General features: G+C 46.0%; 9 protein-coding genes and 18 non-coding genes across 38 annotated transcripts in view; 9 read left to right on the forward strand and 18 right to left on the reverse strand.

Annotated features, from left to right (window-relative positions):
- Window positions 1-15,293: 15,293 nt before the first annotated feature.
- Window positions 15,294-44,565, forward strand: COL6A2 (collagen type VI alpha 2 chain). Of its 2 annotated transcripts, none has more exons than XM_068138202.1 (28): window positions 15,294-15,538; window positions 20,221-20,355; window positions 21,232-21,830; window positions 22,379-22,399; window positions 23,096-23,161; window positions 23,712-23,765; window positions 23,877-23,921; window positions 24,095-24,121; window positions 24,393-24,419; window positions 24,521-24,565; window positions 26,137-26,190; window positions 26,570-26,632; window positions 26,891-26,953; window positions 27,825-27,914; window positions 29,271-29,333; window positions 29,623-29,685; window positions 29,825-29,887; window positions 30,380-30,442; window positions 30,853-30,903; window positions 31,271-31,306; window positions 31,661-31,723; window positions 31,933-31,995; window positions 32,279-32,314; window positions 32,571-32,616; window positions 33,163-33,315; window positions 33,531-33,983; window positions 34,300-34,338; window positions 37,060-38,526. In XM_068138202.1, the coding sequence occupies exons 2-28, from the start codon at window positions 20,250-20,252 to the stop codon at window positions 37,353-37,355; spliced, it is 2,748 nt and encodes a 915-aa protein (XP_067994303.1). In that variant the 5' UTR covers window positions 15,294-15,538; window positions 20,221-20,249; the 3' UTR covers window positions 37,356-38,526. The 2 variants fall into 2 exon arrangements, with proteins under 2 accessions (XP_067994303.1, XP_067994302.1); XM_068138201.1 differs by lacking the exon at window positions 37,060-38,526 and adding an exon at window positions 43,050-44,565 and having other exon boundaries at window positions 15,303-15,538.
- Window positions 44,566-45,617: 1,052 nt separating this feature from the next.
- FTCD (formimidoyltransferase cyclodeaminase) lies at window positions 45,618-55,489 on the reverse strand. 2 transcript variants are annotated; one of them, XM_068138204.1, is made up of 17 exons: window positions 55,344-55,489; window positions 54,356-54,539; window positions 53,878-54,006; window positions 53,599-53,687; window positions 53,181-53,360; window positions 52,955-53,092; window positions 52,514-52,645; window positions 51,863-51,924; window positions 51,036-51,165; window positions 50,759-50,920; window positions 50,482-50,525; window positions 50,263-50,401; window positions 49,759-49,854; window positions 47,765-49,565; window positions 46,819-47,051; window positions 46,114-46,171; window positions 45,618-45,968 (listed from the first exon to the last, which is right to left on the reverse strand). In XM_068138204.1, the coding sequence occupies exons 1-14, from the start codon at window positions 55,395-55,397 to the stop codon at window positions 49,479-49,481; spliced, it is 1,626 nt and encodes a 541-aa protein (XP_067994305.1). In that variant the 5' UTR covers window positions 55,398-55,489; the 3' UTR covers window positions 45,618-45,968; window positions 46,114-46,171; window positions 46,819-47,051; window positions 47,765-49,478. The 2 variants fall into 2 exon arrangements, with proteins under 2 accessions (XP_067994305.1, XP_067994304.1); XM_068138203.1 differs by lacking the exon at window positions 46,114-46,171.
- A 372-nt stretch (window positions 55,490-55,861) lies between these two features.
- Window positions 55,862-55,943, reverse strand: TRNAS-CGA (transfer RNA serine (anticodon CGA)). Its single transcript has one exon. It is a non-coding gene; the product is annotated as a tRNA-Ser (tRNA).
- A 775-nt stretch (window positions 55,944-56,718) lies between these two features.
- TRNAP-AGG (transfer RNA proline (anticodon AGG)) lies at window positions 56,719-56,790 on the reverse strand. Its single transcript has one exon. It is a non-coding gene; the product is annotated as a tRNA-Pro (tRNA).
- A 4,892-nt stretch (window positions 56,791-61,682) lies between these two features.
- Window positions 61,683-61,754, reverse strand: TRNAP-UGG (transfer RNA proline (anticodon UGG)). Its single transcript has one exon. It is a non-coding gene; the product is annotated as a tRNA-Pro (tRNA).
- A 495-nt stretch (window positions 61,755-62,249) lies between these two features.
- Window positions 62,250-62,321, forward strand: TRNAP-AGG (transfer RNA proline (anticodon AGG)). The gene has a single exon. It is a non-coding gene; the product is annotated as a tRNA-Pro (tRNA).
- Window positions 62,322-62,963: 642 nt separating this feature from the next.
- TRNAA-UGC (transfer RNA alanine (anticodon UGC)) lies at window positions 62,964-63,035 on the reverse strand. Its single transcript has one exon. It is a non-coding gene; the product is annotated as a tRNA-Ala (tRNA).
- Window positions 63,036-63,754: 719 nt separating this feature from the next.
- Window positions 63,755-63,826, reverse strand: TRNAP-CGG (transfer RNA proline (anticodon CGG)). Its single transcript has one exon. It is a non-coding gene; the product is annotated as a tRNA-Pro (tRNA).
- Window positions 63,827-68,528: 4,702 nt separating this feature from the next.
- LOC137441537 (feather beta keratin-like) lies at window positions 68,529-69,539 on the reverse strand. Its single transcript, XM_068139203.1, has 2 exons — window positions 69,247-69,539; window positions 68,529-68,565 (listed from the first exon to the last, which is right to left on the reverse strand). The coding sequence occupies exons 1-2, from the start codon at window positions 69,537-69,539 to the stop codon at window positions 68,529-68,531; spliced, it is 330 nt and encodes a 109-aa protein (XP_067995304.1).
- A 7,929-nt stretch (window positions 69,540-77,468) lies between these two features.
- Window positions 77,469-77,550, reverse strand: TRNAS-GCU (transfer RNA serine (anticodon GCU)). Its single transcript has one exon. It is a non-coding gene; the product is annotated as a tRNA-Ser (tRNA).
- Window positions 77,551-78,179: 629 nt separating this feature from the next.
- On the reverse strand, window positions 78,180-78,253 carry TRNAT-AGU (transfer RNA threonine (anticodon AGU)). The gene has a single exon. It is a non-coding gene; the product is annotated as a tRNA-Thr (tRNA).
- A 2,796-nt stretch (window positions 78,254-81,049) lies between these two features.
- Window positions 81,050-81,121, reverse strand: TRNAP-AGG (transfer RNA proline (anticodon AGG)). Its single transcript has one exon. It is a non-coding gene; the product is annotated as a tRNA-Pro (tRNA).
- Window positions 81,122-82,199: 1,078 nt separating this feature from the next.
- On the reverse strand, window positions 82,200-82,271 carry TRNAA-UGC (transfer RNA alanine (anticodon UGC)). The gene has a single exon. It is a non-coding gene; the product is annotated as a tRNA-Ala (tRNA).
- Window positions 82,272-82,535: 264 nt separating this feature from the next.
- On the reverse strand, window positions 82,536-82,607 carry TRNAP-AGG (transfer RNA proline (anticodon AGG)). The gene has a single exon. It is a non-coding gene; the product is annotated as a tRNA-Pro (tRNA).
- Window positions 82,608-82,866: 259 nt separating this feature from the next.
- TRNAA-CGC (transfer RNA alanine (anticodon CGC)) lies at window positions 82,867-82,938 on the forward strand. The gene has a single exon. It is a non-coding gene; the product is annotated as a tRNA-Ala (tRNA).
- Window positions 82,939-83,433: 495 nt separating this feature from the next.
- Window positions 83,434-83,515, reverse strand: TRNAS-UGA (transfer RNA serine (anticodon UGA)). Its single transcript has one exon. It is a non-coding gene; the product is annotated as a tRNA-Ser (tRNA).
- Window positions 83,516-83,954: 439 nt separating this feature from the next.
- On the forward strand, window positions 83,955-84,026 carry TRNAA-UGC (transfer RNA alanine (anticodon UGC)). The gene has a single exon. It is a non-coding gene; the product is annotated as a tRNA-Ala (tRNA).
- A 1,537-nt stretch (window positions 84,027-85,563) lies between these two features.
- Window positions 85,564-85,645, reverse strand: TRNAS-GCU (transfer RNA serine (anticodon GCU)). The gene has a single exon. It is a non-coding gene; the product is annotated as a tRNA-Ser (tRNA).
- A 223-nt stretch (window positions 85,646-85,868) lies between these two features.
- On the forward strand, window positions 85,869-85,941 carry TRNAM-CAU (transfer RNA methionine (anticodon CAU)). Its single transcript has one exon. It is a non-coding gene; the product is annotated as a tRNA-Met (tRNA).
- Window positions 85,942-86,172: 231 nt separating this feature from the next.
- On the reverse strand, window positions 86,173-86,245 carry TRNAM-CAU (transfer RNA methionine (anticodon CAU)). The gene has a single exon. It is a non-coding gene; the product is annotated as a tRNA-Met (tRNA).
- Window positions 86,246-86,340: 95 nt separating this feature from the next.
- TRNAS-GCU (transfer RNA serine (anticodon GCU)) lies at window positions 86,341-86,422 on the forward strand. The gene has a single exon. It is a non-coding gene; the product is annotated as a tRNA-Ser (tRNA).
- A 524-nt stretch (window positions 86,423-86,946) lies between these two features.
- On the reverse strand, window positions 86,947-113,299 carry MCM3AP (minichromosome maintenance complex component 3 associated protein). Of its 2 annotated transcripts, none has more exons than XM_068138206.1 (28): window positions 112,471-113,299; window positions 112,161-112,384; window positions 111,431-111,509; window positions 109,261-109,408; window positions 108,041-108,225; window positions 106,971-107,110; window positions 106,242-106,439; window positions 105,762-106,030; window positions 104,503-104,665; window positions 103,794-103,954; window positions 102,385-102,629; window positions 101,284-101,471; window positions 100,234-100,334; window positions 99,475-99,606; window positions 98,819-98,932; window positions 98,174-98,326; window positions 97,139-97,336; window positions 96,763-96,831; window positions 96,001-96,132; window positions 95,480-95,633; window positions 94,765-95,023; window positions 94,135-94,232; window positions 92,193-92,583; window positions 91,792-92,049; window positions 90,978-91,107; window positions 89,519-89,725; window positions 88,703-88,853; window positions 86,947-88,230 (listed from the first exon to the last, which is right to left on the reverse strand). In XM_068138206.1, the coding sequence occupies exons 1-28, from the start codon at window positions 113,267-113,269 to the stop codon at window positions 88,072-88,074; spliced, it is 5,505 nt and encodes a 1,834-aa protein (XP_067994307.1). In that variant the 5' UTR covers window positions 113,270-113,299; the 3' UTR covers window positions 86,947-88,071. The 2 variants fall into 2 exon arrangements, with proteins under 2 accessions (XP_067994307.1, XP_067994306.1); XM_068138205.1 differs by having other exon boundaries at window positions 101,284-101,474.
- A 53-nt stretch (window positions 113,300-113,352) lies between these two features.
- YBEY (ybeY metalloendoribonuclease) lies at window positions 113,353-115,158 on the forward strand. Its single transcript, XM_068138210.1, has 3 exons — window positions 113,353-113,723; window positions 114,828-114,896; window positions 115,072-115,158. Exons 1-3 carry the CDS (start codon window positions 113,385-113,387, stop codon window positions 115,156-115,158), a joined length of 495 nt encoding a protein of 164 aa, XP_067994311.1. The 5' UTR covers window positions 113,353-113,384.
- Window positions 115,159-115,194: 36 nt separating this feature from the next.
- Window positions 115,195-129,139, forward strand: POFUT2 (protein O-fucosyltransferase 2). Of its 2 annotated transcripts, XM_068138209.1 has the most exons (10): window positions 115,195-115,387; window positions 115,916-116,166; window positions 116,800-116,944; window positions 117,260-117,370; window positions 119,890-119,956; window positions 123,176-123,301; window positions 123,876-124,056; window positions 124,867-124,990; window positions 125,249-125,433; window positions 127,684-129,139. In XM_068138209.1, exons 1-9 carry the CDS (start codon window positions 115,221-115,223, stop codon window positions 125,400-125,402), a joined length of 1,326 nt encoding a protein of 441 aa, XP_067994310.1. In that variant the 5' UTR covers window positions 115,195-115,220; the 3' UTR covers window positions 125,403-125,433; window positions 127,684-129,139. The 2 variants fall into 2 exon arrangements, with proteins under 2 accessions (XP_067994310.1, XP_067994308.1); XM_068138207.1 differs by having other exon boundaries at window positions 125,249-129,139.
- Window positions 129,140-133,405: 4,266 nt separating this feature from the next.
- Window positions 133,406-208,025, reverse strand: ADARB1 (adenosine deaminase RNA specific B1). 6 transcript variants are annotated; one of them, XM_068138214.1, is made up of 11 exons: window positions 207,840-208,025; window positions 184,541-184,577; window positions 174,722-174,796; window positions 166,632-167,563; window positions 158,398-158,512; window positions 155,565-155,733; window positions 154,936-155,096; window positions 154,184-154,352; window positions 147,622-147,803; window positions 140,190-140,368; window positions 133,406-139,547 (listed from the first exon to the last, which is right to left on the reverse strand). In XM_068138214.1, exons 3-11 carry the CDS (start codon window positions 174,747-174,749, stop codon window positions 139,371-139,373), a joined length of 2,112 nt encoding a protein of 703 aa, XP_067994315.1. In that variant the 5' UTR covers window positions 174,750-174,796; window positions 184,541-184,577; window positions 207,840-208,025; the 3' UTR covers window positions 133,406-139,370. The 6 variants fall into 6 exon arrangements, with proteins under 6 accessions (XP_067994315.1, XP_067994316.1, XP_067994313.1 ...); XM_068138215.1 differs by lacking the exon at window positions 207,840-208,025 and adding an exon at window positions 207,398-207,467; XM_068138212.1 differs by lacking the exon at window positions 207,840-208,025 and adding an exon at window positions 197,104-197,213.
- An 18,619-nt stretch (window positions 208,026-226,644) lies between these two features.
- Window positions 226,645-274,159, reverse strand: SLX9 (SLX9 ribosome biogenesis factor). 2 transcript variants are annotated; one of them, XM_068138218.1, is made up of 6 exons: window positions 273,973-274,159; window positions 272,212-272,320; window positions 237,934-238,002; window positions 233,376-233,529; window positions 229,722-229,790; window positions 226,645-227,292 (listed from the first exon to the last, which is right to left on the reverse strand). In XM_068138218.1, exons 1-6 carry the CDS (start codon window positions 274,099-274,101, stop codon window positions 227,166-227,168), a joined length of 657 nt encoding a protein of 218 aa, XP_067994319.1. In that variant the 5' UTR covers window positions 274,102-274,159; the 3' UTR covers window positions 226,645-227,165. The 2 variants fall into 2 exon arrangements, with proteins under 2 accessions (XP_067994319.1, XP_067994320.1); XM_068138219.1 differs by lacking the exon at window positions 273,973-274,159 and adding an exon at window positions 272,750-272,856.
- Window positions 274,160-277,631: 3,472 nt separating this feature from the next.
- ITGB2 (integrin subunit beta 2) overlaps window positions 277,632-282,495 on the forward strand; it is a 13,151-nt gene continuing 8,287 nt past the window's right edge. The window contains exons 1-2 of one of the 2 annotated variants that reach the window (XM_068138221.1): window positions 277,632-277,760; window positions 278,973-279,023. The gene's annotated coding sequence lies outside the window, so the exon portion shown is untranslated. The remainder of the gene's footprint in view (window positions 277,761-278,972; window positions 279,024-282,495) is intronic. The other variant, XM_068138220.1, reaches the window with a different exon arrangement.

Consider the following 282,495-nt stretch of genomic DNA (forward strand, 5'->3'; position numbering starts at 1 on the left):
CTAAGGGAGGTGTAAAATGAAATACCAAAGAAAACTTACATGCGTCATAGATCAACTGGGACAGGCATCAGCAGCTACCTACCCCAGCCCCATTCAGCATCTCCGGTAGGAGAGCAAAGCCCCCTATCTTACCAAACCTTATCTTTCAAGCTTCCATCCTGGAAGAGTCTGGTCTGCCTTGGGATGATCAGGATCATCCCTGCTAGTGCTTAATGTTTTTCTTCAGATGAGGACGCTCCCTTTGGCTGCCAGGCTGAAAATTGCTAGGAGTAGGTAGTTTTGTTGTTAATGGCACTGATGCTCCTTCCAGCTTTCCAGAAAAAAAAAGATTTTTCTTGTGTTAGGTCTGGAAGATTATCTTCTACTGGCATCTTAACCCCAGATACTGCTGCATTCCAGAAAGAGATTTCTGCAGTGTCACAAATAGATCTCTGCAGTCAGACTGAAACAAAGCAGACATCAGATGCCCTAGCTCCACATTGCATGACCTTGTACTGCGTTCAAGGCATATCCCTCTGTTGCTGGCTAGCCTGGCAGTAGAAATTCCTTGTCCATAGAGGTCAGACAGCAGTTTCAAGACATGTCTTGCAATAGATACTGCAAGTAAGCAAGGAGTCTGCAACTCCCTTTGCCTCTGCTGCTACTGCCCCAGTCCTGGCCTGGGACAGCTGATGGGGAGAGGCTATGGAAGAACACACTGCAGACAGTGTCTGCGGGGGTCTGGGGAACGCTGGTTTGAAATCTGGCTCTTCTACATGGCACAAAGCTGGTGTAGTGTGATCCTAACCATCATAAACACAAGAATCATAGAGCTGTAAAGGCTGGAAGAGACTTTTGAGATCACCATGTCTGTCTGCTCAGCTAGAGCTCACAATCTTGCCATTACTGCTAAGCTACAACCAGTGAACCACATCCCTCAGCACCACATCCACACATTTTAAAATACTTCCAGACATGGTGACTCCACCACTTCCCTGAGCAGCCTGTTCCTGTGCTTGATAACCATTTTGGTGAAGATTTTTTTCCTAACACCCAACTTGAACCTCCCTTAGCACAACCCGAGGCTGTTTTCTCTTGTCCTGGCACTTGGTTTTGCTAAAGTTTTTCTCTGTCTCTTTTACTTCTGCCCCAACAACCAAATGATATACCTCTCAGCTAGCATTTTTCGTGGCTTTAAAGAAAGCAAACAGGGCAGAAATAAGTGTAGAAGGTCAGCACCTAGATCCCAGTTTTCATTGATCCAAAAGCACAGACAAAAGGCATATCTGTCAGACCCTGACTGGTGCTTCTTTCCTGGCTCAGTTCTAGAAAGCAGTTCAAACCTTCAGAAACATGACTGTTAGCTTAAAGGGCTTGCCTGCCGCTTCTGAAATCCCTGCAAATCTCTCTCTCTTGCCCTAAAAGAACCCAATCCTTGAGAGTCACAAAACATTTGCTGCTCCATCTGGGTCGTGCTTGTTTCTACATAAATAGGACATTCAGCCCATGGAGCATTTCTGAGGCCTCTGGATTTCTGATAGTACCTCTGGTGATAAAACTATCCCTGCATATAAAATTGTCTTGGATCACATGAGAGCTAAACACAGTTACAGACAGTATTTTCCACAGGACCTGAAGTACTTGAGATTTCAGAGGCAGCTTGTAAAATCAGCTTGTAGCTTTTCTAGGGCAAGGCTGCCCGGATAAAGCTGGGGCCACAAGGAGCAGACTGCAATTTTTTTCTGGCTGGGAGAGCCTAGACTCGCATGGAAGCACTGGGCACAAACTTAACAAGATGCAGCTGAGGGCAGCTGGATGAGTCCCATCTGGAGCTCTGTAGTTCCTTTGAAAAGTATGTCAAAAAGGGTCTGGCATGTGGGGGAAATGAGAACATGTGGCAGATTATTGCACTCAAGACCAGGCATCCCAACAGCAGCTTGGGATGCAACCTGAAAGCCGTCCCTGGAGCATAATCAGATCCTGCTGAAAGTGTCAGTTATACCTTGCAAAGCAAGGCTGGAACAGAGCAGTCTTGCATACATTTGCCCTTGCAGCACCTCTGTATCTCACAGGTCCCACTCCATGGGAAGACCAATGCTGAGTGTGGGAAGACCAATGCCGAGTGTTGGAAGACCCTGTACTCCCCAAGGGGCAGGAGGAGGGCTGGATGCAAAGATGACAATATTGTTCTGAGGCAGCTTGCTCTTTGAGCTTTGGTCAAGGGTCTCAGGGTCCCTGTAGTCTCCAGTTTCAGCTGATGTGTCATCATCTAGCCCACACTGTCCTCTTTGCTATGCAAGCTGGAAATCTTGCTGGCTTGTTTGCAAGTGGGTGGGAGCTGGGAATTCAGTGCTATCAAACCCAAACTGTGTGGCTTCACTCTTGATAGTCACCAGGGAATTCGGGATTTCCTGCAAATTTAGGTCGCTTGGGTTCACATTGTTGTATGCTTTATGCAGGGCCTGGGAAGCCCCTCGTGCATATGGCAAGAGATGGACAGGAAATATTCTGCTGATAGATGCTTCACAGCTGAATGGTGAGTCAACTGTGGTGTCCTTTATGCAGAATACAGGCACTGCCTCATGGGAAGAAAAGAAGTGGTGCCCACCTGAACACACCTGACCGCTGTGAAGGTGGTCAGACATTGAAACTGGTTGCCCAGAGATGTCGTCATCTCTGTCTATAGAAACACTCAAAATCCAACTGAATGGTGTCCTAGGCAGCCTGCTCTGGCTGACACTACTTGAACCAGGGCCTGGGCTGGATTATCTGCAGAGGTGCCTGCCAGCCTCAACCAATCAGCTGTGATTCTGCTCGTCCCTGTTTCACTGGAAGCAACAAAAGTTTCTCTCTGTGTCCCTGCAGAATCCTGGGCTAATGAGGGTTTCTGAGGAAAGCATTCTGCAATCCCAAGGCATTACATGAGACAGATAAAAATTAAAGAGGGATCTTCTCTCTTTAGTTCATCACCTTGTCTCAGAAGGTACTCAGAAAGCATGGGGCAAGGCTTTTCAATTCTGAAATGCCTCCTGACTTCTTATTTCAAGGTAATCCTGATGGATTTGAGACCATTCTTGCTTCAGACCACCCAGATCTGGGTTTCCGGAGCTGGCCACCCTACTCCTTACTAGCTTCCAGTGTCTTTGTGTTTCTGGTCACCAAGCTCTAGCTAGTGGAGGAGTAGAAGGGGGTAGCTGCCTGGTTTTTGTCTGAGTGAAAGAGCAGCAGCCGGCAGAAAGTACAGTATCTTGTACTAATCTTGCTGCTTAGTCATACTGCAGTAACTGTACTTGTACTTGGCAGCTGGTCTTACCCCGTTCCCTGGAAATGTTTCCATTTATGGCTGGGGGTTTTATTTCCCCTTGCCTCCTATCATCACATAGATGGAAAGTCTCCAGAAGGGGAGGCCATAGGTTTACAACAAGAGAAACCAGTTGTGTGCATTCGTACCTTGCATTCCAAGTCCCTCTCACAGAAGCACAGCACCCAGGGTGCTCAGAGGGATCCATTAGGCATCACTGTGGCCAGAAGTGCATGCTGTGCCTATCTGGTGGCAGAAGCACAGATGTCACTGTGCTTGTCAATATTTTCCTTGCCTGGGGCTGAGATACGATGTGAAGGAGAAAAGTTGCAGCTATTTGACCTGGTTGTCCCTGCTTGCACCAGATAAGGGGTGACCACGTGAGCAGGTGGTGCTGGAGACCCTCGGGGCTGTGCCCCTTTTTTTCCCAGAGCTGTAGCTCCTGAATGCTCTTTGCTGGTCCACAGAAAGAAAGGATCAAGTTAGAGAGGCACAGCATGTGGGATCCAGGTTCCCTCCATGTGTTACAGATGTGCAGGCTTACACTGCACTGTGCTTCAGCAAGCCTATGGATAAAAGCATTCTTGGCTTATGAAGAGCTGTAGGGCAGATAAAGCAGATTTGTGGCCTGAGCTAGAAAAGGGATGTGCCTGCTGCAAGCTTATTGCCGTGACTGGAGCTGGAGCCTCTGGGGGAATGGCACTAGGATGCTGCACCCCCATTTTGTTCTCACATCTTGTCTGGCTTGCTGCTTCCTCGTCTCCTGCTCACATGACTAATACAGAGGTGTGGGCTGAGAAAAATTGAGGGGGGAAAAAAAGGAAAAAAATCCCTCATCCAGGGCACTAGACTGGAAAAACAGCTCATCTTTTTGGCCAAGGCCAGATTTCAGCAAGGCAATGAAAAGCCTGTGCTTTTTGCTCCCACTCAATGTACTTTTGTGGAAATAAAGCACTATACCTCAGTGAAACTTGGGCTGTGAGCCAGAGGTGGCTGCAGGTGGAGTGGGGCTTCCCTACTGTCCTCCAGAAAGGCAGAAAGGCTTCAAAGACTGGAGCACTGATCTGGCAGCCACCACTTCATCAGGTTACAGGCAACCTCTTCAAGCCTGAATTGTTTCCTTTCAAATGCTTGGTTGGATTCTGGTGTTCTGTAGAAATGTCATTTCTGGAGAAACTTTCTGAATACAAAGCATTGTTTCTTCTGGCCAAAAAAGAAGAAAGCCTCATCTTTGTCAGAGCCAAGTTCTCTACAGTCAAAGCATTGAGCTCTGATGAACAGAGAGCCACCATGGGAAGACAGGCTGCATTGTTATTGCCCAGACTTTCTGATGAAAGCCTTTTTACAGCTCCTGGCTCTCTGGCAGGTATTATGACAAGGCGTCAAGAACAGAAGATAAGAGCCATTTAAAACCATCAGGTCATGGCACAGCATCCCTCACCCCATCTCTGGATATGTGGAGAGCATGTGCATTAGCCCTTTCTCAAGAGCTTGAATCTTACCTTTCGGGGTAGGGAAAGGAATGGGAGAAAAGGTCAGAGTTGTGTTACTCCATAGCATTCTCTCCAGACCTAGGATGGGTCCTGTTCCAAGTCTCTGCCCTGGTGGACTAGATTTGGGCCCTTCACTATGTGCAGGATCCAGACACACTACCCCAGGGTCTGTAGTGAGGCTTGCTGAGTGCGAGATGACAGGAAACATCATGTGCTGCTTCACTGGGAGGGTGCGCAGGGCTCACCTGCTGGGACAGGATGAAAAGTCCAACTGATTACCTTAGGGGTTGCAAGGAGCTGCTAATAGGAACACTAGTGGGGTTTCCTGGTTGGGAGTCTGCACTGAAGCGGATGGATAGCTGGGGAGTGACCCTCCAAATGGGAATCCCAACACTTGGGACAGGAAAATGGGGAGATATTCCTGAAGTGGCTATGGTGGTACTGGGATATTGGAGCCTCTGGGATGAAGCTGATAGCTCATAAGAGTAGGCTGCTGGAATCCACAGTGTTCTATGCAGGGGAGAAAGACGTTGGAAAGGACTAGTGGAGGGATATGTGGAGCAGTGGATTAATCCTTCTGTTCCTGAATACCCCGATGGAGGGAGAGTAAATGGAGCTTTCAATAGATGAACATTCAAGCAGCTGCCAGGTTCTGAGATGTCTGTTCTGCATAGGCAAGGGATGGAGGTGCTATCACGACGTAAAACCTGTATCCTGCTCCGTAGGGACAAGGAGTGGAGATTGTCATGAATGTGTGTTTAAACTTGTAACCTTCTGAATTTTCTGTGCTTTGTAGGGTAAGAAGAGCTGTTCATTATCCTGTCCATCCAAATTGCCTGGAAGGAAAGGTAGAGTTTGTGGCATATGTGTGTGTGCTAAGGCCATGACCTTAAAAGACTTTGTAACAAAAGCATATTCAGTGGCAGCTCTTAAACATGTGTTCCCCTGACACGTGGACTTTGGGCCACATAAATGTAGCTTGAGTTCTGGAAACATGCTTTCCCTGAAAGCAGGACTTTAAGTCAGCATGATGTTATTGAAACTCGAACTGGGGCTGCTCATGGATATCAGTAGCTCAGGGGTAACAAACCTAGACTGCAGTTTTACTGGCATTTCTGGTTCAGGTCCTCTCTGGTCTGCTCTCTAATGCTCAGCTCCAGCTCCTTGTTCGTGCTGCAGGCAGACAGGAAAACCCAAACAAGTTTCTTTAGGTAGCTACAGAATCTACAGATGAGGCTGCAGAGGAGCAAATGTAAACCTGGCACCTCCTGTACTCCTATACCTTTTCTCAAAGCTTTCAAGAACAAAGCCCTGGACCAGAGCTTGCTGTTTACTCACAGAGAAGAAACGTGACAGAGGCTTTGCCAAAGTCAACTACTGGCTGCTGTCTCCTGTTGCCGGATGCTGCCAGCCCCCAGCCCTCCCCCAAGGAGAAGTCTGTTCACCACTAGTCAAGCTGTGGTCTTTCAATGAGATCCATGTGTTCATGATGAGAGGTCTGGAGAACTTAATTGCCCCTGGTTTGGGGTTTTCTATCAGGCACTCCTACAACCTTCAATTATCTGGATTGCCCAAAAAGGATGTAGGAGGCTGATTTCCCCACAGGGTTTCCAGAACCTCCTGCAAGTTCTTCCTGCCCCATTTTCCTTTTCCATCACCCATCACTGTTTCTTACTGTGCTTGTCCTTGTGCCTCGCCAAGGGTGGGCTATGCTAGAACATATCTTGATTATAGACACATCTTTCATCTTTTTGCGTCTGACAGAGATGTGCTGAGCAGACACGATGTTGGCTCTGCCTTTGTGAGGCAGCTAGGTGTGCACACATGAGTGGGTTGGTTGTCAGGATGCTCAGTTTGCCTGTTCTCATGCACAGGGTTCAGCTGTTAAGCCTTCTCCCATGAGCAAACTGGGAGCCTTTCCACATTCACTGCCACCATTTTAGGACAGGCACAAACAGCTTCCTTTGTGGCTTCAGGGCAGGGCACATTTTTAATGCAGTTATACTAGCTATGCTGCTGTATGAAGAGGCACTCAAGTAAGAAACATCAACCTTTTCAGGACCTTTTAGACTGCCAGAGAAGTGCAAGGGAAATCTCAGTGTAATATGAAAAGATGGTTTCTGCGCCCAAGAAGAGAATCATAGAAGAAATACATAAAGCAGGATTTCTTTATCGTTTCTGCTTCCCTGTATGCTTTTATCTTTGTAGATGGAAGCTGTCAGAATCTGGATGGATGAGGGACAGAAGGGAGGGCAAAGAACTGTATACAAAAACAGTGAGTGGATGTCTGCACTTTCACCTCCCCACTGTCAATTTTGTTTATCACATGCTGAAGCTGGAAAATCTCAAACCTCTTTGGACTGGAGATAAGCATTCAAGTTCCACTGGCAGGCTTAGTATAAACATAAGATTTATTTGTGTTGGAGGTTGGGCTCACAATAATGCTCAAATAAAAAGAAGTTCAGTTGCCATGGCAAAAGGATATGTCACACACCTGGCAAAAATATTTTAACTTCCTTGTGAGCCTGATCTCTTGGTGAGTCTGATCTCTTTAAGGGACTGTCAAAGGAGAATCCAAGGAAAGATGGAATACTGCTCTTCTTCTGTGCCTCTGTATTGCTCACTTCCTCTGCCGAATACTTGCTTGCTTTGGTTCAGAGGAGTTCCAGTTAATAATGCAGCACATTTTTTGGTTCAGGCAATTTTGGGGGGGTTGTTTGAAACCTACTCAGATAAGAATCTTGTTCATTATCTGATTATATTACATTTCCTACATCATTAAACTCCTGTTCAAATTTTTATGATACTTGGTGCAAATAACCATTCCCTTTGTTAATAGGAGCAGATTTGCCTGCCAGGAGAGGGGAATTTTATTGTGATGTTGTATTTGGCCAGGAGGAAAGTTTATTACTCAACTATACATTTCTTGAGCATCAGTCTATCTATAGCTACAAACGAAACAAGGACCTCTAATGTTTTGTGTTGGAGCAAAAATTCAAACATATGTGTAAGGGAAAAGGGGATGTTAAGTTTTGTGCCAAAAACACACAAGAAATGTTCTGCTATACGTGACCCAGGGAGCTGCACAGCGTTCTCTGGATTCACATCAAATACGTGTAAAGCAGCAGCCATCAGGCAGTGGAACAGCTCTGCAACAGGAGGAACAGCAGCTGGGTGTCTGCCCACCACGCTCAGGGATGTCCGGCGAGAGGGGCTGTTCCCTGAAGCCTCTACCCTGGCAAGCAAGTCCCAGGAGGGCTCAGCACAGAAAATCAGTCCATGGAGGACTGGAGGCTGGGCTTTTTTTCATGACTTGGTGGCTGAGGTGGGCACGGATTTCAGAGGTCTCCAGTTCAGAGGCACATCTGTATGTCTGTGGTATATGCTGAATTGAATTAGCTGCAAAATTTGTGTTCTGTATTCTATTGTGCAAATCATTATGACTGCAAATTTGCTCAATGTTTTGCTATTTATTTTTAATTTAACCTGTGACAAACTGGGCCTGTATTCAGGTCATGAAAAGGGTCATAATAGAATCCCTTGCTCCAGGACTGAACTCATCCTCCAGAGAGTTTGGGGGGCGTTATCACTAGTGAGCAGCTAGATACAGTTCTAAAATAAATCTGTGCAGTGCCTTTTGCCCACCAATCCACTGATCCATGCAAGCAGCAATCAGATCATAGAATCATTAAGAACTAGAAAAGATCATCCAAGATCATCAAATCCAACCATTAACCATGCAAGCAGCAATCAGATCATAGAATCATTAAGAACTGGAAAAGATCATCCAAGATCATCAAGTCCAACCATTAACCCAAAACTGCCAAGTCCACTACTAAACTATATCCCTAAGCACCACATCTACACATTTTTTTGAACACTTCCAAAGGCACTGATTCTACCACTTCCCTAGGCAGCCTTGTTTGCCTCATTGCTGCCTGTATCCGAAAGATCCTCTGATTTGGGTATTTTCCTTTAATGTCTCTGAGATACAAATTTAAATTTTACTATGAAGTTAGGAAGAGACTACAGAGAAAGTTTTTTAGCAGCTTTGTGCTTCTGGGAGCCAAGGCAAACCTCTTTCAGGCAGCATTGCAGGTACTACAACCAGTACACCAGCATGATGCTGTTGTGGCAAACATTACCTGCTGACTTCAGTATTAACCTGAGCTCGCATTTGTGAGGACCCTTGTGAGGACAGCCAAGTTAATTTCTCAGGACTTCCCACCTCCTGGAGTTTTGTGGGGATTAGGGCTTTTCAAGAAGCTAAACTTAATGCTGTTATTTGGTGAATATCTTTGACTACAAGTTATAACCTTGTAGCCACAGATTTTACTTTTGGATCTGAATCACAGGTCCCTAAAGCCAGTAAGGAGTCTTGCATTGGCTTCGAGGGTAGTTGGGGTTTTTTTCATGTTTTCTTTTTAGTTCCATTTTGATGGTCCAGTGGAAATGGGAATTACCAAAGATTCAACTCCATACAAGAGCTGACATTGGAAGCATTTAAGACCTGAAGGCAGGAGAACAGTGTGGTTACAGAGACAAAATTGAGATTAAAGACAAGATTCACATTTCAAATTAATCAGTTCAGTTGCAGAGCCCTAAGGTGTCCCTACCAGGCCATCAGACTCCTGAGGGAAGTCACTCCAACCAGGGCCGACCTCTTCCCAGCTCAGCAGCCCACACTGCCATACCCTTTCCCCATTCAGAGGAAAGGCTTTTTTTTTTTCCTTCCCCTTTTCATCCCCCTCTTTTCCCAGGATAAGGCATTAATTAATTCCTTTCCTTTCTATTTATACCCATTAGTCATTGCAAAAGTGTCCCCCAGCAGATTTATGGTTCAATATAATGAATATGTCTTGAGGGAATATTATTCATACAGTTAGCTGAAATCTAACAGAGAAAGTCTATATTTTATTTGTAACCTTAGCCAGAGTAGTCCTTTCATGGGAAGGCAGTACCTCCCAGCTCCAGCAGTGAAAATAAAAGTAAATGTTTAGATAGAAGTTCATCAGCAGAAGGAGGAAACTGAAATCCCTTTCTTAGGTCTGTACATGGTGTTGAGGACCGTGGGTGGGGCGGGATGTGACTAAGTTGAAAAATGCACATTTTTTTTGAACCATCACTGGTAAGAGTCTGAGGAGGAGAATGAGGTTTCCTCTATAAACTATGTGGGGTTTTTTTTCTCTTAATTTCATGGAAACACTACTGCAAGTTTTTCCTTCTTGTTTCTCTGGTGACACGAAAATAAAACAAATGCAGCTGGGTCATTCTGCTCTCACTGTATTTCACCACGAAGCCCCAAAGAAACAAAATGTGCCTTAACTCTTTCCCTACCTTAGCCTATTAGGCTAAAAATGGTTTGAAATCTCCACAAAGATAGCTGGGGATTATCCAGCATGTACTGCAGATCACGGAGGCATCAGCTGCCTCTTTGAGGTCCTGCCTTGCCAAAGAGCTTGGAATGAAATTGCTTCACCATGCAAAGGCTCTTCCCAATGAGTCAGCAAGTTTTGGAACTCAACCATCTTAACTGGCTGCATTGAAAAAATGTGCTGCAAGAGATGAAAGCATCAGAAAGCAAGGATTGTGAAACTGGTAAAAGGAGAAGCATTCTGGGAGAAAGGGTTTCTGTTTGTCCTTTTTCCACTCTTTCTGCCCTCTGTCCACCCATTCTTTAATTGCTAGGGTCACATATGATCTTGTATTCCTTCTACCTGGCACCTGTGGGAGACCCTCAGGCAACCTCACTCTGGGTCTCCTTCACACTGCACAGTGTAGGAAAAAAACAGCATTTCAAATGCCCAAGTTGTTTTTTTTATACACTGTGCAGTGTGGAGGAGACCCAGAAATGGTCAGCTGGAAGCTTTGTCCCTACTGGCAGGCAGCAGCTCCAGAAGTGATGAGCCATTAGGACACTGTAGAAAAGCTAACTCTAGACACCAAGCCTGAGCTGAGCAATTGAAGGTAAAATATTAACAAGTCCCTAAGTATAGTCTCAATTTCAAAAGGGTAAACTTCAAGAACCCAAATAAATTGTGCAGCAAGGGCAGCTTGGCACAGAATCTCTAGAACACCCTTGGCATTTTTTAAGCCAGTATACTCAAACCACTCTTGGAAAGGGAGATCTTGAGCAGAAGGGATATAAAACTTGCAGCAATGATCTGAATCCACACCAGTGAGGTCTAAATGAATGCTTCAGGAGCATTGCTAGAAATTATGGGGAACCAGGCTTATGTCTGGCTGCAGGAGCAAAGCCTTGGAGGGGAGTAACATGCAGCTGGGAGAGCCTGAAGCATGCCATTCTCTCAAGTGGTCTCTCATGAGGAAATCTTTGCTGTGCAGAGCAGAACCAAAATGGGACCATGATCCACTAAGAAAAGCAAGCTGCATCAAGACAATGCCCCACTGGCTCCCATCAGCTTCTCTGGTGCCCGTGCAGTGTGGGACCAGCTGGGAGACGGGGGACTACCACCTCCATTTCTGTCTGCTCACTTTCCCATCACTGTATCTAAACAAGACAGTCTCTGACATGTCAACATCCTCTAAGGATCTTGAGCTCCAAAGACACAGTTTATGACACAACGTCATAGATAGGTGCCTGTCTCTGGTAAGGCTTCAAAAATGCTTCCCAAGGTTGAGAAATACTTTGGGCTGTTTAAAATAAAGTTCTAGAAACCCCAAACAGCACTTTCTGGTGTGTTAGCCAACAACAGTGTATGAGCATGCAAGTGCTGCGTGCAAAAGTGGGGCACTAAGTAAGTAAGAACTGCAGTGGCATAGGGGACTTAAAAGATAACACCACAATATTAAAATAGAAAAAAGTTTGCAAAGCCTCAGATTGCTCTAGTGTGTTTGTGATGACTCTCTAAACATCCTGCAGCAGTTGGCTTTAATGGCCTAAATACCAGGAAATGCTGCTAAATCATGCTATCAAATGAACCTTTTTTTTTCCCCTTGAGAAAGACTCCACTTTGCGTCTCATTTTGCCACATTTTCTTCTTTTCTTTCTTTAATAGCCATCTTCTACTGAGCACTGGGGAGAAAGAGCAAGACCTAGAGATGTGTCCTGAGGGAGTTGACCCTGCACCCAGTGTCTACACGAATCATAAAATCATAGAATGGCTCAGGTTGGAAGAGACCTTAGAGATCATCTACTCCAACCTACCTGCCGTGGGCAGGGACTCCTCTCAACTAGATTCAGCTGCTCAAGGCCTCTCAAAGCACAGGTGATGTTCTAGTAGGTGTCTGCTACAGACCATTTGATGGAGAAGAGGAGGTGGATGAAGTTTTATTTAGGCACTTGGAGGAATCTTTACAGCCACAGACCTGGGTACTTATGAGTGGATTTAACCACCTCACTATCTGCTGGAAGAGTAGTGGGGTGGCTGGGCATGACCACTGCAAGAGGATTCAGGAATTGTTTGAAGGTAATTCCCTGGTGGAAGTTATGAATGAACTGACTAGGGGAGATGCTTTTCTTGGACTTGCTACTCAAACACAGGGAAGAACTGACTGAAAGCAAGAATGTTGGAGGCAGCCTTATCTGCAGGGAGTACAAGACTGTGGCACTTAAGGTGGCAGGAGAAGTCTGCAAGGTAAATGGCAGAATTCCAGCCCTGAACCTCAGGGGAGCATGAGTCTGCCTGTTGTGAGGGAGAAATACAAATGTGTTGCATGAATTGAGTTAAGGAGCAAGGTTTTCAGAAAATGGCAACTACAGAAGTTGTAGCGTGAAATCCCTCTTCCCATTTGCCACCTGTGAAAATGCTGAGATTCTCAACTGTGTGCTTACAAATATTTGAAAATCAGCATTCATTGTTTTCACTAAGCACTTAACAATCCTGACCTCATTTTTGGTTCTCTTCACATATTCAGGAAGCAAGACCCTTGGAGACCACTGCATAATCTCAAAAATCACATGAAGGGTGGATGCAGTTGCAGATGTAAAGAATCTACAGTAGCTGGTTTCCAGAGAAACACAGTAGGCCCATAAAGCTGTTTCAAATAGATCTATGTGATTTAAAAACAGGAGATTGCATTCTGCTGAGGGCTACAACTCAGATGGGGGGGGGGGGAGGGGAAGTAAAAGGACCAGCTACATAGTTTAGAGAGTAACAACTAAATACACCATAAATCACATCTAAGTCTGTAAGGGAGTGTAAATTAAATAGTAGTCATCCATGCCTTACTGACTTCCTTACTTCAAACTCCATATATAGTCATAGAAGAGGGAATAAAATCAAGCTCTTTTTTTTTTCCCCTTCTTTCTTTCTACTCTTCACCTCAGTCCATCCCTTCTCTTATCCTTTTAAATGTGATGGAACACTAAATATCTGGTCAGTGTGTAGTGTGTTCTGTGAGCAGCAATAGTAGTATGCATGTCAGATACGTAGGGGGTGAGCAGCTAATCCACATCCATGCACATTCTCAGTAAAAATCTTTCCATTGGATTTTCATTTCCACTGAAAGGAGAAAAACACAATTCATTAGAAAGAGGAGCAAAAGGACAGAGAGGGCTCCCATGAGTGAAAGGGAGTGACAGACCTCCATGTGTAGCCAGCACCATGTATAAAAGAGGATCACTGCACACAGAAAAAAAAATGTCTTGCCAATCTTGTGTCCCCTTACAAAGAAGAAAAAAATGAAAGGAAAAAAAAGATGTGTGGTGGGTTAACACCTTAAAGGTGTTAACCCACCACAAGATGTTAGATAAAATTCTGGCACTGTCATAAAGTTCCTACCCCACATCCATTTTCCTCTAAACCTTCCTGTGTTCTCATACTATTGACAGGAACAAAAACTCAATTGCAGAGAACTGTCCCAGATCTTTAATGCTATCAGTTATACTGATGTACTGTCCAGTTGTTTGTCATAAGGCATCATCCTGGACAAACAGATTCTACAGGGGTATATTCACCTAGAAATGTGGACTAGAAGCAACATTGTTGGGTACACACGGACACAAGAGAGCTAAGGCACAGCAGCAAAGTAGTCAAAAGGAAAAAAAAAAAAAAAAAGTAAACAAGCAGGCTCAGTTTGGATGAGGCTCTGAGCAACCTGATCAGCTAGTTGAAGATTTCCCTGTTCACTGCAGGAAGGTTGGACATGATAATCTTTAAACATCCCTTCCAACCCAAATAATTCCATGATTATATGAAAAGAAATGGCTTGGTATGTGGTGTATACTCTGGGTTATTAGAAGGAGAATGCTTTTCTTAGATACCTTGTCTAAGTGTCTGATAAATCACGGTTGTCAGAAGCTGGGCCCCTCCTCTTCACTAAAGATGCTCCAGAGGAAAAGCAACTATCTCATTTATAGCTGCAGGAGTACCCCTGGCAAGGGATGTTCCCACAAAACCCCTCTTTGTTCTTCCAAGGAATAGTTGAGAAAGTTCTTGTTTCTCAAGTATGTTTATTCTTCAGTGTTCCCTTGCCACAGGACAAGTCCTGCTTCTGGGCTTTGAGGTGAATGAGGAAACAGGCACATAAAATTCTAGTTTATGGCTGTGGCTCCTATGGGTGCTGCTTGAGTATCAATCACAGAATCATTTACACCAGAAAAGACCTTTAAGAAGACTCCTGAAGATGCTGACAGAGAATGTACTCCAGAAATGTCCCCTTTTAAGCAGTAGGAGCTACACAGAATTAGGTTTATTATTTTCACCTGGTACTTCAGATGTTTTCCATAAACACAAACAGCCTGAGCAACATTCCCGTAGATCAAGATTGGTGGGTTAGCAGCTCATTCTGAGATCTCCTGAGATGAATCCTTTGCTTTTGTTACTATTTGGGAGTCAGTAGAGTGAAATAAGAATGCAATTGGGTTTCCTCATTGCAATTATCTTGTCTGGCAGCTGTGGCCTGATTCTGTTCCCTTCACACTCCCCATTTAAACAAAAGCTTGGAGACAGAAAGTCATAGCTCAAGGCATAACAAGCCATGCTCCTGAAAGACATTGCTGTTCCCCCTGCTTTATTAGGACATTTGCCCTCATTTTTTTTTCATTTAGCAGAGCTAAAAACTATCTGTGAATTAAAAAATTATAAGTAAACACACCTCTCCCCCCCAACAACTATGCAAAAACCAAACCCCCCAACAAATAAAAAATACCCCAGAAATTATTCAAAAGAGGTAGTATTCAGACTTGATTGACTCTGAGCAAAACTTGGATATTTGAATAGGCTAAGAAGCCAGTTGGTTTTTTTTTTTTTTTCAAATGTTCTTGTTTCATTTGTTCCACTCAGGGCACATTGCTAAGATGGGATGAGGAGGAGGACAGCAGGGGAAAGAAAAAGGAACGCTATTTGATGGTATAAATATGTGGGGCAGCAATGCCAACCACGAAAAGGGGCCTCTCATCATGGAAAAGGGAAACTTCTTTCAGCTTGTTTGAAACAAAAATGCCTTCAGCTCCAAAGACGAGAACCTCGCCCATCCCTGGGAGGGGTGCGGTGGGAGGAAACGTCCCGAGGTGTCAGTAGACCCACAGTGACTCTCCGTGGACATGCTGAGCTACTACAGATGAGACTCAGCCTGATTTTGAAGGAGGAGGAACAGAGAGGAGCAGGTCCAGCCTGAGAAGGAGCAGAAGGACGGTGTAGAAGATATCTCTGCTGCTTCCTCCCCGCCCAGCTCGAGCACCCACAGCCCGGAGCTCACTCCCCAGCCGAGGATGCAAGAGGCTTCCTGATACCAGCCAAGCCGCTTTTCCCTTACATTTCAGAGGCTTTTTAGAGGAAATTTGGATGACCTCGTTTTCCAGGTAGGCAGAGTTTCCTTCTACTCTACAGCGGTTGGGGAATTGTTTCCTGTCGGTTCCCCAGGCAGGAATTCGGGAGCCAGGCTCTGACCTCTCGAATCAGCTGCTCCTTTCAGGCACATTGTCTTTAGACTGGACCAGAAGGGGTACTTTTGCTTTGCTCTTAGCTTTGGGGAGTTTTTCCAGGAGAATTTTCCAGGTGTTGGTATTATGAGCTACGGACTCTCAACTGCTGGGACCAGGGGTCTAGAAAATCCCTTGTGGGGGGACCTGTTGAACTAAATTCTTCCTTGAGGCAGCTGAGCCGAGTTCAGCAGCCAGAATGAAGGGTTGGTCACAGAGGTAGCGCCGTGCCTGCTGCTGGGCTGCAGAACTACTGATCTGCTATATCAAGTCCTCTTTGATTTTTGGAATTTCAGAAGACATTAATTAGGCTAACTTGTTGTTATGGTTTAAAGTTTAAAATGTGGTTTTATGTTCATTTAACATTTAGCTCAAACTTCAAAAATTAGCTCTGTCCCAGCTGAAGCCAAGACATCTAGCATTCATATCCCTCAAGTTTCATCAGCACAAGGCACCTCCTTTTTTAAGTTATTTTACAGTGGTAGAGGGGTATAACAGCCCTTTCAGAAATGCCATTGTGCTTGCCTCCTTGGACCAGTTATGCTATTTGGTGGTAGGGGTCAGCACAGATGTTGTAAATGGAGGTTTCTGGGTGTTGGAGCTACCACTTTGAGGGCTGTAGCATCCTCCTTGGGTCAGGCACTTCTCCCTCCAGCACTTCTGTGGCCTAGGCTTACCCCAGGCTAAAGTACAGCATGGTTGCAATAGGAAAGGTGGAGAAGAGCTGCCAGCAGCTCTCAGGAAACCTCCCTGGGTGGTGTACCCAGGGGCTCAACATCCAGGTGTGTTTGGGTGGCAAGTGTGACAAACACTGTAATTCCTTCTGTATGCAGTATGCAAATCATTCACACAAAGGTGAGAACGTGGAGGTGCGTTTGTAAGAGTTTTGGTTCCAAGTGGGACGTTGTTTCATTCTGATTTTATTTAGCAAACATTTGAGTAGAGTCAAATATTGCCTGCACAAGTGTGTGGCACTACATACACCACCTGTTGGGCAGGGCCATGGAAAAAAAGTTGGGACTGGGTCCATGTCAGAGCAGCAGGGCAGTTTCAGACCTTATTCTGCATGTGACACAGCTAACGTAATTCTCCTTTCTTGAGAGTAATGCAGGTTTTGTGGCTTTGAATAAGCTCCTTGCAAGCAGAGTTAGGGAATGACTCTCTCGGCTATAACAGAGGTTGTGATATTGGAGTGGGGACACACCAGAAGGAACTTCAGAAACATCAGCGTGGGGGATAAGAGAGACAATGGCTCTGCCTGGCCAGGGACCTGAGGTGATCTTTCTAGTGCATTAAAATCTGATCTATCTGAAAATCAGGTGTGAGAGTGCAAACAAGCCAGCTGTAATTAGCACATTTGAAGGAGCTCCAAGTCATTTGTTTGTCATTTACATTTGGTTCAGCTGCTTAAGGCAGGAAGAGGTACCTAGCATCAGAAAGCTCAGATCCTCCTGCAAGATCACAATTTTTGCAGGCCTCTCTGTAGATAATGTCACATACTTTTGCAGTTATATAGGTAACAGCCAGGTCACCTGAGATCTGAGTGAGGGAGCAGCAGAGAGGATGCTGCATTTCTCTGCTGAGCACCCAAGGCAATTAGTAGGAGCACAGACCCTAACACAGGGAGGATGATGCAAAGCAGTGCCCTCAAAATCTGTTCAGGGGACCCAAAAACATGGCTAAAGATTCCTACTGTTTGTTTTTTTCTCTGTGTGCTTCTCATGGGGAAATAATGCATCACTCAAAATGCAAATGCTGGAACTAGAAAAATCCAAGAGAAACCCTATTAAGGCCTTGCTCTTCTGTAATATCATGGTCCTGCTCTTGCAGAGATAGAAAGGTCAAAGAGCAACAGGATGGCCCAGACTCAAGTGTACAAACTTAATCAGTCAGCTCCGAATTTACTCTTTCCATTAGTTTTTTGACTGTCAGCATTCAAAAATTTTCTTCAACATCCAGAAAATGCAGCAGTCTGAAACACATTGTTTTGCTGAGGAAGTCTGAGACTTCCATTTCAGTGTTTTGCAGCAGGAGGTGGAGCTTTAAGGAATGTTATGATATTTGTGAGAGAATCATAACAGCTATTAGGGCTCTGAGGATGATAAATTAAGCATTGTCACACTCCCTAGCCTTGGAGACCACTTAGGTTGTGAGAGGGGTCTCCAGCAGCCTCTCCACCATGTGTCCAGTCACTGTTAACAGCAGGTAGAATTCTTGTACAGCTGGAAGCTAACACAGCTCAAGGTGCAGAGGTCCCCTCTGAAGGAGAGAAAATGCTTGTGACAAAGTGGAATAGAGGAGATTATGTGCAGCAGAACCACAGAGAAGTGGTGTGTGTCTAGTGTTCTCATCTGTCACATTTTAGCCTTGTCTGCATGTACAGGCAAAAGCCATGGTGCCTCACTGACCTGGTCCAAAGCCTCAAGGCCTGTGGGCAGGGGCAGTACTGTGCTAGAGCTGGTTGCCCCTGCAGTTTAGCTGCTTCTTGTAGCTCTGCCTGGAAAGCAGCCCTTCTGCACAGTGCCTTTCCCACCCACACACACATGGCAGGAGGGAGGGAGATGGTTAAACTCAGGACACAGTGATCTGTGAGTCAGACACTTGGCCAAAGCCAAGTACTCCCAGCCTCTCCAAAAGCTGATGTCTCCAGCTTTCTCAGCTGTCATGAAAGACTAGCTCTAAAATGGTGCTCTCTGAAGGCACAAAGCTGTTGTGTCCTACAAGGGACTAGGATGCCCTACAGCTCTGCTTTGTGGAAGGCAAGGTGAGGGGAGCCTGTAATAAGACTAGAGGGAGAAATTCTTGATCAGAACTAAAATGCACCTAAATGGCATTAAAGTATTTTATCCTTGTGATACCTCTGCTGTTCTCTGCACTGCAATGAACAGTTGAGCTGTGTTGACCTAGGTAGAGACTTCACAAGGCCACAGTCAGGTGTTTGCAAGCAGCTGTGCAGCCTTTCTGAGCTGGAGTGGGCAGAAAAGGACCCATAAGTTACTTGGTAGGGATGTTTGGGTGCTGAGCTGGAGGCATATGAGAAGCTCTCAATGTCAGAGGGCTTTGCTGAGCCATGTCCATGGAGCACCTCAGGCTGGTATTCCCAAAGCTTTTAGATCTGCTGCCTGATCCACCCAAGAGATCCCTAAAGAGCAGGAGGGTTTCTCCTTCCTCTGCATGAGCACTGGCCCTTGCATTCTGTCTAGCACAGGCACAAACCTTAGCAAGGAGGAAGGCTGTCACTGCTGTATGGATATTAGTAGCACTGATATGAACCAGCCTAGAGAAGTTAGCAGGATTCTTTGATGTGCTGCAGCTTGCAGTATAAACTGGAACAGGACATGTCCCACCTAGGGAGTAGTTGGTCACTATGTGGAGAGAGGTCTCAAGAGAGACACAGTGAGAGCTGAGCTGCCTGTTTGCTTCAGGTAATGCTGTTTCTCACAGAAGTGAAGCAGCACCTCAGATGCATTATTAGTTTGCCATCTTCCTGCACTGCCAATGAACCAAATGCACTCTTGGTGTCCACCCAAGTCTTGACTTTTCCAAGAGTTACCTCCAAAAAAGCCTTTCTGGACTGGGGTCAGGCCTTCTTTTCATAAGAGCTCAGGCATGCCACTTTTTGGCTTGTGTTGAGTTGACCACCAAGCAGAACAGCATCTATACTGCTACCACTTCTACAACACTTGTTCTGTGTGCTGTCAAGAGGCCATGCTGATTAGTGCTATTTTCCTCTAGACATAAAGGTGGCCATTGCCTTTTCCTCCATGTTCTTTGCTGTTGACATGTTGCTCGGGTTTTGTCTGTGAATATCCTTCCAAATCCTGGGTTCCTCTGAACACACATACATTCTCAAGAACTTTTCAGGCTAGTTCTCTAACTCTTCTGCTACTTAAGCTATCACAACCCTGCACAAAACATATTCCCATGTGCAACTGGACCTCAGATGCCCAGTGACAGGTCAAATGGTGAAGATGTATATTTCTTCAAGTGCTTGTTTATTTGTCTCTTCACTCTTTGGGCTGTGCAGGCCACAAAAAAAAACAAAAAAGCAGTTAAAAGCAGGAGAATTTGTACCCTTTTAGTATACAGAGGCATCACCACACCCATATGATGTGTTGGAGGTGGAAAGGACCTGCTACACACCTTTACTGGTTGTCTGGCCAAGAAAAGAGGAGCACAGATGTTTACATCTGTGTGGCTCAGGAGGAATGGAGTCAATGCAGGCATGGGGCTACCAGACACATCTGGAGAGAAACCATGCAATCAGAAGATTCTAATGCACTGCCAGTAGTTATGCCACCTGAGCCCTCCCTTCAGACTGACAGAGAAGCTAAAGCAGTTTTAAGTCATTCACCTGTACCACAACAAAGGATATACGTGAATTGCTTAGCTTTCAAGTCAATATAAAATCTCATTAGTGGCCCCATGATGTGTCACAGTGATGGAGAGGTCTTGTTTTTCACAGATAGGGTTTACAAGGAGCATTAACTGACTTTTTATCTTCCCAGAAGAGCTAGGAGGTTGTATCTTGTGCTTAACATGTAACTTGTGGTTTCCCACAGGCACCTAAATATCCAGAAAAACTGCTGAGATGTTCCGAGAAGTGTTTCTTTCCACTCTCCTTTGTGTGACTCTAGTTCCTCTCCATGCTCAGTTTGATGGGGATCCTGGAGATGTCAGTCCTACCTCCTGTGCAGGTAATTTGGGTATCTGTCTCCTTTATAGGCAGCAGTTTCACTGAAACCAATGGCCATACTCAGTTTATAGGGTCTGCTCACAAGGAAGCGACAATGGAACGTTGCACTCCTCCTGCGCCTTCGTGCTCCTGGGCAGCGTCCTGGGGGCAGTGAGCAATGTGTAGGGAATGCCATCCTCCACCAAAGCTCCCATCTTTAGGTTTACATTGTCGTGCAGAGAGGTAGAGACAGAAGAGCTGGAGACTGCCAGTGGTGGCTTCTCCCAGCTAATGCAGTAATAAATAGAAAGCCCAGCTTTGTATCAGATGTCAGATAATAGTCTGCCTTGAATCGGACGGTTTCAGTGGCTCCCAGTTGCAATGCAGAGAAGGTGATTTATGTGCCCAGCCTCACTTTTACAAAAAATGGTGAGAATTTGCAAGACTGTTTTGGTACTGAGGAGATCTTAGGATTTTGGAGTCTGACCCAAACACAGATGTTGCTGCTAGAGATAGGTGGACCCTGTGCTTTTTCCAATATCACACTCTTCACAGAAAGATTCTTCACTCTTTTTGAAAATGTTTATAAAGCACAGAGAAACCATCAGCCTGGCAGAAATTCAGTGCAGGAGAGCAAAAGTCACACACCTTTAAACCTGGCACTTAGTCCTCCATTTCCCAATCTCCTCCAATGCAGGTGGAAATAAGTCCTGATTAGTAAGAGCTGTAACAGCCCTGCAGGGAGCTGAACCTGGAGCCTTGCACTGTGGTTTGCTCTCTTCACAACTCTGTGTGCTGTCTATATATGCTTCTTGGTCCAAGTTTCTAAGAGACAGTGAGAGGTGTGCAGTGGCACATGCAATGTTCTGAAATGGTCTGAATAATTGTCTCCATGCAGAAAAAAGGAATTGCCCCATCAATGTGTACTTCATCATTGACACCTCGGAGAGTGTTGCTCTGCAGACTGTGCCTATCCAGAGCCTCGTGGATCAAATAAAGCGGTTCATCCCTGTGTTCATTGACAAACTGGAGAGTGAGCTCTACCAGAACCAAGTCTACATCACTTGGCAGTTTGGTGGACTTCATTATTCTGATGTGGTGGAAATTTACAGCCCTTTAACAAGCAGCAAAGACATATACCTCCCCAGGCTGTCAGCTATTAACTACCTTGGCCGGGGCACCTTCACAGACTGCGCTATCTCAAACATGACAGAGCAGATCCAGACCCAGATGGCCTCGGGTGTGAACTTTGCAATAGTCATCACCGATGGCCATGTCACTGGCAGCCCTTGTGGGGGAATGAAGGTGCAGGCTGAGAGGGCACGAGACATGGGGATCAAGCTCTTTGCGGTGGCCCCCAGTGACAACGTCTACGAACAGGGGCTGCGGGAGATCGCCAACCTGCCCCATGAGCTGTACCGCAACAACTATGCCATCACCCAGAAAGACACCCTGGACATCGATGTCAACACTATCGATAGGATAATCCAAGCTATGGTATGGAGGTGCAGGGAGTATAATGGGAGGGACAAGGAAAGCAGCATTGGATCAAGGGGATGCTTTTCTGAGTGACCCCACAGTGGGCTTTGGCAGGATCCCTGAGAGCACTTTTCACTAGGGAAAACCTCCATACTCTTTCTCTGCCTCTTTTATGTCCTTTAGCACTTGTGGGCCAAAAAAAGTGTTGAGCATCTGTGATTTCCCTGGTTGAATGCTTAACCAGGACTCTCTAGTTCATGCCTCTGTTCCCTGGCACGTCTAGGTGGGCTAACCACCCTAGTCCTGGCACTTGCTGAAGGCCAGACCCATATTCCATTCTGCTTTCCATCTAGGGGAGTGTGGAAGAGTGCATCATTGAGACATACTCACTATCAGCAGGGACTTTGAGGCACAATATATGATACACTGTTAGTCAGGGATTCTGCTGAGAACACTTTTTTAAGCATGGGACCTTTACCACCTTCTCCCCCTTACAGTGTGGTTTTTGGTTGGTGACCACCTTAACTGATTCTGTTTATCTCTTTTTTTTTTTTTCTCCTTTGCAGAAACATGAAGCCTATGCAGAGGTGAGTGAGCAGCATCTCTGTGCCATTGCCACATGACACTTTTCAATTGCCTCTCCTATAGAAGACCAGCTCCTACTTGGAAGTAGCAGAATGAATTTTGCAGTGAGCTGCACAGGATGGGTCTCTGCCCACCTATGGATCAATACAGGGCTTGGGGACTTGTCCCCTTACCCAGTGGTTAAAATGGTCTGTTGGACTCTTCACGCTCTGCCTCCTCCTCACCTGCAATGTATTCAAGTAATTTCATGCCCTTGGAGGCATGTTTTGCAGGTGCTACACAAGCTGAAGCTCCTGCCCTACTGGTATCACCTGGGCAGAGTTTGACATACACAGGGCAGAGTGTGCAGAGCGATGCTCCCAAGGGCGTGCACATGCCCTGACAGCCCCAGCAGTGCAAACCCACATTACCTTGTCTGATGCTTAGCAGATTTATTCTTTCCATTTGGGCCCAGAGCCAGGCCATAATTAATGTGCTTATGGCAACTTTCTGCTTTTAATTTACAGGCAGCACATTTTTGTGTGTTTGTCACTGCCTCAACTCTGACCCAGCTGGAGCTATAGTGTGGTCAAGGGGAGAGGTACATGGAGAGCCATGGTGCAGAGCTGAGCTTTGGGTGCATACTGGCTCAGCACATGAAGCAGACAGCATGCTGCAGCACAATGGTTACACCTCCTGTTTAATTTGTTTTATTTCAGTGCTACAAGATGAGCTGCCTGGAGATTGCAGGTCCACCTGGTCCCAAGGGATACCGAGGCCAAAAGGTAAGCCACCCTAACCTGTGAGAATAATACCTGTGCCTGCCACAGACAGGATGCCCTACATCCCGCCTTCACAGGTACAGCACCTGCATGGCAAAAAACTCCCCAGCATCTGACTTGGCCCTGGGAGACTGCCACGCTCCAATGAATGGAGCACACAGCCAGCACACCACTGTCTCAGGTCCATGGCCAAGGCTGATGTATTGACAGCAGTGTAGAGGAGCATCCACATATTGGCCATATCAACCACAGATGGCCAACCACACCTCAGAACCTGAGGACAACAGGAGTGAGGCAGCAGTTGTCTCCTCCTACCTTCAAAAGCAGAGCTCTCATGTGTGCAAGGTGTCTTACTCTCCTGCCCTCAGCTCTGTGTGCCCCCATCACCACACAGCCCCTCCCAGCCTTCTCCAGAAGCTCCTACTCAGCCAGCATGCTGCCTGAAGCTCTCTAGTAGCAGCTGCAGTGAACCTGGTGCTCCAGAAATTGCCATTTTATTACAGTCAGCACCAAGTCCTTCCTTACATTATTGTGTTATTTTTCCTTTCCTTAGGGTGCAAAGGGAAACATGGGAGAGCCAGGCTCCCCTGGGCTGAAAGGACGACAGGTGAGTTTTTGGAAAGCTATCTCTATTGCAGCCAGCAGTGCTGCCCCTGTGTGAACAGGGGCTACATCTCTGTCACACTCCAGCTAACTCTCCCTGTCTTCTTCCTTTAAGGGTGACCCAGGTATTGAAGGTCCGATCGGATACCCTGGTCCCAAGGTAAGAATCCTATAGCTGGTGAGGGAGCTCTTTGCATTCATTGAGTTTTGGTAAAGCTCTGCTACTTCTCGTTTGCCTGTTTCCCACCCAAGACCTTAGGCACAGATCAGCTGCCTCCACTCCTGCTGGTTTCCAGGCATTTACAGTGTTCATCTTCTTCTCTTTTTGTCTAGGGTGTCCCAGGGCTGAAAGGAGAGAAGGTGAGAAAGAAGAGACCAGATGGCATGTCTGGGCACTTGGGGAGTGTGGGAGGGGCACCTCTCTGTTGAAAAGATGGAGAGTTTAGCTGTAATGGGGAAAATAATAACCCTATTAATACATAATTGTGGACATGAGGAGGGGTTTTCAGGAGCATCCCAAAACCTGTCTTCATGCATTGCTCAAGATCTTTTGAAGTGTTGATGTTATTACTGAGGGAAATGCAGAGGGATGCAGGCAGATTGGCTGACTCTTTTCCTCTTCTTTCTGCAGGGCGAGATTGGATCTGATGGACGGAGGGTATAGAAGGACATTTCCTAACTCGTGGTTTGTCCCAGCTGCCACACCTTGAGTGCTCATTAACAGATCACTGATCCCTCTTTTTTTATTCTTGATCTCAGGGTGCCCCTGGTTTGGCTGGCAGGAATGGCACTGATGGACAGAAGGTAACACCACTTGGGACCACCCTGTAATGTGGCTACTGCTGTTCCATTTCTTTACCCACCCTTGTCTCCACATGTTTTGTTTCTCCCATCCCACACACTAGCTTTGTGTTCTGACTGAGGGTTTTATGAAGTTATTTGCATATTGTTCTGCATTTGAGCTTGTTGGAGATGAGTTAATTCAAGTCACAGAAGTTCTAAGCCTTCATCAGCATCATTCATAGAGCTGTTCCAGGAATTTCATGGGGCCAGACAATACCTGCAGCCTAGAAAGCTTTCTGAGGTGGCTTTGCTGACATTTCATGGAAAAGCAGCAAACACTTCCTGCTATAGGCTAAAGTTAGATGAAGTCCTTGAGCTAGGGAATGTTATTAAGACCTGCCTGGAGTTGTTTGTGGTTGTACTTGAATGAATTGGCTAGGCAGACTCCTGATAGTCATGACAAAGGACTTGCCCTTGTGCTTACTTAACTTTTCCATCAGGATTCTCAGAATTACTGAGTAGAAATGGAAACATCGATGTAGCTTCATTGATTCTTGCTGCTTTTGCTTTCTGGCAGGTGTCAGGTACAGGCTTGAGACATGTGGACGTGGTACTTTGGGTCATGGTTTAACGGCCGTGGCAGTCTTGAGCTGATGATTGGACTTGATGATCTTACAGGTGTTTTCCAACCAAAATATTCGGTGATTCTGTGATCAGCAGGCTGTCTGCAGGAGTAAGATGTGTAACTGAGGTTGCTCTTCCTGTAGGACATTGTCATCTGGGTGTCTTTATCACATTTGAGAGTCACTGACCCCTACAGGACATGTATGCAGAAAACTTTGCAGAAATTTGATTTTCAAGGCAGTTTGCCAGAGTATCTGAAATTTCATCTCTAAGTTACTGCTTGTTCTTAATGTTAAAGCCCTAAAGCCAGGTTCAAGTACCTGGCAACAAAATCCCTGAAATCCTCTGTACACTCTACCATGAGTGTTGAGGGCTACAGCCTCCCTTGGGTCTCCATGCCATGCAGGTACACTGCAGTGGCACAGCCTAATTTGAGATGATTTTGGCTGGCTTTGTCCACTGGATTTGTTCTGCACTTTCTTGTATACCCAGCCAATTACATCTGTAAGGTAATACCAATCCTCCTTCCCACTCCTCAAATTCCTGATGAAGTTCTAAAACACTGAAGTCATGCAGACACCTCTGCCAGGGTGAGCTAAGTGCTGCTGGCAAAGCTGTTTTTGGACAGAAAGCAAAGTGAATCTGAGCTGCTCTCACATGAGATGCATGGTGGAGGACCAGCACAACAATGAACATGAGGGACCAACAAATCCAGCCTCAGGCATGTGCCTGTCATCCAGGAAATATGGGCAGGATGAGTATGCTTGAATTCCTACCAATGTCCATGCTACTACTTGGGGCTTTTAGACTACTTTCTCTTCTCCATCTGTCTCTGCACACTTGCTGTTTATTCTCTAGCTAACAACAGGTACGGTCAGCAGAGGATGTTAAAAATTGGTAACTCTTAACAGGAGAAGTTGTATTATCCCTTCAGACACCTACAGCTTCTGTGTCGTCTTATTTTGCAGGGCAGGCTGGGGAGGATTGGACCACCAGGATGCAAGGGAGACCCTGGTGACAAGGTAGGAATGCTTTATTCTTTCATTCAACACATCAGTTGTGTAGCAGCTTGATGAGTTGCACATGTAGAAAGATGGCCAACTGGAAGTTACCAACCCATTTTCCAACCAATTGCATGATCTGATCCCAGGCCTGGGATCTCCAAAATGAGGACCAGTCTGAATTTTTTGTGCCACTTTGCTACGGGCAAGTAAGCTGAGATCCCCCAGTGACGCTCCACGTCACATAGAGAGGAGGAGTTCTTGCTTTCATCAATGCAAGCAGCAAGCAAAAAATATTTTTGTTTCTAGAGCAACTTCCTAAGCCAGTTGGTTTATACTTCAGGGAAACTGTATATTGTTGCCACTGCAAAATGAATGGCTTTGTCTCTTCCCTCTGTAGGGCCCTGATGGCTATCCAGGAGATGCAGGAGACCAAGGTGAAAGAGGAGATGAAGGCATAAAGGTACAAGGGCTCTGAACAGTGACCGTAGTGTGGGCAAGGGCCACCAGTGGGGACAACTAAATAGCATTGCCTGCATTTGCTCTGAAATCCTTTGGTACTTACGGAATCCATAGGCTCTGGGATCTGGATCCCATCATGTTACACAAGAGCCAAACGAAGAGCCTTGCTGACCCTGCTCCTTGAGCTCCTCATGGTGCACAGCAGCAGTGCACAGAAACATGCTGACAGGCAATAATCATTGCTTTCTGGCTGTTTCAGGGAGATCCTGGCCGGCCTGGTCGCAGCGGACCCCCTGGACCTCCAGGAGAAAAAGGAAGCCCGGTAGGTTCATGCAGCCTTCAGCTAAGTTCTGCTCTATGTGGCTTGGAGTTGGAGAGGTATCAACTGCTTGTTGTGGGGCAACAGCAGCACAAAGATGACCACTTGCCAAAGTTAGCCCATTGGCATGGAGAGAGCACAAGCCCCTGGGTGGTTGAGTGAACTCTCTCGTTGTATGGTGAGCACACCAGTACAGTGGGAAATGTCATGTGGGCAACAGGAGAGAGGACAGCATGTTCTTGCAGCTGCCCAGAGCAAAATGAGAATAAGTCTTGAGTGTTTGTCCAGGGCATAGAAAAGCAGGCAGAACAGTTTTAGGAGGATTTACCTTTCTAGCTGATCCATTGCACGGCATCTTTCCTTCTCTTCCCATCTTCCCCTGAGTAGAAAGGCTTTGTTTTGCCATGGTTTCTCTTGCCACAGTCTCATGACTTCCTTGGTGTGGCAGTGCCAGTGTTTGCAGGCTGGTTTTATTCATGTGAGTAAAGTTTAGCAACTATTTGATCAGAGATCTAATGGAGGCTGCACCCTCTGCCCTTGAGGGTATAACCAAGGGGTTGGTATGCTGATGGCCATTTACTTCAGACATAGTGAAGGAAGCTGAAACAGGCATCCAGCTTTAGACAGGGCTTGACAGATGCTGTAAGACGATCCTTGGCACAGATTGATGGAGAAAAGGTGGCACAGCATCATAATGCTCCAAGGCTGGAGCCTTTTGTCCTTGATGTGTAGGCATGTTGAGTGTGTGGAAGCTTAAGTTGTGTGCTCATTCACACATCTGCCCAGGGGTGGACTGCTTGACATAAGACAAGGGGATTGTGTGTGTGCAGCTTAATCTCACTTCAGTGAACTGTGTTTCCTTTTCTTCTCCAAGGGACTTCCAGGCAATCCTGGAGCTCAAGGGCCTGCTGGAACTAAGGGAATAAAAGGTGAAGCAGGATCTCCTGGACCTAAAGGGGAACCTGTAAGTGTCTGAGTTGCTCTCTGGACAATTAGTACACCATGGAAATCTAATGCAGTTTCATAGATGAGCTCTGAGAGTCTGCCCCATTTAGGCTGCCAGCCCTGATTTCTCCATCCCACAAGATGTGTATGTGTTGATCTCCTTGTCTTTTCCATGATGCTAAGCCTAATGTTAACAATTTCACCTCAGAGAAACATCCTGTATTCCCATATAACCACAAATGCCTCTGTGGATGCCCAGGGACTCTTTGGCTGTACTCTAGCAAGTTTCCCAAACTTCCAGCTTCTCAAAGGAGCTCACAGAGTGCAGAGCTGCTTATGCTAAATCTCCTTGAAAAGAGTAGTATCAAACTGTAGCCATGTCATGTCATTAATAGTGCCATATAGACCCAAGCTAATGTGATAGAGGACTGCAAAATTTGTGGACTAAGTTAGTGTGGTGGTGAGAGAAAGTTCCCCCTCCCTCACAAAGAAACCACAGCTAGCTCAGTCGGAGAAGCAAAGGATATGCTATAATTACAAGCAGGATGAAATGCAAATCTATATATACACAATATATACAGTATTTACAATATATACAGAAATACACAGCAAAGAAAGTAATACAGAACAAAACTCCCTCCTCCAGACAGAGGAGGGTTCCCCCTCTTTCCCCCCAGTCCCCTTTTTTTCCCAAAAAGGGCTAGAGAGAGAGAAAGGGTAATTAATGAAGATTAAATTTTGTTAGGCTTCAAAAGTGCATGCAGGGATTAGTTTCCTTATCTCAAGGTCGACTCCGGCTAGTTGCTCAGAAGCAGACAGGCTGGAAAGGCAGAACAGACTGGAACAGAGACTCAAACTGAACTAAAACTTAACGTTGCATTCTACCAATCTACCAATGAAATTCATTTAGAATATCTGAATGTTTTCAAAATATTCAGCCAGAGTGTTCCAGCAAATGTCCCTTTCTTAAAGGCACAGCCTAAAACGGTCACAGTTAGAGAGGACATTCCCTGGAAAAATCCAGCAGTATGACGTCCAGCACCAAGTCCCCAGAACCCAAGTGCCTTGTGTCCTTGTGTGAGATCTGCTGGAGGGAGCAACACCAGATACTCTGGTAGTAAAACAGAGCCTTTATCCCTAAGGGAAAGAACCACAAGTGTTTGTGGTCACTGTGGTGACCATCATCCTGAAAGAACAGTCTGACTTTAACTTCCCCCAAGTACTGCTAGCATGGGTACCCTTGCTTCCCATGCTTGCTAAGGGGGCAAGGAGATGTCTCTTCAGACAGGAGGGAGAACACAGGGCAGTCAGGTGTCACTGTTCAGGTATCATCCATCTTCACATCTGATTTATGTGACTCTCTGTGCCTGTCAAGGGTCGACGTGGAGATCCAGGGACGAAAGGCAGCAAAGGCACTCCTGGGATCAAGGGAGAAAGGGTGAGTAAAGCAACTACCCAGACCTTTGCAGATGAGCCCAAGATGCTTAGGACTGGTGTGTGCAATGCATTACTTCCCATCTATGAACTGTTCCACAACAGAGAGCGGAACTGCAGATCCCAGTGGATCCTATGCACTGTTCCTGGTGCCCTGACACTGTTTCAAGCCAAAAAAACCCACAAGATTTGAGAATGCAATCATCATGCCTCCTTGCTTCAAGGAGCACTGCTGTACACTCAAACAGTACTGGAGACATCCTTGACCAGGAATATCTTTACCCTCCTCACAGGGAGATCCTGGTCCAGAGGGTCCTCGAGGCCTGCCTGGTGAGGTTGGAAGCAAAGGAGCAAGGGTAAGCCCAGAGCAGGGGTGGCAGCCAGGAGGGAGGGAAAGCATTGCTGCTGTCTGGGGCAGCTCACCTGTTTTTCCTGCTCATGCACACCTGCCTGTACCTGCCTCTGTACAATCTTACATCTTGCTTTGCTTTGCAGGGAGACCAAGGACTGCCAGGACCCCGTGGCCCTTCAGGTGCTGTGGGAGAGCCAGGCAATATAGTAAGTCATCCTGGGGCATCTCTGTGGTTTTGTCCTCCCTCTGTAGTAAGAGGTTTCCCTACTGACATAATCTGGCTGAACTGTTCTTTCCAAGGGAAGGGAAGCCTGCCCAATCTTTTCTCAGGGAAGCTCAAAAATTACCCCTGAGGCCCCTTCATGGGGCAATGAGAACATGAAGGATTCAGGAATCCCTGCTTCTCCATCACTCCCAATCCCAATGTTCCTGTGACAGTATAAACAGGGCCATGGGAGAAGGAAATGTGTCACCCTTTTGTCCTGAGTCTGTGGTTAGTCCAGCACTCCACTGTGGAGGTAATGCCATGATGTCCACATGGCTCCATGAGATGCAGGAACCAGAGTGTCAAATCAGTTATTGTCACAATAACCTTGTCAGGAGTGGAGATGCTCTTGCAGCATCATCTCAAGAGCTGATTTCCCCAGCATGGTCTCTTGTGTGGCCAGGGAGCCTCACCTGTTTCCTTCACTCTGCAGGGATCACGTGGAGACCCTGGTGACTTAGGTCCAAGAGGTGATGCTGGACCACCAGGACCAAAGGTAAAGTACTTGAATGTGACTCTGCATGTGAAAGGTATTTTGATTAGGTGTTTTTATTACTCTTTTTTAAAAAGGCAACTCCCACTGCAGAAATGTGTGCCTTGGAGACAGGGTGGCTCAAACCCACGCTTCCCTATGGGGCTGAGGTGCAGGTCTTGCTAAGGCAGCTCTGTTTGCATCCCTCACCCTGCACAGACACAAGGGTGTCCTTGCCATGAGGTATCCCCAAGACTCTACAAAGGCTCAGCTTGCACAGCTGTTCCAAATATTTCAGGGCTAGCTGCAGAAGTCACAGCTCCTGGTGATGTTTTACCTCAAGAGGAAATGAAAACAGCTCTGGCTCATGCTGACATTGCCAGGTCAGAAAGACTGGATTTTGTTTCTAATGGGTCTTTCTTTTTCCACCCAAGGGTGACAGAGGCAGACCTGGCTTTAGCTACCCTGGACCCAGAGGACCACAGGTATGCATGGCTCATCCAGTGCTGGTCTGGTATACGTGCCATGAGGAAGCCTGTTTTGATGGAAGTGGCTGTTGAAGATGAGCAGCTTGGAGGAAGAAAGTGAATCCCACAAAGGTGGCCAGGGGGTTGAACACCAGGACTAAACCTGTGCTGAACTGTTTCCATCAGCCTGGTGGCAGAGGTGCTGGGGATACAGGCCTCGATGGTAGTGATGAGGAGGTAGCTGTGCCTAGCACCCCAACCATCAGCCTGAAGCTACCCCTGCTGTTCAGCTTTGTGTCCCCCACTGCGGACTTGGGATATATGCATGCATGGTGGGTGGCCAGTACCAGTCAGGTGCTGATCTCTCCTTCCTGTCCTTTTGCAGGGTGACAAGGGTGAGAAGGGGCCACCAGGACCCAAGGTGAGCATGTTTCTCTGTCGCCTGTTTTTTGTATCAACTAAACACCGGGTAGCTGTCGCCCAACCCTCTGGCTGCATGACCAAGGAACCTGTCCTGCCAGCAACTGCCCTGGGGTATTTCCTGCAGAGCTGGAGTGTATGTCCCAAGCCCATCTCCCTTTGAAGCCATCTGAAATATGCTTTGCAAAACTTCTTAATTCTTAATTAATGCTACAGAATCACCTTCTATTTGCTCTGTGCTGAGCTGTTGGTTTAGGAGGTGCTCTCCCAGGCCAGACAAGCATCTGGTTTTGCCTCTGCCTGAGAACATCCAGACGTACTCCATGCTGGATCTGTTTCTCCTTCCTTTGAACAGGGAGTAAGAGGTGAGCTTGGACCAAAAGGAGCACAAGGAACCAAAGGAGTGAAGGGGGAACCGGTAAGCAAACTTCCCACAGTGTTAGCCTCTCCCTCCCACACCTCTGTTATGTGTGCTGGGGATGGCACTGTCTGTTCTCCTGCCTGTTCCTGGGCTCAGCTGTGACAGGGCAGTGTCTGATGAGAGGATCAGAAGGAGCTTTAAACACCAGCAGTTACATCACCAGCCTTGGCAGAGAAATGTTTGACTATTCCTGATTTCTTCCCTAGGGTGATCCTGGCCCAGGAGGAGAGCCTGGACCCCGTGGTCCAACTGGTGAAGCAGGACCCGAGGTACAGCACCATACCTTTGTGCCTGAGCATCTGCTCCCTCCTCTCTTCCTCATTTCTCCTCAAGGCTCTAAAGCCCAGCAAACCCCAGCAGTTCTCCCAGCAGTAGGACTTGCTGGAGGGAACAGCAACTGCCAGACATGTCTGCTAGCTCCCTGCAAGGGTTTTCCATCCTTCCTGTGGCAGACCACTACAAAAGCCATGGTTTTGATGGCTGTGACATCATGGGGAAACCTGTGCCTCAAATGGGAAAGCTGAGCCTGAAATCCTTGTCCTCTCCTTACAGGGGAGCTCTGGCCCACCAGGAGATCCTGGCTTGACTGTAAGTAGCCCTTCCCTGCAGCCCCCAGTGCTTCTCCTTCCTCTTCCAAAACATGCCTTTGGCATGCACAGCCTGAGAACAAAACAGGGTATCAAGTCCTGCCACTGCCCAACAAATGTGGCCTGTGGCTTCCCATGGAAAAGGGGCTGGGGCTGGCTGGGTGGGAAGTGAAAGGGAAAAGGGAGCCTTTCCATTAGAGGGGATGGATGCTACATAAAGGGAAGGAGATACTCACCCTGCATCCCTTCACTGACAGGACTGTGACGTGATGACCTACGTGCGAGAGACATGTGGCTGTTGTGGTGAGCACACCTTCCAGTGGCTGTTCCCTTGTCCTGGGAAGAGGAGATGGAGTGGGAAAGGAAGTCACCAGAGGCTGCCTTCTCCTTCAGGAGCAACCTTGAGGGAGGTCTGGCACTGAGCCACCAGCATGGTGGGCTCTTAGCCACTCTGCACCCTGCAGAGGAGACACTATGGAAAGTCACCCTGCTCATTGTGATCCCAGCCTACTGCTGGTGGCACTGCAGGAGCAGCCCGGCTTACCTCCCAGAATTTAGCTCTATCATCACAGGAGCAGTGACCTGTCATATAGAATTGCATAGGCCAGGTGATAGGATAGAGTCTATTACACAGCAAGATTCAAAAGGTTTCTTTCAATGTACATTGATAGAAAGATGTATGGAAAATCCTTCCTAGCCTGTGGGCTGCACTCCGAACACTGCAGCTCTGGGTGCTTGGTGTGATGCTAATTGTATTCATCTTCTCATAGATGGTCCCTTCTGCCCTGGTGGCTCTTGTTCCCACCATCAGTAACCTTTGTGTTTTCCTTCTCCTCTTCCTCTCCCCAGACTGTGAGAAACGCTGTGGTGCCCTGGACATCATGTTTGTCATAGACAGCTCGGAGAGTATTGGCTACACCAACTTCACCCTGGAGAAAAATTTTGTGGTCAATGTGGTCAGCCGGCTGGGCTCTATTGCCAAGGACCCCAAGTCACAGACAGGTCTGGACTTTGTGGGGACAGACTGACCAAAGCACAGGGGAAAAGAAAAGGATCTCTGCATCTTCCATGTTTGTCTGTAGCTGCCCTGAGCTGCCCTCCATCTGCCCAGCACTTTTGCAGCAGGCCTGTTGGGCAGCTCTTTGCTGATAGGAAAGTTTGCTGACTTTCTCCACTTTTCACTGAGGACATAAAGTAACATGATGCTTTATTGGCAGGTGCCCGTGTTGGAGTGGTGCAGTACAGTCATGAGGGGACCTTCGAAGCCATTAAGCTTGATGATGAGCGTATTGATTCACTGTCAAGCTTCAAGGAAGCAGTGAAGCGCCTGGAGTGGATTGCTGGAGGCACCTGGACACCTTCTGCCCTTCAGTTTGCCTATAACAAGCTCATCAAGGAAAGCAGGAGAGAAAAAGCCCAAGTGTTTGCTGTGGTGATCACAGATGGGCGGTACGACCCCCGGGATGATGACAAGAACCTAGGTGCTCTTTGTGGCAGAGATGTTGTTGTCAACACCATTGGAATTGGAGACATGTTTGATCAGCCAGAGCAGAGTGAGACCCTGGTCTCCATTGCTTGCAATGAACCCCAGCGAGTCCAGAAGATGAGGCTCTTCTCAGACCTGGTGGCAGAGGAATTCATTGACAAGATGGAGGATGTGCTCTGCCCAGGTGTGTACCTGTCCTTGTACTGCTTATGGAAACTGGAGTTTTCTAGCCCAGGGTTTGGGAGTGTGTTGCAACAACTGCAGTGACTGCATGCCAGTGGGATGGCCAATAGCTCAGATGCTGGGTCATTCATGGTAGGAGCTGACCTTTACATAGCCCTCAATGAACAGTCTTTCCTCAGAATTGGGACAGCCCTTTGGGGCAGTCCTTTGGCAGCCTTTCCCCCTCTAAGAGACCTAACCCTGCCACCCTGACTGAGCAAGCCGTGAAGGGAGGTATCAGCACATTACTTAGTTTTCCTTGTTTCTTTTCCTTCTAGATCCACAGATTGTCTGCCCTGAGCTGCCCTGTCAGACAGGTAAACATTCAAGTAGCTTCATGTCATCTGCACAAAGTGAGCTGTCCAGGGTGAGAGTGCACAAGGCTCAGGAGTGGGAGGGGGATGTGCAACCCTGTTCATTCCCTTTGGATGGCAAGGGTTTGGGGAACAGTGCTATTTCATATGAGGAGGGGCTCCAGCTCTTTCTGTCTCTCTGAGTTATCTGCACAGGTAGGTATGAGTGCACTGTGCTAGTGCACCGGCACCATGTCCCTGGGAACCACCAAGGTTTGGCCTCCAAACTTTGCAATTAATTTCTCACTTGTTCCATGTCTCTATTGTACATCAAGTCAAATCCCTCTTGCTAAACTGTCCCACCGGTGTGACCTTTGAAATGCAGAGCCCAACTTGCAGCACTGGGCAGGATACTCCTTGTGAGTGATGAGGACAGAGCAGGAGCTAGGGACCATTTGGAAAATGACACCACAGTGGACTCAAAGCTTTGGCTTTTCTAACGCTGGCTGGTTTTGATTAACATTTAACTCAAGGTACTGGATTAAAGGAAAAAGGTGGTAAGAATCCTGTGGTATAAAGGAGATGGCTGCTGTTCACTGCAGGTAGCTTCACTTTGTCACATTTTACTTGTTAAGGGGCAGATCTGCAGCCTGAATTCCTGGAAATCCTGTCTGTCAGAGGCTCCGTTCCTGTTTAAATACAGCAAGTGCACTGTTTGCTGATATAAACAAAGCTTATAGGGGACAAAATTTCGCTAGTTCTTGCAACTTCTATCTCTGCTCTTGTGAAAGTTTTTGTAAAAGTGCCCAGCTTCAGCTCAGTGTTATACTGAACCTCAACCTTCATTTTCAAAGAAGTTCCTTCATTCCCATATAAGGCAAAGGAGAACTGGTCCCAGGATGCTCAGAAACCTGAAGATAGAAAAGCTTTAATTATTCCCATCTGAACTCTCTCCCAGGAGTATTTTGAATGGTTACCCTGGCCATGCAGAGAGCACAATGCCCAACTGTGGTGCTGAGCTACCAGTGTAGGCTCCTCTGCAGTGTCCTCTGAAGAACTTTGTCCTGCAGATCTGTGCATGAGAAGGTACCTTCCCCATGGCAAACTGGTGACTGCTCAGATGTCTTCAAAGGTTTTGGTCTTTGCAGCCTCCCTGTTTTGGAGAATTGCAGGAGAAGGGCTGACCCAAGCAGTGGCACATTCCTGTTCTCCTAATCTTGGGCCATCAAAGGTCTCCAAAGCAAGGTGAAGTTGGTGGTCCTTTCCTTGTACTGCACTTGAGTATTTCTGTTCCTGATGCAAAGTGAGAACAGTTCACTGGTAGTCCTGGGGACCAGAACAGAAATGGCTTGAGGAGGTGTTCCCCCTTTGGCAACTGCCTCAAGCCATGCTGTAGGTGGGTCAGATCAAGTGCAGACACTACACTTTTGCTCCAGAGGACATGGTAGCTGGAGTAACATAGCTAGGTGTGTGTGGTCTTCCTGTGTGAGTGCCAATATATCCATCTCATCATAGGCAAAAGCAGTCCTGGTGTGCTAGGCCCAATAGGTAAAGTGATACTCGGGGATTCAGAGACCTTTGGGAAAAACACCTTCCACTCATCACATTGCATTGCTATCATCATGTAGAAGGATTAGCAATGGTTACATTTGCATAGTGGCAAGGGAATCTGTTGGATGGGATGTGACATAATGTGATACGGTATAGGACAGAGCCTGGGGCTTATCTGCTCAGTGCTGTGGTTCTCCAAGAACACATCGAGAGTTGGTGCAAACTCTTTGGATGGAGATGGTCTCTTGCAAAGTATGAGTGAGCTTTGTGCTCATCCAAGGTGTGTGTCCAGTTGTAGACCAGAGAGGTTCAAGCTAGGGAGGCAACAACACTGAGCCCTGTTTTTGGCCTCATGGCTGACAGTAGCAGGTCCAGCCTTGGTACTGTCAGTAGAGTACAGAGAGGCACAGGTATTGCATACACCCTGGCCTCCTCCCTGCTGCCTTGCAGAGCCAGGCACGCCACCACATCAGGTTCACATCTGCAGCTGAAGCCCTGCTGCCTCAGTGCTTTGCCTAAGAAAATCCAGGTTCTCCTCTTTCCAGGGCACACCTTTGTCTCCCTGTCATTACCCATTGATTGCTGCAGTGATAATGGATTGCTAGACTGTTAAATTGGTTGAACGCTGTGCAAATCTGAACTGACCAATGGCTTCGATAGAAACTGCATGATGCTCTGTGGGGCTCTTTCTAACCCATGCAAAAGGCTTTGCTTTGAGCTTTGGGATGTTATTTGAATTTAAGTTTAGCACAGCTAGGTAGAGATGAAGGTTTGTGGGGCCCTGACTAGCCTAGGTGCTGCACAGAAGCATTGCATACTACAGGGCTGTGACGATCCAAAGCTCAGTTTATGTGATGTTTGTCCCTTAGATGTCTTTCTGGCTGTACAGCATCACGTGTACAGTTTGCACATAGCACAGTTCAAAGCTACCTCATGACTGAATCCCATATGCAGAAAGAAGCTGGACCCTGTGACCTTCTTCCTAAATGCTGCTCTTTCTCCATTGTACCTGGGAGGGAAGTAGGTAGTTAAGGTTTCATGTCACTTTCTGAGATCTCTTGGTGGATATGTGATTGATTTGGGCTTGAATCCCATGGTTCATCAGACGTAAAAGTGCCAGAAAGATTTAAAACTTTCAGAGACACAGTCATTGCTAGCCAGCCCTGAAAATATTCTTTTGACGCTCACTTGCAGATGACAGGAACCCTGGGAACGTAAACCCACTTATTTTCCGCCCCATGGAAGAGGGAGTCAACATAGATTTCCCCAGCACCATACATTCGATCGCCCAGTTCCTAAACTCCACGCGGGAAACCCAGGACCCCAGCATGTACACTCAGCTGGTGGCCACTTTGGCCTTTACCGCCGAAAAAGCCAAGTTTGCCACTGGAAATGAGCGGCAAGAGTGGATGGACTTGTTCATTGACACCTTCAAAATGGTGCACAGTGAGATTGTGGGGGACCCAGAAACTGTGATAGGGCTTTGCTGACTTCTCTGTTAGAGATCATGTGAAACAGGTGGAGGCAGAGGTTGAGTGGAGGTGGTAATCATCTTTCCTTGAGTGCCTGTTGGGCAGAGGGGACGGGTACATGGGTAGATGCTTTTAGGTTAGGAGAAAAACAGGCAGTGAGATGGATTGGTTGTGTTCAGCCAGGGTTGGGACACACGGGTCAGTTCTCTCCAGGCTTGGCTGGCTGGCTGATCACCATGGCAGCTGTCTCCAGCACTGCTAAGAGATGCTCTTGCTTTGCCCAGTGCTCTTCTACAGAGTTGCTGCATTGCCTCAGTCTTTGAGCCAGACAGGCTGCTCCCCTCCAGCCCTCTTACATTCCTACCCTTTTCCATCAGGCTAGCATGCCCCAGGCCTCAGCTACACAACAGTGCCAGGCTTGACCAAGGAGACAGCCAGCACCTGCATGGCTAATGGCCAGAGTGAGCCCCTGCAGAGAGCCTAGCAGTGCACTTTCCCATGACTTCCTGCGTATGCAGTTGCTTGCTGCTTCCGAAGCACCTTCCGCATCCTTTCTCTGGGTTACTTTGAGGGCTTTCTTTGGGTCCTGCAAACCATTTTTGGCAAGTCGGACAAAGCAAGGTGCATCTCCTTGCACCACAGTGTCTCTGTACAACCATGCAATGGGCAACTGGGGTTGTTGAAGGGAAGGAACAAGCAGTACAGGAGAGAGGGCATTCCTGGCTTTCTATCAAGGGCAACAAAACCTGGGCACTGCTTCTCTCAGAAGCTATATGAGCTTCCTCTGCTTTCTTCACTGCTTATACGTTTGTGTTTCTTCTCTTTTAGTAACACATACCTGTTCATATCCAAGAGACAGAGGTTATGTAGATCCAGACAGTCCAAAGCAAGAATCCATGACTGTGCAGTCAAACCTCTGTGCCATATTACATCAGCTATTTAAAAACAAGTATTTAAAATGCTGCATATAGGCCATACTTGGTGCTGCTTTGGTTCAGAGAGATGACAGACCCACCAGAGGCTGTGTGTGTGTGTTTAGATGAAGAGCGATACTTCCATGAGCTCGGTTGCCCCTGGTTTTCACCAAATGTCAGGCAAGTGACTGTCATTCCTGTCTCCAGAAGAGCTGGAGAATAATCTCAAATTGTAAGAGTAGAAAATGGCATTTCATGTGCAGACACAAGCAGAAGGAGTTACTGCCAGCAAGCAAATTTTGCAGCCTCTCTAAATGACATGGTATTACTGCAATAAAGTGTACTGAGCAGATGTCACGTTTACTGGGCAGAAGGGAGCTGCATGGCTTCAAAAGCACAGTTGGGCTGTGGCATTCCCAGGTGTGCAAAGTGGAGCCAGTTGCCAAGTTCAGGCATGGGAGCTGAAATGACAAACTTGGCCACTCTGAACTTATTGCAGTATTTTATTCCTACTCTTCTTCAACATCTGGGGCTTGCCAGTCTAGGCTAGAAGCTATTCAGTGACAGGTGCGCAGGGGAGATATTTGTGTTGCTCTGTGCATAAGGAGATCAGACATACTGCACAAGAATAATCTTTCTTCCCAAGGTTTTGGCAATTTTTGCTCAACTCAACAGGAACAGACAACTCTGCTCTTGGCATATGGTAGAGGGGAAAGAGTTCAGGGAGTTTCGTGTGGTGTGTTCTGCATTTTAGGTGAAGGCAAAAGGATCAGCCTGTATCTGAGTCCACGTACTAACGTCTGGTCATAATCCATATATTCCAGATAGTCTGTACAAAGACAAACTCCAAATACTGTTTCAATTTTTACTCCAAAATTACTGTGTGACTTAGCCTGCTGAGATCCATGTAAGAGGACTAAGATCAGAGTAGTAAAACTTTTCCAGCCATGATGCTAGAGGGCAAACCCCCAAAAAAACACTGATTTGAGAAGAACACCTCAGGATTGGGACATCTTGCTGAACAAGACAAGAATCAGGCAAGACTTCAGCCAAATGAATGTTTATTTTGTCTCATCACACAGTGACCACTTATTTCATTCCCTTTGGAACTTCATGAGGCTCAGTGAGGCCAAGCACAAGGTGCTGCAGCCAGTTTAGGGCAATCTTCAGTATCAATACATGATAGGGGTTGAAAGCAGCCCTGTGGAGAAGGATTTGGGGGTACTGGTGGGTGAAGAGCTGGATGTGAGCTGGCAATGTGTGCTCACAGCCCAGAAGGCAATCTTATCCTGGTCTGTATCAAAAGCAGCATGACCAGCAGGTTGAGGGATTCCGTTACTCTGATGGTGAGACCCCACCTGCAGTGCTGTATCCAGCTCTGGATTCCTCAGCACAGCAAATACATGAACCTGCTGGAGCGGGTCCAGAGGAGGCCACAAAAATAATCAAAGGGCTGGAACATCTCTGCTACCAGGACAGGCTCAGATAGTTAGGGATGTTTAGCCTGGAGAAGAGAAGGCTGCAGGGACACCTTATTGCAACCTTTCAGTACATAAAGGAGCCTGTAAGAAAGATGGGTACAATCTTTTTCACAGGGCCTGTTGTGACAGAACAAGGGGTGATGGTTTCAAACTAAAAGAGGAGAGATTTAGACTATGTTGGGGAAGATACTATACTTTTACAAGACTAGATACAAGGAAGAGATTTTTTTTATGGTGAGGGTGATGAAATACTAGCACAGGTTGCCCAGAAAGGTGGTGAATGGTGCCCTGAGCAAACTAGTTAAATATGGTCCTGCTGACTGCTTGGGGTTGGACTAGATGACCTTTAAAGATCACTTCCAACCCAAACTATTTTATGATTGTGTGATTTCATAGTAATATAGTACAACACCGGAACAAAGCTAGGGAAGGAACAGTCCACACCTTCCCTAAGACATGGGAGGAGCTGTGAAAGCAGGAAGCCCCAGAAAGGGTTGGGAGGTCAGTCTCCATCTCACCATTGATTTAATCTCCACTGTCAACACTGTGAAAACAATAGGGGAAATTTACCCAGGTTTTAAAAGAAGCAGGAACATGATGTGAATGGGTGGGGTTATTCTGCACACATAGGTAAAGAGAAGGGTTGTCAATGGCAGGAAAGTCAATGGCATCTCTGCTTTCTGTGCTGCCTCTGTTAGATGTTCTCAGCTGTGTCCTTGCATATGGGATGCAGTAACCTACAGCATTCATGCCTTGCTGTAAGCTGTGTGAGAAAGACCAGAGCAACAATTAAAAGCATAACATAAAGATTTTAGGTGGCCTTATCCATAGTGGTGCCTCCAAGGACTTCTCTCCCAGTTAAGGATGAGAATCTTGTTTCTTGGTGCTGGAAGTGGTGCTTGTGTTCTCAGCCTCTCTCTGCAACAGATGCATGACAACAGAACAAGCCCAAGGTTTTGCTGCACTACTCATATCTGTGTTGTGTTCCCATGGGATAACTCGTATGCAAAGGTAACTTAACAAACTACTCAAAGGCAGCTTTATCCAGCCATGAGGGTAGAGCAGCAAGAGGAGTCTTGGGGGAGTGTTCCTGCAGTGCCTGGATTGCTAGCTGTGTGTTATGCTCTCACTGAAGCTCCACGGAATCATGCTGTTCTCAGCTGCTGTCTGCTTAACTAGAAGCTCTAACAGTTTGCTTCTAGTAATATAGGTGAGTGGATCTTGCTTGTCACCACAAGAAACATTATTAGGTGTAAACAAGCAATAAGAGAGACAGCCTAGTAAGACTTCTTCAACATGATATGCAGCCCTCTCTCCCAGATGCTCACTTCTGCAGACCCCACTTAGACTTCAGACCGTGTGGTTGCTAGGGCTATGTCTTCCTGCCTTTCCACCTTCACAACTGCACACAGCAGGTGATGACCAGGCACAAAGGTGCTGCCAAGACAAAGTATTCTTGTGACTGCAGTACCTGCATACCGGGAACTGCAGCTTCACTGTACCTTTAGACAACATTTCTCAAGAAAGGTTGGGCAAGGTGAGTACATACTATTGTTGTTTTAAAAGAGAGGAGTTTCACTGTTGACTTTTCAAATATGTTATTCAAAAGCGCATGGGGGAAGAAGTATCACTTGAAGACTGGTTTCTACTGCAGTCACAACTGGCCTGGCAAAAGCTATTGCTCACAGCAAGACAATGTACAGTAAGCACAATGCAAGGCATGCCATCATTATATATATGTTTTGCAGTGTGGGCTAAGGAGAAATGCCAGTCTACAAGGTCAGGGAATGTGATACAAAAACAACCACAGTTTACAATGTCAAACAAGTTAGGGTAAATAACAAGTACCATCAGGAGTTCCTGCAACAGGTTTGACTGTTTTATCATGGATGAAAGTAGTGCCAAATAGTCTGCAAGCTCAATGATATGCACCTTAGAGCTTCTGCTACACTTGGGTATTGGATGCTGTCTCTTCAAGAGTGCACGTAGCATGTATCTACTTCACTTAAAATACAACTTAGCCATTTGCTGTATGTTGACTACCAGTGTACAAATGTAATAGTGATATGTCTGTTGCTCAGCCCATACAAATAATAATGCTAGTTCAGCACCCTGCCATGCTGAATCCATGTATAGCAGTGTTCAGCACTGAGGAAGCACTCTGCCAAGCTGGATTTGCTCATAGTATGGAAATTCAATCTAATGAGATGCTCCTAGCCCAAAAGTTATCCCTAGATGCAAGAAGTGGATGCTCAAGCTATGCTCTAGCATCTCCTATTCTTTGCCAGTCACACAACACAAAATAACACTGGCTCCAGGAACTCACCCTTTTGAGACTAAGTCTTAGAGCCACGGAACTGCTTGACAGTGATACAGCCATTGCCCTGCTGCCAACTCAAGTGCCCAGTCACAGCAGGTACATCACAGATCAATACTGCTGCTGCAGCTGTTTCTAATGGGTGCTTTCAGCAGAGAAGGAAACTCAAATGAAGAAAACAGTGCAGAAATTGAAGTGTTTCATGGAGAAACAATGCACAGAGAGGAAGACCAAATGCAATACACATAACCACTGGAAAGGGATGAAATAATACCCTCTAACTAAAGAGAGTATTATACCCTCTGTCTCTAAAGATTGCTATTTCCTTCTCCTTTTTCTTTTATGAGCTCATTCACTGGCCAGGTGCCTGCTTTGTGGACAGGTGCTGCCCTGAGTGACTGAAGAAAAATGTCCTCCTGTGGTTCACTCACATATCAGTCCATCATATATTACCAAAGCTGCTTTACTAATCACAGGTGCATCAACAAGGATAGTCTTGTTTTCCAACCATATGATCCAATCTTTATAAACTTCAGGAATTAGTGATTGCTGGTTAAACTAAACCAAGTGAAAGGTATGAAAACAGCTCTCATCCTACAAACCTTTATGAAGACTTACTCTGAAAGTAAAGCACCCTCTAGAAATGAAAGGTTTGCAGATGCTGCCTGACATTAATCTCTGGATATTCCTCTTACAGGTAAGAACTGTGCTAAGAAGGTGGATATAATTCTGGAGTTGAAAGCCACAGTCCTATCTAATCCTGTGGAGGTCCTAGAACTAACGTTCATTAAGACCTGGTGTCCAGGAGCTGAGAGTGTTAGAAGCAAAATTCTTAGAGTACCAGCTGCAAAGCTAGGCTTTAGTAGTAGAGTGGAACTGGTTATTCTTTAGACAATGATGCACAAAGGCCACTCCAGCCCAGCCTGCCTGAGGCAAGCACCGAGCTTATCCTGTAGCCTTTCTTAAACCCCCAACTCTTGTCGTCTTCTTCCTCCTGCAGAACTTGCAGTTGCCCAGTGCACACAGCGCCCTGTTGACATTGTCTTCTTGCTTGATGGCTCTGAAAGGATTGGAGAGCAGAATTTCCACAGGGCCCACCACTTTGTGGAGGAGGTGGCCCGACAGCTTACTCTGGCCAGGAGCAACACTGACAACATGAACGCACGGATCGCGTTGCTACAGTATGGCAGTGAGAGAGACCAGGATGTGGTCTTCCCACTGACCTACAACATGACAGAGATCTCCAACGCCCTGGCTCAGATCAAGTACCTGGACTCGTCCTCCAACATCGGGTCAGCCATCATACATGCCATCAACAACATCGTGCTCAGTCCTGGAGTTGGGCAGCGACTCGCTCGGCGCAATGCTGAGCTCTCCTTCGTCTTCATCACTGATGGCATCACAGGAAACAAGAACCTTGAGGAGGCCATCAACTCCATGAAGAAGCAAGATGTGATGCCCACAGTAGTGGCTCTAGGGAGTGATGTAGACATGGATGTCCTGCTGAAGCTTGGCTTTGGGGACCGGGCAGCCATCTTCCGGGAGAAGGACTATGACAGCCTCTCCCAGCCCAGCTTCTTTGACAGGTTCATTAGGTGGATATGTTAAATGAATGCAGTGCACATTGCCTCCTCTCACCAGTATACACACCCCTGTTATTACCTGGTCCATTTTCTTCCTTCTCTGTGGTTGCTAGCAACGTTGAAATGTCCCAGAACAGCTGCCCTCTGAGTCCTCTTCTCTAGCCATGATGAAAACTTGTGTATCTTACATTTATGGTGCTAATTAAAACCAAAGCAAGACTCAGAGCCATAAAATGTACTTCTGTAAAGCTTTATGAACACCAGCCTATGCTTTGCACATGTACTGTAACTCCAGGAGGCCTTGTCACAGAAGCAAGAACCTTTTCCAGTGGGGTAGGACAAATAATCTCTAGTTTTCAAAAGCTCTCAACTGCCCTCAGTGTCCGGGGAGGAGTTTTATGGTTATGACATTCTCCATTCTTTTAGCAATGCCTTTTCCAGATTATCTCATCTTTTTTGTTCTCTCATTACTTCTACTCTGAGGGAATCGAGTGAGTTTATGACATTTCACATGATGTTTGTGATCAAGGGTCACAAGCGCCTTGCTTTCCCTATGCATAGCCCTTGGGAGCTTGTTTCGCTTTCCCAGAGGAACAGTGGAATGGTGGGAGGTTTTGCTGCTTTCAACAGTTGTTTGCCAGTGCTCCTCTAGGGGCTCTCTATCCTAAATTTCACAGATCGTGTTGAAGATCATTTTTCTCTAGCTGTGGCTCACGTGCTGCCTTCATCAGCCCAAAATCCTGGCTGAGAGGGGCAGGATGCCTCCCACCAGCTTACAAAATATCGGGCAGCTGCTGGAGCTGCTTCTCTGTCATCCTAATGTACTCAAACGGTGCCTTCTTCCCACTGGTATCTGCTGAAAAATGCCCAGATTTGAACTTGAATTGTGCTGTCTGCAAAAATAAATACTCTTGTCACCCTGCCCCACAAAAAGGTCTCTTTATTCTGTACTTTGTATGGGGGTTTGATTATTTTCAATGAGCAGCTGATTCTCCTGGTGCTAAGCTGCAACATGCTGGTAAGTTTGTGTTCTGCCTCTGTCTCTCACTCCAGGGTCCACTATACTGTGGTCCCTCAGTGTGACACAAACCATGTCTTTATCTTCACCTGCTCATGGGTGGAAAGAGCAAGGATCCTTTGAGGGGCCATGTCTTTTCCCACCAGGAAGTGGCATTGCACCTGAGTTAGTCTTTACATAGCCTGCCTTCTCCCTGTCTTGCGTCCAGGACTTGTCTGTCTCAAGCCAGGAGAGTGGGGTAGGGGAACACTCTGAGGACAGAGGCCTTTCTGTAACCACATCCATGATGATGGAGGTGGGATGAGAAAGAGAGGCTAGTCAGGGCTTGGGTCATGCATATGGGACCCTAGGCCCATGGTACAGAGGAACTGGCAACACAGGTGCAGGGAAGGGCGCAGTGGTGGGGAAGCTGTGGCCATGTGTGCTAGGGTGTCACTGCCATGTTTTCCCTTATTTGGAAATGAAAGGTGTAGAGAGCCTTCAAGGGTCACTGGACAAAACTCAACCACACCCAGAAGAGAGACAGAGCAGTGGAATCCCACAGCCCCAGCACCCACCCCTGTCCAGCCCACAGTGCAACAACACTGAACAAGTAAATATGGGTGAGAAGGGTTGCACCAACTCCTTTGGACATTTGTTCTGCCACAGGGAGATGCCCATCTTTGTGCCATGGGGTCCAGCAGCCAGTCAGAGTAGTTAGCAGCAAAGCCTTCTTGACGGATAACAAAAATAAAACAGGAGCAAAGGCAGCCCTGTGTTAAAATTGTTGTGGGTAAAGCAATTCCAGGCAAGCATGCAGCAGTCCCAGAAACATGGCTCAAGGCCTTTTTCATGTTATTAGCCTGGAGTGAAGGATGGCAATGCCTATACTGCAGCAAGGGGAAAGTTGCAGGATTCCCCCAACAGCCCTTGTGCTACAACTGGGAAAGCTCATGCAAAAATCTAAGAACTTCCAGAGGTGATGGGATCCACATTAGCATCTGACTTTATTGCACAGAGAAAAAGACATGAACAGCAGACAGCAAATCAGCACATGATGCTCCCCCTGCTCAGGGATGCCTGCCAGTGGGCTCTCCCAAAAGACAGAGGATGGAGCTGGTGCCTGTCATCTCACAGTGATTCTAGGTCACAGAACTAACAAGCTTAAAATTAGAAAAAGCACTTAGCACGAAAAACACCATTCTCAGGGAAGGAAAGGGGGGAAGGTAACAAAGAGGTAGAGCCCATGGAACACAGCTTTGTATTTCATCACTGTTGTGAAGGTAGGACGATGTCTTCTTCAGTCAGAGTCAGAACTGCTGCTTGAGCTGCTGGAGTGCTGCAGGAGATAAAAATTACCTTAGAACAGCACAGAAACAACCCTCTTTCATACCATTTCTGACAGTTAACAATCCTGTGGTATCTGTTCCTGGTGCCCAGCTAGGTCTAGGTTGAGTGTGCAGCAGTGGTGGCTGCGGACTCACCTTTCCCCAAGTGTTTTCGCACATCATCAAGAACTGTGCCCTCAGGTCTCCATGCTGACTGGATTGCAAGCAGGTAATTAGTTAATGCCAAGGCCCCAGGAACCACAGAATCATAGAATCATTAAGGTTGGAAAAGTCCTCCAATCGTGAACCCAACACAACCATACCCACTGAACTATGTCCCAAAATGCCATGTCTACACCTTGAACACCTCTAAGGACTCCATTTAGCTTTGGGGAAGGAGGGGATATGGTGATGGTGATGTGTGTTTGGAGGGTTGTTTTGTTTTGTTTTTTTATTTTGGGGGGATTTTTTGTTATTGATGTAGTTTTTTTAAGAGGGAACAGAACTCCTCCTTCACTGTGGAACACTGAGTTGATGTCCCTTACAGAGATAGAACTGACTTTGAGGTGAGCAGGACAAGGTCCTGGGATTTAATTCACCATGTTGTGCACCCTAAGGTCTGTCACTGTTCTGAATAGCCTCAAGGTATTTAATGGATTGCATTTAAAAGTCTCACTTGAAGTGACTCATGTTTCCCTATTGATTAGCCAAATAGGAGTTCCAATATCTAAAAATAGTCATTGAGGTGCAAACTTGTAGAGAGGAGGCTCAGCTGCCCAGGCTGGGTGCTCTAGTATGCATGAGGGGATCCAAAGGACCACAACAGTGATTTGTAAGGGTCCATTGCCACCTCACCCTTACCTTGTCTCCATGCTTCTTGGAGCCACACTTCTTGTGCTTCTTATGGTGCTTCTGATTGCAGTCATGTTTTCCTGGGTGTCCCTGATGGGGGTGCCCATGGGGATGCTGCCCTGGTGGGCAGGGGCCAGGAGGGTTTTTATGGTGGGGATCTGGTGGAATGCTGGGACCATGGTGTCCTGGAGGAGCAGGTGGGCAAACTGCTAGGTGTGGTTCTGGCTTCTTTCCAGACATGTCTAGGAAGAAGGAAGGTTCTGTTAGTGATGAGAGCCAGGATCTCCCCAGACAAACAAGGCAGGGAGTTGGTGTACTCATGCACCCCAAGGACCCCTCCCAGTCTACCTGCTCCTCAGATATGCTGTCCCTCCTCATTTTGTTACACAAGTTATGCCTCTGCATGCCCATGGCAATTGTACTGGATATCTCTCCAAGTCCTGATGGCTGTGTGGTACTCACAGTCCTGCCCAGCCCTATGGCCTCTCACCTTTGTTGTTCTGCATCCTGCTTGACCCTCAAGCTTCAAAGGAAGGACAGGCACCATAAGTGGCTCCCTTGTGGCACCTCTTGTCATCGTCAACCTGCCAGCAGCCAGGACCCAACTTCACTGCCCCAGGCACAGAGACTGCCTCCTTCACCAGGAATGCCATCTCCTCAAAGGCTCCAACAGCTACCCCATACCTTTAGGTGACAGTGCTGACCCCAGGAGCAGCTGTTCCAACTTCTGTGAATTCCCATAGCCCAGGCACATTATTCCCATCATTGCTGGAAATAATCAACTGACTGGATGAGCCTGGGTATGCAGGCTGCATCCTTGTGGAGCACAAGGGGACACCATGTCTTGGTGCAGTGCAATCCATGGGGATGGTGCCCACACTCCCACAGTTCCCAAGCTCCAAAGCCGCCCTGGATCCCACTAGGCACTGCTGCCTTAGGAGCCACTTTCACTCACCAAACCTGCAGGAAGGGTCCCAGAAGAGACAACACTGTCGATGCCCTCTGAAAGCACCACTGTCTCTGGCACAGCTCTCCCAGGGTGGCAGACACCTACTAAATAACAGAGCCCTGCCCAAGAAAGAGGGGGGGGTCAGGGGGTACAGAGAGAAGAGGTGACTGCTCAAGGGTGGAACCAGCTACACCACTCCCTGCACCACAGCTGTCACCATGGACACATGAGAAATGTCAACACACCACTCCCAGTCAGCACAAAGGTCACACAGGGCCAATAAAAATAGGAGGACAGAGCAGTAGTTCCACTCCCAGAGCCAAATGATGGGATGAGTCAGAGAGTTGTGATCAATGGGACAGAGTCTAGTTGGAGGCCTGTATCTAGTGGAGTCCCTCAGGGTCAGTACTGGGGCCAGTACTATTCATATATTCATCAACTACCTGGATAAGCACCGTCAGCAAGTTTGCTAATGGCACCAACCCAAAGGTTGTGCTGCCATGCAGGGAGACTCAGGCTGGAGAGCCGAGCAGAGAGAAGTCTAATGAAATTCAATAAGGGCAAGTGTAGAGTCTTGCACCTGGGAAAGAACATCCTATGGACCAGCATAGGTTGGGGACCAAGCTGTTGAAGAGCAGTGAAAGGCGAGAAGGACCTGGGGGTCATAGTGGATGTAAGGTTGACCATGAGCCAGCAGTGTGCTCTTGTGGCCAAGAAGGCTGATGCCATTCTGGGGTATATTAGAAGGGCTGTGGTTAGTAGGTCAAGAGAGGTTCTCCTCCCCCTCTACTCTGCCCTGGTGAGGCTGCATCTGAAATATTGTGTCCAGTTCTGGGCCTCTCAGTTCAAGAAGTTCCACATAAACATCTGGTATAGGCGATCCTGCTCTGGCAGAGAGGTTGGACTAGATGACCTTTTGAGGTCCCTTCCAGTTCCTAATGTTCTGTGATCTTGAATCCTGGCTCAGTGCTCATAGCATGGGTGCAGTGTTGGGGAATAAGCTTTCACAGGATGGGTATCACCTTCCCTCAAGCACCACTGTGGGAGAGTGAGGCTCAGGGTCCAGGTGATGACACCCTGTGACACTGCTCAGGGTGCTGCTGTCATATATGGGTGGAGGAGGTAATATCTGCTTATCACAGTCAGAAAGCAGGGCTGGTTGACTCGAGGCTTAGGTCTTCCTCTCAGAAGATCTGAGGAGGTGGCAGATCTCTTCCTGTCCCATCCCCCTCATCCTGCTAATAGTCTTGATGCTGCCCCACATGTGGGAGTGCTCCCTTCCTGGGCCAGTGGACAATGCAGTGGGCTGGTTTCATCATGCACCATCAAAAGAGACCTCACAGAAAGGCAGTGTACCAGGTCTTGTCCCATGTCTACAGAGAGGAAGGTGTCTAAAGTGATATGCTGGACATGAAAAGACACAGGGGTGTGCAGAATGGTCATCTCCTCCAGGGTCATTCCCTCTAGTGGGAGCTCTGTGGCTCCAGACACTGCAGTGCAGACAACACCTTCTGCTCCAGGGATGGACACTGGGGTCCAAGCCCTAGAGAGCAAAATTCACCCTTGGCCATGGAAAGGTCAGCAGGGGACATAAAACTGGGGTCTGCCTGAGCAGAGCAGCTCTCCTGAGATGGGTACCAAAGGAGCTCAGGCAACAGACAAGCATAGTTCCCAGCTGTATTTACTGCTGCAGAGCCTCAAGCCCCTCCTCAAGCCCCTCTCAGGCCCCCCGCTTATCCAGCAGTGCCAACACAAGTGTCGAGCCTTGCTTCGCCTCCTCCAGCAGCCCAGAGATCTTCTGTGACATCTGCACAGAGAGAAAAGATGCATCACTCTCCACTTGGCAGGGCAGAAGAGTCACCTCCCATTCACCCCATATATCCAGATGGTGGCAAAAGGAGGGTGTACCTGGGCATAAGGAGTCCCAGAGGCTTCATCTCCACCTCTGTCTCATCTCATCCTTACCACCAGGGCCAGGCACATGCACAACCCCTGCTTACCGCAAGCTTGAACTTCTCATCTGTTATGTCTTTGAGGTTGATCATTACATTGAAGTAAGCTCCAAACACAGCTGTTTCCAGCATTTTGGCTCCCACCTAGGAAAAGAAGCTTGCAAGAAGCTCTTCTGCTGAACCAGAGCACCATATGGTCCTGCAGTAGGGCAAGCCCTTGTGCTTCAGGACTCCCACCCTATTTGACCCAGCAGCACACAACACTTTCCAGGCCAGTATTTTCAGGATATAGCTCCAGTAGTGGGAACCATTCATGGCCTTGCCACACAGATGGGAAGACTCAGGCATACAGCTAGTTTAAGTCAACTCTCTTAAAAGGGTTGCAAGCTGCCAATAATTTAATAGACTAGCATCACTGGCCAGTCTGGGAATCACAGCTGAAGAGATGCATCCCAGAGGTCAGGACATAATCCAGCACCTTACAGGGAAAAACAGTAAGCCCAGCAGCCTCCAAAGACCCACTGAAGGCAATACATGAGCCCAGGGCTGTACCTGGATGTCAGATTTGCAGGCCAGGTTGCAGTGACGTGCCAGGTCCTTCAGAGCAGGCCAGAGCCCACTCACCTTCTCTGCCAGGGCACAGGGAACCTTCACAGCTATCTTCAGCCCCTGTTGCATGGCAACTGTGCGTCTGGGAGGAGGAAGAACCTTGGTGTGAATGCTGGGTGGTCTTGCTCCCCCAGTTTGTAAGTCTCCAACAACCCGCCTCACCTCTCCCGCTCTTCAGGGGTGCCTTTTGGCAACTTCATAGCTTCCTGCCGGCAAAGAAAAGCAGATTTGTTATTGTTTACTCCAAGGGGCCAGGACAGATTTGATACCTCCCATACTCTTGCAAACTTTTTAGGTGATGATGTCACTTCCCTTGGCCCTGGCTTGGACCAAGATCACAGCCCTGCTCCTAAGAACACCAGGGCACAGCAATAGCCCCCTTCCCAGTTGGAAAGCACCCCACTTCCCCACAGGATATCTGTCACCTGTGGGACCTCACCATGTAACTGCTGAAGGCACGGGAGTCAGCATCCACCATTGCCACCAGCTCATCCATAGCCTGGTGGAACGGAGGGATCAGCTTCCTCATGATGGGGTCCAGCTCCTCAAACTGCCGCTTCCCATAGCTCATCAGTCCCACCATGCTGCCCAGCGCTGCTCCCTGTGAGAGTACCAGGGTATATTCTCCATCAGGGCAGAGCACCCACCACTACCACTGTGCCGGTTCCTCTTGGAGGCTCAGCACACCCTGAGGACCCCCAGCATGGAGCACATACCAGGGCAGCTGCAGCTGCAGACACAGAGCCTCCTCCCGGCGCTGCAGATCTGCCACCAACTGCTCGCACAAAGGCACCCAACGGCTTGGACACCAGCCCCTCATCCACCTCTCCTGCCTGCACCAGGTACCTGTGGCACAGTAGTCCTGTGCTTCTACACATGCCAAGCACAAGGAGTACCCTGTCCCTTTTCACCCAACATTGTACTCTACAACAGGTTTTTGTCCACACCTTGGCTCTGCAGGTGGCTAGCCCAAAAAAACCCGAGAGAGTGTCAAGGAGAAGACAAGGAGCCCAGCAGAGACAGACAGACATCCAGGGAGCACATCCTGGTGGTATGGGGGTTCGTTCTGCACTAGAAAGGCTGAACTTGTGCAAACAGTATTTGATGGGATAGAAATAAGCCTGCAGCCACATGGAGGATGGGACAACAAAGACTTCAAGAGCATGTCCTGATTTCATAGATGGATTCCCTTTCTTCCCACACCATAGACATGCATTTTGCACCAAGCACTGCAGCACAGCATCTCTCCTTGGAGGGTAGTATGTGAGCTGAAGGCAGTGAAATTTGGGCTGGGTGTGAAGTGGATCATGTACAGACTCAACTTTGGACACAAAGCCTGCTCCTGCTGCCTAAGTGGCCCACAGTCCCCTCACCCCATTTTCGCAACCATCAGCATTTTGAAGCAGGAACCACACCATGCCAGCACAACACCCAGCACAGATGTTCTGGGTGCAGATGCCACCTCTAAAACAAGCTGAGTGCAAGACAAGCAGCAGGACCCTCCTGTCTAGGCAGCGATGGGCACCAGGACTGGGGTCCTTACTCGATGATGCGTTCTTGGGGGTGAAATGGAGACAAGGAATCCAGGCCCAGCCGGCTGACCACCTGCAAGGAGCAGCACCGCTGCATCAGCTCTGTCACAATAAGCACTGCTGCATCCTCATTCTTTGCTCTTAATTGACCATGGGTGATTCAGTCCTAGGACAGATTATCTGGGCCAACACCCAGGGAAAGGACAGCCAACGTCACCAATTCATTCCATCCCAGACGTGGCAGTGGCATGGAACCACCTACAAATGACTAGAAAGTGCCCTGATAAATAATTAGCTTGCTCTTATCTAGCATGTTCCCCATAGGGTAGAAAAGTCCCTCCCCCCTGCAAGCTGAAAAGCAGAGCCTATCTCATTTCCAGCTTATGCTGGTCCTAGGGCCATAACAACACACACTGCCCTTGAGCTGTCAGGAAGGACATCTCCTTCCCCTCCTGGCCTCCATATTGGCAAGCTTAGCAGCTGTTGCCAGCATTCTGTCTTCACAGGATAAGTTTTCTGCTCCCTCACTATCTCAGAGTCCTCAGAACAATAAATCATCTTTGTTGTTGATTTCTGCTCAGTGCCACTTTGGGAGGCTGGGAAGGTGAGAGTTCTCTCTCATGATCCCACCCTTGTCCTGGTACTGGGTGGTGCCATGTTACCAGCCTAATCTTCTGTTCCTCCTCCAGAATGAAAAGTTTTTCCTTCTTTATGTAAAATTCAGCCGCATCCAGTATGGCCTTCTTGGGGACAAGTCCCACCAGCTGGGATCCCACCACAGGGAGGTTCAGTGCCTGTGAAGAACATCAGAAACATGACTGTCCCGAGAGCTACCTGCCCTGCCATTGCTACTACCCCAGCCTGATGCTTCACATCCTTTCCCAGGACCTGGGGAGCTCATGGAAAAGCTTTCAGTGGAGGAGCTGGGAGCTAGCAGCAAGTTGCTGAGTTCTAGGGGTTTCGTGCCATCCAGCACTCTGACCTTGGCTGAGCTAAGTGTGAGATAAAGTAGAGTATGACCTGGGGATCAGGATCAAAACTTGTAGAAGAGACACCCTCTGCAAAGCTGAAACAAGCATTGCATGCTGTCCCATGCCACCCACCTCTGCGTCTCGGCAAACTTCCTCATAGACAGCGTGAAGCGGAGTGGTCTCAAAGTCCAGCAGGTTTGTTGAAACTTGGGCTATATTCTCTTCCTCCAAATACCAGCCAATGCCCTGCACCTTCTTCAAGCGCCCAGGCTGTCAAGAACCACCACAGTCAAGGCATGGCCCAGGAGATGACGGGGCAAGCAGGTCTCCTCCCAGTATGGCACTGGCATGGGGCTACCTGGTCAGCACCACGACCCTGTTCACGGAGGTTGAGGGCAATGCGATGAGCCAGCTCCTTGGTGCACAGCAGGTTGATGTTGTATGCAATAAGGAAGGTCCGGGCACCTGTCACTGTGGCCCCCCACCGGGGGACAAATGTTGGAGGCCCAAAATCAGGAGCCCACTCTGGTTTTGCAAGCTAGGAAGGAGACAGAAGAGTGCATGGGCTGGCACTACTGAGCAGCATGAGACACTGTCCCAGAGACACCATCTCCCTCTCCAGCTATCATCTGCCACTACCACTTCCATGTTCAGCAGCACCCAAAGCCTTTCATCAGCTCCTCTTGCTGCAAAGGAACTATGTCAGCCCTTGGCATGCTCCCTGAAGCTGGGGAGGTGTAGTTCAGCTCTGCCCAGCCAGGTGCTGCCAGGCTCACCTTCTCAGGAAGTGCCTCATACTCCCCAGTGCGGATGGCTGGAAGAGCTTTCCTGCTTTCCTTCCGTGCTGCCTCTCCATACAGGTAAACTGCAAGACAGAGCCAGTGGTGAGCACCACTGGGCAGGGCCTGGTGGCACATCATCTAGCAGGGTCTGGTTTTGCCCACTGGGGAGCAAAACCCATTTGATTAAGCTTTTGCAAAAGGCAGGCACATTCTCCACAGTCAAAAGCATACAAAGTAGAATGGTACAGGCAGAGGGTCCTGATGCTCACTCACCAGGCACCCCTAGCTCTGCTGCCAAGCGCTGTCCAAACACGTTGGCACAAGTGACACACTCCTCCATGCTGACATTCATCACTGGCACAAAGGGGCAGACATCCAGAGCCCCCATGCGAGGGTGTTCACCTGGTGGCAGGGAAGATATGAGATGGGGGCTTGGGAAAGCAAGCAGACAAGGAGGGAGGACAGCCCTTTTCAAGCCTCTTACAGACTGGGTGCTGTGATCTTGAGCAAAGCTGAGTCAGAAGCAGTAATTTCTACCCCAGCTGAGGGCCAGGAGGTATTCAGCCTCTCTGGATCAGGAGGGTGAACAAGAGCTTTGCACAGTCCTACCACCATCCATCCCAGCAATGCTGTTTGGCTACAAGCAGCTGATTTTAGCTCCAACCATGCAAGGTGCACCCAAAGCTAACCACCCACCAGAGTCAAGGGATATTCCACACCAGATCAGCTCCTGCACCACTCCCAAGCTCACCCGTGTGCCGGCTCATGTCAATCAGCTGCCCAGCCACTCGCGCCGCACTCAGTGCCCCTTCAATGACAGCCTCAGGGGACCCCACAAAGGTGTACACAGTGCGGTTGGTGGAGGCACCAGCATCCACGTCCAGCAACACACAGCCTGGTGTCCGAGAGATGGCCTGCCCTACCGCATCGATCACCTACCAGGCAATGGAGAGGGGTGAGATCGCTCAGCCAGCCAGACTCCCACCACAGCCCCAGCTTTGCAAGGTGGTGGACAACTTTTATCAGCTCTCCTACTTCCTGCTGGGGTTGGAGATGATCCTGTGATCACTGGGGATGCAGTCCTGTGCCACAAAGGATGCAGAATACAAAGGTGCAAGCATCCAACTCATACTTCAGGGAGTTAGGGACACCTCTGCCTCCCAGTGAGCCCCAAACCCACTGCAGAGTAAAGGAGACATGTCCAGCTGCTGCTGCACATCAGAGAGCACCACCACAAATTAATGTTTCTGAAGATACTGTTCCCTGCCAGTTTCAAGATACATATGGCTCTATGGAGTCTGTTCCCTGAGGGAAGCAGTGGTTTTACTGCAATTTTGACTTTGCTGAATTTTTCTGTCCCTGGCAGGGCCAAAGTTCAACCTGGGGCTGATGTCCAGCACAGATCTCATTAACTTGGATGGAATGTTTTGTCACAATTACAAAAAATGTTTCTTTAAGGGGGTATGCCAGCCCACCCCAAGCTCATGCACTCCAGCATCCTGCAGGCAGTAGGGAAAAGGGGGTCTGAGACCTAGCTTCTCATAAAGATGCCAAAGGGAGCAGGGTCTGCCTTTGGGCATTTTTTGCATTATCCAGGCAGGGAAAGGTGTACAGCACTTCAAAGGAGACAAGGCAGAGTCTGGCAGTAGGTGCTGCTTGCATGGCCGCTCCATCAGGAAAGCCCACCCATTTGCACCCTGATATCACCCACCACCTAGCCCCTCTGCACAGTCCCTCACCTCCTTGTTATTTCCCTCTGAGAAGTTGGGTACGCACTCCACCAGCTTGGCCATGGTCCCAGGATCGGCCTGCACCCCACGCTGCCACACTCAGCTCCTCACACCCTGTGCGTTTGCTTGTCTGTTCCCGTCCCAGCACCCAGTCTGTTGCCTTTTCCATGAGCCAAGGTTTCTCATTAACTGCATCGATCTATGGACAGGAGTCAGAAAGGGTCCTGGATAAACAATGTGGTACTGACCCTTCTACATCTGGAGCAGCTCCAGGCACAAGGGCACTGCCTATTTGCCAGGGCCAGCCTTCCACACTAATTGCCCACCAGGGCCCATTAATTTCTAGGAGAAGGAAAATTATCTGCTGTGCCCAGCACCACGCTGTGGCTACTGGATGGGACAGTCTGCTCCTGCCCAAGGCACCAGCACTCTGCAATAGTAGAGACAGCTGCTTCCAGATCCCCCCAGGATGGGCACACTCCAGAAAGCCAGGCATGGACACCTGGGCAGCAGCAGGTAAAATCTCTCGCTGTGAGCAGGATTCGAACCTGCGCAGGGAAACCCTATTGGATTTCGAGTCCAATGCCTTCACCCCTCGGCCATCACAGCCCCACACTCAGCAGCCCCTAGGTCCCTTTTGGACACACCGTTTTCCTGGGAAGCAAGGAAGTCTCAGGTAGTTGGCACATCTCCACACACACTCTCAGTCCCACTCTGCTCCTGAGGGACTGGCAGCAAGCCCTGTCCTCAGAAAGCAGCACTCAGTGCCCCTGTGCAACAGTGTCTCCTCCAGCAGCCCAGTGCCCAGCACAAGGTGGGGTGCTTGGGCAGCTGTGCACCCTGGCTCATTCATATAGGGATATAATTCCCAACCCCACACCTTGCAGTGCCCAAGCAGGGCAAGGAAAGGACTGTGGGCACTTCTTCATAGCCTTTGGGTGCTGGGAGTCAGCCCCAGACCAGCGACACCCACAGGAAGTCCCAGAGCTTTTCTACAGGATTTCGAGGGCTCTGGCAGCAGCACACCCAGCAGGAAGGGGCTCTGGAGAGATAAAAGGACACACAGATGCTGGGGGTTAAACTCAGTGCCTCTTACATGCAAAAGCAAGCACTCTTCCACTGAGATACATCCTCCTGAAAACACCTCTGACCTGGCTTTCTTGCCACTCCCAGAAAAATCCTTGTTACTGCCTCAAGTCCTCTGAAGCTGCTGACTGAAGGGGTTGTTGGGTTTGTACGCACTAGGTGTCCTTGAATGAATCTGGGTTGGTAAGAGGGTGTGAACAGGGAGAATGACTATGGACCAGAACGGGAACATTTTTCTGCATGCAGCTCCTGGGCAGAGCTGCCCACTGAGGACTTGATGGCAGCATGCCCAAAAGTAGGGCTCGTCCGGGAGTTGAACCCGGGACCTCTCGCACCCTAAGCGAGAATCATACCCCTAGACCAACGAGCCACAGTGCACAACTGTCCGTGCACCCCCATAGTCTGCCGGGCACTGTGCTGCTGGGGGGCACTGCTGCACAGCAACCAGGGAGCACTGCGTGTTACTTCTTGGCAATGAGCACTGTCACCAGCTCCGGTAGAGCAGAATGTGCCCGAGGGTCTCTGATGGGATGCACTGGACACCTTCAACACTATGCTGCTTCCCACAAAAAGCATGAGCTGGGAAGGAGACAGAGCTGCACAGGCAGCTTGCAATGCCCCAGCCTCAGGCTGTGGTGGCCCCAGAGCAGGAGGGGCACAGGCTCCAGGAACATTTTCCAGGTTTTGCAGAAATGGAAGGAAACAACCTCGAGGGGAGCTGGCTAAGGAGCTGTGGACCATTTTGCCAAGTTGCCAAGCATTTCCCCATCAGCACCCTGTGCCACATTTCCAGGGGCCTGGCAGAGGTGATGGCCTGAGAGAAAGACTTTGGTCTAGGGGTATGATTCATGCTTAGGTTGCTATATTGTCCCAGATCTGATTCCTTAACAAGCCCTCCTTTTGGGCACCCACAGAATCACAGAAATACTGAGGTTGGAAATGACCCTCAGGATCACCAAGTCCAACTGATAACTCTACAAAGTTCACCCCAAAACCATATGCCCAAGCACCACATCCAAACGACCTTTAAACACATCCAGGCTTGGTGACTGAACCACCTCTCTGGGCAGCCCATTCCAATGCCTGACCAGTCTTTCTGTAAAAAACTTCTTTCTAATGTCCAGTCTAATCCTACCCAGTTGTAGCTTGACGCTATCCCTCTTGTTCTATCACTAATCACCTGTGAGAAGAGACCAACACCAGCCTCTCTACAACGTCCTTTCAGGTAGTTGCACAGAGCAATGAGGTCTCCCCTCAGCCTCCTTTTCTCCAAACTAAACTGCCCCAGCTCCCACAGTCATTCCTCATAAGACTTATTTTTCACGCCCCTCACCAGATTTGTTGCCCTCCTCTGCACTCACTCCAGCATCTCCACATCTCTCCTGTATTGAGGTGCCCAAAACTGGACACAATATTTGAGGTGTGGCCTCACCAGAGCGGAGTACAAGGGGAAAATCACCTCCCTACTCCTGCTGGACACAGCATTTCTGATACAAGCCAGGATGCCATTGGCTTTCCTGGCCACCTAGGCACACTGCTTGCACATATTCAGTTGCTTGTTGATTAGAACCCCCAGATCCCTTTCTACCAGATAGCTTTCCAGCCACACTTCCCCAAGCCTGTAGCACTGCTTGGTGGTGTTGTGACCTAAGTGCAGGACCTGGCATTTGGCCTTGTTGAAGTTCATCCCATTAACATTGGCCCATCAATCCAATCTATCCAAGTCCCTCTGTAGAGCCTCCCTACCCTGTCACAGAACAACACTGCCACCTAACTTGGTGTCATCTGCAAACTTACTGATGGCACACTTCATCAAGGTCATCAATAAAGATGTTAAACAGAAGCAGCCCCAAAAATGAACCCTGAGGAGCACCACTTGTGACTGGCCACCAGCTGGATTTAACTCCAGTGACCACCACTCTTTGCACCCTTTCACCCAGCCAGTGCTTTATCCAGCAGAGCCTGTGCTCATCCATGTCATGAGCAGACAGTTTGTCCACCAGAATTCTGTGGGAAACAGTGTCAAAGGCTTTTCAAAAGTCTAGGTAGATGATACTCACAGCCGTTCCCTCCTCCAACAATCAGGACATCCTGTCATAAAAGGAGATAAGGTTGGTCAGGCAGGACCTGCCCTTCATTAACCCATGCTGACTGGGCCTGATCTTCTGGTTGTTCTCTATATGTCACAGGCTGGACACCTTCCCTGCAGACTCATTTTTCAGCACACAGGGACAGCCTGCACCTGTGCCTTTAAGACTTCCCTCTTGAAGTATGTCCAGCCTTCCTGGACTCCTACATCTTTCAGGGTGGCCTCCCAAAGGACTCTTGTCAATGAGTCTCCTGAACAGGCCAAAGCTTGCCCTATGGAAGTTTAAGGTGGCAGTTTTACTAACCCCTCTCCTTGTTTCCCCAAGGACAGAGAACTCAATCATCTCATGATTGCTGAGCCCTAGACACTCTCCAACCTTTACTCCCCCTACAAGTTCTTCCCCGTCCACAAGAAGCAGGCCAGAAGGGCACCTTCCCTGGTTGGATCCCTCCCCAGTTGCGTCAGGAAGTTATCCTCCACACACTCCAGGAACCTCCAGGACTGTTTTCTCCCTGTTGTATTGTATTCCCAGGAGACATCTGGGAAGTTGAAGTCTCCCACAAAAACAAGGGGAAGCAATTGTGAAACCTCCTCTCAACTGCTTATAAAAAAATTTCATCTACCTCTTCATCCTGGTGGTCTATAACAGATTCCCACCACAATATCACTCTTGCTGGCCTTAGCCCTGATTCTTACCCATAAGGGCTCAACCCTATCATCACCTTCATTAATTTGCATGGTTTTATATGTTTCCCTAACTTCACCATCTCTTTTTCCTTGCCTACCCCTTCTGAAAAGTTGGTACCCATCTATTGCAGCACTCCAGTCATGGGAGTCATCCCACCAGGTTTCTGTGATGGCTGCTACATGATAGTTTCCCTGCAGCACAATGGTCTCCAGCTCCTCCTGTTTCTCACCCATGCTGCATGCATTGGTGTATAAACATTTCAGAGAGGGAGCTGAATACACAATTTTCAACCTTGAGGTGGAGTAGACCTTCTAGTTATCTAAGATGCCAGCACACTGCTCCACAAGCGTTGGGCTCCTACACCCGAGTTCTCAGTGGCAAGGCCAGCTTTGTCCCTGTCCCCCTTTAAAACTAGTTTAAAGCCTTGTCAATGAGTCCAGGCAACTTATGTGCAAGGATTCTTGTCCTCTCAGGGGACAGATGAACTCCATCTGTGGCCAGTAGACCCGGTGCCAAGAAAACTTCCCCATGGTCAAAAACCCCAAAGTTCTGTTGGCAGCAACAACCTCTAAGCCATGTGTTAATCACCTGGATTTTTTTTCTTTCCTTCAGTATTACTTCCTGTCACTAGAGGGCTTGAGAACACCACTTGTGCTCCTGAGCCCTCAAGTAATTTCCCCAAAGCCCTGAAGTCTTTTTTATTTGCTTTTGTGCTCCTATACATTGACTCATCACTCCAAATCTGCATAACCAGCAGTGGGTAATAGCCTAATGGCTGCACCAGGTCAGAGAGTCTCTCAGAAATGTCCCTAACCTGTGCCCCAGGCAGGCAGCAGACCTCCTTGTGGAATGGAACTGGCCTGCAGATCAGGCCCTCAGTTCCCTGGGGAAGGGAATTCCCTACTACTACCACCACCTTTCTTTTTTTTTTTCTTGTTTGCATTAGTCCTAAATCATGTGCTTGGATGACAAGTCCTGGGTAGTTGCGTGCATGAACATTCATCTCTGTCCTCATTTGTCTGGCCCTCTGTTTCAAGAGCCCCATACCTGTTGTCTGTGCACAGCTAGGAAGACTGGGGGGACTGAGAGGGGACTCACCTGCCTCTCCAGAGAGGGACCTACCTCCATTCCTCACCATCCCTTAGGTTTCTTCCTTTTTCCAGGTGAGAAAAGGGCATGGGATCCCCTGCTTCTTGTGTCACCCACACCTGCTGACCCTCTCCCAGGGATGTCAGAGTCCAACTCCACAATTCCATCTCCTTTTCATATCCCCTTATAGTCCTTAGCCCTGCAACTCCTTCTTTCAGCTCAGCCTGTTCACATATAATACATATGTTATATCTGTAACCCTCCATTGTAAGTGCCAGGCTCCAGCACTCACCACAGCCAGGGACCCGGACACCTACACATCTTCTCAGAACCTCTGTCTGGGTACTACCAGTTCTACCAGCAACAGCCCTCAGCCTGGTTGTAACCATGGCTGGATTTCCATCACTAACTGACTTCACAGGCTGCTGAGATACACCCAGATGACTTACCTTGCTTGTTCAATGACCTCGGTCAGTGTACAGAGGTCACAGACCCCAACAAGCTGTGAACAGTCACAGCACCCTCTGGGACATCCACAAGCGCTGTTTGATCACCCTGTGCTGTGTGTCCCAGAGACTTCTTATCACCTGATCAACAATGGGTAGTACCGGCTCTGCCCACATGGGTGGGTGGTGGGCGGTGCTGATCTCTGCAGCAGATGGCCATCTGGTGTGTTAATGCCTCGTTTAGATTTACCGGGAGGTGCTGGTTCCACCCACTCTAGCTCAGCAGCCAGCCCCCAAACTGCCAGCCCCAAGCATAGTAAAGCTGTTTTGCCAGGCTTCAAAAAGTCCTAAAAAAAGCTTTTCAATGGCTTTTTTGGCTACAGATTCCCTACCCAGCACAGCCTTACCTGCAATGAAGCTGATCTCTGCAGCAAATCACCCATCACCCTGCTCCCACCCATCTGCTCCCTGCAGCACTGACATTCACCCCAAAAGAGATATTGATCTCAGTGGGGGAGGGAGATAAATTCCACTCAAACCTGTAGCACCAGAACGGGGAGGGAAAGAACCATGGACACTGGTCTGTATCCTGCAGGCTCCAGGAATCAGTCCCAGGCAACAAGTCACAGTGCTTTCCTAGGGCACTGTCAAAGAGGGGGTTCTGGGGATGCAAAAGCTCATGGAGATGCTGGGTTTGAATCCCAGACCCTATTTTGTCCCAAAGGCCCTGACCTCAAAAACCCTCTCTGAGCACACAGTCTTTTCTGCAGTGTCCAGCACTGCCTCCAACTGCCTCCCCGGCCCACACAGTGCGGCGCACCTCACTGCCAGCTTTTGGGGTTCATCCTGCCTATGGGAAAGTGTTTAAGCAGGATGGGGCACCAATGACTCTGCAACCAGGCTCCACTGCTCTCCCATACACTGCACAAGAAAGTGCATAGCCAAAATCAGGGCTCGTCCGGGATTTGAACCCGGGACCTCTCGCACCCAAAGCGAGAATCATACCCCTAGACCAACGAGCCATCACACTGTAGAGTTCTGCAGCCATGACCTCTGAACCTCACGCACTTTTGGGGAGTCAGGGAGGGAGCAGAGAGGTCCATCTTACTGTGACCAGTCCATTGAGCCAGCAACTGGAGGTGCCATGGGGTTCAGTGCCCATCATCTCCAACACTCACCATCTCTGGGGGTTTTCCCAAGACCACAGATGTCACCTCACCAATGCCCTGTCCCTACAGGGGCTCAGACTGGCAGTGGGTGCCCAAAAGCAGGGCTCATCCAGGACTCTGATGTGAGATCACTTAGCAACCTAAGCATGAATCATACCCCTAGACCAAAGAAGCAGAGCACACAGATGGGACCCATCCCCAGTCCTGTACCCCACAGCTCCATGGGGCTGGTGACAGTGCTCATTGCCAAGAAGTAACACGCAGTGCTCCCTGGTTGCTGTGCAGCAGTGCCCCCCAGCAGCACAGTGCCCGGCAGACTATGGGGGTGCACGGACAGTTGTGCACTGTGGCTCGTTGGTCTAGGGGTATGATTCTCGCTTAGGGTGCGAGAGGTCCCGGGTTCAACTCCCGGACGAGCCCTACTTTTGGGCATGCTGCCATCAAGTCCTCAGTGGGTATCTCTGCTCAGGAGCTGCATGCAGAAAAATGTTCCCGTTCTGGTCCATAGTCATTCTCCCTGATCACACCCTCTTACCAACCCAGGTTCATTCAAGGACACCCAGTGCCCCCCAGCAGCCCAGTTCCTGGCAGACAGTGGGGCTGCCCATGCACCTGTGCACCATGGCTTATTGGTCTAGGGAGTATGATTCTTGCTCAGGGTGTGAGAGGCCCCGTGTTCAACTTCTGGATGAGCCCTACTTTTGGGAACCCACTACCAGGCACAGCCCTTGCTGCTTGGCACAGGGGGCCCAGGCAGCCTCATTAGTTTGGCCATGTCTTCACTGCTGGGACATTCTCTCCAGTGTCAGGAGTAAGGTGCTGCTCGTTGCCCCCTGGTCAAAAAGGCACAGCTCAGCCATGGCTAGGACTTGTCCCTTCCTACATGTCGGAAAGGAGTCATCAGGGGAGTGGAACATGGCAGAGTGATGCCATATACCCTCTGGGCAGTGCTACCTAGGGTTGTGGTGCAAGGTGAGGGCATGAGGGAATCTCCTTTGCAGGCATAAAAGTCGAGTTTATCACCACTGCCCCGTGGAAAAGATGGGTTTAGGAGGCAAAAGCTGGAGATGCTGGGGATTGAACCCAGGGCCTCTTACATGCAAAGCAAGCGCTCTACCACTGAGCTACATCCCCCTGTCTGTGGAAGATGTACAGGTAAGATATACTGCCTCTGTCATCTCAGTGATGGTCTAGAGCTTCCTAAAATTAGTGTCAGATGAAAGAGAACCAATGTGGCCACAGTACAGGGTCCAGTTTGCAGACACATAGGGATGCCAGGCCTGACCCTTAAGGCTCCACCATATCTGGAACATCAGGGATGCTGTCCACAAAGAAGACGTTGTTGCAAAGGGAGGGCTCATCCATGAGTTGAACCTTGGTCCTCTCACATTGGAAACAAGAATTATAACCCCAGACCAAAGAGCTGGGGTGCTGCACTCCAATGCACCCTAGCCCCTCTGCCCTCCACATTTTAGGGTTTAGGGGTGTAGCTGAGGCTGTAGTTTTCCCCCAGCAAACTCTCAGCTTAAGGGTGCTGGGAAGCAGCCCCTGGGCAGTCATGTGCACAGGCAGCCCAGGGCTTTTCTAGAGTTCTGGGGTGCTCCATCAGCCACACAGCCAGTAGGGAGGTAGATCTGGGCAGGCAAAAAAAGGTAGAGATGGTGGATGGGTTGAATCCAGGAATTCTCGCATACAAAGCAAGTAGCCCCTGCTGTACTACATTATATCCCCCTGGACCTTGCTACCAACCTCGTGAGGGGACCCACCCATCCAGGATGCAGCATCAACCCCACTCTGCACCAGGCACCACAAAACCCCACGTTGCCACCAGTGAAGGTGAATGCCCAAAATCAGGGCTCGTCCGGGAGTTGAACCCGGGACCTCTCGCACCCGAAGCGAGAATCATACCCCTAGACCAACGAGCCAGGACAGACCAAAGTTGCCTTCCCTTGGCCCCTGTGCTCCACCCACCTGTGGTGCTGAGTGCAGGGTGATGATTCTTCAGTGTTCCCATCTCCTATTACCACCCCAACAATATCCCTCTCCTTCTCCCCACAGGTGCCAGTGTTGCTTTAGAACAAGGGGCAGAAGCTGCAAACACCGCATTACCAGACATTTCCCCGGCTGTTCTTTTTTTCCTCACCTTCAGGAGCTTCCAACCATGGCAGTTGTCAGGGTGCTGGTACTATGGGGCTCCAGGACTATGAGGATGGCTGTGGAGCAGGATGGGGAATTTTTTTCTGGACATAGTTCCTGAGGATTGGGCTGCCTATAGCTGTGATGAAGTGGGAAGCTGAGCTGCTGAGGGACCCCAGCTGGTGGTGACCTCCCTCCATGACAGACAGCTACAGTGGGTGCAAGGTGAAGACCTGATTTTCAGACAGTCCTCCCACAGTGAGACTCCAATGCTAATTATATTGCATTGCAGGCTGTGCTAGAGTAAAGGTTCCCTCCTTGGGGCACATCCAAACCCTGTGAGCTGACCCAGGGGAACATGGATGACTCAGCCATAGGCAGGGCAGACAAATCTCGCTCCTCTCCACTGCCTTGCAAGGAGTGGGCAGGGGGAGCACTGAACACACCCTTGTGATTTCCGGGTCACACAACCCCCGTGGTTGTCTGACTTCTTCAGCTCCATGCATTCAGTGCTAACAGCTGCCTTATGCAGCAACAGCCAGATGAGCCCTTTCCTCTCTGGGAAATATGCAGACATCTAATTCTCATCAAACGTGATTTGACAGCCTTGGAATATTTAACTGAGCAATTCTTGAGTGTCAAAGAAAACTCCACAAATATTTTGTTCCCAAGACCTCTTAAACCGTTGGGATTTGAGATCAGCTTTCATTGTGCTTATCTCTGTCTCTCCCCAAGGGCTGCCCTCCCTGAAGCAAGAAACTCAGAGGACAAGGGGGTGTATAGAAGCCAGGAGCAGTGTCTGGCGATGATTTTGTCTCAGGGGTGCTGGCAGAGCCAGCAGGATTGCAGACTTGCTAGGGTGCAATCCTTGTGAGCCCCACTCTCATAGGTAGGAGTAGGAGAACCAGCCAAGATGCCAGGGATTTTCAATTTGCATGTTTCTTCCCCCATGACTCACATATGTGGATAGCCTGTTATTTTCCTGCTTTATGGGATTTCCAGCCCTGGGGAAGAACCTGGGCTCTTGACAGAGCCATAGCCTGTCTGGCTCCCCAGGCTGGTGCAAGGCCCTTTCATGGCAGTGAGGTCACAGAAAGATTCAGTGTCAAACCCCTGCAGTTAGTCTGTAGGTGTCTAGGGTGGGATGTCCTCTCAGTGGTGCATTCCCCTCCTTCTTATTCCTTCTTAGCCCAGTAACTACTTTCTCTCTGCTTCCTAAAGCCATCTCTCCTGTTCACAAGGGCAGGTGTCCTCTCTGCTTTGATGGTGGGAAGTTGCATTGCAGAGCTTTGGTGGACAAGAGAGGAGACTTTTGTTGACATGCCTGCAGGCTCCCAGCTCCAGGGACCCTGTCTCTTTACCCAGCTGCACGTCCCCAAGCATTCTGGCCATGAGTGCTTACGCCAGCAAGGAGGGATGAGGGATGTTGCCTGCTGAGGCCAGCTCATCCTCCTGGTGTTGTCCTCAGCTTGGCACCCAAATGTTGGGCTGGGACATACCTTTTGCAATCCAGCAAAGGCACAAGTGGTGAATATGTCTCTTCATCCTGTCCCACTTCTGTGCGTCACTCAGATGTTTGTCTTCTCACCTTTACATGCAGAGGAGCCAGAGAGATGTGCTGGGATCTTGTTAGCCCAGCCATCATTCAGCCACCATCAGGATGTCGCTCCAACCCTGTCACTAGCCTCCTGTTCATTAGGGCTTTCACTCCTAATTGTCCCACTTGTTTGCTACTCACACAAGTGCTCCCTTTTCCATGAGAACCCTCTATGCTTCTCTGTTTTTTCCAACGTAAGCCATGACTTCATTCCTTCTCCCCAGCTCCCCCATTGCCAGTGGGGCAAAGAACCCATTAGCATACAAAATGCTCACTGGTTGCTTCTATCAGCTTCTCCAAAAAGGCAAATGCAGACAAACCTGAACAAGACCATTTGCCACATGCGGTGGTGCAGGTTAGGGTTTTCCCATGGTTATAGGCACCCCAAAGAGGAGGTCGATGCCCCCATGGATGTTACCCTGCAATGGGGAACTATCACCCACCACAATTCATGCACTGTCATTTCTGCTGGTGCAGTTGACTTCACCAAAGCAAAGGACAGAAGAAAGAAAATGAAGGTAAATAGAGATCTATAGGAAGCAAAGAGTGCTGCAGCAGGAAGATGTTGAGTGACAACAAGAAGGTTAATCCAAGAACATGAGCAGTTGAGGGAAAATAGGAGGCAAACAGCAGACATGAAACTCCACATAAGCAGGCATGGACAAGGGGTTGCTTTTGGGCTAAGCTCCAGGCTTTTCTGAGAGAAGTTTCTGCCACTGCACTTAGAAGATGGAAGTAGGCAATGCTGGGACCAAATCCCAGAATCCGGCTATTTCCCTCCATGTGCATCCTTTCATCCACTAAGCATTATTTATCATCTCAGTCTTGGTATGTAGTTCCCTGTTTTGAACTAGGGCCTTTGGCTGCATTGTCTTTGCAGGAATCTATATTTTTAAGGCTTGATCAGCAGGTCTGTGAGGTCCTGCCTTGGGCAAGAGCTGGCTGGGGGGAATATGTGGGAGTTAATGCAGGACAGCTTTTGAGCTGGGAGCCAAGATGGCATGACTCCCAGCTGAGAGTCACAGCACCCATGGGAGACGGAGTGCCAGATCCAAGACAGAGAGACCTGCAGGGCACTGAAGTCCTCCCTTCCCCAATTCTGTTTGCACTAAGGCACCACAATTAACAAGTCAAATCAAGGACTTGTGTGGGTTTTAATCTCCTTTGAGACACTGGATCTTCAGAAAAATAGCCTGTAGAATGTCACTGGTGGAGTAATCCTGTGAAAAGCCACATAAAAACTGTCATTATTCTTTCCCCTGCTCCATTCAGGACTGTCCTAGACAGCAGACTGGTGGAAGACAGTTGCACAAGCCCCAGATGCCTACTGCTTTCTAACAAAGTTTTTGCTGGAAATCCAATGGTTTTCCCCATTGTAGTGTTCAGAGTTTTGCATCCCATCTTTGCAAATAATTTCTGGAGCTGGGATAAATACATATGAGCAGTTCTTGGAAGAGGAATGAGAAATCACACCTGGTGCTTGGACTGCTGAGCAATTCCCAGATAAATTTTCTCCACATTAAGAGCATTCCTGTGAATATCTCTTGAGCAATCAGCTGAACTTGGTCATAGTCTTTTGAAAATCCACATGCTTTCAAGCTTAGCTTACTCATTCCTTATAAACTCTCATAAGCTTTATGCAAAATATCAAACTACCAAAGAGAAGAAATATTTAAACAATACCCATGGAAGATTCTTATTCTCCCTTCCATTAGCTGAAGAGGTATTGCTTGATGATATATGGCATCTTGGAAAGAGGCTTTACTCAATGCCTGACATCTTTTTCCAGAGACACCTGCATCTTTTCCCTCTAAAACAAGTATTTTCCAATTCTCTAATGTGTTCAAATGAAGTCTTGGGCCCAGACTTTGCAAAGAGCTCAGTATGGAACTCACTGTGCTGTGACTGGGGCCAGCGATGGGGTTATTCTTGGCCTCAAACTTACCAGCTCACAAGCATGGGACCTCCAGGTCTTCTGCTCAGCATCAGAGTAAATCTTCCTGATGAACACTAGTTCAGCTTTTGCTCTTACCTCAGTATCTGCACCACAAAAGGAAATTAAGTTTGTTCTTTGCATTCTTATTATGACATTTCTATATCTGTCCTGATAGCATTAACACCAGTTTGAGCAACCATCGTGCTTGGTGTCTCTGAGAAACATTAGCATGCCTCTTTGTGCAACACCTCTAATCAGTCAGGTCTCAGCAAATTTGAGTTCCTGAATGTTTGTATGTCCAGAGGAAACCTGGATGAGCCTGCACCACGTTTCATATTGCAGTCATCCCTTTCTCTAACAGGGCTGGGGATACTGCTGTGGAGATGGGCTGCTGGACAAAGTGCACCCACATCTGGAGTGGGATGGCATTCCCTGAGCCTTCATACTGAGCTAGCACAGGGACATGAGTATATTCAGCTCACATTTTTCATAGGGCTCACACAAGGAAATGCTACATCTGCACATATGTCTATGTGTGCATGCAGCAGCTCAGAACGAAACATTTCTGCTGCTTCATGAAAACACTCAGCCAGATGCAGACATATCACATGCCTCACTGGTACCTGGGCTGTCTGCCTTTGGGTCAGTTCATACTTATTTGTGTAATGCTGTTGTAAAGAGTAAGAATAAAAAGCCTAATGCTTGAGGTATGGTTTTGTCCTGGCATATCTTAGGAATTTTCTACTCTTCATTGTCACCCATAAAACATTGGATAAGTTTGGAGTAGAATGACCATCCAAAGGAACATCTCACAAGAAGTCCACTTCTGCCTTTCTTCCCTGACCCCATCCATCCTCCTTAGCTCCTCCTGAGACATTGCTAAAAAATGCAGGGAAAACACCATTTTGGAATGCCAAACCTTTGTGTTCCCACCTCTTCAAGGGAGCAGGCAATAAGTCTACTCCTGCAGGAAGTCCTCCTTAAGCAGGTGCTTGCTGTCGGGCAGCAAGAGAGGTTTCTAGGTTGAGAAAGCTGCCCTCAGGCTGGTCACAGCAAACCACACATTTACATCAGCCCAGTGTGGAGCTGAGCAGCAGAAACTCCCTTTTCAAACAAACAAACAAACAAACAGAGACCTTTTGCGCCAGTAACAAGCTGCCTCCAGAGCAAGTTACCCCTCCACACCAAAGGCAAAAGGAATACCAGAAGACTCAGGCTATGATGTAGAATAACTTTAATGAGAAGGAGAATAAACCAGTTCAGAGTATGCATAGAGCATTTCCAGCGCTTGGTAAAGGAACAGATAAACCCCACCCCGGGACAAGCTGACTCCTACAGGGTGTTTCTCTGCCCCATCACCCCATGACTATCATCTTCCATCTACAGCCTGCTATAAGCATTTTCGCCCAGCCAGCAGCAAATGCTGTGTAGTACTGCAGGATGTGACACCTACATGGAAATATAAAGTAAGGCTTAGCTAGAGAAAGGTGTACAAAGGCACGATCTCAAGTGACAAGCTCACATGGCTCCCTTCCTCCCTTCCCCACAACTGGGAAATCCACGGGCATTTCCTAAGTCCTCTTCCCAAATCTTGGTCCTGTGCTTTGTTTGTCCTTCCTGACGTGGCTGCTTAGCTGGCATCCGCAGGAGGGGCTGACCGCCGGGGACAATCCTACAGTCCGCTGCCCAAACACAGCAGTCCCGCCTTCCCCAGCCCCCGAGAACTGCCAGAGGCCACGGGAACCCCACAGCACCGGAGGTAGCTCCCGATTGCTGCCGACGCTGTGGACCCCACCGTCGTATTTTGCGCGTAGGAGCTGAGGATGGGCCCGGGCAGGGTGACCACAACAGTAGGGGGCTGGATGACGGCAGTGGAGTCCCCACAGCGGCGGAAGCAGGGCTGGTTGCAGCTGGTGGCCAGCGGCCGGGGACCACAGGAGGAAGGCAGGCACAAGTCGTAGCAGGACATCGCTCAGCAAGGACGCAGACCTGAAAACGAGAACCAGAGTGTAAATGCAAGGCAGAGGCTGGTCCATCACTGCTGAGACCTCTCACAGTAAGAGGTGTGGGAAAGATAGCTCTAGGGAGAGTTTGGATGGTTTAGAAACCTGAAAGAAAGACTTTCCAAATGAGCAGGAGCCAGATTCCCCATTCCCTCTCTCTGTAATCCACCCTGGAGAAAGGATGGAGTTTGGTTTGAATTACATGTCTGGGGAACCAGGAGGCACCAGCAGCTGAAAGCAGATCTGCCCCAGCACGTTGCCTGTCCTTGAGCTGACCTCAAAGCTTCGGCAAGCAAAGTGCTTGCTGAGATACATCTAGTTGTAGCAAAACTCACTAAATCCATACACGACTGAGCTGGACCTGACATGAGCTAAGCTATCCCATCCTAAAATAGAAATGACCTCTGATGTCCTTCCACACACAAAGACACCCTGAGCGCTGCAACCTGGGTATGTGCAGGTTTTCTTCGGCAAGGAAAACCATGCAGGATGCACCAGGCTACATGGTTATGTATCCTACAAGACCTGCATCCTAGAACCCCTTGCACTCTTCGTTTTGGAGCAGAAAGAAACCATTCCCCGCAATCCTCCACAGGCAGGAGGGAAGCAGGTAAGAAGCCTTGAACTCTGGTAGAGAACCAGGCACAAGGCATGGGTAAAAACAACAGCTCAATGGGGAGGAAACAGAACCCAATTCAACTTACCCAGATAGAGGCAGAAGCGGCAGCAGGGAGCAGGTGGTGGAGTTGGGTGCTGCATGGGATTTTATAGGGCTGCCTCATCTCCCCAGGGGTGGGCACATACCTTCTGCCTGAACCTCCCCAATAACCAGCAGTTTTCTCCTGGAAATTTCCCCCGGCTGATTAAACAGTTCCCCCTTTCATCTCTCATGTTTAGCTTCCATTTCATACTGAGTAAGATTGAAATGAGTCTGGCTAGAGGCATTAATTACCTTCCCAAAGTACATTTACCTAAGGCCAAAGTACAGCACCAGGCAGGAGAGTGTTTCAGCAGAATTTAGGGCAGGTACATCCCCTAGCACATCACTCCCACCTTCCTCCAAGCACAACCAATTCAGGTCCCCAGTGCACCTGAGGTGAGCTCAGGGATGCAGGCACAACACAACAAACCTACGTTTATAGGCAGACCCTCTCAATGATGACAGGAAAACCAGGGGGCCACCTTGCCACTACAAGTACTGAGGGACCACACACAGTTGGCAGAAAAATGCTGAAGCTGCCCTAGCTGCCCATGTACCTACAGACATTTAAGGAAGAAATTCTTTACATTAAGGGTGGTGAGACACTGGAACAAGTTGCCCAGGGAATGCCCCCTACCTGGAAGTGTTCAAGGCCAGATTGATTAGAGTCTTGAGCACCATGGTCTAGCAGAAGGTGTCTCTGCCCATGGCAGTGGGGTTGGAACTAGATGGTCTTTAAGGTCTCTTCAAACTCAAACCATTCTGATTCCATGAGTTACACAAGGATGAGCAAACTGGTTTGGGACCCACTTAAGAGGATTTTGCCTGGTTTTGTTATTATTCCTCACATTTGGGGTAAGAATTCTGCTTGGAAGATACATCAGATTTTTAAAGCAAAGTAATGATGGGCTCTGGAGTCCACTCCTGAAGGTGATGCACAACAAACCTGACTGGATTTGCAGAGTGAGGTGATTTCCAAGGTCAAGAGCCTTTCCATGCTGCTCTTCACAGCCAGAGGTTCACAGCTAAGCTTCCTGGTGATAAAATGGCATTCTCAAGACATTTTTAATTGCCTGCTGCAGTGTGATACCTGATTGCTCTGCCAAATGCCTGTCAGCTGCTAAACAGCCAGAGAGTCACAAAAGTCCCAAACTACACTTAAACATGAATCACTTGCATGCTAGCAAGAGGGAGTTGCTGACATGGTCTCAAGCAGGGGAATGAGCCATCAGGCTCCAGGGGCAAGGAAAGATTGAAGAAGCCTTTTTATTTCATGCCAGTAGAGCCCAGATGAAGACACTAACATAACCTGCCCTGGAACAAACCATGGTAGTACTGGGGCACATGTACTATGCATGTGTGGAGTTGGGAGTTGATAGAGGCATCACTGATAGAGACATGCCTTAGAGGGTTTGGGGGGGTCATTTTAGTTCCTAGAGTGACTTGGCCTTGCAGATCCATGGTTGGTAGCACTGAATTTTCCCTAGTGACTCCTTTCTGCCCCGTCTGTCACGGCAAAAAAGCCTTTCAAGAGATGCTGATGTCAGGCCCAGCTATTATCAGCACCATTGTGGAAGGGGAAGGAGAGAATCAGCTTTTCCAAGGTGCAGCAGAGGACACATGCTTCAGACAGAAAGTGACCTTGCAGCCTGCTAAAGTAATGCAGGAGGCTGCGGGGTCATCACAACCTCCTAAAAGGCAATTAGGTGAGCAAGAAAAGATGAAGCTTCATTTTAAGCTTTGCGTTACTGCTTTTTGCTCACTTTTGAATAACAAAATGATGACACAGTTGCACCTTGGACACACAGCCCAATTAAATTCTTCTTCTGCCAGTCAGATATTCTTCCCTTTCACTAATCTTCCATCACCTGGGGGGGGAGTTGTGCCTTTGTGCACTCCTGTGACCCCAAAGAAAACAGCTCTTCCTGTGGGACTCCCTTCCAGGCTTCCAGACACAGGCTGGGATGTTCTATTTGCAGTCTCACACTGTGTTTAGGTTTTGCAACCCAGCTCAAGTACTCAAGGTTCTGCTCACACTGGACCAGCCTGTCCCAGAAGAACATCCACAGATGCTTGGGGACTTCCTTTCCTAAGAGGAAATATTTAACTTAATCTTTAAACTAAAAACATTTTCCCATTGGCTTTGTTAAAAACATTCCTTTAGATCTGCAATGAGAAAGACACCTAAAGACCAGCTGTGGGCAGCATGACAACAAATTAATTCAGAAAACTGCTGTAGAACACTACACCCCTATATAACACTGCACCCCGGGGGGAGGAAAGGAGAGGGGAGGAAAGGGAGGAAGAAAAATCCATGCTTACGTGGAAAGCCTGTTGTGTGAAAGCAGCCATGTTGTTGACACATTTCATAAAGATAGGAACCTATCAATTATTATTTGCCTTGAAAGAAATACTGTCAGAAGAAATTTGCCATCAACTTGTCATATTTGATCAGTAAAAGGCTCTACAGAATCAGCAACAAGCTATCCGATCTTTTCTAACCTGCTCTGGCCTCACCTCTAATTATGTCACCTTGGAAAGGGTTGCTCTGTTGTCAGCATAATCTGAAATGCTGTTTCTAGTTAGTCACATTTCAATTAAAAGTTTACAACAAGTTTTGCATAATCCTAGCAACTTCTTATCCCAGGCTAAAAAAAAAAAAAAGAGGTTTTGGTAACTTTTGGAAACTTAAACATTGTATAGCTACTCGGCTTCCGTATGTTCAGTCCTGAGCAGGAAGTAGTGACATAAACGTAGTAACGAATGCATCTTCACATTTTATAATGTGAATACATGATTAAGAGAAGATTCTATGCTGTATAGATATAACCAGTAGGTAATCTAAGTCTATGTAATATTTTTCTTTTAATTTGTGGAAATATTCCCCCACATTAAAAAAAAAACAAACATCTGCCAGAAGTGTTTGAATCTCAAAGCATCCAAATGAAGTTAGGAGTAAATGAAGTACAGACCTGTTTTTCCTCAATACCCAGATTTCTGTCATTGTGACAATGGACTTAATTTATCTCTCGTGAGTTAGCATCAGTTTCACCAGGATGGTTTCTCTGAATGGAAATTAGCTATGCTAAAACGTTAAGGTACAAAGCAGAAGAGCCTGGGAGTGTGTTCAGTAGAATAGATTCTGTTTTCATAACATTTTCACTCCAACGATATTGTGACATTTTACAAAAGAGCTGAGACCTACACACCAATTTCTAACTCTGTTTTACTAATATCTGCAGCTGGGAGAAGAGACAAGCTGACACCCTTGGGACACCCTTCAGCACTGCTGGGCTATGTGTGCCCTGGCACACCCATGCCCCTGCCCTGGTGCACAGTGACGAGGCCTCCTGGAGGGGGGATGCCAGCCTCAGTGACGCTGTGGAGCAACAGCCCACCTGGGGACCCAGCAATTACAGGAGACATCTGAAGTGGAACTGGATTATCTGCAGCCCCAGGGTGGCACACAGCATCTAGAGCCTGGCTCTCCCCAGCAGCTCTGGCTGGGCTCTGGAGCCCTGAAGCACCCTGTCTGCCCTGGCAAGGACAGAGGCAGCCAGGGGTTCTCCATAGCTGTGGTGAGGAGCAACCACCGAGGTCTGTCTGCATCAAGCTGCTGCCTCCTGGCACAGGGGTGTCCTGCTTGCCTGTCAGCCACCTGGGAGCCATCCTCAACGTGTCCTGCTTTGGGCAGATAGGCTGTGGCCCTGAGGCAAGCCCTGGGGGAGCAGGTGTTCCTTGGAGATGGGAAGCAGTGGGGCTGTGGCTGCTCCAAAATCTGCCTTTGTCTTTCAGGATACATTTTGGTGCGGGGCAAACTTTTACCCTCTGTCTGGTCTCAGAAACATCCAGTTCTTGAGTTGACAGAAATTAAAATGCAGAGAAGTGAAACTGGAGTTGCAGAGTACTGCTGAGGCTGATGAAGGCAGGGAAAGAGTTGGTTGTGGGCCATGTTTGTTCTCATGCCTTCATCTGCAGGAAGAACCAGGGGTGATGTTGTCACACATCCTGGAGAAAATGGGTACAATGTTTTGGTTTGGTAAAATTATCCCAGTTTGGTAGTTCCTCCAGAGAAAGCCATGTCTCAAGCAGAAAGCACATATTCCCAGAAATGAGTAGAGGTTGGAAAGAGCAGTCTTTACCCTTCTCCTAAATACTAGCATCTCCAAGAACAACTCTTTCCACTATGGTTTTCCTTTCATTCATTAAACAAATCAGATTATTTTGACTCCCTGCCATGTGCAGAGCAGAGCAGAGTAATACCCTGGAAATCCATGAGGAGTTAGTTCAGGACCTGCTGAGCCACTTGGATATCCACAAGTCCATGGGACCAGATGGGATCCATCCTAGGGTGCTGAGAGAGCTGGCGGATGTGCTAGCTAGGCCACTCTCCATCATTTTCCTCCAGTCCTGGCTCACCGGTGAGGTCCCAGATGACTGGAAACTGGCCAACGTGGTCCCCATCCATAAGAAGGGTCGGATGGAGGAACCTGGAAACTACAGGCCGGTCAGCCTGACCTCAGTGCCAGGGAAAGTGATGGAGCAGATTATCCTGGCGGCAATAATTGCGCACCTGAAGGATGGCCAAGGGCTCAGGTCCAGCCAACATGGATTCAGGAAGGGCAGATCCTGCCTCTCCAACCTGATCTCTTTCTATGATCAGGTGACCCGCCTGGTGGATGTGGGGAGGCCTGTGGATGTGGTCTACCTAGACTTCAGCAAGGCCTTTGACACCGTCCCCCACAGCAAACTGCTGGCTAAGCTGTCAGCCCGTGGATTGGACCATTACACTCTGTGCTGGGTTAGGAACTGGCTGGAGGGCCGGGCCCAGAGAGTGGTCGTGAACGGTGCCGCATCCAGCTGGAGGTCAGTCACCAGTGGTGTCCCCCAGGGATCAGTGCTGGGCCCTGTCCTCTTCAACATATTCGTTGATGATCCGGATGAGGGGTAGAGTCAGTCATCAGCAAGTTTGCAGATGACACAAAGTTAGGGGCAGATGTTAGTCAGTTAGAGGGTAGAAAGGCTCTGCAGAGGGACTCCGACCGACTGGACAGATGGGCAGAGTCCAACGGGATGTCATTCAACAAGTCCAAGTGCCGAGTGCTGCACTTTGGCCACGGCAACCCCATGCAGAGCTACAGGCTGGGGTCAGAGTGGCTGGAGAGCTCCCAAACAGAGAGGGACCTGGGTGTGCTGATCGACAGCCACCTGAATATGAGTCAGCAGTGTGCCCAGGTGGCCAGGAGGGCCAATGGCATCCTGGCCTGCATTAGGAATAGTGTGGCCAGCAGGAGCAGGGAGGTCATAGTGCCCCTGTACTCTGCTCTGGTTAGGCCGCACCTTGAGTACTGTGTCCAGTTCTGGGCTCCTCAGTTTAAGAAGGACATTGAAACACTTGAGCGTGTCCAGAGAAGGGCAACAAGGCTGGTGAGAGGCCTTGAACATAAGCCCTATGAGGAGAGGCTGAGGGAGCTGGGATTGTTTAGCCTGGAGAAGAGGAGGCTCAGGGGTGACCTCATTGCCCTCTACAACTACCTGAAAGGTGGCTGTAGCCAGGAGGGGGTTGGCCTCTTCTCCCAGGCAACCAGCACCAGAACAAGGGGACACAGTCTCAAGCTGCGCCAGGGGAGGTTCAGACTCGAGGTGAGGAGGAAATTCTTCACCGAGCGAGTCATTCGGCATTGGAACGGGTTGCCCAGGGAGGTGGTTGAGTCATCGACCCTGGAGGCGTTCAAGGGGAGATTGGACGTGGCACTTGGTGCTATGGTCTAGTCATGGGGTCTGTGTTGATAGGTTGGACTCGATGATCCTCGAGGTCCTTTCCAACCTAAGTGATACTGTGATACTGTGATACTGTGCCTTTTGTTTCCTCTGTCCCCTTCTCCAGGCAAAGGACTTCTTTCGGTACACAGATCCATTCACATTCAGCAACTTGCCTTCTCTAAATACCCCTTTGCATTTGTCTCAAGTCCCCATCTCAGCAGGTTCCCAAGTCACATCCTGCTGGATGGCCCCCAGACCACACAGCACTGTCCAATGCGGAGCTTGAACCTACCACCCCTTTCCATTTCACCATCTGTAGCTACAGGTGGGTGTTTCTCTGGGACTGTAATGCCTGTGTGTTGAATCCCTTGCCTTTTCTAAAGGAAATCTCCTGCATCCCTCCTGCAGGGCACCAGGCTGACCAGGCACAGACATCCTCCCTTTCCAGGGTGGCAGAGCTGGCCAAGCACCATGGCATCCTATGGCAGCAGGATGGGACAAGGCTGGTGCTTTCCTGCAGCTTGATCACTGTTTCTGGCTCAGGAAAGGCTGGCAGAAGGAGGCAGCTCCCAACCTGTCCCCAAGGGTGCTTCCCCAAAGCATGGTTCCATTCCTTCCATGGCCTCAGGGAAAGTCAAAAAAGCCAGTGCAGTCTTGCAGTGTGGGCAGCTAAGCCAGCCTCCAAGCCACAGCAATGCTTGACCACATTCTCATCTGTGGAGGAGGCACCTGCAAGGCTGGCACAACATGTTTCCCCAGCTGTGTCAAAGCACAGACATGCTCTAAGAAATGCAAGGCTTCCCTCCCTGCAAGACTACCAGAATTTCAGCAGTTAAAAGCCTCCCAGCAGGCAGGGGGTTCTAACTCTTTCCTTTTCATCTTGCAGATCACCCTCTTCCCTGCCAGGAACCTCCACTGTGAGCACTGCTGCAGGCAGAAGCTGCCAGTATGCAGTAGCTGTGACATCTGGATCATGGTGATGGCTCAGTGAGCCACAGCTTTATCCAGCAATGGCTTTTGGCTCCCATGGGCACAAGGGGGATGCCCAGGACTTGTGTGTGAGGTGCAGAAAGGAATAATTTAGCTGATAAAGAACAGAAAAATCAGAGTGTGCCCACACTCCTGCCTGACATTCCCTGTCCAGGCTTTGGTGCTTTGCCTTCTGGAGAAGACATAGCTGGCTGGCAGGAGAGTAGCAGGCAGGTGATCTTGGGGAATGGAAGAAAACAATACCCTGCTCCTGCCTGTAAGCATGACATTAAGCACCAATGGGCAATGCTGATTCCTAAGCAAGCAGCAGCAGGTTCAGGAAGCAGGAGCAGAAATCCAGAGGCAGACTTGTATTTAGTACGGCAGAGCAAAATAGGGAGACAGGAGACCATGTCACAAACTGCATCAAAAGCATCTTGTGGGATAGGAGTCCCTGGAGACTCGACGAGGGTGGGATTCGAACCCACGCGTGCAGAGCACAATGGATTAGCAGTCCATCGCCTTCACCACTCGGCCACCTCGTCCCTTGCTTCACTTTGTTTTGGGGGAATTTTTTTCTCATTTTTTCACCAAAGGCTACAAGACTGCATTTGGTTCTTCAGGATGCCTTCTGGAGAGCCAAACCAGGCAGGCAGACTCCTGGCTGCCTGGCTGTGGCATCCAGTTACCCACCTGCCTGTGGCAGGGCAGCAAGCATTTGCAACTGATGCGCTGCAATCCACATTCCTCTCTGTCTCTGTGACCAAAGGATGGCAAAGGGCAAGGTGGCATTTATTTTTGCCATAAAAATGTGTGCCTCAGGCTTTGGTACTTGTTGCAAGTCTCCATCATGCCCACACTGCCACTTAACTTGTGTCCAGAAGGCTTTCCTGCATGATTCAGCATCAGTCATGCAATAAAATAACCAGGAAGATGAGGAAGATAGTAGGGGCTCTAGCCACCATTGGATGCACCTCTTTGTTTTTCTGGGGTCTGGAGTCAGTTTGGGTCATCTACCCACTGTGAGCTCCCAGAGGAGAAGGAAACCCCTCCCCACAGAGTGAGGTCACCTGGGACAGAGGTGGGGGGGAGGGGCTCCACTGCTCAGGGCAGGGCAGAGACCCCTAGCAGTGCCCCTGGCTTGGGGCAGGGAGATAAAATAGCCCCCAGGCCCAGGCACCACTGGGAGTCGAACCCAGGATCTCCTGTTTACTAGACAGGTGCTTTAACCAGCTGAGCCATGGTGCCCACCTGCCCCACAGTCATGCCATGCCCCCCAGCACAGCTGACCCTCTGTCTGCCCCCTTCCTCCACTCCTGTGTGCCAGGTTTGGGGTACCTCAACACCCAAACTCTTCTTTATCTGCTGCTGGGAGTGCTCCTAGTACTGACTCAGTCCCTCACTACAAAAAGCTCAACACATCTCCTATCAGTACCAGCTGGGTTTTGAGGTCCTGGACCCTATACAGGGTTTGCTGCCCCAACCCCCTTCACCTGGCAGAAACCTGCCAACTGCCCCCAGCCCCTGCACTGCCCCAAGGCGACTGTCTCAGCCTCAGCTCTCTCTGGCTTCTTACCCATCATCTTGGGGGTTCTCAGGGTTTCAGCCACCTGTCCAGCTCACGTGTCAGCATGTGAGACCAACCCACACAATGCCAGTGCAGACACCACTAAACTCTCCATCCTTTTTAAGTGCATGAGACACAGTGAGAGGAAGAATGGCTGAGAACAACTCCCCTGTGTAGCAGGGACTGGCAACACCTGTGCTGCAATTGCCCTCTGCAGTGACGGCTGGTGACACCTGTGCTGGAGCTGCACCACCTAGTGGTGGCTGGTGACACCTGTGCTGCAGCTACCCTGTGTAATGGGAGCTGGTGACACCTGTGCTCACCCAGATCCATTCATGTATTTTTGGCATGGCCCAGCACCACCACTGGGAAAGGGACCTGGGAAAGGGACCAAGTCCTGCTCAGCCATTGCCACCTGTTAAGAAGGATGAAATGTCAAGGAGGAAACACAGCCCTGTGTCACCCTCCAGCCATGCCAGCAGCCAAAGGGAATCCCTACACTGGGGATATCCCTGACCCTCAGCACCAGAAGCTCCTGGGTGAAGGGAACTCTGTACTCTCCCTCACACTTGTGCTGGCAGCATAGTCAGGCCTGGGACAGGGCCCATGTAGGGCCGTGGGGGACAGGATCTGTGCTGGGTTCCAGCTGTGAACCCTGGTTTATTGGTCTAGGGGTATGATTCTCAGTTAGGGGCCCTGGATTCAACTCCTCCTTTTTGACATCCAGTGCTCTGCTCTGTTTGTTTGAAGAGGCAAAGGGACAGGGAGACACTGGGAGTAACCCCGTGTGGTGGCTTTAGGCTATGCCTTTAAAATTAGTTACAGATTTTGAGCAGAAAAGTAGAAAAATATAAATAAATCACTATTGGGTGTAAAAAGAAAAACAAAAGATTACTCTAAACAAATTAATTGGAGAGATATTTGCTATGAAACCACCTATACCAAAACAATTCTTTCTCTTTTTCTCCTCTTCTCTGCTTGCTTTTCAGCTGACCTTGCCTTAGCTGCATTGTTTAGTTAAGTCTAACCCATTACTTTATCTCTGCTCTTTTCTCTCTTGGGACAGGGGGTGGGGGGGCAGTGGAACAGCCTCCCTGGTCTCTTTGACCAGGGGATTTTGGTGTTGTTTGCTAATTGTAAATATCTGTATGATACTGTAAATACTGTATGTTTTGTACACGTTCATTGCATTCCATTGTAGAGTGTAGTTTTGCTTGTAAATACAGCTTTCATTTGCTTCTAACTGAGTTGGTCTGGCAAAGTTAATGCTGGGGGGAAACTTCAACCCACCACATCCCAGGGCCTCTTACATGCAAAACAAGTGTTCTGCTGAGCTACATCACTTCTGCATGGGCAGGGATGCGGTCTGGGGCAAATCCCTCCACCTCTAACTCACTGCATACTGCTCACCTTGTTCTCACGACCCTGATCTCAAAAACAGATCCTCCTGGCTCACACAGCCAACAGTACCCACTATGCTCTGCAGTGCTCATCACTGCTTCCACCTGCCCTTTCCCACCTCTTCCTCCTTCTATCTTCCTGCCCAGGCACACACCAGCACCTCACTGGGAGTTCATCCTGCCCATGGGGATGTGCCCTGTGCCAGGCACCACTGTCCTCCCTGTGCCCTGGTTATGCCACCATGCTCCTATGCACCACTGAGGAAAGTGGCCAAAATCAGGGCTCATCCAGGATTTGATCCTGGGACTGTTCACACCCAAAGCAAAAGTCATGCCCCAAGACCAACCAGCTAGTATAATCAGTCCTTGAGTACCCACAGCCTTTGAACCTCACACACTTTGGGGGGTTCAGGGGGACATCTAAGGTTGTGTGCATCCTTTTGGCACATTCTGGGAGTACAGAGGTCCCCTTTGCTTTGGGTCCATGGAGTCAGCAGTTGGAGGTGTCCACTGGGTGTAATGCCCATCATCTCCAACCCTCACCATCTCTGGAGCTCTTCCTCCTCAAAACCATCTCTGGCCCTTGCAGAGGCTGAAACGGCTGGTTCTTTTCAGCACCACCCTCTCTTTGCCCTTCTTCCTCCACAGGAAGTCCTCCAAAGCCAATGCTCCCCTATAACCTGGCTTTCTCGTTGCTCCCTGCCACAGCTTCCTTCCCCAGCCACCTGGAGCCGCTGACCACAGAGTTTGTAATTTGGAGGCACTGGGAGTCTCCTGGGTGTCCCAGGCTGTCAAAAGGGCCAGGACAGGGGGAACAGCTGTGGTGCAAACATATGTGTTTGTGGATGCAGCCCCAGGCAGAGCTGCCCAGCCAGGATATGGGGGCAGAAAGACCCATCCCTCACTACCACAACAGCCCTTTCCCACCTGGCCATGTCTGAGCATGGGAGCAGGGGGCAGCACTTCATTCCCAGCACTGGTGGAACTGTCCTCAGAGAAGGGACATGGCTGAGATGTTGAAGGTACTGTGTCCACTGTGCTGTGCCTGATGGTGGGTGCCCTACATGCCCAAAAGTAGGGCTCGTCCGGGAGTTGAACCCGGGACCTCTCGCACCCTAAGCGAGAATCATACCCCTAGACCAACGAGCCATGGTGCACAGGTGGGTGGGAACCCCCACTTGGTGCCAGGCATTGCACTGCTGAGAGGGCACCAGATGCTGGTTTTTGACAAGTGCTGCTGCCAGTTCATGGGGAGCAAAGCAGAGCTGAGGGTGTGGGCAGGGATGCATCATCCACCCCAGCTGTGCTCTGATCTAGGCTGGCTTGCTGATGTAGGGGTATGGTCTTTATGGTGCAAGGGGTCATGGGTTCAACTGCCAGACAAGCCTTCATTTTCGTGCTCCCACTGACAGACCTAGACCTGCATGCATGTCGTAGTTTGGCTGGGTGCCCTCTGCTACAGGGGTGTTTCCTGTGTCCAGAAGTCCAGCCCAGTGGGTGGACACAGGAAGTCAGGTTATTTCCTACCATGATCCCTTGCACCACTATAAGTCTCACGGCGGGGTCTGGCACTTGCTCTTTCCTTCCTCCTCGCCACCTGGTAACTGGGGGAGAGATCTCCCAGCCATGGGCCTGGCTAGGCCCAAGGCCACGGGGGGATGGGCAGTCTCAGGTCTGGCCAGCTGAGACTAGCCTAGTGGGGGCGGGGGGGGGAAGGAGGAGCCCTGGGGGTTTTGGGTGCACCCTCAGGTGGGGATGGGATCTCTCTGGGTCTGTTTTGGGGTTTCTTCTTGTCACTGTGTTTCTAATTCTCTGCATGCACTCACTGTTCTATTTAAACTTTCCATCACTTTTGCAATCCGTTTGTCTGAGTCATCATTTCTGCACGTGGTGGGGAGGGGGTCTGCCCCAACCCATTACAATGCACAAAGTATGGACAAGGTGACACTGTCCACCACAGGGGACTCAGGCAGCCTCCCCAGCTCTCCCAGAAATATTAATGCCATAGGAAATGGAGACAAAGTTCCCCCTCTCACTCCCAGCAATTCCATAGTGCCCAGGCAAGGCAAGAAAAGGACTGAGTGTGCTTTCTTACAAGTGGGTGCCTGGGAGCAGCCTCAGGGGAGCTGTGCCCACAGACAGTTGCAGGGCTTTCTGGGGGTAATGTGGGAGGACTCTGCCAGTCACACAGATGTCAGGGAGGCAGGTCTAGAGAGGCAAAACAACATGGAGATGCTGGGGATTGAACCCAGGGCCTCTTACATGCAAAGCAAGCGCTCTACCACTGAGCTACATCCCCTCTGATTGAGCACAGCTGGGAGCCTGTACAAATTCCCTCACCCTGCAGTGCCCCAAGGGCCCCAACACAGGATCATAAGGGGCTGCATCCCACATTGCTTCTTCTAAGTGGCTCCATCCTCACCCACCCTGGGGACATCTCCATCCCAAACACTCCACTCATCCCCAATGAGCCAGACACCAATGCCTTCCCACCATCCTGGCTCTGGTCACACTACGGCTGAGGTCACAGATGTCAAATGAAGAAGGCAGGTGCCCAAAAGTAGGGCTCGTCCGGGAGTTGAACCCGGGACCTCTCGCACCCTAAGCGAGAATCATACCCCTAGACCAACGAGCCAGACTGCTACCAAGACCCAGGGACCTCTTCCTTGCTCTTCAGCACTCAGAAAAAGTGGCTGGTGTGGGACAAGACCTGAGGAAGCTATTTTTTGCTTCAATGGATATTCATAGCTGAGAGGACCTCCTTCCTTTGCTCAGGCTGTGGGGCTGGTACCCGGACATGGCCACAGGCTGTAACTGCCCCACTCCAAAAGCAGTGGGGCCAAGAGGCCAAGGGCAGGCAGCAGAACCCCAGGTGGTAGGGTGTGTGTGCAGAGGGGGATGTAGCTCAGTGGGAGAGCGCTTGCTTCGCATGTAAGAGGTCCTGGGTTCAATCCCCAGCATCTCCAGTTTTTGCTTCCCAGACCCATCTCCTCCACAGAGCAGTAGTGATAAACTCCACTTCTGCATCTGGAAGGCATCCACAAAGGACATCTCCATGCCTTCACCCTGTACCAGGGTCCTAGATAAAGCTGCGCAGTAGGGATTTTGTGGTAGCAGGACTTTGCTCGGCTGTCTTCCACTGCCACAACAGCCCTTTCCCCACCCAGCGGGGGATAGGCCCTACCTGTGGATCTATGTCTTTATCCACAAAGCCAGTGTGGAATCTGGGGCTGTGCCTGGTGGTGGGTGACCAAATGGAGGGCTCTAATTCAGAAGTAAAAATCGCAGGGGCCCACAAGCTGGCTCTCATTCAGAAGGTCCCATAGGCCCCCTTGTGCCCAGAGCAGCAGAAGCACAGCTGACCACAACACTGCTGAGGCTGGACTCCAGCCATTATTTGCAGCAGTCCTGACCTGCCCTGGCCTACAAGCCACACCCAGCTGCAGGAGTAAAACACCTCACGCTGTGAGCAGGATTCGAACCTGCGCAGGGAAACCCTATTGGATTTCAAGTCCAACGCCTTCACCCCTCGGCCATCACAGCTCCTAGTGCACATTCTCAGGACAGCTACACAGTAGCTTTGCCCTGGGGTCTGGCTCTGGGGAGAAATTTCCCTACAGCCTACCATGGGACCATCCATTCAGTCCTGCTACCCCTTGCTAGCCCCAGCACCAACACATCCAAGGGTTGGGAAAAAGTCCTGCTTATAGTTGTGCACCTGGTCATACCCCTAGGTCAATCAGCCAGGGTGCTGCAACCCCTTTCAACCCCAACCTCTGTGTGGCAGTTTTGCAGGTTGGTGAGGATGGCTGATGCTGCCTTTTGGCCCTGGCACAGCCTGGAGCAGGGAAGTCCATCTCACTGGGCCTAGGATGTGGGACTGGCATTTGGAGGTGGCTGTGGCACATACTCACCCTGGTCCCAGTGGTCATTAGAGCAGCTGAACCACAGGGGCTAGCAATGACTTCCATGGCCCAGCAAGGGGGATGTAGCTCAGTGGTAGAGCGCTTGCTTTGCATGTAAGAGGCCCTGGGTTCAATCCCCAGCATCTCCACACCCTTTTGCCTCTCCAGACCCACTCCCTACGAGCTGGCAGAGCACCCCAGGTCCCCCTGAAAAGCCCTGGGGCTGTCTGTGGACCTGGCTGGTGCAGGACTAGGAGAGATAGCAATGGTGCACAGTGGGTACCTGCACCCCATGCCAAGGCCTCTGAGAGGGAGCTACCTTACTCAGGGTCCTGCGCAGCCCAAAGCTGTGGACTTTTGGAACAAGGGAATAAAAGGCAACAAATCTGTACTCTCCACACAAAAAGGGCAGGCTTCTCCCTCTAGCAGTTGGACTCAGCATCTCTCACACTTGAAGGAGAAGTGTTCCCCAAGCCAGTGTTGGGCTTCCCTTAGGATTCAAAGTGGGTCCCAGCTGGCCCACAGCCCACTGGTAAAAGTATCTGCAGATAAGCAACTGACAACCCATGTCTGTGTGTCCCAAACCTTTTCTGGGGGGCTCTGCCTCAGAGAGAGGAATTTAATCTCTGGCCCCAGGGAAAGTGACCCATGCTCCCTACCTTGCCTCATGCTCTGCAGGGATGCCAGGATGCTTCCTGTGGAGGAGGTGAGGTGCAAGGCTTGATGTACTGCAGACCCCAGCCTGTCCTGTCCCTAGTTCCAGCTCAGCTCCCTTAGTGGTGAGTAAAATCTCTCACTGTGAGCAGGATTCAAACCTGCACAGTGGAAATCTATTAAGAGTCAAGTGCAATACCATCATCTCTTGGTCATCACCAAGGGATGTCACCTGCCCCCCTCCCTGGGTATGCCCTGGTCCCCCTGTTGTCCTTGGAAGCAGAGAAGTCTCTGGGGAAGGTGTTCCCTAAGGCTAGGGCTAAGGTATGTGGCTAAGGTATGTGGTACCTAGGGCTAAGGTATGTGGCTAAGGTATGTTCTGGTGAATATGGGGTCCTGGAAGAGAGCACCCTGGACACACTGAGCTCTTATACTTTGCAAGGCTGGCAGGAGAGACCTTGCAGCATCTCAGTGACTTTCCCAGGTTGCCTGGGCCTGTTTGATGGCTGTGATTAGCTGCAGATGAGGACTAATTCCCCTGCCGGGAGGAGTGCAGAGAATTGACCCATCAGTCCTTTGTTTGGGTCCCTATCTGGGCAACTCTCTTGGAGGCGCTGTGCACCCCAATATCAAACAGGGCCCAGTGCAGTGTGGGGCTGGGCCACTGTCTTCTCCCTCTCTGGGCTCCCGCCATGTGCATTTGCATTGCCTTTTGCTCTTTCTTTCCTGCACATGAAAAGAACAGGCATAGTCACCAACACCTCTGACAGAAATTTCTCCTACCCAGGCTTGTAGGTTTCTTTTCCCCATCTTCTCTTCCCCGCTACGGCAGGGGCACTAGTGATTTCTTCCTCTTGGCAGGATGCAGTTGCCATGGAGGATCGTTGCTACTCCATCCCCCTCGGGGCTCAGACACCGCTGGGAGGCCAGCCCAAGATCCCTGTGTGCCAGAGAGGCGTTTGAGCCAGCCCCGGCCGCAGGGTTACGCCAGCCCGTGCTGTCCCCAGCCCCTCCGCTCTGCAGCAAAAGCGACGACGAAGGTGGGATTCGAACCCACGCGTGCAGAGCACAATGGATTAGCAGTCCATCGCCTTCACCACTCGGCCACCTCGTCCTGCTCTCCGCCGCCTGAGGCCCCGCCCTTCGCTGACACCCAGTGGGGACCAACTTCCCAGTGCCGGTGAAATGCGGATTGCCGCTGCCCTTGCTGCCGACCTTGACGCATGCTGCTGGCCTGTCGGTGTGCCGCCGCTGCCGCTCCGCGGAGCTGCCCATCCTCCGGCGCTCCGCTCGCCCGCGCACTCGCTGAAGGCGCTACAGAGGGCGTTGCAAGCGTAGCCCTCTTAGCGCAGTAGGCAGCGCGTCAGTCTCATAATCTGAAGGTCCTGAGTTCGAGCCTCAGAGAGGGCAGGGGTTTTTTGGGTTTTTTTTTCCGCTCCACTGGGCTGTGAGTGAGGCTCAGGTTTATCATTTTACTGCCCCGCACAATCCCCACGGCAGCGTGAGAAGGCTCTGCGGTGAGCGCAGCCCCATGCCCCGGGGGCCGCTGCTCCCTGCGACGGCCCTGCAAAAAGACTGGTGCGGCGGCGCCGCCAGGTGGTGGCCAGGCACCCCCCCACGCCAGGCAGGGCAGCAAAACTTTGCCCTCTCTGAGGTTCGAACTCAGGACCTTCAGATTATGAGACTGACGCGCTGCCTGCTACGCTAAGAGGGCAACACTGCGGCAGCCGCTCAGCGGGCCCACGGCGGACGTGCGAAGGCGGGGCCAGCCGGGCTGCGAGGGGCGGGGCTGCAGAACAATAGCAGCAGGACGAGGTGGCCGAGTGGTGAAGGCGATGGACTGCTAATCCATTGTGCTCTGCACGCGTGGGTTCGAATCCCACCTTCGTCGTCGCTTTTGCTGCAGCGCGGAGGGGCTGGGGACAGTACGGGCTGGCGTAGCCCTGCGGCCGGAGCTGGCTCAAACGCCTCTCTGGCACACAGGGATCTTGGGCCGGACTCCCCACGGTGTCTGAGCCTCCAAGCTCTCAGCGTGCCCCAGAGCTGGATGGTGTGCAAGGTAGTGAAACGAGCCTGCCACACATGCCAGGAGTGGGAGCCACACAAGCCTCCACCCAGCAGGAGCCTGACAAAGGTGGAATTTAGAATAGATAATGCTAGAAGGAAGCAGGCAGCACACTTTGAGAGGATCCTGTACCAGGAGCTCTTATCATAGGAAGAAGGCAAGTGCACACCAGGCCACTAACAATTTACTAGGTAGAAAACACACTTACAAGATACTGCGTGAACCACCTCCCACAACACTTTTGGATTTTTACAGCTGCATTCCAGGTAAACCAAGAACAGAAGGAGGAGGTAGCACAGCAGCTTCACTTTGCATGCACAGGAAATTAACACAATTCAGCCCTGCAGAAATACAGCATCTATTTTCAGTTTAATTTCATACCAAGTTGAAAGAAAGCTACAATAATAACAGTAGTTTAAGAGAAACAACAAAAATGCTATTAAAAACAAACAAACTAAAAACCCCACCCAAAAACTCAGAACTACCCTAAAATTCCTTTTGTGGAAGGTAGGCAAGGGGTTTGGACTGAGAATTTCAAATGAAATTAGGACTAGGATTGAGAACCAGTGTTTACTGGCAAAGCTACATTATTTCTCCAGACAGAAGTTTTATCTCAAAGAGCAGATACTGTCATTACAAAAGTAATTACTTGTGTAATTACCTCTGTAATGAAGTGTATCTTCTCAGTAGTTAGAGGACAAATACTAAACTAAAATCACAGGTTTTCCACTTCCAAAGCCACAGCTTTTTAAATACAGAGAATGCAGGTACTTTGCTTTTCCAAAAAACAAAAAAAGGAAAGATATTTGTCCATAGCTGTTTACTGAAGACTGAAGGAAGTGTCCTGGTTTCCAGCACATTTAACCTGTACAATAAGCAACTCATCTGGTTTAAATGCCATGAGCATTTGACACAATAAAACTGTGCCAGCAGCACAAACTTCTTTTGGATTTGCAGTCAGCACCATTAAGTACAAAACAGAGCCAAGTGCTGCACCAGCTTGAGAAAAACAATATTGACATTCCTGGGCAGCAAACCATCAACTTCAAACCACAGCACTGCTGCAAGGTAGCTTCTGCATGAAGTAAGCAAGTGTAGTGCTGGGATACCCTCTCAGGGACTGTGTTTATGAAAAGCAATCGCTCTGCCATTTCCAGGGGCCCCTGCTACCTTGTAGTTCTCCCCTGCTGAAGTTCACCCACAATGAGCTGGTAGAAAGAAAAATCACTACTAAGTATCAGAAAAGCATCTGACTCCTCTCCAGGCCTGAGAAGCAGAAGAGAGCCCCAGACCAGCCCAACCTAAGCAGCAGTGAGCCAATGACATGCCACATGAGAAGGCCCCAGGGCCCATATCTACTCTGTGCTCTTCTCCTGTCAGAATAGCTGCTTTTTCTGGAATGTGCCCCACGAGCTCAGGAGTCCAATCACCCATATCTGGATTGGTCAGACCTTAGTCTGTACATGTAGCTCTGCTCAAATATCCACCATGTCCACCAGAGCAGAGAGGTGGAGCTCAGAGGCAACTTCACCCTCCTGGTTTGCTTTGAGTAGCTGTTGCAGGTGTTTCAGTTTGTCTGACAGCGACGGGCTTAGCTCTTCCACCAAAAGCTCGCATCCCTCTTGAGTCTCAGCCTGGGCAGAAGGAAGAGAGGAGACTGAGAAAGCAGTATTACCCAGTATCAACACAGCTCTTATCAGCTCAATGGCTGTTCCCCCACTTTTACAAACCACAGAGGTCAGCACCCCCCCACTCCTGTGGAGATAAGGCAAAATCAGCACATCCTTCTATTTCTGTCCCTAGACTTCCTTTAACTGGGGGAGCTGGCCACAACAGCAGTTCCCCAAGTTGAAATGCAGCACCACAAAAGGATGCTGTTATAACTGCAGGAAGTATTAATACCTGTGAAGAATTCTTATCCCAGATATGCAGAAAGCATTCCCCTCCCTGGGAAAATGATTTCCAAGGCATAGTTTTTCCAATCTTTACTTCCCAAGTCTAACACTACACCAAGGTAATTCATGTTGCTGAACCTGCAACTACAGCAGGTTTGGCAACTATACTCTTCAGAGCCACAGTTAATTCTCTGCACCCACAATTTCTTACCCCTTGAGCAGATGACACGGGATTCTTCATCAATGGACAGCTGACATTTGGAGTGGAGATCAGAGCCTGAGGGAGGTAGAGAGGAAGACCTACAAAATCACCAAGGGGCTCAATGTCATCAGCTAGACACCGGTACAACTGTTCTTCAAACCTGGACAAGAAAGATCAAGAGCACCAGTCAGACTGCAGCCTGGCTTTTTTCTTGTAACCAGTGAGTTAACAAAGAATTTTGGGTTCACAAGTGTCTGCAAGAAGGACCTGATGTTCAGTCATTTCCAACAGTCTGGCAGAACTCTATTGCTATGATGAGAATCCATCCCAGAAGGCTGTGATACAGAAAAGAGCCACACAGACCTAAGACACCCAGCTGATGGGGAAAGCAGAAGAGACAAGAAACACTTGGGCCAACTACAAAAGCTTTAGCTCTTCAACTTTGTGATCTGGATTGCTACAAGCACCAAACTGACATCCTAAAGTGGACTTGATAGACATTTGTGACACTGCAGGACAAAAGACTATTGTACACACAGTACTGCTTTATTTTTGGTGGCTTGATTGTCTATAGACAGTTCCCAACTGTTCCTCAAAGCTCCAAGTATTTCTACCATCCTTGACTAGTCCTGTGATGCACGTAGGAGCTAACAGGCATCTGCACTGCACTACACTGATGTGTTTGATGAAATTAGATGAAATCAAAGAGCGTCTAAGATGTTTCCTACCACTGTTTGGCTCCAACTTCCCACCACATATGGGTTAGAAATTGTTTATGACCCTGAGCCAGTCCTGCAAGGAAAGGATGATGTTCTGGGAGCTTACCTCCTGCTTTCTATTTTCTCCAGTTGCAACTGTGCCAACAGACGCTCTGGGAGAAGCTCCTGGGCTGAGGCTGTCTCTGTGAATTCATCTGCACTGGGAATGCTCTTTTCTTGACCCGATGGCATGCTCATGCCAGAAACACATTCACCTGACATCATGGAGACTCTAGGCAGTTTCTTCAAAGAGCTGGGAGGTTTTACCCTTGACCTGAGATAGGGAAAGCAAAAAACCACAACCAAACACACAAACTGTTATGAACATGTTGACTCCTCCCTGGTGGCTTGAAGTTTGAAAACAGCAGCACGTCAGAAATGATGAACTGGAGACGTAATTCCCTTGTACCAGGGTCCAACATACCATCACCTGTACATGGGTTTTCAAAGTACATAATCTGACATCAGAGAAGCAACTAAGTTTCCAAGAGGGAAGAGAGACAGGCTTCACTCTGAACAGGGCTAAGGAAGCGAGTTAGACTCTTAAGATCCCCAATACCTGAACATCACACAGATCTAAGGCCCACTCAATTGCTAGCATTCTCTTATCAGTGGAACTTCCCTGATGTTTTCCCACAAGCTGGGGACAGAGCCTCTTCTTTGAACTCAAAACACTGCAAAATTATCATGTAATTACCAAAGAGTAAATCTGAAAATTATCTACCATGTAATTAATCTGTCAGGTGGGTAGCAACTGAGGGTGAATGTAAGGGAGGCAGCACTATTAAAAAAAGGGCAAGTTCAGAGTTTGTCCCCGTGCTCTTCCTTAGCCTCATATGGGTTTTCCTCTATGCTTTGTATACCCAGAGTACAAGTCTAACTCCAAAGCCCGAGCTGGAGAAGAGGAGGCTCAGGGGTGACCTCATTGCCCTCTACAACTACCTGAGGGGTGGTTGTAGCAAGGAAGGGGTTGGCCTCTTCTCCCAGGCAACCAGCACCAGAACAAGAGGACACAGTCTCAAGCTGCGCCAGGGGAGGTTTAGACTCGAGGTGAGGAGGAAGTTCTTCACCGAGCGAGTCATTCGTCATTGGAACGGGTTGCCCAGGGAGGTGGTTGAGTCATCGACCCTGGAGGCGTTCAAGGGGAGATTGGACGTGGCACTTGGTGCCATGGTCTAGGCATGGGGTCTGTGTTGATAGGTTGGACTCGATGATCCTCGAGGTCCTTTCCAACCTAAGTGATACTGTGATACAGTACTTCCTGTGGCAAAAGTGAGTTTCTCCTTTTCAAGCAGCCTTCAAGCAATCCACTTTAAGAGCTGATCAGTCCTGCAGGAATGCAACCTACTACCTGTTATCAGCACACCCTTGCGCATTACTTCAAAGAGAGACAGACAAGCGTGGGCTGGGAGGACACTACACGCTGCTTTCCAGCATTATGACGGCACTGTATGCTGATTGTAGAGGCCAGTAGCAATATTTGGGAGTTCACCAAGCAACTCTGGGAGTGCCAGCAGCCACCTCACCTCTCATGGCCTTGCCGGATCTCCTCCTGCGTGCGCAGTCTGGCTTGTTCCCAGGAAAAAGGGAGAATGAAGTTCTTCAAATGCTCCTTGAAGAAGTACACACGAATCTGACCATCTTCACTTACTGCTTCTGTGAACAAACCCAACATTTAATTTTCAACAGATTTTTTTTATTACTTCAGAAGAAAAGCTCAATATTGAAAAGCCAATCTGAAGACAAATCACATGTTCACAGTCAAGTACCTCTAGGGTGTAAAAAGGAGTCTCCTCGAGCTGATCTATTGTTCAACAGAACACCAGGTTACTGGGAAAGACTAAAACACCACTTTAATTTTTAAAACCTAGTGCATCCAAGGTCAGTGTTTAGAGGGTTAAGGAGTCATTTTATTAAAAGAGCCAAACAAGGCACTAAAAAAACCCAACCAAACACACTTGAAAGTAAACACAATCCAAGACAAACTTCATTAATCCATGGAAGTGCTCACTAACAGTGGCAGCCTGCCATCTCATCTAACCTGAGCTTACCTGACTTCTGAGGGACCAACTCTTGACCTTTAGCTGAATGTAAACCCTCTCCTACTGGAAGAGGAGGGCTGAAAGACTCTGACTGCACAGAGAAAAGAAATGTTCATCGCAACCTCAAGTTAACACTAAACAGACTCCAAAGAGAGATGCATAGTAAGTGCAGCAAGACCACAGCTCACTCCCTCTCTACTATCCATCACTTGGTGCCACATGTAAAGGCACCACTGTTAAATTATTAAATACGGTTATGCAAGAAGTCTCATCCATGTTGTAGGAGGACATACAACACCTGGAGCAACAGACAGTTTGGGTGGTTTCCAGTCTCTCAGTTTATGATCAATGCAGACTGCCAAGATATCGTCCCAAGGGATCTCATCAACAGAAGGTCCGCTGTCACCAGAGTCCCCAGACGTCCTGTTTTTCCACCTCTGGTAAGTCTTGCTCAGCAGATTCTCCACTTGAGACTGGATGAGTGGTTGAGTATGGGAAGAACTAGCAATCTGAGATGCATACTGAAAAATCATGTGGCAAACAGGAAGCCAAGGAGCTATGGAAAAAATAACAACAATGTAAATTGCAAGGATTTGTGATGGAGCCAAACTGCCCACCTGACAGGCTGGCAGTTCAGTATGGCACAGATCTCAGAGAATGATATGACATCAAGAAGATACTGCAACATGAAGTACATACCACCTAATGGAGGTAGATCCAGGTATGGGATCTGGAAGGACAGCACAGCCTTCTTCAGCCAGGCCAGGTGATCAGGCATGTTCCATTGCAGGTGAGGCAGCTGTTTGTTACCCCCAGGCTCTGAAAACTCAGTAACAGGCCAAGACAAATCACAAAGGTGCTCTGAGGATGCAACATCTGAAAGAAACTGCAGCACGCTGTTGTAGAGCTCAATGATGACTCCAGGCTCCTGAGATGGCAGCCCAGCTAGACGCCTCTCCTTCCAGTCATGGTAGAAGCGCTTGCAAAATTCACTGTCAATCCCAGCCTCAACATACTCCTGGAGGGTCTGACTGCAAAGCTCAAGGGAGTCAGGGCACTGGGAAATCAGCCAGCCCACAGCAGCAGAAATCTAGGACACAAAACATGGGTGGTTGGAACCTGCTCTGCAGTGATGCAGGTCATAAAGGATTCAATCCCACAACCCTATGTTTGACATAAGGGTACTCAAGCGACAATACAGATGAATCAGCTATCATCATCCTCATATTTGCAAGAGATTCTCCAACTAGGTGGGCATAAACTAAATTCGCATACAGTAGGCTCAGAAAAAGATGTGAAAAGGCTGTTCGCACCAGGTGCTGTCACACAGTGGAACACCCTGCTGCAGGGCACTGGGGATGCCAAATACTTATCTGAGTCAAGCTAGGCAGATTCACAGAACTAGCCCAGGGTGACTACACCCAGAGAGGTTATGTCTGACCCTGGCAGTCCTTGAACTGCAGAGATGCAGATGTGAGGAGTTTTAAGGGAGCATCACTCTGGGCTTCTCTTGTTTTCACCTTCCTTCTTAGGCATCTTCTTCAGACACCTTGAGAAGGGAATACACAGCTGAAGCTACTTTTGGTTTGAGTCAACTTAGTTGCTCTTGGCCATCACCCTCTTCCACCTCTCCAAACCACCCTGCTGTGACTCACAAAAACTACTTTAGACTCATAGTTTCCCACTACGGAGCTTGATTAATCTCCAGGCTACTATTGTCAAGCACACAGAAAACTGAAGGCCAAGTGGAGAAGCTAGTGTTTGGAGGCCCCCAGGGGGAGATCTGTATAATCCTTCTTCACATATGTGAGGATATAGGCATTCCCAAGTCCCATCCACCAAGATGGAATAGTACTGAGTGATCTCACAACAGCCGGAAGGGCTACAAAGGATCCTTTGCATTTTAGGACTGGGAGCTTAAGGGTACAAAACCCAAGAAGGCTACAGCACTAGCACTCATCTGTTAGACAGTAACTGTACACCACCACCCCCATCCTCCCCGCTAGTTGATCAAATGCAGGCAGGACAGACAAGAATGGATTTGGGTAACCCACACATTTTGGTCTCAGTGCAGTTTTTAGTATTGCACATAGTATCATAGTATCATTCAGGGTTGGAAGGGACCACAAGGATCATCTAGTTCCAACCCCCCTGCCATGGGCAGGGACACCCCACACTAGATCAGGCTGGACAGAGCCTCATCCAGCCTGCTCTTAAACACCTCCAGGGACGGGGCCTCGACCACCTCCCTGGACAACCCATTCCAGGGCTTCACCACTCTCATGGTGGAACTATCTTTTATGTAGCAAATGCCAGTGATCTCTAGTGAGTTAAAACAGAAGTCACAAATAAGAGAAGAACAGGAGAAATATCTAATTTCTCAATAATTCTGGCTGATGCTGGAATCACTGTTAACAAGCAAATCCCCACTCTGACAAACTCAAGTGTGTGAAAAAAATGGCAAGAGAGCTTTTTGAACAAAAGTTATGTAACAGGAACTTCAGCAGCAAAAATATCCCATTACACAAGACTTGGCTGCAATTTAAGCTACTGGGAAGGTAACAATTCCTTACAAGGTATTAGTAATTGAGAGGTTAATGGTAAAATCAGTCTATCTCTTCACATGAGTTGCCATTCTTACCCTTCTGGTGCCTTCTAAGTCATTGGTAGAACCTGGGAGCTCAACAATGATGTAGTCTGAAATAAGCTGGGCTGAAATCAAGTCCTGCAGCATCAAACCTTAAAAACAGGAAAATCCACCATATACATAGAGAAAGAACAAATGGGTATCTCTTGATCTGGTCAAATATTCAGTATCACTAAGGTTGTAAGAGACCTCAAAGATCATCGAGTCCAACCTGTCACCACAGACCTCATGACTAGAGTAAGGAGGCCACTACTGCCCACTGCAGGCTTGAACTCACGACCTTCCCATTAAGGGTCTTATGCACTACCAACTGAGCCACATCCTGGTAACATTCACTGCATACATTCACTGCATCACTATTTTCCTCCATCCTTCCTCACAGACTCTCAGGATCAAATGCCATGTGCAAAGAAAAACTGGAACCAAAAGACAGTTCACTTCTTTCCATATTGATTATTTCTCTTGAGGTCTCTGGATTTCTAACAGAGTTTTTAGAAGTATTGTGTGCCAGTCTTTCCATCTACTGGAAGCTGTGTTTGAGACTGCACTAGCCCCAACAGTTCTACTTTGGGCAGCCCTAAACATTCAGATGTTTCTTTCCAAGACACAGAACTAATTACATACCTTCTTCCACTTCTTTCTCTGTGGCCCCATCTTCCTGACATGGGACTAGAACCACCAGGGGAACTACTGGTTGAAAAGGTTTCACCTGAAGCAACAGTTTCAGCTGCAGCAAAGCTGAAAGCCAATAAACATCATCTTCTGCCACATCTTCACTCCTAACTCGAGGGGGCAGGAGAAGAATGAGACCACTGGTTCCAAGCAAGTCTCTTTGGGTCTCAGCTGTATCAAGCTCAGAGTCAGACAATGCACCGTGTGCCGCCTATACAAGTTACAAAGATGACAACAGTAATGTAGGTAAATAAAGCTGTTTTTATACTGACACATGCAGTTTACTATCATTAGCAGTCGACATTGACATTTTTTACCAGCTCTACAAATCCTAAGAGGATGAACTGCAAGATAGACAAATGTTACCTGCATCTACTGGATGAGTCTAAGCACAAAAGTGCTCTTCAGCACCTGATCTGGCACCAGGAATTGGAGATGACTGAGGTTCTAACTATTCCATTGTATTTAGGCAGGTATTTACTCAGCTGACTGGAAACAGGGGGGAATCCTTATTTTTTCACACCTTGTCAATAATCCCATCTCTCCCAGTATCACCTCCCTCCATCTGGCAGGACATGGTGTGAAATGCCTCCACACAACATGCACTGGAAAAGAGCACGCCCTGCTTTTACGGTCTGTTTAGTATCATTAAATTGTTTTAACCTACCTTTACACACACGCTGACTTGAACACTTCTGCGCCCTTGCATGCCAGCAGAATGATATAATGTCAGTGTTTGAATTCTGCCTTCTTTTTGTGAAGCACTTTTCTTCCAGCTTTTGTCTCCCATAAATTTGGCTTTCAACCAATCTACCAGTACCCTAGAACAAAAGAGCGGACTTTTGAGGCTCTTGTTTTCCAAAACAAAATGACATTTTTATGGTTTTAGCGCCAACACCTCTAAGACATCACAATCTATCATAACCCCAAACTTCATATATTCAAATAGTTAACTGTCTTGAAATTATTCATAATGTTACAGTTTTCTGGTTTTGGCATGAACAAAATTAATTCCATGAACAATGTCAGGAGAAGAAGATACAGACCACTACAGATAAGCTGGCAACTTGACACGGTGTGGTCCAAAAAAAACCCACCCCAAAAACCCCCCCAAGGACTGTATACTACTGCTCTCCTTCTATTTGCCTGCATGTCTGAGAAAGGGACTCAATCAACTCTTTTACTTACCTGCTGGGATCACCCTCTGCATATTCCTCATCTGGCAAAACCAATAGCACCTTCCAAAACACCTGTTCTTGTTGAACTGGAATATGTTCAGTGATCAATGAGACAAGATCCAGAGGGGTCCATGATAAATCACTTAAAGAGACAGAAGTTGGTGTAAAGACCTGCTCTGGTGTTTATTCCCACCTGGGCAATGTTTTTCTTGCTTTGAGCAAGTTATAATACAGCCAATAGCTACTGTCCAATTCAAACTGTCCAAAATCAGAGGTAATTTTTTAGATCTGAAGCCCATTGACTTCACCACAGACCAGATGCCTTTAAGAACTGCAGCTGCTAGATCTGTTACAAGAGTCTTACTTTGGGGATTGTGGGACCATATATGCATTGCTTCACTTCCACACTGCTTCCCGTAAACACACTGGTCACTGAAATGCATGGTGAGCCATGAGAAAGCAAACTTCCTGCTGCACTCAATGCTACAAGCCAAGCTGGTAACAGCTCATTTACTTCTCTCCCTCATTACCCCATCCCAACCCAAATACAAAAAAACCCAAAACCTTTAATATCAACCAGATCACAGCAATAAGATCAGATGGTCTAACACTTTCATCTTCCAGTTTTGCTTATCTGGAAAACACTTCCAGAAGCAAGCTGCAAGTGGACATTCGAGCACGATTTCCCCTTCCTCACCAACGTTTTTGAGATGTCTGGCATTTCTGATATAATTTGCTTAGAAAGAAAACGAAGGACCAAATGTTACCATACCTTAACAACTGCTGGTAGTAGTGCTGAACTTTTATTTCATGCACAGTCTTGTTTCTCAGCCGATTCAATCTGGAAACAAGAGACCCTTGGGTGTAATTTTTAGTATAAATCAGGTAACATAACCAAATGTAAAAAACACTCACTAAGAGCCAAGTAGCACTGCATATACCTTATTAGAGAGTTGTCATTAATAGAAGAAAAGTTTCTTTAGGTTTGCAGTCTTTGTCATGGCATTTGTGCAGAAAAGGTCGTTTTGGGGTATTTGAGAACAAAGTTTTGCAGAAGGATTAAAGTTTACAATGATGATTCAGAGAGTGCCATAGAATTACCTTCCAAAACTCAGACTGTCAGCTGCTGTCACTGTAAACATCCTTACCTTGTGCAAGAAATCCCCAGCCTTCCTCCATGTCCCAGATTCACAATTCTCTTGCACAAGTTCTCCATGGTTATAGGCCACTCAGCACTGGGGGACAGTGCTTCCAGTTGATTTTTGGGATCTGCACAACAGGGAGCAGCTGGGAACGCCCTCATTTGACGTTTCAACTTTGTTCGAGCTGCCACTGCCTCCCTCCACCTTTTGAAGGGAACAGAAAAATAGGTCACATGAGTAACATTTTTAGTCTCTAAAGAGTTTTTCTCATCTTTGCTCTCCAGATTACATAGAGCTCTCAAAGACACCACAAGTCAGTGTCTGCCCAAGGGTGAGCAAGAGGTGATGTGTGTATGTGTGGTGCAGCAGGCTCAGGCTGCATTTCACAGAATCACTGAATGGATTAAGGTGAAAGGGACCCTCAAAGGTCTCTTGCCTAACCCACCTGCAGTAAGCAGGAACATCAACAAGATCAGGCTGCTCAGGGCCTCATCAAGCTTGATCTTGAATGTCTCCAGGGATGGGACCTCCACTGCCTCCCTCTGTAACCTGTTCCAGTATTTCACTACCTATATTGCAAAGAACTTCCTCCTGCTGTCCAACCTAAATCTACCCTGCTCTAGTTTAATACCATTGTGCACCTATCACTACAAGCCCTTCTAAATATTCCCCAGCTTTCTTGCAGGTCCCCTTTAGATATCGAAATGCAGCTATAAAGGGGGGCAGCACAGTGCAGGGAGAAAAGATTCTCCAGCTTGGAGCCACTCAACATCTCACATCCAGATAAACAAGTGTCCAGCAGAAAAAAGACAAGGAGAAATAACAATTTTCTAGGCAGAATGAAGGTGAAATCTCTTAACAAGCTCACTACCTGACTCTGATGAGGTATGCTTTTCTACCCACATACAGCTGAGTAACTTATTAGAAGCTGGTAATAAGAGTATAAGGCTACCCATGCAGTGGAGATGAAATGACAGTAAAAAGAATTCTACATGTCAACACTCCCAAGAAAAGCAGTTGTGTCACAAGGTGGCCACTCACCGCTGCAAGTACTTGCAGAAACACTGGAGCTCCTGAAGGGTTTCCTTAGCAATCTGGAAAATCTCATCTTCCAGAAAGAGCTCCATGACATGACCACAGACTTCTTCTGAACATCGTGCAATACGAGCCTGCCGGTCCCTTTCTAAGGCACATCTGGTTCAAAATTAAACAAACCAAGACCTTTAGTGAGGTGGAGACTGCAGCAAATTCCTACCATTAGCTGAAGTGCACACAGGGCAGACCATCATACTTAGCAAAGGGGAGGGATTTTCCACACTCCTATGGCTCCTCTAAATAAGACTGTAATCAGTCGAGTGTCATTCAGGCTTTACACTGAGCTCGGCTTCCAAAGAAAGGTCTATAGGAGAGTCCACAGCTGAACTGTAAGGGAGCCAGAAAGCAACAGGGCAGGCCTGTCCAAGATAAAGCCTCTATTCCCTGCACCCTGGAGGACCACTACTGCCTGACAGTGCAGCTGCAAACTGGCAGCCTATTGTACAATCAGGCAAACTTACTCTCTGTTTAAAGTACCTTACTGACGAACCTTGGAAAAGGCCAAGCAGGAAGTCTACCACTCCCTGACAAATTCTTACCCTGAGGGAAAGCCTCATACAGCAAAGTACAGCATATACTCTGCATACTTACTTTAACTCATTGGCTGAAGTTTCTTGAATACTCTCCTTGATTACTTCTTCCATTAATTCCATACCCACCAATTGGCTCAGCTGCTTTATTAAGCGTTCTCTCTCCTGCTTTTGCCTGCAAGAGAAAAGATTTACAGAAGTGGCAAGATTTACACAAGATACACACTGGGACACCTCCTCCTTAGTTACACAGAAGTACTACACAGTGTCAGACAGTTTATTTGCCTAAACTGAGCTCCCACGAGCAGGTTTCTCTCCCTAAAGATAAGCAGCTTTGCAAAGAGTCAGGTTTCCTTCAAAAATACAGATAACAAAGGGGTTATTTCACTCTTACTTCAGTAAACTATAGACAAGTAGCCCACCCACAGCAGGGCTGGGATGCATCTCCCTCTCAGGAAGCTCTGAGTGAATAAAAGTTCTCAAAATTCCCACCCACAATTTTCACAGTGGCTCAGTGAGGACACCAAAATACTAACTAGCAGATCACCTGAGATATGTGGAAGGGACAGCCTATCCACATGACCCCAGAGCAGTTCAAGCTGCATGCTGTAGGCATGGCAGAAAAGCCTGAGCACATATGGCAAGGACTAAACTCAGGTTTGGTTCCCTAAGGGTGGATACAGCCCACCCTGCCCATCAGCAAAAGCAGTGACTCACCTCTCTTCCTCCACCCTGCGCTTCTCCTCTCTGACACGCTCCCATTCTGCATTAAGCACGCTTTCAGCCACTTCCCTGAGTATCTCCCCAATCACTTCGGTCACGAGTTCTTCCACAGTGGCCTCCGAGGTGCTGTGCAGAAACAGCAATTCTCTTGTTAAAGCCAGAAAGTTTTCATTCAAAGCCTCATATCTGTGCTTTTCTCAAGCATAGCCTTGCCACAGCAGAAGCCAGAAAAACCTTCCTTCTGTAACCATTTAAATGCTTACCATGACATCATATATTTGGACTCTGGTCAGTCTGGCTCAATCCCTCCCAGCGTCCACCCCCAGGCTACCCACAGCAGTTCCCAACGGGAAACAAGACCTTGACCCTGTGTTGTTCAGCACTAACCAAAACACAGGTGCATTAACACGGTTTTGGTCAGGGCGCCAAGTCTCTGTCAACCACCTTGGAGAGGTAGTGCTATTTGAAGTAGGGAATCAGCCAGATCTGAACTTACTCTTCTTGTACCCCTTTAGGTACCTTCCCTTCCACATCACACACTGTAGTGGTGTGTGTCATGCAAGGCAAGGTTTGCTCTCCATTAAGCTAGCTGGGGTGTAACAGAGAAGTAGCAGACATCTGAGAAAAGGTCTGCTTTTCCTTCAGCTGTATGACTATCTTCACTACAGACCTTGTCTTGCTTAGTTTCACAACGTTCACACATGGCACTGCTACGACAGACTCTAGGAGTAACAGCAATTAAACACTGCTTACCAGATGGCCGCAGTCACATAAGCCACTCCTGCTCTGCCGACTTGTCTGCACTCTCCTTCAAGGACATCATGCACAAGGCCGTCCACCACTTCAGCAATGTCCTACAACACAGCAGAGGAAGAAGCTGAAGCTGAGTGTGATTGTTGGAAGCAAAGGAGAGCAGACTACAAAGCTCAACGATGCTGAACACAGGTGGACCAGAGTGGACACAGAAATGGGGTGAAGATCCACTGGTTTGTGTTTCCATGGCACCAAGGAGGAGTGCAAAGTGAAGTGGAAGCTACATGTCTAATTCTCCTACTTTTCACAGAAGTTTAGCAGTCCTGCAACAATGGTCCTGCTCAGGATGGCCAGGGCGCACACGTGACTTGGGAGCGAGGCTTTTCAGCCTGGTTGAACTGGCTGTATTTGGCAGCATCATCTGTATTTCTACTTACAGGCTAAGTTAACTTATCAAACAGTCTGAAATTTTAGTGCATCTAAAAGGTTAGTAACAGTGCAGAAACAAAAGCTGCTTTCTGTGTAAAATATGGGCACGTCAAGTTAGGAAATAAAAGCTAAGAAAAGTGAATTTGAGAGGTATCCCTATTTTCTTACTTGAGACTTTTTCTCATCCTAGCTGATTTAACGGCAAATGACCTGGTCTAATCGTCACTGAAATGCAGCCACATTTAGGTAGAACATGGCAGCTGTACTTTACAAAGCAATGAGACACTCCCAGATGGGTTCAGCATCAGCACATACCTAAACATGTGTGGGAGGGAGAAAAAGGGGAACAGCAGACACACAGGTATCAGCCAACATTAGAAGTCATATATCCACAAGAAGAAGCTGGGCCATGCCTTATTTGAAATACAGGCCATTAAGAAATACCTCCCTTGATACTATTCACTAAAGTGATATTTACCTTCAAAGATAATCACTTTCTGCTATCACTTTCTGACTTTCCAGATTCTGGAAAACTAAAACCACCCAAGAACTCCATTACAGCTTTCATTATATCTTAAAGATCATTGCCAAATACTTCACAATGGGTTCATATTTCCTTACCGTGTCTGTGTACTGAGGATGAGGCTCTGAAGAGAGAGGCTCAGGTTGTCTGGCAGGTTGGGAGACTGCCTGCACAGGAGGCAGCGCTGGCACAAGCTGGCGAGGTAACAGTGAGGGCAGAAGATGAGCTGGGGGCTGGACTCTTACTGCTGCAACATCTAAATCCACACCTTTACTTTCTGCACTTCCTTCTTGAGAGAGAGGGGAAATAGAACAATTAAGAGAAGCAGGTTAGTCACAAATAAAAGCAAAACTCTTCTAACAGAAGCTCACTGCCTGAAAGTTAAAAATATAAATCTGTACTAACATGAATGTTATATACATCCTCAGAATCAGCCCTGGCTTAGCCCCCCATGGCTAAACCCCACACCAGGCCTCAACCAGGCCAAAACTTTCCCCCCACACACTCGGCCTCAGTAGGCTAAACTGCCCCCCCACCCCACCCCCCCAACTGAAACAAGCCTACTAGGCCTCAATGCCGCCTGCCACAAGCTGGGCACACTAGGCCCCAGCCACACTGCAAGGCCAACAAAACCACACACCCCCACAAACCAGAGACAGCCACTGCTCAGAGAAGAGAGGCAAGGGAAAAGGGAAGAACTGGCTGTGCAGTCTGCTTATATGGGAGATGCAGGAATTATGGGATGGAGTAACAAAATTATGATATCCTGTGCCTCCCTCTGGACTGTCTAGCGCCTAGAGGACTTTTTATCTCTATGGTAGGACACTCAGTCCTCTAACCTACAACAAAAAAGAATGTGATTACATACACAGCAGGAACAAAGAGTTGCAATACAAAAACCTGCAAAGGCAAGGTGGCTGTCTGAAGCAGCCAAGCCACTAGGTATTTCACAGGCACTGGCAAAATTACACTCATTTCTACTAGTGCTTTTCCACTATCAGAACATCTATTTTATTAATCAGGTTGCTTCTTAAAGATACATATTTAATTTATGACATGTTTTCATGACATCCAAATTTCCATATAACTTCGACCCTTGTGACCCAAGAACAGTTTTTGCTTTTTAAAATAAAACTAGTCACAGAGCTGACCCAGCAGTATATTCCTCAGCAATATCTAAAATGCACATTTGCTCTCACCTGTTGCTTCCATGCTGGATTTTTGGCTACTGCTAGTTTGCTCCACAGAGGTGCTTCCACCGGTGTACTTGTTCTGTCCATTGAAGCTGGACACAGGCACGTGGTGTGGCACCGAGGGCAAGGGCCCCCCATTTACAACTTCCCCAACTGAGACTGTTAGCTTCTGGCTGACATACAGCGATTTGCGTGGCTTGGGCAATACATCTGGCTCCAGAAAAGCCGAGCGATTCAGCTCCACATAAACACTGGGGAAAAACAAAAACCAGGAGTACATCCTCAAAGCTCCAGTAACCTGCAGGTTCAGTTGGGACAGCTTAGCAGGGCAAAGCAAGACAGGCCCTGAACACTCGGGGTTGCTCCCAGTAGTCTGGGCTTTTATCTCTGGCTGAAATCTGAGCAGGTAAGGGAAAGCATTGTCCCCACAGCTGTGCTCCCACAACAGAGCACAAGCAACATTTCTGGGAACCCTCATAAACCATTCTGTCTCCTCATCACTTTAACCTTTGTCCTCTGTGTGTAGATCCATGCACATTCTACCTAGCCTACATCCCACATGACAGATGCCAGGGTGGTCTGCAGACATTTTACAAGCTGCAATCTTCTTCCAATCTTGGCATCTGCAGCCTGGCTAATTGATTATTTCAAAACAATATTAAGAGCAAACAGAACTGCCACACTCAAGTTTCTGCCTTCTCCAGTCTCTTGAGATTGTACATACTTCCACAGCAGACACACTGATCCACAAACCATTGTCCTCGAACATCCTCTGAAAATTGGTTTGCGTGCTTGGCCTCATCTGGCCTTACACGAAACGCTGTAACACTAGTTTCCTGTGAATCAGGACTATATCCTCACTACCTGCAAAGTTCCAACTTACTACAATCCAACTGCAAAGCAAGAACCTAAACCTGTATTTTCTTCCCTACCAAGTTATCCACACCTCTCTGTAAGGAGGAAGTCCCCAGAGCCTGACGCAGATTAAGCTCAACATGCAGACTCGCTTTTGAGGGAAGCATGCACCTCGTTTTTCACCACCTTCCAGAAGGCTGAAGGAATTTTGATTCTCAAAATGCTTTACCATCTTATCAAACCAAGTAAAAAAAGATGTACCAGTGCAAAAATGCTATTGTGGGAAGTCACAGTAGTAACAGGGATACAAAACCCATTTCTTGAGAGAAAGATGCAAAACTGATGAAATTCTCATAACTACAGTAATAAGAATAGAATTATTAAAATTGGCACACATCACTACGCTAGCACTTCGCTTACAGAACCCAGCCCCTACCTTTAGCCTGTTCTTTTTCTAGTTGCAAACTGCAGAATCAGCCCACCCACATGTATGCTTCACCTAACACCAGTCTGACACCAGCAGGCAGGTAAGGCACAGGCACCTTTTCCTTCACACTTACCCATCAGATACACTCAGGCCATAGTAACTTATAAAATCACTTGCTTCCTCACTGTCTTTGAACAGCAGCATGCGGACCAGGTGATCCAAGGGAAACACTGTACACCTCTGGGTGCTCACAGTGTAAGCAATATTCAGAGATTTGAGAGCATCTTTACGAATCTGGGGGAAGAAGAAAGAACAAGCCACGTAACTACTAAGTTAAAGACCCCAAAATACACTATAAAGCGTACTATGAACATGAAAACTGTGTTTGAAGGAAATTAATACTCGTCATCAAACATCCACACAAACAACTCTTCAGATTTAACTCTTCTTTAAATTCAATGCCCTTGCTTTTTAGCTTCTGCTCCTCTTCAATGCCACTTATTTTGAGCATAACCTTTTGTGATTCTTGTCCAGAAGACAAAAAACTTGCAAGGGCTTCTAGAACTGTAGGTTAGCGTTTCCTTTACAAAGGTCTCAGGCCTGCTTCTCTGCTTGACAATTATTTTCAGGGGAAAGAACGTGCATTGAAGACCTGAGAAGAATAGTTTATATTTTTTCTTCTATAACACAGAAGATTTTTCATGCATTTTTTTTAATGCTTCTGAAGAAATAACTACCAAGTTTTCTGTTAAGATTTCCTCCCAAAAGTTCCAGAGTGTTTTATTTATTAACACGGGGTTTTTTTAATGAAAAAAAAAAGAGTCCATTTGCCTTTTTCTTACCTGGTTGAAATAGCAATGTAAGAGACAGGCATTCAAATAGGAAGCTGTCTGCACCAACTTGAAAAACCTCACAAAGTTGTTGCTGTTCAATGCAGCAAAAGCTTGAACTGCAAATCTAACTTCAGGAGAGTTCCTAACCTCTGGATGAAACTGCTGTACTTCTCTGTGGAGACAAAAGACAGAGAGGCAAAACCTTTTGCTACAATAGTAACAATCTATTACCAAACAACTGAATAGCAACCTGCAGCAAAACTGAATTAAAGTTAAGAGCTTTATGCCAGACATGCAACTCCTGGACAAAACAGAGCTGTGAACTAAACTCACAGCATTATTTACTGATCAAAAAGTCTTCTCGTGATGCTTGTGTACTCAACATGTTATTATTTATTTAGGTACATTGCTCCAGGATCCAAGGAGAAAGGCAGTAAAGAGATTGACCAGAAAAGCCCCACAAGGACGATCAGAGGGCTGGAGCACCGCTCCTATGAGGACAGACTGAAGGAGTTGGGGCTGTTCAGTCTGCAGAAGAGAAGGCTCCCAGGTGACCTAATTGTGGTCTTCCAGTATCTGAAGGGGGCCTACAGGAAGGCTGGGGAAGGACTTCTCAGGATCTCAGGTAGTGATAGGACTAGGGGGAATGGAATGAAGCTGGAGGTGGGGAGATTCAGGCTAGATGTGAGGAGGAGGTTCTTCACCATGAGAGTGGTGAGACCCTGGAATGGGTTGTCCAGGGAGGTGGTCGAGGCCCCGTCCCTGGAGGTGTTTAAGAGCAGGCTGGATGAGGCTCTGGCCAGCCTGATCTAGTGTGGGGTGTCCCTACCCATGGCAGGGGGGTTGGAACTAGATGATCCTTGTGGTCCCTTCCAACCCTGAATGATACTATGATACTATGAAATGCTTGGTCCTACCGCAGACAAGAGAAGAAAAAAAAAAAGTAATTCCTTGATTGAGAAGTGAAGATTTAACTTTCATTTGGTTGTTTTGTTTTGTTTTTTTTTTTTTTTAACTACCTGCAGCAGCTCCAGTGAATTACTAAAGGATTAAAGAAAAAAAAAAACACAAAGCAGCTCCTTTCCTTAAAAATACACCTTTTTAAAAAGATCTATTGCAAAATTCAACTAAAGCATTACTAGAGTACACTGGCAACAAAATTTTGCAGCTAAGCTCTTCACTTCCATTACAATTTGTCTGGACTTAATCCTATTTACATTTCTTCCCAGAGGCACAGAGAGAAAGAAAAACAAATGAAGTGTTCCCACCTGAGAATATCACCCTTGTTGAGATTGAGCAAGACATTATAACCTCTGAACTCTGCTTCACTCTTGCAGTAAATCCCTTTGTTAGCCAGGTCCTGATACATCTCCTTCAAGCTCTGCAGGCATTTAGTCATGTTTTCATTGTTGATTTTGGCATCAAAGGAGGACATGGGCTCTTCACACAAGTGGTGGGCACAATGGATATGAAAGCGAGTGCACTTCTCTATCAGAGACACCATTAGTGGGTTGCAGAGATGTTGCTGGGTAATATCCTAACCAGAATGATAAAGAAAGCAAAGCATGGATTTTTAAACTGCAGTTGAAGAGCATAATCATCTGTCATACCTTTAGAAAACTCATTTCAACTCTGCTTTAGGTCACTTTGCATTTCAAAATGTTTGAATCACTTTTTGCTTCACTTCTGACAGTATTACATGATTTTTTTCTTTGTATCACCAAACATCTCCATCTGCCAGTCCTTACCTTTCTTATGCCACGAGTTCTGTTCCAGACAAAGTCATACCATTCTCGGTAGTTTCCTTCACCTTGATCCATGATGTTTGTCACTAAATAGTCCATGGTCATGCTTAACACCTCAGAGGGTCTCAGTTCATGTGGTAAAGGTTCCTCCTGATCTGCTGAAGACCTGCTATATTCCTTGATTGCTGCTGCATGATCTACCTGCAAGATGTGGAGAAAAGAACCTAAGTCCAGAGAGTATGCTCAACTTCCCAGAAGTAGAGAGTATTTCATCCCATCCATCCCTTTTAACAAGGGGAAGACTATTACAACAATTTCTCCACTGCTCACACTAACAGCCCAGATCCATTTTGCTACAATACCAAATGTATCTTACTTTATTTCATTACAAGATTCTAAGTGTTGACTTATCTCAAACTCCTGGAGTTCAAGACAATTTACACTGATGCCCTATAGTTTTAGAACTATAGTTCCAAAAGCCTGTGTGGTGTTTGAGAAGAATTAACTCCAGCTCAGCCCAAACCAATACAGCCTGCCTGCAGCTAAATCAACAATTTAGAGTGCAACAGCAATTCCAAAGCCTTCTTGATTTATAAGGAATTACAAGACATTAATGATTTTTTTTCTACCAGAATTAACCCCTTAATCAGATAAACAACACTGACAGCTTTATCATAAGCAGCAAGCAAAAAGATCTTCTGGAAACAACCCCTGCATCCAGAGGGCTTGTACCTTGTCAGATCCTAGAAGCAATTCGAAGACACTGAGCTGATTCCTTGTCTCCCTCATGTACCGTTCCTTTTCAGGACACATGTCAGGGCAAGTGCCAACAACAGTTTTTGCTTTGTCAAGATCAGTTCTTTTTATTCGAGCTAAAAGGAAAAAAAAAGGAATAAGAAATTGAACAAACACTTGGTATCTTGCTTTTGTTTTCATGACAAGCCACTACAATGATTAGTCAATATAGCCTTAGGCACACCAGATGTGTCAGCTGATGTCTATACATTGGTCAGTGGATTAATGGCAAGAATTACACGGCTAAGACAAGAGTTCACAAAAAAAGCTTGTGGAAAGAGGTCTCCAGAGATTCCTCATCCCACCTCTCTACTCAGAGCAAGGCTGCATCCCCCCATGCTATGCTCAGAAATACACAAAGATGGGGTTCCCCCCACTCTCAGGCCTGTCCTAGGGTTGCACTACTCCACTGATGAAGTTTCTCCTATTTTCTCAAGTACTGAGCATTCTGCTAAAAAGACTGAAGCCTCTAGAAGATACCCAATGCTCTGTGTCCTAACTAAGCTCTGGCAATTTCACAATTGCATGTCAAACAGATGAGAAATCTATCTGTTGATATTAAAAGTAAGATCTTAAAGTACAAGTAGAGACAAGTTTTGAAACAGCAGGAGCAGGATGGAAGGATTTACAGCCCAGCACTGTAAAACAAAGAGCCAGGTCTTGAAACAATTCCCAGCTGTGTAGTAGTTCAGGTTTAGAGAAGTATGATTAAGCTTCAGGCAGCTTTCTTCAAAAGCCTGCTGCAATACATGACCTCTTTCACAGGACACGAACCGTCTGCTACTCCCTCTCCGCAAAAAATACGTATATGTAGTAAATAAATCAGGTTTGTGTATGTTCTACAACAAATTAATATATATGTACAACATAAGAGTATTTTACAGACTGCTCTGTGTCAAACACTTAATTTTAAGCCATTTCCTTAATACCACAACAGCTTTGCAACAGACACCAAACATTTCTTCCCAGCAAACAAGCAGATGTTACACATCAGCCTGTGTCATTACCTTGCCGCATGATTTTGTCCCTTTGGTCCAAAAGACGGTATCTTTCTTCAGATGTCTCAGCTACTAATCCTACCAGGTTGCCAAGAGATGACAAGGCCTCTAAGCTCTGGCCTTCAGCACCAGAATCAAACAGATCTGTTTCAAACTGCAGCGCCTTCCGAAGACCAGACTTCTTTGATGGAGAACTGAAAAATGAAAGATTTATCATCAGTAATACACTAACATGTGCCCAGCCTTTATCAGTTCACTGTTCTGTAGGAGAGCTGTTAAGATGATTCTTTTGTTCACAAGCAATGTGTCAAATAAACAAAGCATGCATTGATGTACCAAGGCTGTTACGAGCTAACATTAGCTCTGGGGGTTACCCTGGTTAAATCAGTGCCAAGCATTCTTGATTGCAATCTCGACTGCAATGAATGCCTCAACCTTTGTGCAATAGAAATGGCATCACTAAGTGAGAGTAAAGAACCAGGCGGCTGCTGCAGCATTTCTGCATCACTATGGCAGAGCAGCCTGCATTTTAAACCTAGCCTGCTGTTTGGTGTGAAATAAATGCCGTCTATAATAGAGACTATTAAAATGTTTTCTAGGACCCAGATACAAATATACTTTTGAAACCAAGGAACATTCATTCCTTCACAACATATTACTGATTTTATGACCACACATGTCAAACTAGGCACATCATTAATGTGCCACAAAAAGATGACAACCTTGCCATTTCAGCAACTGACATGAAACTGGAGGACTCCTGTACAAAGACCATCACTCAAAGTGAAAGATGATGATGACCCAAACTCACCAGCTACTCTGAAAAGGGGATTCTCAATCCACATTGAGATTAGGCAACTATAGTTGCCTACATATAGTACTACTCACTTCAAAAACTCATTTAATCATGACCACAGAACAGTGTCTTTGCTACTTAGTCCTAGTTTGGCTGTGCATGGTTTCATTCAATTCCCTTATGCCTCACTATGACAGATGTTAGTTGGGTCGTTACAAACTATCCAAAAGAAACACGCAGACCAAAACGACTCTACTAAGTACCTCGAAGAATCTTTCCGTTGAAGTATGAGATCTATGGGCCTGCAATTCAGACAAACCAGGAGGATTGAGGAATCACCCTCCCTGACAAGAAAATGCCTATTTGGCACATGCTGATCATCCTTTTTCCCCATGCACCCTGCTTGATGGGATTCCCAGAGGAGCAGACATACCTTTTACCAGACATGACACTGCTGGCGGAGGACCTTACTAAAGGTTTTCGAAGAGGGGAATGCTGATAGTTTTGCTCTTCAGTGCTTTGCCTTCCCTCATCTTCACCTGCTTTCTTCTTCTCTGATGGAAATTCCCTTTTTGCTGGACCTGAAATGACATATAAACATGAAGCCAGGTACTTGGCAAACAGTTTAACCAACAATTCTTTCTTAAGGAGTGAGGGGGGTGAAGTTGAGCAGCTTGTTTATAAGAAAACACTATTAGAAAACAAATCTGAGAGTCATGAGTTGTACATCTATGAAAAACTTCCAGGACAACTTGCACTAGAAGCTGTACTGAGTAAGTCTACCAACTACTAGTCAGCTTCACTGTTCCATAAAGAATAGTTTTGCATAAAATATCACTTATCAGTAACTGTAATTCATCAGCAGATTGTTAGTAAATGCAGTGTCTGACCATCATCCAAATTTAAGTGTTCTCAGGTTTGGCCAGTCTACGGGGTACAGCTTTTGCCATTTTCATTATTTCGCTTCCCCAAGCTTAGACTGAGGCTGGCATGCCACCCACATCTTGCATAAAGGGAGAATTTCTTCTCTCATTTTCAATCAGTTTGGTTTCTTAAATTCTCTCAGATATTTTAGAACCACAGAATACATCCAGTTGGAAAAGACCTCAAAGACCATCCAGTCCAACCCTCGACCCAGCACTAAAGAGTCAACACTAAACCATGTTCCGAAGCACCAGGTCCACATGCCACTTGAACACCTCCAGAGACAGTGACTCCACCACTGCCCTGGGCAGACCATGCCAATGTTTGATAACCCTTTCTGCAAATAAATATTTCCTAACATCTAGCCTGGCACAGCCTGAAACCACTTCCTCTAGTTCTGCTGTTGCCATTCCTGTTTCTATAGCTTTAACCCCACAATGAAATAACAAGGTTGAAGAGGCACCCCTACAGCTGCTGCTTCGAGATGTTAATTCTCAGGAAGACAATTCTGCAGCTGTTTGTTTTCTGAAAGGCAAGTTCGTGGTTGGCCAAAGCCACCATTCATTTGCTGATTGCTGAAGTGTATCCCCAGGCTCAGATCTCAAAGGTACACACATAGCACTCAAAGCTAAAGAAAGGAAAGCACTTGACAATTCAAATATTCACCTGGAAGTGAACTGTCAACATTCACATCTCTTCCCATAATCCCAAGCAGGGTCTGGATTACTGGTTTCCCACTTCTACACTCAGTTCTGTGTAAATTTTTCCCTTTGTGTTCAAGTGCTTTGTAACTGTTGATAGGCAGAACAGCCACCTCAGCAGCACTGACACTCAGTCCAGGGTACTTCTCAACTCAGTTCTCACAACACCTTGCTGAAAGCTGGAAACCCACATTCCATAGCCCATGCTCTGAAGCAGGCAGTGAGAAATTGGAAAGTGGGTCTTCTTACACTCCCGAAGAACCTCATACTTCCAGACAGTAGCACAAAGTTAACAGCGCCTTAATCCTCCTGTACATCTGCATGAACTGTTCATAAATTCTTTTGTAAAGCTACACTGTCATTTCACGTGTCTTTCACCTCTTTCACATGGCTGAAACAGCATTTCGACTCAGATCACACAAAATGTTTTAGACCATAGGAAATTAAGAGACAAACAGTACAATTTCCTACTGTGAATTCCACTCACTCACTTAAAACTTCTTTGACACCAGAGGACAGTACCCTGGATGCTGGAAGTTCAAGCAACTTACAAAAGCAACTGGGTAAGTTCCCAAGAAAAAATTCTGCAAGGGCTAAGATGCCTGCTCTGTCACACAGGGGTCCTGAGCCATGGGATTTCTCAGGCTGAGAAATCATTCTGTAAGCAATTACATGCTTTATCCTGTTCTTTTTCTCCATCCCCTGGCTATTTACTCTTTGCCACAGAGCTAGTTGGGCTATCACGTCAAATGCAGAGCAACTACTTTTATGCCTCTATGACGAATAACCTTCAATGCTCCCAGAAGGTCTGTACACAAAACAGTCTGACTAGCAAAAACATCAGACTTTTGAAGCTGCAATATTCCTGCTAAGGAGGTGATCTTTGTATGGATCTCTGTCCATCAGGAAACAAGAACAGAGCAGATGCCATGCCAGTTAGGTATTACCTAGTAGCCAGATCCAGAAACACAGACTTACTTGTTTTCTTCTTCTGCCAAAACGTTACTATGTCTTTGTGCAACTCTTTTGCTTTTTTCCTGGCAAGAGCAGCAGAGGCCTGAAGGAAAAGAAAAGCAGAGTATGAAAATATATTAGCATCACAACACCAAACCATGTAGTGTCCTTTTTTGCCACTGAAACATTTACCAATTTCCATAAATTTCTGATCTACACACAAACAGCAGGACTTTACAACTGTCCACAAAAATTGCTGCTGCTCATGACAGCCAGCTTAAAGCACTCGAGAAAGAAGCCATATTTTTGCATAAAGAAGAACAAGAACAGTCTCTGAAGCAGCTCCTCAGCACACCTCACAGCACTGATATAACAGCAATGTCTCCAGTCAGCAGGTCACTCTGCAGAGATCCCATGAACTTGCCTGACCCTCAGTGCTGCCAAGCCTCAACCCAAAGCAGCAGTTATTTAACTCATGTTTGGGTGATACACTGAAGAAAGACACATTTGGTGTTTGAGATGGATGCTAAAAGGACAGCTAAACCCAGGCTGAGCTAAGGCAGTTACCACGTTTTAGGTGCAGCTCAGTACACTTCTATCCCTGTCTGTAGCACAGTGCCCATAGCACAAAGCTTCCCCCTAGGCAAAAACCACACGACGTTACAAAGCAAGACTGCACTTCTCGACAGAGCCAGACCCATTCCGAGCACTCGGATTTAAACCTCGTCTGATGCTGAACATTCACGACACTCACATGGTCAAAAAAGTGGAGAATGGCCGTTTTTTTACTGCGCCTAGTCATTATCCGTCGGACTTTTACGAACTGACCAAAGTGTTTTTCCAGCACTGTCCTGTCGTTGAGATAATCAGGGACGTTCTTGCACTGGATGGCTGTCAGCTCACCAGGGGACAAGTTCCCTATACTCTCCGTGCTCTCGCTGCCTCGAGTCCGGCGTGCAGGGGTGGCAGAGGAAGAATCTGTGAAGAGAGGGAGACAGCCGCTTGATAAGGCAAGGTGACACCCGGCCGGTGGAGCGTCCCCGAGCTCCCCCGCTTCAGCCTACCTTCTCGGGGAGAGTCCCGAGTCTCGACTGGCGGCGACTCTTCAGCAAGTCCCCGCTCGGGCTCGGCGGTGTCCCCGCGGTCACGATGCCCGCGGCCCTGGCTACGCAACATCTCCTCCACCACCCGGCCGAAGAGCGCTCCGCCGCGGGGCCGGCCCAGCAGCACCGCTCGCTTCTCCGGCGGCGCCACCGCTGCCCGCCCACCGGCCGCCGCTCTCCGCGGCGACTGCTCCCGCTCCTCCTTCCGCTTAAGGCCCTTGGACGCCGGCTCCACAGGCTCCTCGAAGAGTGGCCGCAGTCCCTTCTCTTCCGGTCGGCCCAGAGCGGCAGCGGGACGCGAGAAGGAGAAAGGTCCCCCCGCCGCTGTCTCCGGGCCCGTCTCGGGAGCGAAACCGAAGGGCGGCGAGAACGTGAAGGTGGAGGAAGCGGCCGGGCCCTTATCCGTGTCGCTGCCCGTCAGCGGCTTGAAGGCAGTGGCGCTGTCGGGTGCCTTAAAGCGGAACTCGGGCGCCGCGAAGGCTCCGCCGCCCGGCGCCTCGCCTGACACTGGGAAGCTGCTGAGGTTGGTGGGTGGCTTGAAGCTGAATGCCGCGTTACCCACCGAGGCCCCACCGCTGCCCGCTGCCGTGAAGGCCGGTGCCTGGCCTAGCCCGTAGGGCGGACCGAAGGCGGCGGTGGTAGGCCCAGGGGCGAAGGACAAGCTGGCAGCAGCATTGCCCTGGCCGAAGACGGCGGCTTGCCCGAAGCGCAGGGGTGGCGCGAAACCAGACGGTGCACGGAAAGGGCCCCCAGCATTCATGGCGGCCACCACCGCCTCTCAGCGGGTGGGGGCCGGGTCTCTGCGGAGGTCGCGCAGGCGCAGCTGGGGAGGAATGAGTGGGCGGGATCCCGGCGCCGCCGCTGCCGCCATCGGCATGAGCGTGGTGCTCCGGAACGCCCAGCGGGCTGTGCCGGTGCGTCGGGCCCCGCTCCGCCGTGCCGTGTGCGCCTTGCGGGCTGCACTAGGCGCTGCCCGCTTCGACGTGGGCCTGGTTTGTGCTGGCAATGGGCTGATGCGGCGTCTCAACAGCGCCTATCGGCAGCGCCCGGAACCTACCGACGTCCTCTCCTTCCCTTTCCACCGGGTGGCGGCGGGGGAGCTGCCACAGCCGCGCTGCCGCGACGAGTACAACCTGGGGGACATCTTCCTGGGGGTGGAGTACATCCACCAGCAGTGCTGCGACACCGGCGAGGATTTCGACAGCGTCCTGGCGGTGAGCCCCGTCGTGGGCAGCAGACCCCTGCCCTGCAGGGAAGCACAGCGGGGAGATGTCTCCCAGGAACGGAGGAGTGGCTGCTGATTTGCTGGCCAGGCCGGGCTAAACAAGGAGGCTATGTTCTTACAGCTTACTGCGAGAGATTATAATACTTATTTCAGTGGATGAGTTGGGACACTGCCTGGTGGGCAGTGTGAACCTCATCAGGTTCAACAAGGCCAAGTGCATGGTCCTGTACATGGGTCAGGGCAACCTCCAGCATCGTTACGGGTAGAGGAACTTGGAGGTACTTGTGGATGAAAAGATTGACACGTGCTTTCATAGTCCAGATGCTATCCTGAGCTACATATCTAGCAATGTGGCCAGCAGGTCGAGGCAAGGGATTCTACCTCTCTTTACAGGGTGAGACCGTACTTGCAGTGCTGTGTTTGGATCTGGAGTCCTGAGCACAGCAAAGACATGGACCTCTTGGAATGTGTCCAGAAGAGGCCACAAAAATGATCAGGGGTCTGGAACACCTGCTATGAGGACAGGCTGAGAGTGTTGGGGTTGGTCAGTCTGGAGAAGATAGGGCTCTGGAGTACCTTACTATGGCTTTTCAGGATTTCAAGGTGTGCTGTAAGAAAGATGAGGATAGACTTTTTATCAGGGCCAGTTGTGACAAAGGATAATGGCTTTAAACTAAAATAGTTTTAGACTGATACAAAGAAGGAATTTTTTATGATGAGTTGTGAAATGTTGGTACAGGTCATCTGAAGAGGTGGTATAAGGCCTATCCCTGGAAAAGTTCAAGGTCAGGTTGGATGGGACTCTGAGCAACCTGTTCTAGTTGCAGATGTCCCTAATTGTTGCAGGGGGGTCGGACTAGATGACAGTTAAAGGTCCCTTTCAACCCAAAGCACTCTATGAGTCAATGATCCTGTCAATTTTGCATGTAGAGTACTGACTTTTCCTTGCTGGTTCTTGCAGAACGGGTAAAGATCTGATGCAAGCTTGGACCCTGATTCGTGTTGTGGCACTGGTGCCGTCTCTGCCAGTGAGCTTTGGGGCTTTGGGGTTACCTTCGTAATTCATATCGTTTGTCCTTTCCTCTTTGCACAGGTGACGGCTGCCCACGGCTTGTGTCATTTGCTTGGCTACCAGCACAACACGAAACTCGAGTGGCAGCAGGTACGGCGGTGTGCGGTGTTCGGCCGGGGGGATGGAGCTCCCCGCCTCGCCCCTCCGGTGGCGGGAAATCTTGAGGGCCCGGCCCGTCAGGCGGGCAACTCGGTGGGGCTGGGACAAGCATTGATGCCGCCGGCGGCGCTGACAGCGGCTTCTCTCCCGCGCTCTCCTCCCGCAGATGTACCAAAAAGAGGCGGAAATCCTGGAAGAGCTGAACCGACTCACCGGTGCCAACCTCCGGCCCTTGACCGCGGGCCTCTTCTGAGGAAGCTGCGCCGGGGACCCCGCGGCCGCCTCTCCCCGCCCCGGACGTGGCGCGGCGCGGGAATGGCGGCGCCAGGTCCCGGTCGTTGTCTCCTGTCGCTGCTGCTGTTCCTGGCTTTGGCTACGTTCGCCCTCCCGCCACCTATCGCGGCTCAGCCGCCGCCCGCTGCTCTTCGCGCCGGCCACGCTGCCTCTTCGCTGCCGGCTGCGGCCGCCGCGCCGCGCCTCAGGTGAGGAGCGGCTCCCCCGCCCAGCCACCAGGGGGCCCGGCGGGGCCGTGCCTGGGCAGCAGCCCCCCAGTGCCCAGCGATGGCCCGCTCGCTGCGGGGTTGACATTGCAGGCGTTGACAGGGCCTCTTTTCTCTGTCCCTCCTGAACGCGTCCTCCCGCCTTCATATTCTGCGCACAGCACTTAGCCCTAGTAACGTTAGCCCGAGTTGTTTCACCGTTCTCACCACACCGCATTATCCTCAGTACAAACGTGGAGGCACCTGCATCCCACCCTGCTGCAAGAAAGGCTCTTTGTATGTGGCAGCTGGATGATGGCCTGTGAGAATACCGTGGCACACCCAGCGCCTGCAGCATGCAGTACTCTGCTCTTCTCTGCTTTGTCCCCTTCCATCATCTTAAGTACCACAAACTCACGAGAAAGGTTTCTGTCCCAATAGAGCTGTGTCACATGATTGTGGGGTAAAAAAAAAAACAACCTCGACATTTTAAACTGCCCAAGGTGATTATATTGCCTTCTTTCTCTCCAGATACCTTCTGTATGATGTGAATCCCCCTGAAGGCTTCAACCTCCGCAGAGATGTCTATATTCGCATTGCTTCCCTTCTAAAGACCTTGCTGAAAAGTGAGAACTGGGTGTTAGTTCTGCCTCCCTGGGGACGTCTTTATCACTGGCAGAGCCCTGACATCCTTCAAGTCCGGATCCCCTGGTCCGAGTTCTTTGATCTCCCAAGCCTCAACAGGAACATCCCTGTCATTGAGTATGAGCAGTTTCTTGCAGGTACAGTATGGCATCAACTCTACAGGTGACCAAATAGGTGAGGTGGTTTGTTGCCAGGTTTACTCTTATATGTGCCTTTGGTTTTAAATGTGAAACTAAAAAAATTAAAGGTGGAGAGAGGAGCTAATCACCAAATGCCACAATCTTCAGCAGCGATACAGATTCTTCAGCAAAGGAATAAAGGCCACCAAATGCCACACTGCAGAGAGCTCTGAAGGGATCATTGCCCCCTGCCTTTCAGGAAAAAGCACTTAGAAACTTAGAAATTCAGGGGCTTATATTTGTCATTTTCTTAGATATTCTTCACAGAGCAGCTGCCTACTGCACTGAAAACCCTTATGCTTTGTGGAGTATGTTAGCTTTAAGTTTATGTTTGCACCATGATTCAGTTCCATTTGGCACATTAAATCACAGATAGCCGCGTGGGAGTAGCAGGTTGTCGCATCCCCTGACCTTTTAGTTTTTCTGTCTCACACAGGGTTTCCTTTTTTGATAAGGAAAATTGGGGGGAGAGAGAGAGTAGTGTAATATTAGCATTTCTAGCAGATTTTTGACTGCAAGTAATGATAGTTCATACCTTTATTGTGTGTGGCTTTTCATGCTCACAAATGCTTTACTTTGCCTTCTGCTTAGAGTCAGGTGGGCCCTTTATTGAGCAGATTTATGTCCTACAAGGCTACGCAGAAGGATGGAAAGAAGGAGCATGGGAAGAAAAAATAGATGAAAGGCCATGCATTGATCAGCTTATGTACTCCAAAGACAAACAGGACTACTACAGGTAACATCTAGCTGTCCTTGCAGTCATATTTTTAGTTGTATTCTGCTCTAACAGAATACATCTGTGTGGTGGTTGTAGTTTTGTTTGTGCATTTCTGGACACTTGGGGTTCACTTTATTATTGGTGAGATTTTAAAAACAAATTGTTACATCATTACTAGAAGATCTGATTGTAGAAAGTTGTTGCTTGTAAAAGAGTGCAAAAGAGCTGGCTCGTTTATTTACATTCTATATAATCTGAATTTCTGCTATTATATCTGTATAGCATTAATTTAAAATACAAGCCTGTGAGCCAATACTTTGTATTCCCTTTCAGGGGATGGTTCTGGGGTTACGACGAAACAAGGGGCCTAAATCTCTCTTGTCTGTCTGTCCAAGGATCTGCCTCTATTGTGGCTCCCATCCTTTTGAAGAACACTTCAGCACAGTGAGTTTGCTACTTATTGTTGTATTGTAGGCTCACAAACCCATTGCCAGGTGGGAAGAGCACGGGGAACTCAGGCTGAGTTGTCACTCATTAAAATCATTACAAAACGAATGTACACTGTAAGAAACACCTAGCTCTAAGTTAGGTTAGAGCTGCAGTGCTGAAAATCTAAGAGGAAATAGCCTTGAGCTCCCCCATATTCTTTCAGGTAGCTAAATGTTCTTGTCACCTTGTGTTTAGCTTTCCTTCATTTACCCTTTGATGCTGAGTCAAGAGGAAAGAACAGAGTGAAATCAGTGTTTCCCAAGCCCATGTTTTTGAACATGAGGTGCAGTGGCTGGTCTGCAACATACATCCTCAATAGCATGAGCTGGGTTTAGAGAAGTCAAGCAGCATGTTTCATCTTTCTGCTCTGAGATGGCACTAAGACTCTTACATGAGAGATGGAGTATGCTTAGGTTATGCCAGTAGCCAAGTATTTCTGGTCAGCTGTGACCCTGTAACAAAAAAGCAGAGGCTGCTGGGGTACAGAGAAGAACAGGGCAAGGAGATAGTCACAGTGTGTGAATACTTTGGGGGATCAATCTGTAGGGGAAACATGACCCCGGTAAGCTGACATGCGGCTTCACCACGAGAGTGGTTTTAGAAAACTGACAGCACATTTGCTGTGTTGAAATTTTAAGCAAAGAGTTGCATACCAGCATTAGTGGTGCAGCTGCTTCCTCCTTGAGCTCCTTGGCAGGTAATAGTGCCCAGTGTTGGTCATCTGTTGGTTCATTTTCTCTGCCTGTTCCATTGCTGGACATTTCTGTGGATGCTTTGGTTTGAGAGGCATCCTTGGATGAGTTCCCCTGTAAGAAGCAGTTTTGGTATGTGAATCTTCCCAGCTCCTCCACCCAGCACAGGGCTACAAAAACTTATGTTAGGTGTTTCTCTTAAGTGCTTATTAAGCCTCTAATTTCCTTTTCCTGTGTTTTGGAAAGAGGATTTGTCATTAAATTAAAGGCCTTCACATTCTTTTTTTGACCTTTGTTATTCTTGTATTCTTTTTAACTCTGTGGAGTTGAAGAGCCTTTGTAGTTTTCTTCTCTTAAACACTACTTCTGCATAGTCCTCTTTTTGAAACTGATTGCAAATGCAGTAGCTTTTCTTGGCTGTTGGTGATCCAGTAGGATGTTGAAGGTGAGTACGTTTATGGCCACTGTCACAGAGTAGAACTTCTACTGTGAGATTTGATCTGTGCTTTGCTCCTGTGCAAGACAGTGTCAGGTACTGCTTCCTGACCAGCTGGTTAAGGAACTGCCTTTAACAGTCTCTAGAACTGTAGTTGCTTAGTCACATCCAGTGACTTGGCCAATCTGCCTGGGAATAGTTGAAATCTCCAGTGGCTGTTGTGACTTGTGCACCATGGCCTCTCTGATCTCCTAAGTTGCCGTTCCGGCCAGACAATCTGTTGTATGGTCCCAGTTCTGTGTTACTACTCTTCAGATATAGTCACTTACAGGAGTCTTCCTCGTAGATACATGCTATCCATCTGATAAACCTCCAGGCTTTCTGTTAAATGCTTCAACAACATCACAGTCTAGTCTGTTTTCCAGATAATTTGTATCTTTATATGCAAGTGTCCACTGAGTATCCACAGCGATAATCTAAAGTTGATTGGTTATTTCCTTCCTCTCATTTTAGTAGAAGGTCCAGATAATGATTTTCTCCTCTTTCAGCAGAAGCCTTTCTCTGTGTGTGCTCTCATGTTCATTGTGCTCAGAGCACAAACTAACCCTGCACGCCCTGTGCTCTTGGATACTCAAAACCCTAGAAACCCAAGTTCTTAAAACTTGGATAGTGCAGTTATGTTTCCAGTACACAATTCCCAAAGAATCACTTCTGCTTCTTAACACTGGGATAGTGCAGGTATGCTTCCAGTACACCATCCCAACCGGTGTGTTTATAAAAAGAACAGACTGTGTTCATGTTGGTAAACCATTTTCATTTTAAAATCCCTGCTTTGCTGACATGCATTTTGTACTGTCCAAGTGTTCTTTGAGCTGTTACTTTACCACAGGACATTTTTACTCCACACGTCCTCTTGTTCTGTGAGCATTTCTCGTGCTTCCTCCAAGAGGCTCTTGTGTAGTCCAAGACAGCATCCTCTCATAGGTTGCTTCTCCCCTTTGGCTCACGCTCTCTGTTGGCAAACTCATTTCTCCAGCAGCAACTACTCTGAGGGCTATGTGAGGGATTGTTAATGCTTGTTTATGTTTAATGATCAGAACTAAGAGTACCGTTATTAATGAAGAGAGCTGGAACTCAGAGTGGCATAGTTCCCTCCTCTCCCCAACAGCCTATGGGTGACAGCTAGCTGTATACAGAACAGATTAGCAGCCTGTCCCTCTCTTTCCCCGTGCTCCCTTTGCAAACAGATCATAGTCTGTGCTTTACCCTGGCAACTGTGTAAAGAAACATCGTGATGTAAATTCTATTCCTAAGGGAACTACACTCAGTTTTACAATTTTTAATAGGTCAGTGATGTTAGACAGAGCTGAAAACCTTCTTCATGACCACTACGGAGGGAAAGATTATTGGAATGTGAGTATTTTCCAGTTAGCTTCTCTAGACTTTCTCCTTGGTTCTGATAAAAATTCAATAACTGATACATGTTTCCTACTTGCCTCAGATTTCTTTTCCTGACAATAACTTGCATTTTGTGTTTCAGCAGTGTATGCTAAAGATGGGCTTCAGGCTGCTAAGGATTAATACAATGCAGGAATTAGTCCTGATGTCCATAAAGACTCAATGCTGCAAGGCATGGTGCTTAGAAGGACCTCCCCTATGCAACACATCTGCAATCAGAAGGGAACTCCTTTGTTTGGTTTGCTGTCCTAGTCAGCCTCAAGATCAGTCTTTTCCAAAGTACTCCCAAAAGTGCTCAGTGTTGCCTTACCCATCTCCCCACTGGCTTCAAGGGCAAAATTCCTGTGGGTTTCAACACTGAACACTTTGGGAGACCCCACACAAAGGGTGAAATAATTCCTAGGGAAAAAGCTTTAAGACACTGTTAAAGGTTCAACCCCAAGGAAAACAGAGCATGATATGGAGTGCTTGATAAAAAATTTGAAGATCATGTGACTCAGTATTACAAGGCAAGTTACATATACCTCAATCTTGGAAAGCATTTGGCTATTTACTTGGTATATGGCATATTTTTCAGACGTGGACCAAAGAGTAGTTTGCTAACTATGAATTTTTCATTGAGAATGGCTTTCCAAACAGAGAAATGCAAGCCATTTATCATTTCTGACTCTGACTTGCAGTCCTGGAAAAGCAGACATGAAATCCATATGGATCCATAACACACAGTTATGGCACTGTAAACATTGTCTCAACAATTTAAACTTGTCTCAATAATTTTTAAAACTTTCTGGAAAATAGTCTCCTTTCTATTTCAGTTTTTACTACCTGCTTGATTTTTGGTGGTGTTTTTTTTTCTTAATTACTCTCTGGATAACATCTGGATAACAAATTCTTTGTGAACAAATTGCTAACAAATACCCTCTTGTCTCAAGTTTTAAAACTGTAACAATCTTTGATGTCCAGTGAGATTGGAATTCCACAGTGAGCTGCATTACTGTCATTATTATCTGGACTTCTCTACCACTGCAAGCTGAAAGGTATTGTTTTGGGATTCTTAATGGTGGAATGACTACAGAGCAGGAAGGACTCCTGAAATGGTTTAGGAGCAGGTGTTGCATCCCTTGAAGGGCATCAGTGTAGCATGCAGACCACTTGGGTGCTTTACCATCCAGAGGGGAGCAGGAACACTTCTTAAAGGACAAATCTAGAAGAGTCAGCAATTTTTCATTTGGTTGCATCACTTGGGGGGAACAATCTCAAAGACTTAGAGGATCTGTACCGTTAACTTAGTTCATGTACACAAAAATAAGCATTACCAACATTGATTTTGTTTGTTTCCCCAAATGTAGACTCACAGAAAAATTTAGGTGGGGAGGTGTCTTGGCAGTCCTGCCTCAAGGTTTGCCTTTCAGAACTTGAACTGGTGGTTTGAGGCTGTGCCCAGCTGAAGGTGGAAAACCTGCAGCTGGAGATTCACCTACCTCACTGGGACTTGTCCCAGGGCTGGTTTTGCTGGGTACCCAAACAGAAGTTGCCTTCCTCTAGCTTAGGCCCAGGGCCGCTTGTCCTTTTCCATGCACCTCTAAGAAGCATCTCTCCCTTCTCTGTTTCCTTGCAGACAAAAAGGGAGAAGAAGCAAAACCTGGAGGTAGTTTGAAAGGGTGACAATATCACATGTGCAGATTTGAAACATACACTTTAAATATGCAGATAACCAAGTACAGAGAGCATCCAGTTTATAAAATCTGCCAGTGGAGGTTCACATATTCCTCTGCTTTCTCTCTGACACGTGCTGTGCAAAGTCAGTGTGGATCCAGAACAGCTCCTGTCAGAAGAGTGCTTTGTGCCCAGGGAGAACTTGTCACAGCATAATGCCTGGGCGCCAAACATGACGTGGCAGTCACACAATCCATCAGGATGAAGTTTAGGGGTGTTTCACACAAGCATTGAATTGTTTCTTGTTCTTCCCAGTGCTGCACTACCATAGGTTGTGTACACAACATTTGCTGCGTCTTGGGCATACCATGTTCATCACATCTTGGGTGAGGTGCCCAGTGACTGGGCTCAGCAGGATCGTGTTGCGTTGGCTGTTAGGAAAAGGAGGGAAAAGGTCTCTGACTGCAGCATTCTGCAGCAGATAGAACGGACATTCTCCCTTGATGGAAACATTTTGCTGGAGGATTTTGCTTAGAAAGCCAGTGCTGATTTCTTCAAAGATGCCAAAAGAGCAGGCTTTTTACTTCCATTGACTGTTTAGAGGGGAATGGATGTTCAAGTACCAGCACTATGGATCTTACAGAAAATTTAATTGTTCTATGTCTTACTGAATGATACAAGGGAGGAACCAGTTCAGCCACAGTGAGCTTGGCATATGAAAAAGTAGCTGCTCTAAGATGAAAAAAAGATTGTCACAATCTGGTTCTTGCTCCTCTGCCAGAGCATGGCAAAGAGACAATGAGGCTGTATTGGAGTACCAGTAATACTCTCCCTGGCATCTCCATTGTATAGCAAACTCCTTCCATTGTGAGCTCCACTGTGCTGAGGGAAGAGAGACTGTTGGAAATCAGAGAAATGTTATTGTTGCACATGTCACACTTGACAGACTACAGACTTGTATAGAATTAGACCAAACTGCCAAATGTCTTTTGTAAAGACCATGAGATTCCCTGTTGCATTTGCCTATTAATAAGAAGGCTCTGTGTGGTTGTGGGCAGTGGCATATGCATCACAAAGAGGTTATCTACAGGTGAAGGAGTTGACTTCTTTTTTTGGCACTTTTCCACTGAATTTGCTTGGAGTGTCTATGGCTGGACACATGATTTCTTTAAAGCAGGCTTTACTTTTTTTGCAAGCTAAGGTCTTTGCCTAGCTTTTGTTTCCAAAGATGAGCTATATTGCTAGAGTGTTTAATTTTGGTGTATTATGTGCTCTGTTGTGTGCATAGCTACTCTGTGTACCTATGTATTGCAGGGCCAGGTGGGTATGCCAGTTTAAAATGTTGGAATGATTAGGATTAAGCACTTAAAGCTCAGATGAAAGGTTAGAAACTATTGCTTGCAGTGCTGCATTGATGCATCAGAGCTTCCTGGAAGCTGTGTGTATGTCAAACTGTCTCCATTCAGTCAATTTTCACTCTCCCTTTTTCTGAGTCAGCATCTGCTCTTGTTCCCACAGACCCGTCGGAGCATGGTGTTTGCTAAACACCTCCGCGTAGTGGGAGACGAGTTTAGAAGCAAGTATCTGCAATCCACCGATGAGGCAGACAGGACTCACTACAAGGAGGACTGGACACAGATGAAGGTAGAATTGTTAACAGTCTGTTTCCTGTAACAAAAGTACACAACTAATAATAGTAATAAAAATTACTCCTGGCTGTACACTGCAGGGAATATTGGAAGTTACGTGTGAAAGAGCTCTCCCTGCTCAGATCCATGTGGATGGACATGCTCCTACTGTACCCTCTTAACCCAGCATGACATCAGTTAATGGAGTCTGTTGAGATATGGCTGACTGGTTCTGGGTGTCAGATTTCCGTTAGCCTTGTTTCACTAAAGGAAACTTGGATATCTTCTAGTATTCAGCATCATCTGTGTGTGCAAAGTTCATCTGCAGCTGCCACTTGTGGACTTCATCAAAAAGAGCATACTTTCCTTACAAATATTTCATGCTCTAGTTTCTCTTGTATGGTGCAAGCCACCCAAGATCAAAATGTTGCAGTAAGTTTCCCAAAATACTACCAATCCATACCGTAAAATTACTTTCTGCAGCTAGTGTAGTTCGGTGCCATATCCACATGCCATGCATTCAGGCTTTTTCACTATGAGTGAGTAGTGCTGCTCTCAAGATTTAAACTTAATTGATCTTTCTCCTTTAGGTTAAGATGGGCACAGCTCTAGGTGGTCCATACCTTGGGGTTCATCTCAGAAGGAAAGACTTCATTTGGGGTCATAGAGAAGATGTACCTTCCCTGCAAGGAGCAGTAAAGAAAATCCGCAGCCTCTTGGAGATGCATAAACTTGAAAAGGTTTTTGTAGCCACTGATGCTGTTGAGGAGGGTAGGCAGATTTATCAGCCCTATATGGATGACACTTTTGGCAATGAGTGCAGCAGTTGCCACTTTGCTTTCCTAAGTGACTCCAAGTTCATCTGTCTGCATCCTTGAATGGAGAAGTGAAATGGATTGGGCAATTGTTTCCTTCCAGCTTAATTAGGTGATATCAAACAGTTCCTTTGGTGTTTTCCAAGGGAGGTTTGATTGTCTCTACAATGGGAAATTGGGAATTGTATTTGCCTTTTCATTCTCGGCCTCCTCTTTCTTCCATCCTACTTTAATAATTTCAGAGACCTTTGGTGGGAAGCATGCCCTGAATTCTCCCACCCAGCCTTCCCCTTAGCAGCCCCCAGTACCAGACTGGGGTGGACCAGACCTGGCTGTGTGTGGCCAAGGATTGGAAACCCCCAAGGGTGGGGTTCCTTCCCTCCAGGGCTGCACCTCCCTCCTACTAGTATCTGGGGTTATGTTGCAAGGTCTGACATGAGAATAACCTGCAGGGAGTGGCAACTGTAATAACTAATGGAAGTTTGCTGTCGAGAAAGGCCTCTTGGCACACCTACCCTGTAGGGTTAGACACCAAGGGTAGTGGTAGCATCTGTTCCACCCCTTGCAGGCTTCCCCGCTCCTTTGAGAACTGCATCCTTCCACACCACATCTTCCTTCTGGTACTGATACTTGGCAAGCCTTTTGTAAACTGTGTAGGGAGGTTTCGGTTTCACTTGCTCTATAACTGTTCACCCTTAAACATGCTTCATAGCAGCATCAGGTTGCTCTTTATAACAAAAATTTGCATTGCTCCTTTTTTTTTCAGAGATTGAATTACTCAAGGAACTGCTGCCTGAGATGGTGAGGTTTGAACCCTCTTGGGAGGAGCTAGAACTCTACAAAGATGGGGGTTTGGCTGTGATTGACCAGTGGATCTGTGCCCATGCAAGGTAGCAAATTTGACTTTCCTTTGAGCAGCTAAAGTCCTACTGCCACAAAACTGAATACTGTTTTGAACCCAGATATCACTGTTTATAAATCCTCTATGAAATGATATGGCTGAGACACATACAAAAGTTGATCCTTTCATTATCATGTAATTTCAGTGAACACTGAAATGCATTGGACCAAAATCAGTTACTTGCATTTTAAAACCTCACCCTCTTCACAGACTTGTTTGTTTGTTTTGTTGTTCCCCCCCTCCCCAGGTATTTTATAGGCACCTCAGTTTCAACATTTTCCTTCAGGATCCATGAGGAAAGGGAGATCCTGGGATTTGACCCAAAAACAACTTACAACCGATTTTGTGGTGAAAAAGAGAAAAACTGTGAGCAACCAACTCACTGGAAAATTGTGTACTAAACTATAGAGAAATCCAAGGACTTCAATACTGGTGAGCTCAAAAAAAACCAGACCCAGAAAATGAAAAACTGTGGGGAAATAGCTGCCTTTGACCAAACTACAACTCAGTCCTCTACCCTCTTCTCAGTGTTTACCTGACATTTGGGTTTTGAAGCAATATTCATCAACTTAGGCATTGAGCAAGAAAAAAGAAGTCAGCCTGGGATCCAATGCTCAGGATAGCTAGAATCAGAGGGCAATACCAGACACTGCAACTGAGACTTGAAAGGCAAAACTTTGTCCTGAAACTGTGTGGCACATAATGAATTCTCTTGGGGGCTTGAGACGTCCCTGCCAGCAGAACTATGTTCCTTCTAACCGAGCTGCTCATGAGGGAAATCATAACATCATTAAGGCTGGAAAAGACCTCTAAGATCATCAAGTCCAACTGTCAACCCAACACTACCCTGACCACTAAACCACGCAAGCGCCATGTCTACATTGGTTTTGAACCCCTCCAGGGACAGTGACTCCACCAGTTCCCTGGGCAGTCTGTTCCAATGCCTGACACTCTTTCAGTAAAGATATTTTTCCTAATATCCAATCTAAACCTCCCCTGGTGCAACTTGAGGCCATTTTCTCTTATCCCATCACTTGATACTACATAGAAGAGACTGACCCCCACCTTGCTACAACCTCCTTTCAGGTAGCTGTAGAGAGCAATGAGGTCTCCCCTCAGCCTTCTCTTCTCCAGGTTAAATAACCCCAAGTTCCACAGCTGCTCCTTGTAATACCTGTTTTCCATATCCTTCACCAGCTTTGTTGCCCTTCTCTGGATCTTCTCCAGCACCTCAGTGTCTTTCTTCTTGTGGGGACTCTTGAACTGAACACAGTAGCCAAGGTGTGACCTCACCTATACTGAGTAGAGGGGGACAATCATTTTCCTGGTCCTGCTGGCCACACTATGCCTGATACAGGCCAGGATGCTGCTGGCTCATGTTCATGTTGATGTCCACCAGCACCCCAAGATTCTTTTCTGCCAGGCAGCTTTCCAGCCATTCTGCCCCAAGCCTGTAGCATTGCATGGGGTGGTTGTGACCCAAGTGCTGGGCCTGGCCCTTGGCCTTGTTAAACCTCATATAACTGAGATCAGCCCATCAATCCAGCTTGTCCAGAGCTCTCCTACCCTCAAGCAGCTCAACAGTTCTGCTAGTTCCAAAAGGTCTAAGGTGTCCTGGATCTATAGGGGCAGCCATAGGTAGTCTATTCCATCCCTGCTGATTGCATGACTTGAATAAACCAAATAATCCCTTCACACCAATCAATACTGTTTCTCTGTGCTCCTTCAAATCTTTTCCCCCTGCCCAGTAAGCCACTCAAGCAGTAATACATTGGACACACCTGGTCCTTCCATAAGGAAAACTCTGGGTCCCCCAAATCCTGAGGCTTCCTATTCACTCAACAAAATTCTGTGTTTCATCCATGGTGTTGTATGCTCCACATTGCAAGGGTTGCCTCCTTGAGGGCCTGTGGACCCTTCAGTTTTTAACAGCAGTCACACCATTGTCTTCTACATTTTCTTCCTCTTCTTCACTGTCATCTGAATGTCCCCAAATACCTCCATCCCAATCAGAGTAAGCAATCAGTTTATCTACTTGGAGAATACTGGGGTGGGGGTAACGTTTCACTCCTGCTAGCATAACCTCAGTTGCTTTTTCCAATAACTGTCTGAGCCTGCTCCTGTTCCAGTTCCCTTTTCAGATAGTTGGTCACTGGAGACTCTGCAAGATTTTCTTTTCCCAGCCAGCTTGTATGATTGCAATATTCTTGCACAGATACCAAACAGGCAGATGACACAGATTAGGCCCTTATTCTTTCTGGGTTTAAAATTTCCCTCCTATTCCTCTGTCCTCTGCACAATTGCATCAGGATTTTGTCACCATACCTGCGGGAGAAGGGGCGTGCCCTTACCTCTGTAACAGTAACTCCTCAAGTGACATCTTGCTGACAATGCCAAAGACAACTGTCACAGAACAAAACCACCAACCACTAGAGATGAAGCAAAAAAACAAGTATCCATATAGTTCTTAAATGAGTTCAGGTGCCACCAGAGTTACCCCACACTTAGCTATGGAACAACAGCAAAACCAGGTATGGACAGCAGTACTACAAGGGAGACCTAAAAGCTTTATGGTTTAAGTGGTGGGAGGAAGGTGGAGGATCCATAGTATGCTTTCACTCACCAGTTAAAGTGAGGGCACTCAACTCCAGGGAGTATTCATGGTGGATGTCCTTGCCACAGGGAGAACCTCATGTCACAGACCTGCTGCTCCAGGGAGGACTCAAAGTGGGCTCCAGCAGGACTCGATTTCGTATATGCCCAAGCTGGATTGAGGCTCGTGGTCATACATGGTAACTCAGTTGAAATATTTCTGGACTGAGGCTCCTCTACAACTGAGGAGGGTCTTGCTTGTTGCCAGGACTCACTCACCTGTAAGTTCTTAGTGTTATCAGGACAAGCATACCTGCCACACAGACTTTCTTTGGAGTTCTGAGGCAGGGAAGGAGCAGTTCAGACTTTCATAAATGTAACACAGCTGTGGTCTGTACTGCGTTTCTATACTTTTGGTTCAGTGTTTGCCTTTCTTATAGCAAGAAAATACACCTTGGTTTGTAACCTGCACTACATGAGCTGCAGATTATGCATAAACTCTGCCATTCCTTGGGGAGACCTTCCCTTTTCAAATAGTAGTTCATGAACATTCAAATTGTCTGATGCAATCAGAGCGTGATAAGAGGAGATGGTATTTCTACCTGAACACCGCTACTTCTAATAGCAGTCAGTGGGTCTGTGCTGAGAGAGGCACAGAAATGGGGCTTGTAGGGTGGTAAAAGAAAGGATTTGTTTCTTCTTGTGCTGTACCTTCACAAAGGAAATATTTTTTCCCCCTTACTGTCCGCCCAAAGGCCTGTTCAGCTGGACTGATGCCAAGGTCAGCACACTTTTGGGATCACCCAGTCAGTCATGTCAGCGACAGTGGTGCTTTGCTAGGGAGCGTGCCAAGAGACCTTTGAAGTTTCCACAGAAGTTAAATGGGTCATCCCCTTTGTCTAAGGGAGCAAACTGAGATAGATAGTGTTTGTGAGCCTTGGCAGTCAGGAACCTTGGAGGTGAGATTGGTTGTGCTCTAATGGAAGTGGCTGGCTCCTGGGAAAGAGCTCCACACTGCACCACCAGCCAGAGGGAAAGAGCAGCTCCTGTTTGAGGAGGGTTCTGTGTGAATACTACTCCTGGCTGTTGCAGTTTCCCACTATTTTGAATTTGCTGCTGGGAAGCATTCTGCTCCCCTGTGTGCTTCAGATGGGGCTTTTGCCCTGTGGGTTTGCTAGGCAGGAGAAACCCTTTTCCAAAGTGCACCAGGAGACAAATTTCAAAGAGGGAAAATGCAGTTTTCCCTTCAAGTCAGTTTTACCACATTACCTCACTGCTAGCAGACCTTTCACTCGCTCTTTTTTCTTGGCTGAGAAGCTGTGAAGGCAGTAGAAGCAGAAGCTCTCCTGTTCTTACCACTTGTTTATTGTATCTCTGTGCAGCAGTTGAGCCTCTCTGGTAAGAAAGTAGGAAGTCCAACATTTCAAAGCAGTGCCTTTTCTCACCAAGTCAAATGTTCCTATTCAGCCTGTGTACGATGTAAAGCTATGGTGGCATTTTACATGTAATGTATACCTCATTAAAAAAAAGACAAAGCTTTGTAGCATTTTCTGTGATTGATGTCTCCATCCTTCTTACTTCTTTCTGCCCATTTCTCTTGGCTTCCCAGCATTGAACTCCAGTGTAGGAGAAACTTGCACAACACCTGCATGCCCTGACAAGGGTTTTTTTTATCATTTCTCCTGAGATGCTGCATTAGAATGTGCAGCCACGGTTACTCTTGGTACTGGGAAACCAAGTGCACCTGGTACATCTCAAGGTCAGGAGAGACCCAGACAAACAGGAGAGAGTCCAGAGGAAGCAGGAGTCCATGGTATGAGGGGAGGAGGACTGGTGTCTTTCAGTATGTGAAAGAGGCCAGAGGGAAGGCAGAGCCAGGCCTGTATCAGAGGCACAGCAACAGCACAGGAAGCTGCGGGCACAGCCTGCCACAAGAAGCTAGCTGGGTGTAAGGCACAACCTCACACGCTGGGAGCTGAGCAGCCCTGGGACAGGACCCCCAGAGGAACAGCAGAGCTACCAGCAGTGCTGTCTCAGCCTTTCTGAAAAAGTCAAAGGCAGCAGAGGACAAGTTCACGTGCAAGTAAATCATAGAGCTCTACCAGCTCAAGTAGACAATGGGGATTAGAAAGAGATGAGAGCAGGGTGACAATTCCCAAGGTCAAGGGTTTCCAGCAACATCCCCTCTCCTGAATCCCTGTCATCACAATAAAAAGCTGGAAAGGTGACAGCATTGGATGAAAGGGTGGGGTTTTCTTCTTAAGTCTCTAAAATCTTGAGACAAGACTACCCTTGATTTTGGCAGTAACAATAAAAGTGTTTAAAAACGGGCACAGTCCCTTTCCACTAGCACTCTGCACCATAACATCTATCACACTAATTCTGTATTTGCTGCTGTTCAACTACTGTTTGCTGCTTTCTCTGTTGTAAAGCAATTAATTGAACAGAGCAGACATCCTTATCCCATTGCACAGGAGAGCTTAGAAGATCTATCTGCCTGGCAGTAATGCTGTTACATTCTATTTTTAGAGTAGATGGACTTGCAGGATTACTTCTCTCTCGCTCGTTGTACAGTGGAATAAGACCTGTTCCTCAAACTTGTCATATGCTCAAATAAGAAAAGCAAAAGTTCTGTAAGATGCAAGAATATCCACTGCAGTGGGTTTTCTCTCCACCTTCAAGGATAAACGTCATGTGTTTTGTGTCTGCTCCCACTCCTTTCCACAGAGGAAGATTTAAAGAGGGAGCAAAACCCAAAGCACAGCTGCAATCATGTCTCTTGCACAGCTACTGTAGGGGGCTGTTCTGTAGGGTTTTTTATTTGGTATGTCCTTTTTTTGTCATTGAGCTCCCTGGCTGCCAGCATAGCCTCCACAAGGTGGAGACAGAACTCCAGATCCACCCTGGGCCTGAGCAGTTGTAACCTGCAACCAGAGGGTTGGGCAATGAGGCAGGTTATTTTCCCTCCTTTGATGAACAATGTCCTTCGAGAAAAGAATCATAGAATCATTTTGGTTGGAGACCTTTGGTCTTAAAGAATCCTATAGAAATCATCGCATCATTAAGGTTGGAAAAGACCTCTAAGATCATCAAGTCCAGCTGTCAACCCAACACTACCCTGACCATTAAACCATATCCCCATGGGGTTCTTTAACAAGAAACGATGCATAAACCCAAGTAATATAAACCATGGCATGCTCACTTGATGCCAGAGTGCCAAAAAACCTGCTTTACCCGTGCCAGCACCCCCCTTCCATAAGGGGCATAGTGTTGTAAGGCTGTTCAGCTGGCTGGCCTGGGCGTGGCACCACCCATCTTCTGAAGAAAATTAACCCTATCCTAGCCAAACCCAGAACAGCACAAAGACCAGAATGTTCAGGAACTTACCTTTTTCCTTTGTTCAGTATTGAACCTGACAGCTAGCAATGGTTTCTGCTCATTTTAGTACAACTTAAAAGGCAGGGTCTGTCCTTGGAGAGGAGGTGGCCACAAATGTATGCTTATGGATAGATAAATCATGTTCATACAGCAGACATCTGAACCCCATCAGGCATGCATTGCTTTGAGGATGGCTCCAGCCATATTCTTGGCCTGAGTTCTCTGATCCTTTCTTAAGCTCGTATTTCTTCATCCTCCTAGGTCCTCCCTTTTGCCCCAGTGGGTCAGGCTGCAATCTCCCCACAGGCCTCTTGTCCTACAGCCCAAAGAGGCAAGGAGACAAAGCACAACACCACGAAATCACCTCATTTGTAGCACAAGAAAAGCATGACACAGAAGACTTGTACCTCCTCAGCAAGGCATTAGCACTGTTTCTCCCCCATGCCTCTCTCCTCCCCAGGGTGGTGGGACTGGGGGACACGATGGAGTCCACAATCTACCTCCACAGCCCAGGGTGCTGTGTGGGGCAGGGTGACCGCAGTCATCATTGCATCTTCTCATGGAGGGTGGTGCCTGAGGAAGCAGGGGCAAGCCCTTCCTCAGACATCAGGTAGGTCCTGAGCAAAGCATGGGTGGAGGGACTGGGAGTTTTCACTCATGCAGGCCCTGTTTGGAAGCCCATGGGGCCTGCAGAGCTTAGGCCTCTGTGCAGGATCAGGAAATGCAGGCCTCGGAAATGTCCCCACCTCCCTAGGAACAGCTTCTCCACCTGCCCTCCCTGCCTCCAGCCACCATCATCCTGCTTTCATTGCACAAAGAAACTCTGGAAGAGATTGCTGCCCTCCCCTAAATATCTACCACCAAGTGTGGTGCAGCAGGCTCCTGAACCAAGATGATCCAGCAGGCGATAATGACACCTGGCTGGACAAAGTCCAGTGTCACCAGGGTGCAGAAAAACATGGTCTTAGTCAGGAGCTGCTCTTTGGTCTGGCACCTCTGCTGGCTGAGCAGCGCTGGTGGAGGGGACAGGCAGATACTGGGAGGAAGAACCACCCTTTGTTCACTGGCCCCATCAGCTGGGGCCAGTGAGCAACCCTGCTGTTACACAGCAGTTTGGATGCCAGATCCAAACAGCTCACCCCTGCTCACAGCAGTGGACAAAAGTGCTCAAAACTCATGTCCTTCATCCACAAAGCAGTTGCTTTTCTTGGTGAAAGCGAAGCCACATCTTGGAGTAAACTACCAGGAGCAGAGTGAGTGTGTTGTGCTGTGCCTCTGCCAGCCCCATTGCTTCCCTCTCCAAGCAGTTCCCACTATCCAGCACCATCCAGTTTGTGGTTGTGGTGGGGACCATGGCACACAAGTGGCATCACTGCCCATCTCAGAAACTATTTTCACACTGCTGGAGTTTTCTTTTGCATGTGCCTGGTCTTTGCTTTCCCTCCTTTTCTTAAGGAAGGTCACAGAGTTTACAAGGAGTCTTTCCAAAAAGGATGCATCATCCTTGCAACAATCTGACACCTTGCTTTCTCCAACCAGGAGTTGAGCTGGTGAGTCAAAGGAACTGTAAGTACCACGTGCATCAGCCTCACAAGCTGGTTGTGGAGCTGAACTGATAGGAATCGGTCTCCTTTTTTGGACAAATTTTCTCCGTGCAGGGTCAGATGAAGAGTTGTCTCTGTCATCAAAACTCACACCGGTTCATCTATGGAAAGGTGTGCAGGGAGAGAACCATCTCAGTGCCCCATAAGCTCTGCATCTACAGGTTAGGGTGCACACAGAGAGGTCCCTGCCCCAGCCACCACTGCAGCCCCTACATTGAGATATTTGTATGGCTGGTCAACCGAATGGATGCCAGATCTTCCATTCCTTTACTGAGCTATTTCATCCAGAGCTCTGCAGATTGTTTCTGGATGCTCGTTGCAGAGCCATCTCCTGAGCAGGATGCAAGAGCAGCACATCATGGACCAGGCTTTCCTGCTTTCCCAGGACAGGTGCTGATGGATTGCTTCAGGCAGTTGGGCTTTTGCTGTCCTTAGCACTTGGTAGCTGGGTTCCCACCCTCTTTGTTGCCCTCCCCTCTCCCGCACAGAGGCCAGCAGCGACTCTTTGCATCACACACCACACTAGACACAGGCAGCAGGTCTGTGTCCCATGGGCAGGGAGGGCAGCTGTCACCTGCCATTTCCAGCAGGGTGCTCTGGCTTCCTCTGCAAGATGGTGTCCTTCAATCTCAAGTGTGAAATCCCTCCCTCCCTCTCTCTGCAAAAGCTGCCATTTCAGAGATCAAGTTGGCAGCTTCAGAAACACACCCTCAGTCTAATTCCTCACCAGCTAACCAGAACCACCATTTAAAGGGCATGCACAGCATTTTGTGATGTTTCACTTATTGTTTTGCTGCTGCTAGCAATATCAATATACAGAAACAATGATGAAACTTAGCAATGATATAGCTCTTTATATTTTCAAATCTCTGTACAAACATTAATTAAAGCAAGGTAGTATGCAAAACAGTCATTGCTTAGAATAATTGACTGATGGGTTGTGCTTCAGCGGTGACACCAGGATAGGAACAAGTGTGCTGTAAGGAAAGAGACAAACCAGAGGTAAAATGAGGTCTCATCCTCAAAGCTGGGATTGTGAATGAAGAAGGTAACTGTTGAGGACACTGAGAGTGTTCTTTAATATCCTTACACCAGGTAGGTAGAGCTAATGTATTCACACTATCACACAGGAAGATTGGGGAAGAATAAATGCTTAATGCAAATAATATGCAGCAATATAGAAGTATAAATATATATTCACACACACATTTATCTTAAATTTGTCAAAGACGTCTCAGCCGAACTACAACAAAAATGATATTGGTATGATAATGGTGAAGATAGCAAAAATGTAAAATATACTGCCATGACCTTGACTGTGAATCTTTCTCTCCAGGCAACAGCAGCCCTCGGTACCGACAGCAAACACAGATCTTAATACCTCTTGTCTGTAATGACTTAAGAAAACAAAACAAAGCTGACCATAAAACTCATTCCTGCACATGCAGATGCTATGGGCACAATTATCTGCCCATTTATTAACAGGCCAGAGTTTTGTCTGAAAGGTTCTGAAAAACACCATACACTGACATGACTCATGGAGAAACTCAGATTCTATCTGCTCTCCACCAGCTCTGACAGGTTTAGGATTTCAGCCATAGCTCATTTTTTGCAGCAGTCCCTGTTGGTTTGCACTGTTCCTACCACTGCCAGCTTAACAGAAACAATGAGAGAAGTTTTATCATAAGCACCGTAACAGCTTAGGCATGTGATACTGGTGAATAGACTTAGGGGCCTTAGTTTTATCCACCTGTGTGTTTTAGAGACACACATCACCTGCCAAGTGATGAAACTCAACACTTCCTGCATCTGCAAATGCACAACCTGCCTGCCACAGACACCCATGCAACCTTCTTCCTTGGGATTCAACCCAAAATTATTGCAAATTCTCCATGCCAGTTGTTTCCATAAAGGAACAGCAGCAAGCTCAGTCTACCCTAAAAGCCTCAGACACAGCTGGGGCCTGCCTGTGCTGGAATATCTCTTGAAGGGGTAGTGGCTGGGAAGTACCTGTTGCTGAGCAGACAATTCCTTTGGCTCACGGCCCCACTTCTCCACACCAGTATCCTGCCCCAAGGCTTCTCAAGCAGAGCAGGAGGGAGCAGAAATCCCATCCCATGCCACCATTTCTGCTTAATAAACTAGAGCAAGCACCTATTTCAATTTCTCTCTCCTCATCCTCCTGCTTCAGTTGGATGCTGACTCAGCAACAGCTGTAGCATATCACACTGAGCCCCTGGCAGGACAGGACACCAAGCCCAGGCCACTGCACTAGGGTGCAGCAGGGACCACCACTGCACCAGCCCCCTCCTGGCCCCATGTCTAGTATCCCTTTCAAAAATCCTTGTTAGCTCTACGTAACCCTAGGATAAATGTCAGCTTCTCTCCAAACAGGACTGTGCTAAGTGAATACATAATCTTTTAAATAAATCACTTGGGGTTAGAAAAGAAAACCAAAACATGGCAATTCTGAGACAGGGTAATTAAATGCTTTACATTATATTTCTGTGGGTTCTTATGTTTTCTATAACACTAGACACTTCTGACTGCATACCTGAACTGCAGCTCCTCTTCTTTTTCAGTAAACTTTGGGATAATTTTCACAGTGGACATTTTACAATGGTAAGAAAAGCAAAGAATTCAAAGTGAAGCTTCTTCACAAGCATGAGCCTCCCAAGCATTAAAGCCTAGTTTAAGGAATGGCAATAAGCCTTCACTATTTAGTAAACCATTGATACTGAAAAAAATAAAATCTCAATTATGTAGTGACTGCAACCAGACAATTCTTAGATTTGATCCTCAGTTCCTGTTTGGGTCTTCTTAAGCAGACAGCTTGGTTTCAAAAGGCAGCACTACTCTTCCATAAGAGGCACACTCTGCTGCATGCTACCAGGCACTCTGAAACAACAGCTTTATTTCATGCATGTTTTCACTGAGAGAGCAAGGTGAAATTTATTTTCTTCCCTTGGGTCAATGGCACTCTTGGACATCACAGAACCAGACTGATGAAGTGCAACACCAGCTCTAAGATCCTTAGACTTTCAGCTGCAAGTTATTTTCGATATAGAGGATGTACACAGTAATAGCACACAAAAATCTTCTACTCCTGAGTTTCCTATGCATAACCAGCCATGAAAAGATTTCTCTAAGATTAGGAGAAGATTAAAATCGCAACTGTACAGAAACCCTGCTGCTGTGCATTCCTAGGCACGCAGAGTCACGACTACCATCACTAGCTACATGAGGGTGAGAGGGGGCTGCAAGCGCAGAGCTATGTGGACATCCACAGCGTTGGGGGAGGACAGGTGCTAACGAGCTCCTACACACAATACGCTTCACACACAAGCAGTAAGAAATAATCTATAGTTATTACCAGGTCCTGAGTACAGCCATAACCAATATTTCAAGTGTTAACCTTTAAGCCCAAATTTTCTTAACATGACCCTGCAGAACATATATATTTCAAACACCTATATTTATAATTACCTATTTTGCTAACCTACAAACTTTATTATAGCTAGACTGCCAGCTGCAGAAACACACTTTAAATTAGATTTCAAGTATTCATCAACATTAAAGTTGTTACTCTAAGTCCTTTGAAGATCCTGAGACAAACACTTGTAGTCCATCAAAAATAAGAAAAAAAAAAAATCAAAAGAACTGAAGCAGCTCCCAGAGCAGCATTGCAAGTCTCTGTGCAGGCCAGCTCCCATCCACTCAGCCCAGGCTTTTCAGACAAGATTGCTCAGCCTCACAGCTCCCAATGGCATTGGTCATCCACAACATTCAGCAGCTGCTGCAAGCTGAGCTGCCTTATCTTTTGCAGTCGCTCAAAATTGCATACATGGCTCCCAGCTCCTGCTCGGCGATGGTGAGCTGTGAGGAATGAGGGAGCACCAGCAATCACAACTCTGCCTCCCAACTTTTTTCTATGTATTAACTGCACAAAAAAGAGCAAGCAAGTGAAGGAAGCCAAGCAGTATTTTATTGACTCCTAGACGACAGATATGGATTGCATACAACCCTGGAAAACTTCTTGCTTTTAAAAATCCCAGAATTATAAACAAGAGAACTCATTCCTCATAAATAACCTGACACTTTTCCTTCATCAAAAGGTTTTGGCATGGAACACATTTCCTTTACAGCTTAATTTTTCATTGTTCATCTGAACAGTTTAAAAAACTAGGTCTCTAATAATACTTAAATATATTGCTCATATTTGTGACTTCATAAAAAAAATAGTTTGAGCTAATACTTTCCTAGTCATCAAAAAAAAAATAATCCAGAGAGAGACTAACTTTTTAATGAGCACTTCGGAAAGAAGAGTAAAAATAATTTGCTGAAAATTATCAAAAGTCTTTGTTTATCAATAGACTGAGCCCCTTAAAAACCTGTATTTCACCTAAGAGCAGTAACCCTCTCGAGAAAACACACACAGTGCACCCACCGTTCCCTCAGTCCTGCAAACTCACATCCTGCACCTCCTCAACTACAGCCACAACAGAATCTCTACATGAATGAGACAAGGTTGATCTCAAAGACAGATGCCCATGTGCTTGCAAGGCCTGACCACATACAATTGAAGCCCTTTACAAATAAGTCAGTCTAAACCTCAGCTGGATGATGACCACAAAAGCCTTGTCAGGTTGGCAGAGGCCATGACAGTACTTTTGGTTTTAATGAGTAGCAGACAGGATGTCTTTATGTCACCGAAGAAGCTGAATTAACACGGCTTGCAACATTTGTTTCTCTGGCATCTGGAAAAGGCAGTAACCTCTGGAAGTGTCAGGTTTTGCCAAGGGGATCACTAGGCCACAGACTTGCTCAGCTTCCCATAGCAGTGCTGACTATTACCCATATCACTAACAATGCATTGTTTGCACCTCAAGGCATTGCTTCCAAAACACAAACCCAGGGGCTTCAAACTAACACATATGTGATTTTCAGTCTTGATCATTCTCTGAAGTTGAAAATTAGTTCCTATTTGAGCAATAACAAAGCAATACATCTCCTTGGCAGTCATGATTGACCAGAAGTGGTTTTACATCCAAGTCTCCAGCACCCCAAGTATATTCTAATGCCCCAGAGGTGTTGGGGCTGAGGTATGGCAACTCCACTTATAGCTTCATGATACAGAGGCTTTGGCCATGAAGCTGGCTGAAGGGACCCATGCTCTGTTCCACTCTATTGCCTCTGCAGATGCATAAATACAACTCCAAACTGGATCTCTGACCCAATGTGGGTCTAAAAGCAATCCTTGACTCAACTTCAAAGCATGGACCAGCCTGCTGGTCTGATGTCCTGTGTAGCACACGCAAGAGGTGGGGGAGTGGAGGGACAGGAACCAGCAGCTGGAGCATTGGTGCACCAATTTGGCTTGACAGGCTAACTTCAACATCACAAAATATCATTATTTGCAAAGGGAACACAGAGAATCTCTGAGACGCTCTTCAGAAAGCACAGGTGATCCCTGGATGGGCAGGAGCTATGGGATGGGTTTGGACACACTCCATGTGAGCAGAGAAGCTATACCAGACATGGCCTCATCTGCTCCTAAACATCACATACTAAAAAGCATTTTTAAAAATGCCTTCTATACACCAGTTAATCAAACTGATCTCTCAATATTTCCCTTCAATCTTACATTGCTATATAAAGCAGAAGTGTCTGCACCTTTAGGAAAAACATCTTCCAAGTAATCATCAAAGCAAACAAAAGCATGTTTGAGAGCAACTTACCTAATTAGCTCCATGAAGACGATCACACATGTAAAGACAAAGAAATCCCAGAAACACAACTTGGGTGAAAGCAGATATAACTCACACAGAAGATTTTTTAACAACTTTTTGTCCATACAAGGGGAAAGCAATTAATATCCAGCAAGTGACTGGTTTTGGCAATTCAGTCTTAGTGCCATTGAAATGAGCAATTATTTCTTTTTTCAGTTGTCATAGTACTGTTACAGGTGCGATTGTATTCCGATGAGTTCGTGGGATACACAAATCGTGAACTTTTAATCAGGCTTCTGCACATATAGACTAAACTTCTTAACCCAAAAGTAATTATTTTGCTGTTTCCAGTTTACAATGATAAAAAAAAAAAAAATGAAGACTTCACAATGTGTGTAAATGGGAGGTAAATGTATTTTTAAAAACAGAATAGAAAGCTGCATGTTAAAAACTGGGTCACAGACTAATAAATACATACATCAAAGACATGAAATTTTCAGCAGCTGGTTTTAAAGAGCAAGAAAGTGGGGAAAAACTAGCTGTCCAGACTCCATTCTGGCTCTGTGGTCTTCTATATGCTAGAAATATCTGCAGTTCAAAAACAAGTTAACAGAGTAGACTCAGTTTTGTCAGCTATTTTTTTGTATAAAAAATTATGCTACCTCGTAGAAGTGTGGTGTAAAACCTAGAGAAACTTCAATTTCTTCATGCACTTGATGACACTGAATTATTTTAACCCAGAAAAAATGAGTCATTGTATACTGTAAGGACAGCCTTAATGCAAATTTTCTAAAGTAAAAGTATTTCTAGAAATACACCATAAATTAATTTCCCATAACAAAACACACAATTATGTGTCAAATCATCATTGATTTTCAAAACTCAGGGAAAACAGAAACAGGAACTTAAAAAAAAGGAAAAAGAAAAAGAAAACAAAGGAAAAGAACCGACTCCAAAGAGTAAAAAGATGTTTTGATGGCTGTGGAGATGCCAGAAAGCAATGCTGGACACCAGGAATTTCCAGAACAACCCAACCCCCTTTCCAAAGTGATGTGGAGTCTGTGAATTAGACCGTGAGAGAAAATTGATCCTGTTCAATGGGCTTCTCCACCCAGGCTCCCAGTCCTGCCTTCAGGAATGCTTTAAACAAGCACTCTTTGGCAGTTTGATACTCAGTGGCTCCTTGCTTGGTTTCGTGGTACAGGTTAGGCTTGGGAATCTTTGAGCGCAAGCTGGAGGAAAGCTGTGTGGCATAAAGGGTGAGAAAAGGAGAGAGACAAGAAACTAAGTCAAACAGTTTGAGACTAACAAAGTTATTAAAAGAACTATTACTAAAACAAGTCAATAAACTACTGAACCAAATGTTCAGAACAAGGTAGACAAGTTCATAGTACTGCTCCCTCCAGCCACCATTATTCCATACCCAGCTTCATTGCACCCAACAGCAACATTTGCATCTTGCAAAGTGAGCTCTTCGGCAGCACTGCACCACAGCAGAGGCACTCCTGGGACTCCTCATCCCAGCAAGCCTGCCCTCTGCAGTGCCTGGATCAGCTTCCTTTGATGGGTGAAACCTAGACACTGACAGTTTGCTCTTTCTGAGAACTAAGCAAAACCTCAGCAATTTTGATTGCATTTTAACTGGGATTCTATTTCTAAATAAAATACAGGGAAGATGCAAGCTCAGTGGAGATAGCACCTTTTGTCTACTTAGCTATAAACCAAGGGCTATTAGATCCTTGCATCTTTTGGACCAGACACCTTCAAATGAAAGAATAAGCTACACAGCTGCATTGTTCTTTTCCATTACTATGTGGAGCAGTAGGTAACACCAAGCTCAGTTTAAAACAGGCATTTCATTAAGAATTAAGAAGAAGTGGCTCACCTTTGCATGAATGCGCATCCAGCGGCTGTAGAAAGCATGCTTGCAGAGGCGAGATGCACGACCCATTTCATCTTTGCCCGTTGTAGCATTAATAACTTCAAGACCAGTGTCTCCTACTGTCCAGTTCACACTGAAGTTTGGTGCTTTTCCTGGCTGACGGGCTTCTGCATTGCTAATACCTGAAAGAAATGCAATGTTTAATGACAATAGTAAACAGTAACTCTGGCATTTTATTTTTACTGGTGAATAAGCAATACAGCAGTTACTGAAATCACATCATTAAGCAGTCTTGCAAGGGTCTCTTTTATTCTGAGGACATTCTCCTGCAGATTTTTCACTGACTTACAGAGATACTACAATGCATATCTCATTCTCATCCTGGCTAAAGTGCTCTTTCCTTCTGTCCTTCCAACGCAGGGCAAATGTGTGTGTGGTCTCTTGTGAGACCACCCTTCTCAGTGGAGGGGATCACTGGGAGGTCTGTAGCAAAGGTCCATAGGGACAGGAACAAGAGTACCCTGCCACATACACCTCAAGAGAATCTGGTCTTGCTTACAGTACAAGCCAATGAACTGATTACCAACTTGAAGATAATTCTGAAGCAGAAAGCAAGTTGCTTTACTTCTGCACAAGAAACCAGTTCTCAGAGCCCACTCAGCAGCAGGATGAGCCAAGCGTGGGAGAGGAGATACCACCAGCTTTTAACAGCTGTAACTCTCTAATCAATGTCCTTTCACTCTGCTGCTGTAAAAATTATGTTGTGAGGAGAAAGTTCTTCACAGAAAGAGTTGTTAGCCATTGGAATGGGCTACCCAGGGAGGTGGTGGAGTCACCATCCCTGGAGGTGTACAAGAGGAGATTGGACATGGCACTTGGTGCCATGGTTTAGTAGTCATGAGGTCTTGGGTGGCAGGTTGGACTTGATGATTTTTGAGGTCTCTTCCAACCTTATTGATTCTATGAAAAATTTAGGTGCATAGGGCTTATCTCATTTCAAAACGGGTGTGAAACTATGAATTCTGGTCACGTTTCACAAAAAACCTTCCACCTTTGGGCTGCAGTCTTATTTGGAGAGATCATGCTTACTTAGAAGGCCTACAATGTGCTTTTTCACTTTCCCTCATAAAAACAAAGTTAGGTCTTAGCAGTGGAGTAAGATGGTAGGATACCTTGCAAACCAAGGTATGAAGGCACACACATTTCAGTGCCTGTTGAGTATGTTACATTAAAAGCTACCAATCTATTTCCTCCTTCTTACAGGTACCAGGGCACAGCATGACTAGTGGAGCACTGGCACTGATGCTGTGGGCATCCAAGTTAGACAAAGTGAGCCCCATCTTCAGCATCCTCTGCCAAAAGACAAAACTGGCAGGCATTTGAATCTTTCAGCATAAATTCATCTGTTTCAGCTACCTCCCCACTTTACATGTCTACAGCTGCTCACAATGCCCAGAAATGGCAAACTGCAAGATTCAAGAGAGGACTTAGATCATTCTGGTCAGATGTTAAAATCAAAGTCATAAAAGATAATATTGGAAGGGACTTCGGGGATTATCTAGTCCGACCTTTCTTGGCGAAAGCACAGTCTAGACAAGCTGGCCCAGTACCCTGTTTGTGCAACACCTATCAAGTACAGCTTGGTCTCTGCTGATGTAGAAGCAAAGCCACCAGTAGTGTAACAGCAGTGAAATGAGGCTGGCTGCCTACCCAGCCTGCCTTGGATTTATTCCCCAAAGACACCCCAGCACTGCAGAGATGCAGCGGGTTGTATATCATGACTGTAGTGCCATGCTTGAAGGTGACAGCCATCGCTGCCATCCATGTGCAAACAACCCCTCTCCCGCACATACAGCAGGACAACGCTTGGTGCTCGCAAGCAGCAGCCAGGGTCACGAGCTTGGGTTGCACACTATGGGAAAGCTGAGGAGCTTATCAGTTTTGATCCTGCAGACATCACAGGGGTAGCAGAACTCTACCTTTAAGGCATCTCAGTTGTGTCACCAGAGAGAACAAGGGAATATAGAGCAATTGTTTCTTTCTAATAAGACACTGGTTTTACTTTAACACAGCTCTCACTGACAGCCTATTTCAAATCTACTCCAAAGTTCTGCTAGGTCATACCCTTTATAAAATCTAGAAAATTTGTATAAACTGAACATGCAGCAAGATGCATTTCTTGCTGATATTTGAAGCATAATCTAAGAAACAGTTAAGCCGACCTCAGTCACCTGGCTCACTTGGCCCTGGTCTCACAGCACCTCTGGGCCCAGACGTTGAGAGTGTGCAAGATATACATGGTCTAAACAACATAGTGTCATTCAGTTTGCTTACTATAATCAATTCCTTAATAAATAAGTAAACAAACATTGTGAAATATCAATCACATTGAACTTTCTGAACTTGTTTTGTTTTTATGCTTAATTATGTCAACCTGGTCACTATGACTGATAACCAGTAATTAAGTGAATAAATAAACAATAAAGAAATAATCTTACCATTCCCTATTTTCTTAAAATACAAGCAGAAAAAAATCAGAAGTGGAACTAAGACATTTCCTGAAGAACTCTTTTCTGATTTCTTTTAGGAAAGATGCATCCAGGAGCTAAAATACAGCAGGATGCTGTGGATCTACACCCACTGATCTGTAAACCGGTGAGCAGGGATGTAGAATATACAGGCTGACCAACTGGAAGGGTAGACAGCAGTCCCTGCTGAGCAAGTACTGTCAAGAGTCTCATGCAAGTGATACTTGAGGAAGACCCAGCAAGAAAAGAACTTTATGATTAGAGTAAAAAAACCCTCATCAAATCTTCTGCATTCTAATTCTTCAAAGGCATATAAAGTGAGGCTGCCTTTGTGAAGCTTAGATGAAACAGATCCATGCTGGACAAACTTCTTAATCAAAAAACTGGTTTTACCAAAACTGCTTAGGCAAGAGAGCTGAGAAATGACAAGCAGGTTGTTCATATTTTTTTTCTTCAAGATATCCATACTATTACCTTTGCTTTCATTTTATATATGACTGAAGAAGTACAAGGATCATATACAGTTCATCAAGTAATGAAAGACACCATTTGCTCCTCCTCTGCTCATGCCCTATCAGTCACACAAGCAAATCAAATAAAGATGAGGAAGCTGAACATCCAGTGTGCACTGCATTTCCATGGTGATTATACAAGCCCATTCCTTAGGTTATTTTGATGAATTAAATATATTTTGAAAGCCCAGAATGTCAAACAGACTTAAATAACAACATCCTATTCAGCTGCTTAATTATCTGCACAAACCCTGGAGAGATGGCAAAGGAGTCCCTGAAGGTGGATCAGGGGCAGCAAGGACAGGGAATAAAGGTCACCTCAGAAGGAAAATGTCTCTAACACTTTAGATGGACCATTATCTTCCCCCTCAAAATCTAGACATAAACAGCACAATAAGATGGAACAAGTAATGGCAGAGATAGCTAGGAAAGAAGTATTTCATTGTCCTTTGAGAACTGACAGAACCAAGCTATTCAGAGAACACTGTTCAAAACTTACTGTTGAATATTATTATAATGGGGTATAATAAGCAAAAGCAAAGGTCACAGCTCTTTGTGCCAGTGTTTATACAAATAATAAGGTTTGACAGTTCTTTGGAGACAGAGATCAAAAATCTTCATTAAAAAGGAGATGAGATAGAGAGCTGAAAAATAGTGATGTGAAGAGGAGGATAAGGTACCAAGAAAAGGGGGAGGGGGGAAGATCACCAAAGGACCTGCTGAAGGACTGATTTTTGTTTTTAAAAAAAAAAATAAATGCAAATGTAGGCAGCAGTCAGAGGAGTGCTGAGGCATAAAGATTTATAATAATCACTCTTGCTGTGGTGGCTAAAACTGAAAAAACAAATGTTTTGAAAAATAGTGGGTGAGCTCCTAGGCCAGAGGCCCTCTCCACAGGCAATGGGCCAGAGGAGACATCCCAAATTGAGGTGCCGGGAACAATAGCTCTAGCACACGAATATGACATAAGGAAACACCACTTATGGCACACAGACAATATTCAGCCATGTTCAATGAAGCTAAAGATGAGGCAAGCAGGAACAACAGTCATGGTACACAACCTCTCATCATAAACCACTCTAGTTCTCCAGGATTAAAAGTGGCCAATGTGACTCAATTTTTTTCAGTTCAGAGGTGTGCCAGGGAACCACCAGTCAACAACCACAACATATACACCAAGGCAGCTCCAGGAACTTCAATATCCCACTGCTGGGTACAGATGTGTGGGGAAGAATAGGGATAGGATAGGATAGGACAGGATAGGACAGGATAGGACAGAATAGAACAGAATAGAATAGAACAGAATAGAACAGAATAGAACAGAATAGAACAGAATAGAATAGAATAGAATAGAATAGAATAGAATAGAATAGAATAGAATAGAATAGAATAGAATAGAATAGAATAGAATAGAATAGAATAGAACAGAACAGAACAGAATAGAACAGAATAGAACAGAATAGAACAGAACAGAACAGAATAGAACAGAACAGAACAGAACAGGTTGGAAGAGACCTTTGAGATCATTGAGTCCAACCTATCAAAACAGCCTCAGTAACTGAAGACTGGATTTTCAAGAAGCCCAGGGAGGAGATGGCCTGTCTGGAAAGATCATGGAGCAGATCCTCCTGGAGTCACTACTCGCTCAAAAGAATAGTGAAGAGGTGATTGGGAACAGTCAGCATGGCTTTGCCAAGGGCAAATCCTGCCTGACCAACCTGGTGGCCTTCTATGAGCAGGTGACAAAATTAATAGATGAGGGGCGAGCAACTGATGTCATTTACCTGGACCTGAGCAAAGCCTTCGACACTGTCCCGCACCACATCCTGGTCTCCAAACTGGTGACACATGGGTTTGATGGGTGGACCACTAGATGGATAAGGAACTGGCTTGATGGCCGCACCCAAAGAGTGGCTGTCAATGGCTCCATGTCCCAGTGGAGGCCAGTGACAAGCGGAGTCCCTCAGGGATCAGTCCTGGGACCTGTCTTGTTCAACATCTTTGTGGGTGACATGGACAGTGGCATTGAGTGCACCCTCAGCAAGTTTGCTGATGACACCAAGCTGTGTGGTGCAGCAGACACGCTGGAGGGAAGGGAGGCCATCCAGAGGGACCTTGACAGGCTGGAGAGGTGGGCACAAGCCAACCTCATGAAGTTCAATAAGAGCAAGTGCAGGGTCCTGCATCTGGGTCGAGGCAATCCCAGGCACAAATACAGGCTGGGCAGTGACTGGCTGGAAAGCAGCCCTGAGGAGAGAGACTTGGGGGTGCTGGTGGACAAAAAGCTCAACATGAGCTCTCAATGTGCACTTGCAGCCCGCAAAGCCAATCAGATCCTGGGCTGCATCAGGAGAAGTGTGGCTAGCAGGTCGAGGGAGGTGATCCTCCCCCTCTACTCAGCCCTGGTGAGACCCCACCTGGAGTACTGTGTCCAGTTCTGGAGCCCCTATTACAAGAGGGATCTGGAGGTGCTGGAACGTGTCCAGAGAAGGGCCACAAGGATGATCAGAGGGCTGGAGCACCTCTCCTATGAGGACAGACTGAAGGAGTTGGGGCTGTTCAGTCTGCAGAAGAGAAGGCTCCCAGGTGACCTAATTGTGGCCTTCCAGTATCTGAAGGGGGCCCACAGAAAGGCTAGGGAAGGACTTCTCAGGATCTCAGGTAGTGATAGGACTAGGGGGAATGGAATGAAGCTGGAGGTGGGGAGATTCAGGCTAGATGTGAGGAGGAGGTTAGAGTGGTGAAACCCTGGAATGTGTTGTCCAGGGAGGTGGTTGAGGCCCCGTCCCTGGGGGCGTTTAAGAGCAGGCTGGATGAGGCTCTGTCCAGGCTGATCTAGTGTGGGGTGTCCCTGCCCATGGCAGGGGGGTTGGAACTAGATGATCCTTGTGGTCCCTTCCAACCCTGAATGAAACTATGAAACTATATCTACCTTAAAAAGAGACTTAAGGGACCCCTGTATGAAAATGGTCTTGGGAAAAGACAACACAGATGGAGACACTGAAGCTCTATGCAGACCTGGAAAGTGTGCATGAGGCGGGAAAACGGAGGTGAATACCCCACCACCAATCCAAACCTGCTGTCTTGAAGAACTGATAAAAATTCCCAGAAATCAGTCAGAAGCAGTCCATACATCAGCTACTATGCCCATACAGCTGTATATTAACTATATTTAGTACTGTGGGTGTTGTAACTGTTACTTTCTTGTTAATATGAGGACAAATATGTTATTTAACATTTTAGTACATCCTAGTTCAGGGAATCCTTACTAACTGTCTTTCTTATCTAGACAAACACTCTTTAATCACTATGCTTTTTCCCCCAATTCCTCCACAAATCTGATTCACAAAAATCACATCAAACTTCAAACATGCTTTAAAACACCACAGTTTGGGGTTTTTTTCCCTGGAAAATAAACAGACATATGCTAAAAGTCAAGTTCTACAAAACAAAAAAGCAATGCACACAACAAGAGAGAGGATAAGAGATTTCAGTTTTAAAGCTGTAACTAGCAGTTTTAGGATTTAAGGCACCTCGGAATTTTCCTTGGAAAGTCAGAGCTCAATTAGAAGTTATCATCTCTTAATTTAAATACTGCCATTCCTCTTAGCCCCACTAGAGCCTAGGATCAGTGCAAAGCCAAAGAACAGTACTGAAATGTTCAGCAGCAGCAGCTGCAAAGGACAACCACTAACTACACCAGCTGGTACCTGCCACATTGCTGGCTGTCAGAAACATTTAATACTCTAATAAAAATACTTCCAAAGAATATGCCACCAGGCTCTGAATGCAGCATTTGTGCATTAACCTACAATGTGGAAATTAAAATATTATGATTACTAGGTGATGGAAACAGGTTGGGTGCCATGCTAATGAAAGCTGCTGCTGCATCCAACAGAGATTGATAAAAAGAAAATGCAACCAGTGGCAGCTTAGATGTTCTCTCCATCCGTTTTTAGTTGGTTATTGATCTAGAAATTGGGAACCAAATGTGTCAGTATTGGCATATTGATTAATGACATGGCTGTTCAACAAACATCTGCAATGGCAAGAGAAGTGACAGTGAGAGCTAACACACTATTTCCAGGATGGGAAGAGGTGTCACTATGCTGGGGCCTTCCACTTGCCTCACATAATGCTACTGCATGCTCCGGACAGCAATTATGGGAAGGTTCATACTCCATTTCTTTTCACCTTTTAACTCATGAAAGGTTCTTGCTATGCTTGATATTTCTGACCAAGCACCTTTATTAGGTTTAGACCATAACTTCTCTGTTGCAACCGGAAAGCAGTTTACTCACAGTACATAATTTGAAAGGCTTTGAGAACTGCAAAATCACATTGCTAGTGGAACAGACTTAGTTACCGGCACGGCCTTCTCCATTAGATACTTGCCACTAAGTAAAGGTCTGTTGAGTGTATAAAGAGATGGTAGATCTTCTATCTCTGCTATCCTCTGGTATACGGCTCTGGATAGATGATCCCCATGATATAAACTCCCCAAGATGATGCTAGAGAAGTAAATTGGCTCCACAAAGAGGCTAAGTAAGGATCCTTGAATACCCAATACGTTCCACCTAAGAGGGAGGGAAAAACAAAACAAAAGAAACACAAAAAACACTTTCTTTTTAATGGAACAAGTAACATCTGCCAGATATAGTAGCAACCAATCACAATGGAGCAAACTTTCAAATCTTCCCCTTAACCAGCACATGACTATGTTAGCATAGCTGTGACACCTGCCAGAATTTTAGCAATCAGTAAGATACTCTATAGCAACTGGTCTACTGTCAGCATCCACTTCAGCAGCAGACTCCATCATTTAGCTTCCTCACTAACATGGCTGCTGATGCATTTTCCAGCACCCTAATGCCAGAGACAGAGAGGATCATGCAAGTGAAGAAAGCCAAACCATGAGATCCTCAGTCAGAAACAGCAGATGATGCCTCCAAAAGACACCTAGCAGTGGGCAAAACATCCTTCCCAGAACACAAGAAGGACTGTCCTGCAAGACTTCAGCACCTCATCACCATAAAGGAAAGCTGGTCCTTGACACCCTTGCCAAACTGTCCACATCCTGCTGCCAGAAATGACATATGAAGTTGCTTGCAATATTCATGGGCAGGGAGAAAACTGAAAATATGCAGAGTGTGTGCACTCTTTGCTCACTTTAGCTGTTTCATAAGACTCCAACCATAAATCCCTGTCTGCACCACAGGGATATAGCACACAGAGCAGAAAAATACTTTGTTGTAGCTGGGTTGATTTCATCAAGCTTGGGCCCTCAATCTGTATGTAACAGCTATACAAAGTACTTTAAAAATCCTTAAAGTCTCCTGCGAGGTCTGTTCACTGTCCTTGTCCTTGAAGAGTGCTTGCAAACAGCTTGGCAGTATTAAAATAGGATATTTGAGTACAACTGCAACACCCAGACACAAGCAGCAGAAAAGTTTCTTTTGGTACTTGAATAAAACAGATGAGAACAATGGAAGCTCTTGTGCACATATAGAATGGTTGTCCTTATTTAAAGGCCCATCCTCAAGTGGGATGCAAGGCTCCCCTAGGAAGACAGCAAACCTGGACATTGCTAACAATGTTTCTTGCAGCTTATGCTGGGATGTCAGGGCTACACATCACCATCAGTTCAAACCAGAAACCATAAAAACTTCTTCACTACTGCAAAACCAGAACTACACGTGTTGGCTACAAGACTTGCAAAATGTTTCAAAGTAAGAGTGAAACAGAAATTGTAATCTGAGGAAACAGTTTCTTGGCATATCTTCACTGAGGATGAAAACAGAGGCAAAGTGCGTTATCTTACTCACCTGTCATTAAAAAGACTGGCCCTAATGAATAAGTAAAAATACTGTCCTAATGAAAAGGTATATTTTACATTGAATAAAGGCATAGTCTGTGTAACATGGAAAATGCAATCAGAGACCAAACATTAAAGAGATCAAGTGCAAATTATTGCTTCCCACGATGTCATTCTAAGGATCTTACCATGACTAGAATTTTGTAAGCACAAAGGTGTTTCAAAGGCCAAATGAATCATGATAGCATTTTCTTGTTATTTCCAGTATTATCCACATCAAGCACACAGAAGCATATGGGCTGCTACAGACATATTATGCAAGAAACATCTGGAAAGAATTCAAGACTAAGCATTGAAACTTGTGGTCTTTCAAGTTGTATCTGAAACTTGCAGACATGCAAACTAAGCTCTCTTCGGTGAGGCACATTTTACTCCTTGTAAATGGTACTTGAGTGACAGATGGACATTTCTAAAAGGCCAAAGCACTCCTCTGGGAAGCCCTAGCTTCCTAAATAGGACCTATGCCAAATGCTTTTCCTTCCTTCAGTATTTCCAGAGCTTGTGTTTTGCTGCTTCCTCCCACACTTGATGACCTTCTCTGGCACAGAAAGCTGAAGTTAGTCTCACTTAACTTCTTTTGATTAAGAGTGTGAACACCTGAACAAGATCCTGCAAGGTGAACTGCATGAACTGGTTTTACAAGAGCTACTCTATGATTGCCTACCTGCCTGCTATTCTACTGGGGTGTGCTGCATCATGTTTACCACTGTGGTACCTGAGCACTGGATTTGGAGCAGTTGGCTCACTACAGAAAACATTCATACAATGAAAGCCTCAAGCTCTTAATATTGATTATGCAGGGTTGGACAGTGTTAAGATTATAAAACTGGCTTTAAATTTCAATTGTTATAATAAAAGAACATATGCTTATTTATAGAAACATATACTTGTATCAGAAACTGGCAGTAACACAGAGACAAACATGAAACCCAGGTGAGGTTCTGCAAATTGTAAGCATCAAGAGGAAGGATTGCACAGAGACTTTCTTGTTCCTTTTTTATACTGTACTTTGTCCAACAGTAATTTCTCACTTCCATCAGCATGCACACTAAAAGCCAACTTGATAGATATAAACTGAGAAGAAGCTACCGCAACACCACACAACAGGTTTCAAAAGGCCACAGGCACTGCCCCCTGAAATAATAAAACTACCTTGTTCTCCCAGTTTACCTATAAACCAACAAATGCAGTCAATCTAGTACTAAAGTTTACTGAAACCACAAATTCTTTTGAAGTTACTGGGCCAAACTCTGTATTTCCCTACAAACAGGTACAGAGCAGAAAAAACCCAAAAATTTATTACAGTGAAACAATTAAGCAAAGGATTTTGTTTCCTTCAAATTTAAAATAGTATCAGAAGAGTTAAGTAACTGAAGTGACTAAAATCAAGCTCACAAACTCAAACGTTCCAAGACTTAGATGTAGTTTATAAAACCTTTCCACAGTGCAGTAGAGTGGACACAGACCCTGGCTGCAACATAGTACTCATTTAGGAGCATTCGATGGCACAAGAAAGTGACAATGGAAGGCATCTCTCCTGCATCAGCCACGGGCAAAAAAAGCAGAGCTCCCATGTAAAATGGCCTGATCTTCGGTTCAGTCTTACCAGGCAGGTCAGACCCATGCAGTACTTTTCCTCACCATTAAAGCACAAATGTGGCACCATATTCATAGCAGAGAAAAGCATTATACTCATTAAAGAATGAGTACAAGCAGAACACAGGAGTGCTACATCACATCAATAACAACACTGAAATGCCTAAAGTAAGGTACACAGGTGAGAGATTTGCCAAAGGGGAAGAGCATCTCAGTAAGCAGGGAGACTCCCTCCAACATAAAACTTCTCTCTGGAAAAAACTGAGATGTTGGTCTTAGCTGAGCATAAACCCAACACCTCTTATGACAGTGCTTTACATATTCTGACTGTTCTGGTTTTCAGGTGCTACAAAGAATTTTCTTTCACAACATTTAAAAAACTTCCAAGTACATCTGACATTTAAGATATGGGCTTTTAAATTGATATAAAGCATGAGCCACAAGATTTAGGTCCAGACTGACAGCATTCACATACAGGGTCTAGATCTCATTACAGTTAATGGTGATTTACTCGGCAGCAGAGTATAATCACAGTTGTTGAGTGAACTCCAGCCCTGAGTTGGCCATCTGATGCCAGGGAAGCTGGAGTACCTGGTGCAGATGGATACCAGTGGCCCAACATCAGCTGCAGCATGCAATACTCTTTCAGCTAGCTCTGCAGTTCTGCAAGGTGATACACAGCACAAAGGGAAGGCATCAGAAAGTTCAATCCCAACTCTCTCAGCCTGTCTTTGTAGGAGAGGTGCTCCAGCCCTCTGAACATCTTCATGGCCCTCCTCTGGACCCATTCCAGCAAGTCCATACCCTTCCTGTGTTGAGGCAGACTCTCCTCTCTTGAACTGCTGGCCTTGCTTCTTTTGATGCAGCCCAAGATGCCATTGACTTTTTGGGCTGCGAGTGCATACTGCTGGTTCACATGCAGCTTCTCATCCACCAGTATCCCCGAGTCCTTTTCCACAGTGCTCCTCTCAATCTCACCAACCCAGCCTGTATTGTACCAGGACCAGTATCACTAGGATGCAAACCTGCACTACGTAACCCACAGTAAGTGCAAGTTCATGACCTTTGACAGTAGCACTCCTCACAAACATCTTTTTACTTATTCTGAGGTCAGACCTGCAATTACAAACAAGGGAATCTATTTTCCCTTGTAGCTCTATCTAGGCAGGCAACCACATAGCTCCAATGTATCTTGGCTCTACACAATTCCAACAGCCTCTCTACCAATGAAATGGTGTGGGGGAAAAAAAAAAGTTGCTCTTCAGAGTAAGGCATTAGCCACAATTGGAATGTTTCGTGAGAAGCTAAGTAGTTATTTGAAGCCAAAACCTTAGGATGCATGCTGGTGGGAAAACATATCAAAAAGAGGATGACAAAAATAGACATAATTAAGTACCATGAAAGGTTAGGATACATTTAAAACAAATGCACGTGTATTAATATCTCAAAACAGTTACACTGGTCACAGAAACCACCCTAACACCATCCTGGGGGGCCACCAGGCACGAACACACCAGGATAATCTTTGTCCTAATGCTTCTGACCCCAGTGGTATCATACTCATGGCCCTGCAATTTTTTGTGGAAGTTCCTACCAAGCTCAGGTGGGTGCTAAACAGCACACAACAACAAAGTGCTCAGAGGCTTGAAATAATAGCTTGGATTATATACATAACCAACACAGTTGAGGCTGTTCAAATACAAATTTTCCTGCTTGTTGCAATCCATGCAACTCAAATTTATCCACACTTTTTCCAGGCTGGGACTGTGAACCTTTGCAAAACCTCAGTGGAAATTGTCAGGGTTCAGGCATACTGGAGAACTGGCTGCTAGACACCTCGGAGCAATGCATTCTTTTAAATGTAAGTGGGCAGTACACGATCATAAGTGTCAGGGAAATGTGGGGAGAAAAAAGAGGGAAAAGAAGAAAAATAAGTGTGAAATTTGGGCCTCCTTACCCGTCATACAGCCTTTGTTCTGTGTCAAGGGGTTCTATTTGCTTCCTTCACTGGCACAAATAAAATTATTCCCATTAGCCCCAAGAAGAGGTGACAGCTAGCTACGCAAGCGAGAGATGGATTCTGTTCTGCATCATACAAAATCAACAAAAATAGTCATATGTGTTCTAGCTCAGCAACTGTCTTCATTTTTTTAATTTGCACTAGCAGCAATGATGATGTGATAGAAGTCAAATGAATGTGGCACGGTTACCATGTCAGGTGGTTGAAAGAAGACCTGGAATGAAGCTGGAGAATTTATTTGATGACGTTTATTGAAAATATCAAAGAAACTGAAATGTCATTTTTGCAGAATTACCTTTCAACAAACCACTGTCCTAGTTTCCAAAAGGCCCCATCTATTTATGTTAGGGGGATTTAAACTTCCACTTGAGACAGGACTGGAAGGACAAAGAAATTACATGACCTTCCTCCTGTATTTCTGACTTGACATGTGCAATTCACAAGAACAAATTTTTAATCAGGCTGTGACTTGACAAAACAGCAGAGTTATGACAATGTAAAAAATGATTACAATATCATTAGCTGCAAAATTTGGGATCTGTCATCTTTTCTGTAAGAACACAGAGGCTACAAACAGACTCATTTCAAAAAATTATGTTGCAACTCTCCCATGCCTCTGAATACTTGCTAAAGGATACTGCTCCTAAATTATTGGGGCGGGGTAATCATTTGTGCATTTATGATTTTGGAAAAGACTCTGTCAACTAGGACAATGAAAATGGAATTGGATAAAGTATAAATAAAAGCACCAGTACTGAAAGCAAACTATTTAATTACAGTACAAATATTTAAACTAGAGTAACAATCAAAAGTACCTAGCCATTACAGGTTTTTTTAATGGGAACATTTTTTCCCCTGTACTAAGTAATACAAATCTAAATCTGCCTGTGGAAAATGTATGTATCCTTGATATCACAGAGTCATAGACTGCTTTGTGTTAGAAGGAACCTTGAAAACATCATCTAGTCCAACTTCCCTGCCATGGGCAGAGATATCTTCCACTAGACAAGGTTGTTCAAAGCCCCATCCAACCTCCTGTTGAACATTTCCAATGATGGGATAAGGATGTGTGCCGCCTGAGGATGTTACCCAAGTATAACTAATGCAATACATTTATTACACTGTTTTGCTAATGCTATATAGCTTTAGGGAAATAATAATAAAATAAAAAAATAATAATCCCTCTACTATTTCTCAGTGATAAAAATACAAAACAAAGCTGTCATGACTTGGAATGATAGACAATGATTTCACCTTGCCTCTGAAGCCAGCAGAAGGTCTGACACCAATTGCAGGTGAAGAATCAGAGCTTTGTCACTGGAGTTGCAGCCACCCGCATGCTACATCTAAGCAATGAAATAAGCCAGTCAATAACCTGCACGTTCACTGCAGGTATCATGCAACCCTCCTTTCCTTGTTCAGCAATAAGAAGCAATAGCAAATAAACCAACCACTTGCTATCTCACCTCGCTATCTTGTCACTGCAGGACATGGTAAGTAGCCTTTCTCCTTGCAGTACACCATCCCACGTCTGAATAGTTGTAGTGGAGCGCACGGGGATGGTCCCTTCCCCAGATTCTATTTTTGTCCGTAGCTGTCCTCTGGCTTTGCGGTTCGGATGCCTGTCACCTTGATCTAAATGACAAAAATCACTTAGAACCGGCTGAGAAACATTCTCAAAGTGTCTTACAGACAGCATTACAATAAGAGGAGTTGATTAAAGGCATTTGCCTGCGTAACAATTTCTATTGCTCCTTGCAAGTCAGCTACAGCATCAGACATCCCTCACAAATGCTGGCTTCTGAAACACACTTGCAATTAAACCAAGCCTTCCACAGAGGAGCAGTACACAGCAGGTAGCTCTTCAATTCTGTTCTGTGCGTCACAGCGTTAGGATGAAGTTAATGGACAGATCAGGAAAGGGGCAGGCAGACAACTACCGTTAAGAGATGGAAACAGTGAAACAGTTTGGTTAGTTCTGTACAAATACTTGCTGACTCACTGGCTTATCTTGGCTAGCATTCAGCCTCTTCAAGACCACATGGTGGATCAGTTTATACTTAACTTCTACCACAGAGGAAGAACAGCTCAGATTTTTTGTGAAGAGATCTTTGTCTAACACACATCTACACTAAAAGGAAAGAAGACACCTAATTTTTAACTGTGCCACTTGTACATGCTCAAAGAATGCTTCAAACTCCCTTGCTTGAGTTACAACCTGCTGCCATACCCTCTTGCGCGGCTTCATGGGGTGAGAAAATCCTAGCATCGCCGCAAGGAGAAGTGCTGATATAGAGATGGAACTGCACGTTCTCCTTCAGCTTAAACCCGCCTCGTTCCGATTTGATAAAAATGGATTTTTGCTGATCTTCTTTATTGCTGAAACAGAAAATAAAGTTAGGGTCAAAACTGACATTAACCTGTAAATAACCATAAGCTGGGCACTCTTAATAGGCATAAAAAACAAACACAGGATGTCTGGAACTTTTATAGCATAAACCTAACAGTTATTACAATTAACAAAACCGAAAGACCATTGAGACAAGGCCATTGACATAAGTCAAGAGCTTTTAGACACTTAGCAGCAAACATCATCACCCTTTAGCATGCTGATTTACATGCTTACAGTTTACAGAATTATTGCAAATTAATCTTTCTGTCCTCCCCTCTCAAGACTGTGACACACACCTGAATACATCTTTTATTAAAGTCAGCCTGAGTTCTGAAGTAAACATCCTAACGTAACAGGGCAAGGATTTCACATCAAAACAATTAAGACTGCTGTTTTAGACAGACACCTTTTCAGCTCCATGTGATCAGCTCATCTTCCTTTTCCTTCTAGCTTACCTTAGATAAAGCTCAAGTTGTGTATACAGAAATTTAAGCAGGCACCGACGAGATATAATTTCTGCATGGCAATCATTTAATGCAAGACCACGGTCACTCATGTATTCACCATTGATGCATTTTGTTCCTGTAGAAACACTTATTACCAGGGCATCTTTCACATCTGTACCTGCAAAACAGAAATTCCAGGAAGAAGATGCAATTAAAATCACAAATAGTCTAGCAAGTAGCTTTACAGAACACAAAAAAGGCTCCTTTACATTTGTTTCTTTTCTTTTTTCTTTTTAAGTTTTTTCTTCTGATTATTTAAAGCAAAAGCTTCAGTCAGCTACACCCTGTTTGTCCCGGCATGGTCTATGGTTCTTGTCAGTTCTTCATGCTAGAGTTCAGACAAGCCAGAAATTGAAAACCTTCAGGGAAAAAGTGCTGCTTCAGGAAGACTTATAAAAGCCTGAGTTTGAAAGACAGTGCTTTCATCTTTAGCCCCAGGCAGCCAGCATGTGCCTTCCGGACACCTATGCAGACATTCACAGCAGCTTTAAATATTTGAAAGGCACTGATTTATTAAAGCAGCAACACGTTATGGAAGAGTATTAAGCCAACAACAGGAAAGATAGGACTAAGAAATTAAGAAGTTTAAATGCTTAAATCACTGTAAAGCTTATCATCAGTATTATGGTTCTGGAAGTGTGTTTCTTCATATTAAATCATTCCATCCCATAGAATTTGGAATGTTTTGGGGGTTTTCTATACAAAGAACTGTCTTTATCACAAAAAAACCCCAAACCTCCAAAGGTCAGCTGCATGAAGAATTCACAAAGACAGGTTAAAATGTTACATCCCTCTAGCAAAGACCCATCAAAAAAATCCCCACCAAGCCACAGTAATTCCTCTGAAGTTCTCAAGGCCTCACAAGCAGAGGCAAACAGCAGCCAAGCCCCACTAAATACTTTCTGCTGTCTTCCTCCACAAAATAATTCCTGTGCTATGGAAAAGCAGGAAACCCACTTTGAATGCACTCCAAGCACCTAGTGTTGAGGATACTCCCACAGCCACCTGGCTGCATAATGGCAGTGCCCATATAAGGGCAAGATAGTTGGTAATTGGGTAGAGAGGGAATTGAAATATGGACTGTTTGAGCTCTTGCTCTTGATAAAATACAGGGCCTTAAAACATGAACCTGAGCCCAGCTGCCTCTTCATGCCCACAGGGCTGGAGAAATCCATGGAGGAGAAGCAGAAAGCCACTTCACTCTACAACACAAGGCTGCACAATGGAGTCATCTAATTTCAGGGGTTCCCCACAGGTACCCATGAAATGACATCTTTTAATTCTGTGTAAAGCTATTTCTTCAGATAAGCAACCTGTATTTACATGTTAGTTAAGTCTTAGTTCTTTGATTACATGGCTATTCTGGGAATTGTGGACACAGGACTCTAATTACAATTAAAAGTTGTTAGGTATCACAAAATACATTAAACTACAGCATGTTCCTCACAGTGCTTTGCATTTGAGGTTAAAGTGGTGTGTTAATAATCATCAATGTTTTGGCTGTCACTGAGCAGCACTTGAGGAGCATCAATGCTCTCTCTCCAAAGGCCAGTGTGCTGAGGGTAGACAAGAGACTGGGAGGGGACACAGCCATGACAGCTGAGAGATAGTGACCGAGAGATATCCCAAACCACAAGGGTTGCGCTCAGCAATAAGTGCTCAGGGGAAAGAAGAGAAGATCTTCAAGGTTACAGCTCTTGGCTACCCAGGAGTCTTCTCGACCTCCTTCTATTGTTTCCCCAAGCCCCAGGAGAAAGCAGCAAGCAAAAGGCTGGGTGGGTGTTTGACTGCTGGCCAAAGTCAGCCCATCACTAATGTCTTCTGACAGACTTTGGGCCGCATTGTCTCCTTGTCACATCCCTCTTATCACACTGCCTGTCCCTAGAGCACGCAGTTAGCATCTGCCCTAACCAGCATCCTCAGACCTCTTTGTTCTTTGGAGGAGGCTCCTACAAACACCCGCATGGGAGGAAAGGGCTGGTGCTGCTAAAATCAACAAGGGGAGGCTGTGCATTTATCACTGATCTCCATCTGATTCATACAGCTAAGTGAAGATAGCTCATGAGAGCCCCAAAATTGATATCCCCAAAATTTATATCCCATTAGGGGTTTGGATGGTTTGAAGACCAAAAGAATTTTAGCATGAGGAAAACTAAGCAGCAGTGTGGTTGTAGATCAGCTTAGGGCAGAATTTCACTGTTTTGGGTGCTCTGGCAGAGCATAGATTTCATGCCAGCAACCAGAAAACCACATTACTGCTGCTTGTACAAGCACACAAGTGGCAGCTGCCAGAACATAAGCTACTTCCTTCAGATTTTTTACTAAAATGATTGAGACACGAAGCACTAAGAATAAAATATAGCAAGAATAACTCTAACAAAGTGTAAAACCTTAGAAGCTTAGAAAGCAAACATAACTTCTTACATAATATGCCAAAACCCAAGAATGCCATCTGTGTGACTGATGTGGTGAAATTATTTTAGATTTACTTTCAAAAAGTTGCATGGTTAATTTTAAAAGGTACATGTATTTTGTAGACCATGAGTTATCTCAGATGTTTCCATCAGATAGAAGACAGGAACTCTTTGGAAATAGAAATATTTGCAGGTCTCACTTTCCTGCCATTATTTTTAGCCAAGATCTAATTGACATATTTAGTGCACCTTGAAGATTAAGCAGTAAAATTATATTTCAGTACTGGTTGAGTGAAAAAAGTTTCCTCAAATGCAAACAAGTGCCCATATTTAAGCTCTTGTATTAAAATGGTACTTTTTTTTTTCACCTGTTGTCATGACAACTCCAGCAAGGACTTTTCTTCTTGCATGTGGAGATGTGAAATTTTCCGTCAAGTCACTGAATTTGTCTACAACCAAGCGTGCAACAGAATCAGCTAAAACCTGTAGAATCAGACAGAAATGCACATTAGAAAATCAAGCCATTTTAAAATTACAGCAGCATTAGATTATAAAGATTTGCACTTTCAAATTATTTGACACAAATTAAACTAGTTTTTGTTGTTCACTTTAAAAGTGAACATCAGCAGTATGTCAAGGAGGTGGCTAGATCCAGTCCTCAGGCATTCTGAGCATTTGCAGCCCTAAGCAGAGCTCTGTGTTTCACATCTATAAAACCAGGGTCAGACAGCCCTAAGCCAAGCACCAATGCTCATGATCATTATTAACATTTGAGGCTTAGGAGAACAACTGGATAGACAAATAAGTCTACATTTTCATGCGCAAACCTCAAAACACATCATTTCATATCCTCCACACTGGACCTGACAAAAAGATTGAAGTATAAAACACAAGCTCCTCAAAACAACATCACTATCTAGCCTTTACACAAAAAAAGAACAAATCTGTTTTCAACATTGCTTAAACACTTTCTTTTTTGCTGTTTTTACAAGACATATACAAATGTAGGAGAAGAAAATGTCAATTTATAACCCCAAATAAACTATCTCAAAATTAGGATTTATCTCTGCCTTCAGAAAAACCTGATCAATGACAGTCTCAGCCTTGTTGTCTTGCCAGTGGGGTTAGCAAGCAATACAGTCATGATGTAAATGGAGATAACTCCTAATATTAAGCAAAACTTCAAAATACCAGCCCTGCTCTTACTGGACAATGGTTCCATTCAACACTGCAGCTAATCTTACCTGCCATTTATATGGCAGCTGAAACTGTAACAGCTGGAAGAGATGAATCACAGAATTTCAGGGGCTGGAAGGGACCTTGAAAGATATCTACTCCAACCCCCCTGCCAGAGCCAGAACACCTAGACCAGATTACACAGGAGTGCATCCAGGTGAGTTTTGAATATCTCCAGAGAGGGAGACTCCATAACCTCCGTGGGCAGCCTGTTCCAGTACTCTGTCACCTTCACAGTGAAAAAAATGTTCCTCATATTTATGTGAAACTTCCTATGCCTCATCTTCCACTCAATGCCCCTTATCCTGTCATTGGGCACCACCAAGAAGAGCCTGGCTCCATCTTCTCAGGACTCACCCTTTACATATTTATAAACATTGATAAGGTCACCTCTCAGTCTCCTCTTCTCCAAGCTAAAGAGCCCTCAGCTGCCTCAGTCTCTCTTCATACAGAAGATGTTCCACTCCCTTAAGCATCCTCATGGCTCTGTGCTGGACTCTTTCAAGTAGCTCACTGTCTTTCTTGAACTGCGGGGCCTAGAACTGGACCAAATATTCTAGATGCAGCCTCACCAGTGCAGAGTAGAGGGTGAGGAGAACATCCCAGATAAGTCAAGATAAAATCTCCACATGAAAAGAAACTGCAAATCACGGCAACCCATGCAACAGCATGGCTAGTACAGCTGGTTGTTCCCAAGGGAGTGTCTCAGAAAGGCAAGATAAAAGCTAGATGCCATGATGAGCAGTCAGCAGGCTGGCAGGAGAGACAGGGCAGACAGACCCCACCCATCTTCCACCAGCACTTGCAGCAAGAGAAGAGCAGACAGGGAGCAAGCTCAGCCCCTATCTCAGAGCATCAGGTGTAAAGAACTTGATCCAGTTGTCCGTATGTTGATGTCCAGCAGTATTTGAGATATTCTGGGGTAACCACTTGGCCAACAGGTTAACCCACCAGAAGGACACAGGTCCTGTTTCATACCTGCCAGCACCATGCAGATCATCTCAGATATCCAAGAGCATCCAAAATTATGCTAAACACATAAGTAAGCAACTACACCAAGCCCAAAAGCACACTTGTGGCTGAGAGTCATCTTCTTACACACTGGCTTTGGGCTGTTAACGAAACATCACCATGCTTATCCTTTCAGAAGACCCAGGGCAAATCAACAAGACTGACAGGCAGCAGCTTCAGGACACCCACTTGAAATAGTACAAACTCTTGAACAAAATGAGTTCTAAAACCAGACTATGAGAGTAAGAAGAAAAAGAAAGAGGGTTTGACGACTCCCAGCCTAATTCACCATTTTCTTCATACTGACAGCCTAGAAATAATGTGGAGGAGCTCTCAATGTTAACTTCCTTCTGGAAAAACTTTAGCAGACAAGGAAGCAATAATTAAAGTTCATGTGTCATGATTTCAGAACTCAACAGCTTTTTTTTCCAGAATCTGGCTGGAGACAGCAACCAGCAGTCAGTGGTGACTTGAGGTCACATTTGCACCAAGTGTTGGTCCAATGTTTTGCAGCTGCACAACTTGCAGAATCAGAAGACACTCAACATTGCAAATAAAAATTTTCTTGATGCATCTGAATGGACTGCAACCTAGAAACTTTTATCAACAGATGGAGACATTTTTCAGGACACAATTTTGCTGAGGCTTCAAATATGTCTGATTTTCAAACAAGGTCTTTTTGCTCCCGGACCCAGAACTGTTTTACAATCTGCGCTCTGACAGCAGCATGACCATACAGCATAAGATCTGCATTTAATTGTGCCTGTACTTACCTAAATGCAGAAAGCTGAACTTTAAGATAATATGCACACACACACAAAAAACACCCCACAACAACAAACAAACAATGGAGCAACAGTTTCATTAGCACCTTGGGTTTAGAAACAAAAAATGAATACGCAAAAGGCTTAAATTATTAACCTCCCTGAAACTGTGTGGGTAGATCATTGCAGAGCCCCATGCCAGGGTTTTATCCCTAGCCCCACTGCATAATTATGTTTTCCATTTGCAAGTTGGAGACTTTATTGTGGCCTTCCAGTATTTATAGGGGGGGTATAAGAAAGATGGAGGCAATCTTTTTAGAAGGGCCTGTTGCAAAAGGACAGGGGGTGATGGTTTTAAACAAAAAGAGAGGAAATTCAGACTAGGTACAGGGAAGACGTTTTTTACAACGAGAGAGGTGAAGCACAGGCACAGGTTGCCCAGAGAGGTGGTAGAAGCCCCATCCCTGGAAACATTCAAATTCATGTCAGACAGGGCTCTGAGTAACCTGATGTAGTTGATAAAGGTCCCTTCCAACCCAAAGCACTCTATGATTCTAAGTTTTATGCTCTCATTTCTGTAATATGTATCTTGTACCTTACAACATAATTTGTTGGATGGGACAACACAGCTGGCAGCTGACAAGATACCAGGTAATGTAAAATTGTGCTGAATGACATTATGCTGGAATAAATCAGTGAAACAAGCTTTTCCAAGTAGGGATAGGTCTGATCCACACAAAAAATACATGCTGCAGAAAGGCTTCAAAGCCTGCCAGAAAGGCTTGCCAGCCAGGTAATAAACAGTATGGGTCACCCTTTCTCCAAAAACAAAGTATGATGACTGGTAACTGAAGGAATCTTCTCCAATGCTGAGCTCCACCAAAGCACAAAGTTCTGCACATACCAAAAATGGTAATTCCAAAAAGCTGAACTAAAACCAACCAGCTGCCAAGGGTGAACACAGAGGTATGCTCCTGCCAAAATCACCAAGCATGAATAATTCACCACACAGATCCTCAACCTGCTTGGTCAAACAGAGGCTAATCTACAGAGACATGCCATCACCATTCCCTGGGAGATCCAGGGCTGGCTTGGGGAGGTTCTCACCAACAGGCAGGAAATGAAGCTGCCAGATATTTCTGGGAAGAAACCCATGGCCAACTTACCTGCTGGCCAAAGACTATTGGAACAGTAGTTGGGTAGGATGCTTCCATACAAGCTGGACACATTAGCTTTTCCCCAAACCATTAGTTTGTAATTAGCAAAGCAGAGCAAACTGGTGTTGGTATACACATGAGAACATGGCAAGTCCCTCTGGCAAGATTAAAAGCTGGCACAGAAGGATGAGATGGAGCTGCATCTGCATCTCAAACAGTGTGGAACTAAGCTGCTGGCAAGGAAACCTAAAAACGCTTGAATGAACATGAAACCAGACACTGGGGAGAGCTGATAAGAAGGACTAAGCAGAACTCAAGCGAGACAAATGACTGCTGGAGATGCAAACACTATGCGAGAAACTGTAAGGAGGAAGAGGGATGCAGAAATCACTGCCAGAAAACAAGCAGATATATTAATGATTTTTTAATTCCATTAAATACCAAATTGCATGACAACAGGTGGGTGGTGAGAAATAAACACTATTAAATGTCTACAGATTTAGTTACTAAGATTTTGGTCTGTTTTCAAAATACTTGCTTGATACATTAGAAGAATCATCCTTTTCTCCAAGGTGGTCTATTTTACATTCTTACAGTTAAGAGGCACTAAGAGCACGGAACAGACGGGAATAAGACTGGCTATGAACAGACCACTACAGTGCCCGGAACAAGGGCAGCAAAGTTGGTGAGGGGTTTGGAACACAAGCCCTATGAGGACAGACTGAGGGAGCTGGGCTTGCTTAGCCTGGAGAGGAGAGTCAGGAGTGACCTTATTGCTCTCTACAACTACCTTAAGGGATGTTGTAAACAGGCGGGAGTTGGTCTCTTCTCCCAGGCAACCAGCACCAGAACAAGAGGACATTCTCAAGCTGTGCCAGGGGAGGTTTAGGCTGGAGGTTAGGAGGAAGTTCTACACAGAGAGAGTGATTGCCCATTAGAATGGGCTGCCCAGGGAGGTGGTGGAGTCACCATCACTGGAAGTGTTCAGGAGAAGACTTGATAGAGTGCTTGGTTGCATGGTTTAGTTGATTAGGTGGTGTTGGATGATAGGTTGGACATGACGATCTTGAAGGTCTCTTCCAACCTGGTTTATTCTATTCTATTTTTTTAAGGCTTACTGGCCTAAAATGATGTCCTTGCTGTCCCCATATCAAAACCAAGGACTTGAAGCTGTTTCCCCAACAAGCCCAGGCCACTGATTGGCCTGGGTAGGGATCTTTCACTTCTTCTGATTTTATGTCCTTTTGTACAAATCAATATTAATTGGAACAGAAATTGAGGTCATGTCTCACCTTCCCAGTGACTGCCCTAACATCTGACACACAGATTCTCTACCCTCACTCCTGCATTATATCATTATTCAAAGTTGGGAAATTCTAAAAAAGAAAGAACTAAAATAGCTGACAGTTTACTCACTGAGGCATGAGCTCAAAGTTATTTTGGGTGCATTGTTCCTTTCTCTGATGAAGTTATAGTGAATCCGCTTCATTTCTACATGTACAGATGAATTTTTGTTAATATCCATCTTGCAGCAATGCTATAGCAGAACCCTTCTGACCATCCATGTTTTAAAATATTCTGAAGCTGAAGAAATTCAGGTATGTATGGATCTGAAGAAGACCCTGGCAAGCCACACAGACCATCCCAGATGAATGTTGCTGATGACCTGCATGGTGGAATCAAAGCAGTGGAAGCAGGGGAACTGCATGGGTTAACAGCACCCAGATCTCACGGTGGAACTGACCAAGGACCTCCCAACATTTGTGCTCTCCTTGGATCTCCAGTGATCATTGTCACATACAAATGTTCTCCCTCAGATTTCTTTCTTATCACTTTCAGTTTTGTGCACTTCCACAAGGTGATAAGCAATGGCAGTGCCCACAGTAAAATCAAGGTCAACCAGGATCGTTACCTATCCCCTGACTGTGACAAGAGAAGGTGGACATGAAACCACACTAATTAAACAGAGTAACTATTTCCTAGTGCTTCAAAATTTCCTGTACTTAAAGAAATTCCTGTCTGGCTGTAGAGTCTCCCACTCCACAAGCAGATGCATTTTTTGCATTTCTTGCAATACCACAGCAATTATTCCAATGTATACTTAATTCCCAGAAATGCATTCAGTATTATGTTTTCCCTAGATTTGAATGTTACATTATCATTCTCCTGTCCATTGCAATAAACTGCCTACAGCTTTTCAATACCTCTGCAGAAGCAGCTCTCTCAGAAGTCAGATCATTTGCATTATTAATTTGTATATAATTTTTATATTTGAATTCTTTTAGTTTCCCCAGGCTCCAGGCTCAACCAGGACTGAGCCATTGCAGTACTCTTCATAGATTGGTTTAGGTTGAAAGGGCCCTCAAAGATACCTAGTTCCAACCCCATGCCATGGGCAGAGACACCTTCCACTAGACCAGCTCAACATTTTGTTTCAATGTCTGTCCACAATGATACACAGGATAAATTGGATTTGCAATACAATTAGGTGAATGATTAAAAGTAATCCCTCCAGTGGATTTTTTTAAATCAATTTCAGCTGCAGCTACACTGCCTATTTGTGTAGCTCACATTGCTTTCTCTCAACTTTCAGTAATCTAAGTAACTCTGTATTTAACCTCCAGTATTTGCAATTCTAATTCTCTCATTTCTACCTCTTTCCAGCAGCTATCTTTTTAAGTAAATAGCATGAGGAAATCTGGGAAATATGATTATCAACTTTATATGGAGGTTTTCGTAACAGAGGCCATCAGTGGCCTAAAAAGGACCCCCACACCAGCAGGTTGCTTCCATCAGATGGAAGCCATTTCTTACAGCACTGTCCAGTACTCCATCAAAGTCCCTTAAAAGGCTGTGTAAGCTGTCATTTACTAGACTGCTGGGCAGAGAAACCACTTTATCCTCTTAGAATGACACCTCTTCCATGTCACACTTTTTGCTCTTTCCAACTTCTTCATTCCAGTTCCAGCTTTCACCATTTTATTATTCAAGAACTAACAATGCACAAATTGCTGGAAGTAAAATAATTTTGGTGTTTGGGGCCAAATTTGCTTCTTAAAGCACAGCAGAGAACGCAGTCTGTATTACTGAATCTTACTAAAAATACCATAACTACCTGAAATAGCATGATCCGAGGTTTGAAAATGAAGGAACTACTCATCAGTAATGCAATATTTGTGGAACATTAAAAAATAAACTACACTGGAATTTCTAAACAATTCATATTGTCCCTGTCTTTTGGGAAAACAACATTCTTAGAACAATCACATCATCTACTTATCAACCTACTTACCTACTCTTCAATTTCACAGTATCAAGTCAGACCAGTACATTAAAATTTTAATGAAATCTAAGCCAATCTAAACTAAGAAAGTCACAGAAATTCTCATAATAAGGAGACAGTAAGTAGCAAACAAGTCAAAGGCAAGTATTTGAATTTAGACAGGCATATAATATCATTAAAAAGATCCAAAACACATAGCAGAAAGAGGAGAGTCAAACAATATTTACTGCTCTTTGCCTGGGGAGAAACATACACAACCAAATAAGGGAGAATTTTTCTTCATCAAGTTTTTTTAATTACCTCATTCTAGCTACTTCAAATTTCTAGCCTATATCTGGTACAGAATCACAGATACATTAAGGTTGGAAAAGATCTCTTAGATTACCCAGACAACTGTCAGCCCAACACAACTATGACCACTAACCCATGTCCCAAAATGCCATGTCTACATGCTTTTTTGGACAGAGCCAGGGACAGTATGTTGGATACTTTCCCTAGTTCATTAATTATTTGACTTAAAGTATTTCTCAGCCAGATTTAGGTGCCTAAGTAACCTAAATATACATATTAACTAATTTGACCAGTGCACAATCCTTTATATGACAGTTACTTGACCACACATCTTGGACACATGCTGCAAGCGTGTCGTTTATTTAGATCCTGTAAGTACACGGCAACTGCGTCAGCCTCATACTGTCCTTGGCTTCTGTTATGCAGTTCTGTTACTGCCAACAACTTCAGTTTGAGCAAGAGAACAGTCGTCTTCTCTGCTAAAAACTGGTGTATCAAATAACTTTACTTAAAGCAGTAATATTGACTTGACCTTCACTTCACAAGACAAGATTCAACCATTTTCTCAGCACAAACCATAAGCAAAGCAGGCACTGCACTGGGCTTAGTGCTCTTTGATGTGACATGATCAAGGCTGAAAGCATCAGCAACAAAGCCTCCTTTCTGTCCAGTAGAATACAAAGAGTTCATACAATTGTCAGAAGCCATAAGTGGATAAGTCACTTAAAACACACATACATACAAGAACACACACATCTACAGAAGCAGAATAAACAGCAGAAATGCTGACTCGATATGCATAACTTGGCTACTCTTGGTCATTGCCCAAAGACATCAACAAAACCCAAAGGGCTTCTCACCTGTGGCAAGTGTAACTGGAGCCCCTCGCTGGGAATGGGCTGTCGAGATGGGGTCTGGTCCAGCTGCATGTTAAACAAGGACGCCAGGGCTGACTGAGCAGCCCGAGCTTTTGCCAGCTTTTTATTCCTTCCTGAGCCTTCAAAAGTCTGACCATCCACTGCCACAGCCATGACAAAGTTTTTGGCGTGGCTCTCCCCACTCTCCGAGAGAAACTCGTACTTCAGCCCTGGCCGCAGCTCGTTGAGGATCATGACGGGATTCTTCCCGCTGGCAGAGGGGTAGGCTGATGGCATGGGGAGAGGCGACTGCGAAAGGCTGCTGGCTACAGCTGCCGACGGCAAACTGTAGTCCCCACCAGAGCTATAGGACCCATCCCCATTGGACCCTAGGTAAAAGGAAGCATCAGAAGGGACCGGTGTCTCGAACCCATTGAAAAGGGTGTCAGGGAAGTCTGCTTGGTCAGAGGTGAAATCCGTGTTGACTGAGAGAGTCCTCCCCATTGCAAGGTGGGCTTCTGAGGCGTTTGGAAACTGGACAAAAGACCTCAGAGCCTTCTCAGCAGCATGAAGCTTGGCTTTCTTTTTTGTTGGGCCAGACCCCTCAAATACCTGCCCATTGACTTCAACTGCCATCACGAACATAGGGGCATGGACTGGCCCCGTCTGGGAGAGGAGTTTGTACTGTAAACCAGGTTTAATCTCATTGAGTTGCATCAGGGCATTCTTTGGCAGAACAGGGCCAGGCATTTTCTTCCTCTTCTTTGGGCGAAATTTGGAGTGGCCATTGTTGCCCTCCTCCAAAGGACGCTTTCTGCTGCTGCTGCCACCACCATTGGAGAGTTGTGTTCCCTCCCCAGCACCTTGCCCACCGCCGTCCTTGGGGGGAACGTTGTCCATGTTGCGGTTTTCTTTAACATCAGTGCTGCTTGAACCTGCGGTGCCCAGAAAGAGTAACTTACAATGCCTTCGTTGCAGGATCTTGTAAATGTAAAATTTATAGATTCCTTTATCTCTCTTTGTAACTGGTTAAGTGATGTGTGCTCACAGGTTAAATGTTTTGCAATACGATCAGAGATAATAATGCAATACAACCTCTTGGTAATTCAAGAACAAACACATTCAACAATGATTTTCAAACTATGCATGTGATAAAAATCATACAGCAATAGAACACTGCAGTGGTTTGGTTTTGTTTTTCACTTAAATTGCATTGGAACAAACTTTTACTCATAATTTATGATTGGCCTGGAAAAGGGTTTAAATGAGAAACACCAGTTATAGCAGCATACCAAGAAAAAACAATTACAATTAATAAAAATGGATGCTTAAGACCAGTACTAAGAGGTAGATATTTACTTCTTTTTTATTCAAGTTACTTTTTTCCCCCTCAGTAATTTTAGCTGCCCAAATTGAGTAATGACATAAATAAGACCAGAGCCATGAAAATTTAGTCAGTTCTTTGTAGACAACTGGACTGAAGAGTTGCTGAATGCCTGCCTTCCTCTTTAGATACTCCATATTCTCTGAAGTCAATTCTTTTCCTAGACTTTCACTTCACCTCACCCTAATTTGATCAAGAACTACAGATGCCCACCGTGCCAACACCACTACAAGACTATTTCATGCATTTCCAGACAGCTTTCTATTAAGCAACTTTGTATCTGTCATTTATAAACTATTCTGTAATTCCTTGCAAAGTAAGAAGACTGCTGTCAGAGTTACAAACCCCAAAATCATGACAAAGATCCTCTAAGACTATGGAGAATCAAGAAGCATGACAAAAGCTGCAAAATCACAACGATGGTATTTAACAGGGGAGAAAGGTACTGTAATAATAATTATTTCTACAGCAGAAAGTTGGAGTATGGATATGTCAGAGGTATATTTAAAGAATTATATTTCCTATAACTGCACAGACCTCATTTTCACTCTGATGAATTTTATTATTTATCTTTTATATTGGCATCTGTGCAAGAAAATTAGTAGGTCAAGTATTTCTAATACATCTGTTTGAAAACTTCAAACTACCTATATTACATCTATACTGGTACTAGGTGAAAACCGTTAATTGAAATGGAAGTAAATCATGGTGGAAGCTCTCTTTCACAGTGACAAATTGCAGTGACACTTCACAGCTTCCCTACGAACCCTCTACCATGCACACATCACTTTTCCCAGGTTACAGAGCCGATGGAATGGTTACTAAATTTTCATTTATAACATCCTCCAGCAAAAGCTCGATAGGTTACTCCTTTCGGTGCTCGAAGAGAGAAAAAGAAGAAAAACAAAACAAGATCAAAAGAAAAAGCTGAAGTAGGAAGACATTTTGTTAAATCACAGTAGCACAACAACGGATTGTACAGTACTAAACATTACATTCCAATCAATTCAATTTGCTCAAGGATGAAACATTAAATATTTTGAAGTATTTTATTGCTAGAAATCTGCTAAATTTAATAAAGTTTCTCTTATAACATTCAGCCACAGTTTATATTGCTTGCAGAATGTGTTCTACAGGGCCACAACTGTCAATCCACAGTGTTCACACACATGTATTAATTAAAAAAAAATAAACAGACACACACACACACACACACACACACACATATAAGGTGAAGGAATCTAAAGATAATGGAATGACTTTTTAAATCTTTCCCTACAGTGAGTTTCTTACCTGAAGCTGTAATCTCAAAAAATTACATCTCATCTAAACACTATTTCTGGAACTTTGTTCTTACTAGAGGCAACAGGTATTTGTGATCAATCAATACAATTCCCAGGCTAAACAGAAATCATTTAGTTAACGGCAATTATGGACTCCATTTTCAACTTTCTTTTTATACAAAGACTACTGCATATTATTAGTCTTGAAATCACAGAAGAAAAATACTGAACATTTAAAAAATAAGAAAGAACTTTACATGTTGGTGCCAAAGGAACTCATCGATGCATTTCATGTCATAGGTAGGGGAAGCAACATGCTGACGAGGCAGGGTGAGGGGGCTTGTAGGAAGCAAGAAATTTGCATGCTTACCTTGTCTCAATAAGAAAGAAGGGAAGAAAACTACTCCTTGCTTGAGTGCTACTAGGCTTGTTAGCTTTGAAGGACCTACATAGTGGAAAAAACTAGGAGAGAAGGCAAGCAGGGAGCTAAGCAGCCCAGAGACCATGAATGTAAGTAAGTTTCTACATCACAGAGGTGATCCAAAGCCCTGCATGTAATGGAAAGACAAAGATTTTGCTTGTAAACCAGAAGGACCCAGGTCTGTTTCAACCCACAGCCACCAGACTGCAAGAAAAAGCAACTGCTTCTCAGTCTGAGAGTGAAGATGTCTCTTCTCCCAGGCAGCCAGTACCAGAACAAGAGGACACGGTCTCAGGCTGTGCCAGGGGAGGTTTAGGTTGGATGTTAGGAAGAAGTTCTATATAGAGAGAGTGATTGCCCATTGGAATGGGTTGCCCGGGGAGGTGGTGGAATCACCATCATTGGAGGTGTTCAGGAGGAGACTTGATGGGGCGCTTGGTGCCATGGGTTAGTTGTTTAGGTGGGTTGGATTGGTTGATGGATTGGACACAATGATCTTGAAGGTCTCTTCCAACCCGGTTGATTATTATTAATTATTATTATTATTATTACTACTACTATTGTTAGTGTTTGGTCCTCTTTAGCCTGCACAGCAGTGGTGAGGTTATCTAATTACCTTAAGGCTAGAGAAGAGATGACAGATTAGTCAAAAAGTAAGATTAACTATCACCACCTGTTAACAGTCAGAGACATCACTCTTAATCTTGTCCTATTCAGACAGAATAACTCCTCCAACCCAGCCTCTTCCCACTGTTCACAAATTGCTCTCCCTTTTCTAGGCATCTCACCTACTTAATGAAGAACAGCCTTTCTAGCTCATCCTCATCATGCCCTGATCCCCACCTGCGACTGAGCAACCAGCAGACCCCAAGAGAGGACACTTTGACCCTTCCTCAGGGCAGCTTCTCAGTCTGCAGAGAGCCACAGGTCTGGACCATGCCAGAGAGCCTGGTAAGGAGACATTGACTGGGTTTTTCTCACCACAAGTTTTTCTAACTGCTATGCAAGACCCTGTAAACCCTTAGTATCATCCACAATGTCCTGGACAACATGTTCCACAACGTGATCACGTTGCATGGAAGCATCTCTGATTGCTTGCTTTGAACCTCCACCTGCTAGTCTCAATGCATCAATTTTTTTTTATATTTGATACTTTTTTTATAATTTGAGAATTAATATTAAACACTCAATGCTGCCAGTTTCTCCAGGAGGATGCTGTGGGAGACAGTGTCAAAAAAGTCCAGGTGAACAACATCCACAACCTGTGAGTGCACTCAAGATGATCTGACAAGCCCTCATTTCCCCAGGTCCTCCTTTTGACCCCTCTTGCAGATGGGTGTCACATCCTAGGACTGCTAATAAATGGTGGGAAGTGGCTTGGTAAGCACTTCTGCCAGCTCTGTCACTACCCTTGCAGGGAATCTCCTCTAGCCCCACAGACTTGTATGTATCTAAGTGGTGTAGTAGGTCACTGACCGTTTCCTCTTGGATTATTGGATTATTTGAGCTTCATACTGTTCCTCATCCCTGTCTACCAACTCAGGGGGCCCCATCACAACTGCTGTGTATCCAACACTTTAAAATAGCTTTCATATCATAGAATGGCTTAGGTTGGAAGCAATCTTAGAGGTCATCTATTCCAACCTCCCCACCATGGGCAGGGATGCCTCTCAACTAGACTTGGTTACTCAAGGCCTCATCCATCCTGGCCTTGAACACCCCTAGGGAGGAGGCATCCACGACCTCCCTGAGCAGCCTATTCCCAAATCCCACCACCCGTGTACTGAAGAACATCTTCCTAAGATCCAGTCTGACTTGCTCTCCCTCAGCTTAAAACCAGTCCCCCCTGTCTTATTGCTAGACACCATTATGAAAAGTCCCTCTCCAGCCTTCCCATAGGACCCATTCAGGAGTCAGAAGGCAGCTGTAAGTCCCCCCAGAGTCTTCTCCTCGCTGAACAACCCCAGCTCCCTCAGCCTGTCCTCACAGCATTGTTCCAGCCCTTGGATCATCTTTGTGGCACCCCTCTGGACTCACTCTGGACACAGCTGTGTGTCCTTATGATGGGGGCACCAGAACTGGATGCAGTATAATCATAAACCACCTGATAATGGGATCCTGTTTTCTCAAATATTGATACTATCCATGATTTAACAATAAGACATTTTTTGTAAGACTAGCTTATTTTCTAGTCACTAAAAATAGTTGGAAGCCTTGACTAGAGATTTCACTGGCATCTGTAGAAGCTGCTTTGGTAAAAATCACAGCTGACAATATCAGTTTCAGTGGAAGAAAAGTCCTGCCTCTGTAATCTCGTTTGATAATCTTACAAATAGTACTCAAAGAAGGAAAGAAACAGGAAAATTTCAATCCAGTAAAGAAAAATCTTCTGTCTAAGTGTGCTGGTTTATTTTTGGGTTTATCCCCTGTAATTAAATCCAGTCTGTAACTGAAGATGCTTTATCCACTGGGAAACTTCAATTACTTGCTCGCTGAGAGATAATACTCTCCCTGCTCTGTCTGATCTGGAGCACACTTTATTAAATTTAGATGACTCCTAGCTGAACCAAAAGATGTTTCTAGCTACCCTTTATACTGCTGCTCTCATTCAGTGGCCTGGGGAATTTCTAAGTAAGTTATTTTTTCACAAGAAAAAAAAGAAAAAGAAAACAGGCAGAAAAAAACCCATGATCTCTTCTGAGCATCTTTTTAAGAAAAGGGCAAAAATTATGCAAGACAAAGGTCAGGAGAAGCACATGATTGCATCCCAAGTATTTGCAAAATGTCCCACTTCTCCTTTGCCCATAACACAATTGAGAAGTATAGGCTCCTAGCAAATTACTTATTCCTATTGCAGCGATGCCTCTGCAGGGCTCTCTGACTGGATGCTGAGACAACTGGGAGATGCACTTCCATTCAGAGTTCTGCACACATACCCTCCATGCAAAGCAACAAATCCCCAAATAAAACATTCTGGGGGGGGGGGGGGAAATAAATAAAAACATCTTTCCCCAAATCTTGTAAAATCTACTCTATGTTCAATGCATAAAGGAGGAGGACTTAAAATCTATAGTCTGAAATACTGTATTTTCATAGGGATGTCTTTGTAACCTCATCAGCATTTTACATTTTATCCAAAGCAATACATTCTTAATTCTGGCTTCTGCAAAGTCATTCTAACTATGCAACTGCAAGCTGCAAACACTGCGTAAGTCGACCTTTGTTCCCCTTAAGAGACTTCCGCAGAAGGCAGTTACATGAAATAATCAAGCATTTAATAGACAACTTATGCAATTGTACCTTGCAATCTTAAGAGATACAAAAATACAGAAAGGAAAGATTTTCTCCTTAAAATCCTTGCACAAATCAAGGTGAAGAACTTAAGAATTTGAACTATGATTTCTCCCTTCCAAATTTATGATTTAACATTTCAAATTCATGATGTTTGTGTGGGCATACAGGCACAGCAAGGTCTTACTGTACATTCTATTAACTAGGTTCATCCAAGTAGACATTAGCATCTGTAGTTTCCTTTCAAAAACGATACAAATGGCATCTCAAAACATAATTCTGAGAAACAACTGCAGTTATGCAAAAGCATTCCTCAAACCTGTAACAACTCCATGGAACCAGCTTCCTGACAAAACAAAAAGTTCAGTGAATGGTTTCCTATATTGATGCATTACACACAAAATTCCCAGAAGCAGATAAAAATTGAGTATTTTGCTTAAAGACACTTACAGAAAGCTCCCGCAAAGAGACGGTATTTTCTCCAGCTCAGGAAGACACCTTTTATTCAGGCTCAGATAAAGTCCTTATTGAGGTAAAGGGATGTTTTATCCAAAAAATAATCTTGCATGAATTATCCAATTACAGCTCTTATTTTATTGAAACCCCCTTTAGGGAGACTAATTTTAGAAACAGCTAAAGCATCCATTGGAAGCAATTGCTTTTATACTAAGACAAAGAAACTGTTAGCAAAGTATTCCAGTTGAGTTCACTGTTTCAGTCGAAGAATAAAAGATACATTCTCATCCAGACAATTTTAAGAGTTGGGGCAGGGGTGTTTGGTGGTTGTGTTTTTTTAAAACACAATGATCTAACTTCTTTATCTCCTGATAAAAATGTTCTGTAACTCTGAGCTACAACTCTGCTGCTTCAAAGCCTCCTACACTCCTGGGCTTCGTCAGCTTTGCCAGAGATGTGCCATTTAGCCATTGCCATTTAGGTGAAAAATAAGTGCATTTGTTACAACATCATATACAATCAGAAACAGCACAGCAGCTACAGAATGTTTCTCCCAGTCAAAAAAAAAGACAGTTAAAGGGCCAAAAATAGTAAAAATATTTTTATGATGTTTTAATGCAGACAGTTTTCTCCACAGGTTACCAGATCTTAGTTTTAACACAGTCAGCAACCTCACAGCACTTCACCAGTGTATGCATCAAGATGCTCAAGGCATTTTATGATTTTTTGTGCTTAGATGCACTTTAATTCAGTAGCTCAGGGTTGGAACAATCAGCATCTAATGAGAATAATTAGCCATGCAAGACCTGCAAGGAGCTCTTCTAGCTTATCTTTTTGATTTTCCTTCCCCAATTTCTAGTTTCCTTCATTTAGTTTACACTCTTCAGCTCCATCTCCTTTGTCTCACCCCCTGTTTCTGACTGGTCCCTAACCCTCATCATCTCCAATGCAGGTATTCTCACTCTCTTCTTCATTGATAGCTCAAAACAGGAAAACATTTTGTTTGATTAGTCATTTTCTGGAAGAAAAATATGTGACACGAGGTAGGATTATACTAGCATACAACCATGTGGATTTAAAACACTCTTAATGGAAAAACTTTGATTCATTCTTTTATATCATATTTTTAAACACACCAAAAAAAGCTATTAATTTGTGCTTCTGAAGTTTCTTCACAGTCTTCCCTGTGCTTGTGAGGAAAAAGTCACCTTCAGAAATGATTACATAGTTTACAAGTGTGTAAATAAACACATCTTACTCATGTTTTCTTCATCATCTACATCCATTGTGAAAAATTTTTGCTGGTTTCGTGGCTGACGGAGACTGCTTCTGTCTGGAAAACAGAGAGTGAGACGGTTAAGCTTTAGGGTACCAACATACAAAGTAAAGCATTAAATCACCTTTACAAGCAGAAGCCTGGGCCCTGGCTTTGCTTTGGGTTGTCCACAAGTTTTGCTCAATGTTCACACAGCGTTTGCCCAAAGTGCCTATTCCTGTAGCTGAGGAGTACACTGCAGAACTGCAAATTCAACAGGGTCTGCAAGGAATTGGGATGTTGTACGATGACCACAGTTTTCTGATTACTACAATAGCTTTTATCTGAAAGTAAACTACTTGATCTGACTACCATTTGGTTGGTATTGGGGTTTTTTAGCTCCAAAGTAAGGTCAAATTCACCCTGCAGTTTGCCACACAGACCATTCAAGCAGTTAAAACACTAAAGATGCAGTTTTTCACCCAGCACCAAACTGATGAATGTTTGCTTTATTTGGTTAAATCCTCACCCAAGAACCCTCCTGTAAGTGAGATAACTGAAAGGTGTAGCCCCATATCAGGTGAAGGACAGAGTGGGTAATGTAACCCTAACTCCTGCATGTGGGTTCCCTTACTAACAAAACATTCAGAGGATATCATGTACAGGTTATCCAACTGTGGAGAAACAGATTTTATCAACCACAGGGACTTCCACTTCAAGAGCCACAGATCTAAAGGTGAATATAAGCATCTGACATGCAAAATATGTAAACTATCTAGCAAATGGTTGGAAAGAAGGCAACATTCTCACCCAAATCAAAAGCATTAAGGGTAATGGGTTTTGTAGGTTCATTTTGTTTTTTTCCTGAAAACAAATCAAGTACTTAATACCTATTGCTTTCTAGGTAACTGCTCCAATCTCATAATGCCAGAAAACAGCAAGCACCGAACCCCAAAACCAAGCACAGTTACACTTTCAGCAAAAGATCCACTCTTACAGTGAAGAAAAAGCAGTGGAGCATCAACAGGCTTTGCACTCTTACACTGGAAAGGCTCAGACTACGGAAAATTTTCTTGTACCTGCCAATCTGTTGAATACTGAGAGAACTACCAGTCTTTTCCCTGTAGGTCATTGCGTTGTTATGCTAGTGTCTCACACGGAACAAGAAATTGCAAAGGTGTGTATTATTTAAGCTTTGCAAGTATGTGTTTTATTGCCTTTCTTGCAGTACTTTCTGTCCCTAGACCCACTGACACTGGAGGCTGGCACAGTGATGCTTGAGTGGCAAGTACACAAGTGCCAGCAATAACCCATGAGCAACAGAAATGCTTACTAGGAAGAAGGAATGAGCAAGAGAACTGGGAAAGGAAAACAGATATTTTCCACAGAACGTCAAAAGAAACACCCACATTTTGGAGACAACTGCTTTCATGCAGAATGTGTATGGCCAGGGGTGTAGCAGGAAGAAAAGAGGACAGGATACCCAGGCAACTTGCTTTGTTTTATGCTGGAGAGAGACACCAGTGAAAAGCCAGAGACACCAAGCTGTTGAAATTTCCCTAGTCCCAGCTGGGGAGCAACAGACTTTGGAAAGATGACATCACCTCAGAAAATCTGAGACACTATCCTACAGCATACTTTGAACATGAGCAAGACACATTCAGGAGAACCTCTGCCATCAGCTGGGCTCCTTGTAACACAACAGCTGAAGGCAGGCTACAGTCATATGGGCAGGATCGTGCACATGAGTTCTGGAAACACCTGGCTCATTGATTTTGAACAGTGCCAGCTTGGGCATCTCTCTCCTGGTCACTATCCTCACTAAATCAGATGGATGGAGTGAGGGGAGAGGATCATGCAAAGCACATAAGCCTTTTTCCCTTAAAGAGATTAGAAATCTGAGCAGAACTTTTGCTAAACAGGCTACATTTATTTGCTCTGTAAAAGCTGCTTAATTTTGCTTTCCTATTACCACAGAGAAAGCCTGATTCCAATGCTAATTTACTCTGTACTATCAATAAGGCTGTAACTCTTGGCATATTTATATTACCATCAATCAGACTATGTATATTATGCAGTTATGCATACCAGTTAGGAGTAAACCTTTCTCTACAATAACAGAAGCAGCAAGACTCATTGTGGGCAGATACACAGCTCAGATACCAGGGTCCAAATACATTCAAACTCCAGCTATGCTGGAAAACTACGAAAATTGTGTCTATGAATGGTGAAATCTGTTTGTGGGCTATAAAAAAAGCAGTGTTTATGCACCGTCATGAAAGCATCATTATTTTATTTTACAGTCACAATGCATATTCCATGACAACCAAGCATGGACCAATAAGCCATTTTGAAATCAGAATCAAACTCCAACTTCTGCAAAGTGTTATCTGCATGTTGCATGCTGTGCTGGATTCAGGAGAGGGATGCTTGCTTGTTTCCAGACTGCCCCTGCCAGTACTATATATATTGTGTGTGTACATACTGTGTCATGTAAGCTCTACCTACTTACTAACTGTATGTGGGGTTTTAACACATGAAACCACAAGTGTGGAGACTTGATACACTTTCCCTTGAATTGATCAGCAAAGACAAAAAAAGTGACAAATAATAATCTAACCACGAACTGAAGCCAAACATATTTATTGTTTAAACAGCAAGCATTTCAAATGCATTTAAAATAAAATGTTGAGATGTTCCTACAATTACTGCAGTTCAAAAGATGGTATGCTTGTCAAGCTTGTAAGTATCAGCTCAGGGTATGTTTTCCTTGAAAATAAATTAGAGAAAGGAGCTGGTAGGTTGTTGAAAAATTGATTTTCCTTTTGAGTAAAGATTCTTCTCAGAATTATTTATTTCAAAGCATATGAAACAGTAAAATAAAATATTCCCAAGACAATAAAATGCTTTGAAGGCTTTAGGCAGTTGAGATATTCCTTGACCACAGGCAGCTCCACATCAATTTTAAAACATCTGCATCACCACAACATACACATAACCGAATAAAGATCAAAATTGTGAGCAAGTGGCTGAGAAATTCTTATCAGTGATCAGAGTCAAGTGCAATTATCACTGTGACAGGCCAGACAGATTTTGGAAGAGCTGATGCAAGTATCAGGTCCAAGCCTGAATCAGAAGGAAAAAAGGAAGAGGTTATCTCTTGTTTTGATTTATTGCCCTCAGAAGCATGATGCCCAGCAGGGCTCATCCCTCAAAGCCCAGATGAAGTGTTGCTACTGTCCTAACAAACCTGGTTTTCACAACTCCCATTTGCTGCTGCCTGAAGATATGTATTGGGAGAGCTGGAAAACAAGCCAAGCCTGCAGCACAAGCCAGGCAGCTGGTACAGCAGCTGCCTTGGTCTGTGATGTTACTCAGATGTATCTTAATAAATTCTTAAGCTTTAAGCAAAACTTTTACATGGCTATTGACTTTAAACTGGTGTTTTGCTAGGTAGGCTCAGACTGTCTTAATTTATCTATCAGTTTTAACCTTGGTGACCACTTTAGAAGAACAGTACAGAGACTTTTTTCTCCTTTCAGGGGATTAAAAAAAAAAACAAAACCAAAACAAAAACCCAACAATCAACAAATAACCCATGTTCTTACTGAAGTATTGGAGCTGCTAAGGAAATATTTTATTGTATCCTCACATTTACATTACACAGCATCAGCACAACTTCAACAAGAGGAAATTAGCTGACTGTAATCAACAGGGCATGCAAATAATTGTCACCTTATTTAGCACATCAAACTGCAGTTACTCCTGCAGCACCACTGTGTGCTCAAGGACAAAAGACTTGGGACAATTGCCATTTGAATTAGCAGGGGTCGATCAGAGAGAGCTACCGAGCCAAGACAGAAACAAGAAACGTTGTACAGGTGTCTCAAGCTGCAGCACCAGGGATGAACCCTCCTGAGGAGCTGGATTATCACTCTGGGCTCAGCACCACATCTCTGCAGCTGAACACCCTGTTCCTCCCGCCTGAAGCAGAGGAAAAGCAACCTCTTATCTGATAAAAGCATAGGTAAATAGGAACTCCAGCTGTATAAATAATTGTATAAATTAACCTAGATTGTTGGTGGCATTACTGAAGTTCATAAAAGAGAATTTTTTTCCCATTTAAGTAAATGTACTAAACAGATAATTAGGCATAATTAAGATAAACAGCCAGGAAGGACAGTTGACAGAAGAACTGCCAGGCACATAAGGGATGCAACGCTAGAGTAATAAATAATGCAGCCAAATGACATGATGTTGTCCATCCACATCCTCCATTAACAAAGTGTTTGTGCCCTTTTAAGGTTGAAGGATTAGACATATAATGAACAACCACATTTTTTTCCTCAATTACTTTGTTATATAAAAATACACTTGATAAAAGTCAGCAGTGCTCACCACTTTCCTTCAGCATCTCAAAAACACACATTCCCACTTGTGGTGGGCATACAAAGTCCTGGGCACATCATCCTCCCCGGCAGGGAAGAGCTAGGAAAAAAAACTACTAATGTATGTGCAACATATTGGTATACTGACAGATACAAATTCTTGGTTCACTGACTCCACAAGCATCCACAAGCTCCTCCCTTTGTCTGGCAAACAACTACTCAGCTGATGAGGGCTGATCCTACCTGACCTCACTCTAAAACTGTCCTATCAAGGAGAGGATTTGACTTTTATGACTAAAGCAAGGAGTAAAGTACACCTAAAGTCTCTCTTAGAGCACCTCAAGTGGGAAGCTGTGTGTTTTTCATTACAACTTCCCAAGCACATCACTAGAGCAAGAGGACTGCGGGCATTTTATAAAAGAAACACATCTCTGATTTACATTACAAATGGCTTCTAAACAGTTCCTTAAAACTCAGAAATACTTTGAAGAGAATGAATTAGATATAATATTAATGAAGTCCAAATAATACTGAATGAACTTCTCACCATTTTTTATATACATTGTTAATTAGCAGACTAATCTTCTAAACTTCCTCCTGCTGTAATTCATGAATTTTTAATATTTTTTTCATATGGCTTCCAAAGGTGCAGGATCAGGCAATGAAAAAGATTTTTAAAAGCTCTTCCATACAGAATGCTTTCAGAATTTGGGGATAGACTTTTTTTGCAGAAAAAAAGACACTGAACACAGATTAATCACTACAGAAATGAGCTTTTTCTCTTTCCAAGCATACTTAATTACTCCTGAAATCATTAATAATTCATTTATCATTTCACATTGATGAAGGAAAAGTGGTTTCTGACTTCCCTGACCTTCAAAACTTTTATTTGGGTAGCTTTTGTAATGCAGCAAAACTGCAATAATAAACTCATTCACTAATTCTACGTAATATATTTAGCAACGGACATTCAGAAACCAAACTGAAGTCCAACTATTAGCTAGATACACTCACCAAAACCAAGTAATTCTGCACAGCAGCATACCCTGAAATATCAGACTATAAGCAATAGTGCAAAAATCCTTCCTTTTCTACATCAAACAGGAAAAGGAGATCTAAATGTATGCTAATCAAAGTAGAGCCATGAAAAAATACAGTATATTCACACTTTTAACCCTCTCCTGGTTTTGATGGCTCTATTCCCCACAAGGTACTTTCAAAGACAGGAAGAACACCAGAAGCACTTCAAAACATACAAGCCAACACAACAATATTTGCTTTTATTCCTCAAAGAAGCTACTTCAAAGATTTTAAAATAAATGTTTGTTCTAGCAAGTACACACTGCACAGGTACAAAAACAATATAACTTGTGTTTCTTTTGGTTTCATATTCTGTACATTCCCTACACACAAAAGTTGAGAAGGGCCCTTTCAACAGCTATCTTTGTAGAGCCTCATCTTTGAGGGAAAACTACACAAACTTTGAAAGGAAAATTTAGCAGTTATCTAATGTTTTATGTTAACAGATAATGGCATATATGCAAAAAACCCCATAACCTAACAGACAAAACAAAACTCGTTAGAAAAAGGTCAGAAAGCTGCAGCTTTAGAAAAGGTCCACATTTATTAAAAAGTACTCCCCTTCCAAACTTTGAAAGCCAAGTCAAATAAAATGTTGGGAGATACTGAAGGATTCTGGTCAAAATATTGAATTTACTGTATAAATCCAAACTGAAAACACTTAAGTTGCACTTAGCAAGGAAGGTTCCAGTCTCACCTGAAAACTTCATTTACAACGCTCCTCACACCGCTTTGCTTTGACCACAGAGCAATTACACTACCTTTACGCTCCGATCGTTTCCTCCTCCTCCGTTTGCAGCGCCGCCAGACCACATTGAGGAGGGTCTCCATGCCGAGCGCTGCGGCTAGGAGAGATGCCATGCACCCCCCTACAGTCCACCACTCCCAGCCTGCTGCACCCCCTGGTCCCCTCCTAACGAGGGAGCGATGCAGCGCCCAAAGGACTGCCACTCCTGCCTTGCCTTGTGCTCTTTACACCTAGCTGAGGCTCATTCCTCCAACCCAGGGCGCCTCAATGCACTGCGTGAAGAACAAAAATGAATGAACGAATGCTGCAGCTGCTCCCTACCCACCGCAAGAGGCGCATGTGACGATTAACCCTTCTGTAAGTGAAAGGGGCAAGGAAGGACAGTTTTCTCAGAAGGGCAGTACCGAAGACAACCTTACTATTGGGTGTGGAAATGCAAATTTATTTATATTTTGTTATTTGAAAAGGAAGGCAGCTCTCTGGTGTGGCCTCAGCTTTATATGTCTCAGAAACAAGGAGAAACATATGCAGGAAACGTGTATACATCCTAGTGCATGAAACCTTTAGCACCTTTCATAATCGTTTCTCATGTTGTTAGGTATGCACTTCATACATCAGCTAGAAATGCACAAAACATATTTGTGAACAGCAGCAATGCACAAATGTGCCTATTTCAAAAAGCAAGGCTTCAGTCACACATTTTGCTCACCAGGATTTGCATGCAGCTCTGACCTGGAGACTTCCCAATGTAAACTGCAGCATTTTTCTAGACTTTTTGCAATGTTATACTACCCAGTTTCTCTAACTTCAGCAACCAACCACACACATGTTCATCCTGCAGGTCCCATGGATCTGCAGCACAGACTGGGGGTTGCAGCTACTCTTTAATGCTGCCTGCAGATTAAACCTTGCAGACTAAAAACATCTTCCAGCAGGGAATGTTTGCAGAAGCAAGCTCCACATGTTTCTTCAGTGTTACTAGAGTGAGGAGACTTCTCAGACAAGTCACCTCTACCTGCTCTCAGACATTCATTTCTCAGTATACCAGGCCTTGGGTTTTTTGGAAGACAGCACACTACCAAAAATGCATAAACTCTGGACTAGCTTAGACCATAATATTTTAACAACTCACCAGACTGGCATTCTTTGAAAAACGCTGCCACTGGCATCTTAAATTAGTAGTACTTCACCTAACCAAAACCAACATACTTAGGCTCACCACTGGGATTTGGTTTACCTGCTAAAAAAGAGCCTACCTCTCTATCTTCTTCAGCTGGCACTTGTTCTCCAGATCCCAGGTACCAGCTTTTTCATCTCCATGAATGGAGATGAATGGAATGCTTCTGAAATTAACTTGACTGAAATTCTTTCTGCAAGAAGCCTAAATGGCTACAAAAGAGGAGAGGAACTGAAGTTCAACTTCAGCATCTATGTTAATGGACACTGCTTCACTGAGGATGAAGAAATATCAAAAGGACTGTTTGTGTTTGGTTTACACAATTTGAAAAGAAGAACCTACCATGGTGGAACAAGCCATCAATGCATGGTTATACTCTGGTGTTCACCAGAAGTCCAGGAGGAAATCAGTCATTTCATCATTTAAGACCAACTCCACAAATTAGTCTTCCCTCAGCATATAAGGTGTGACCTTCCTTTGACTCTGCAGTGCTACATCCCAATGGGTCTATGTGGTCACAGCAAGACTAAGGTGGACATCAATGAAACCGCAGTGAAACCCACAGCTGCAGTGTCAGCATGGACACTACCCGTGCATTGCCAGGAACTTTCCTGTCTACTTCAAAACATAAGTTGGCCTTCTGCACCTCACTAATAATTTCAGGCCAAGTTTGACTTTTCAAGCCACATTAAGCTGTGCATGATGAAGAAAGGACGAGGAGGGTGAGATATCTACATGGCCTGGAAGGAAAAGCACCATTGATACACAGAATTCAACCTGGATAATCTGATGCTGTGGCATCTATAGTCCCTGCCCACCAAGGTTTCTCAGCACCAGGCAGCTCAAGGCCATGGTGCAGGCATGCTGCCAAACACAGCACTTCTCTCCTTCCCCAAGAGCTCTTCACAGAATTCATAGGAGTAATCTACTATCTTTAGATGTCCATCAGACTCATTTCAAATTATGTAAGTGGGAAAGTTGCTGAGGAAAGGTGAAAGAGAACAAAAAGAGTTTGATCACAGAACACAGAAGAAACTCACTACTTTTTTCCTTTTTTTAATATATTACATGACAGTTCACCAAAACCATTTGTGACTGTACCAGAAACATCCTCCCAAGTCTCATTTACTTCCAGATTTAGCCACTATTGTTAGCTTACTTCATACACTCTTTGAAGAAATAGTTGTACACTGTATTTTGTAAGCACTTTTAGTAATTTTGCTTTTTTTCCCCTCCAACATGCAGTTCATGTATTTTTCAAGCACAAGGATGGTAACACAGACCAACAGCAGTTTCCCTATGTACTGCAGCAACAATGAATAAAAATCAGCAGCAACTGTTAGATTTGTATAGGCTAATTAGAGCCTGAGTGTTTGCTCGGCACGACAAATCTCAAAACACAAAGCTGCTGGCTGCACACCAGGAAGCCCAGGAACTCTGACACCATATGCCTCAGCTTGCAGTTCAAGTCCTTAGGTCATTAAATCCACTCCAACAGCACCATCTACTGTTACACTACATAAATAATTGATTTCACATCTATAGCTCCCTTGACCAAGCAAGCCTCGAGCCCAGCTCCAAATCAGAAATAACTTCAGATGTTTGCAGATTTATTCCACAGTGAACTATCTTGGAACATATATTTATTTTGAAGTTTTATATCCTCTGTGTCCTTTTTACTGGCTTACTTTGAGAATGGAATGTCTAATTTTTAACAGACACTGTTTCTCAAGGACTCATCAAATACCCATGACTGTCAGAAACAAGGAAAATCTGATAACCATTCTGAGAAGAAAACTGAGCAGCACAGATCTCCATGCGAGTAACATCCGTATTTTTATCATCCTGATTTAAAAGATCATAGATGCAGCTACCCAGTGGTGCTAAGGAAAATAATAGCTATTCGGAAGAAAAATCTTAGTTTTAAAGGAGGCTTCAAAAGTCTCAAAGGCCTTTAAGTTATTTTATAACTTAAAAGCAAATAATAATAATTATTAAAAGGTCATGTTTGGGCATTAGGAGCTGGACTTACAAATTTGACATATTTCTTCCTTTCCCACCATGGTTGTTAAGCTCAGCTCAAACACTTGGCAAACTGTGAAGTCCTACATGCCAACTTTGCAGTAGTATTTTACTGATATGGATTGGATGAAAATTTGCAGTCACAGAACTGTAACATTCTTTGTAACATTGGCTTGATACAGGGTTAGATATTTCTTAACAATATTTCCTCTATTTTGAAACTGTACTGATCCAATCTATTTGAAGGGTCTCAGTGTAGAAACATAAATAAAAGCAACATATACAATAAAGTTTTACACAACTCTTCGAATACTTTAAGATGAATTCTGTCCTCCAAGTTATAAGCTGAATGCATCAATCAAAAACCAAAGAATCCTGCCACATATTTGCAAACATGATGTGCTTACCTTTTAAAGTGTTAGAGAGACATGCTGATTCTGCAATCTGGGGAAAAAAAAAAAAAGGAAAAAAGGAAACACAGTTAGTATTTCTTTCACAAATTTAAGTTCATTAACAAATGGCAACTCAGGCCATTAAAAGGGACACATTCCTGATTCTGCAAGAATAAATATCAGGTATATCAGGTAGTGATAGGACTAGGGGGAATGGAATGAAGCTGGAGGTGGGGAGATTCAGGCTGGATGTGAGGAGGAGGTTCTTCACCATGAGAGTGGTGAAACCCTGGAATGGGTTGTCCAGGGAGGTGGTCGAGGCCCCGTCCCTGGGGGTGTTTAAGAGCAGGCTGGATGAGGCTCTGTCCAGCCTGATCTAGTGTGGGGTGTCCCTGCCCATGGCAGGGGGGTTGGAACTAGATGATCCTTGTGGTCCCTTCCAACCCTGAATGAAACTATGAAACTATGAAACTATGAAATAGTACACAATGCATATATGCAGTCACAGAGACAATCCCCTTGCAACCCCAGCAAAGGGAGGGGGTGAAACAATTCTGGACATTCCTGGCTTAGTGGAAGGGATTTAAAAAAAAAAAAAAAGAAAAAGACAAGATGCTTGAGACCAGAAGAAATCCCAGAGGTACAAGCAGCTACTTAGCAGAACCCAGTCTGCAATCTCTGCACCTTCTAGCAGAAAGTGTTGGCAAAAAAAGTGATTAAAAAATGGCTTAAAAGTAAAATCAACTTCTGTGTTACCACAGCCAACTTAACTTACAATCAAATCTACAGTTGTTGATTTTACTTCACATAAACATCTCACACTACAATCCCCTTTTCAAACAGCAGTTTCTTAACACTGGCATCAGCTTGCACTCTCCTGAAGTGTCTGCAAAACTGGACAGTCTCTCAACTACCAGCAGTGGGTTTGGAAAGAAATGGTAGCTGTCGGGTAAGAAGGATACAGGATAATATGAAGGACTAATGCTACAAGAAATTTTCTCTTATTTTCATGGATACACATAAACTGCACAGCTCTTCAACTGGGAGCAGACGGCTTTATTTTTACAGACAGACTCCTAGTTATAAGAAAATATTTAAGTGACTTCATCAGTGCAGAAATACACTGTTCTAATATGGTTCAGGGAATCACAGAAGTTTTTCCCAAAGCAGGAGAATACTTCTGTCAAGCAGCTACATTCTGGAAAAACATACATGCATTCAGAGTGGGGACATCACAAAGGCTTGTAGTGGTAGTATGAGAAGGAACAGCTTTAAGCTTGGGGAGGGCAGATTTAGACCGGATATTAGGAAGAAATTCTTAAAAGTGAGGGTGGTGAGACCCTGGAACAAGTTGTCCAGAGACGTCATGAATGCCCTCTCCCTGGTGGTGTTCAATGATGTGGTGTTGAGTGACATGAACTAGTACAAGATGTCTCTGCCCATGGGAGGGGGAGGGTGGAACTACATGATCTTCCCTCTTAAACCATTCCATGAATCTGTGAATCACCTGTACCTGTAAAACATTTTGGTATCTGCACCTTGAAGAGACAAAAATTCTCTGCTGTTACACTGCCCACAAGAGGGTGCTGGCACCTTACAAAAACCTACACAATTTAAATCATACAGCATGCACAGCACAGCTATGGACCATACAAGCTGATGGATGAATATATTGCAAATTAAAGTCTTTTGGTCAAGTTAGACAAGAAAGGATCTGACATGGTATTTAAAGTTTATATCCTAGAATATTGCATTAATTAAATTTTGGTGGCTTTAACAGACATTTCTCTTTTCCAACACTTTATAGTGGCATTACTCAATAACCCAGAAAAAAATGCCAGTAGCATCTTGGTCCTAGCATAAAGTAGTAGAAATGCCTACAAAAATTCAGCTCAGTGTCAGGTGAAGTCAGCTTCCCATTCTGCAATGGCCCATACTCAAGCCCACCAAATGGGGAAAGTATCCTTTGATACTTTCCCAACCTAGGAGCCTCATATCCACAATAAACTCTTCCAAACCCTTAGACTATGATCTATAAACTGTGTGACATGAAATTCCAGTATTTGTGGCAACATCCATCACATAAAGGTATTTGGGTAATTCTCTTTCTCCACGAGCATGGCTTTAAAAAGTTACTTTCATTCCTGACAACACATTAGTGGTATAACCCTTAGTTGTTTTAGAGCCTGTGTTTCTCATACACCGTTTTACCCCCGATAATAAGTACCCGAGTTTCAAAGAAACTAAACAAACACTTAGGACTTATTATAAGTTTACCACTAAGCGCCAAAAATCCTCATGTATTGACAGCTGCAGACAGGTCAACAGGCTAAGATCAGCCCACAGGCACAGTGCATGCAGAACACTTCTGCAGTACTACTTAAAAATATATCTACAGTGAAAATCCAAACACTTACTTTCTAACTCTTAGGTTTCCAGCTGGCAAACCACAACAGTCCAAGTCTGTGCTGACAGAGGTGAGTGACAGCTGGCAGGCCAAGTAGGCAGGATGGGTGCTGCAGGCTTGCCTGAACACTGCTGAACACTTTTGCTCAGCCCTAAGACACTACATTCATCTGCTCAACCCCACAAAGTTTATTTTTTTGTTTAAAAACCCCACTTATATCTTAATTTCAGTCAAACTGGGCACACTGTGCTGTCTGCAGTAGGTTTTTGCAGAAGGTAAACACCTGCTCAGGGCTCCAAGGACATTCACTCAGCAGAGGACGACTCTGCCCTGGGGTTTTTGTAGCTCCAGCACTACATCAGCAGAAGAAAAGGCCCCTGTGAGCCAGCCTCCAGCCCAAAGCCCTGCTCTGACACAACCCCCCTACACCAGCAGATACAGATTGAAGAAGCCAGCTTTGCTGATGAAAGACCATAAGTGGAAGGGAAAAATCAGACTTGCAACACCTCAAGCCAGTAGAAACAACAAATGGGAAAGGAAATACCACTATGTTATAAAAAACAGGAACAAACCTTTCATCTACATTATACATGTCCTATATGTCTCTGCCTGGTGGCCGATACTTCAGGGCTTGCTCAAGTCATAACGTGCTTCCCTATCACTTTTTGCAAGCACACTGGTGTTTCCCTGTCAGAAGGGGCTACTCTAGGAACTCTGCACCTTCCTGCAGCATCTTCACATCGTCACTCACACACACACACAAAAAATAAAATAACCAGTACATCAATTCTTGGTCTTGTATGAATGTCAGGCAACCCAGTTCCCAGGAGGAGCCTGGGAACTACCAACCTGCCAGCCTCACCTTGGCTCCTGGGAAGATGATGGAACAGATCCTCCTAGGAGCTCTAATAAGGCACATGGAAGACAGGGAAGTGACCTGAAGAAGTAATCTGCCAGCCCTTTTGGAAAGTTTCTTATGAGAAAGGCATTGGGAAGTGCATTCATTTAAAATTTTGAGGTCTTCATTGGTCAACAGTCATAAGACATTTGAGAAAGGAGGAAGATTTCAGGGCTTTCCTTAAGCAATAAAGATCTCCTTCCTTGAAGGAAATAAAGGCCTCCTTAGCTAAGCAGGTTCTGCAACTCCAACTCTGCAGCCCAAACAACACCACCCTTCCCCAGCCCACAGATCATCAGCTCCTCCTAGATTCATCTCCCCCCAGCACAGAGGAGCAGAGGCACACTGCCAGGCCAGGGCTCACATTACAAACTCAGAGAACAGGGCACCCCATCTTCGCTACTCCACAGGAAGCTGCAGCCCCATCTCCCAAGTATGACACCAGTGCAGAAGTCAAGGAGAGCAGGGAGCCATGCACTTGAGAACACACACAAATGTGTCTGTATTCCTCTGCAGCAATTTACATTGATTTTCCAATATATTCTAAATTTGCAAGATAGTAGAAGCATTGATTTCATTCTGAACAATTTTGAGGAATAAAGGATGGCAAGTCACAGAGCCCTCCAAAATGCTCATCCAGCAAGGGACAGGAATTCCCACCTTGAGATACAAACCTGCAAAAAGAGTCTCCCAAACACAAGGCAACTATTTGGAGGTACTTACCACCAGCCATCTGGACAGGACAAAACATATTACTTCCAATATTTACTTATTTACTTTTCTATTGATATTGCTCTTGCAATGTTGAAAAACACACGTCAGCTAAGATGTCTCAACTGCATGCATCCCCATGACAAAAAAACACAAGCTACATTAAATATAGCATCCTCTGTACTTCAAATTATATTGCTGGCTCAGGAAATAGTGCTGATCAGAGATGGAAAGCCAGCTGCATTGGTCAGCTAATTTTTGCTCCGTTTACATCCTGACACAGATTGCACCAAGACATTTCACAGAGAGGTCAAACAAGAACCTCAAAAGATGGTGTGTATTTCACACAGGCAGTTTTTTCTAATTGATTTACACCCTCTCTAGTCACCAGAGGAGCTAGTTGCTTCATTAATTAAAACAGACTTGCTTCAGCCTCTCAACTCTAGATTAAGGTGAGCAGCTGGAAAAAACCTTTACTGCAGCCTGAACTATCCACCCATTCCTCTGCTGGGACAAAAGCGAGTGCCAACACACTCCAGCTGCAAAGTAGATGCAGCTGATTGGGATTTTTTGGTGTATGTATTCAATTTCTAGCATTTGTCCCTCCAAGTATTTCTCTGTATCATCACTCTCTCCATCAACAAGGAAACTTTCCTGCTTCCAGCTGCCAGCACCAGTTTCCAAAGGGAAGGGTGCCTCTCCTTTGAATCACAGAAACATTGAGGTCGGAAAAGACCCTTGAGATCAACAAGTCCAACCTCCTGCAAACAACCTCAGCTCAACAACACAACTATTGAACTGGGTTTTCCTGAAACAGTTTTTTCCCATCTAAACATGAAGAAACAATGTGAAACCTATGGTGGTACAGTCCTTAACTTATCAGACCAAATTAATTAAGTCCTTGTATCTCTTTCAAATTGCTCATTTAAAATTCTAAAATAAATCTGAAATGACTAGTAACCAATTATTATAATGAAAAAATAGTTTAGGAAAAAAGGACATCCATGCTGCTGCTGGCAAAAGCAGTAAGTGCATTTTATACACAATACAAAGCTGTCAAATGCAGCTCCTTCCCTTGGCACGGAACAAACTCTTTTTTTGATCTTACATATAGAAAGTATCTGTTTGTATGGCACTGGAACAAAGTTCACTGACACTTCAAAAGCTATGAAAATTCAGCATCTATTTAGCAACAGGAATCAGGCCAGTATGCATAGGGGGAAAAATGCTGCTCCATGAAGTAATGCCCAAGCTATTACTGCTTTTGCTGCAGGTATCAACTCGCATTACATTTATCATTTATTCTGGAACACTCAAGCATCCTTCCACCAAAGAAATGGTTTTACATATCTACATAGTATCAGCAAGGAACTCTGTATTTCTGAGTTTGTATTTTACAATCTCCTACCTTTGAAAAATTCTGTTAAGAATATGTTGATGCACGGCCTAAAGCCTCAATATAAAATTTCAATATTGAGACAACATGATTTCAAATTCAAATATTTTAATGCCACTTCATCTTTCTTCAGGATCACAACATGCCACATAGAAAAGCAGTTACCTTAGAACAGAATGTGACAGAAGCCAAAGAAATTATTCACATGAGCAAAATTACCATAAACATCCTCAGGGGAACCTAGGTTTTAATCTTGTTTTTCATTATTTCACTATAGCTAATGTTTAAATTAGCTGTTTTAAACATCACTCAAATTGAAATAGTACAATAGTGCAATCTTGAGGCTAAGCAGCAACTTTTGAAAGACAAAAGAATGTAAGAAATCAACTGAAATTTCCCTGTTCCATGTTAGTACCTTTTAGACAATGGCTACAGAAAAAGATTAGTCTGACTGCAGATGAGAATCTAGGCTAAGGGACTGGTGGTGATGGGAAAATCCACACATCCCAGTTGCACTGGCCAATTCTGACACTGGAAGATGCTCCACTAAGACATGGACATCCCTGCATCAACTGAGAAAGCTGCTGAAAGCTGTTAGCTCTGCTATGGTGAGCAAATGGGGTTTCAGCTTAACACATTCCGGAAAAAAACACCTGCAAGCTTGTTCTACGTATGTTCAGCATATAACAGAGGAGCACAAATTCTTCTTCCTTTGAAAAACAGTGACATTTTTAAGACTTCAGAACAAGACAGGCTGATTATTATTTTCCTTACTTCCTCCCTAGGGTAAAGATAAGATGCACATGAGCATTTTGTACCTTAACACTAGACTTCAGAAAAATGGTCCCGAAATCAGTGTTTAGTAAGAAGATGCAAAATATTAGCCACACAGTGTTCAAAACCATGAGATTATGTGCTTCACTAAGGACATGTGAGTATCTTCTTTAGCCTTCACCATAGGAAGTCACTCCCCAGTCCTTAAATGAAGTTTACTGCTGCAGAATGTCCCAAACAACACACAGATTTCTACTTTTAAATGTAGGATGGGATAGCCAAGCAGCTGCCAGACAGAAAAGCAAACTCCTGCTGCCAGCTGCCTCCAGCATCGCAATTTAACAAGCACCTGCTGACAAAGTTGGGAGACAGAGCAGCAGTTAGCAAAGGAGAGATCAAGTATGCTCATGCCAACCAGCACCTGATAACAAGATACACCTCATGAGGAGCTACCAGACCTCTTCTGTAGCCCAAAGAACCAACACAATTTTGTGCTGGATTTAAAAGCAGAGCACTGAGTGAGACTAGGGTTATCTACTTGCATCTGACAGAGGACAAGTGACATGATGGAGATGAAAAAACCCTCTCCTGTCAACAAGACCTAATGAGCAGAGGCATACCCACACACAAATCAATAAAGGAAAAAAATATTTTACACAAGCCAGCCAATTAATTGCATTAATTTTATTAGTGGGAAGATTACAAGGCATCTTGATTGCAGTTATCAGCACCTGTATGAAGATAAAGCAACAGAAGAGGGTGCTACAACTCCAATAAAAGATTGTGTCACAATAAAATCTACAGGCTAGAAACAGGCCTTAACACAGATACTGCTTGTGCACATTTTGGGCCTATCCCTTCATACAAACCATGATATTACCCATTCTCCATCAGCCTGCAGCTCACCAACAGCTTCTCCCACTGGGAAAAACATGAAACTCCACCCACTGTGCACAAAGAGCCAGAAGCACAGACTAAAGCAGGGAAACAGAAACCACGAATTGCACACATGGCCCAAAAGCCAGAGCACCCACAGTAGTGGCAAGTACTCTGCCATCCCCAGCAATTGTCCTACCCACATAGGCAAGCTGTCATGAAGCATGCTGGTGCATGCTTTATGCATATTATTTTTTCATAAATGTTACACATTTAATGTGGGAGGGTTCCAGAAGGTTTAATCCTTTGGCTTTAACTCTGAGAAAAGGGAAATTAAAAGACTGCAAAAGAAACCCCAATCACACTGGTTTCCCAAACAAAGGGCTGGGGTGTGATTAGCTGGAAATCACATTTCCTGGTGAGTTGTCTTCTTGATGCTTTCCCATAGATGCACATATATTTGTTTGTGCTCTGGGCTGAGCCAGGAGCTGCACAAGAGTGATGCAGGGACAGGAGAGAGGCTAAGCTCCCAGGGACCTGGGAAGTAGCAGAGCTGTCAAAGCTGGTTGCCAAAGGCTGCACAGAGCTGTAACTTTTGCCCTTCTCTTCCACACAAGATTGCTCACTAACCGGCACACACTGCTCTCCCTCCCCAGCCCAGCCTGTTTTCACAGCCCAGCCTTGGGGCTGGACCACAAGCACGACTAACCTATCTGTGGGATCCGGTGGCGCTTGCTCTGCTGCACAAGGCAAGGAAAGAAGGATCATGCCACCTGCCTCAATGCAACAGGAAGCTAAACCACCCACTCCTGCATCTTAAGCTGGGTTTTCTTCACCACAGAGGCCTGCTCTCAGGCCACCACAGAATACATGGAGATCATATGGCAGCAGGCTCAACAAGCCTAACTTTAAGAACCCTGTGTTTGTAATTCAAGTCTTGATGACATTCTGCATTTCCATGGTGGTGCCTGTCAAGAGTTTTTGTGTGTGTGCCTCATCCCTTCAATGTTTCTGGAAGAACCAGCTGCTGCCCTTCTAAGAATATGGAAGTGTTACCTTTCACTTCTAAAATCACATTTCTGCTTTTCCCCTGCTACAAATATGAGTAGATTTGAAGAACCTTAAGCTCACTTTTGAGAGGGCTCAACTCCCAGTCAGTCTTCTGAGTTTCCAGAAGCACTCCTTGGGACCAATTGCAGCTGGCTATCAGGGATCTCTCTGACACAAAACTGACTAAAATAGTCTCTTCCAGAGCAGTTTCTTGTGTTATTCAATACTAAATATCAGCATGTTAAAAAAAGAAAAATCCACCAACCACACTTATGGTGTAAAATCTGACTTGCATTCTGGTGTGTGGGCTGAGTGTTTGCCATCACAGAACATTAGACATTTTACAGCCACGCTGTACAGAAATGGTACTTACCACCTTCTTACTCAAGAAATTGTAATACATCCCCAAGTTTGACAAAGCCAGCAAGGAAAACACCCATTAGAGCCTGGATGGGGCAGAAGGAAAACAGAAGAGAGGGAGGATGCTGGCATGACCTGGGCACAGGTCAGGATGGCATGTCCAGAACCAACCCTTAGCTTGCATTACTTGCATACAGAAAAAGTTTTGATAAAGTCTTGTGTATTGTGGTTCTTGAGCAGAAACCACAGCTGAGGGCAACCGGTCCAAAACATCCGAGTGCATCAAGACAGGAACTCAAGAGTATAGGAGGTAATTTTGATGCATTAGTCCCATAGGCTGACTTGTCAGCAGGTAAATCACACATTCATTTTCATTAAACCTTTTTAATTCAGATAAAATTTGATAAGTACCTTTTCAGATAATATAATATCCCCTGCTGAATATTAAAAGTTGCCCCTGATAGCCAAAGGAAATGAGGCTAAGAAGAGCAGAACTTGATCTACTAACTAAATTATACAAAGAAGTCTCAAATAATTTCCTAGCAAGACAAATCTGAAATTACATATATTTAAGAGGGAGATTTATTCACTCAGAGATGAAAGTTCCAGATACAGAGCAATTTTTTTCTTCCATTAAAAAATACTAATACTAGACCTGGAAAAAATAATCAAAGGAATGTAATCTTGAATAGAAACACACAAGTCAAAAATGCTGTGAGCTGAAATAACTCCCCTCACTGGTCCAAATGAAGTACAAAATGCTTCTCTCAGCTTACACTCAAAACCCCACCTTGCTCTCTGTTTGTGGGCCATTCAGACAATGCCTGGCACCACATGGCTTCCAAGCATGGGCATTCTCATACTGCTTGTGCTTTTCTCCAGGAGCAACCCAATGCTCAGCTTTACTAAGACACAACGCCTGCTATACCCTCACACCAGGAGCTTCCCTATGCCTTGAGCTGCTGCAGCTGTAGGTGCAGGCACAGCTGGGCTGGCACTCCGCAGGTATTTACTGATGTGGCAGATGTGGAGATGCAGTGCCTTTAACCACCACACTGTGCTTTTCCCTGCCTGGTGGGGCAAAGGCTGGCTCATATTTCAAACTACCAATATTAAGGTAAATCCAGTAAGAGCTGAAGGAAACATAAAATACAACATTTAAGACTGAATGCAGAGCTCAGCATATGCTGAAGATGAAACTACAATTCAAGACTTGCAGATTGTGTGCCTACAACCTTCAGAAAAAAATCCTCAATAGAGGATCCAGGTGATCCTCAAAATCCAAACAATGAAATGGTAGGGCATGAAAAAATTTATCCATAGAAGTTGGGTGATTTGCTTCTCCAAAGTCCCAGTTTCTCTTTCTGGAAATTTTGGGGTTCCCTATCCCCTTGATTAACAGATAAAATACTACTTCTCTGACTTAACTACCACAGGTCAAAGCAAATGCCATCTTCCCCTGTAAATCAGCTCCCAGCTAGCTAATCTCTTGGCTCCTATGCCAAAAGCTGCCACCTTCCAGTTACCTTTTGGTGTTTCTGCTCCCTTTGTGCATTTACAGACAGAAGCCCTTGCCAAACTCATTATTTTTCTTTCAAAATAGGGGGTTAGAATGGTGGCTCACAAAACCAGACTACTGTAGCGACAGCTACTAGCAGTTGGTTAGAAAACAGTGGTGAAGAAATTTCAGTCTTAAAAAAAGGGACAAAAATGTAAGTCATATGTTTGTGCTTTTTTGAACACCATGAGTTAAATCTAAGTCTTAGTAACAGCTAAGAAATGGTACTTCAGTGACACATACTGACCCTTTGATAGCATTTTTAAAACAATTTAGCATAATTACAGTATCTTGGTGGGAGGTTCCTCATCTTCAGTACTCCTGTGCTTACTTTCATGCATGCTGCTGCCAAAATCTGTATTCCGCAAGCAGTGTAAAGTCTAAACTGCTTCTACTGCCGCTTGCTGTGATGGGACTTAATTTTGAACCCACAAAAACACTTAGCTGATTCACAAGCAACACAGCCTTATAAGTGGGAAAGGTGGAGAAATGTTTATGGCAAAAGTCATTTTTAGAAGAAGAAAACCCAACATTCTGAATGAGAATTCATATACATATACATATATAAAAGTTGAGGCAACTGTTGAGTGAGACTGGTCAAAGTGAAAGCCTTGCTGAGCAAGAGCAGGAGAAGCTTCAAAGAGGACTACATACCCCATGGGACCAAGGCAGCCAAACTCTGCATTTACTAGATCTTGAATGAATCAGTGAAGCACTGGTTAGAAGCAGTTGTACTGACCTCACCTAGATTTTCAAATGGCTTTTGCCAGTGTCCCCTTCAAGAAATCACACATCATTCATAAAAGTCACCATCATCACTCACATGGGCACTGAAAGAGTTGGAGTTAATAATACTGGTATCAATAATAATAAATCAATAGAGTGTAAGATGGAACACCATAATAATTAACTAATTCTGTAGAGATGATGGTGGCTTCCAGCATAAGAGGGCTTAAAAACTGAGAGAACAGGGTTCTGCCAGTGGAGACATTTTGTGGGGAAAACCTTACCAATCCAAAAGAATTGCCTATACAAGGAATTTGTCAGTGCTTGAGGTGTGGCAAAATTGCATAGAGAAGCCTGCCTATCTATCATTTCTTGCAAATGGGTATCATTTCAATGCAGAAGGCAGACTGGGAAGGGCTACAGGCTGATACACAGCACAGAGTTTAGGAGAAGTCTCCCAAGAGCTGCTCAATCTAACAGAACGAATCAGAGTGCACTATGCCAAATACAGAGAGGAAAGGGAACAAGAAAAGCAACTATCTGTCCTAGAAGGGAGCTCTGTACAGAACCAAATGAGGCTTATTGTTTATGAAGGCAAGAAATAATCAATGCTTTTCAGGCAGAATTGATGTGGCAGAGCAAGGACTACACTGGATTAGCCAGGAGCACCGTTTTCCTACAGCCTTTCAGAAAGCATTTCCAGGTGGCTTCAGGAGGAGGAAAGCTGCCAGCCTCCCATACATGCTGTGGGAAGGCAGCAGCTGCCTAGCACCCAGTCACCAGCCAGCCTTGAGCCTCAACGGAAGGAAGGATGGAAAAGGTGAGGGAAGCCAGTCTTTACCTGGCACAGGGAGCCCCTCATCATGATTTTGCTGGAAAGCAGAGAGCCATGTCTCTTTTTTGTATGTGCTTGGTTGCATTCCCGCTCCAGCTAAACCCAAAGCACTTCAGTGCCATCCAAGCCCCCTAATCAAGTAGGGGATACTAGTGCCATCATCCCCACCTTGGGACACATACATACCTGTACCACCACCGCACCCCTACTCCACCTTTGCCAATTCCCCCACATACACCATCACACAGCTAAGGTCTGAAGATCATGCCATAGCAGGTCCCCAAGAATTTAAAAACAGCAAGAGATTAATAGAGACACCAGCACTGCATCTGTACAGATTACACTGTCTGCTGCTGTAACAGGGTGAAAATTCCCCATTCCCTCGGCATGCCAGGGAGTAATTAACTCAAGAAGTCAAAATTGCTTCAGATTCCCTACAACAGAATTACAGAGTGAAAGAGGCATTTAATGCAATCACAACTACCTAAGCAACCTCAGACACCAAAAGAAGGAATACATCAGTTCACATATGAAGAGACCACGTTAAAGTAACTTCCCTTTTACTGTATCTGAATTATTTTTAGACTGACTTTTTTATTCTGGAGAAAAAAAGTTATACATATACATGTATTTAATCTATATGCACACACTGCATGTACTTTCTGTGAAGCAAAGAAGCTACTGATTCAGAAATACAGGGATTTGGCTGTTCTGTGAGGGATAACTAAGCAATGTGAACATGAACTGTACAAGAAACCAAGGCTTCAGCTGTGTGAGAGGAAAACCTCCAATGAGAATGCCAATGGCCTCCTAACACAGATCCAAAAGTCATTTATTCAAAACTATCTCACCACACACATTAAAGTAGTACTCACTACCAGTGCTGCCAGAATCATATACACTTCAAGTCCAGCAAACTGTTGGAGCAAGAGAAGTTTACATGCATTTTAAGTACCAGTGGATGCAAAGATACACATTTATACTCACTTTTACATACTTCTGCACATCTAGGACTCAGAGGGATATGCTGATTCTGTGTTTCACAGGACACTCACCACACCTCCATATCAGAGGGTCTCAGAACCATTACGATCAACCTGTCCAAATGCTCTAGAGACAAAAAACTGATTATGGATATAGCTAATTATTACACAAGATGATAGTTGTGGCTCAACAACAAGAGCAGCAAATACTTTACAGCAGCAGTACTGTATTCTATTTTTAAAAAACTGACTCACATTTTGTCAGGATGGTCCACTGTCTAATCATTCTTCAGCGTCTCCTAGTCAGGGCAAGCCTGCAGCTAAATAGACAGCATTAGTGCTTCCTACCTCTTCTCAGACAAAAGGACTATCCTATCTTGATAAACAGGGTTGTTTTACAATTTATATCCTGTTTGGACTACAGCAATCTACTGAACCTATGAAAGAAACCACTAGAAGAAGCCAAGGATGAAGTGTGAGCCAGGGAGCAGCACAAATACCAAATTCAAAACATTAGCTTATACTGCAGATCTACATCACGTGGAAAGCTAGCAGAGAACAATTCCTTTCCCTACTTTCTACCAGAGCCCTATAAAAGATCTTCAGACTACTGGCTTTTTTCCCCTTTAGGATTCAAAGCAGTTTGTGTCATCCAAGCAGTCCTGTAGATCAGGTGATACTCTGGCAAAAGAGTAACAGTCAATACCCATATTCCTCAACGGAGCTTTTATTGCAAGAATCAAATATTGCATTTCTAGTCTTTTCTACATTTGTTTGAAGTAATCAAGAGCAGCTATTTAGAAAATGTTCTCACAGCTATCACGGAAGCTTGCTTAAAATTGGACAACCAACTTTCTTTTGAAGTAAATCTGTTGAACAAGTTACTGAGTAAAGAACAGATCAAAACCAGAAGAATAACACTGAACTTGAAACAGGCTTATGCTGAAAGAGCCAGCAAGGATACCACTGATGCTAAAAGAAGCCACATGTGTTCACAATAGGGCTGGCAAAACTGTCCTCAGAAATACCGTAGTTCACATTTGACTGAGAGTTCACCCGCTGGCTGTTAAGCTAGACTGTACCCTGTGTGAAAAGCAGACAGTTTTGCCTAAGGGAAAATGCAAGAGGAGGCCAAAGGAAGTGGAATGAACACTGGAGTTGGGAATACTGTCTAATAGTGCTGTTATCTGGGCTACAAATGAGCTAGCCATCATATTCTGAAATGCAATGGAAAAAAACATATGAGTTCTAGGAACACTAGCTATATTTATTCACCCTATATTTACTCCATCTCGCGGGAAACGTGACCATGGCTTAATATTCACAATTTGCATTCCCAGTGTGCTGAAGTTCTCAGCAGCGCAAGGAGCAGATCCTCTGAACACAGCAACCACACAAACCACATACCTTCGGCAAAGCCTACGACCAAAGTTCCGGCTGGGCCGGGCCGACCCTGGAATAGGCTGAAATCAGCAGGGCAGGCTGAGGCTTCCGGCCAGCCGACGCGGTTTCCTCCTCACCGGCCTCTGCCGCAGCACAGCCGCAGGGACGTGGCGGCCCCCGGCCCCGCTCGGCACCACGGAGAGCTCCCTGCTCCCTCCTCCCGGCGGGCGGTGGCACCCGCAGCCGCCGTGCGCGCCCTCGCCGCAGTAGCGTCCTGGGAGCTGTGGGGAGAGCCCCGCACTGCGCTCCCTGACCCCTTCCCTGAACTTCCTGACGCCCCCACGGCGCTCCCAGTCTCCGCTATGCTCCCGAAGCTCCTCCCTGAGCTCCCAACTCCGCTGTGCTCCGTAACCTTTCCTGCACGCCCAGACCCCTGGACAGCCTGAAGAGAAGTGCGTGAAGCTCCTTCGCTGACAGGTATCAACCACCACCTTGGTCTTCTCTAGTTGATCAGCCCTCCTAAAAGGGAGAATAGAAAGTTTGCTACCAGACAAGTCGATTTACTTTCAAAGAACAAAAACAAAAGCATTTCATAGATGGTATCTAAGGAATTTGTACACAGTAAAATTACTCCTGACAGCACCAAAGAAAACAAAAGGGAATGGCACAGTGCAAGAACTTATGAAGAATGATGCTATCTCCCACAGATATAAACAAATCATCACCTTGGCCATAAACACAAGCTAATGCCCCAAAGAATTATTTTACTTCCAGATAGTTCATTCATAGATGTTATTAATAGTGAATCCGGCTTCTTTATGAACTCAGGAGCAGCAGAAGGAAAAGCATATAAGAAGATTACGTTAATACTATATTTAAGCATATGTAAGGACAGTGAATGAAATACTGATTATTCACTCACTCAATTGAAAAAAAAACAACCACTTACTAAGAATGGCTTTCAGGGGATAAGAGAAGAGAAACTAGGCTATACCAGAAAAACAACCAGACACAGCTACAGTAGTAGTCACTATCCCTCATTATCCGCATTCATCAGCGCTGAGGTCTACGGAAATCAACTTTGATAGAAAAGCATCATCAGGGATAAACTACCCAAAGGCTTTCAGACTTGTGTGTCCTTTGCGCAGACAGGAAGCACTTCCAACTCATTATCATCATCTTGGAAAACAGCAGAGCTGGGTTTAATGTAATTTCCCAAGTTTTGCAAAAGATTTTCAAAGACATAGGGGGGAAAAAGTAAAAATCAGGCTTTGCTATGATGGAAGGGCCTGGCAGGCCTCACAAAACAGAGGGGAGGCTGCCAGGCTCAATCCTCCACTGATCTGAGCATGTAGGGTAGGTGACAGAGTTAACAGAGGATGCGCTGAAAGCTTTTTCAGTCTGGGAGACATTGCCCCTTTGCCTGTACTTTGTCAGAAGCACCAGAGCTTGATGCTTTCGCTTGAGTCAGCTGTACTTCTGTTCCACATTTTTAAAAGCTGCTAACTCAGCCAAGGGCCCCAATTTAGCTTCTGATTAATCAAAAGTTGAACATTCATTAGCAATTGAGGCACAATCCAATCACAAACTTGTAGGCAGCAGATGCACCCATAGAGCTCATCTCTGTACTCATTGTACTCCAAAGGGTACCTGGCCCCATGCTCCCAACTCACTACTCCACGAACTAAATCACAGAGGTGGAGACAAGGAGGAGACTCTCAAATGCACGTTCCTGATGCAAATTAAAATGCTAGCATACACACTCAACACATGACTGCCAGGATCACTGGTTCAAGATAAGCATTGATTTCGAGCTCCACTTCATTATCAAAACACAGTATCACACATCATCAAACTGCAGAACACCGCTTGGTAAGCAGCAGGAGATAAAAAGCATCTGTGAAAATATGACAACACGAATGTCTGCATAATACACATTGACTCTCAGGAAAGCACATCTGCTCTCAGCACTTGAATGACTTGATGACTTTGCTGGCTGCAAGAGTGCTTCTAACTAAGAGAGGGGCTGCAGCTCCAGAGAAGACATCAAAGCCAGTGCTGCTGAGAAAACACAAGTGTCATGCCACACAGCTGCTCTGAAAAGCTTAAGGAGAAAAAAAAATGAGAACGTGTTTTAACCTAGCTGGAAAAGACAAGTCCAGTTTAATGTGGAATATGACAACAATTCACAGCTACCTGTGGCTCCACACCTTCAAGACAACACCCAGATGTTGGGCAGACTCCACAGGCAACAAGTCCAAGGGCCTGCAAAGCTGCAAGGAGTCGGTGTCCAAAAGGGGAAATTCAACCAGATTACAAGTTTCAGCTATCAAAACTACCAAAATTTAAGCATGAAAACAGTGCTGTTTCCCATACAGATTAGCAGCTACGACAAAGGGATCTCTCCTGACATAAAACCTCTTGCTCCCTTCTACAGCATGGAAAACATAAAATATGCATGCTACAAAGTTCTTTGCACCATGTAAACTTGACCAAAGGCTACAAGGAATAAAAAATAAGAACCCGACGAGAGAAGTGATCTCTTTCTCCTTTGGTTTCCCAGCATGAGCTACTTGTATGTGTCAAGAGCAAGCTCTAAAACATGGGCAGCAAAGGAGGCACATAAACCTGGTTCCCCCATGGAGCTAGCTTTATTACAAGTTTCTCACAAAGCACAGTTCAGCCACCAGCTTATGTTCATTCTTCTCATTTTTCAGAGACTTAACTATACCAGTACTGATCCTCTATCTTTAGCTGTGAAAAACATGGCAAGCCTAAGGACAAAAGCACCGTGGAAATGTGTTATCTTAGTCTAATTTTGATCAGTATATTTTTTTCCCTTCTTACCCTCCTCACAGCATCCAGGATGGACCATGCTAAGTCTCCACCATATTGAGGGCTACACTCTTCCCTTGGCAAGCTTGCAGACACATTTTCCTTCAATATTCTCCCAAGTCCCTGGTAATTTCCACTGCAAACACTTCCTGATTTACAGTCTGTACCTTGGTGTTTTTATTATCCCTAGCTAGAGCCTTCTGCTAGGGCTGTCCACATTTATTTTCCAGCAAATCTGCATGCATATGTAAACATTACTAACAAAAACAGAGGGCTAATGATGCTTTTAAATTAAACTATATTCTTACTGGGAGTCATGTACTTTTTTCTTATTAAGTATTCAGTACCTGTGCTCAATATTTGAGATGAAAAATAAACCCTAATTTTGATTTAGAATGGGCTTTGTAAAAAAAGTTTTATACATCTAAAGAAAGAAGTCAAAGATGTTCCCCCCCAGCAGTTTCCCAGCACTTTGTGCCCAAACACAAGAGTACAAGTAAGCACACAAAAACACAGTTAAAGTTTAAAGACTCATCTGCTAATAAAGATAAGGAGCTGAATAGACACAATGAACACTTTCAGCAGAAGCATTTCAGAATGGAAGATGTAGGGACTAATTTATCTCTGCAAACCTCAAAACTTAAACAGATTAAACAGGAAAAAAGCACTTCCAGTTGAGGCTCCCTTTGTAAAAACCTCATTTGCATATGCTACATCTGACAAATGAAAGAAACAAATGTTCTCCATACTTGCTTGTTTTCTTTTTGATCAAATTTTGAAGGGCTCATCTTTTCCCAAAGTTGATACAACAAAATTAATAGCAGAAAGGAGGAGGAGAGCCATTGGGAAATTAGGAGCGCAAGAACATACAGAGTTTGGAACAATGATAGACTGGCATCAGTATAGTCCTCCAGCCTATTATTACCAAAGGCCTATCACACAAAAAAATGTGTGACACTTAAGGTATTTTAACAAAAGCAACAGACAGCAAGGTAATCAGGATACATTTTGACATGCAGCACCAAACTCATCATCAAATGAAGATTTCTATTTTCCTTTAAGTTCAAAACATAGTATATTCCTCCTTCAGATTCTCTGAACAGGAATATTCAAGATATTCAGATATCTTACCTGCAAGAAACAACATGCAGGTCTAAGCTCTATTCTGTTAGAATCTCTTTAAATCCTGTTTCAGCACACCTCAGAAAAGAAAAGCCTCGGAAACAGAAACAGCAAAGAACATCAGTATAAATATCTTAACTTTGTACTGGTGCAAACAGGAAAGAAGTGATACTCTTCAATCCCCCAAGCAGACCTTCCTTTTGCATCTCTGCCAAAAACACTCTGCCCAGAAAAATTCTTGTTGGAGTGGTTACATGGGACCTATAAAAGGACATTTTCCCGGACAATTGCAAAAGCCTCTAATTTAAAATCTCCACTCCCACTTCAGCAACAAGGGGCAGGGTGAAGGACAGTATTCAAAGCCTTTTGCTCTCTTCTATTATCTATGACAATGCAAGATTGTCCATCAGATCAATCCTCACCACTTTCACAAAGGAAAATAAGGATTTTAAGGTAACACCTTTTACTAGAATTACCTATGAAACTCATCTCCCTACCACAAAGATCCTCTGATATCCAGTAATATATCTGCACTCAGTCAACAGATTTTTTGCAGAGCATTAACCAGAGAATTTTCACTCCATGCCAGATTCCTGGCCTCACCCAACTTCTCAGCACTTACCTGTGACACATCTACCTTTTTCTTAAATTTTATGGACTCTTTCAGTGTGGTTGATCAATTTCCTTCAGGGGTACTGACACTGTGACACTCATGCAGTAGAAAATTTTGTTCAGAAACTTATGTAGAAGTTTGTACATTTGCTCATGAAGCAATCCTGCCTTAAAAGCATAGACAGTATCCTCATTTCGAGACAGAAACACAGACAACTATAACCCTACAGCAACAGACAAGAAATTTCTCCCCAAGGAAAACAGCACCGTTCTTCTTCAAGTACGTAAGTTTAAAAACAAACAAACAAAAGGAAATTAAAAATCAACATATACTACCAAGATATAAAACTGTAACACTGCTATGAAATACAAAGAAGCTTCTGGCCTCTGAGCTCCCTGGCACTTCCATAGATGCTCAGTATTACACTTAAAAGCTCGGTAATGACCAACTTCCACCAACACACACAATTACTGAAAGCAGTTCCACATTCCCAGACCCCTCTAACTAGCAGATACTTACAGAGGACACTTCTGTCATCGGGTTATTCCCTGGCTCTGCTGGCAGCAAGTTGGACATGCATCTGAGGGGACAGCACTGAGTCATGGCCCTCAGCTGCCAACACTGACTCAGTCTCCTGCTCCCCACCAGCACAGGAGGCTCAAGGTAACCCTCACAGCTTCTGTGGAGGCAACAAATTCGCTATGCACAGGAACGGACAAATGTCGTGGCTGACTGGGAGGCAGAGAACATAAAAAGATCCCAATTCCCTCTGCAACCAGATATCCTTGAGAGGACGGCAGTCTGGAAAACCACCCCGAGACAAGCTTGGCTTCTGGAGTAATATCCATTACATGGGTTTCTTCTTTTTATTAATACCATTTTTAAACGCACACATGTGCTGATGCTTTTGTCAGCTGCAGACCCCCATACTCACCAGCTGGCTCCTGCCAGCTCCCAGAGCCTGCTAATGGCCTCTTCAAGGATTTAAATTGCAAAAACAAGTATTTTTCATACCTACCATACAAAAAACATTTGCTAAAAGGATTAAAAAGATGCACTCTCTTGTTAACTGGTAGGAAAGAGCAAAAATCAGCCACACTGCATGCAAGCAGGAAAGAAATTTGCTTTAAAATGTAATTTCATTTGCTTACATAATCAATTCAACAAGCTTTTTTTTGGGGGGGGGAGGGCAACCAACATTTATCCTATACAGGTATTTCTTTTAAAACTGAACAACCAGGGTACATAAATAACAGCTTCTACTGATCGATACAGTTCAAAACCACATTTTTAATCCTTGGTGCTTAATCTGAAATCGGTAGTATGATAGTTGGATGGCCTGAGTTTCGAAGGTGCCAAGCAATTACCCATTTCAGACGCTGCAGAAACACCAAGTGCTAAGTGTCTCTCTTCATCAAACCACATTCTTAGAGGTTCAAATAAAGATCCTCACCTAATGCATCAGGGGCCTACACCCATTGAACTGACTTCAAATGCAAAAGGGATCAACCTAAAAAGCCACACTCACTACAAGCAGCTGGAGACAGCCCATTTCAACCTTGCCTAAAATCTTCCTGGTGCAGAGAGGCACTGACACACTCATTCAGCCCCTACAGCCAAGGAAACACCTTTCAGTGGATGCACAGCCACCCTTGCCAGCCCCAAAACTTCCTCATGCCACAGATGTTATCCCAAAATCACTGATGTTACTTAGAGTATATATGGTCTGCTCCGTAGCTCTCCCACACAAGTGTTTGCTGTCACCCTGTTTAACAGGAACCTTTTGTTCTCATGCACAATCTCTGACCAGGTGACTGCAACAACAAAAGGCACTGGAGCAGTGTGTAGAGAGATGAGTTTGCTGGAGACAAGCAGAGCCTGACCTGGTTGCAGTCCCAAACTGCAGTGATGTCCTGTCTGAGCTAATTATCCCAGACAGTTATAAGGTTTTGCTCACTTAAGCAAAAACACAGTAATCTTTTAGAAGATAAAAAAGTCTCATCTGCTTATAATAAATAAAAGTACTCTAGAAGACTCACATGCTCATAGAAGACAAGAGACCTGCCATCAAAGGCTTATGGCACCACATTATCACTCCCAAACCACACACAGCCCACCAAAAGGCACCAAATTTTCATCAGACCAGATAAATCTGAATAAGCTGGGGTCAGAGATAAAAATGGCCTGAGGTCAGAGTGCAGTGTGAACAGTGATATCAGATGCTTCCCACTTCAAACACTAGGCACAATGTCCTTTATGGTACCTTCTCAGAAGACAAGTCTTCATAAAGCAAACTCTCCTCCAGCTGAAAAAGCTGGGCTGAAGAGTGGATGCTATTGCACATAAGCCATGTTAGGGAAGCCTTGGCCAGCACAATGGCTGCTGAAAAGGAACTTTAAAAAAGCACAAGTGCATGAGGCATTAGGGCCACAGCTCATCTGTTACGCTCTGATAAACCATTGGGCAAAACGTGAGAAAACTCCTCGCACAATCCTTTCTCTAATCACTGAAAGCAAGAATTGGGCATCCACACAGCTGTGCCTGAGCCAACTTGGGGAAGGCATCCCAGAAGGTCAGCCTTGTGAAACACACCAGTACAAGCAGCACTGATCACAGTCTCGCCTGAGCCGTGCTCTCCTCACCACACAAAAACCATGGGTTTACCAACATAGACAGTTAACCGACTGAGCTCTGCCCTGAAGTAACTGAGGACAGTGCCTCAAAGCAAAAGTGATGCACAGTCATCTGTCAAAGCCAACTGCTGGTCACAATCTTGCGAACACAGAAGTGTATAGAGCCTGAATTATGTGGAAAAGACAAGACTGCTCAACTGTGGGCTGCCAGAGGAGCGGTGGGAAGCTTTTTGTCCTGCTGTGCCAGCCCTGAACAGTGAGAGCTACTGAGCTTTTCCTGTGGTCATCACACGACTACACACCATGAGGGCCAAGAATCACATTATTCACTGCAGAAAAAAAAAAAAAAGTTAGACAGCAGATTTGGCAACCCCCCCAAAAGCATCTATCTTGGACATCCTAAAAGTAACAACAGTCATTCAAGACATGACTGTTTATACTACAAGACTCATTACACAGGAGGCCTGCCTATTTTTAGAGGTAGATATCACTACAATCGAGTGCTAGATAAACCCAAACAATTATTTTAAAAGGGTATTCCATCACTAATTATTCTAAACATCTTCTGCACTCTCTAAGTTGGCCTCTTGCCACTCTACAGCGTAACAGCTCAGAGAATGATGCTACAACTTCACTTGTGCAATGCTCCAACGGTGGTGACAGATAACTCACAGAGCAGGTGGTGTGCCTGTAAGAGTTCAACAACCAGGGCAAGCTTGTCACCATTCGTGCACACCATAAAAACAAACTAAAAAACCCCAAGAGACTGCAATCTTTTATGTTTCAAAAACCAGAAAGCTTTAATTTATCACTGAAAGAGATTCCCTGAGGAATTTTTTTTACAAATAAGGGCTTTCGCCACTGAGTAGCAGCACCACATTCAGAGCCTCAGGACTCCAATATGGTGCAACACAGAAATATCAACTGTGGTTTGCTGCTGCTTCAAAGAACCTACTGGAAATGAAAAATAAATAAGTTCCTGCACACACATGTATTCGCCTGAAGAACTAAACAAAATCCTAGGCCAAGATAGTTCCAAGGACCAGCCTGGCTGCTGTTGGCTATGCCATTCATTGCTGAATTTTGTGGTTTCAGCAGACCGAATTTAGACTTCCAACCACTTCATAGCCTCCTTCTCTAGCCAGCACTCTCCTCATCCTGAGTTTTGGCAGATACAAGATGAAAATATAGGCAGTGAAATATGGGCAAAACCAGGGCTGGACCAGACCACCCCCTGCCTCAGGCCAGCCAGGCACCCTATGCAGGAACCGAGTGTGCCTCGATTTCTGAAAACACACATGAACGCTTCTTAAGCAAACCAGACTTTCTGCACAGTAACAGTTTTGTTCCAGGTCTGCCTGCATCCAACCAAATCCAGGCGGAACCGCGAAACCCAGACCCACCAGGAGCCAAAGCAACAGCCCAGCACGCTAAAAAAAAAAAAAAAAAAAAAAACCCAAAAAGAAAAAATTAAGGCTTCGAGGGTGTCTTAGCCAGCCAGGAGAGCGAGATGCTGCAAGGCGAACGCGCATTTCACGCCCGAGCTCATCTCGCAAGGACGAGTCTGCCTTCCCCGTCGCAGAGGGCAAGCAGCGGGTGCCGGGGGGGGCAGCACGCGCAGCTCCGTCTGAGGGGGCACGGCGGCCCCGAGCGGCCGGGGGGCAGCCGGGGAAAGGGGAGGGTGGGCAGGCCACCGCGACCGCCGCGCTCACCTTCCTCGCCAGCAGCGGGCTCCCAGGCTGCAGAACATCGGTCTGAGCAGGTACTTCGGTTCCCAGAGCTGCCGCGTCCCCAGGAGGCAAGGAGAAGGTGTCGAGCTCGGCGGACGGCCCCGCCCGGCGGGTGGTTCTCCAGGGGTGGGTGACCGGGGCCAAACTTCCCGCCGCACCGCCACCCCCTCAAAATGGCTTCGCCGCCGCGGCCCCTGACCGGGTAAGACCGCCGGGGAGCCCGCCCCCGCCCCGCTGCCAGGCACGGCCGGGCCCCGCACCGCACTGCGCCCCGCCACGCCGTCGGCCGGCACCTCCGCCCCGACTCGCCCGGCGGAGCTCAACAGGTGCGGAGTACCCAGGCCCGCCGCCACCGGCACCTGCCGCCGCGTCAGGACCTGGACAGGTCCCGCGGGGCGCTCCCGCCGTCGCAGGCGAACCTCACCTTCCCTGGCACCGTGCCTCGCCACTGCACGGGGCTCCGCCGCCCGCTGCCGTCGCCACGCCGCCGGCCGCCGTCGCCACTCCGCCATCCGCAGACCCCGGCCGAGCCGAGCAGCGGCCCCCGCTGCGCCGCCGCCGATACCTGCTCCCGTGCGCGCCTGCGCGCGACCGGGACGACCGGCCGCGCGCGCCTCCGCCGACGTGCAGGCCGCGTCTGGCCCGCCAGTGGCGCGAGCCTCGCTCGCGGGGCGGGGCCGGGACAGGAACGTCATCTCCATTGGAGGGCCCCGAGAAGGGAGAGGCGGGGGCGCCAGGCTCGAGCCCAGCACGCCCTCGCGCGCGCGTTCTCGCACCGGGGACGACAACGAGAGCGAGGTGGGGACGGCTGCTTGGGGAGCCGGCGCTGATTGGGCGAGCGCGGCAGGGGGGGGGAGGGAGGGGGGAAGACGGGCACTGCGGCGCAGAGCAGCCGGGACCTGGGCCGGCACCGGTTGGAGGGCGGGGCCTGGGGCAGGGGCGGGGTAGAGGGGCAGGGAGGCAAGACGGGCAGGGAGACAGAGGCGGGATGTAAGGCAGAGCCTTGTCCTGTGGGTAGGCACTCTTATGTTAGCACCGTGCGCCTTAGCTTGTCCCCTAGTGCATTGCTGCTTTCATTGACACTACCCATGCGCCACCAGTCCCCAGGCATCCGTGGGCCAGGCCAGTAGAGCAAAGCCAGGCTTGCTGCTCTCTGGCCAAGCTCTGAGGCAGGCCTCAGATGGCAGTGAGGTAGCCCAGCTGTTTCCACAGGATGTGGAGTGCTGGGCACCTGCATCACCCCATACACCATGATGGGTGCTGGGGCTGGCTCCTCGTGGGCTGAAGCCAGCCCGCAACCCCTGTGTGTCAAGGGCAGCCTACAGGGATCAAATGGAATTTCCACCAAGCACATGGGAACAGGTGTGAGTGAGATGTATACAACAAGCACTTTGAGGAAAGCAGAAGCCAAAACAGAGTTCGAGTCATTTAAGTGCCTTTAGCACATGGAAAAGGACTTTTAAAACAGTCCAACAGGGACCCTGTGTAACATGCACGTGATAGTGAGTTTGCAGCAGTGCCTGAGGACACCCAGATGCAGCTTGGAGATCCCCAAGATGTTCATCATTGCCAGAAGCACGTAAGCTGCTGCTCCCTTTGACTTCATTTACCTTTTAGAACCAAACATCTTCATTTTATTTTTCAACAAAGTCACCTTTTTGTCCAGAGGTGCAAAAATGTCAGTGTTGGTTCAAAAGAAGGAAAAAGTGGGGGGACGGAAGAAGAGAGAGAACGAGTCCCCACCATCCTCCATGCTTAACCTCAGGGACTTGTGACTGGCCTTGGAGCCAGCAGGGCTCAGGGACTGAGCCTCTGTGTTTCTAAATCATCTCAGATGCAAGCCTGTGTTAAGTACGTTCCACATGCCACGATGAAGAGGCCAAACAGTGTTTTCCAGTAAACAGTGAGTGATACCCACTCAAACATGAGCAGAAATTTCATCAGTCCTTTTAGACTGTGTACCTCAGAGCTCGTTCTGTAAATTACGGCTTCTTGCAGAACAGGACATCCAAAACGGTTTAAATAATTACTTCAAAACCTGGCTCTCACATGGTATGCCTGTGACAGCAGGCTTAAGAGTGAAAGCATGCTGCCACCTGGGGAGCAGGTTTCTGAGTAATGACTTGGGTTTGCTTTTCACATCTGCAGGTCTCTAACCAAGCTCAGCCCATGGGATGCAGCAAGGCACAGCAGGATACAGCACTGGCCTCACTCTTCTCAGCTTGTAAGATTTTTCAGGCCTGCAGCCCAATATCACTCCTCTCCTCTGTGCGTCAGAGTATTTCATCATGTCTCCAAAATGTCATTCCTGTCCACAGCTGATCAGAGACATCAACTGGCTGAGCAGAAATCTCACTTTCCCAGCTTTCTCACCTTTTACATTTACTGACTGAACACAAAAAGCTATTAAAGAAGCCATTAGCTAATTTAATTTGCCTTTGGGTAGTTATTCTTCCATCTAAGAAGCCACATTAAACATTACATGCTGCACAGCCTTTTTGCCTGGAGCAGAATTTCCAGAGCCAAGTGACAGAGCAATTATGTGCACATGTGGAGCGGGGACAGTTAAGCACCTTCAATCCCAGCTGCATCTCAGGGCAGTGGTGGACCCATCTGCAAATCATCAGCTCCATGCTCAGAAGGACAAGCTGGGAAGATTCAGCTGTACCACTATGAACACTCATGCTCTTATGTCCTGGGTCACTTAAAGGATGTCCAAGCAGCAAATCTGTCCTGCACTTAGGTACTTCTAAGTGTAAGGAGTTAAGCATAAAGTCAATGAAATGCAGAATATATGCTGGAAATGTCTACAGAAGAAGCTTCCTCCAGGGGAGCAAAGGACCATATGGCTAAGGGATGCACCAGCCCCAGGATTCTCTGCAATGGGTCAAAGCAGAGAAAAGACACAGAAAGTACCAGAAGTACTGAGGGGACCTGGAGAACTTCCTCCAGCCTGCCTCCCCAACAAAGCAGAGTCAAATTTTCTCAACCAACACAAAATTTGACCATGGATGGAGCTCAAAGACTCTGTGACATTGACACCAAGACACAAGCAGGACCACCAACCTATTCATGGAAGAAAGGAACATCCAGAACTGCAACAGCCAACACTGAAACCAAGGTGCATGAAGGTGGGACTTTGCCTGCAGGCTCCCATCTGGAAGACAAAATCATAGAATATATGTGGTTGGAAGAGACATCAAAGATTTTCCAGTCCAACCCTTGACCCTGCACTGAAGGGTCAACGCTAAACCACGTCCCTAAGCACCAGGGATGGCAATTCCACCACCACCCTGAGCAGACCATTCCAATGTTTGATACTCCTTTCAGTAAAGAAATATTTCCTAATATCCAGCTTTAACCTCCCCTGGCACAGCTTGTATTCCTCTTCTCTGGTCCTGTCACTTGCCATCAAGAAGATGAGCCTGGGCCGCTCCTCATTCCAACCTCCCTTCAGGTAGACAGTGATAAGGTCTCCCCTCAGCCTCCTCTTCTCCAGACTGAACAACCCCAGCTCCCTCAGATGCTCTTCATAGGTCATGTGCTCCAGGCCCTTCATGAGCCTCACTACCCTTCTCTGGACATGCTCCAGCACCTTCACATCCTTCCTTTAGTGAGGGGGGCCCAGAACTAAACAGAGTACTCAAGATGTGGCATCACCAGTGCTGAGTACAGGTGGATGATCAGCTGCCTGTTCCTACTGGCCACACAGTGTTTCTAAAACAAACCAGGATGCCATTGACTTTCTTGGCCACGTGGGCACTCTGCTGACTCATGTTCAGTCAACTATCAACCAATACACTCAGGTCCCTCTCCAAGTTGCAGCTTTCCAACCACACATCCCCAAGTCTGTGGCTCACCATGGGATTGTTGTGACCCAGGTGCAACAATGCAGGACCTGGCATTTGGCCTTGTTTAACTTCATACAATCAGCTTTGCCATTCTAATGTGTCCAGACCCCATTCTAAGGCTTCCTATGCTATAGCAGATTGACACAGCCACCCATTTTAGTGTCATTTGCAAACTTACTCAATCCCCTCATCCAGATTATTGATAAAGATATTAAAGAGAACAGGCCCCAGTACTGAACCCTGGGGGACACCACTAGTCCAACACCAGTCAGATTTGACTCCGTTCACCACCACTATGTGGGCCCAGCCAGCTAGCCAGTTTTTAGTCCAGTACAGAGTGCACTTATCCAAGCCTTGTGACTTAAGTTTCTGAACAAAACTGGGGGGGTTGGCTGCCACCCCATCAGACTATGCAGCCATCCAATGAGACCTGGACAGGCTGGAGAGCTGGATGCAAGCAAACTTCATGAAGTTCAGTAAGGACAAGTGCAGGGTCCTTCATCAGGGGAGGAATAACAACATGCACCACTACAGGTTAGGGGCTGCCCTGCTGGAAAGCAGCTCCATGGAGAAAGACCTTGGAGTGCTGGTGGACAGCAAGTTTGCCATAGGACAGCAATGTACCCTTGTGGCCAAAAAAGCCAATGGTATCCTGGGGTGCATCAAGAAAAGTGTGTCCAGCAGGTCTAGGGAAGTTGTTCTACCTCTCTGCTCTGCCTTAGTGATGTTTATAAATATGTAAAGGGTGAGTCCTGAGAGGATGGAGCCAGGATCTTCTCAGTGGTGCCCAATGACAGGACAAGGGCAATGGGTAGAAGTTGAGGCATAGTAAGTTTCACATAAATAGAAGGAAAAAAATTTCATTGTGAGGGTGACAGAGCACTGGAACAGGCTGGCCAGGGAGGTTGTGGAGTCTCCCTCTCTGGAGATATTCAAAACTCGCCTGGATGCGTTCCTGTGTAATCTGGTGTAGGTGATCCTGCTCTGGCAGTGGGGTTGTAATAGATGATCTTTCAAGGTCCCTTCCAGCCCCTGTGATTCTGTGAAGAGAGACAGAGAACCACTAAAGAGAGTCCAATGGCGACCCACAAGGATGATTAGGGGACTTGAGCATCTCCTTTTATGAAGAGAGACTGAGATACCTGGGGCTATTTAGTCTTGAGAAGACTGAGAGGGGATCTCATTAATGTGTATAAATATCTGAGGGGTGGGGGTCAGGTGGAGGGGGCCAAGCTCTTTTCACTGGTACAGAGTAATAAGACAAGAAACTCTGGTTACAAGCTTGAACATAGAAGATTTCACCTCAACATGAGGAGAAACTTCTTTACAGGGAGGGTGAGAAGCACTGGAACAGGCTGTCCAGAGAGGTTGTGGAGTCTCCTTCTCTGGAGGCTTTCAAAACCCACCTGGATACATTCCTATGTGGACTACCCTAGGTGATGCTGCTTTGGCAGGGGGGTTGGACCTGATGATCTCTTGAAGTCCCTTCCAATCTCTAATATACTGTGATACTGTGAAGGAGAAGGCAGACGTCCATCCTCCTGCAGCTGCCCACAAACCCACAGGTGACACACAGCTTGCTGGCCACCAGAAAATGTTCATTAAATTAGGATCCAAGAGGAAGGGACATTTATAGGTACTTAAAGGGGATACTTGAAGAAAAACATGTGCCTTTCTAAAGCTTTGACCCATAGATATGCTGGTAAGAAGAGCCTCGAGCAGGAAGAGCCTCTGGTATCTCCCATTTGTCTACCCCCATAGGAAGCTGACACCATCTCGTAGTGAGGCATGCCCAGCCATCACAGGAGCCTCATGTAGAAATCAGACAAAAATGGTAACTGCATCAACCACCTCAGTGTCACTCAGATCTCGAGCTAAGAGATCAGCATGCTTTCTCACCCATTTCTCTGAAGCACGTGGGAGGTAGCACCCATATTACTGCTATCCATCATGCTCCCTTCAATGCCCAGTGCAGGTTCCAGATGCAGCAGTGAGTGGCTGCTCCACTCACAGGTGGTTTCTTCCCTCTCTGTTCCTGGCAGGGTAAGGATTCATGCACATGTTCACAGGGAGGGCGAGGGGGACTGGTATGAAACCCCATGTTGGAAACAATCTATTTTTACACTTGCTCCCTCACAATCCTCCGCCTCTGCCTCGCTTGGGAGTGGCAGCACCCATGGGCGAGCAGCTTTTGGCTGGTGAAGCCTTCACTTTCAGGAATGCCTGTCCACATTTCCTTACCCTATTTTATTTTCAGCTCCAGGAATTTAATACTAGCTGCTACTCCCTTCCCCCATGCCTCAAGGATCAGCAGTGAAGCCAGCAAGAATGAAACTGTCTTCCTCAATTTCACTGCTGTGTAATGGGCCAAAGCAGTTGTGTCTGGTCAGCATGTTGGAGAAACCACTACTGGGGCAGTAGGGGGATGACATTGAGAATTAACTACCTTGATTTGCACCACTGACAACAATGAAGATCACAGCACTCAGCAGAGTGAGTGCTCCTGCCAATCAGCTGGAAAAGGCTGGAGAGATGCTGGCCCTGGAGGCAGCTCTTCCCCACAAGGACATCTGGATGTGCCCCCCCAGGACAGACAGAAAAATACCTGAGGACATTCCCTTTGACCCCTCCAGAGTCCAAGGGACAATGAAGGGTCTCTGCCGGCTCTAGCCCTGCGTTGAGGCAAGTCACCATGGGAGTCCTTGTGAAGGCTCATACTGGGCAAATGGTGTAGGGGCAAGGGCAGGAGGCATATGGCATAGCCTTGGGCTTCTTATCTCACTTGGTGGCTGGTCCAAATCCACTGCAGACCAACTTAGTGCCCTGCCACTGCAGGACGAAAAGCGCTCCCTCCCTAGACAGCACTGGCCCTGCTGAGCTGCATCATGGTAACACAGTTGCTGTTGCTTGTGAAACATCACATTTTTCCAAGTCATTTGCTCTTTTCCTTCCTAATTTTCATCCAAATATTCTTTTTTTTTTAATGTGGTTTTTGGTTTGGTTTGGTTTCCATGTACTTATTTTGATAAAACGAGTAGCTGTTTTACTTCACTGAAGTTCTGGGAAATCAGAAATATTAGGCTGTTGCTTGTAAAAGCAAGTGCAGCATGTTTTGGACACCACAAGCTAGAAGCAGCTTTACAGTTTCCACACTCTGAAATGGTTTTCCAAACTGGGACAGCTTGGTTTGCATGATGGCCTTGCTCCTTGGGTTCCCCACACTCCAGGATATGTGCAGCACAGGAGGTACCTGCAGGATGGGGATTTTCAAAGCTGAGGTGACTGTGGGCTTTCCAGAGCCACAGATTTCAGGAATGGCCACAAGCATGGCCTGTGATTTCAGGGAAATTTTGTCTTGAAACCTTACCTTGCTGCCATATCTGACCACCTGCTGAAACCTCCCACTGCTTTTTAATGGCTCTGTCTGCATGTATTCACAGTATCACAGTATCATCAAGGTTGGAAGAGAACATCAAATATCATCGAGTCCAACCTGTCACTACAGACCTCATGACTAGACCATGGCACCAAGTGCCACATCCAATCCCCTCCTGAACACCTCCAGGGATAGTGACTCCACCTCCTCCCTGGGCAGCCCATTCCAATAACAAACGACTCTCTCAGTGAAGAACTTTCTCCTCAGCTCGAGCCTAAACTTCCCTTGGCACTGCTGGAGACTGTGTCCCCTTGTTCTGGTGCTGGTTGCCTGGGAGAAGAGAACAACCCCTTCCCGGCTACAACCACCTTTCAGGTAGTTGTAGAGAGTAATGAGGTCACCCCTGAGCCTCCTCTTCTCCAGGCTGAACAATCCCAGCTCTCCCCATGACACACTGGCATCTTCTGCGGGAGACTTACCCATGAACTCTGATGTAGAGAGTGGAGTCCAAGGTTAAGGACCCATGTTTTGGCACCCCAACAGCCTTTGGAGCAGGCTCTAGAAGCAGCCCTGCATGATAGGCATGCCATCCTGGCACACAGCTCATGCAATGCAGCTTCCATCCCACACCAACCGCACTGGAGTCACACCTTGTGCCCGGCCTGCCAGTTCATTCAGACCTGCTTTTAGAGTACTTGCCCTCACTTTAGGGATGTGGGAGATGTACTGCAAGACACCTCCTGCATCCTGTGCCACCAACCCAGCAGAAACTACATCCCCAGAAAACCCTGACAGCAGACCCCAGCTTGGTAGCTTCCCCCTTGCTGTTGCCATATGATCCTCAGTGGAGCAGCAGCCAAGCCTGGTAAACCTGCTTCCAAAGTGATGCTGCAAAATGAAGGGGGGGCGGGGGATGTTTCACCAAGACTTAGCAGAGGGTGGCAAGCTGGCTGTCCTATGAAAGGATAGCAGACTTCTCACCTGCCACAGGACACTTGGGAAGCACAGTTACCTCCTCCAAGGTATAGCTGATAGCAGTCCTTTTAAGAAAGGATACAGGGCTGGGGGAAATTCTGTGGTCTGCAGATCCATACTGAGCACCTCAGGCACACTGCCTAACACCCTGCATCCTTACCATGCCCCACTCATCCTGCCAGGAGCCCTGGGCACCCTGCATATCTCTTCACCTGCCCACCTGCCTGGGCAAAACCTGCCATGCTCCCAGTTCCTTCTCCACTGCAGTGATCACTCTCACCCCACACTGGGCAAGCTCACTGGCATCAGCCAGGTACTTGTGAGCAGAGATCGCTACAAAGCACGTAATCTAGCTCTCTCATAAAAATCATCACTGCCTAAATTATTCAGCACACTCCCCCCACAGCCCAAGCTCACTTACTGATGTTTCCATGCAGTTGAAATATCAAATGGTTTGTTGTATAACTGGAAGCAGTTGCCAAGACTTGTACTTCACATCATGCCTGTGCCTGTATCCTACTGCCTTGTTTACATGAGGCTGATCTTACACATGTGCAGATGCCAGAATACAATTCAACATAGTTTGGCAGCTCCACTTGCTGTAATGTGCTTGCACAGAGCCTTGAATGAAGCTGAGATGCATGCCTGTGCTTACACAATGCCCTGCACTGGGTCTGCAGGCACAATGGTGATGCCAGACTGACACATGCTTTTGAGCACCCAAATCAGGTGCTGGCTGCTAGCCCAAGTGGTGTGCTCTGCCTTCAAACATCCAAAGTGAGAGCTAGCAGCACAACAGCCCCAAGACTAAAAGGCTTTCACATATGGTTGGGACAGGTCCCAGAGGCAGGAATCTCCATCCTTTGGAGCTGGAAGGGTGACATTGGGCCAGCACAACTGCAAACGAGAAGCAATGCTCCTGTCTCCTCACTCCACTGGCAGGGACCCCTTCTAGGGCCAGGGTGGAGGAAGGGCTGGCTCCAGTTCCCTCTTGCCCTCTGCCCAAGCTTGCACCTTCTGGCTGAGTGGCTGTGGTCATGGGGCTGTGTAATGCTATCCATGGCAAAGCATCCCTCATGGGTCACGGTGGGCAGGAAGGACCAGAAGCCAAAGTGCAGGACTCCCTTAAGGGAAAACTCAGCAGTATCTATTATAGGTTGGACTTGATGATCTCTGAGGTCTTTTCCAACCTGGTTGATTCTATTAGAATAAACCTTTATTAGAATAAACCAAACCAGGTTGGAAGAGACCTTCAAGATCATCGTGTCCAACCCATCAACCAATCCAACCCACCCAAACAGCTAACCCATGGCACCAAGCACCCCATCAAGTCTCCTTCTGAACACCTTCAATGACGGCGACTCCACCACCTCCCCGGGCAGCCCATTCCATAGCGCAATCACTCTTTCTGTATAGAACTTCTTCCTAACATCCAACCTGAACCTCCCCTGGCGCAGCCTGAGACTGTGTCCTCTTGTTCTGGTACTGGCTGCCTGGGAGAAGAGACCATCATCAGCCTGTCTACAACCTCCATTCAGGTAGTTGTAGAGAGTGATAAGGTCACCCCTGAGTCTCCTCTTCTCCAGGCTGAGCAACCCCAGCTCCCTCAGTCTCTCCTCATAGGGCTTGTGTTCCAAACCCCTCACCGACTTTGTTGCTCTTCTCTGGACTCGTTCCAGCAAGTCAACATGCTTCCTAAACTGAGGGGCCCAGAACTGGACACAGGACTCAAGGTGTGGCCTAACCAGTGCAGTGTACAGGGGCAGAATGACCTCCCTGCTCCTGCTGGCCACACTGTTCCTGATGAAGGCCAGGATGCCATTGGCTCTCTTGGCTGCCTGGGCACACTGCAGGCTCATGTTCAGCCTACCATCAACCAGCACCCCCAGGTTCCTCTCTGCCTGGCTGCTCTCCAGCCACTCTGACCCCAGCCTGTAGCACTGCATGGGGTTGTTGTGGCCAATGTGCAGAACCCGGCACTTGGATGTGTTAAATCTCATGCCGTTGGATTCTGCCCATCTGTCCAGCCTGTCGAGGTCTCTCTGCAGAGCCTCTCTACCCTCCAGCAGATCAACTCTTGCCCCCAGCTTGGTGTCGTCAGCAAATTTACTGATGATGGACTCAATGCCCTCATCCAGATCATCAATAAAGATGTTAAAGAGCACAGGGCCCAGCACTGATCCTTGGGGCACACCACTACTGACTGGCCGCCAGCTGGATGTGGCACCATTCACCACCACTCTCTGGGCTCGGCCCTCCAGCCAGTTCCTAACCCATCGCAGTGTGCTCCCGTCCAAGCCATGGGCTGACAGCTTGGCCAGCAGTTTGCTATGGGGGACGGTGTCAAAGGCCTTGCTGAGGTCCAGGTAGACTACATCAACAGGCCTCCCCACATCCACCAGGCGGGTCACCTGATCATAGGAGATCAGGTTGGTCAGGCAGGACCTGCCCTTCCTAAATCCATGCTGGCTAGGCCTGATCCCTTGGCCATCCTCTAAGTGTTGTGTTATTGCACTCAGGATGACCTGTTCCATGATCTTGCCTGGCACTGAGGTCAGGCTGACAGGCCTGTAATTCCCTGGCTCATCCAACCGGCCCTTCTTATGTATGGGCACCACGTTGGCCAGCTTCCAGTCCTCTGGGACCTTGCCAGTGAGCCAGGACTGCTGGAAAATTATGGAGAGTGGTTTGGCCAGCTCATCTGCCAGCTCTCTCAGCACCCTAGGATGAATCCCATCTGGTCCCATGGACTTGTGGGGATCCAAGCTGCTAAGGAGAGTTCCAACCACCTCCTCATGGAACATAGGGAAACTGTGCAGCTCGCTGGCTCCTTCTGCCAGCTCTGCAGGCCAGCTGTCAGGAAGACGTTCTGCCCTTCTACTAAAAATTGAGGCAAAGAAGGTGTTAAGTATCTCTGCCTTTTCCTCATCCTTTGTTACAATGTTCCCCTCTGTGTCCACCAAGGAGTGGAGGTTGTCCTTTCCCTTCCTCTTACTATTAATGTATTTATAGAAGGACTTTTTGTTGTCCTTCACAGTAGAGGCCAGTTTAAGCTCCAAGTGTGCTTTTGCCTCTATGATTCTAACTGCAAAGCAAGTCTTGAACCAACCTGCTTGGTGATGAATACATGGCCAGTTTTGAACTCATGAGGATCTAGGGAAGTTCTGGTCCAAGCAGGTAAATCTGCACAAATCAAGCTAAGGAGCAGAAACAGTGAATGCATAAAACAAGATGACCCACAGGAACCCAGGGACACGGGGGAAACAGCTATTGGAAGTCTGTACACGTGTGCAAGGAAGATCAACTGACATGCTGCTTGTAAGTCTACTGTCATTCAACAGGGTTACCCACCAGGAGGCCTAAGATGCCAAGCTATGGCAGGGGAAGGGGGAAGGTCTTTGTGGGTGTAAATTACTGGCTACAAAGACAAGGAATGGAGGGTATGAGCAACAGTCAGTTTTCACTGGGGAGCCCCACAGGGATCTACTTTGCAACTGCATTCCTCAACACAGTCATAAATGATCTGGAGAAGGAGAGCACAGCAAGATGGGGTTGGAAATATGTGTGAAAAAGCATTGCTTGATCTGCTTTGCCACTTCTGTTAAGTTGGTCACCATTAGCAACAGCACCCAGGGCTTGCTTCAGGTCCCTGCGGCATTCCCCATTTAGGTCAAGCAGTCTGTATTGCACACCAAGCAATGCAGAGCATCCTGAGCCCATCACCAACATCAAGTATTGAGGACAGGACACTCACTAAAGCAGTGCAAGCTCTACCTTACCTAAACAGAGGACCAAATGGCAGGTGGAATAAGAGTAAGTCCTGTGGTAATACACCCCTGTTCTCAAACCACCAGCAAATGGGTTCATGAGACAGGCAGTGGTTGTTTTACTGAGTGGAGCAGGAGATGTTTAGATTAACCTTGGCACTGGTAAGCAGTGATTAAATGCATCCAGGACAGCTGTAAACGCACTTGGATTAAATGTATCCAAAATATCTGTAAACACAGTCACGTCCCCATGGCCCAGTGTACCAACACTGCTTCCAGCCAAGAGCTGCCAACAGCACTTGCAGGCCGTGGCACCACTGATGCACTCACCTTCCCCATCAAACAGCAGCTGGCCCTGCAGCCTTCACAAGCTGCTGGAGGCATTGATCCCCCTGTGGCTTGGGCCTGGAGCAGGGCTCTGAGCACCCTCTCTCCCTGCTGACCCAAAAGCACCTGCGAGAGCAGAGAGCTGGGAGCAGCAGTATCCCTTAAGGAAGCAGTTCTTATTCTTGTCTCCCCCCTCACATGTGTTGGCTTCTGTCCCTCACATGTTCAGATTGAGTTTTCAGCCACAAGAACAATCTGTCCTTGTGGCCCCTTTTGTTGTCTGTCTGTCCATCCTCCCAGGCTAGCTGAACATGGGACAAAGGAACATGTGTACTAGGGTGGTTATCTGTTCCTCCATCTCCTGGATATCCTGGCATCATTTGCCTTCACCTACCCATCCCTGACATTTGTTCCCTTCCCATCAGCTTCCTGTTTGGGATGTTTATTTGCCTGGGCTTCTCCTCCTACTTGTGCCACCAAAACCAAGGCAACTGTCCTGGGAGCACCATGTGAATGAGGTGTCACATGCTATCTTTTGTGTTGTCAACATCCTCCATGGCAAACAGCATCCCATGCATTCACCAAGCAGGCCTGTTGGCCCACCACATCAGGCAGCAAACCCACTATGGCAGCCTCCACACCACCAGAGACCCCACCACGTGGCTGTGGTTCCCATCAGCCTTGCTGACGTCTTACTCCCTGTCTCCTGGGCCACAGCTCACTCAGTCACCAAGAGAACCTGCACTAGATTAATTCACAGAAATCCTCATTTTATGAACACTGAGCACAGGACCTGGATCTCACCAGTGCAGCCACCCACCCTCATCACCCTGGGGCAGCAGAGCAGGCGCTCTGATAGCATAGGGAACTACAGCTCCCCACATACCCAGGGATGATGAAGCACACCAAGCAGATACAGGCAGCGCTGTATGGTAATAGGAGCAGTTCGAGTACAAATCACACTGAGTTCAAACAGGGTCACCAACACACCCCGTCTGGCACGCAACACCAATCGTTAGAGCAGAGAGAAACCCTTGGATTATATTTTATGCATCCTACTCAAAACCAAGCGACCTGGAAAATCCCAGAACATTTGGATGCAAAGGTCTAAATCTTCACGACAGTCCTGGCAAGGCTCTATGTTTTGTTTGCACTATTTAACAACTTCTTCATAGGGGAACAATTGACTTGGTTAAGCAAAAAGCCACCACAAACATCCCCACCCTGCTGTTCAGCCAATAGAGCTCCATCAGCAACGTCGCTCTTGATGCGGCTCCCAGTTTGGTTTGCTGGGGCTCCTGCACCCAGTGATGCGTCTAGACTGGGTGGAGAGAAACCACAAAGCTGCACACTGTGACTGGCTGCTCGGGCGCCAGGGGACTGGCCTGAGGGAAGTGACAGCAACTATTTATTTTTGCATGGTTTTGGAAATGCTTCCTTTAGCATGTAATGCATTTTTCTCCCATCTGTGTATCTTATCAGCCTCAAATATTTAGCTCTTCCACTACAAGTCTAACTTTGTTACATAACTTAGTGCTTAGTAACTGTAACATATTTTCTTTTTTTTTTTTTTTAATGGATGCAGGCATTGCTTTTTCACACACTCTGAGTGAGAAGCCCAACCCAGACAACTGATAAGCACCAGAACCAGTGGCCTGGTGCAGCACTGTTCACAGGCTTTCCTTTCACAGCCACATGTGAGACATCCCAGCAGCTTCAGGAAACCAGAGAAGTTGGAATTTACAGGTCAAGTATCTGCCTCTGCCCTGAGGCCAAGCTGTTGGTGTTCCACATCAGGTCCCCAGGTGCCACCCCACCTCAGTGTTGCTTCCACCCTGGATTGCAGCTCTGCAGCTCTGGGGAGGCAATGCCACCTTTCACAGAGAAAATGCCTGAACAGGATTAAATTGCTCATCAGAGTGAAAGCACAAAGCCAGGTTTAATGCCTCACACTGAACCAAGCCACAGTTAGAGCAGAATCAGCAGATGCCCAGATAATTATCATGTTGAGAAGAGTTAGCATTCCAGAGAGTGATTTTTTCCCTTGCAATTAAATGGTATGGAGATGAGGGTGATCCAATTAACCAGGCTTTATGTGGATTTCCAAATGGCATGTGGCAATGCTCTTAAGCACTTAAAAGAATGCCCAAAAGCTCCTAAGGAAACTGAGCTGCATTGGATAAGAGGTAGGGACCTCCTGGGATTAGTAACTGGTGAAAGGTCAGGATGTGAAGGAGTAGGACTGCATCTCAAGAGTGATGGTGAGGGTGACTCAGACCTTCAGCACTGTGGAAAAGGCCAGGATACAGCAAGATGACAACATATCCTGGCAGGACAGCTACCGCAGGCAGCGAAAGCAACAGACAAAGGCTGCCCCAAAAAGGCTATAGTGAGGTCCATGTTTCAGGGCAGGGACACGTGGCTTTGTGCTCAGAGACAAAGGCTAGATCAGGTAATTCACCTCACCCCTCTCTTGAGCAACATGTGGGAGGAGTTGGTGGTGCCCAGCTCATCTGCTTCCAAAACCATCAAGCAGCTCAAATTTGCATGCTGTTGCATTTCTTCAGGTTCCTGTGGCTGCTCCTGCTACATCTGCAGGAAAACATCTTGGGTTAGCTTCAGGTGTACCAGTGCTGCAGATGAAGGACAAAAGAAACAGGTACAAGTGTGAGAGCAGCTTTGTAAGGTATGGGAAAATGTAATATGGCTTAGGTGGGGAAGCTCCCTTCCATGGGAGAAATTATCCCATGCAGAAAAAGGGCTCACTGCACTTGCAGAACCAAAGAGTGGCAGAAGATTACAAGTGCCAGGTCTCTTCACTGCCAGACACATTTTGTTCCGTCCCTGTCCCTTCTGTGCTGGAAAGAGGAGGAATCACTCTAGCTTGAACCCTCTGGAGCTTCATGAGCACTGCACTAGCTATGGTCTCTGCAGTGGGACTGTTAAAGACCATCTTCATGGCTGAAGGGAGCCTGTTGTCTAGACCAGTCCCCATGCTGAGCACCCAAGCCATATCCCAAAAAAGCTGCCCCTGTCAGAGCACACAGGGCAGGGATGGAGGAAGGAAGTTCAGTGCTACTTTCTATTCAAAGGAAAAGTCTGGCTTCCTTGAGCGCCAGGACCTCCGTTTCCACAAGTCACTGTGCTCCTCAGGAAGCTGACTCGTACATAGTGGAGCCAGAGAGGCGCTCCAGGTCACAGGGAGGTGACCAGGACACAGGCTGCAGCAAGGAGAGCTCTGGCCAGGCTGAGTCACAGCCAGCTGGGTCATAGATAGCCACTCCTGTGGGCTGGGGTGTGACTCAGCTCATTGAGCAGCCACTCCTACTCACAGCCCATCCTGGTAATGCATGAGGCTAAAAGGATCAAGAGTTCAGGTCTCTTTTGTGAGCTGGGACATACCCCCTCGTCCCCAGACAGAAACCTGCAGACACACCCCCAAATGACTTGTCAGAAGTTCAAGACAACCTGCTCTAGTGAGCATGTGGCTGTGGTGAAGACAGAAGGACAGAATGGTTTGGGTTGGAAGTGACTTTAAAGATCACCTAGTCCAACTCCCCTGCCATGGGCAAGGGTATCTTTCACGAGACCATGTTACTCAAAGCTCTGTCCAGCCTGGCCTTGCACACTTCTACAGAAGGAGCATACACAACCTCTTTGGGCAACCTGTCCCATTGTCTCACCAACCTCACAGTAAAGAACTTCTCCCTTACATCTCGTCTAAACCTACTCTCTTTCAGTTTTAAACCATTACCCTTCAAATCCTGTCATCACATGCCCCTGTAAAAAGTCCCTCCCCATCTTTCCTGTTAGGCCCTTTAAGTACTGAAAGGACACAGCAAGGCCTTTCCAAAGCCTTCTCTTCTCCAGACTGAACAGACTGAACAACCCTATGCATGGGAAGGAAGCCAGCCCCGGGCATGACCTGGACAGGGGGCACAGAAGAACAAACATCCTGTAACAGAGACCCCATGCTCCCAACATTCCCACTGCTCCTCACTAGCTGCCACTGACAGTCTTAAGTACTGGATGAAGAGTGTAGCCAAAGATTGGAGTTACACCACACCAGGGCATGACCCAGGGACTACTGCCACAGGCTTTCTCTGGCAGCCTCAGAGGAAGCCAGGTCCACCCCACCAGTACCTGCAGTGCTAGCATGTGCCTTGGTGCTGGACCTGTCAGGGTTTATGCTGTCAAAAGCCATCACACATGCATAGTTCTAGGACAAAAAGAAAGTTAGGGGGCCAGCACAGCTCATAGCTTCAACCAGGCTGTTGAGTACTCTCTACCCAGCATATTCCCCAAGTGTGAATGGGAGAGGGGCACTCACTTGCCCAAGGTCTTTAAGGAAAACATTCCAGGGCAGACAAGCCAGAAAAGGTAAGAAGAAGAAGGGAGTCTACACATTCACACTAGAGCCTTTTTTGGGTTAGATGAAGAGTCAGGGCCAGGTCTGTGACTCACCATGCCTTTTCTGAGACATGCCACCAGCCTGATGTAACTCCTGCTCCAGCAGAAATGAGGCTATGCCCACACCAGTGAGGAACGTAAGAGCTGCTATAAAAAATACATCCTTTTACAACCTGCAGACCAGAGACACTACCCATGAGCTGCTGGTAATGGAGAATCCCTTTCCACCCACTGCTTTGAGTGCTTTGTGCGTAGCAGAAAATATCTGCTGGTACCACCAGATGGACAGGATACCCAGGCTTCTGCTTGCACAGCCCTGTGAACAGCCTTCGAAGATGAAATCACCAACAAGACAACAGCTGCGAAAAGTAGCCCCAAATTTTTCCAGCCCTTAGTTTGCAGCACATTCGTTGCTTACTTGCTGCTTGCTTAGTCTAGAGCTGACGGGTTGGGCCCCTGCCCTCTCTTCTGGCACAACTACTTCTTACAGTTTGGAAGCTATTTTTTTCCACCGTACTATCTAAAAAAAAAAAAGGAAAAGAAAAAAACTTTGGCGTGGAAGCTTTTATCATGCTGACAACATGCCAACTGCGAAGGCGACTCTGCGTCTCAGACGCCTGTTTCCTGGCAGATTTTAAATCCTTTGCTCAACTGCTAGGATGGCGGGGGCAGGAGATGCCTGTAGCAACAGGCTGTGAACTGTAGTTTCAAACAGTCACATGTTTAACTGCTGCTGAATACCCAGGAGACCAACATTGTCAAACAGTGGGCTAAGAGCTAGACATGCAGCCAAATGCCTGTGCTGGCCCATCCAAGGTAAAGAGAAGTGTGAACAGTGAGGCTGTGTGTGGAGGTGAAGGGCCGCTAGCATGGGTACCAGGCAGTGCTGAGTGCAGTCATGCAGCTCAACACCTCCACATGGTCATTCACCCCTTGGCTTGCTGGATAATGAGGTTTCAGCTTAAAGCTTCTGCGAAGTACAAAAGACAAGCAATAAAAGTCCTCCAACATGCCGCACAAGCTGCCTTCTGTCCCTGCTGCACTCCAGATACGTGTCTCCGTCCTCGAGTGCCCTGCTCACTAACAAGAGGAGCAATCTTCATCCTCCTTTGTACTTGGATGTCTTCTCCTTCTTCATCATTCCACTTAAGCAAAAGGATGGTGCTTTTCTCAGGACGCAGCTAGCTACATGGAGTAAAAGGGTAAACAGTAAGCTTACAGAAAAAAAAAGACACTGTGAAAAGCTTAGCTTGGGCCAAGTCTTAGTCACATCTTGGGCTGCTGGAAGCCACAAGTAATAAGAGCAGCTGCAGGCCATGGGTGCACAGCTCCATCCAAAGCCCAGCTCTCCAATGAGGTGCCCAGCCTTCATAGCACGTGCAGAAGCTTGGCTGCACTGGTGCTGGTTCAAAATCCAACATTACCAGTCAGATATCACTAAAAGAGCAAGCAGGAACCAACCAGGAAGTAGAGAGATATTTCAAGCTCTTTGACCCCATCACACCCCTCTGCTTCTCAGAGCACAGTAGTATTCACCTCCCAGCACTGGCACAGGAGTGTCAGGGAAGAGGAGAGCCCTGCCAGGCCTCTGCCAGCCCCAGAGCAACAGGGCAGAGAATGGGACACAGCCAGGATCTCTCTGTGGCCTCTGCCAACAAGACTGTCCTGCCAGACCCTGGGGGCAGAGAGGTGACATTCCTCTAACACAACAAGCAGCATCAGCAACAGTGTCTGCACTGCCAGGGCTAAGAGGCAGGCATTAGAAAAACTGCCTTTGTTCAACAGTGCCAGCCTAGAGGGAGGAAAAAAGCAGCGTTACTGGTGGTGCAAGAGACAAGGTAAGATCAAGGTGTCTGCCACTCTTACAGGAGCTGGTTTTAGGCATCGATTTGGGTAAGAGCTGGCTGCAGCTTCCATGTTATGTCTAGAATTCAGACTGAATTTCTTTTTTAAAGGTATCAGCTGTTTCTCAGAGCTGACCTGATATAGGCAGCTAGGGTTTCCACGGTTAAGAAGCATCAGAAAACCTTTTGTATGGTTCAAAAGACAGCACTGACATTTTGGGGTGTCAAATTGAGATCATCTCAAAACGGGAAAGAGCCCTGCCTTCAGTGGTCCCCATGGAAATTCACTGGAGTTTTCTGAAAGCTGGTGTTTGGCAGAGGGAAAAGCCTTCCCCTGCTGCAGTGGTTCCCAAACTCAAGCACAAGAGTGACTGGCTGAAGATCACAGACTGCAGCCAGGACATGTTTTGGGATGCTTCCTATAGGGCAGGCCAAGCAGGGAACACAACAGCAGTCAAAAGGGATCAAAAAACCACCCACATAAAGCACACAATTCCAGGGCAGGATGAAGGAACATCTATGACTTAGACATGTCCTGCAGTGATTTCACGTGTCTTCTGTTGTGTGCCACAATGCCAGTCTAGTGGTTCACTGTACACAATTAAGTCACTTTCCCACTGATGGGAGTCAGGCCACATTCCGATTAGTATTTACAAAAACAAGAACCAGCCAAACCCAGTACTGTGTGAAAGTGCATTTATTACAAAGCTAAATTTCTGACATAAAGCAATGTCTCTGAACAGTAGCACAGATATACAACAGCCTCTGGTCTCCAGTCCTTGGGGTCTTGAACCATCTCAACAGAGCAGTAGTCAATCTCTTCTCAGAGTTGTCAGAAAAGGGAGGGAAATGACAGAACACAGATACACAGCAACTGGTACAATTTCTTAATTCTCCTAAATTGTGCCTGCTCACAAAAGGAGAAAAAGTGTCAAGGCACTTCACAGAGAGCTTAATGTCTGCACAAAGATCTTGCAGAACACTCTGCTCTCTGCAGGCTGCTTGCCAAGGAGCAGCTGCCACTGTCAGGAGAGAACTGCGTTATTCCTGCAGAGAGAAAACAGGACTGTTTGGTTTAATAATCTGCTGAACTGCTTCCAAGGGCCGAAATGGCTGACAGGTCATGTTAGTGCTGTGCTCCTTTGCAGCCTGGAGCCCTCACTCCAGCTCCAGCGTGCACGTTTGGTCTCAGCTCACACCTTAGAGAGGGTTACCTTCTTCTTCCTGCCTCAGCCTCTTGGAGAGGTGCTCACTGATGGCCATAAGGGGGTTGGCTCTGTAAGTAGGATTGGTGATGACCTCATGAAACCGAGCCACTTCTTCCTCCCTGAGGGAAATAAAATAACATACAAATGCTAAATGCCTCATGCAGAAAGGACAGAGTGGATCAAACCAGAATTCATAAATAGTACATTTCTGTACAGACAGAATGACCCTGGGTGTAAACTTCAGAAAGGAACTGTGCAAGAAATAAAACCTAATTTACCCAAGGGCACAGCTCAAACTGCTGCCAGCTTCATAGGAGCCAGAGACTTGATCTCATGCCATAGAGACAGAAACAATCAAGTTAGTGTCCAGCATCACTTAGCAATGTTTTTTTAGAGCTTTTCCCTAGTAAATCAGGAACAAGAGACTCTGAGTATCTAGTAAATCACTAAGAATTAAAACTACTCCAGATTGCACAAGGACAAAAGCAGATTCTGCTTTCAAGAACTCATCAACTGACTCTCTTTATTGCTCAATATGGAGGCCTGGTAATCCTATGTGCAAGAGTAGTTAGACACCATGGGAAGAGTATGACAGAATTACCTCTGCATGCTTGGTCACAGCTGGTTGCTGTGGAAATGGTCTTGTCTTAAAAAGCAAGGAGGAATAAGAAGAGAGCAGGAGTTAAAAAACAAACCAAAACAAACCAGACCAAAACCATCACAAAAAAACCCACAAGTTTTAATGTAAGTCACATCCAAGGTAGCCTCCCCACCCTGCTCAGACAACATGCCAGACCCTCCACAGGCCAGCAAGACACGTATCTCCACATTCTCTGTAGTTGCTATGGATTAGCAGAGTGCTCTTCAGCCTGCAGCGTGCAGCTAGCTCCCTCCCTAGCATAGCCTTTCCCTTCAACACCAGCCCTGCCCCTGCCAGAGAAACAGAGAGAGAAGCCAAACCTGAAGCTTGGGTTGTGGCAGCTGAGGCAGCAAGGTGAGGCTTAGGAAACCTACAGCCCTAACAAACACCCTGGAAAATAAACCTCAAGACTTTCCTCCAAGCTATTCCCTCCCAAGAAGCACAGCCTTCCCAGACCACTGGGGTAGGTAGGGTATGTGCCAGAGAGAATCTTCACTGTATCTGTCCAGTTTTGTGCAAAGAAGAGGGGCACACACAGGGGTTACTGGCTTGCTGATACAGAAGATTGTGCTGGAGTTGACTGTTCAAATTTAGATGTGTAAACAAGTCCCTCCTCAAGTAGTGTCCTTCATCTATGAGTTCTAGCACAATGAGATGTGCTGTGGTGGTACTCAAAGCCACGACCCCTGGGTTTCTGTAATGAGCCAAGAAGGGACGCATCCATAAAGGCAAAACTGAGCTAAAAAGGCATCCCAGCATCAACAGTGCCCAGTTTGAGACAGCAAAGGGTATTCACAGATTTTTATGAAGAGCAGAACTGCAAACTGTAGACTGTTCTCCTCAGCCTCAGTTAGAAATGGAATGGCCCAGAACTGACAGAAATTCTGGAAACAGGCATCACAGAAAACAAACACCGCTAGATCACAGTGTCTACCCCCAGGAGAGCTGTGCTGTGGGGAAATGAAGTTCCTCATGCAGTATAAAGTATCTGAGAGATTATACAGAGGGATAAGGAGTTGCCAGACCAAGCCCAGGAATTATTCAAAAGCATTTAGTGCTTCATTTTACAAGAAAAGGGTTGGCAGATGCCAATGGCAGTTGTCCTTGTAAGCGATGTATGGCATGTTAAGTTAGCATCCTAGAGATGTTCCAACAGAGCAGTTCTGGATCCTAATGCTACACAGAGTTCCATCCACACAACCACAGCAGGCTTTCCTGAAGGGTCTCGGCTAGAGCTACGTGGGCCTGGAGTCATAAGATACGCAGCCACAACTGGAGGTTGCAGCTTCAATTCAGCAAGCCAAGACAAGGGACAGGCCACCTGGCTCATAATCAGATTGTCCATGCCACACAGAGGGACACAGTGCAGACATTCTCACTTGGTACTGCCAGAAATGACAGCTGTGGCCAGGAAGACAAGATAACAGTTGGTGTGGGTTTGTCCTGAAACTCCATAGAACATAGACATAGAACAGAGACAGGCCCAAGCCATCACTTTCTTTTCAATAATATGGGCAAAGTAAATTCTTAAAGGAGCAAGTGCAGTTTCCTGTGCTCTCTTTGCTTAGATTTTACATGAGACAGAAATGGAAGTAGACTGAATCCATGTAGAATTGACCAAGTCTGACAGGGACTAAGACAGAAACATCCTGCACTATGTAAACGGAAAATTAAAGCTGCCACCTTTCTAGGCCCACTTCTAGGGCCTTCAGGTATGCAAGAACAAAATACTAATGCTGGTTGTCTAGAGAGGTTGTACGATATCCACCCTTGGAGATATTAAAAAACTGGGTGGGCAAAATCCTGGGCAACCAGTTCAGCCTCTGCTGGCACCCAGAGGTCCCTCCCAGTCTCATCCATTCAGTAATGTTCATCAGGGAATGGGCACTCTAGTAACGGGGTACTTACAAGAGCCGGTGTTTCTGAGCTTGTTTCATCAGACAGAAGTCTGCTGGTTCTGCCTTTGCTTTCACACAGCTGTGGAGAGAAGAAACAAAACAAGTGTGTGAATGAGTGTTACAGAGAAGCAGTAATTTAGCAATTGCTGTGGAGATAGAGAGAGACTATGTATTCTGAATCTGCCTTCCCAGAAAGGATAGGAAATTGTCCAGTATGGAAAATGTTCTGAATGGCAATTATGTCCTTACCCAGACAGTAATGGAGATGCAAATTACTTTTGCCACAGACTAACAGCTTAAAAATCAGGCCTGAATGGACAAGAAGTAAATGCACTGCAAAAAAACCAGTCCACTTAGTTTATAGAATCATAAAATGGGTTGGGTTGCAAGGGCCCTTTAAAGGTCATCTAATCCAAGCCCTCTGCATTGAGCAGGGACACCTTCAACCACCTCAGGTTGCTCAGAGTACCATCTAACCCAACCTGGAATGTTTCCAGGGGTGGGGCATCTACTACCTCTCTGGGCAACCTGTGCCACTGTTTCACCACCTTCATAACTTTTTTTTCCTTATATCTGTTTAAACTTCCTCTCTTTTAGTTTTAAACTCCTTGTCCTGCTGCAACAGGCCCTGCTAAAAAGACTGCCCCCATCTTTCTTACAGGCCCCTTTTAAGTACTGGAAGGCCAAATGCTACTTCTAAGCCCGGTCATTAGCTGTCCACACCCAGATCACTTTCTGCTTATCACTAACCTGTGGGTCAAAGTGATACTGTTGCTTAACAATCCCATCAAACTTCTCACCACCACCAGGTGTGTGTCAGCTCTACACATCTCATGTTCCTTGCTAACACTGCACAGCCCCAGCATGGGCAGACATGAATTACAGTGTCACAGTTTCTCAGCAAGAAGATGGCACTGCCGGCCCTGCTTTGGTTCCTGCAGTGGGACCGCTGGAATATAGAGTCACTTACACTGACATAAAGAATGCCAATATTCTTTTCTCCCTGTGAACATACATCCTCACCAAAGGCTCTATAGCCTAAGTCAGTTGCAAACAGGTTATTTAAACAGAATACAGCAGAGCTTCATCTTTTGCCAACAAACAGAGGTTTTGAGAACCCATGACACTGAAAGACAATGGACTCGTGGGAACCTAGAATGGAGCCCTATGTGTAGCTGAGGCACAGTGGCAGGTGTAGATCTGCACTCTCTGTACCCATTTCTTATTCCTGGGTAAAGTCCAAAGAGATTAGAGGTGTAATCCCATCCTGCACAGGAAGCTGGAAGTACATGATGCCCAATGCCAAGCAGAGAGGCATAGATTTACCACAAAGACAAGTGCTAAGCCCAAGCAAGGGCCACATGGAAAGAGCAGCAATTTCAAATGCACAAGAGAAGTCACTGGTAGAACTGGACATTAAGGAAACAAGAACAATCTGCCATTCTTCAGGATTACACAAATAGAAACAGGAGAAGCAAGTGGGGAATAGGTTCTGCCTGCACAGAGCAGCTTCTCTCTGATTCGCCCTGGGGCTGAGCCCCAGCACACAGCTGAAGAGGGAATGAGAGTTTGTCTCCCACACCTCTGTTGGAGGAGAGCTTAAGGAGGACTCTTTCTTTATTTGTAGGTGCTGAGGACCAGGGCCTCCCCTACCTGATCTGCCCCAGTCCTTCAACTTTCTCAAGGTTAGGAAATAGGACAGTCTCTCACCACTTCTTCAAGACAGTAGGACCTGGTCTCTTGTTGGCAATCTTACAGGGACCTCCTCTTCCTGTTTTCCACTCTTGACTTGTTAACATCCATCCTTTTTAATCCACATTTTTTTGCTCCATTCTTCCTTTCTGCCTCCTCCCCTGCCACTTATTCCTTAAACCCACTCACTATCATCATATTTCCCTACTCAACCAGTTCCTGCTCCTTTTCTTGTCCATTTTATTCTCCTTCATGGGGGACCCTGGTGGACCTAAGTTGCTGAGGGCTGCTTTCATCATTGCCCCAATCATACCTGATTTACCATCAACCCAGTGCTCCTCAGGTCACAGGCCCCTGCCCACCCTGACAAACCCAAACAATGGTGGATGTTATGTCAGCCAGCCTTCACAGCACAGAGCCTGTGCAGCAAACAGCAGCCAGGAAGATCAATGCCTGCATGCTGCTCTATACCCTTCAGTCCCTCTCAAGGTCACCCCAGCACTGCTGGCATTACACAACAGGCCTGAGAGCTCAGGAGGAATGGCAATCAGCAAGAGCAGACAAACAGCTACAGGGGTTTGTGCAGCTCCCGTCACACAGCTGCATCCACTGGGACTGCAAGACACAGAGGAGCAGGAAGCATCTCTGCTCTTCTCATGTTCATTTACTGCTCAGCACAAGAACAATTTCTTGTCCCAGCTTGCCTCAATCACTCATAGAACCACAGAGAAATCTCTCCTCAGGTTGGATGGCAACCCACAGAGCAGGAGCTTGCCAAGTGTGCCACCAAACTGCCACTGTAGTCCCTCTGAAGTCAGAGCAGCTCTGCAGAGGGTGACAATGCTTACAGGAAAGCCTTTCTTGAGTACATTCCAGGCAGTATGACACCACATATGCCCCACAGGCTTGTGCCTCTTGGGACAGTTTCCTCTGCAGCACACCACAAGGGCAAAATGCTGCTTCAGACTGTGCAAGCTCACTTTTACCTTCAGCCATCCCACTATTTTAAAGGGCTTGGTGCTTCTGAAGGCTTTTCAGTTCCATGTAACAGGTCTGCCCTGCTGGTCTGGCAAGTTTGAAAGGCTGCTGCCTGAATTTCCCCCACCAAAGCCATCAGCACACTTGGACCATGTTAGTAGCCCTGTTTCATTACACTTCATTCATTATAAAACAGAATAGAACCCTCCCTGTAATGCTCTCTTACCCATCGGGAGATCAAATTCCTGGAGAATCTAATCTTTTATTAATAATGCTGACAAATTACCAGAGTATTACTCTTCATTTATGTAATAATTCAAATCCTATAAAAGCCTCCTCTAATTATTTTAAACACTTACACACACACACACATCCTCACACACAGCCCCAGAAGCCACAAGCCAGTGAGGGGAAGAAGAGCACTGTAGTTCCTCCATGCTAGTACTGACTGCTTTTTGGCTGGCATGTCACAGGCAATCTGGGTGACATCAGTCAATGCCAAGCTCCCACCTCCAACTGCAGACAATGCCAGGGCTAGGCTTCTCTACTTTGCTGTGCCAGAGCTCCACTGGGCTTCGGCCTCACAGTAGAAGTGAAAACAAAGTCAGACTATGAGCTCAGGCTTCCAGAAGGGCTGCCACACTCCCACTGGAGGTCCAGCTTTGGAGACGGAGGAAGCTGACGGAGCTTCCTTGAGGATGTCAGGCTGGAGATTTGTGCAACACCACCAAACGCTTCCACATGTGCCGATCACCCTCTGCCATGAAGTGTACAGAAGTGAAGAGTGACTGCAGTATCTGGAAGGACCATTCTGGCCACTGGTCTGACTTGAAGCAGAAAGGAGTCAGACCAAAGGAAGTGTATAGCCATATCATCTTGTTCTTCTGACCACTGGCATCAAACTTGCATTGCCTGTAACTACAAGCTGAGCTGAAGGGCACTTCTTCCCACAGGAGTAAGGGAGATACACAGTTTATCCCTAAATGGCTCATACCTCTTGGGTGGCTTCCTGCTCCTGCCACCTGTGGTCAGGTCAGAGAGCTCAGGTAGGGCTTCCATCAACAGCTGCATGTCTCCCACTACAGGTGTTGCTTTTCTCTTTGCTTCATCTTTTTGCTTCTGTTTGGCTAGCTTCACACTTTCTATTTCTGAATGAGAAACAAGATGTTACTGCAGGAAGGAGAAGTGTTTGCATGAGATAACTCATGAGCTAAGAAATTCATAGGCTGCTTCACCATCTAGAGGAACAACAGGCCAGAAGTGACTTTAACCAGGGAAAGACTGAAAAAAATGCAGGTGGGTAGTTCCCTCCCTTGCTGTGTGTGCTTATAACTATACACACCTCCACAGATATTTGCAATGGGAAATGAAATCCCGAGACTGATTTTGTCTGTTTCCACCCCTTGCACCATGGTGTGTATAACTGTTCATTGCTCACAGCAACATGGCACAGAAGTCTTGGGGGGTGGGAAAAACACTTTGACCATGCATGGAATTGTAAGACAGAAAGAAGTGCAAAAGAGACAAACCAAACAGAGTCAGTTCCATATGTGGTGCTAAAGAGTCACAGCCCCATCTCTGCTTTGCTGTTGGGTCAAAGCAATGGTCTCCTAGCACAGGCAAAAAAGATAGACTTAATTTCAGTTGTTTACTTAGTTTGGAGCAAGTCGAGGTCTCACCTTCATGACTCATGTGGAGCTCAAGTAGTCATATGTTAGATAAACTGCACCCTTAGAAATGCACTGCATCAAGAAGCAGACACAGAGACAGCTGGCTTTTCCTCAAGACCATGTTTACCAGTCTCCCTGCAGCAGTTCTGAGCAATGGCCTACGAATGTTACAATGGTCTCCCTTCTTGGCCATAGGAGGTGGGCATTGAATGCTGCAGGCTTCTGCCTCAGTCCTCAAAGGTCTCTGGCATAGAAGTAGGTCTAAGGCACCAAAGAGCAGCAGGCCCTAGGGTAAATGCCCCAGAAAATGTTCTCCAGAACAGCCCACAAAATCCCAGCACTGCTACAAGCCTCCAGCGCAGCTCCAAGACAACTCAACCTGTCCCAGAATCACAGAATGACTTAGGTTAGAAGTGACCTTAGACATCCTCCAACCTCCCCACCATGAGTAGGGGAGGCCTCTCAGCTAGACTTGGCTGCTCAAGCCCTCATCCAACCTGGCCTTTAAACACCCCCAGGGAGGAGACACCCACAACCTCCTTGGGCTGCCTGTTCCAGAATCCCACCATGCTCATACTGAAGAACTTCATCCTAAAATCCAGTCTGAATCTACTCTCCCTCAGCTTAAAACCATTCCCCCTTGTCTAACTGCTAGACACCCTTAGAAAAAATCCCTCTCCAGCCTTCCTTCTGGTATTGGAAGGCAGCTATAAGGTCTTTGCTGGAGTCTTCTCTTCTCTAGGCTGAAGAACCTCAGCTCTATCAGCCTGTCTTCATAGCAGAGTGTTCCCTTGAATCATCTTTGCAGCCCTCCTCTGGACTCACTTCAACACCACTGAGTCCTTCTTATAATGGGGGCACCAGAACTGGACACACTATTTGAGGTGGATGCCACCAGAAACAACTAGAGCTCAGGGGGATCCATGAGCTCCCTTTCCTTCTGCCAGGTGATCACCAGGCCTGGAAACCCCCGTACTGTCTTGACACACCCAAACAGTACCACTGTGATGGAGGACTCCACTTCCTCTACAAGCACCCAGTCAAGGCTGCAGCAGAAGAGCAGGCTTCTGCTTATTGCCTTGGACAACAAGTGTATAGCAAGGATGAGCCCCAGTGCTGAGCTAGAAACTTATTGTCTGAACAGGATGGAGCTTAGTGACAGCAGCTCTGGGGCCAAGCTGGCAACACAGTGGGGGGCAACGGCTTCAGCTGCAGCATGGCCACAGAAGCAGGACTAAAGCAGCCAGTGCCATTCTACCGGCAAGATGCCTCCAGCCATTCTGGGTCTAATCCTGATGCCCATATTCACGAAAGAAAAACTCAAATTCACTGGCTAGCTGCTGGCTCCTTTAATATCTTGGTCTTGTTTGCTCCCCAACTTAGCTGAGGCAAAGAGCAACAGTTTCTTGTGAACTGCAATTTTGCTGTACATGGATGTTTGTGACAAATCTGGATTGTAAACGCTTCTGCTCACAGCAAGCCCTGCCAAGAAGACAGCTTTCTGTTCTGCATCACTTCTTTTTTTGGTCTGGCTTTATGAAGCTGACTACTTCAGTGCTTTCATAAACAGTATATGCTCAAAATTTTCAGACACCTGATTCTGCACAAACATCCCAAATTCTTTTCCTATGAAGTCTTCTTCAACTGAAGAGCCATGCAATATACGTATTTTTAAATGTGCATACTTCTAATGTCTGAAGCATTACATAGGTTTTTTTTTCCCTCTCTAGTCTCTCCTGAGATGATTTATTGTAATGGAAGGAATCTCCAAGTTTTGCATTTGCACTACTGGGCTGAACTTTAGTTCCCAGGGTCTTGGCATTCAATGCCATAAAGGCAGCCCTGGGTCAAGAAGAAACAACAAACTCTTGGGAAGATTTAGGAAAGCAGAGATGTAATGATAACAACTTCAACAGTCCAAGTTGGGTTCTGGTTTGGGGGGCAGATTACAAAACCCACAAAGAATTGGCAGTTATCTGCATCAGATAATAATCAGTGTGTCTCTGTTGACTGCAGCTCTTTAAGGTCACAATGTCAGAATGCCAAGTTTCATTTAAAAATCTCCATCTCTGGAAATGTCAGTTCATTTTGCTGCTCTAGTTAATAATAATACATTTCTTCACTGATGTTTACAGAGGCTCTTCCCAGCTTTTCCCTTTTCCTCAAAAACAAGCTACATACCTGATAATAACACTTGCTGACTTTTCTTACAGAAATCCCTTTGTGCCTCCTACCCCTAGCAAAACATTCACTAGTGAATGCTGGTATTCGCCAACTGGCCACATGTTTAGTGGAGAAATCAAGAGAGACAGCAAACGAGGTATCTGTATCTTTTGTATCTGTAAAGCACTTCTAGTATCTTCTAAGACAGAGATCATCTGACCTGAAGTTTTCAATCTTCATGTTCTCCTCAAAGCAAAGCTTCTACGTTTCATTTGTATTCCCTCATCTTGGTAATTTCAGAGCCAAGAGAGGAGGAAAGAGGCCAGGACAGAGCCAACATACATGATCTTGAGAAAGACTGATGCTACAAAGGCACATACACAGGAGGGCAGGATTAAGACCGTGTAGGGGCATTGCTCCTGGGCTTTACCAAACTGGTTGACCATGTATGTGGGAGCAGTGCTGACATCCAGCTACAGGATCATGCCCTCTATTTCTTGCAGAAGACGCGAGTCCCAGGTACCCCTCTTATTGTGGATGTCATTAAATGCTGCTGAGGACTTACCTTTCTCCACAGCAGTTAGAACAGTACCTCCTTTCAGAAGAGGGAAAGTTCAGCTGTGCTCCAGCAGTCCCCTCCTCTGTTCCCCCAATAATACCAGACAAGGAGAGACCTTTAGGAGCACCAAAATCACAACCAGCATGCCAGATGCTAGGACTAAGCACAGCCATCTACGCATTGTGCCCAAGAGGGACACCAAGAGCTGCAGATGTCAAAGGCACTTGACAGTTGTTGGTTGGTGGCAGGGAGTAGCTTTCCTTCACACTCACAGCGTTATCAGCTTTTTTATGTAGGAGGAGCCTGGTGAAATCACAGGTTGATGGACTTGAGTTCAGAGCTAAGGAGCAAAACACGTATACTCTGGCAGGAAGCCACATCTCTCAGTGCCAGACACAGTCTGTTAGCAACTCTGCTGGGCAGGAAGATGTTAAGGCAGAAGCCTATCCGAAGGTGGCAAGAGGAGTCGCTCTGTTACACTGAGTGTCTTTTACTGTGCCAAGATACTCAAAGCAAAGCTGCAGACACTTCCCACAGGAAAAAAGCATTTCTGCCATGGGCTGATTTTGTTTAGCTTGTATTTCACAGCCTTGAGAAAGGCCAGACTGTTTGGTAAGTGGGTCACTGTCCTGTGACACATGGGAAAGAGCAGTACACAAACAGCAGTGTCCAGACACCTCCCTTACTGAAAGGCAGGAGAGCCCACTGCAGGCTTTTATCACAGAGCCTTGGGATTAGCTGGTGGCTGCACAGCGTTCAGCTCCAGGCTGTTGTACCATCCCTGGAGCTCCTCCTCCCTGAGGAACTCCACTATACAGCTAGTCAGATCTGTACCAAAACTTTAAAAGATAGAGAAATGGGCTAAATCTACATGGGCACAGTGCCTCATCTAGATAAATAAAGATTTCATGTAATCACTTACACTACATGTGGAGGAAGACAAAGAATAAGTTTGAGGCAATGACTCAGTCTTGGTGCTAACACTGAGAAATAGTATCTGGGGCTTCTAGCCCATGTGCTGGGGAGCAGATATGAAAAATAAGCATTCAGCCTCCCCTGGCACTGCCCAATGCTGCCACCCACACCCATATACAGAGAGATCCAGCAGAGACATGCTCTGAGATGCCTGCAGTACCACTGTGCAGTGGAGGAGTACTTACTTTGTAGCCATCTTTCTTTTCTCAGCTTCATTTTTGTTTTTTTGGACAAAACTGGTTTCTCTTCTAGACCTAGAGGAAAATAAAGACATTAAGATGGAGCTTGGCTCCTGCACACAGATTCAGTGCTGGACATTTCCCAAAGACAGCAAAGTCTGTAATATTTTGTTCAATCCTCGATGCTTTTGAACTTGCTGGCAGGTCATGCAGGCTGCAAGCAGACCTGGGGCTACACTGCACCTCAGCTCTTAGCAGAGCAAATCAAACTCAGCTCACAGTTGGTTAGGAAATAAGAAAAAGGCATCTAGATCACCAACAACACAAGCTGTGCTTTCTCAAGCCAAGTAGCCCTTGCAAAAACCTTTTTGAGAGATTCTTGCCCCATGTCCCGCAGCCCTGCATGAACCTGACCTGGGAGCTGGCATTTTCTTATGAATACTAGCTTCCAGTGATGGGAAAACCTATAGGTTCCAAAACTGGGAGCAAAAAAACAAGTTTAAATCTGAAAAAATGCAGGCTAATAAAGCTAGAAGGAAGGAAAAGACGGGCTCCAAACATGTGAGGGTAGGAGGGGAAATGGCAACCTGACATAGCTATCAGCATCTGCCTGCCCAAACAAGGGCCTCATTGCTTGCCCAGACAGCGCATGGCAGGGAGGGGAAGGACTGAAAACAGTCTGAAATACCCAGATCCATGGCAGCCCTAGGGAGCAGACTATTACTGACAGCTTGTAAAAAAAGGCTAGAACCTCCTATATACCAAATTCAGTATTTGGAAACCAGCTGGTGATCATTGATATCCAAACCCAAGTAAAACAATGCCACAAATATTTTTACTGTAGACCCATTGCAGACACTATAAAATTTTATCTTATCTCTCTCTGGACTTCGGTCAACTTTCTTCCTGAAATGCACTGGGAATACTTCTACAAGAATGCCACTAGAGCAACAAGCTTCTCAAAGACAACTCCTCTCACTTCAGTTTATTTTTGAGCCTGGAAAAGAAAAAAATACCCCCAAAAGAAACAGGGGAAAAACATTTTGAAAAAGGAATTTGATGCAACTCTAAAAATAGCTTACTAAAGACAACTTTTTTGAAGCTGCAAATCTTTCAGGATTATTTAAACAAAAGCAGGATCAAAATTTAGTGACTTCAGTACTTTAAGGTGAGATCAAGCCTGCTGGGGCCAGGGTGACTTTTCTATAAAGCCAACAATCACCACTATGTTTTGAGTTTCTAGAGAACACGGAGAACAAAGCTGTAGCTTTCACTGCCTCATGTCCCAGAAAAATACACTACTGCAGTCAATACACCCAAGAAGCAGCAAATAAAACCATGCCTAAAAGCTGTCACTTATTTACAGAGCTCAGGGATGTCTTGAAGGGTTTGTAAGTGACTGCTGCTGCAACCCATTTTTCTGTCTCCTGCAAAAAGCACTAACGCCTGGACACCCTGCTAGGTCCAGGCCAGTAGGACAGCCCCGCAGGGATGCAGGGCCAGGTGATAAGAGGGACAAATATCTAATCACATTATGGGAGAATTTCCTCTACCCCTTTGCTGTGGTATCAAAGCAGACGCTAGAACAACTAACTCCATGTTCCAATAATCAGCTCCCAGCTACCCCCACTTCTGATCACCCCATGTTTCTGTGGTTTTAGGGAGAAAAGAAGATGAATCACAAGAGGCCAAAACACAAATCACATCCCAGTAATGTCTGACAGCTGCCTGCACCAGACACCTCCGCCCTGCCTTTCTGGCTGCCCAAGATTGCCCAGATTTCAGTGGCACAGTGCCGGGAAGATTTGCCCCCTCATCTGAAAACACACTCATTACTTCATTGGGAAAACAGTGCCCGCTGGGATTTGTTAATGAAAAGGAATACAAAATAAAATTCAACCAGCTGGCCAATTCTAGTAATAACATCAATTCAGTTTTATTTTTTTCTTCCCTGAAACAGCAGTGGATTATTTAAGGAAACACAAAAGCTGTTTTCTTGGCAGAAGCCCAACCTCACTGCAGGCTGGGGATGATGGCCGGCACCCAGGCACGCAGATGAAGAACACTAGAAGGGTGGGGAGAGGGGAGCCAGATCTCTTCTCTACCCACGATGAGCAAGGTGGCCAGTTTCTCCCCTTTTCCACTGCCTCCTTCCCAGACACATCCATTTCACATATCCTTCCCTATCACTCAAGAGGTTGTTCTGTTTCTGGAAGGTGCCAAGTTGTGTTTGGCAACTTTCAGTGGCAATGCCGAGTGCCAAAGCCACTGGAAACCCGCTGGAGAACAGTGAAGGCAGAATTTAGCTAGTTAATTAACAGCACAGACTGTCCCCGAGGTAGTCTTTTATTTTTATTTAGCTTGCAAGCACCTCTGAGATCAAAGCCAGACCTCAGCTCCAGTTTAATTATTTTTCTGTGAAATCAGAAGGCCCATTCCACATCTAATTTAACAACACCTGCCTCTGAAATCTTGTGCACAGAAGAAAAGCGAGGAAAACCCACTTACACGAGCTTACTTGACAGTTATTCACAGTATCACAGTATTGCTAAGGTTGGAAGAGACCTCGAGGATCATCAAGTCCAACCTGTCACCACAGACCTCACGACTAGACCATGGCACCAAGTGCCACGTCCAGTCTCCTCTTGAACGGTTCCAGGGATGGTGACTCCACCACCTCCCCGGGCAGCCCATTCCAATGACCAATGACTCTCTCTGTGAAGAACTTTCTCCTCACCTCAAGCCTTAACTTCCCCTGGCACAGCTTGAGACTGTGTCCCCTATTCCTTCTACCAAGGATGAGTTTTCTCTTCCTTCTGATCAGTGCAGTACAAAACATCTCAAATACAAACAGGTTTGAAAAAGAACTCTTTTTTACCCGTGTTTGATACTACTCTTGGCAATTCTCAGGATCCTGCTTTCATGGCACACAAGCAGATTCTTTTTTGGAGTACAGCTTCTTTTCATTAAAAAAAAAAATAAAAAAATGTGTCTTACTGGTAAAGGACTCCTTCAAGTAAATGTAAAGGGGTGTGTATGTATATATATGTATATACACACACACATATATATGGTCCTCATTTTATCCTTTCTAGGCATTCAGAAAGAAGCTGGACTGGGTCAAAGCCGTAACACTGCAGACTTCCCTGAGCCCAAAGAGCTTCACTATTTAAGTTTGACTCCACTACTGAGAGGCTTCAGAGGATTTCAGAAAATCACATTACTTCAAGGACTCAGCCTTGAACAGAAATAGAATCACAGCATCATAGAAACATTTTTGTTGGAAGAGACCTTTAAGATCATCAAGCCCAACCATTATCTAATTCCACCAAGTCTGGCGCTAAACCATGTCCCTCAGCACCACATCTCTGTGTCTTTTAAACACCTACAGGGATGCAGTTTCAACCACCTCCCTGGGCAGCCTGTTTGACCACTCCTTCAGTAAAGAAATTTTTGCTAATACCCAACCTAAACCTCCCTTTGTACAACTTGATGCCATTTCCTTTCACCCCTTCACTTGTTACTAGGGATAGACCAAAACCCACCTCCCTACAATCTCCTTTCAGGTAGTTCTACAGAGTGTTAAGGTCTCCCTTCAGCCTCCTTTTCTCCACACTAAAGAACCCAAGCTTCCTCAGCCACTCCTCATAAGACCCGTGCTCTAGAACCTTCACCAGCTTCATTTCCCTTCTCTGGACACACTCCAGCAACTCAATTTCTTTCTTGTAGTGAGCAGCCCAATGCTGAACACAGTACTCAAGGTGTAACCTCACCAGAACTGAGTACAGATGGACAATCACTTCCCTGGTCCTGCTTGTCACACTATTCCAGATAAAGGCCAGGATGTTGTTGGCAGTCTTGGCCACCTGGGCACACTGCTGCCTCATATTTCATCAGCTGCTGATCCACATCCTCAGGTCTTTCTCTGCCAGACTGCTTTCCAGCCACTCTGCCCCAAACCTGTAGCGTTGCATGGGGTTATTGTGACCCAAGTGCAGGACCCAGCACTTGGCCTTGTTGAATCTCATACAATTGGCCTTAGCCCATCAACCCACCTGTGAGGTCTCTCAGTAGACCCTTCCTACTCTCAAGCAGTTTAGTGTCATCTGCTAATTTAGTGAGGGTGCACTCAATCCTCTCATCCAGATCGTTGATAAAGATATTAAAGAGAACTGGCCCCAGTACTGAGCCCTGGGGAGCACCACTTGTGAGCAGCCACCACCACTCTTTGGGCATCACATTTGTCAATCTGTGAGTTATCAAATAAACCTTTGCCTGTGCAACGGCACACAAACAGAGGACGGACCTTCAGCACTGGGCATTTGCTCCTCACCATGCAAAACTGCAGTGAAGCCCCAAGTCCTACCTTTGGCATAAGCATGTGGTATTAAATATTATTCCCAGAACTCTGACAATACACAACAGTAAAGCTGTTGCTGCTCAAAACATGTACCATGTACACTGAAGTTAAATAACAACAGATGTGTTAATTTTAGTCTCAATTGCGTAACAGCAGCAAAACTAAGCATATGTCTACAGCTGTGAGATGAGTCCACTACAGAAATTCAGAGTACATCCAAAAGCAGAAGAATGGGTGTGGGTTTTGGTTGTGGTTTTTTGTTTAGCTAAAAACTTTACATAGTATCACTTGTAAACTGCCTGATGCCGTTTTACACTGGAAGGGTCTAGGAAATGGTAAACCACAGTCTTCTGAGGCAAACAATAGTTGTATGACCTGACAGATGCCAGTGCAGAACCACTGAAGATACTCTTTTTCCTATGGGAAGAAAGTTGAGGGGCAACACAAACCAGGCAGAAAGTCAGTCAAAATACCCCCCAGCAGAGACGGTGCTCTATGGGAGCTAGCTTGGTGGCTTGTTGGCCTCACCACACCCAACAGCTCAGCTTCCAACCAGGCAACCTCCAGCTCCACTTCTCCTCCAGAATGCACTGACATGAAAATATCTGAGGAACTTGGGTCATTATTAGGACCAGGGCTTGGAGGTGGCAAGAACAGAAGCAGGGCACTGATATCCACTCTCTTTACATCCTTGCTCCCAGGCAAGTCCCTAGAGACAGCTTGATAGCCTGTACTGTTTGAGGACTGTTTGGGTTTTATCCAGTTCAAGCCCTGCCACCCTGAGCAGGCTCAGGAACCAGTGCTGGAAGAGATGACAGCTCCTGCTGGGACAGGCCAGGTTTCACCATGGATACAGTATTTGCGTTTTATATTCCAAAACAAGCTACATTATTTTTGTTCACACTTAATCATTACACTAGCACACAAGCTTTCCTCCTGCCCATGAGGAAGACATCCTATTTAAAGTGGCATCTGCATTCTCAATCATTCCAGATCCCCTGGTTATTTAAAGCTGAGCCTACTTCCAAGCCCAGCATTACACTGGGACACAGAGGAACAGTGCAGCTCCTGTCCTCACACCAAGGTCATGTCAGGCTTGGTAAACATCCCCAGGCTCTGACCAGCTACAGCAAGGGCATGAAACCTCCTTCTGCAGAAGAGCTGAGACTCATCTCTAGTTAGCTGCATAAGCACACAAGTGACATGCCATCTGAAGCGGGAGCACTTCCCCTCAGGAGGTGAACAAGAAGTCACAATCTCCACGGAGCACTTCCCCTTAGGAGGTGAACATGAAGTCACAATCTGCACAATAGCCTGAAAAAACCAACTCTAGAGACAAAAGTCTGTCTTCTCAAGCAATGCCTTAATTGCTGCAGGCATGCTTAGCCCCTGTTGCAAGTAAAAGTACATTTTCCTTCTCTGCCTGAAGCCTTTTTCTTTCCTCAGAAGTCCTTGCTCTTCCCACCTGCATCCTCGCAGCAGCCCTTCCCAGTACAGAGGCTGACATTTCAAGGATCAGTCTCAGATAGGTACGGAGTGGATGCTCAAGCTGGTCCCATGTCACTGTGCTGAGAACTGCTTTTGCAGCTGGAAGGCTATGTTCATAACCAAGGCAGAAAGAGGTAATGTCTCCAGGCAACCTAGATTTCTGAACAAAGTATGCCATGAGGGCTATAAAATGCCCTGTGTGATCCAGATGCTTGGCAGTACCAGTTCATGGCACAGAGAGATCCCATTAATCACTGTAAGCCTCCCAGTAGAGAAGCTGTGGCTGCTGCAGTGAGCTCATCTCATCTGCCAGGTCCCAGGCTCCTCCCTGGGAGAAGTTACCTCTTGCTCTTTGAAGAAGGTCTGCTTTGCAGTAGTTATTCTCCCCAAAAAACATGTATAGGGTACAAACATGGTGGGGTCAGAGGGAAAAAAGATCCACCATGATTTCCACCTTCTTAGGGGAGAAACATCCACATAACTTGTGCTGAGGGATGGCCATGTGGCTTCTGGTTTACTTTGTTCATGGATTTCCACTAGTGCCTTTCCTGTATTACACCTGTGAACACCTTGGAGGGCAGCAAATTAGGTCTGAACCATCACTAGTCCAGGGCACTAAAATGCTTTCTATTTCCACATACATTTTGCAGCTGGTTTTGTAAAGTTTCTCACAAAATAACTGAAAGAAATCACATATTTATGGTCAGCATGTCCTACTGAGTCATTGGGTATGCAGTGAGACTAAGGAAGGAGAATGAAACACAGGATACCAGACAGACAGTGCCACTGTCTGATACCAGACAGGCCATGCTGCTTCTCCCTTTCCTGACCAGGAAAGCATTATGAGATATAACCAGGACCCACAGGAGACAAAACAACTATAGAAGCTTTTATAGAAGGCCCCTACAGAATGAAGAGGACTTACCTACAGTAGGCAAAGTGAACCAAGTATTGAACTCATCTTCCAGCACAGCCTCAAACGGTCACAGGCAAACACAAGGGGATGAATTGTAACTATTTGCCATTTACTAGAGCTCTTGAAACTGCATGCAGAAAGTACCTTTTTTTAAACAGCCTTTTCTCTAAACTAATTCATCCTTATTAAACTGCAGACACAATTTTGCCTGAATGTAAGTGCTATTCCTCAGCATTCCTTTTTCCTGTGGCTTACTCATTTGTCTATCCCTTCTTCTGGGGTTCTTGGATGACTAATTACTACAGTGAGCAACAACCAAACCAGCCTCTGTGCTCAGCAGATTTAGAGGTACCCTCTTGCTGTCCTTCAACTCAGCCCAGAAGCAGTAAATGAGACAGCTTCTCACTGCTTTCTGAGATGCTTCCCTAGTCAGAGACAAACACCATGTGGCAGAAAGTGCAACCGCTGAGGATGATGTTGAACCAGTGCAGGAGCTCCACACTGCTTGCTAAAAAACACGTCCCGAATTGTGTATCCTCACCAACCAGAAAGATGCTTGGATTCAATACATCTTTGTAAGATAGGGTGCTAGATTATTTTTTACTTATCTTCACACTTCTGCATCCAGACAAAACCAAATCAGTCCTCAATACTTCCTGAGCTTTGAAAAGCACAAAGCAAATGCAGAGAGGCTCACCTACAAACAGATGCCCTGGGAAATGCATGCCATGTCAGAGACTTTGCATGACCAAGTGTGATTTCATTCAGGAAACAAGGTTTTCTGCTTTGGGAGAATGAGTTTGCTTTCAAGACACTTCAATCCCCTCCAGCCCCTTCTTATGTTCAAAGAAAAAAATAAAAGGGGGGGTGGGTGGGTGAGGGGAAGGGGAAGGGGAAAAAGCTGATGTACATGAAACAAGTGTAATTTCTTCCAACAAAAAGGCAAGAAGTCTTCCAGAAGTATTCTGGACATACAAGGTACAAATCAGATACTCTGATTTGTTGAGGAACGGCGTACCTGAAAAAGCTGACTTTTTCTGTGCTTCCTCTGGCATGTATTTTCTTTCTGTGCAGCCCCATAAACAGCTTCAATACAGGAAATTTTCTGCCCATCAATTCTCAGCAAATGCCGCCATGGCTTCTAGCCTTACAAAAGGTTGCTCAGTCCAAAGAGAGGCAAGGAGCTAAGATATCAAAGCATTTTCAAAATACTCCCACCATCTCAGTTCAGATTTCTTTCAGGTTTCATGACAAGCCATCTTGTCCTTCATACACACCCTTCATCTGATTACAGCAAATTACATAGGGAACAGTTACAGAACTAGAGGATTTGCCATGTCTGCATGTGAGAGAGAATGAATGGCAAAGCCTCCTTGCAATCAAGCTAATCCAGGAAACCGCAGGCCTGCAGCAGAGCCTTGTTGTTCTCACACTTGGACAAATTTCACCATCTCCAATCTCCTGCCTTGCTACTCTTGCAGAGAAACCCTACCAGTCAGCTTCTTAGAGCAACTTTATAGCCCTGGTCACCTCAGAGAAGACAATCAACCAGGCCTAAGAGTCAAGTCTCCAAGAAAGGCAAGACAGTAGAGCTGAAACTAAATGATGCTTCAGGTAGTGCCAGGGAAGCCTGGAACCACAATGCCACCACACATTCCTCTCCTTCACCTATGGGAAACAAGTCTGATCTGCCTAAGATATTCCTTAAGAACATGAACAAATGCATCTCTGCCAGATCTCAGGTTAGAAAGCTGGTGAACTTGTAAATTGGCATTAAGCATTACATGTTTATTCTATCCTATTCTATAAAGCAGCTTCCTGTGTTGTAATTCAGATATAGGGGGCAATGGTGCTATTCAAAGCTCTCAAGACCTGACTCGCAATGCAAAGCCTAGGAGCACAGGCAGCCCTCACAAAGCCATTTATAAGCATTAACCTTAGGGAAAGGCTTAGAGGGAGGGCAGACCACACACCGCTACAAGGTTCTTGGAACCTCTCCATTGAGCTGGATGTGAAGTCATAACACTGTTAAAAGCTGCCTGTGCAATTAGTGAGAAATATCAAAACCAACCAAGTGGGTTAGGACTCACCACCCCCTGAACAGCTGTGATGGGTGTGCTCACACACAGACACTGTCACAACCTTCTCCCAACAGAGCTTCCTGCGAGCTCAGTGCTGTAGTTCCCCTCCATCTTCCCCTTCTCCACCTACCTCCTCTCCTCCATGTCACATGCTTGCTTCCAGATAAGCTACACAGAGCAACTGACCAACTGGACAGCATCTTTGCAGAAAAGGCCCTGGGGATTCTGGGGACCACCAAGTCAAACATGAGCTAAAAATGTGCCCTTGCAAAAGCAGCCAGCAGCGTCCTGTGGTGCTTTAGAAGGAGTGCTGCCAACAGGTCTACAAGAGATGATCCTTCCCCTCTGCTCAGCACTGGGGAGGCCACAGCTGAAATGCTGGGTCCAATTCGGGGCTCCTCAGTACAAGAAAGTTAAGCACTTACTCGGGTGAATCCAGCTAAAGGCAAAAAATTATTAAAGGACTGGAACATCTTTCACTTGAGGAGAGGCTGAGAGCTGGAAAATGAAGTGGCTCAGAGGAAATTCTATCAATAAACATAAACACCTGATGGGAAGGAAAGAGAAGAGCTAGTGATTCCCAGTGACAAGAGGCAGTGGGCATTTATTGAAACACATTGTTTTGAGATAATTTTTTTATTAACTCTAAGGGTAGCCAAATAGTGGGACAGGTTGCCCAAAGAGATTGAGTCTCCATGTGTCCACTCATGGAATTACTCAGAACCTGGTCAGACACACTCTGGGACAGCCTGTTATATACGACCTTACTTGACCCTGCTGAACTAGGACCAGCTCGAGAGGTTCCTTCCAACCTTAACAATTTTGTGATTATGTCCAACATCAAAACCAAAAAATTCAGATAGTTTTCACAGGTTTCCCTGCTTTCAAACCTCTGTAGGGAGGCTATGATTTGGGAAAGATACCTGCTGTAAAATTAAAACACTTGCCTGACATGGCATGGGAAAGCACTGCAGAAGACTTTTCATTCCTACCCTGCTGCCAATTCCAAAAGATCAGTGCCACCAGGGGAGCACACAAGCTTAGCACATGTCAGCCCTTGACTCCAGCATAAACACATGCTGATCACTCAGGGTAGCAGGGTTTTGTTTTCGGTGAGGCAAGAGCACTGGGGCTCGTGACAGGGCACAAGCCACACTCCTGACTGTCCAGCATGATACGGACAGATCCATTCTCTTTTGAGCACATCCTCTGTTACATGCAGTGAGGAATGCACACAAATCTTTGGTTCCCTATTAGAAGAGACTTGCCCTCCAAAAAACAGTATTTGAAAAGTCACCTTAGCAACAGAATTCCTTCGAGCAGGCATCTGTAAGGCAATGACTCACAGGTTTGCTATTGCAACCTGAAAACAAGGTACTGGGGACATGTGGAGGTGTAGTTCTAAGCTGTCTTTACCTCCTACAGCAAATAATTTTAATGTTTGTACAAAACCACAGACACCGCTGAGGTGGACGCACCAAACTGGACTCCGGGGTGTCCACAGCATGGAACAGTCTGGACAGCTGGCAAGTGCCCTTCCACAGAAGATAAGGATTTATACTTCAACAACAAAGAAAAACACATGCATAAGATATCTTTCTGTGGATATTGCAGTTCTGGTAGAGAGCAGCAGGAAGAACACAATACAGTTTCTATAAAAGATCAAAAAGTAATAAATGAGTGCACAGGAGTGTGAGAGCAGCGGAAGAGAAGCAGCAGGACCATGGTACCGGAGCCTTGTCCAGGCTGTGTAATCCGGTGCTGAGGGACCTGGCTTAGTGGTGACCTGGCAGTGGTGGGTTAACACATCAAGTTGGACTTGACAATTTTAAAGGTCTCTTTCAACCAAAATCGTTCTGTGATTCTGTAAATATCTGAATGAAATTGAGTCTGAGACCAAACATAATTCACACTTACCCATGGGCAGCTTGTCTCCTTACGGCTGATCAAGGGAGATGGAATGCTGAAACACTGCTATGCCTTCTGACAGGCTCGTAGGGTTGCAGGCTTGTATTTTAAAGAGATTTTTCTCAAATTATCTTTTGCATTTATGCTAATAAGATTACCTTTGACAAGTTTGAAAATCAGTAGTTCAGTACCTTCTGCAGTATTACACAGTGAAAGATCTAGTGAAAGTGTTACACTATGTGATTTTACCTGGTGCTTGTAGTTTATGCAAAATGCAAGATAACATTAATTTACTTTAATTTCCTTCTATTTTAACTGGATATTACCTAGTAGACAATTAAATGGACATTCTCTAGGGAAATCATCCTTTTCCAGCTACTGGTTCCTATGACCCCTCTTGCATTTGTTTTGTGCCAGGGGAAGTTTAGGCTTGAGGTGAGGAGAAAGTTCTTCCCAGAAAGAGTAATTGGCCAGTGGAATGTGCTGCCCAGGGAGGTGGTGGGGTCACTGTTCCTGGAGGTGTTCAAAAAAGGATTGGACGTGGCACTTGAAGCCATGGTTTAGTTGTCATGAGGTGTTGGGTGACAGGTTGGACTTTATGATCTCTGAGGTCTTTTCCAACCTTATTGATTTTATGATTCTAATGGGACTGAAGACAAAAGACTTCTGTTTATCCAAAATACAGATTTTAGTGTTTGACAGTTTTATATAGTTTAAGCTACCCTACACTTCAGACAATTTTGTAGCTCCTGCAAGTAGTGCACAAGAGGCATTTAGGCATTTATTCATATTTATGAACACACTCATGCATTCACCATAGCTGCATTTTAACCACAGGTATTTTTTCCTCAAAACACCCAGCAGAGAACCTCATTTTGTGCTCCCTTTTCCTCGTTGCCAAAGCAGTGGCCTGATGGGATGCTGAGGGAAGGAGAAAGAGTGAACAACAATAAGAAAGAGAAGGAAAAAAGCATTTGAGAGTGCTCAGAGCAACTGCAAAAGAACACCAGGCAAGACTTCCACGGCAGACAGGCAAATATGTCACTGTCAGGTGCCACTGCAGCACTGGCAGCAGACCAGCTGCACACAGAAGGATGTGAGAGACAATACCTAGAACAAGTTGTGTAATTGCTTTCTGTTCCTCAGGAACAACAGCAGACACTACCGTGTGCTCCTTGTGGAGTCTCACCTTTCCCCCCACCTCTCCACACAATAGCTTTCATTTTCCTCATTCCCTTGATCCAGGTTTAGCATTTCAAGCCATTTTTCCTTTCTCCACATGACAGAGATGTAGACAGACGGCATCATCTGAAGTTATTTCTTTCAACTAAAATAGTGGAGGGTGGCAACCACACTGCACTCACCATGCGACTCAGTGAAACATGCACCTGCAGGGGCCTCTGCCTTAACCAACTGACAAGGCAGGGATGTAGCCACTAGGAAGAGCTTCAGCTGGAACTTTATTCAGATGGAACTGGACAAAATGAGGCAGGAGGAATCTCAGGGCTCAGCCATTTTGATAGTGCTGCGCGAAGGCAGCACATCCTTTACCTTCCACAAGAGCAAGTAGCAGGGTCCTGCTAAATTGCAATGGTGATGACTTGAACAACCACTTAATTGGTTAGTCCAGTATTTACATCTCCAAACATCTTAAAACCTTCATAATAAAATGCTTAGCTCAGAGACATTGCAGTAACTAAGCAGGAGGGGTGCAAGGAGAAAGCTCTGCATCTTCCACCACATACAGTGAGGTCAGGCTATGAGAAATTTTCATGCTGGTTGTAGCACTGCAGAAGCCAGCCAGGACACTGGAGGTTAAGCACACAGCTTGTATTAAAGGCTGATTAAAGGCTGCCTCTGACCAAAGGTTTACAAAGATTCTTGATGGACAAAATCCAATGTGAACAGGTAGCAAAACTTTATAGCAGACAAACATTTTTTCCCATCTGTGCTTCTCAAGCCATGTATCCACAATGGCTTTCTGCAAGTTGGAGCAATGGAAAACACCATGGAGCAAAAAGGACAAGTTGCATTTATTTGCACTCTCTGTGATGTAGAGACCTGGCAGAGCAAGGCATCTTCCAGCAAGCAGCTACTCAGCTCCTGAATCTGGTCAACCACCAACAGATACTCTAAGGGAGACACCAGCATTTTCCAGGAAGCCCCCTGAAGGTAAGGTATTAGCTGGAAGTACTCCAATCAGATAAGAGGATTTAGCAGTAACCATTGAGGGGGCATAAGGCTTCTACTGGAGATTTATGACCAACAGAGAATAATTAACAGGAAGAGGCAAGAAACAATGTACCAGCAAGCATAACTGCACACAGCTGAAAGAGCATGTATGAAGTGATAGGTAAGAAGAAAACGCCAGGTACCAGCAAAACAGCTACACCCAGACCACCAGTGGCCAAGGGGCACACACATAATAAAAGGCAAAACTGAAACCAAAACACAGAACATCACTCCAAGGTCTCTCTATGCCCTTCCTCTCAACACACACAAAACACTGCTTAAGCTGATAGGTGACAAACATTACTGCAATTACAAACTGTTACGTATAATTACTGAACTAATTTGACTGCTGAGTGCACTGTGATCAATACTTAATTATATTTCCAGGCAATACAACTATGTCAGCCAAAAACTGAACTAAGTAAACAATGCACATACATAACTTCAGGGTAAAACCAAAACCATCACAAGAACATCAATAGATGGGACTTGTACAAGAGTTTCAGCAGAGAACAGATCACACCACAGATGTCTTCACAATGAAGGAGAAAGAACTGAACCATGAAGGTCAAGAGAATGTCAAAACTGGATGAAATCATAAGTTCAAACGACAAGAAGATATGGATGAAGCTCTTGCACGAAGAGAAGGTGAGGAGGAAAGCAGGAACAGCCAGGGAAGGGGCCAAAACAAGGGCATTAAGGGGAGATGGACATGCACATGACACCATTAAGTGTACATGAGGTTTGTCTTCCAAAAGACAGGGCTGCCAGGTAATGGATGCCACAGCAAAACCAAAGCACACAGATAGCCCACACTGGACAGATGAGGAAAAGAGAGGCTTTCAGAATGGCAAGAAGACCATCTCTGTTCCCAGACTGTTGACCTGAAGAAGCTACTCACTCAGACTTCTTCAGAGGGCACATGACACACAAATCAAGAAAGTTTTATCCTCTCAGCAGTGGAGGAGGAATTCAGAGACACATCAGAAGGCAGAGAAGATCTGGAAGAGGATTCCCCTCACCATTGCTTCCTCAGTTTCTAGTTTGCTAGAGGGGCATTATGTACTACACACCAGCATCTTCTCTTGCAGAAATATCTTCCCTTTTTGTAACAATTAATGTTTTGCAGAAATACCTGAACCTGTTACTTTGTAAACATGACAGCTGACCCAAAAGTAATATCCAAGCCTGGTATCTGCATCCCATGATTCCATGTGGCAGCCACTATTCCAGTGGCAACAAGGACTTGAACTTGCCCAAACTAGGAGAAGACTGCCTAAAATTTATTTCTGAAGCCCTCCCTGCTTCACAAGTATTGAGAAATGGAAGGACACAAAGGAAGCACATTTGTGAAACGGAGAAATTCTATGAAAACTCTTGAAGATCCACACAAGCATTCTTCCCTGCTGTTTCCCTGCCTCTCCTTGTGAGATTTTCTAAATTAGCAAAGTGTGTACTGCCCTCCAGTTGTGCAGAACCCTCCCTGCTGGTCAGCTCTGAAGAAAGGGATTTGCTGGATAGCCCCAACTGTTAACACTCTCATGGACAAATGGCTATCTCAGGATGCTTTTTCCGCAAGATAGCATCTTCAGAAAGCATAGGGGATGCTAGATCAATGGGAAGGACCATCTCGCCACCATGGTTCAGGAAGCTGTATGGCCTCAAGCTCATTCTCTCTTTAAGTTCAGAGCACAGCAGCAGAGATGTGACAAGGAAGCTAAAATGTCAGTCTGTTTTCCCACCCCAAAAGACCTTTGCTTAATAGCAAAGGAAGTGCTTCAGCATCTACAATCAAGCTGTGATTCCACCAAAATGCACATTCCAGAAAAACATGTCAGGCAACAGATGAAAAGCCTGAAGCAGAGCCAGACACATCTTAAGGTATGCGGTCCTCAGCCTCTGCTAGACTGTGCAGGAGAGAAGGAAACTTGAAATAAACTCTCTGTTCAGTAAATCTGCTTTCTTGGCACACTGGCAGCTTCTTCCACTACATGCCTGTACAGGCAACACTTCCAGCACACCACACCAAGGTGTAAACATGCCAACATTCCACCTACTGTTAAAGTGATTGCTCCCATTCACAAGCAAATGCCCATCAGAACACCAAGAAGGGTCACTTCTGCACAAGCACCTTGCATTCACATAAATATCAGAGGAACCTCCTTTCAATACAAATAGAAGAGATTTAATTTAAACCTCCATCATGGCTACCTAGCCAGGTCCAGGTCTATGAAGAAGGGACTGTACGTGCAGACACACACAAACTCTGCTATGATGCTGGCAGGATGATCAGGGGTGGTTTGGGGAGCAGGGAAGAGGTCTGGAAGATGATGTCCTGCTCCAGGGAATACTGAATGCAATATTGAATTGCTCATCTCTAATGGAACGAGAGAAAAAATAATCAATTGCCATTGACTTCTTTGTTAATGACACAGGGACAAGTCTGTTTCCTCTGGAATGATCGACATGCAATGTGCAGCAGTATTGATACCAGTGGCATTATCAACACATGACATTTGGAAACTTGGCATAAAGACAACAGAAGACAAACTCCAGGAAAGCTCAGGGTGCTGGCAAATGAGAGCTCAGCTTTACCTACCAAAGAGCTCACTGCTGCAATAGCCACACCTCCCTTACATTCTCCTACCCCAGCTCTGGCTCCAACAGAAAAACCTAGCTCACTTCCACCCAGGTTAGTTTTCTGCTAATTTAGTAAGCTGAACCAAACCAAGTCAGCATCAGGCCAGGAAGACACATGGTCAGAAGCAGGGGGAGGAGGAAGCAGGACTTCTCATTTTCAGCAGTGGCAATTTATTTGAGACAGCAGGACTTCAGCCATGAGGTCTAAAATGCTCATAACCTATTTCAGAAGTTAAAATTTATTAGTAGCAATTTATTAGTCTTTATTCTAGCATGACATAATGAACACACAAGCACTCTAAGTCCCCTGGACACAGAGGAAACAGGGGAGATCAAAGGATTTGGCATTAACAGTATCTACAGCCTTCTTCAGCTCACTACTTTGTTTTTTGTAACAGTTATTAGGCACTGGAAGTTTAAAGTATCTACCTAAGCATTTCAAGGAAAGTGCTGCTACATTCCCCAACTTTTTCCGGCTGGCTGCTGTCAAAAGATGGGATTGCCCAACTTGGCTACCCTATTGTTCTGATGTGGAACACCAACTCATATGTCAAGCTACGTGGGGGGGTGAGAAAGATCTTGTCACAGTAAAAGGTTCAGCAGTGACAGCACTGAGCAAGCCCCGAGAAACAAACTTGAAAATCATTGCTTGATGCCTCTGGCCTAAAGATCTAATTACAGTAGTAGGGCAGGATGTTGGAAATAAAGTAGAATTTCAGAGTCTGATTAGTAGAGATATTTTTGATTTAAAATTTCCTTCACAGAGCCCAGACCAGAAAACTCACAGTGATCTACTAAACTCAAGCCAAAAAAAATAACAAAGGGATAAAGGACACGACTTGGGAATACTACTGCCTCGTGCTTAAATTACTCTAAAAAGATTAGCTAATCTGCCACAACAAGAGATAAGTCAGTTCTAAGGCAGGGTGCAGTTCTTCTGCTGCTCACTGCATGCTGCCAGGTCCTGTTGATAGTTTGGGACAGAAGAAGCAGTGAGACCAAGCTGCATCCTGAAATTCACACAGCCAAGAGCCTGGCAAAGCCTCTGCATGGAAGTTACATGGGATCCCAGTGCCCGCTGCTATAGCAACACACTCCTTTCTTCTGACATGTCAATGCCTCAGCACTCTAACAGGAGGCCCAACCTCCTCATCTCTTGCTGACCTTCTCCAGACACTAAACTTTCCTCTGTAAGGACCTCGGGAATGAGAAAAAGCAGGAAATAAAATGTTGGTGACGCAAGAAGAAAAATACAGCAGATACACAAAGCATTCAGTGACACAGACAGGCCTGCCTCCGTGGCCTCACCGACATGGCCCTACAAGTTACATGATGTGTGTTTCTGAACAGTAAATTCATAACTGGCCCCAGGCACAAACACAGCATAGAATATAAAATCAGTGGTATTACATCATCCACCCTGCTGTTCAGTTTGGCCCAGAAGACATATTCAGAGAGGTGTATGTGGATAATAAATTAAAGATGCAAGTATGACAGAAATGTCCCTTTGGATGTGCATGTGGGAATGTTAGAAGGAAAAAAAAGAGACCAGGATTGAATTTTGGAATAAGGCAATGAACAAGAGAAAACCAAATGGGAAGAGAAACACAGGAGAGGACTAAATCTCTGGTCTGCTTTAGGAACACATTTCAGATGACAGAGAGGGTTTGAACAGAAGGCCACATGATTCAAGACTGCAGTGTGCAGAGGCCAAGCATGTATTATTGGATTCGCCACAGGGATCACCACTCTGTCGCTTGTTTGGGCAGTCTCTTACTCCTTCCAGCCCTCCACGGGATGGGCTCAAATCCAGTCCTGTGTAATCCCATGTAACACTGGGAGTTTGTAATTAATTAAGCTAGTTGAAAGCAGGAGCTCAGCCACAGTGAAACAAAGGGGCATTCCCTGCCTCCAACTGGGTAGTGGAGAGACTGAGTAAAACAGTACGTAAGACAGCAGAACACCAACAAACTGGCCATAGTGCTTCACCAGGTCTGAACTGCTGCAAAAATCCTGTCACAGGCTGTAGGGTGGAATAGTGTCACTGAAGCAGCTTTCACAACTGGTATGGCATGGTAGGGCAAGAAAGGAGGATGTGGCAGAAGGCTTCTTTTCCCTAAGTCAAAGTTTGCTATGGGATAACTCACATGCTCAAAACCCAGGAGAACAAAGCTCCAGGCTCCAGGAAGTGCCGAGATAGGACATTAACCAGACACATCCTTTGCTGGGACAAAGAGGCAGGAAGAATGTTCAAGACATTTCTAAGGAAACCCCAGTGCCTGATCCTGGATGAGACTAAACAACAAAGAAGAGAGAAGGCCTTGCCCAACTTACTTTCTATCCGGTTGTACAGGAATAACTGCTGGTGAGTTTTGCCTTTCAATGTCATGCTAGTTAATCAAATCAGTCCCAGTCCCTTTCAATTGATCATAGTCTCTGCTTTCCATCCAAACAGTTGCTTCCCAGCCACTTGAGCTCAGGTTACTCCTTCCAGGCCAGCAGAATCAGCATTTCTATTGTCTACTGTACTCTTGCCCTGTTTGCTTGTTTAACCATAATCTCTACTCCCCAGGGCTACAGTAGCCAATGTTTCCAGTCTTGGCTACAGGCCTTATTTTCCAGACAAAACCTGCACACCCTATCTTGAAGCAAGAAACATGGAGCAGATGCCTTTTATCTTACAGAAAGTCTATGTGTAACATTTCTGAGATAGAGCTGCCAGCAAACTTCTGCCACACACAATGAATGGATAAATTTCTTTCCCTTCTTTTTTTTTCCATCACCAATTAATTCCATGACCAACCTGAAGACAAGCAAAGAGCAAATGAGAGAAGAAAGTAAATATAGACCAATGACTGCAAAACAGACTGGAAAGATTTAGTAATTTTCAGCCAGTTACAAGAACACTACTAGATGAAAAAGGCCAAAGCCTAAATTGTACCTCTGAAATATTTTAATCAGCTCTTCTCATTCCCAGCAGGTCTGTGGCAGAATTGTACTAAAGGCAACTGTGCAAGGGCACAATTACTGCATGAAAGTATTTGGGACTGGGATCTTCACAGGCTCTTTACAGCACACAAAGGGTGACAAGAGCATCACTGCTGTGAAGCGTTAACTATATACCTGTTACTGCTCCAAGGACAGACACTACTGCCACATCCAAAGCCTAACTAGCAGAACAAATGAATACAGAAAATCTCCAACACCCCTCTTGCACATTTCCAAGAAGCCTGCTGTTCCCCAGAGACTGACAAGCAGTACTGGTTGGTATCAAATAATTCAATGGTGGCAGCCCACAGGTGCCCAGTTACACAGGAGACATGATTAAAGCATCTGCTCAAGTTAGGAGCCTGCAATTGCAAACCAGGGCTGCAAACGCAACAGAAACCCCAAGATGTGACATGCCCAAGAAATGCAGCCAGCCTCACAATGTACACTGGGAGCAGTCCTTGTTTACCTTTCACTCTGTCCTGAAAGCAAGCACTCATCCTGCCAAAATTCAACAAGCTAAACAAGCTACACACAAAAACCTCATAGAGCATTAACAGACAGCACTTTCAGGACTTCACTTTGAGCCTTAGTGTCCAGCTTTACCACCAGTAAATAGTGCCATTGGGCTGAGAACATACCAGGCCTGCCCAAAGCTTCATGCAGGCCAACACTATGTGTCCAACAGGGCCAGGCATGAATGCTGGAATTTAGAGTGAGTGTATTAACTATCAGCAATGTATTTTTATTTTGAGGGATCTGACCTATTGTTCTGAAGCACACGAGTACCAGAAATTCAGAACACCAATGTGCAGGCTAGACAACAACTTTACTGCCATTTTTCTGAAGGACTGCTGTCCATCCTGAACCCAGCATCTTCTAGCTTAATCTGATTTCTTCCACATATCTCACTGGAAGAGGCTGGGAACAAGTCTAATCTCTCTTCAGTTCTATGGAAATTGTATTGTACTAAACTTCAGCTTCTGTTCTCTCAGTCACCTTTTCCAGGCAGAAGAGCTGCGATTCCATTCAATCACTGTTCTTATTCCACACCTTTAGCTGAAAAACTGATCAATGCTGAAAAACTGATCAACAGAAAAAGGCAAATGCAGCAGCAGAAAGAAAACCAGGAAGAGAGTTTTAGAGATGCTTCCTTACAGCTCAAATCAGAGTTTTCATGAAGTAATTACTCTGAACCTTACTCAGAGCTCATTAGGACCACAGCAAATTTTCTTGTAGGTTATTTTAACAGCTGATTAATTCTTCTTTCCTGGAAGATTTCCTTAAGATTCTTTAACATGCCTAGTCTCAGGCTCTCCATGGAGTGGGTTCATTTCCTGACTCCCAAAACTTCATGCACTGATAGAGAAAGGAAAAAAGTAATCACATGTCAGAGCTTACCCTTGATTTTTAGGTCTTTGAGGCAGATTAGTGTAGTCCGCTCCCCCCTCCCCACCCTGTCCTATCTGTTGCACAACTGTACGTCAAGGCGTTAATCCTGCCATCTGCAGCTGTCAGAGCTCCTGCACACCAGGAAACCAAACCATCTAACAGTTATACAACAGCAAGAGAACAGAAAGTTCAACCATATCTTCTACCACTGAACAGCCATACATTAAATGTAACCATACTAATTTCTTTTACCTGACAGCATGCTTAGTCAACATATACAAGATAATTTCGGATTTAGATGTGGAATAGAGCCCAACAGCTCAGCCTGTATAATGCCAGTAGACTTTGGTTATTTACATAATCTAAGAATTATTAGCTTGATCCTGGTCACACTTTAATCAGTCAACAGCTTTACAAACTGCTGTACACAGAGGATTGCAACATTAACATAAATACAAAGTAGGAAGAAGGGTCAGAATAGCCAGGAACCTTCCCAAATTGTTTGTAACAGGCATGTAATTTGACCTCCAGTCCCCAACTCACCATTCAGCATGCAGCTGGGCAACAATCGACACATCATCAGGACCAGCAATGCATAACACTGCTGAAGCCTCATTGCCCATTCCTCCCTTTTCCTTTTTTTGAGCACATGTAACAGATTTTGAAAGCAGAAAGCATTTAGAGAATGGAGCCAGACAATCACTTGGAGAAGTACAACGCATGAACTTCAGGATACTCTGGTCTGAGTTGGAGTGGAGAGACAACTTGATCCCAGTCTCAAGCTCCTATTGCAGGCTAGCATCTGCTGCACCAAGGTACACCACTCCTGCCCGGTCCTCCCGGCTCAAAAGGCTGGCAAGTTATGTTCAAACCAGAAACAAGCTGACTTTTGTCCTCATGGCACTGTAAAACCAGTTACCGTTGGTACATAAACGTTTCACCATAGAAGCCAAGCAGAATCCCCTAAAGTACAAAAATGATCCAGTGTTAGCATGAAGACTGTAATTATAATGGCCTTTGAACCTTGAAAAAAATCTTACTGATCCTAGCATTCAAACATAACACAGCCTTGGTGGTGATTACAGAGTCCAGTAAGCCTAACCCTAATGAAAACACTCATTCTGAGGGGTGCCCAACTGCCTCAAGTCTCCATCTTCATGGGTGAACAGACTGCCTCCTAAGTGGAACTGGTCCAAACATTGCTTTATTGCCTCTTCCAGCTTCCAATGTTTCTGGTGCCGCTTTCGTGCCGTCTCAATTGCTCTTCTGCTTCAGTGAACAATTTGGAGCTCCCAAAAGCACTAACAGAATCACTGTCTCTCACATGTTATGCAACACACAGCTCTCCCACGGCATTTTCCCCCTTGGAGGGCCCTACAACCAACATTCCCCCCACCCCCCATTCTGCCTGGCTCCAGGGGACACATGGGCACCATCCCTCAACAGGCCGCTGTGATCATTACCTCACTACACAACATCCCACAGCGTTCATCTCCTGCCAAAGCTGGGCTTGACCACTCTGCCAGGTCTTTGTCACTCCCACAATGATTTGCCCTTTTTTTTTTTTTCCCCAAACAAATCTCCAATTAGAATCAAGCCACTCTACTGCAATATGCCCATTTGGGTCACTTAAACAAAGATGAAATCTTAAGAAAAACAAACAAATAAACAACCCACTAGGCTCTTCTAGGAGAGATAGGAGGTTAACTTTTTCTCCATCCCAATAACTTCCCCTCTTCTTTATTTGAAACCTGAAGACCAGGATCAGTTACCCATCCTGGAATGACCTCTTGGTAAAATCTATTTTAAAGCAAAAAAGCCCCAACATTTAAACACCAAGGCTCTGCCACTTTGTACTTCATGCTCTCTACCCCCCTGCCAGGAGCACAAGCAGACAACAAGCCTCATGCACTGCTGCACAGCATGCTTGCGTTAGCACCAATGGGTGCTCTCATCACAGCCCCATCTACACTCTGCAGTGATGAGATCAGCAGCTGCCAGAAGTGAGCATCGCACATCATTAAGAAGGAAAAACAGGGTGTGGGGAAACACCAAACCACAGTATGTGTTTCTCTGACACTCCCTGCTCTCAGTTTTCAGGGGTGCCAGGTATTTGGCATTGTGTTCTATCTTCTCACACCTGGGAACAGAGCACCAGATCAGAAGCCCTGAGAACTACTTGTCCTCTCATCTCTCTCCACTTCAGTATCCCCAAACTTAAAGGGTAACATGGTCTGGCATTGTTCCTGTAAAGAAAGTGTTCCTTTAACAAAAAACTGCACATTCCTTCCAAAGGGGTAGTCCTGTAATACTTTGGTTCACCATGTCCAAAATACACCTACCAAGAACATCCACATTCCCAACAAAATCCTGTATTAGTGTTCAGAAGAAAGAGACTTTCATTGTAAAAGAATGGCCAGCAGAAGATCTTTCCATATCGCACAGAGGATGCTGCCAAGAAGAGTATTTCTCTGCAGTGAAGACTGCTGGCATGAGCACTGTGCCTGATGATTTCCTAATATGGACCAGTCGAAGGGGCTCAGATCCACACGTCATGTGCCTACAGACTCAGCACTGGTGCCTGACTTGGTTTAATCTTTTACCCTGTCAACAGGATATTATTTTTTACCTAATGGACCAAGAGCTGCCAAGAGCTATGAGACATTTTTCACATTTTTCTGGCTTTATTCAGCTTTCCTTTCCTGATGAGGACTAGTACAGCCTTCAGTAAGGTGTCACAACAAAGATATGAAGAAATGTCAGCCTCCCAGTGGATCCTAAACCTAGAATACAAAGCACAATCTGGATTTCTCCAATGAAGTGGGGCTGATCCAAGCCACTCTACCAGGAATGTTTGCCAGTACCAAGAAGGCTGTTACACTTCAGCAGTTTGCAGGCTCAGATATTGGCACTCTAAAAAATAATGTAAGGCAGAAACCAGCAGGCCACATACACCCTTCTGCGCTAGAGCACCCCCCAATGTGAGGAACACATGGCACCTACCAAGTCTGTGGAACCTTCAACTATGTGGCCCTTTGGGTGGACATGTGACCCTTCGGGTAGGGGAGAGAGAGAGACAGAAGGCTGCAGGATGTAATGTGAAAACAACCGACACATTCTGGGAAAGAGAAAGATGAGGTGTCTTCCCCTAACAGTGCTCACACATGCCCCACCACCCTAAGCCCAGAAGCCTCACAAAGAGCGAGATTCAGCACAGGTTCTCAAGACCAAACACCTATTTGTGCATCTCCTGAAATACTCTTCTAGTTAATGAACTTTTGCTTCAACTGAGGACTGTGCAAAATCAGAGCCATCTGTTGAAGCCAATGGCTGATGCTGCCGAAACTGAAAAATCCCTTTTCCCTGCCATTCCAGCTGCCTTGAACCAGCTCACAGCCACCAGAGAGGTCAAAAGTGTGCAAAACATTGCTAATAAAAGTTACACTGGAGACATTTACTCCTAGCCAGGATTTCTACACAGCTCTTTCTGAAACCAAAAGACACTAGATGCAAAGTCAAGCAGCACTACAGCCTCCTTCTATGAATGTTACACAATAAATAATGCACTTAAGCATTGTGATGTTGGGCTCCAAATCCCAGCCTCACTTATCCTTTAAAGACTATGCCATAATTATTTGTAGTATTTATATTAGAGAGGATAGAGGGGGCACACTGTAAGATTTCATTTAAAGATTACTTTTAGACAAAATAAGTCTGGTTCTGTAATATTTTCCTCAAGCAGAAAAAGGTGGTGGCAGCAGCTGGGATACAGCAAAGAAATCAAGAGATGCATATGGACATATAGGTCAAATAAGAATTAGGCTGAGAAAAAAACAAGTTAGCTGTGAAACATCCTGCTTTCCCTCACACAGTGCTAGCCATTTGTGGTTTAATCTTAGAGAAGTTCCATCTCCTTTGAGCCTGCAATACTCAGAAGCTTCCAAGAAGCAAGCTTTTACTATAACTGCTCTATGTTTCTTTATACTGGATAGTATTTTCATTCCAGCATCACCATTCCATTCATTTATTGCACTAGGAAAAACCTTAAGGAGGAACTGGAAAATTTTGTTCTGTGCCCTGTGGAGTAGAAAAATGACAGAACTGACCTAGAAAAAAAGAAGAGTTATTCTGCTGCCCTCTAATGAGCACATCTAATATCTGAAAAAGAGCACTCTCAAAGAGGTGTGCTCTCTTCTGCCACAGGCACATAATCTCTCAGCAATGCAGTCACAGCTGGAGCAAAGCAGTGCCTCCTTCACAGCGAGGACATGCAGAAGAAACATCTAGATGGACTCAAGATCTGTTCTGTACTTTTTTTTAACTTAGAGTATATGGCTGTGTCCTGTTCTATTCCCTTTCCTTCCCGGAATAGAGGGGGACCTCTACTGTGACCTTCTGGACATACAGCAGCTTCCTGGAGGACCCCTCTCCCTCTAGAGTTACATCCAGTGTACATTTGTTGCATCCATCTTCTGTGTCCCTTCCTTGGGTCTGTCCGGATGCTATTGGTACACTGGATCTCTTTAAGATAGCTAAGAAAATACTGTAACTTCATGATATGGAGTTCAACTATATGCTTCAATGCCACAGAGGGCCATGATGTTGCTAGAGGTATACAGATACAAAAGAAACATGGAGGAATGACTGCAATGTCTGAGAGTGTTAATGGAAACAGGCCAACACACTCTATTTTGGTGGAAGAAATGAAAAGGTTATACTAATCCCATATAAACACTACCTACACGTATGCTACTTCCATAAATAAACCCCACTCTAGTAAAAGCACTAAAGCAACAAATGTGCCTACAGCTGGGAAAGAGCACATATAAGCCCACCCCAGGGTCACAAATCACTGGCATGGATCAAATGCAATAGCCAGAAACTTCACTGAGACAAAGACGGAAGTGTCACTTAAGGAAGGAACTAAAGTTGTTATTTCTCTCAGCAGAATTCCTGCATCATTCCTTCCCCTACCTCCCTGTCAACAAGCATGCCAGGTTATTTCAACTCAAAACACATTGCAAATTAACTGCTGCAGGTATAGACACAGCCTGTACCCATCACAGCTGGGAATATCTTACCTGTGCTAATGACACCCATTCCCAATTACATCAGAACACTCCATGGCCTGAATTTACAAATAATCTTTATTTTGAACGGAAGGAGACAAAAGCAGACATAAGCAAAACCAAAATTTAAAAGCCATGTATCTAGGAAATGCAACAGAAGCAAATCACCTCAGAGCATGCACATGCACAGCCACATCAGGCATGAACATCCACAATATCTGCAGGAGCAAAAAGACTTCAAGCAGCCCTGTTGATTTTCTGTGTCCTCCATGCAGTTGAGCACACAGCACCAGTAGGCCAGGAAATGAGCTGGTGCTTCTCGTTTTCCCTCAGATATTCTGCCAGGAAGACCCTTAAAGGCCATGTTTCATTAAAGCTGGTTAACAATATCACTAAATACAATGATGTCAAGAGTACCTTCCAGACGACAGTCACACCTTTCTAGAACTTCTGCTTGGATAACCTATTCTCTTCTTGCAGAATCCATTTTCTGTGGTTAGATTTATGGCACATCTGCAACACTGCCAGTTCCATATAAACCTCTCCAAATTACCAGCTTTTAATTTTTGCATAGTCTTTTTTCCTATATTTAGCTTGGCTAATGTCTGTTGAGATTAACAATGTTCAAAATTCAAACAAAAACAAAAAAATCCAAAAAACTCACTTCCTTTCTGCAAGCTACTTGACTACAAAGCTAAACTCAAATTATGTGTTGTTACCAGTTAAGCATAAGCACCACTGAAGTGGGAAAACAGACCTTCAGATGGTGCACACATTTTTACTCAAGTGTAAAGAAAACCTTTGTCCATAAAGTGTTCACAAAGACTTTGTGACTACCTCTGTACCCCAAGGATCCTCTAAGCATAATGGCTTTCAGCACAGTAACTAGCACTACATAGTATTCTTAAGTGGCTTGAGAGGAGACAGGTCAGAGAGTATCATGTTTTCCCCTAAGTATAACCTAGGGGCCATCAGTACTGTAACTGAAGGATTACAGATTATATGTGCCCCTATTAACAGACTGTGTCATTAAAAAGAAAACCTGAGAAACATTACCTCAGGCAAGCTAAACATGCTACTATTCAAATAAAGGGTAACTTACACAGAATACTACTATAGATCCCACTTAGTCTGAATTACAGACATCAGCTCTTGAGAGATCTGCCAGTAAATGCACAGTAAGAAATTCAGGTAAGACCGCACTAGCAGGACAGAGATTTCTCTCTCATTAAATCAGAACTCTCATTTATGTAGATGACAATCTTACCATATAAGTCTTTAAGAAAAATACCCAGGGAAAATAACCATCCTCATATGAGTATTTCCCAAGGTAGTTTTAGCAGAAGAAAGAGAAGGCTAACTTATTCCTGCACCCCAAAAGCATGTAAAGGCAAGTCAAAAGGGGTAACCCACAGACCTCTCATCTCATCCACCCTTTACTAGCCTCTACCAATTTTCTAAATAGAGCATCTATTAAATATTAAACTCCCAGGATGCATATTTCAGAAATACGTTTGACAGCTTGTCACAACTCTGCACTGGTACTGCTGACAAGGGAAGGCTCTCACTTCCCAAGCTGTCAATTTCTCCTCTCCACAAGCAGGTCTTCATCCCTCTTGTGATTCAGTTTCTCAAGGCACACAGTGTTGAACTGTTCCACTCACATACCATGAGGGGTTTTCATTATGGAGACTTGTGCTGGGTGGTAACTTCGCCACCAGTGCAGAACTCTGCCTCCCCTCTCTTTGTGGCATTTTGTAGTTTTGTAACTCGATTATGCCAAAGCTGTAACATTAGAACAGCAAAGGCATGGATTTCAGTTCATAACCCTCTTTTGCAACACAGCAGCTTCAGTACTCTTCTAAGCAGGGCTGATCTATTTCTGTGTAAATAAGGATGTCTGACCATTTAAAACTGATTTAGAAGACCAGGCTAGATTAAGATCCTCTTAAAGCTTTTTGGAATCACGATCACACTGAGCAAACTGACACATCACATCATGCCTGAGCAGGAAGGTACACTGGCCCCAAATTCAGCAAGCCATTCAGTGGCCCAAGGAACTGACACATCTGAACTAAAAAGCGTATGTTTGAGCACTCAACCTTTACAAAGGCCAAAGGAGGGCTTTGCAAAAGCACAGGGTAGCACCTCAGAAGCCTTACCACAGGAGTCTCCAATCCTTCACTGACCCCTGCCCTCCTCTTGAGCCAGCCAGCTCCAGGGCAGGAATGCACCTTTGACCATTGCTGTTCTATGGCAGGCATGCACCTTCCACCATTGCTGGTGGTGAATATTATGCAGTCAGCATAGCCAGGGAATTCACCATAGTAAAAAACTACAGGGATCTGACACATCATTCAAACTCCTAGGACTCATTTCAGGCTCTTCCCACTACCATCAGTCTCCTCTCTCCGGAGCAGAGTGCAAACATCCTGGCACTGTGGAAAACATTGCTGTGTCTGTGTAGTGCTCAGAATCCATGATCATTAGCTAATTGGAGGATTTTTAAAAAAACAAGCACACTAATTATCAGAACAAGCCTCAGCCACAGCTAGAGGGAGGGAAAGGAGAAAAAAACAGTTAATTACTTCCATAAATATTAATTCAACGGATTCCCAGGATCTGGCAGAAGGCACTCACAATATAGACCATCTCTATTTCTGTTTCTATCTCCAGAAGGGAGGTCACAGCACTTCAAGTAGTGCACCTTTCAGATGCTCATGTAGCTCTTTTCGTTTAATTGCACTGACTAACTGAAGTGGAGTTTCATGCAGCTACTCTCACAGCCAGCACCACACTGTATATACAACAAATTGTTAAACTAATTTCAGCAGTGTGATAGTGTGATTATTTTTTTTTTTTTTACTTATAAGACACCAGTGTCTTTAGCTTCCAGTAGGATTCCTGGTTCTCAATGAAGCTGCCCAGAGCAGGTCACCATCTTCCATTTCAAGCAGTCTCCAGAGCTGTTCAACTCTGCTGGAGAAACTGGTCAACTTGACTCTTAGAGCACAGATCCACTGACTTTTATCCTTGGACCAAAGCAACAGGAGAGTCCTCTGGCTTCAAGTCAAGCTTTTGCAACCCAGAGCTGCAAAAGCATCCTGCAGACTGAGGTCATGGGGATGGGTGTAAGAGTACCACTTTACCTGTTTAATCCTTGTCCAGCATTTCCCCTTTCCTGGGAATTTTTCCTTTCTTGCAAACCCTTTTACTGGAGGTTTCAAACACTTTCATACACAATGTCAGAGAAAATACCAGCTTGTGGAGACAAGTTTGCAGTTTGCCCTGAGACCTGCACCTTCCTGTCCTGGGATACAGCCTTAACCCATGCAGGTTACAAAAAGGATACAGACACCTCATAGAAGGTACATGAGTGAGGAGTAGAGAGCCATGCAAAAGAGAGGTGTGTAGCCCACACTTGTCCTGGGAGAAAGCCCTTAGGGTTGAAGGTGGTTAGTCTTTGACTATTCATGTCTGCTGAGTGATTGAAGAAGTAGTAAAGAAAAGAACACAAATGAGATATAAGGAACTCCCAAAACATTTCCTGGCTTTCCTGAGCCCTTCTCCCCACATCCCACAAGGCAGTGCAGGGAAGGAAAGCTGGTCTCTATCCAAGGCTAGATGCCTACTGGCATGCATCTTTCTCAGCTTGTTGCAGCAAGAGGCAAGGGACACTGCAGAGCTACTCCTTCTGCCCTGAGACCACAAAAAGCAGCTACGGATGCCACCTGCAGCAATGTCAGCAGATGATCAGGACAGGCTGGGTGCACAACTTCAAGTGATCAAGGCTGATCTTTATTCAAGCTGCAGCAGCTCAAGGCTTCTCTAATAGAGCCTGGGTGCCTCATTTTAAAGCCATATCAATATCAAGTCCCCACCCATGAAAGCAAGAAATCCCAGCTCAAATGCCACTCAAGCAGCCACTCCTCCTAGGGCAGTGTTCATGTACCAAGTAGGCATTTTCAGAGATGCTAAAGTCATTCCACTGCAACACTGGCAAGGACATCACCAATAGGCTACCTCTGACACCATCTTAAGGGAGAGCATTTCAATGCTTCCAAAATTCACAGACCAAAGCCTGGGAAACTAGTAACAAAGACAGATGGAGCAGGAACATCTTGTAATTTTGGACTAGCACAGCATTTTACAAGCACATTGGAGATGCTACAGCCGCTCCTCAAAGGCCATTCACTGTCATACTCCATTTGCAGAGCAAACCCTTTTCAGCCCTTTCCATCTGAAAAGTGCTAACAGTGGGCAGCAGCTTGAGAAAGGTGCCCTGCACAAAACAAACACAAGACAGGCATGACAGCTGCCAGAGCAGAATTAAATGCTGAAGTAAAAAAACAGCAGCAGAGTCGTGAAGTTCCAGCAGGTTTCCACACCAGGGACATGGCAAATGACCAACACAAGCAGAAGGTTTAAAAATACCCCAAGCTTGCATAAAGAAAAAGGAGTAATGGTTTAAAACTGATATTTGGACAGGATGTGTACATTAAAACAAGACGGATTAAATTATTTAAATTGTTAGTTCTTCAACTGGTAAGCACTCCTACATGCCAGGAAAGAGAAACAAAAAATCAAAACCAAACAGGAAGCCTCCAGCCTCATGAGGGCAGGCACTGCACAACACCCAGGCAGGCACAGCTAAACACAATGTGGCAGGCAGCACGCTGTACAGAAGGTGAAGGAAAGACCCAAAATGTATGCAACAGGAAGGCTGCTGACATCTCCAACCTGTTCTTACCAATTCACAGCACCAAACCCCTGTCTAAAGGTGCACAGCACTAGGATTATACACAGCAAGAGGCCAGACTTACACTGTGCCCTGAAGAATAACACAGCAAACATCTTCCCAGCAGAAGCAACCTGTTCCTACTGACAGCACAACTCTAGGATTTGCACAGAAGCATTTCATGGAGAAACGTGATCGGGGTGAGGGCAGAAGAAGAACCATAACATTTAATGGCCATAAACAATCAGAAATCCAATAGATAGCAATAAATAATAGAACACAAATATTTGCATCCAGTTAGAGCTCCTGAAGAGTAATGGGGATTGGCCATGGCTGCAACTTTGCAAGCAACACAGCAGTGGATCCACTGCAGTGGTACCTATGAGTCCAGACGCTGCAGGAAATGTCTGGATGTTGGATGCTGGAAGAGGATTCTGGCACATCACACCTTCTTAAAAAAAACAAACCAAGCCACAAAGTTAAGTGCATGGTCCCACAGCAGAACCACGATACCAAACAATCACAGCTTTTCTGCTTCTCATCTGAGGCTACAAATAGAGAGAATCGGACAAGTTGCTGCAGAGCCCAAGAGAAAGGAAGCAGACAAGGTGACAGACAGCAAATCTGGAACACCAGGGCAGAAGCTGAGGTGCACACCGGAAAGGCACAGTCAGTGACTGCAGAGGGAAGTTTAACATCAAAAGGAACTCACAAAGTATTTATGAGAGGAAAAAAAATAAGGCTGTACACAGCCTGACGAGTTCAGCCATTACGAGCTGTCAGGTTTCTGCTTGGCCTGATTTTATTCTCTCCTATTTACACATTTCTCTAGGAGGTAAAGAGACTTCCTTCATTGTCAGATGCTCATTCCTCTGCTCCTCTGTGTGCCACTGACAGAGATACCCATGCTGCAAGACAGTCCTGGTCATCAGAGGATTAAAATTCTTAAGACACAAAGGGAAAGTCAGAGATATTACAGCATGCAAGCCTGACACTCCCTTATATCTTTGCACTATGTTGTGCAGATCAGCCACAGAAAGGCCCAGCAATACCTCTGTGTCCAGGCTAATGTCCCACATGACTCCATGCCCCTCACAGAGTGATTTGGATTGGAAGAAACCTTCCGAGATCATCTAGTCCAAGCCTTCTATCATCTTTTCCTAAACAACACTGCTCAAAGCCTTGTTCAACCTGACCTTGAACACTTCCAGTGATGGGGCATCCACAGCTTCTCTGGGCTGTTTCAGTGTCGCCACTCTCACTACAAAAAGAAATGTCTTCTTTATGGAAAAATTTCTTATGGTCTCCTTAACAACCCTTAACTGGTCTTTTAATCCATGTTTCACGTTTTCCTAGCCCACCAGCAGCACAGGAGGAGCCAGAGCAACTTGCAGGAAAAGCTACTCTTGCCACAACCTTAGAAATCAAGGTGACAAGCTAAGGTTTCATAACCAATTCTGAAGTGGTAGCACTTGCATAGAAGGCAGAGAGGGAGGCCAAGGAACAGGAGAGAAGCAGCCAGCCAAAGATAACAGTCACCTACTCATCCCACTTAGAGAAGGGCAAAGAGACAAGAGAGGGAAAGGGAGTTCCAAACCCCTCCAGGTCTTACAGGCAGGTCCACAAGAGTCGTCTGTCTGGCTCTTCCCTCTATATCACCATCTCAAACTGGTACAGGAACAACTGCAGTCCCTGAACCATGCTCTGAGGAGTGCTTTCTACATCTCTTCTGCTAATCCAGCCAGCTACCAGTCTCTCTTCAACAGTGTTGGGGGCGGGCAGGGAAATCTGCTAACAAGTGGAGCTACAAGCCAAAGTCACCACCTCTTCTTCCTTACTTTTCCAACAATGAGCAATCTCTCAAACCCATAAATCCTTCTGGGCCAGCTTCACACCTGACAGCATCAGAATTATCAGAGGGCACTCCAGTTCACATAGCGTTGGGGCTCAGGCCCCAAGGCTTTCAACAGAAAAGTTGGGTCCCCCAGTTCAAGCACAAAGCCAAAATGTTGTAGCCCAGGCAGAGAGAAGTACAGATGCAAAACAGCAGTAGGAAAGACAAATAGTTTAGCCAGAAACTTCTTATGCAGATACCTTCAAACAAGCTGCAATGCCACAGGAGAGCCACCAAATGCAATGCTGGCTTTCTGGGAACTACAACTCCAAAAGCAGGGGGATGCAGGGTCTAAGAAAGAGAGGCAATCCAGCAGAATGTTTCCTGGTAGGTACAGGCCCTGTAACTGCTCTCTTGCTTCACTCATGCCCTGAAAGCCTCTTTAAGCCCACACTGAAGTATTTCTGGCTCTTCCTAAGGTGTTACAGCACAAGGCCAGATTGTTTAAATGATTTGTTAGTTGTTTCAGAGACTGAATACACTCTCCTGGGAGGGATCTTTTCTTGTTTTATCAAAAACAGCTACAGCTGTCCAGACTGCAGAAAAAGGGTGGATCACAGTATCACCAAGGTTGGAAGAGACCTCAAAGATCATCGAGTCCAACCTGTCACCACAGACCTCATGACTAGATCATGGCACCAAGTGCCACATCCAATCCTCTCTTGACCACCTCCAGGGATGGTGACCCCACCACCTCCCTGGGCAGCCCATTCCAATGACAAACAACTCTCTCCATGAAGAACTTTCTCCTCACCTTGAGCCTAAACTTCCCCTGGCACAGCTTGAGACTGTGTCCCCTTGTCGTGGTGCTGGTTGCTAGAGAAGAGACCAACCCCCTCCTGGCTACAACCACCCTTCAGGTAGTTGTAGAGAGCAAAATACAGAGATACCAGCAATGCTACATATGTGAAGCAGTCTTAGGTAATGCGTGTGCATGTGCACGTGTGCCTCACAAGGAGGACAAATATACCAGCTTTCTCAACTGCCACATAGCATTCTCAACAGAAAAAAAGCCTTCTTCAGCTGTCAAATGTACAAGAGACAGAGATATAAGCCTACCTACAGTCTGCCAACTTGACCTTGTCAGAGCCTGAAAAGCAGGTGGGAGAGAAATACATTTTTGTCTTGCTATTAAACCTTAAAATAACAATGTGTAGGAGAATCCTACCCTCCTGCCCTGTGCACTGAGCTAAGAGGGGATGGTACAAAGCAGGGGGTGGGGATGTCTGCCATTGTATGCACAGCCTAGTTACAGTTCATTGAATTAACATAAAGAAGTGAATTGATTTCCATAACGAAAAAGCCTCCACGGGGCTTCATAATGATACAAGAAGAAAGGACACAGCAGCTTGAGAAGATTTTTAATAAATAAATAAATAAAATCACTATTTGCTTTGTTGAATTGTGGTTTTGAGCCCCTACATGAACAATTATTTTTAGTTGATCATCTGGAAAGTGCATTGGAGCACAAAGCAATGGGGTCAGCATCACGCTCTACAGGAAGCCAGCACGCAGCCTCCAGAGAGGGTTAAACATAGCCAGGCACTGCACATCTGCATCATCAGCGCTGCGCAGGGACCAGCAGCACCACTCTATTTATAAACCAGACATGTACAGCTGTAGCCTGCAATGAAGCACCAGGACAGCAGGCTGTCAGCCTTCAACAATATACTCTCTAAGTAAACACATGGCAGCATTCACATGCATACATGTCCTTTCCCCGGGAGAGTTATGCACAAGCTCAGTGTTTTGAAAACAATACATTTCACAAAGGTTTCTCTGCAGAAGGTGAGCATCTCCAGCAAATGAGTGTTTACATAACCTTCCCATTCTCTCACTCTCTGACCACACGTGACCAACGGGCTCTGGCTGCTGCAGCTCACCATTGCTTGGATAACCACTAGCCCCTGGGTAGTTATTGGATTTGTTTGTAGCCCTGGATGTGAAAACAAAGTCACTGTAGCAGTGTTAATCTGCACAGAGAGAAGGCATTCATTTAGTTTGCAAACGAGGTACTTGAGAGTCACACCAGGACAGAATGCTGTGCCATCAGTTTCCATTTAGAGAGGTGAAACCCAGCTAGAGGGAGCATTTCCCTGTTGTGGGACTAGAAAACAAACGCCTCTGTCAGGCAGCTGTGGGTACAGTAGTGCTGACACACAAGCAGCTTCCTGACAAAACACTGGGATGTGAATGGCAGCTGCTTGTGAGGCAAAAGCAGTCGCAGACAGAGCCTGGAGATCAGGTCACAGGCTGAGCTTCAATGTTTCCTGAGCCCTTGGGGGCGAGGAGCCTTTGGTCACATGAGGACATCCCACAGGTAGGAGCTCCATCTGCACTGTATGACTCAGCAGCTGCCTGGTAGCCTGAAGCCTGTTCCCCACCGAGGGAGCATTAAGCACATCTATACCTCACTTCCTTCAACACTAAAGAGAAACCACTTTTAAAAGCCCCTGTAGGAATAGGGAAGCTGTGCTTGGGTTCAATCCTTCTGGCTTGCTCTGACAGCCACTGTAAATATAGTAACCAATGTCTTTGCTCACAACTTAATGTGGAACTCATTCAAAATACAACAAACCTGTTCTGGAAGAAATGATGCTTCTGGAGTCCAAGTCAAGCTTCTTTACTAGTGTATCAGGGTCAATCTTCAGCCCAGAAAAGATATTGGAAGATGAGAATTCCCAGGCCTTATTAAAATTAAACATTAAGCAGGAGTCAGTACAAACACCAACATTCATTACTAAACTGCCCAAGTCTCACACCATCTAGACAGAAGCATGGCATATGCTCCAACAGTAGCATGCAGATGCCTCCCCCGAGCAGACAGGGGCAGGTTAAGCCACCCCACCAGCCTGGTCCTCCCTGGTTCTTCTTACACACAGAAGGAAGCGTCACAGTCACATTTTGGATTGTTCCACTCAAGACGTTTCTACCTCAGCCCAACCTTACCCCACTCAAGTGAATTCAGGTATTACTCATAGGAGAACTGTGACTGGCATCCTTAAAAGTCAGATTACAGGTATGTAACAATACAGATAAGCAACAAATGAGCAGATTAGGGGCCTAAAGCAGAATCGATGGACATTAAGCAGATTCAGTGACTACCAGTAACTTACCAAATCTTCAGCTTCTAGTTCCTTTAAGCACATTAATACCTCTGCAGCTCCTAAGCTTTGCAGTAGCTTGTCTGGTTGGCTTAGAAGAATTTATTTCAGACAGCAGTATCTCCTAGCACAGACACAGAACTTTATAGTGGTGTAAAACCAGCTGTAGATGGCACAGCCTTTTCCCCGCTCCTAACAAGGAAAGCTGCTGGCTCCTAAAAACCATTTACTGCTGTTCTGTGTCATTGCTGCAAGGGAGCTAGGGAAGGCAGCTAGTTTTAACCTGAACAGTATATTAATATAGCTGGTGAAACCAGACATGGTCTAAATCTCCTAAATGATTGTGTGCAAACTGACAGTTGATCTCTGCCTCCCTAACCTGACATCGAGGTGAACTACTGCAAAATGAGGCAGGCAGTCTCTTATCCCTCTGCTCCTCAAGACTTGCTAGTACTGCATCCCAGTCATCCCAACAAGACACAGGGCAGGCACCCTGTCCCCCAGCATGAGCAGTGCTGGCACACACCTGTCACCACTATCTTCCCTGGCAGTCCTGTGCATGCTAAAGGCCTGGGATGCTACGGTAGCTGCCATAGCTGTAGTGGCTGCCGCTGGCAGTTCCATCATCGTCCTGTCCGATGGTGTGAAGCAGCAACAGCTGCCACCAGAGCAGCACGCTGGGACTCCCAGAATGCACGGGCAGGACCTTGTGCTGGAGTCCTGAAGCTCCCAGCTCCCTTGTTCACCTCCCTGGCTGCTCTGACGTGACGAGCCCTCACCAGTATGCTCCCACTGGCGAAAAGCAGCTGCTCAGGGAGAGCCCACAGCAGCTCCGAGGCCGCAAGGGCACATTGAGAGCAAAGCGTCACTTTTCCAGGCAAGAAAGACAGAAGGGCCCTTAGGAAAACGTTTCACTCCAAGTCCTGCCCTGCTGAGATCCTGCCAGCTACCGCCAGTGCTCCTGACACTCTGCGGGGCCAACCCAGGCACTGCGAGGGACACCGGCCAGCGCTGGGATCGCTCAGTGATCGAGCGCCGACCCTCTCCGCTGCCGGCGTGGGGGGGAGCCACCGCCTAGAGCGGCCGGATCGCCCCTCGCACGCCATCCCCCGCCACTTCCTTCCCTTCCGCCCCGTGACCGCCACGGCCGCAAGCGGAAGGCGAAGCCCCGCCTGCCCCACGTGACAGTGCCCCGCGCGCACCTCGCGGGCCCGTCTCCCTCGTGCCCCCGCTACCTTTCCGGCCGGCGCGTTCCAGCCGCCCGCGCACGGGCTAAGGCCAGGCTCGGCCGGCGGCGGGTCCCGGGCAGAAGAAGGCTGGGGGGCGGCGTGGTGGAGCCGCGGGCGCTTGGCTTTCCCCACCATGCTGGGAGGCTTGGCGCGGCGTGCTGGAGTGGAGCCGGGGTAGGGTAGGCCGGAAGGGGGCGGGCCGCCCTGCGCCGCGCCTCTCCCGCGCGGGGGCCGCCCCCCAGCCCGGGCGAGCAGTGCGTGCTGCCACCGTCTGGCGTTGTAGTGGTTGCGGCAGCGGGGAGCAGCGGTTCCGGCAGGGATGGGACCCCGAGAAACTCTCCTCCAGCGACGGGCTGATCCCAGGAAGCGCCTCCGCGGCAGCTCCATAATGATAGCGTCTTAAACACCAGCGGTGGTGAATTGCCTTCAGGTTAGCCGTGGGACAGGCAGCCTGGCGAAAGTGGCTCCTGGATATAGCCAGAGGATGTTCATTCTGTATGCTTGGATTGAACCCAGGGACCCTGTGACATGGTTAAAGCCTAGTGAAAGCCCCAGGAAAAGCTTTCCATAGCACTAGCTAGAGACCAGGATGCCATAGCAGAAACTCTCTGCCAGAAATTATTTCTGTAGTTACAACAGCAGAAAGTACTTGACCAGCCCCCATGGAGCCCAAGCATGAATTTCACTGTGCAGTCAACAGACCCAGGGGGAGATCCCCAACAAAACACTGTCACCCGTAGCTGGTCCTTTCCATGCACAAGAGGGGGTGAAATACAAAGCTGCTTCTCACCCCAGGTGAATAAAAAGCTTGGGCCTTTGGAACCACAGTGGCTTTGCTCTTAAAAACACCCAACAAGTATTCCATGGCTGAATGCATCTGTTTTCCAGCTGGCCTTCCTCTGTCCTATCATCCTTCCTTAGCTCTGCTTCCTAGGTCTGACTTGGGGAGCAGCCATAGGGATCCTCATCCCCACCCTCACTTTGGGGCTAATCATCTGTCCAAAGAGTTGATGAGTATGGATTGGCATGGGCAGAACAAGAGTGCAAGGCAAGCCATGCCATGCAAGTGCACAGGTGGTGACCATCCTCATGGGTACCAAGGATGTGGGGAAATGTAGAGAGAGGTCCCTGGGAACGTGATGCTGTTTGGAAAGACACCAAGTCCAATGTAGGTGCCTGCTCACAACCAAGTGACATGCATAAGTGCTGGAAGGTTGAAAAGAAAAAAATACCTCTGAGGTTAGAGATGTCACAGCTGCCCCAAAACCCTGCTCCCATCGCACCACTTATTCAGCTGGAGTATGGGATGCACCTGGGAAAGGTTAATATTTGTCAGGGATAGAAAATAATATAATACCAGAAAAACTTCCCTTACTCTGCTGTAAGCTAGGTGAGCGTCATATAGGAGTAAAGCACCAAAATAACATCTCTGCACACCAAAATAACATCTCTGCTCACCAAAATCAGTGACTCCAGGGAGCAACTGCTCCAAGACTGCCCAGCACTGGATGCTCTGCTACTCACCCCAGCTGGTCAAGAGCATTCTGCAAAAACCACAATGGTCCCACAGTCAGCAGTAGGGAAAACAATCCATTCTAGTAAATATAAAAAGGGGAACTAATAAAAATAAAGGTGGTTAACAGAAAATAGAAAAAAAAAAAAAACAATGTTCAACAGCTAAAAATGCTTGCAGTCAAGTTGGGGAGCGTACATACTACAACTAAGCATGTACATGTTTCCAGAGGTTGGCCACCCCCTTCACCTGTAGAAGGTTTAAACAGCAGCAAGGAGAAATAAAATGTAGAACCAAAAAATGGAAGTTGTTCCCAAGCCAGGAAATATCAAAGGAATAACCTCAAGCAGGTAAAACTGAAGGAGCATGAAGTTTGCCAGCTCTGCAAGGCAGCGATCAGGAGAGGCTGGACACCCGCATCATAATACTACCTGATCCATCCCAGGCTTGTTTCTGCTTGGACATCCTGTCCTATGTGTGGTTGTGAAATCACAGACCCAGTACAAGAGTACTTGTTGGTACTACTTATTGGTTAATACATGTAGTAAGTGGCCTGGACTACTGAGCTAAGCAGTGATATGCTGGAAACAAGGGGAAACATGTTAAGGGTCCTCTGGGAATTGTTAGGGACAATGCTTTGCTGTGGATGTCCTCTCAAGGCCAAAGCTGCAAGAGAGCATGAGGAGGAACTGTGAGTACACTGTCGAGCTTTGGCTTTGGGATGCAAGGACGCAGAGCTTATCTGCTCCAGCTGCTGCAGCTCAGTAGGCTTCCAGCTCTCCCACTCCCTTCCCCTGACGTTTTGTCAATGAGACCAGAGTGATTTGACAAACCAATGAAAAGAGCAGCCAAATATGCAACACAAAAGGAAAAATTACAACAGCTCATCTCACTCAAGCACACTTCCTTCCCACAGATCCACTGCTGGCAATTCTGGCATTAAGTCCCTCTAGCTTTCCCAGCTTCATCTGCCCAAGCCCACCACCTCTAGGGCTGGGGTCTGCTCTACTGCAGCCAGCTGCAGCCACCCAGGTTTTCTGAGCAAACTAGGATGGGCACTCCAGCTCCCCACAGGCTCACCTTCAGGCTCCATTCCTGCCATATCCCACACTGTTCAGATAATAGCTGCTCTGATGCTCCCATGCTGCTACAAGCTTTGCCATAATGCTTTCTTGCTACACTATGTCTGTGAGGAAACCAGGCCTGGTTTCATCTCTTGCTATGTTTTCTGCTTTAAAAAAAACACTAGCCCATGGAGTATTCATCAAGGCTCAGAAATTTTCTGCTAGCACTGCAATTCTTGTTGCTTGGTGCAAAAAATGAACCCAGCACCATAACTGAAAGACAGAAGCAGGTGAACTGCAATTGATGTCTTACAATACATGATGATCACTGAGCGTTAGCTCACTGGAAGGGGAGTCTACAATACAATTACAAAAGTTTCACATTAATTATCTTGTAACAAAATCTATAGTCCTGGATGTTTTTTAAACAGCTTTTTGGGTTTTCACTCTAGTGCCCTGAAGATGTTAAAAGATAGTTGCCAGGAGACAGTTCTCCGCTCAGGGAAATAACTGTTGTGGGTACTTAGGAGGAGTTATTGCAGCCTGTGCAACAGAATTTGAAGGCTGTTTAAGAAAAACCCACACAGCCCACAGCGAGAATGGTGCCGTCAACCTCAGCCAAGTGAGGAGGCCCCACTACAACAGTAGCAAGCCCTGACACGAAAATTTCAGCCCAATCCAAAGTCTGTGGGGAGCCATCTTCCCATTTTCTGCACAGCCAGGAGCAACCAATAGCTCCAAAAGGAATCCATTTCCCCCACTACCCACTTTGTTTGCCTGCAGCAGGACTAGGCTGGCTGCCAGCAGTGATGTGAAAGGTTAAAAGTGGGGCAAAAAGGGTGGGTTCTGGGTAAGGTCCCTTTCCTGGCTGCAATGAGAGGGTCATAGAACCTACAGTGTAGCCTAGGGTGGACATCACCCCAGCTGTGGAGGATGAGATGCTTTGGCAGGGCTACAGCTAGTGTGAGTGGGACTGATTAGGTTTGGGGCACGGAAGGCAGGGGAAACAGAGGCGCGGAAAGCAGGGGAAACACACCCTGTCACAGCCACTGCTCTGACTTCCTCCTTTTTGACCCAGACAACTGAAATAGGAAGGAAAGATTGGGGTGCATCACAAAGTTTCTGATGCCTTGCTGCCTTTCCCAGTCAAGCTTGAGAATTTGAAACCATCTTCATCCCATCCCAAGCACAGGACAAAGGAGAGGGCTTGATGCAAAGTGAGTACAGCATCTCCATTTTGTTTTCTTCTGTTATTTCTTTCTGAATGGAGGGCAGCTGACTGACAAGACAGTTTTATAGCTCTATCATTTACAGTGTGTTTGGTTTATAATTCCTGATCTGGGCTCTGGCTGCTCAAGTCCTTAGACAGGCCTCAGGGACCTTTCTCAGTATGGTAGCCCTCCTGTGTGCAGCATGGCAGAGCAGTCAGTTTGTGTGGTCTTTGCAAAGGCAGCTCGCCTGGTCTGTAATGGTTTTGCTTTTGGAAGTAGGATGAAGGGGGCACTGCAGTAGTTATTGAGAGGAGGGTGTCATACCCCACAGAAGCCCTTCCTCACTGGCCTCACGAGGCCTGGAAAACAGAGCAGAGAGTGTGCAGCATGCTCCTCTTGTACTCTCACACATGGCACCAGGGAGAGTAGCACTGGCTGCATGCCTGCAGGCAGCACCAGACAAGTGCCAGGGCTAGGGCTAGGGGCTATGCAAGCTCTCTGCTCAGGACCCTCAGCTTCCCTATGGAATCCTGTAAAAGCACCCACTGGTGCTTTTGTGTAACGGCTTAAAGAGGAAGAGGGAACTGGCATGGTGGCATCGCAGGAAGGTGTTAGGAATGGCTGCTGGGCCATCTATGGCACGGTGACACTGCCTGCAAGTTCCCTCACTTACCTCCTCCATGCCTCTGCGTGCTGTGCTCATCAACTACTCTGAATTACACACTTGAAAACATTGGGCCAGTGCACAGCCCATGGATTTAGTCCTCACAGCCTGTGTGGGAAAAGATGGAGTCTATTTAGGTGTATTTAGAGTGTTCTTCAGCTAAGTGCTACAGGAAATGAGGGTGAGAGCAGCTCTTCCCTCCAGCCAGCAGAAGCAGCTCCTGCTAGGCAAGAGCCTGCTTCCTTAGCGCCATCTTTTTTTTTTTTTTTTGGGAGGGGGTGGTTTGCAGAAATTTGAGCTCACACTATTTTTAGCTGCCCAGGGCATTAATTAACTAGACATGCAGCAAAGCAGATACAAGCAGCAATCAATAACAAATTAAGAGCATGAATACAGCTCAGAATACAGCAAATGTGGTCATGAAGGAGAGAGCTGTGCCTCGGAGTGTGATGTTGCTCTTGGAGGACCTCTCAGGTTTGGCTGGCACAGGTCACTAGGTGCTTTCTGGGCACAGGGTGCTAGAGCCCAAATGAGTGATCAAAGTCATTTCCCAGCAAGGTGCACCCAGGAGGAGTCAACAGGGATCTGGTGCCCATCCCACCTTGGTAAGAGCTTTTACTGTTAAGACCTTGTGGCAGTTTTAGGCTGATGCCTAGGAAATTTTCCAGAGATTGAGTAGAAAGTGGTAGAATGTAAATAAATTACCATTGGATATAAAGGGAAAATAATGATGAGGTCTAAATAATCCCATTAGTCTAGTAACTAATAAAGTCAGTGGTATAAGCTAATTTGCTTTCTCGGCTTTTTCGCTCCAACAGATACTAGCTGGTAGCTGCTGCTGGCTTGATGACTTTGGCTGCATTTCTTTGTTGTGGCTAAGTACTGACAAGCTACTGCTTGTCTGCTTTTCTCCTCTTTCTCTTTTGCTTATCTGGGAGGAAGAGGGGGAAGCTATTGGTAGCCCCCTGGTTTTGTCCAGGGGGGTTCTTGTGTTCTTTATAGATTGTAAATACATGGAGATATTGTATATTTTGTACATATTCATTACATTTCATATGTCTAGATTGTAGTGTGCTTCTAAATATACCTTCATTTGCTTCCAGCTGAGCTGGTCTGGCAATTTTATTTTGGGAGGCATTTTTCTCCAAGGTAGTTGGAGAGTAATTTCAATCTACCCCAGACCTTTTCTTCTTTCTTTTTACTTTGAGAGTTTTTACCTGTTTCTTGCAAGCTCAAACAGTGCTGACAGAATTTGGAGGTGATGAAAATGTGTTGGGCTACCTAAGCACAGGAAATGCATATCATGTCAATGAGGATATTGCAGCTGTGATAAATGATGCCCTTAAAAACTTACCGTAGTGAATTGTGGTGGTGGAGAGGGACTTGTGGAGGACATCCTTGTGAAGAAGAGTTCTGTTCACCAACCCACCACAGGATGGTCTTGGGCCAAACATGGCAGAGTGAGGCCCTGGGCCATGTCACTGTGAGGGTTTGACTAGGTGATGGCAGAGACACCTCCCATTGCCTGTTGCTTGGAGATCTGTTGAGGGGCCTGTCTGTCGTGGAGGCACCCACAAAACAGACAACAACAGCTCCACAAAAATGTGAATTTATTGTAACCAAAGTTGCTCATCATTCCTTCTGACACCATTAAATTACAGGTTCAGTTGTCAGGTAGGAATATGCCACCACTCAACCAGCTAAGCTTTAACCTTAAGCTTTAAGAAATATTCTTTCCAGAAAGATGCATGCACTCACTCATAAAGGGGAAACCTCCTCCACTCAAGAGCATCCAAAATATACACTCACCAAAGCCAGGGTGAGGGTTCACTTAGTCCATGGAAGTATCCTATATGGTGTCCCATTCTAAGGGGAGAGGATCTGACTGCCAGGCTGCTTGCTTCAAGGAGATCAGTTCAAAACAGCTCTGTAGCAGGACTCCATTTATTCTCTAAGTTTGAGGGTGCACTGCGGTCAGTTCTAATTAGCTGGAGGGACCAGCCCACAGAATCACTCAAAAGAGCCTGGGCACAGATCACCACTTCCTGTGTGAGAGGTGCCAAGGTGATCTTTATCAGCTTCTAGCAAGCCTCAACCCTTTGTCAGGTGTCTGTCAGGCCTTTATGCTTTTATCAGGACAATTGTACCTGCCACAGCTGTTTCCAGGGCAGGGTGATTTTTCAAGGCTGCAAACATTTGCATCCAGATGGCCCTTGCCATAAGCAATGCTGGCAAAGAGCCTTAGCAGTCCTCCACATCTCAAGTCTGTACTACAGCTGGGCACCAAATCTCACTATGCAAATGTCACTGAGATCACACCCATTGACCTACGTAAATATTCTTTCTGCCCTTAGGAGGAGGACAACGCTTTCAAGGCTGACCTCAGTGCCTTTTTACAAGTTTCTGCTGTTTTCTCATTTCCATTTCAGTCTGAGCTGCTAATTCAACAGGCTCACAGGAGGTGGTGATGGCACTTAGCAAAGTTGGCAGGAGCCAGGGGGTGGTTGTTTTCCTGCTCGGGACAACGTCAGAGCTATTTCAAAACTGATGACCTGTTTTTCAGACGCTGTGTCTAATATTGCTAAAAAGGGCAATGCTTTTTGGTCCTTTGTGCTTTCTTACTCCTTTTTCCTCTTTTAACGAATTCCTCTTTCTCACTTCCCCATGTGTCCATGTTGCAAGGCTGCTACTCTCTTGTTTTTTGCTCAGGGCTGTGGTGGAGGGAACGCATCACGAGAAATTACAGCATTAATTAACATGATCTCACTGACACCACAGAATGAACATTGAAAAAACACTGCTTGAGAGTGATGCAGCCAAATTTATGGACAGCATACATTTCTGGGATATGGAGATGTGCTTTGGGGCAAGAAGTGGTAATATGAGCAGCAAGTTTCTCATGCTCAGAAATGCTGGTGTAACTGAGGATAGCAAGTACTTGTGGGGTTTGATGATGTTCTGGGAGTCCTTCCCTGCATGCCCATAAGAACTACACAGCCACCTCCCCAGCCCCAGTGTTGTCCCAAATCCAGGTTTTTTACCCAATGTGCAAAGACCAATCAACACACAGAGTTGAGACACTTGTATTCCAGTTCTGAACAGAAGAGTGGCAGGTGACAATGCCACAAAGCTTGCACAGCAGTTGAATGAAATTCACGGCAGATATTTGTACAATAAAATGCATTGATCACCTTATCTCTTGTTTCCTCTTAAAGGTACAGCTACCTCTAAATTCAGTACATGTGCTCCAAGGGTAAGGGCGCTATAGGGCTTCTCAACTTAGGAGGTGTGGTTTTTCATACTATAATTATATTATAACCAGATTAAACCAGATAAAGGTTGCATTTGGTTTTATCAGCTATCAATATGTCTGAGATCACCCTTCTAGGTACAATACTCATGGTTTATGCCAACAACTGTTGATTTAAGGACTAATCGCAATGCTTTGTCCTAAGGGACCCTTTGTTCTGGTCGCCTTTGTTTCAAAACAGGCTTTTCATGGTTACCTTTGTCATTCTGTAGTTACCTGATTTGGATAATTGGACCTTTTTCTGGACACCTCCAGAATCAGAGCCCCCACCCATGGCATCACATCCTGGCCCCACTCTCTACACAGGGTTGACTACAACACCCCATCCTTGCACATTGTGCAGCTTGATGATTGCCACACCAGCAGACTAGACCAGTGTGAGCCAGCCTCTCTGCTTCCCTCACAGACAGAACTGCAGCTCTCCTAGGATGTCGATCACACATGCCATGATGTTGGAAATCCTTGCTTGTTGTCTTTCCTCAGCAGAAAAATGTATCTTAATTCACTACATGAAATGCTTAATTTTCCTGATGAATCAGTTAAATAGGAAGCAAGTAGTAACAGGCTTTCCCCCCCATATAGCTAGCATGTCATGCTAGTTAATTAATAAAAATTATCCTTTTGTTAATTTTGATTCCCATTCCTGTAAAAAAAAATCATGGAACAGAAGCTGGAAAAACTCATATCTAGTGAAAACTAAATTCAGTTCTTCAGGTTTTTCAATATTTTAAATATAATATTGTACAGGTCAAATAATCTGGATAAAC

Source organism: Melanerpes formicivorus, unplaced genomic scaffold, assembly GCF_026170545.1.
Source record: "Melanerpes formicivorus ecotype bairdi unplaced genomic scaffold, bMelFor1.0.p_v2 SCAF_5, whole genome shotgun sequence".
Classification (NCBI taxonomy): Eukaryota; Metazoa; Chordata; class Aves; order Piciformes; family Picidae; genus Melanerpes; species Melanerpes formicivorus.

What these genes read in the sequence shown, in the direction of transcription:
- FTCD (XM_068138203.1), bottom strand. Translation starts at nt 55,397, where the DNA reads ATGGCCAAGCTGGTGGAGTGCGTACCCAACTTCTCAGAGGGAAATAAC. An exon ending in CAGAGGGAAATAACAAGGAG is followed by an intron (nt 54,540 to 55,343) that starts GTGAGGGACTGT and finishes ATTGCCTGGTAG; the next exon opens with GTGATCGATGCGGTAGGGCA. An exon ending in ATGAGAAGTTCAAGCTTGCG is followed by an intron (nt 49,566 to 49,758) that starts GTAAGCAGGGGT and finishes CTCTCTGTGCAG; the next exon opens with ATGTCACAGAAGATCTCTGG.
- COL6A2 (XM_068138201.1), top strand. Translation starts at nt 20,250, where the DNA reads ATGTTCCGAGAAGTGTTTCTTTCCACTCTCCTTTGTGTGACTCTAGTT. An exon ending in AACATGAAGCCTATGCAGAG is followed by an intron (nt 22,400 to 23,095) that starts GTGAGTGAGCAG and finishes GTTTTATTTCAG; the next exon opens with TGCTACAAGATGAGCTGCCT. An exon ending in AGGGAGACCCTGGTGACAAG is followed by an intron (nt 26,191 to 26,569) that starts GTAGGAATGCTT and finishes TTCCCTCTGTAG; the next exon opens with GGCCCTGATGGCTATCCAGG.
- SLX9 (XM_068138218.1), bottom strand. Translation starts at nt 274,101, where the DNA reads ATGGTGGGGAAAGCCAAGCGCCCGCGGCTCCACCACGCCGCCCCCCAG. An exon ending in CATCATTTCTTCCAGAACAG is followed by an intron (nt 238,003 to 272,211) that starts GTTTGTTGTATT and finishes ATTTTCCTCTAG; the next exon opens with GTCTAGAAGAGAAACCAGTT. An exon ending in AAAAGAAAGATGGCTACAAA is followed by an intron (nt 233,530 to 237,933) that starts GTAAGTACTCCT and finishes TTTCTCATTCAG; the next exon opens with AAATAGAAAGTGTGAAGCTA.
- POFUT2 (XM_068138207.1), top strand. Translation starts at nt 115,221, where the DNA reads ATGGCGGCGCCAGGTCCCGGTCGTTGTCTCCTGTCGCTGCTGCTGTTC. An exon ending in GTATGAGCAGTTTCTTGCAG is followed by an intron (nt 116,167 to 116,799) that starts GTACAGTATGGC and finishes CCTTCTGCTTAG; the next exon opens with AGTCAGGTGGGCCCTTTATT. An exon ending in TGGATCTGTGCCCATGCAAG is followed by an intron (nt 124,991 to 125,248) that starts GTAGCAAATTTG and finishes CCCCCTCCCCAG; the next exon opens with GTATTTTATAGGCACCTCAG.
- LOC137441537 (XM_068139203.1), bottom strand. Translation starts at nt 69,539, where the DNA reads ATGTCCTGCTACGACTTGTGCCTGCCTTCCTCCTGTGGTCCCCGGCCG. An exon ending in CTGTGTTTGGGCAGCGGACT is followed by an intron (nt 68,566 to 69,246) that starts GTAGGATTGTCC and finishes GCTGCCCGACAG; the next exon opens with CAAGCACCTGCTTAAGGAGG.
- ADARB1 (XM_068138214.1), bottom strand. Translation starts at nt 174,749, where the DNA reads ATGGATGTAGATGATGAAGAAAACATGA. An exon ending in AGATGATGAAGAAAACATGA is followed by an intron (nt 167,564 to 174,721) that starts GTAAGATGTGTT and finishes TGGGCACCGCAG; the next exon opens with GTTCAAGCAGCACTGATGTT. An exon ending in TGGAGTTGTCATGACAACAG is followed by an intron (nt 155,734 to 158,397) that starts GTGAAAAAAAAA and finishes TCTGTTTTGCAG; the next exon opens with GTACAGATGTGAAAGATGCC.
- MCM3AP (XM_068138205.1), bottom strand. Translation starts at nt 113,269, where the DNA reads ATGAATGCTGGGGGCCCTTTCCGTGCACCGTCTGGTTTCGCGCCACCC. An exon ending in GGCCTGAGTGTATCTGATGG is followed by an intron (nt 102,630 to 103,793) that starts GTAAGTGTGAAG and finishes GTTTTTCCCCAG; the next exon opens with TGTTTATGTGGAGCTGAATC. An exon ending in GCAGAGGGTGATCCCAGCAG is followed by an intron (nt 95,634 to 96,000) that starts GTAAGTAAAAGA and finishes CTTTTGTTCTAG; the next exon opens with GGTACTGGTAGATTGGTTGA.
- YBEY (XM_068138210.1), top strand. Translation starts at nt 113,385, where the DNA reads ATGAGCGTGGTGCTCCGGAACGCCCAGCGGGCTGTGCCGGTGCGTCGG. An exon ending in ATTTCGACAGCGTCCTGGCG is followed by an intron (nt 113,724 to 114,827) that starts GTGAGCCCCGTC and finishes CTCTTTGCACAG; the next exon opens with GTGACGGCTGCCCACGGCTT. An exon ending in CGAAACTCGAGTGGCAGCAG is followed by an intron (nt 114,897 to 115,071) that starts GTACGGCGGTGT and finishes CTCCTCCCGCAG; the next exon opens with ATGTACCAAAAAGAGGCGGA.